The sequence below is a fragment of the Dendropsophus ebraccatus genome, chromosome 10, assembly GCF_027789765.1.
Source record: "Dendropsophus ebraccatus isolate aDenEbr1 chromosome 10, aDenEbr1.pat, whole genome shotgun sequence".
In the NCBI taxonomy this organism is placed as follows: Eukaryota; Metazoa; Chordata; class Amphibia; order Anura; family Hylidae; genus Dendropsophus; species Dendropsophus ebraccatus.
Window position 1 is genome coordinate 88,242,063 of NC_091463.1, and position 284,445 is coordinate 88,526,507.

Genomic DNA, 284,445 nt, shown 5'->3' on the forward strand with positions numbered 1-284,445 from the left:
AAGTATGGCACTGTGCCTGATAAAGAATGGGGGAAATATGAGATAGATAGATAGATAGATAGATAGATAGATAGATAGAAGATAGAAGATTTTTTATGACATATTTTTCTCTTCACAGATAACATCATAATTTCAAACTTATTACATTGGAGTCTTGTACAGATATACACAGACAATGGAGGCCGCAGAGTATCCATCAGGCACCTGAAGAAAGTCGGCAGCAACTTAATCTAACAGCTAAGGATTCTGGGATTTAGTAACAGAATATATCACCTGTAGCCTATAAATATCAATGTACAAGATAATATCCTCAATAAAGACGGATCTGCCTTTGCTTATCTACATTGTACAGAACAATCAGTGAAGAGCGGCTATCTCCATGTTTAATCCCAATATTCAAACATAACCAGATACTTACACAGATATTACCTGTCCTATTATCCTTAGAGCATCATTTAACAGATAGATAGATAGATAGATAGATAGATAGATAGATAGATAGATAGATAGATAGATAGATAGATAGAGACAGGAGAAAGGCCGCACTTCCGGATTCAAGCAGCGGGTGCTGTACAGAATAAGTCCCTTGGCTAGGGATCCCAATAGATACAAAACGAAGTTCCGCAGCACACCAGCATAAGGTGAAAAAAGTTGATAACGGCCTTGTGAGAAGGCAGAAACGTTGCATCCTCTCTGTTATTTTTTGCCACATGCAATAAATATCAACTTTTTTCACCTTATGCTGGTGTGCTGCGGAACTTCGTTTTGTAGATAGATAGATAGATAGATAGATAGATAGATAGATAGGAGATAGATAGATAGATAGATAGATAGATAGATAGATAGATAGATAGATAGGAGATAGATAGATAGATAGATAGATAGATAGATAGATAGATAGATAGATAGATAGATAGGAGATAGATAGATAGATAGATAGATAGATAGATAGATAGATAGATAGGAGATAGATAGATAGATAGGAGATAGATAGATAGATAGATAGATAGATAGATAGATAGATAGAGGATAGATAAATAGATAGATAGGAGATAGATAGATAGATAGATAGATAGATAGATAGATAGATAGATAGGAGATAGATAGGAGATAGATAGATAGATAGATAGATAGATAGATAGATAGATAGATAGATAGATAGATAGGAGATAGATAGATAGGAGATAGATAGATAGATAGATAGATAGATAGATAGATAGATAGATAGGAGATAGATAGATAGGAGATAGATAGATAGATAGATAGATAGATAGATAGATAGATAGATAGATAGGAGATAGATAGATAGATAGATAGATAGATAGGAGATAGATAGATAGATAGGAGATAGATAGATAGGAGATAGATAGATAGGAGATAGATAGATAGATAGGAGATAGATAGATAGATAGATAGATAGATAGATAGATAGATAGATAGATAGATAGATAGATAGATAGGGGATAGATAAATAGATAGATAGGAGATAGATAGATAGATAGATAGATAGATAGATAGATAGATAGGAGATAGATAGATAGATAGATAGATAGATAGATAGATAGATAGATAGATAGGAGATAGATAGATAGATAGGAGATAGATAGATAGAATATGATTGTAAATAAATGACATTACTCACTTTATGCTAATCCTGCGTTACAACCTGTATTACACTCCAGAGCTGAATTCTCAATTCTGCTGGCTGTTACTGGAAACAGTCAGCAAGCTCATTGACAGATGTCCCATAACTGTTTGGATGAGATCCTATAATAGAGGAGGGAGATTCGCTTCATCCACATCAGAGTACTGTACACTATCTGGTAAATCTGTATGCAAATCCCCTGCAATTGGCCCAGATTTTCAGGGTAAACTTAGACTAGACAGTCTGAGTGGTTCACATTGGAAGTTACTCAGACGGTTTGATAACCAGAGGGTTTGGGTTTTTCTCCCATAGACTTTAATAGCATTGCTTCTTCATCTCAAAAACGCCAGTGGTTATGTGTATGGCATTTTTCTGCCTGAAAAAACACACACAAGAAAATCCTGTGTGTGAAGCCAGCCTATGACTGTCTAGTCTAAGTTTGGACCAACAATTTGTTGGCTTTACCTGAGCCCAACCTATGACATACTCTTATACCATGTGAGGGAGTATGACGCAGGGCGAGTGTCTGATGCTCTTTGCAGATGGTACCTGTTAGTAAGAAGTGACATCAGAAAACACTTCAATATTGGTCATTTAACTGTTTAAGGGTGCCCTCACACATAGTTTTTTTTGAGGCATTTTGTCACAAAAAAACACCAATGCGGTGCATGACATTTTTTTCATGCGGTTGAATTTTTTTTCAGCGTTTTTCTCTAGCGTTTTTAACCTTATGTGTGATCTTTTTTGTGGTTTAGGCATTTTTATGTGCTGAACTTTTTTTTTTTCCTCTGCCATCATATGACCTAATCGCTGGACCACAAAACTAATATGGGGAGATTTATCAAACATGGTGTAAAGTGAAACTGGCTCAGTTGCCCCTAGCAACCAATCAGATTCCACCTTTCATTTTCCAAAGAGCCTGTGAGGAATGAAAGGTGGAATATGATTGGTTGCTAGGGGCAACTGAGCCAGGTTCACTTTACACCATGTTTGATAAATCTCCCGCTATGTTCACACGTAGTATTTCAACCAGTATTTTGGTCAGTATTTTTTCAACCAAAACCAAGAGTGGGTTGAAAACACAGAAACTGGTCAAATCTTCATAGTTTTGCCCTATCAGTCCCAATTCTTTTCTTGGAACTTTTTACACTGTTAGGCCGGGTTCACACTACGTATAACACCGGCCGTTCTGCGGTTTTACTGAAGATCATCTCGGCTGATCAGTCGATTGATCGATAGATAGATAATTATGACAATAATATTTCACCTCACCATTTCCAGCTTAATACATTCAACGCACCAACCTCAATATACACAATAAAGACTCCAAAGTATCCATCAGATACTTGAAGAAAGTCAGCTTCTGCTTAATAGGAGTCCGGGCTTTAGTGACAGAAAATATTACAATGATGTTTATGTACTTAGCTACAATTAACTTTTCAACATCATTATAATATAGTTAAACAAATACATTATAATATAGTTAAAGGGTTTTCCAGGATTAGAAAAGGCACTTTCCTGCAGGAACAGCGCCACCCCTGTCCTCAGGCTGTGTGTGGTATTACAATTCAGCTACATGAAATGGAGTTGCAAACCCTCACCCAAACTGAGGAGAAGAGTGGTGGTGCTTCTTGAAGTAATTGGAAATGTACTTGTAAGTCTTAATAACTCTTATTTTAGATAGATAGATAGATAGATAGGAGATAGATAGATAGATAGATAGATAGATAGATAGATAGATATTTTTTTAGTAATTTCAGCAGCACAGGAAAAATACGGGTGCCAGGCAAATACTCCAACCACGAGTCCACAGTATATATGTAAAGTAGCCTGACGGCACTCCAGATAAGGTGAAAAAAAAGGGTTCACATTTATTCACAAAGTGCACAGCACAGCATACAAAGTAATTGGGCAACGTTTCTGTGGCCTCTCGACACCATTTTCAAGCCATAATAGTGAACAAACCATATTCATTTATACAGGTGCATAATCAAAATCAAGCAAATTCATTGGTCGTGTAATCAAACAATTCATTGGTTGTGAGATGTGTCAATCACATGTGTAAACTTCTAGTGCTTCATCTATTAGGTAAAGGAATTCAGGTGCATACAAATACATAATCACTGGTGATCTCAGTGTTGCAAAAGTTGTGTGAATATATACAAAGACTGTGTGAATATATACAAAATTTGCATAAGTACAAAGCCCATTCTCTTAAAACGTCTCTCCACTGCAGAGACGCACAGACATGCTTGAAAGTTCATGTATCTCTCCAGGACACAACTGGCCGGTAGAGCAGGAGAAAGCATCATGTTGTCAAGGAGATTAATGACGTCATTAAGGGTCTGTCTCCTTGTACGATCTCTCTGGGAGTCAGACACAGGAATCTCGGATTAGCTGACATAGCAGTCAGCAAAATGAGTGAAGCAGCGTGTTCCACAGGCTCCCAGTCCAGATGAGAATCAGCCTTCCTGGTTGCTCTGTATCACAGCAAGGACCCGACAGGTCGCACAAAAAAAAAACGCATCCTGTGTGAACTGACTCTAATCCACTAATCCCAGCCATAGTAAGTAAATCCTCCTAGCTCAAAAATGTCCGGTTCAGTTATTTGTTCCACACGTGTCCCGTTTCCAGAATCTATGAATAAAAGGTAAAAAAGATATAAAAAGGTAAGTAATTGTGTACAACATCACAGAAAATTGTAAAACATAACAGTCATAACATGGATTTATAGTTCACTGTTACTGAATCACACATCTAGGATAAAGGGTTGCATAGGCAGACATGGTTACCTGTTTAAATGCTTTGCCACTTTATATTCCACATTCATCCCATGTGCACCTCTGGATTCTGTTTTAAAAATCCACTCTAACTCCTTTCTTCTTAAAGTTAACATTCTATCCTCACCTCTAGCGAGGGGGCCTATTCTGTCCACAATCATGAATTTTAAGTCCCATTCAGAGTGTCCTTTGTCCGTGAAATGTTTAGCTACTGGTAGCTCTATTTTCTTTTTCCTAATTGTGTACCGGTGATGGTTAAGTCTTGTTTTTAGGTCCCACGAGGTTTCGCCTACATATATAAGGCCACAGGGGCACCATAATATATACACGACCCAATCGGATACACAGGTGAGGTATTGTGTGATCTTAAATGATTTTTTTGTAATGGGATGGATGAATTCTGCACCTTTCTTCATTAATTTGCAATTTATGCAGTTTAAGCAGGGGAATGAACCCACATTTTTCCTGTCAATATATCTTTGTGTGTCTGTTCGTGTGGTTTTTACAGTGGATTTAACTAACTGGTTTCGTAAATTCCTCCCTCGTCTGTATGACATTAGTGGGGGGGGATTGGAATTCAGAGATATTCCTGTGACTGTCTTTTACCACATACCAGTCAGTTCACACAGGATGCGTTTTTTTTGTGCGACCTGTCGGGTCCTTGCTGTGATACAGAGCAACCAGGAAGGCTGATTCTCATCTGGACTGGGAGCCTGTGGAACACGCTGCTTCACTCATTTTGCTGACTGCTATGTCAGCTAATCCGAGATTCCTGTGTCTGACTCCCAGAGAGATCGTACAAGGAGACAGACCCTTAATGACGTCATTAATCTCCTTGACAACATGATGCTTTCTCCTGCTCTATACCGACAGTTCTGTTCCTAAGGGTACTATTACACGGAACGATAATCGGCCGAATTGGCCCGATTCGGCCGATTATCGCTCCGTGTAATAAATGCAACGATCAGCCGATGACAACGATCATCGGCTGATCGTTGATATAGGTTAGAACCTATTTTCGTCGGGCGCCGACCACGCACCGCTGCGTGTAATAGCGGTGCGTGGCCGGCGACTAACGATATAAATTACCCATCCACGTTCCAGGGCTGCTCCTGCCGTCCGCTTCTCCCTGCGTCCCGCGCGCGCTCTAGCGTCACAGAGGCCTGTCAGCTGATAGGCCGCTCAGCCAATCACAGGCCGGGACCGCCGCGGCCTGTGATTGGCTGAGCGGCCTACCAGCTGACAGGCTGTACTTATGCAAATCTTGTATATATTCACACAGTCTTTGTATATATTCACACAGTCTTTGTATATATTCACACAACTTTTGCAACACTGAGATCACCAGTGATTATGTATTTGTATGCACCTGAATTCCTTTACCTAATAGATGAAGCACTAGAAGTTTACACATGTGATTGACACATCTCACAACCAATGAATTGTTTGATTACACGACCAATGAATTTGCTTGATTTTGATTATGCACCTGTATAAATGAATATGGTTTGTTCACTATTATGGCTTGAAAATGGTGTCGAGAGGCTACAGAAACGTTGCCCAATTACTTTGTATGCTGTGCTGTGCACTTTGTGAATAAATGTGAACCCTTTTTTTTCACCTTATCTGGAGTGCCGTCAGGCTACTTTACATAGATAGATAGAGAGATAGATAGAGAGATAGATAGATAGGAGATAGATAGATAGATAGATGAGCTTTGCTTGGCTATCTTGTGCAGAACAACCAATAAATAGCAGTTCTATCCATGTTTAATCCCAATATTCAAAAGTAACCAAATTTAGATAGGACAAAAAGGGTAATAATTCGCCTTGAGGAGATCATCATAGAGATGTGTGGAGATTTATAGGCCATTCATGGTCCACTAGGAATTCTGGGAAGAAGGCTATGCAAAGCAGCTCTCTCACACGCCTCCCACCATGTCAATGCTTCACTCCAACTAGAAGTCTGATGGTGCATTTACACAGACTGATTTATCTGACAGATCTTTGAAGCCAAAACCAGGAACAGACTATAAATAGAGATCAGGTCATAAAGGAAAGACTGGGATCTATCCTCTTTTCAAATCCATTCCTGGCTTTGGCTTCCAAAATCTGTCAGATAAATCTTTCTGTGTAAACGCACAATTAGGGTCCATTTACACAGAAAGATTATCTGACAGATTATCTGACAAAGATTTGAAGCCAAAGCCAGGGATGGACTATAAACAGAGATCAGGTCATAAAGGAAAGCCTTAGATTTCTCCTCTTTCCAAATCCATTCCTGGCTTTGGCTTCAAATATTTGGCAGATAATCTGTCAGATAATCTTTCTATGTAAATGGACCCTTAGAATGAGCAAAAAGCACCATTATGAACAATAGGGAAGCACCAGGAAGGGGAGACCAGACGGGTTTCTTAATATTTTATTACAAATGGCTTGTGCTGTGAAAAATGTCGAGAAATATCCATATATAACAGAGAAGGTTGCGTCACAATAAATATCACTTGTTCACCTTAAGACCAACCCACTGACTACGACAAACCACGGGACGTCCTGTAATATCTACAGAAGCATTCAATAACTTACAACAGAATAGATAACAGGTTATTACACATTTCTATGCACAAAACTTAAAGTGTCATGGTCGTTATAACTTAAAATCTAAATCAGCAGTAGATGTGATATAAAGCAAGTTTGCATTTTACATTCATTTTTTTTTTTTTTTATCATGCTGTGTAACAAAGCTGTACTTACCAGAAATCCAGATCCAGTCTCCTGAAGGCAGATTTTCTGACTTGTGCTTATTGAAAAAAACCAGACTAAACACAGCAATTCCGGACAGTACAGAGAGTCACGGCTCAATGTGTCCATCAATCACATGACTGCCTTCTCTCTGTGACGGTTCAGATGGCCTGGGATACACAGGACTTCCTGTTTTCTGACTGTTTCCTGATTTTTTTTTTCTCAAACAGTCAGAAAACAGAAAGTGCCGTGTTTTCCATGATAACTAAAAAATAATGAATGTATATTGCAAACTTGCTTTATATCACATCTACTGTTGATTTAGATTTTGAAAGTTATAACGACAGGTACACTTTAAAGCATTACAATCATTTAAAAAAAAAAACAACCTATGATGTCATATATACATGTCGGATCTGGATGTTCACACAAGCAGAGAGAAGCACTCAGCTAAGCACTTCTCTAACGTCTCTCTCGTCACTGCAGGAGATGGATTCAATACTATGTAGAGAGCCCTTCTACCGCAGGAAGGAGAGAAACAGAGAGAAGAGCTTAGCTGAGTGCTTCTCTCCACTAGTTCAAGAGATCGGGGGGGGGGGGGGGGGGGGGCTAAGCACGGGGACGCCGACCAATCAAACGTTTCGGCATGTCTATATGACATATGAACAATTTAAGAGTCCGACAGCACCTATTGTTCCGAGTTGATGCACACAAGCATGTGTACACTTGATAAAGACCCTAGGGGTCAAAATGTCATGTTTGTACCTGGTCACACAATAAATTTGTGAACCCTTTGCTTATGCCAATATGCCATGTCTTTTTATAAATGATAGTAATGCTTTAAGGCCCCCATACATATTACGGTGACCAGGACTGGCCAATTCTGTATTGTGTATGGAGGTCTCTCCACTGAGCGTTCATGTATGTGGAGGGATTGGAAGAGATAGCTGCAGGAGTTTTTTAAGAAATATTATAAAACTAAAGTTCACTGTACAAACCAAAGTACAGAACATCTCACCCAAAATATCACAACATCCAAACTATTAAAAAAATCTACTTTCCACACTGTCCAAGCATGTGCAGATTCTAAGCATCTTACGTCTTCTAACTACTCCGTCCATGTTTTATGTATCTTGTATCTGCTCAGCAGATCAGACCAAAGTAACATGGCAGAACATCTAACTGTGCAAAACAGGAAGAGCTATTGTCAGTTCCTATCAAATCATTGAGACCTCCTAAAGAAACACAACCTGCAAACCTAATACACTGTGTTTTGTCTGGTGCAAGTTCCTAGGGGGCGGGGCATGCCACAGGAATTTCTCTTTGATGTTCTTTGAATCTCAGTGTAATGCTCCGCCCCCGCAGACCCTGCACTACATATATAACACATTGTATCAGTATTGTCTGGAGTGTTCATTCAAGCAGATAATAAAAAAAGAGTCATCATCAGTCCTTAGGTTGTCCTCTTCTGTAAAGTTTTTTTTTTTTCTCCACCATGTAAAACATATAAATCAGTGCTGAGAGAATGGTGCCCAGGGGAATATATTCACCATAATGTCTGTGCTTCTTACTTTTGTGCCTTTTATACCCGATGTCAATGATTTTTTGGCCCCCATGGTCCCCCAGCCAATAACATTACTCTTTCTCACAGTCCTTCGGGCTGCTGTATTCTGCATCAGTCCTACTTCTCCTTTTCTTCTGGATGTAACATATCGCTAAGCCTACTACAAGTATCAGCAGAAGTGGGATTATGAGTAGATAGTGGACTTTAGGTTCCGTCTGGCTGATTGGGGCATAGAGAGAGCAGTACCACGTTGCGTCCTTGTGATTGGTGAATAATAGTTCGGCCTGGAGGTCGCAGCAGCTGGATGTGTATACAATGCCATCATTTCCTGCATCGGAGTAAGGAGATGTCGTACCGGAACCATTTACAACGTGGGTGGATTTAATCCCGTTGATGTCTGTGACCAGGACACTGGCTCTCCATCGGCGATCCTTGCAGTCAGCAACGGCCAACGACTCTGGACAGGACTGGAGATATGACGGCTGAGGACAAACAGGAGGAGGCGCTGTGGAAGTCTGCAAATTGGAAAGATAACTCGAATTGGAAAGATAACTCGGGAATAAGTTTAGACTATCGGACTGAGCTGAGCTGAGATGTAGTAAGTGCCGTGTGTGCTGGTTGCAGGTGTTGTGAGCAGCTTGTGGGCTCTTTTGTTTTGGCGTAACTTGTTACAGTGGCCAGGAGCGTTAGTACCAAACCCCCGGACACACGAGCACCGGACCTTGGTAGAATTGGTGAGAGGTGTAGGTGCAAGGTGCGGCACAAGTAATGACAGTATCCTGACTTAAATAGTGCTTTAACTTTACTTAAAAAAACCTATGTCTCTGGGTGGAGCTCCCACTGAAGTTATCCCCAAGTGGATGAGCATGTGTCAGTAAGATACCTCGGCTCTTATCAACTTTGCCTTACTGGGGATCAGTCCCTCTGCCTTTCCTTAGTGGGTGACTGTCCTGACTGAAGAAATTAACGGCACAGACAAGGACAAGGGTTGTTCCTAGAGTCCGCTTACCCCCCTCTAGGGTTCAGGACTGCATACTGGCTGTTAGTTTTCACTGAATTGACCTAACTCCTTTCCTTAACTGCACTCTCCTAAACAGGAAAACTCTGCTCTTATATAGGGTAGTGTGACAGGAAGTGAAGGTCAGAGATTGTACAGAGTGTCTGCACATGTAGTTAGACAATATATAAACATAGCTTAACCTTGTGGGAGTGCAGCTGTGCATTGGGGAGAAGTGAGACACCTAGTGGCTAGAGAGAAAAATCACAACTGCCAGCACTTGGCGTGACACCTAAGAGAGTTACATTCTAACAGGTGGTTAAAACTTGTCCTGTGTCCCTACAATTCCCCCCTAATACAGATATCACCTACCTCATTTTCCCAGATGACTATTAATGAGAGATGGGCGAAGCATGGAGGATGGACGTTGCTGCCGCACACAGAAGCCTTCACCATCACTGTCACTATGGTGTGTTGCTCAGTGTTGTTAGGAACTCTGATCTCCGTGTTCCATAGTCCGGTCTTTCCATCTGTATCCTGTATCCTGTCAAGAGAAGTTTAGAGGTGTTGACATTGTGTAGTGATGAGATCAGATCCCAATCAGATGAGATCAGATCCCCGGTTGCGAGTCTCAAAACACGGGATTGCCACGGGGTGCCTCCATGATGGGGAGAGCTCCACACCACCCTGATAGATTGCCCCTTAAGTCCCACTCGGTTGCGAGTATTGGAACATAAATAGGGAAACAACAGGGTGCCCCTTTTTGTCAATGTCTAACTCAAGGTGCGAGTATTGCGATCATGACAAGGGCTTGCCAAGGCAGGCATCCATCCACAGACAGCTGTTTCGGGGCATTTGCCCCTCGTCAGTGTGGAGCAGGATTCTGGCTAGTTGGGGCAATTACAAATCAACCAACAAAACACGTAAGGTCAAAGAATGACACAGAGGAGGAACCTTCAAAGAAATCACATACAGAGGAGAACTTGCTTAAAGGGGAAAAATTTGTTGATGACCTTCCCCAAAATTGAATGTGTGTAAACATAACCTGTGTTAGCACCACCACAGGGCAATTGAAGCATTACATGGTGACCATACACATGAGTAGGCTGTCTCTGTAAGACAGGAAAAATCAGGTCCTCCAGACTTAGAGACACTCTCTGGAACCACTCTCTTCGGATAAGGATCCAGAACATGACACCCTCCCCCTCTCAGCTCAATCTACTTACCAGAATGTAGCTGAGTCCATGGTGACATCATTACTCATTGTAATGGAATAGCAGTAAGGTTTTCCAAAAGTTGTGATCTTCACCGATATTGGGTGGAAGATTCCCGGAGTGACAAGTGAATTACTAGACATCTGAAAGACAACATGATACCTCCATAATTCTATGAAATTACTGTGCGTAAAGTGAATCTATCATGTATCTACTATATAGCGTGCTATCTCATAACCTCCACTGTGCCTGGTTTTATGTGTGCCATGTACACGGGCGTTGTCGGCACTCAGAGCTTACCTCCATAATGCATTCAGCTGCACTTAGATGCTGCGGTGCCTCCCGTTTCAGCTCCAGTCCTCTCCCATCCTGACCTCTCACGCCAACACTAAACTCCCCCAAGGGGATCTCATTGATCTTTGCTGTGAACAGTCCCGCCTGGTTAGCCATCTCTAGTTCAGCTGTCTGCATCTTCCCTGTGCTTGTGGTCAAGCTGACATGGCTTAGGTTGGCAGATTCTGGAAGGCCAATGGCATCGACTACTAGGATTGCTGGGACACCTGAGGATGGCAAACAGAAGAGAAAAACGTGACTAATACTATCGTAGACATGTAGGCTTTATGCTAAATATTCTCTTCCAGTGACAGCTATCTCTTCCAACTTCCCATAAACAGGAACGTTCGGCATGTCTAAATATTCATGTTTTCTCTATTGGGAGGGATAAGCTGCACATAGACAGCTCTGCCAGCGGCTTATCTCTCCCAGAACAATACATGCCCTATGACATCATGTATGTACCATCATGTATGTATATATGTAATGCACACCTTGAGGAAACCCAACTAGTTGTGGTATCTTTAGGCCCTTACAAGTAGAAATCCGGTTTAGGCCATGCTTGCCAATTCTACCGAAGTGTCTAAGAAACTCCCTTGAATAGTAGAGATCTCTTACATTTGTGGAAATGTTAGGTAATGTCCCAGTGAGCAGGTTTCTTTAGTGACTGAAGTGACCAACTAAACCTTTCCGCACAGAAGTGGTAAATTTCCAGAGCTCCGCACATACTCACCTCTCCCTGATGTTCTCTGCAGCAGCACTTGTCAGCAGAGGGAACTGCAGGAACAGGGGCAGGTGAGTATCTAAACACTTTTGTGGGCGGTCTGTTAATGTGGGACTATAAGTAGGGGTTAGACTGAGATTTCTAGCATCTATATAAAACCTATTACCTACCTGCCACTGGCTGGTTGTTGAGTTGGTAAAGTCCAGGATGAGACCCATTTACAGGAGTCCCAAAATAATAGAGAAAATCAACAGAGCTCCGACCTGATGAAAAGAGAAATTTAAAATATAGTGAAGGCAAGAAAAATCCAAGTTGGAGGTTGGCATTCACTAGTCAATGAATGAAAGTCGTCAGAACGTGTCTTTCATATTCTTGACTTTTATCTAGAGCAGAGCAAAGAATTACCCTATTCCCCTATAGAGTCCCTCAATATTCAGAGCCTTACTAATCCATATTCATCTAATCCCAGTGTCATCAACAAATAAGCAAAATAAAAGTTTAGCACATTTTAAATATTTTTCTCTTATATAATCTGATCCGCTGATCATTAAAATCACCATGAAATTTTCCTAACGCGTACTGTTTTTCTGAAATCTTCTGTTTGAGTGTTTTTTTTCCATATTTCAGGCTGTCCAGGTATTCTTCACAATATATGTGCTGTTATGTAATTTATAGGGAAGCAAAGGCACAGAGTTCCTTACATTTCATTGAAGTTGAAAAACTTCAGTGTAATAGTTACAGACTAGGCAACTAGACATGTCTGGACGCTGCTGAAATATGAGGTGGCAATATCTGCTTGCAAAAATTCTGCAAGAAATTTGAAATCTAAGCAGCTATAAACTAATTTAGTACCATCTGATATAGCTAAAATGTCTCAGCAGTGTCTGAACAATTTCTTTTTGTTACATTTGTGGACAGTACATGCTAAAGCCTCAAAGACTCACCATGACAGCTGTCAACATTTCTGTCTTTTGAAACCTCCAAGATGACTTAACAAAGTTTCTTGAACAGGATGATAACTGGGACCTGAGAACATTGCTTGGAAATCATTCCAGGATGTTTGTGAGAATTTCCTCGACAACTATCGAGCACCAAACTACATTGAATTGGTTAACAACCAACTTGAAGCTAACAAAGTGATGATGTGCAACATGTCATTGAAAATCCATTTTTTTTTATTATGTGTCTAATGAGACAGCATTCATGTAGCAAACAGTACTGTATTATGAATTTTTTTTTGTACATCCCTATATATGGGAAGTATTGCCTAACCCTAAAACTTAAAAAAAAAAAAAAAAAAAGCCATCCCTGTTTTCTTCTATCTCTGAAGGCTATAAAAGTGTATTGAGGTATCGTACAAGCCAGTAGTTAAGCTAGGTGCAAAGGCAGTGTCTCTACTGCCAACAAACTAGGTTCCTGGGGTACTCCCAATGGCTAATCTGAAGTAATCCCTGATTGTGTGTCATTCAGTGCTCACAGGATAGCTCAGGTGGATGTTCCTTCCCATGGATAAAGGACTCTTCTATCGGCCCCAGCCGAGTACCTCATGTCTGAACAGGTCCCCGCTCTGTAGCCTGCAGACCTCCCAGAACTACAACTACAAGTCAAGGCTATTCTAAGTTATTCTCATCATGGTCTAATCTATCTCAAGTGTTCATAGTATACAGAGACTGTGTCAAGTGTTATCTATTTTTCTACCAGTGGCCACCCTGTGCCTGAACTTAGCAACTCTTATCTTCTCTTGTATCCCAGCAAAGCCAGCTGTATTATTCAAGTCAAATTACAAGCGTCTATTGCATTGGTGAGTTTCCTAAACTGTAAAAGAGCTGTTTTTTGCCCTGACGTGAACTTCTGCAAACTATATATTTGGTGTCCCACCACAGGTGTTTTTGTCTCTCCTTTGCACTTCTCAAAAATCTTCCTCTTTTCAGGTTGTGTTGATGAGGGGGACTTTACAGTTTCACCACTAGATGTCAGTGTTTCATATTCCTATGTATTGCACAGCTAAGGAAGGTCATGGGTTAATGTTTCAAGTTTACCATGTGTTACTAGTGACCAATAGAAGATGCTCTCTACTTCTAACCTATCTCTTTTCTCCTGCACACACTAATCCCCACCACTACAGGGAAGTTCACTTACGCCCCTATAAGAGGAGTTACTTGGTTGAGGAAGTGCCGCCTCAGTTCTTACCAGATTCTTAGAGAGGAAAGAAGCAAAACCTTCTGTTCCTGCTGTAGTAAAGCCATGGTCTGGCTTATGCCAGGACCCCTGACAGGGACAATGTTCAGTCTAGTCTAGACACTCATGTATGTAGTTGAAGCTAGAGACAACCATTTCTTTCTCTACTACCACTACGTTCTGTATGCAGTTCTAAGCACTTTAAAGGGAGAAGTGTCCAGGAAAACCCTAACCCACACCAAGAACACGTCTAAAACGCAGGACAGTATCCTAAATACAAGAGGAACTAGCCTGGATAGGACAAAGTTACAGTAAAGAAGGTCTACGTATCCTATCTTGCAGTGCAGGTAACTGGGACACCCCGCACACTTAGCTAAGCCCAGATAACCACGGCTGGGGCTTGTAATACCCTGACAGAACCGGTCACTCAACACTGTAGGACACAAGGTGGTCAGACACAGTCTAAACACAACTACAAGTAAACTTCCCACTATAAAGTATTTCTTCAAGTTACGGCAGAGTACATTGCTACACTGGGTTGGGGCTCCCAAACAAACTGCTCTCCTCTACTCAACTCTTCAAGCACGGCTACAGCTACCTCTCTTCTACTCTACTTCTCTAAGCACCTCCTCAAGCACAAAAAGTTCCAGCACTAAAGTCTGTGTTAAAAATGTTTCTTTTTTATGAAAGTGTATTGTACTGCTGAAAGACTTTACAGTAAAGCTGTTCTATTTTTACAACACTGGGACTACTTTGTACACAGCAGCACCCATACACACAGCACCGTACACCTTGAGTTATTTTTTTCCGTTTCTGTGGGTGGCGGTACCGATAGTTCGGGAGGGTCAGTTGCGACTCAGGTCTACCGTGACAAGAGCCCAAGGGACCTACACAAACCCAGCAGGTCACCAACCATCTTGGGGATACAAACCGGTCATCTACAAAGCAGGTACCAACATCACACCTGTGTGCTGGACAAGCACTGGCATCACAACAACCACCATCACTAGCTGTACACCACAGAATTGGCGTCACAGTTAGCTCAACCACTGGCCGAGTACCACACATTCCCTGCACAGCCGCATTTTAGCAAATATGGTTTTTGACATGAACGTGTTTCTCACCTTGGACGTGAATACTGTAGGGTTCGACGGTTTTTATAGAAATCGTCCAGTTGCCCACCTGCAGAGGATCTGACAGGATCACTCGAGTAAATTTTCCATAAGACTGGCGGCGGCCATTTTGTTTCTGGCCTAGTTCAAGTAAGAGAGGAATGTCAACCTGGTAGCGCTGTATGGCCTTCATAGATCACATTGTAGATCGCTGAAAAGCTCTGTTACCTGTTGGATCATATATGCGGATATCCCTGATGTCACCATTTATGTACAATGTGACATTGTGCAAGAACTCATCCACCGTAAAAACATGACGAGGGCCTTCTGACGTCTGCACATGGAGGAGCGTGACCTACAATAATAAACATTTACCATTATACACATACATCAAAGGGTCAATTGGGTTGCCGTGGATACGTCCCATGTTTAGTAAGTTCCGTCAGGGGCCCCTCCCTTTCAAGGAGGGACATGAGTTGTACCCCCACTGAGATCCCGATGGAGTGGTCCATTTTTTAAATCTCCACTTGGTTCCCGCCAGCTGAGTAAGTTTAATGACAAGCAAATGAGGCCGTTCTATGCACTAGAGGCGGGTTCAATTCCACAGTATACCGATACCCCTCCCCTCACTGAGGCAGCCACACTTGATTCTGGAGGGGATATCGGTGTACTGGGGGGTAGGGCGGGCAGCAGGGCAGATTCTAGTTTTGGCTGTCCAGGCATGATGGAAGTTGTAGTTTTGCAACAACTGGGGATGCCAAGGTTCTCTACCCCTGATATAGGTTTATAGATATATAGGAGGAGATTTATCAAACATGATGTAAAGTGAAACTGGCTCAGTTGCCCCTAGCAACCAATCAGATTCCACTTTTCATTCCTCACAGACTCTTTTGGAAATGAAAGGTGGAATCTGATTGGTTGCTAGGGGCAACCGAGCCAGTTTCACTTTACATCATGTTTGATAAATCCCATAGTCTATATATATATAACATAATAATACAGTATAGTATAAAAATATGTATACTATAGCTATATGTAGCAGCCAGATAAGTTTTTAGAGCAGAGTGGTGGTCGGTAACCTAGACAACCAACCAGCCAACAATGTGAGCAGCATATCATGAGAAGGAGACGAGTTTGTTAAATAAATGTTTTTGCAAAACTCTTTTGTTTGACAAACCCTACAAGCTTATCTATGGTAGAGATGGGGATACCCCTTTAAGATATCAGCACAGAAAGAATGCTGTCTAAAAGTGGGCCTATTTTAATACTAAAGCGCACATTAAAGGGGTCATAGTTATCCATCATTTAAAAAAAATCATAGCCACATCTGTTTTTAGGTTGTTTGTGGTAGTACAACTCATGTCAGTGGAACTGAGCTGCAATATCACACACAGCCTGAGGACAAGAGTGGCGCTGTTTCTGGGAGAAAGCAGCTATGTTTTTTGCAACAACAACAAAACAACTTCGAAACACCTAACTCACCACATCGAAATAGGAGGAGTCTAGTATAACTTTTGCAACTTCTGAAATGTCTTGGTTACTGGTAAAGATGATCTGACCTCCGGAAACAGAGGCCAAGTCTGCGTAAAGGTCAAATCTGTTGGGACGTAGTAATTCCCGCCGACTCCTAGCTTTTGTGCGGGAAGGATCCTCTGTTATTAGGAAGGACACCTAAAGAAGGTAAAAAATGTATTGTTATGTACAGCGCCACATCTGTCCAAAGGTTGTGTGTAGTATTACAGCTCAGTACCAGTTATTAGTAGGTGACCTTCAATGACAGACCCCTGTCCTCAGGTTGTTTATTGTATTACAACTTTGCTCCATTCACTTTAATGGAACTGAGCCGCAATACCACATACAAACTGAGAAGAAGAGTGGCGCTGTTTCTGGAACAAATTGGACGTGTTATCTCAGAAAACCTTTCTAACTCAAAACTCCCAAATCAGATATGTGAATATGGGTTTTCTAAACTGGACAACCCCTTTAAAGTCTCATGCATCAATCGCTCACCTTCATCTTCCTCTCCTGGATTAAAGCCTCAATGTTACTTTGGAGATGCTTGTCCTTTGCCGAAGCGTCAGTGAAAACAAAGATTTCAGAATACGGAGGAGTGCTGATCAGAGCTAGCTGGAAAAATGGGAAGGACGGCGATGAAGAACGGCCAAAGGTAACAAGAAGATATAGGGCTGGGGTAAAGGTTCTACACACTGACCTGCAAAGCCGATAAACACATCTCTGGCTCATCTCCACCGCCGAGGGCATGAAGACTGTCGAGGACTCGTAAAAATTCATCAGGGTCACTTGTCTTATACACAGGGCCGAAGCCTAAAGATAAAAATGGCCACGGTTAAAGGGTTAACTCTACCACAGCCAAGCGGGTACACGAATGGAAGGACAGAGCAGTTAGGATGGACATACTTGGGTCATTGAATGGCACCAAGATATAGTAGTCAGGTTCCAATAGAGTCTTGCGTTGTCGCTGGATGATGCTACGTGACTGTAGACGAGCCGATGTGATCTCTTCTCCCATACTGCCTGTGGTGTCCAGGACAAAGCTCAGAGCCGGGAAGGCCGACACTCCCAGGAGTCTTAAATGAAAAGCATATACAGTGTATACATATATATATATGTGTCTGTGTACTATGGAACACCCCCAAAGCAACCAATTCTTACTAAATGGCGCCACAAACAAGAAGAAGAAGACCAATGCCAAAATGAGCAGCTCTGCAGCAACACGTACATATCAGCTGGTTCATACATACGAACCTGCTGATAGTTTCCCTTTAAGACTCTTAAAGGGGTTAACCAGATAACAATTACAATACTCTAAATGATCCCCCTTCCCAGTGCCACCCTATGTCCAATATACATGCATATATCTTGCACACTATCCCTGTTTTTTTTCTCATACTTACCCACTTAGCAGATTAGCTGTCTATTGATTTGGTAACCCGACCCCCAGGACATTATCTGCATCATCTCCATGCACCTGTGCTGCTTCCATAGACTTACATGTGTTCCTGAGCCTAGGTTTCTGTAATATGAAAAGTTACAGTTCTATCTCTGCTTGCTGTCAATGAATGCAGGCATATGTACCTGTCTTTGTGTCACAGCTCTGTATATTGCAAGTGTCATAGATGTTCTCAGAGTCTGGATGGAACTAGAAGGTTTTCATTCACAGTCAGCAAGCAGAGAACCTACACTACACTCCCAGTAAACAGATGCCTGTTATGCAGCACATAGTTACACCGTGCGCCCGTCAGCTCTGTACAGATCCTCGCATATGCAGGACATATGACCAACCCATCAGAAGTAAACTCTATTGACAAGGGGTTGGCTCCAGTTGTCTTCTGCTGAACCTTCAGGACAGGGGCGTAGCTAGGATTCACGTGGCCCATAGCAAAAGATTTTAAGGCCCCCTCCCCTAAGCACAACATATAGCACTGCACTCTGCACATTTTACTTTCCTACTTGATTGCCAGCAGAGGTCAGGGTTTATCAGAGCAGTAAAGCAGAGATCTCTGTCTTCTGCTTGTTAACCCTTTTTTTGTTTGTTGCAGCATGTAAGTAAGCATTGGGTCACTTATACACTGCAGTACATAAGGGGTTAAGCAGAAGGACACACGCTCTTACCTTCTCCCCCGGGCCCCCCTCTTGCATGGGCCCCATAGCAACCACCTACCCTGCCTCTATGGTAGCTACGCCACTGCTTCAGGACCATTATTGAATCCCATTGAAAGCCCATTGGAGGACCCTCTGACTCTCTGACAGGCCAGTCCATCACCCTCTTTATGTTTATACATCATAGGACCTAAGCGGCAGATAGTTCCCTTCCCTCTCACCTCATCATGTCTCTATCGGCCACCTCCGCCCGCAGCTCATTTAGAAATTTTATAGACGCCTTTAGAGCCAATCCAGCTGCTTTTTCATGGAGAAAATGATGGGGAGAAAATATAGCGGTGGCCGTGTCCTTGTTGATCCCTCCTCTGGCGCTGCGTTGTCGGCTGTCATCAAATGGACCTCCATGACTGCACTTTCCTAATGGACAGAAGACAAAGGCCAGGCGAACGACAAAGTCACAAAAATTGTATCCTCTATATAAGATGGAGGCTATGCGCTGAATTTTTGTGACCTTTGCTATTGGATGGAAAGAACATGGTGGATTCTCCTCAGCTTGGACTATACTGTGGGCCATGGTAGGGGGAGGAGGAAGGAAGAACTACCAGATCCTTTTGTTCTGGATGACCAAAGCCATCGCCATAATGTGTAGCCCATTATCTCAGCTTCAGGGCCCCTCCCTTCTATGTGTACAGAAAGTTCTGTCCCTGAGAGGGGAGAATATGGGACGTGTAAGTCGCATGTTATTACGCTACATACCTTGAGGTTTCACGGGTGACACTCCGTAGTATCCAGACGTCAGGAGATGTCTGTTTTTGATGGTTGCTGCGATGTTATTCTGACAAGAGACATCAGTGCAATCTGTACAGGTCTGAACAGAGACTGAGAGACGGAGAGAAGAGACAAACAGAGGGAAGAGTCACGGGGGAAGTGTGCAGGTTAGTGGGAGAGAAGATGTGGAGACATATCAGGACATAGCTTATTCTTAGGAGATCGCAGAGGTCAGTTCCCTGGTGTAGACTGTGATAGGGTTAAAGGGGTACTCCGGCGAAAATTGGAAAATTAATTCTATTTCAAAATCTCCTGTCTTCTAGTACTTATCAGCTGCTGTATGTCCTGCAGGAAGTGGTGTATTCTTTCCAGTCTCTCTGCTGCCACCTCTGTCCATGTCAGGAACTGTCCATAGTAGTAGGTAAACCCTATAGAATACCTCTCCTGCTCTCCAGACTGGAAATAATACACTACTTCCTGTAGGACATACAGCAGCTAATAAGTACTGGAAGACTGAAGATTTTTAAATAAAGACAGTGCAGGTTATCCTCTAGTAGAGAGCCACAGAACAGGCTGTCCAATCCAGATAGGAATAAACGTTAAAGAAAGCAGAGGAGGAGTAGATGGGCATGCTCTATGCAATAATATAGGACAGGGACTACAATTCACAGTTGAGGCGAGTCAATAAGAGACAAGATGGCAGAGCTCATGACAATCCTACATACCTTCTGCTATGGACTCAATGTCTTTCCCCGGGGTGGCGAGATCAGGATGGACGTCTTTGTTCCCCAGCTCTACCCAGTTAGTATGGCTGTAAAAATCCTGAGGGCACATACACATACACATGATCAGAGTTTAGGCCACAGGCAGATGGCACATAGCTAAATACAGTCCATTCCACTTCTACATCTCCATACCAAACTTTCTGGTTACACCTTGTGCAACTGTACAAAATATCCCCAGCCTGTTCATGTGGGAGAGTATTGTGGGCATGCTCTGTGAACTCTGGGAACAAAGCCAAAATGCTCTATACTAACCCTACTGGCCTATAGAGGTGGCGCTGCACCAAGAATATAGAATTTTAAAGGGATCTATGTAAAGCAGGGGTCCTCAACTGGCGGACCACAGAGGCCACCTGTCCGGACCCCTGCTGCAGCTCAGTATACAGTACCTAAGCGTAACGAGCGCTCATAGTTACCGTGCGGCAGCACTGACAGAGAGGGAGCCATTGGCTTTCTCCCTGTCAGTCACTCTTGTGGCCGCAGTGGTCACAAGAGGCCGCTCTCTGCCTCTGGTTTCGGCACTCGAGTGACGTCACTGCGCTAGCGCCAGGACAAGGGGAGAGCGGCCTCTAGTGACTGCAGCAGTGCGACCACAAGAGTGAAGAGAAGAGCAAACACCCGGACCTAGGTGAGTATAAGTGCTTGTTTTTTTATGTTATATGGGAGGGGGAGAGCGCACAGGGGGGCTATATGGGAGGGGGAACGCACGGGGGATATATACTACTGGGGGGAGCGCTCAGGGGGGCTATACTACTGGGGGGGAGCTCACAAGGGAGCTATATACTACTGGGGGGGGTAAACAGGGGGGCTATATACTACTGGGGGGAGCGCACAGGGGGGCTATATACAACTGGGGGGAGTGCAGGAGTGCACAGGGGGGCTATATACTACTGGGGGGCTATATACTACTTGGGGGAGTGCACAGGGAGGCTGTATACTACTGGGGGAGCTCACAGGGGGGCTATATATTACTGGGGGGCTATATACTACTGGGGGAGCACACAGGGGGGCTATATACTACTAAAGGAGCGCACAGGGGGACTATATACTACTGGGGGAGCACACAGGGGCACTATATAGTACTGGAGGAGCGCACAGGGGGACTATATACTACTGGGGGAGCACACAGGGGCACTATATACTACTGGAGGAGCGCACAGGGGTCTATATACTACTGAAAGAGCACACAGGTGGATTATATAAGGGCTGGTGATAGAGAAAAAAATGCCAGCTTTCCCACTAATAAGCAGCAATTCTGTATGTAAATAGTTCAACAACGTTTGTGAAAAGTAACAAAACAATTTTACTACTGATGTTTAGCTCGGACCTTCACCTGACAATAGACCCCGGTAAGTGGACCTTCACTAAAAGTTGTTGAGTACCCCTGATGTAAAGGAAGCATACTACAACTACAGGACCACACTCCTGGTATAGAAAGTGCCCCTAGGAGTATGACCCTCTAGCTATAGTATGTGGCTCTTACATTTTAGGTGTTTGCAGTAGAGTTTGCAGTTTAGTAGAAAGAGTCTTCCAGCAGGGGGACTCATTTTATTATATGCAAATGCCAAAGTAGACAATCCCTTTAAGGTTTACATAGAGCTAGGCTCAGTATATCGCCCCCCCCTGGACATTGATCATAACTATTATCTCTTAAAGGGCCGGCCTCACCTGCAGTGAATGTAAGATCTGGCCCAGGATCTCTCGGGCTCCTTCGTACTCCTTGGCCCTCATGTTCCACAGCAGGTCCTCGCGGGCTCGTAGCAGGAGGCTGTTTCCTTGTCTCACCCTCTCAGAGTCAAAGTGCCTGATAGGGTCATTGCGCGTTCCATTAAGAAAGTCCATATTGGCGTTGGCTCCAACAATTTGCCTCATGGCGGCTCGAAATGGACGCAGTGACACTTCATTTCCATAATACGCTCCCAATATGGCATCCGCGGTCAGAGTCTTGCCCTATTCCACATAGAATAGAGAGAAAAACTGTATGAATTTAATCTATGCACACCATATGGAAGTATTATTCAGACATTATATGGCGGGACTTGTATATGCGGTCACTTTATGATGATATTACTTGTAGACTATACAGTCTTATTATTTAGTTTGTTTATAACAGAATTATTAACGGTTGGTTTAGCTAAATTATTTCAGCACTATATGGCAGTATATGCAGTCGGTTTGGCTGTATCATTTTAGCACTATATGGCAGTATGTGCAGTTCCTAAAATATTAGTATAGTAGATTATTTAGGCAATGTATTGTAGTATTATTTGGTAGATGAATGGCAGAATTATTTTGGCCCCGTTTTGCAGTAACATTTATGCACTGTATGACAGCACTATTAAGATGCTTTATGGCAGTATTATTTAGGCATCGTATGGAAGCAGTATTTAGTTTCTGCATGACTTTATTATCTGAGCATTAGATTACAGCATTACTTAGTTGCTGTATACGGTATTATTTAGGCACTGTATGACAGCATAGCTTAGTTGCTGTATGGCAGTCTTATTTAGGCATTGTATGGAAGCATTATTTAGTTGCTGTATGGCAGTATGATTTAGGTATTGTATGGAAGCATCACCGAAGTTGCTGTATGGCATTATCATTTAGTTATTGTATGGAAGCATTACTTAGTTTTATATATGGCAGTATTATTTAGGAATTGTATGGAAGCATTACTTAGTTGCTCTATGGCGGTATTATTTAGGCATTCTATGACAGTGTTATTTAGTTGCTGTACAGCAGTATTATTTAGGAATTATATAGAAGATAGTTGCTGTATGGTAGAGTTATTCAGGCACTGTATGACAGCATTTCTTTGTGTAGGGCACTATTATTTTGGATTACTATGGAAGCATTAGATAGTTGCTATATGGCGGTATGATTTAGGCATTCTATGATAGCGTTACTTAGTTGCTGTATGGTAGTGTTAGTCAGGCACTGTATGACAGCATTACTTCCTGTAGGGCACTATTATTTAGGAATTATATAGAGGCATTATTTAGTTGCTGCATGGCGGTATCATTTAGCCATTTTATGGCAGCATTACTTAGTTGTTATACAGCAGTATTTTTTAGGAATTGTATGAAAGAATTTGGGTACTGTGTGGAAGCATTGCTTAGTTGCTGTATGGCAGTATTATTTAGGAATTATATGACAACATTACTTAGTTGCTGTATCGTTGTATCATTTAGACATTCTATGGCAGCATTACTTAGTTGTGGTAGAGCAGTATTATTTAGGAATCCTATGGAAGAATTATTGAGTTGCTCGATGCCAGTATTACACAAGCAGTGTATGGCGGTAATATATGGGCACTGTATGATGTTATTACTAGTTGGGCATGGTATAGCTAGGATACAGGATTTTTTTTTATACACCACCAACTAATCGTGACAGAGTTCATTCAGGTTAGTGATTTTCACATTGCACTCATCCCGGATCTATAGTGCAGTTCCAGGCATGTGCACAATACTGGACCATGGATAGCACCCCCATGCCATACACATCCTTAATGTGGCATGTCAGTCAGGGGGTGTTTGCGGTGAGTCAGCGCGGCCGTCTCTTTCCCCCCTCAGTCCCTGAGAAGAATCAGTGTCCTGAAGCGGAACATGACATCATGGCGAGGATGCGGCTGGGTCACCCCCTCATTATATCTCTATGCACCTGCTCCCTTAGTCATCTGTCAATCCCTGATGACTCTCTCCCTATTATTATTAGGCTGAATAATAGGGCTGTAAAGAGCTGAAAAGATCAAGAGCAGACAGAGGAGAGGACCATGTGATCTCATTAGGAGCGAAGCAAAGCTTGTATATAGATGTAGCAGAGCTGAACTTGTCGTTAAGTCTTTGCCTCCTGGTAACTCACTGCGGTGATGGGGTTCTTAAGCCTATTATAAGAGCTGATGCTGGGGGTCCCACCAGAACGATCCTTTGCCCTTCGAACATTCTGACTATGGCATAGATCACTGTAACTCGGCAGACTACACTGATTTGTGGCAAGAAACTTTCCACCACATATTGCATAGCCAATGATTTTGGTGTCGAATCTAAAGATACGATCAGCCGATCCTTGTCTTTATAACACAGAGTGATAATCGGCGGAATCAACCTGATGTGGCCGATTATCGATCTGTGTAATAGTACCCTTACAGCCCCCCTTACTGGCCAAAGCCACTGATTTTGACATTGCTAGTACGTAAGGCTACCTCTTAACTCTCCTCCATAAGATGATGTCTAGGGAGAGTAGGATCACACATGTTGGACTTCAATTGCTTGATCCCTTTGTTCTTGGGGAGATAAATTACCACTAGAGGTGTCTGGCAGCAGCTTAGGGTCCTATTAGGCGAAGCTTTTTTTATCGACAAACAGTTGCAAACGAGATATGTTTATTGCTAACCTGAAATCGTTCACCATATTACCCAGAACAATAGTCGTTAGTCACAATTGTTATTACGCTCGTTTACTCCATCTGAATTACAGCAATTAACGAACGATTAACGATGGTTTTGGTGTCAGCACCAAACGAACGATGAACGATCTCTAGTTGGTTGTTTAAGCCTTTACACGATAATCGTTCTGTGTAATAGGGCCCTTACCCCTCCTCTTCCCATTCAAACACTCAGCGAGGGTTCCCAAAGCTTTAGCTCTCCAGGCATGATGGGAAGTGTAGTGGAGGGCTGCAGGTTGTGTCCCCGATCTACGGGCTTGTACCATATGTTTGCTAGCGAGGCATTTTCCCTGTAAGGGTACAAATCCACACACCGTATACACAGCAGATACGCAGCAGATTTGAAGCAGATTTGGTGGTGCAGATTTGATGCTGTGTTCAGTTATTTAGATCTAATCTGCTGCGTATTTGCTGCGTGTTTGTTGCGTATTTGCTGCATATCGCAGCAGTAAATAAGCTGCGTATACGGTGTGTGGGTTTATACCCTAAAGGCGGTTCCTTCAGCGGGACAAGCTGGAGCCAGGCCTTTCTTACAAGGGCCCCATAGCCGCCTCAGAGGCCTGTACCTCCTTGATGGGACGACTATTAATATTGAGCACAGGTGGGGCGTTATTATACTATCTACAGGGCGGCCGTTGCCACATCTCCCCGGCCGCCCTTCTCTGGTTGTAGTTGGATGATTCTAGAAATAACACTATACCAGAGCACTGCTATCGAAGCCATTCCCTGATGTATAGTGAAGCCCGGCGCTCTGCACTCTCAGCAGCGGCAGACCTCAGGATTATGCAATAACGTGTAATGATGACAGCCAGGCTCTACATGTAGGACGCTCGTGACAGGATGCCGAGACCATGCTCAGCCTGAGGTCACATGACCCTGACATACAAAACCTCACGGACCACACATCGTCTTATATAGATACGGAGGAAGAACTGAATACGTGACCCTCAGCAGACTGACGGAAAGAACTGAATTCATAGAAAACCTACCCGATATAAACTATGCAAGAACGCATCTGACATGTCTATATAAGATGTTCCAGGCAGATGTTTACCTCACAACATTGCACAAACTAGTAAAATCAGGTGTCCATCTACACCTGCAGGGAGAGGCAGGGCCCCATTTACCTCTATGTAGTATAAGCTCATCTATATGCAGGAAATGATCAATAATGTATATGGGGCCCAAGGCCGTAAACATCAGCTATAGGGGGTGGTATAACAGTAGTACTTTTTTTTTTTGTTTTGTTTTAGAACAATGGCCCAGATTTACTAATGTGTTTATGCCACAATTTTGGCTGAAAAAGTGGCGCAACGGACTTTTCTCTACAATTATTATGCAATTTAGACACATTTCCACCAATTTTAGACACTTTTCCGCCTGTTTTTTTTCTTAAATGGGGTGTGTCCTATTTTGCACCAAAAAATGCAAAATTTTGGCGGACTTCAAGTCAAGTAATAGGTGGTGTAAATTTGCGCCAGAAAAAACTAAAAAACTAAACTAAAAAACTTAAGTGCGACGGATTTATCAAACATTGTCTGGTCTAACTTTGCATATAGCCAGTTTTAATAAATGTGGCCCATTTTTCTACAATCAAGGCAATAGCAAAAGTGCAACTCTCAGCACAACGGACATTGTAAGATTGCCATGTCAGCATATATAGCACATACAGGTGGACGAATGACATTGTACATGCCCTTTAAGTACAATCTATGAATGCCAATATGAAGGTCCCATCTCCTCACCTCAAAGTCCTCCCAGCGAAGAGGGGGTCTGGTGGGGTGTTTGTGGTCCAGTAGGATTTGCAGAGTGACGTTCAGCACGGCTTCTTCCGTCAGATCCTGATGGGTGAAAGATCCCCAGGTGAAGGACAGGAACTTAGACCAGAAGTTGGGGAAGAAGGCATGGCCACCTGGTATGGCCAGGCCCCAGAGGAACAGTAAGGGGAGGAGCATGGGGAGGAAGATGGTTACGGATCCTTCATTGAGAGTGCCTGTGAGGATTGAGAGGGTCCAAAGGTTACTATACACATTAGGATGAAATATAACAAGAGAAATCATTGGTTTACATTATACTTTCAATCCACTAACCATTTTCAAGACCTCTACTTGCTGTCAGTGAATGGAGACATTCTCATTTTCACCCAGTGCCTAAAATCCCTCCACTGCCCTTCTGTTCTATCCGTAATTAACCACAGTACTTGCCCCCAACAGAACTGGGGGTGAGAGGTGCTGAGAACCGGCTACAGGACTGAGCACCATGTTGGTATTTGCTATAAGGCATTTAGATGCAACTTTAAAGGTATCTTCCAGGCTTAGAGAAACATGGCTGATTTCTTCCAACATCCCCTCCCCTGTCTCCAGGTTGGGTGTGGGTTTGCAGCTTAGTTCTGGAAGTGACTGGAGGTGAATTGTACTACCACACACAACCTGAAGACAGAAGTGGAGCTGTTTTTGCAAAAAAAGTAGTATTTTCCAATCCTGAAAAAAAAAACCTTTAGGACTGCATGCACGTGTCCATGGTATAGAATTAGTAAGCTGACTGTATATGGAGGACTGAACTCTTGAACTCTTAGGGAACTCCCAGCATCATAATTTATTACGATGTCAGGAGCTCCGTAACAACTAAACTTCTTTGCTGCTGAACTGACACAGCTGACTGAGTTTTACCTGTTTTGGAACTCCCAACATCATAATAAATTATGATGCCAAGAATTCCCTAAGAGTTCAGAGTCAAATTGTAGTTGTGTGCAACCTAGATTAAGGTCACTGCCGGCAAAGTTAGTTGCGTGACCTTTGACCTGTGACCACATAGCCATTAAATTTGGATTTTGGGCTGCTGTTGCGTCATGGTTGTGGTATGTCCCAAGTCACAATGATAGTCATTGGCCCCTAATATAACATAATAAACCATTCTATTGTCACTGAGGATGACATTCTTATCTATCCAATGCTGTCCTGTCACGTATCACAATGGAATGAGGACACATGGCGGACGCACGAGTCCTTTCCAATATGTTTCCATTTCTCTGGCGTGCCTCCGTATTAGCGGCGTTTCGTTGAATTTAGAGTTAACATGGCATCTCATCTCACTTGGAATGCCAAGCAGTTTTGACACCTATCTGACTGACTCCTCCCAACTACTCCAACTGCTAATATAAACCCTACACCCATCCCCGCCGCCACTGAATAAGCCGTTCCTCAGTCACACAAAACCTCCTGACACGTAATTGCTGCCTCCGACCCCATTATTATATACGGGCGGCTCACACTCTATTATTAATGTGAAAGAGGTGATGGAGGGGAGGAGGTTACACACTGAGAGCCCAGACAATGACTTGATATTCCGCCCTACTCTCCTATCCCAGGAATTCACATTTAAAATTTCACAATGCGAATTTAAAATTTTGCAGATTTACCCACAAACCACTATGGATTTTTCAGTCTGTTGTTCAATCACTGAAAAATATAAGACAACCCATTGGAACCTATGAGCAGCTTTACTATTTAGGGTTCTGGGAAAGCTGGGTGGCATTTTCCGTAAGGGCTATGTCGTTTTCTGAAAAAAATTACAGGATTTTGATGGGCGTTTAAATGGGTGCTCCGGCGGAAAAAAAAAGTTATTTCAAATCAACTGGTTTCAGAAAGTTATATAGATTTGTAATTTACTTCTAATTAAAAATCTGAGGTTTTACAGTAGTTATCAGATGCTGTATGTCCTGCAGGAAGTAGTGTATTCTTTCCAGTCTGACACAGTGCTCTCCACTGCTGCCTCTGTCCATGTCAGGAACTGTCCAGAGCAGGAGAGGTTTTCTATGGGGATTTGCTACTACTCTGGACAGTTCCTGACATGGTGTCAGACTGGAAAGAAAACATCACTTCCCGCAGGACATACAGGAGCTGATAAGTACTGGAAGACTGGAGATTTTTAAAATAGAAGTAAATTACAAATCTGACTTTCTGATACCAGTTGAAAGGGGGGGGGAAACCATTTAAACTCAAAAACACTGTGTCCAGATGTTAGCAGGAAGTCAATAGGGAAATATAGAACAATCTACCTACAATGGCAGAAATAGGGGGGAAAAAAACTTTTTGTTGCCAACAGCAACCAATCACAGCTCAGGTTTCAAATCTTTACAAGATCTGGTAAAATGAAAGCTGAGCTGTGATTGGTTGCTATGGGCAACAAAGAGTCTGTTAGAGCATGTTCACACTAGTACATTCTGGGGGAGATTTATCAAACATGGTGTAAAGTGAAACAGGCTCAGTCGTCCCTAGCAACCAATCAGATTCCACCTTTCATTTTTCAAAGAGTCTGTGAGGAATGAGAGGTGGAATCTGATTGGTTGCTAGGGGCAACTGAGCCATTTTCACATTACACCATGTTTGATAAATCTCCCCCTCTGTGCCCATGTGCAGCGCACAGACTTAAACGCACGCTCCAGCACGCAACCATGCGGATTATATGTGAATTGTCACTTATTTTCTGCGCATCTCCACGTCTCCATTGAAGTCAATGGCAGTGGGGGTTTTCAAAGCCGATACCACATGATTTTCAGTGCAATTTCCACACACAAAACCACAATAACCATATGAACATGCCCTTAAAGGGGTAATCCCATCTTGACAAGTTGTGAGATAGCCACAGTATCCCAGGGATTGGGAATAAGTAAGAGATCACGAGGGGTCGGACCACTTGGACACACCACCCCTCCTGTGATCTCGAGAAGGGGGACCCCAAAATCTGAGGGTTAGTTAACACACACATGCTGCTGCTCCGTACATTATCTAAGGAGTTGCGGATAGAATAGAGCAGCTCCATCCTGTGGGGATTTCAGGGTCCTGGTACTCAGGCTCATAGGGGTCTCTTACCTATACCCTATCCCAGGGATGGGGAACCTTGGCCCTCCAGCTGTTGCAAAACTACAATTCCCATCATGCCTGGACTGTCTATGGCTGTAAAGGCATGATGGGAATTGTAGTTTTTTGTTTTTTTTTACACCACTTGGCATTTTGGGGGGATTCTTTTCAATCAGTAAGCATAAGGGAAACCTAAGGCCAATATTAAGCAGCCCCTCGTAGCCTACCTCTATAGAACCCTATGGGCATCTGAGTCTGGTTCAGAAGGTCCAGAAGTGGTCAGGGTGTTGCCGCCATCATGTATGCTGGCCCTCTGAATCTGGCTTATGCTGCCATACAGTGCGCCACAGAGCTGACACTCTACCTGCACATTACACACATTGGACGGCAGGCTCTGGAGTTTAGAGTTTTTCCACTTTTCGCTTTATTACAGTACGTTTAACCCCTGAACCATCCTTTGTGACAACAAATCTTGACCTATAAACATTCATATAGATAGGCAAGGTTCACCAACATGCGTCTCTCCAGCTAATGCAAAACTACTGGCAGGACATGATGAGAGTTGTAGTTGTAGGCGCAACAGTGTGAGATGCCCAGATTGGAGAACACTGCACTATAGTGGCGTCAGTATGGATCAGTCAACAGCAACCAATGTATTAGACATGATGAGACGTACAGTACATTATATAAACAGTACACTAGACAATGGAAGGAATAGCTCCGATCACAGTCTGCGTAACAAAAAAACACAAGTAACACCCACGTGTGACTACTGAGATATAGCGTACAAGGCATGATACACGTGTGTGTGCACAATAACTGTGCAAGTAGTTCAACACACCTTGCAGGAGCAAGTGTCAATGGAGACTCCTATTAATAGACCTGCATAGTGCACACTTACACAGGAGGTGTGGATGTTGTTCACAGGAAATCTAGGGCACTCGCCTATCCACCAGAGAGTGTATAGATTTATACCGTATACAGGTAGCAGAGTCCACACTGATACATATAGATCAGTATTGTAGGCAGTGTATATTCCTGGGTTTACATCTCTACCGTATACAGGTAGCACAATGCACACTGATATGTATATATGAGTATAATAGACAGTGTATATTCCTGTGTATAGATGTATACAGGTAGCAGAGTCCACACTGATATGTACAGATCAGTATTATATAGACAGTGTTTATTCCTGTGTATAGATGTATACAGGTAGCAGAGTCCACACTGATATGTATACATGAGTATTATAGGTAGTGTATACATCTCTACCTTATACAGGTAGCAGAATCCACACTGATATGTACATATCAGTATTATATAGACAGTGTATATTCCGGTTTATAGATGTATACAGGTAGCAGAGTCCACACTGATATGTATATATGAGTATAATAGACAGTGTATATTCCTGTGTATAGATGTATACAGGTAGCAGAGTCCACACTGATACGTATACATGAGTATTATAGACAGGTAGTGTATACATCTCTACCTCATACAGGTAGCAGAGTCCACATGAGTATTATAGACAGTGTATATCCATGTGTATGTGTATAGATCCTCTACCTTAGACAGGAAGTACAGACCACACTGATACATATAGATGAGTATTATAGGTAGTGTATACATCTAGGTAGTGTAGTCTAGGTAGTGTATACAATATTTCCCACATCTACTGCTGTATATGCTCAAATACAGAACCGTATTGTTCACATCACTGTGCATAAGTCCAACTGCACATTGCTATGTATACAGGCACATCATTGATACACATGTAGTCACGCACACAATCCTATGTATACCTCTATGGTGTGTGCATACACTCTTCTATATATTGAGCCGCACTGTATACACTTTCATTCATATTTATCACAAGTGTGCACACACAAAAGCCAAGTGCACTCTCCTGTGTGTATGCTGTGTACATATAGCCACATAGTATATAGTTCTATATATAAACCATATTGTACACACACACACACACATAAGTGCACTCTCCTATGTGTATATGCTGTGTACATATAGCCACATGGTATACAGTTCTATATATAAACCATATTGTACACACACATTTAAGTGCACTCTCCTGTGTATATGCTGTGTACATATAGCCACATAGTATACAGTTCTATAAACCATATTGTACGCACATATAAGTGCTCACTCCTACGTACACACCTTGAGCACATACATTTACATATACTCTTCTATTGATCTACACGGTATATAGTCAAGTGCCCAGTCCTATGTACACATACACATATATATATATATATATTTTTTTTTTTTTTTTTTTTTACAAACCTATATAAGTTCACACTTCATATATTGATCCACACGGTATATGCACAGTCAAAAGTACACAAAGATTTACATATAGATAGATATTTTAAGTGCACCTACGACGAGTGTGCTCTTCTGTATATACCAATGTGCTGTGCACATACATTATATATATATATATATATATATATATATATATATATATATATATATATTTATATACACACACACACAGACACGTAGCTGAGTGCACACTCGTGTATATATTTATGTATACTTTTTTTATAGAGTCTGCTATATGTATATGGATGAAATACATACATCTAGGTTAGGCTAATGCTATATGCCATATAGACACACACAATACACACATAGCGTAATGCTTTCATTGCAGAATAAGCCTCCCTCACACCCATTATAACCCTTTAAGCGCCGGGCTCTGCACATCACACACCACCTCTATATAATATATTTATGTAACTTTGCTCCTAATTGTTGAGTCAGCAGTTATAACCCCCATCATCCCCTCCGCACCTGCAGTTCCCGGTCTCTCCCCAGCGTCCTCGCACAGGTCTCTAATCTCCTAGTTTACAGTCGCCACTTCTAAGTGTTTATCAGCCCAATAAATGACAGCAGGTCCCTCCCTCTGCTCTTAAAGGGCCAGCAGCCAGAAATACTTCTAGAAGGCGGCATGACGAAAGTCACACTTTTGTGTGTGTGTGTGTGTGTGCGAGGAGACAAGCCGAGTCACCGCAGAGAAAAAAGGAAGCAATCATCTGAAAGAAACGCACCCACAAAGAGAGCGCGGCCCCGTAAAACTAGACAGCAGGGAAGAAACAGTCACGCAAATATTTAGAATTTTTTAAAAAAATATTTTTTTTAAATAAAAAAAAAATTCTGGTTCTAAATTCAGATTTGGCAGCGGTGTGCCCGCTCTAATCCGGCTTCTTTGTGTGCCTGTCTTTTGTGTAGCAGGTCACAGATCCTTTGTGCTCCCACAAAAACGCGAGGCGGGGGGGAGCGTGAGAAAGAACAAGTGTACCCCCCCCCCCCTCCCTCCTCATCACAGGGATAGCAAAGCAAGCACCTCCCTATCTATACATAGATGAATAGGCAGTGCACCATGGCAGGGGCAGAATAGTGACCCCAAGAGCTGACACTCACATCCATATACACATATCCTAGAAGGTCCTGCACTTGACTTACATTGTTTTTATGGTGTTTTATACCATAATGTAAATGAGGGATATTCTCCTACAATCGGGCGCTTGTTTTCCCTGATCTCTCAGTCCTTGTTGTTTGCTGGGATTGCAGCATTGTGAATGGGATTAGGTTCTGAAGTAGTGTCATGGGACCGATCCCCGCAGAGAGGACGCCGCTCGCAGCTGCACCAACCTATTAACTCCTGACTTTCCTTAAAGAACCTTTTATGTCAAGAGATATTGTCACCTGGGTCTAAAGTGATCCCTTTGTTTGCTTATCATATGGAGTTTATGCCAGAGGAGGCGCTGTTGTTATATACAGTCTATTAAATACTGTGCTACCTTTACCTTAAAGAAACAGTACACTAAAAAAATGTTTCTACATATATATATATATATATATATATATATATATATATATATATATATATATATATATACATACACACACATACATACATACACACACACACACACACACACAGACATTGTTCTAGGACAGAGTCTCTAACTGGTGGCCAAGCAGATGTTGCAAAACTACAACTCCCAGCATGCCATGACAGCACATTTACATTTTTTAAAGTTAGGTAACTCTATTAAAGATAATGTCATTTTAAAGGGGAACTATCAGCAGGTTAGACAAATCGAACCTGCTGATAGCTGCCTAGTGGGCATGGAGTGCCGAGGGTGAAGGCATGTCTCTTACCTCCGGTCTTGACAGTTGTGCCCAATAAGCCGTTCGGAGCACTGAGGGTGTGGCTACTGCCCCTCTGAGCACTGATCCGGCCTGCGCCCGTCCATTGATAATCATTGGGGGAGGCAGACCCCCCCCCGTCGCTCCAAACAGCTTACCGGACACAACTGACAGGACAGAAATGCCGTTGAGGTAAGAGACATATCTTCATCCTCAGCACTCCATGCCCACTAGGGAGCTGTCAGCAGGTTAGTTTCGTCTAATCTGCTGATAGTTTCCCTTAAATTAATTTTTACACCAAGTGGCAGAAGAAGCAACAGGGGCTCTCTGATGCCACCTATGGCTGTTTTGGGAACTGCAGGGCTGTGCAAGCTCTGTCCCTAAAGTTACATACAGCCTTGGGGGAGCTTTTGTCGAAGTTAGACCGAATAAATCAATTTTATGTTTAGAGAGTTACCCAGGACTAGAAACATAGTTATTTTCTTGAAAAAACAGCACCACCCCTGTCCTTAGGTTGTGTGTGGTATTACAATGCACCTCCATTCACTTCAATGGAACTGAGCTGCAAACCCCCCACACCCAAGCTGAGGACACTGACATGTTTCTCTAGGCCTGGATAAGGGTCCTTTTAGACGACACAATATGGGGCAGTCTACGGAAGCAATGCCAGTACACACACAACTAATCGAACAGCCAGGCTGCACAAACTCTGTATCGTTCGTGCAGCCATTTAAATCCACTGCTATTGGCTGCACATCCCATTTTACACATAGATTTGCGGCCGGTAAACGCTGATTTTTTTAGAGCTGTTTGAAAGACGAGATGACCATCAAGCGGGTGTGTCCTCGTTCCTCGACTAATCGCTGACACTTTTACAAAGGGACAATTATTGGCCGAGCCGGTGTATAAGGGCCTTAACCCTTTAAACTACAATAGTGTGAACCAAGCCTAAAAACCATCGAGCAGATTTCATTTTCTGACTACAATGGACAGAAAATGTGCTAATAGAGGTATAGGCGACATGGAAGCCCCTGTGTATTAGAAGGATGGGTATTCTAAAAAGTCACATTTAAAGGAATTGTTCACCAAAAATGTTTTCTTTCAATCCTTACCAATAAGTGCCAAAGATTTGTAATTTACCTCTATTAAAAAATCTCAAATCTTCCAGTACTTATCAGCTGCTGTATGTCCTCCAGAAAGTGGTGTATTCTTTCCAGTCTGGAGGGCAGTAGAGGTTTTCTATGGGGAATTGCTCCTGCTCTGGACAGTTCCTGACATGGAGAGGTGGCAGCAGAGAGAACTGTGTCAGACTGGAAAGAATACACCATTTCCAGCAGGACATACAGCAGCTGATAAGTACTGAAAGACTGGAGATTTTTTTTATAGAAGTAAGTTACAAATCTCTGGCAGCAGTTAATTTGAAAGATTTTTTTTTTTTTTGGGGGGGGGGGGGGGGGGGGGGGGGGGGGGGGGGGGGGGCGGGGGGTAAACTACTACTTAAAGGCATCTTACAGATATAGTGACAGATTCTGACTTTAGCCTCAGCCTGCATTTATACTCCGCAGCCCTCCCAGAGCCCAGGCGGCCATCTTCACCTCTCATATTCTCACTTCCTCTGTCTACACAGACAGATATTACTAACACAAACCAAGTTCCTTCCTTATCTTAAAGGGGAAGTCATCAAGTTTATTAAAATGTTATCTTTATTGGTTTATCCCATCTACCCGTACAGTCGCTCACCACCACGGTGGCCACATGTTCCTGGACGCTGAAGACGATATAAAGGAAAGAATGATAAGGAACATAGGTCTCTATAGAAGAGATCGACCTCTCTTAGAAGCCGCCACCATGACCGAGCTCCCCACACACGGACATAAGCCCCCTATAGAGAAAACTAGGCAGGGGGCTTCAGCATATTCACAATCTCTGCTTGCTGATAATATATACACAGTATTATCCTTTCCATCCGAAAGCTGAATAGCCGTACATGCCCAGTAGTCTCACAGCTGAGGGTCTGCTACAGTTACATCCTTTGTGAGCCTAATGCATCAATGAGACAAATCTCTACGTTTCCCCTTTCAGAGGTTTCCTCTCAGCATCCCCCCCATTTACATTCCGTCCTCGGCCCCTCAGGAAACCACACACGGAGCCGTCCTTGTTTCTACAGGATTTATTACATACAATACACCCTGCATGGCAACACATGTTCCTTCTTCTCTAAAAAATATAAGGTTCAGGAGCAGCATCAGGGCCGCTGCGACTAATCCCGGCAAGGGGGAAATAAGTTACTACTAAACCATCTTCTGGAAACTGCTGACAGCCTCCTCCACCTTCTGGTATTCTGTCTCAAACTGCTTCATCTAAGGGAAGATAGAAAGAGGAGACAGATGAGTGATGGTAATACACACAGTGATGTCACAGTACAGGGATATAATACACACAGTGATGTCACAGTACAGGGATAATACACACAGTGATGTCACAGTACAGGGATAATACACACAGTGATGTCACAGTACAGGGATAATACACAGTGATGTCATAGTACACACAGTGATGTCACAGTGCAGGGATATAATACACACAGTGATGTCACAGTACAGGGATAATACACAGTGATGTCACAGTACAGGGATATAATACACACAGTGATGTCACAGTACAGGGTTAATACACAGTGATGTCATAGTACACACAGTGATGTCACAGTGCAGGTGTAATACACAGTGATGTCACAGTACAGGGATAATACACAGTGATGTCACAGTACAGGGATAATACACAGTGATGTCACAGTACAGGGATAATACACAGTGATGTCACAGTGCAGGTGTAATACACAGTGATGTCACAGTACAGGGATAATACACACAGTGATGTCACAGTACAGGGATAATACACACAGTGATGTCACAGTGCAGGTGTAATGCACACAGTGATGTCAAAGTACAGCAGGTGTAATGCACATAGTAATGTCACAATACAGGTGTAATGCACACAGTGATGTCACAATGCAGGTGTAATGCACACAGAGATATCACAATACAGTTGTAATGCACACAGTGATGTCACAGTAGAGCAGGTGTAATACACACAGTGATGTCACAGTACAGTGAAGTCACAGTACAGCAGGTGTAATGCGCACAGTGATGTCACAGTACAGCAGGTGTAATGCGCACAGTGATGTCACAGTACAGCAGGTGTAATGCGCACAGTGATGTCACAGTACAGCAGGTGTAATGCGCACAGTGATGTCACCGTACAGGTGTAAAGCACACAGTCATGTCATGATACAGGCGTAATGTACACAATAACATCACAATAACTCCCAGCATGCTCTTGCTGCCCTTAACAAGAGCCACATTTTGCAGATTTTGAACTGACTATCTAAGTGTCAGGCACTACGCCACCTGTAGGCAGAGTCTGGGACTCTTTGTGAATACCCCTCCCTCCTGTTCTCACCTTCTCAGAGTCTTGCTGCTGCACTGCTGGAGGAACCTTGCTGCTGTAATCCGCTCCTCCCATCCGCTCCCGTAACTTTGCCAGCTGTCGGCTCAGCTCAGTCTTCTTCACCTGCAGCTTGGCCAGCTCCTTCTCCACATCAATGATCCCCTGCAGGAGGATACATATATACATGAACACGTCCATAATCGAGTTCATAGACTTAACCTAAAGACTTATGGAGACAACTAGGTGACGGCAGGTGCTCCATCTATGGCTGGCCTAAAAATTCTTCTTACCTTGAGGTTCATGAATACAGTGGCCTTATCAGAAGCCGTGATGATGGCACTGCCCTCTGGGGCTGGATCCGTAGGCTGGAGGATGGCCAGGGAGCCCGAGGAAGAGAGGACGGTGATATAGGAGGTGTAAGCCGCCACCACAGATTTGGTTTCTTCATCTTGACATTTTACATAACCTGTCAATGCGCAAGAATATGCAAATGGTTGAGGAGGTTGGGTATACATGGCACCTCACAACCTTATAGAACAGGACCACCATGGCTTACTGCCCAGTGCTGTGGGAGGGTAGCTGCAGCCATACCACAATGGCTTACTGCCCAGTGCTGTGGGAGGGTAGCTGCAGCCATACCACAATGGCTTACTGTCCAGTGCTGTGGGAGGGATACTATTGCTGCATCATCATGGCATACTGCTTAGTGCTGTGGGAGGGATTCTGCAGCCAAACCACCATGGCTTACCGCTCAGTGCTGTGGGAGGGCTGCTGCAGTCACACCACCATGGCTTACCGCTCAGTGCTGTGGGAAGGCTGCTGCAGTCCCGATATAAAACCTATTAGCCAAGCACAGCTACAGACTGGTCAGTCACCTCCACAGTATACATATAGTGTACAACGCTGGTCAATGTCAGATAAAACATAAAGAATCTTATCTTTTTATGGCTATAAAGTGTTAATATGCAACCAACCCCTATGGTGATAACACTGCAGACACAGGCTGTACCTAGGCATAAGCTGGAGCAAAGTCCATACTCTATACAATGACCTGCCTGCCACATGTACCCTGTGTCCACTTCCACTTATCCTGATTCACTGCATCTAAAATGAAGCGGCTTTGCAAACATCTGATTTTCTATTACAATTATTTGGGCAAAGTCGTTTCATTTTAGATGCAGTGAAACAATAAAAAAGATAGACTCCCCCTTTAACCCTTTCACAAGAGATGAGCAAAGTTACAGTAAGTTTGGGTTCACACAAAGCCGTGCGCTCAGCGTTTGAATCCTGCAGCCTGTTGGATTGGATCCGGCCCTAAGGCTGCCTGGAAAGCTTGGATACAGCCATAGGCCATACAGCTCCACTATTCTGTATACCAGGTGTGGTCAGCGGACACCCGGACGTACTCACAGTCAGCCTTGGTCTTGGTGAGATTGTAATCGGCTCGCAAAGACCGGATAGATTTCACAATGAGCAAAGCGAGGTCCATATTTCTTTCGATTTCTTCATCTCGCCAATGGAACTATGGAGACAGAAAGAAAAGGTTCAGCGTCATCCTGGATAGACTATGCAAACATGATCAGTTCATAGGATAGACCACCAATATCAGATTACTAGGGGTCCGACTTCCAACACCCCCACAGTATAGTCAAGTGAAGGGTTTGAGGCATTCCACCAACCAGACACAGTGCCGTCTTATTCTCTAGTGGTCATACCTAGTATTGCAGATCAATTTAATTCACCTGAATGAGGCAATACCAGGCACGGCCACTATCAAACATACAAAACTGAATGGTAACATTCACTGAGGTGCCACGGCTTCTTCTGATTGGCCAAGGTGCCACAAGTTGGACCACCACCGTTCAAAGCATAGGCCATCAATATTGTAGTCCTCTGAATATTATGCACTAGAATTACTGATCTGCCTGTGAAGCTGAGGCACTGAATGCATTAGGTGTATATCCAATTCTTCATTCAGATGTAGCAGACTTAAAGGGGTACTCCAGCAAAAAATATTTTCTTTCACATTAACTGGTGTCAGAAAGGTATAAAGATTTGTAATTTACTTCTATTTTAGTCTTCCAGTACTTATCAGCTGCTGTATGTCCTGCAGGAAGTGGTGTATTCTCTCCAGTCTGACACAGTGCTCTCTGCTGCCACCTCTGTCCATGTCAGGAACTGCGCAGAGCAGGAGAGGTTTTCTTTGGGGATTTGTCACAGTTCCTGATATGGACATAGGTGGCAGCAAAGAGCACTGTGTCAGACTGGAGAGAATACACCACTTCCTGTAAGACATACAGCAGCTGATAAGTACTGGAAGACTGGAGATTTTACAATAGAAATAAATTAAAAATCTGTATAACTTTCTGACACCGATTCATTTGAAAGAAAAACATTTTCGCCAGAGCTTCCCTTTAATATTATGCAGGAGGGTTACTAGCCATCCAATGAAATAGCACACATAAATCATGATACGACCATAAATTAACTCAGCATTGCTACATTTGTAACCAATTCCCTACAGGCCGTGCCTCCTACCTTACATGCCCTTCATTTCATGCATGTATTTTGCTTTTCTACCTACCCATGATAACAACAGTAGCTTTACCTTTAAGAAGCCTTAGAGCATGACTGGGGATAAGCGTTGGCTAGGCCTAAATCCTCAGTTTTGTTTTCAGGCTTCAGTAAAACACTGACTTGAAGGAAATGTTACCTCCAAAAGTTGGTGCCTGAAGATGTGACTATGGAGGTGCTCACCTCTTTAGTTTCAGGATAAGGAGTGACCGATACGCTGGGGAACGTCTCAGAGGAACGTCGGGGAAGTCTCTGATACAGCTCTTCTGTGAGGAACGGCATGAAGGGTGAGAGGAGTCGGAGGCCGGCATCCAGGCAGGTGTACAGCGTGTTTCTCGCTACTGCTATGGCGACTTCATCTGTGCCGGCAAACAAGGGCTTCAAACACTCCTGAAGTAGAAGAGGAGGAGGACAATGAATACAGAGGATGATAACGGTGGTGGGAAGGCTTATCGTAATGAATGGTAAGTCCTTACTAGGTAGACGTCACACAGGTCATACAGCCAGAAGTTGTACACGGCGGTGGTGATCCCTGGGAAGTCATAATTCTGGAAGCCGCTATTGCAAAGATCCACCGCTAAACTGAGACGGCTCAGGATCCAAAGATCCACCAGACTCTCCTGTCCAGAGGGCTGAAACAAAACACAACAGTGATCACTACATCACACACCACGAGAGGGGAACAGGTCCGGACAGGGAATACTAGGCCTCAGCTGTCACCAGTCCTTACCAAGTTTATTGTCTACACATAGGGTCGTAATACGGCATGGCTGCCTACACAGCCTTCTTAAAGTGTCACTGTCGTATCTTTTTTGCAGAAATCAATAGTCCAGGCGATTTTAAGAAACTTTGTAATTGGGTTTATTAGGCGAATATGCCATTATCTGCATTCAAAAAGACTTTCCCCAGCCCCCCCCCTCCTCTCTCTCATCCACTGCTCATTATCAGGAAATCTTGACTCTTTTACATCAGACATGCCCTGTGTAACCTATGGAGAGGGGAGGGGGGAGATTAGTCACCAGCAGAGAGCAGAGAACAAAGGATTAAACAGCGGGAGCTGTATGAAAGCCGGTATTCAGAGGTCAGAGAGGTCATTGCTGACTTCAGAGGAGATAGCCCGATGATGCAGCTGTACATTAACTCTTTGTTGTCCTGTTTTGGTGCCTCATCTCCCTCCACCCCTCTGCATAGAAAACCATGAAGACAGAGGGGGAGCTTCAAACTGCTTTTTCGTGATAAAAATGCATTTTTTAGCTAATAAATCCAATTACAAAAGTTTCTTAAAATCGCCTGTACTATTGATTTCTGCACGAAAAATTTAAACGACAGTGACACTTTAAAAGGGAACACTTGGCAAGGTCAAAACGTTTTGATAGGGGGGGTCTCACAGCTGAGTGTATCAGTAGCGCATTTCACATCCTGTCAGCTCCATTATAAGTCTATAAGCTCTGCTCCCCGCTCATTCTCCTGCTTGGCTGGGGGTCCCAGCAGTAAGACCTGCACCGTTCAAAACTTTTCACATGTCCCTGTAACATACTGAAAGGGGTTGTTGAACAAAAAAAAAATATTCTTTCAATTCATCTGGTGCCAGAAAGTGACAGTGAGTTATGATTTACTTCTATTAAAATAAAAATCCAGCTGCTGTATGTCCTGCAGGAAGTGGTATATTCTTTCCAGTCTCACAGTGTTCTCTGCTGCCACCTTTGTCCATGTCCCCATAGAAAATCTCTCCCGCTCTCCAGACTGGAAAGAATACACCACTTCCTGCAGGACATACAGCAGATAATAAGTACTGGAAGACTGGAGATTTTTTTTTTTTTTTAATAGAAGTAAATTACAAATCTATGGCACCAGTTGATTTGAGATAACTCCCCCTTTAACAGTTCCTTTTTATGACGGGAAAGCTTTAAAATGCATGCTCAGCCACTGTGCCCTGTCCTAGTATATAGTGGAGAGGCAGCAGCAATCGGACTGATCCCACTGATCACATAGCAGAGATATGCTGTGGAACCTTTGTTTCTCCACCACTCACCAGAGAAGATGGAGGGGCGGTATAGCCATCTCCTAGGCCTCGCATGGCGAACTTGGTTGCATTCCACAGCTTGTTGCAGAAATGCCGGTAACCGAGGATCCTGTTCACATCCAAGTTAATATCTCGTCCTGAAATAACAAAATAATTTATGTTAAACTAGTCAATGTTTTGCTTTTTCCAAAGAGTCTGTGAGGAATGAAAGGTGAAATCTGATTGGTTGCTAGGGGCGACTGAGCCAGTTTCACTTTACACCATGTTTTATAAATCTCCCCCTATATACTTACCCTGACTGGTGTATGCACACAAGGCAAATCTCAGAGCGTCTGTTCCGCATTCGGGGATGCCAGTGGGATAGTCGGCTTTCTGCAAAAAAAATAAATAAATTTTTTTGTACATACGGTAAAGTAAAAAAAAAAAAAAAACATAATTTCTACCAAATTTTTAGTTCCTTTAAGAAAAACCATAACTACTGATATACAGCGTAGAGGCGGATGGGACACGAGACTTAGCCTGGACTCACCTGTCCTTCCTTGGCTCTTTCCAGCTCGGCAGGATCCAGGTTACTGTCAAGAAGCTGAGTGTGAAGACCCTGTGAAAGTGATCGGAAGGGTTAAAGGGATAAACAACGCCTGTACCCTAAACGCTGATATTATCCATTACACCTGAACACATTGCCCTCCACATGATGTCCTCACCTGTAGCGTAATACCCCTGATCACATCCAGAGGGTCAATCACATTGCCCAAAGATTTACTCATCTTGCGGCCATGAGCATCACGCACTATGGCATGGAGGTATACCTGAGCGAGACAGGAAGGAGGAGGAGAGAACTGATTGGTTAGGAATCAGCAGAATAGACAGAAACTATGATAAACTATGGGAGAGAACCATAGATTTATTAGGGGTTGTCCACCAATAAACCTTTATAATATATTCTGCTGATGGAATCACATTACATTGCTGTACGGATCCTGAGTTACATCCTGTATTTTACTCCAGAGCTGCACTCACTATTCTGCTGGTGGGGTCACTGTGTAGATACATTACATTACTGATCCTGCTATTACATCCTTTATTATACTCCAGAGCTGCACTCACTATTCTGCTGGTGGGGTCACTATGTATGTATATTACATTACTTATCCTGTACTGACCCCGAGTTACATCCTGAATTATACTCCAGAGCTGCACTCACTATTCTGCTGATGCAGACACCATACATATATTACAGCCCTATACTGAACCTGATTTACAGGCTTCAGAGCTGAAATTCTAATATGTCTGTAAGCTGCATATAGGAGAAAAGAAGCAGTAGACCCCTGGAAAGCTACTGATGGGCCTAACTCTATGGTTCTCTATGAAGTGGCTACACATAGTCCTTAGTTAAATACAGACAGGGGTCTAGAAGTTATATAGAAGACATCAGCAGTGACAGGTAACAGAGTTATTATTGGTGTACCCCACCTCTTTGAAGGGCAGCTTCCCGGTCAGGGTAAGACCTAGCATCACCATTCGGGCCACCCAGAAGAACAAGATGTCATGTCCGGTCTCCAGGAGAGTGCCGGGGTAGAACACCTTTAGGTCCTCAGTCTGAGGGGAAATGAATAGTGACAAAGTGAGAAACAAATCAAATAACCAGGATGCGGACACATGGTGATAAAGCTGTGATGTCATCACTTACAGATGGGTGGGAGTTCCCCTGTAAGGAGCCCACCAACCCTTATGCAAGTTAAACATATTAGATTTACATCATATGAACCCACCATATTGACCAAGCATCTAATGTGTATGATAGCGGATGTTGTGGGGAGAGAAGAATCCGCTAGCCGCCGTCTATCCAGGTCCTTACCTCATTGGGCCAGCCAAAGATGGAGAACGGGAAAATTCCAGAAGAAAACCAGGTGTCAAGTACGTCTTCATCTGAAACACAACACAGAGATGTACATAATCTACGTATATATTATGTATCTACTTACAGGGGCTATGGCAGGGGTAGGGAACCTTGGCTTTCCAGCTGTGGCAAAACTACAACTCCCATCATGCCTGGACAGCCAATGCTTTAGCATTGGCTGTCCAGGCATGATGGGAGTTGTAGTTTCGCCACAGCTGGAGAGCCAAGGTTCCCTAACCCTGGGCTATGGGCTATTACTGTAGTAAATGATAGGACTTACCCTGCCTGAGTGACACCTTCTCAGGGGCAACATTGAACTGTTTAGCGGCCTTGGCTCTCACCTCCTCCTCTGATCGGCCGCTGATCCAGTACCTGCCATCTGTATCCTGTACATACAAGCGGCTTAGTTAAAAGGGACCTGTCACTTTACAAATTGTCAAAGGTTTTAACCAATTTAGGTCTGGGTGTTCAGACTGCCACCAATTATTATATGGATTTAGGAGAAGCACTCAGCTGAGCGCTTCTCTCTCTGGCTCTCTATCATCTACATCTTAATGCAGCAGACGGTCTGAGATGGCAGCACAACATGTGTATATGACATCCTGACCATCTCACCTCTCCGGGGGGCACAGATGGGTCATTGATGGTAACAAAGTACGCCGGGATCCGGTGACCCCACCAGAGCTGCCGAGAGATGCACCAATCCCTGCAAAATAGAAACTCAACGTCAGGTGGAAAGATGGTTCCGTCATCAGAAAAGTAATGTACCATGTATGACCTGAGCCAACAGCCCTAGTCACACTGGTTAAGGCCTGACTCCCGCACACATGAAGGTCTAGGGGATCAGGCCTACACCGTAAGGGTGGGTTCACACTACGGAATTCTCGCGGACAATGTCCGCGGAATTCCGCCCGCACATCTGGGCGCCTTTCCGCCGGCCCCAAAGACACCATTCTATGGGCCGGCGTATTCCGCTATACGCTGAAAGAAGTGTCATGTCACTTCTTTTAGCGGATTGCGGAATACACCGGCCCATAGAATGGTGTCCATGGGGCCGGCGGAAAAGCGCGTGCCCGTGCGGGCGGACAGCTGACGGAATTCCACGGACATTGTCCGTGAGAATTCCGTAGTGTGAAACCGCCCTTAAAAACCCTAATACATCCCAGCCATGCAACGGAATCCTGACCTGATGTTATCCATCCAGCTGAACCAGGTTTTGTTGTGGAACTCGGGTTTGATTGACAGGTGGCCCTCACGGACGGCATCAGCCGCCTTCTTGCCCATCTCATCGCAGCGCACATACCACTGAGGCTTTAGCAGCGGCTCCACAATATCCTTAGATCGGCTGAAGAGAAGAGGAGACAAAAGGATGTAGTAAAGATGAATTTGTCCTGTTGATATAATATGTGATAAAGCTCCAAGCAAATCAACAGCATTACAGTAAATTTCAAGGGATTCTAAAAAAGTAGGGGAAAAAAAAAATAAAATATTTTTTCATCCACAGAAACAGCATCACTTGTGCCCATAGGCCGTGCCTGGTACTGCAGCAATCGCTAACATGGGACTTCGCTGCAATACTTGCCACAAGCTGTAGAAGAGAGGCGGCCCTGTTTACTTTTTACTAATGTTGCAATGTTTTTCCCTTCAAGTAAGATTGCGTTCACTGCATTGGAGGGTCTTTTTATTCCCACCTGATGATAAATAAGGCGTATTTAGACAACTGCTTGAAGGTCCGACTGCTGGGGCTCAGCAGGATCTCAAAACCGGAGACCTCAGTCTTCCACTGCAATGGAGTGGTGGGTCCCTGGCAGGCTCTATCTGCAACTATGTAATGCTGAGAGGGTTAATCAGAGGGAATTAATCAGCAACTTGTCCTCAGATCATTACAGCATTACAAAGAAGCTAGAAAGTTGCAGATAAAGCCTGCCAGGGACTTGTTTACATCAGCTATCTTAAAAGGGAGGAGGAGGAGGGGGAGACAGAGAGAAAAGCTCATGCAAAGATTTTTGTGTCTTCAACATAAAGCAGCAGCTCAGAACTGGGAGAAGGAGACTGAATAGATAATAAGTATGGAGGGAACATATCAAAAGATATGTTTGAGTGGAATACCCCTTTAAGATCGAGAGGGACCCCAGCAGTCAGAACCCTATGATTACCTTGTTATCACCTATCCTGTAGACAGGGGATACCTTTGTCAGATGGGACTAGCCCTCAAATTCTGGCAAAAATGCCAGACACCATGCCAGAACCTTTTTATAATCAATGAGGTCGGTTGGGGTACCAGCATGGCGTCATTTTCCTTATTTTGCTTCCACAACGGAGCAGAACAATGGAGAGCCGAACAGTTCTAAATGACATAATTAATATTTTACTAAGCTTAATCAATAAACAGAGTAATGGCTTAAAGGGTCTGTTACCTGCAGATGGGGACCACCATAGGATTGTCCTTTATCTCCTTAAACAGTCCCTTGTCCTTTAAAGCTTGCAGGACGGCTTTTCTGGCCTCAAAACGTTTCATTCCCTAAAATATCAAGAAAAAATAAAAAATGATGAAAGTAGAAACAAGAAAAAAAAAAATCACAAGGACGTGATCTCAAACATCACTGAAAACGCCAAATCACTCGGCTCCTTACCAGGAACGGTGGAGGAACGTTCACCAGCAGCCCATTGTCATCCATGATGTTAATGAAGCCCAGGGAGTGTCTCATCCCAACCTCGTAATCGGTCTGGTCATGAGCGGGGGTGATCTTCACTGCGCCTAAGGAGGAAGAAGAAAAAGAGAAGATGATGATGATAAGGAGGAGATAAGAGGCAATTCCTTATGAAAACTCTTATAGAGTGGTTCCTGCACTTACCGGTGCCAAAGCTCATATCCACAAACTCATCAAAGACAATGGGAAGGAGCCGATTGGAGAACGGGTGGACCACAGATTTCCCTCTCAAGTGCTGGAATCATGAAAGGGACAAGAGTAGAACCTACTGAAGAACGGCCCAAAATAAGCAAATGTAATGAAGGAACGCTCATATACCTGATATCTCTGATCCTGAGGATGTACCGCCACGGCTGTATCCCCCAACATGGTCTCAACACGAGTGGTGGCCACCACAACCTCCTCATCTACAAAGACAGCAGCAGGTGTGAGCCAAGGATAAGAGTCACAAGACAAGTAAAGGGACTATAAAGAGATAGCAAAAGCATATACAGTGTTTCCTCGAAAAAAAATACAGCGTCCTATATTAATTTTTGTTCCCAAAGATGCGCTGTGTGTTATTTTCCGGGGATGTGTTATTTTTCCAAGATGAAGAACTCATATGTCATGCACAGCAGGGAAAGAGCGTGTGGTATGGCAGCTTCCGGCCACCAGGGGGAGCTCACCACAGCACACTCATACAGCACAGCAGGGACAGTGTACAATATGAGGGCTTCCAGCCACCTTTCCGGGGAGGCCTTATATTAAGCAATTCCACAAAACCTTCAAAACCTCTACTAGGTCTTTTTTCGGGGAAACAGGGCAGGAACTCACCTGTATCTTGTACTTTATAGGCAAAGGAAACCAACACCCCAAATTCCACACCCTCGCTGTATCCAGGCACCGGCAATACTGTGCGACCTGTCAGCTCTTTCTTGTCTACCTACAATACCACATTCATGGTGTCAAAGGTATAAACATCATGAGACAGAGCAGTATCCCTCAACCTATGACTCTCCAGCCACTGCCAAACTACAACGCCCAGCATGCATTGACAGCTTTACAACAGCTGGAGAGCATCAGGTTTGGGGAACACTGTAATGGAATGACTGGTCTTCTGTTCACCAAGACGTTCTCCATGTTTAGAAGACATGTCCATCGGAAGTAGCCAAATGTATATAAAACAATGTATCATTTTTGTATCTCAGCACCTATGCAGACCTATATGTCTCCATGGTTACAGACTACAAACAAATCCTGTGTAGTCTGATCCTTCAACCATATGCCATATGTCTTCTTAATAATTTACCTACTGTATAAGAGTAAAAGGTAGTGGGGGACACTATGACTTCCGGACCACACTACAAAGTGCGTGCTTGCAGACACACAAACCTGCATTAAAGCTGTAGACACAAACAAAAAATGTTTATATTTTCGGCTTTCTTGAGATGTTCTCAGGTCCCCAGTAAATGTTCTGGCCACTGTTTCCAGGGCAGACTTGTCTTAGTAATGACTGCCAGCTAAGCCTACGACTGGCAGTGGTGTAGTCCTGCCTCACTCAGTGATGGCGGAGCAGACTCTCACTGCCAAGACTTGTCTGTCTCAGAAGTAACGGTCTGAGCGTTCAGAGAGGGAGACAAATATCTTAGGGCCCCAAGGGAGCTAGGTGATGAGCATAGGTTTATTAGAGTCTAGTATACCCCTTCTTTTAGTCAATAATTAAAGGATTATTCCACTCAAACATAAGTTTTGATATGTTGCTGCCCATGGTGAGACTAACAATTATTTCCATACTTGTTATTATCTGATTAGCCTCCTTCCCCCAGTTCTGAGCTGCTGCTTTCTGCTGAAAACATAAAAAACTGTGTGTGAGCTTTTCTCTCTGTCTCCCTTTCTGAGACAGATGATGTAAACAAGTCCCTGAATGACTATCTGCATTGTAGCTTCTTTATAATGCTGGCGAGGTTAATCTGAGGTCAAGTTGCTGGTAAACTCACTATGATTCACTACACTACACTCCCAGCATTACAAAGTTGCAGATAAAGCAAGTCAGGGACTTGTTTACATCAGCGGTCTAAGAAGGGAGAGGAGGAGGAGGAGAGACAGAAAGAAAAGCTCTCACACAGATTTTTGTGTTTTCAGCAGAAAGCAGCAGCTGAGAACTGGGGTAAGGAGAATGAATATATAATAACAAGTATGAAAGGAATTGTTAGTAACATATTAAAAGTTATGTTTGAGTGAAATACCCCTTAATAAATAAATTGGAAAGCAGTCCCATAACAATAAAGCTAATAAATTCTTATTATTTCCCAAAACCTGAAATAAAAAAATCCTTACAAATCCCACTAACATCTTTTCCTGCAGCCCTTCCTCACCTCTATATCGGATATAGCAGAGTTGAGGGTGCACGACCAGTTGACAAGCCTCTTGCTACGATAGATAACCCCGGTTTCGTGCAGACGAATGAAAGCTTCCTGGACGGCTTGGGATAATTTCTGTGGAATAGAAAGGAAGAAATCCATAAAAGACGAAGAGAGAGATTCACAGGAAAAAGGGAATGAAGGAAGATGGCGGCTCCTTACTGGTTCCATAGTGAAGCACGCTCGGTCCCAGTCCAGGGAACTTCCAAGAATCCTCAACTGGTGATAGATCCGGTCTCCTTTTCTAGAAAGGAGAGAACACAGGGGGATGACATGTAAGGCTATAGATAGAGCAGGGGTAGGGAACCTCGGCTCTCCAGCTGTTGCAAAACTACAACTCCCATCATGCCTGGACAGCCAAAGCTTTAGCTTTGGCTGTCCAGGCATGATAGGAGTTGTAGTTTTGCAGCAGCTAGACAGCCATGGTTATCCCTGCTCTATAGCGCTACAACTCCCATCATGCCTGGACAGCCAAAGCTAAAGCATTGGCTGTCCAGGCATGATGGGAGTTGTAGTTTTGCAGCAGCTGGAGAGCCAAGGTTCCCTACCCCTGCTATAGAGTATACAATGGTGTGCATCAGACTGTGACTTACTCTCCCTTCCACTTCCAGACCTCCTCTATGAACTTCTCCCGGCCCAGATCATGTCGCGTCTTCTTGTGTTCTCTCCACAGCTTCTTCTCCACCACCACCTGAGTAGCGATCCCTGCATGGTCACAGCCTGGATTCCATAGCGTCAGCTCACCGCGCATCCGATGCCTTAGGACAGAGCACTGGGTGTTACTGATACATGTCCCTGCATAATCCCATTATATGAGTATGTAAGGACTTCTGTTACTGGTACTCACCAGCGGGTCAGGCTGTCCTGGATGGCGTTGGTGAGGGCATGTCCGAGATGCAGGGATCCGGTCACATTTGGGGGAGGGATACACATCATGAACATGCCCTTTGGGTTGGGTTCGGAGATACTCTTTCTCTGTAACACAAGATAAATGGAGATAAAAGACTAACGCAAGAAGCCATATATAAGCCAATCAATGATCTCTGTAGAGGGAGAATTCTCTGACAGGAGCCCCATAGATGCTGCGGTCGTGCTGACCGCAGTATCTATAGTGTTAACTCTCAGCACCAGAGCGCGGCTTCGGTGCAGAGAGTTGCGGCGGGTCTCTGGCTATCACTGAAAGCCGGGAACCGCCGTGGATGACACAGGCGCAGCTCCTGCGCCTGTGTCATCCAGCAGCGTAAATTAACGTCGCTGCAGCATCAGGCATAGGCTACAGCGACGTTCATTTACAGCCCAGCGGCGGGAGGAGGTTAACATAGAACTAAAGGAGTACAGAAAACATGATACTCACCCCATATTCTGGCTTGAAGAACCCTTGCTTCTCCCACCAAGCGTACCAAGCAGCCTCTACGTACTGAGGGCTATAGGAGTCTGGCATAGAACCAGAGATGTCTTTCTTCTCTCCGGCAGGGGTTGGCCTATCATATGTGATCACACCCAGATCTTTCTTGTCTTTCTTCTCCACCTTCGGTTTCTTCTGTGATTTGGCAGGAAAGAAAGACAATTGTAAGAAACAAAGGAGATTAATGGAATGAAGACAATGGTGGTGGGACGTGCGGCCTCCTGACCTCTGTCGGCTGTCCCTTTAGCTTCTCCTGCTTCTGCTGGAAACGCTCCAGCTTCTCTTTTTTCTTGGACTCCTTCTTCAGCTGGGCGGCAGTCTTAGGAGGACCATTAAGCAGGGGAGGGTTTGACGTGACGGCTGGAGGGCTCAGGTCGCTCCTGGGTTCTGGGTAAGGAGATAGGAAGTGTCACAACACCGTTACATATCCACTCATCCTCTGGCAAAAATATTTTTCTTTCAAAACAACTGTTTTCAAATAGTTATATAGATTTGTAATTTACTTCTATTTAACAATCTACAGTCTTCCCGTACTTATCAGCTGCTGTATGTCCAGCAGGAAGTGGTGTATTCTCTCCAGTCTGACCCAATGCTCTCTGCTGCCACCTCTGTCCATGTCAGGAACTGTCCAGAGCAGGAGAGGATTTCTATGGGGATTTGCTGCTGTTCTGGACAGTTCCTAACATAGACAGAGGTGGCAGCAGAGAGCACTGTGTCAGACTGGAGAGAATACACCACTTCCTGCAGGACACACAGCAGCTGATAAGTACTGGAAGACTTTTTAAATAGAAGTAAATTACAAATTTATATAACTTTTTGAAATCAGTTGATTTGAAAAAAATATATAGATAGATTTTCGTTGCAGTACCCCTTTAAGGGGGTGACATGAGGTGTCCCCTCTCTAACTGCTTAGATGCCGCAGTCACTATAAGCATAAGGCAATCAAACAGAGTAAAAATCTTGTGTAGTATCAGCCACGGAGTGTTACTAGTGTATCAAAGGGGTCATTACCTCCACTTAGCGGCGTCACCTCCCCCAAAATCTCTTTGAATTGCGGCTGGTTTACACAGGTCAGGAACCAGCGGGTGACATTAGGAATAGACTGTCTGATGGAAGGAGAGATGACCTGGAAGAGGCGCAGAGACAGAGCAGAGGTTACCATCTCAGATGACTCTCAGCAGAGGACACACATTCACCTTAAAGTGTAACTAGTATTTAACAAAACTTCTGATGTGTATCTGGGGGGTCAGGGTGCCGAGACCCCCGCCAATCGCTAGGTCGGGGTCTCAGCACATTGCTAGGACATGTCACATGTTTGTTTAAGAGGTAGGTTTGTGTTAAAGGAAACTTGTCAGCTGTAATTCAGGTTCGAAGCACTGACACTGCTAGATGCTGTTAGGTCAGGGTGACCTTTCATATATCTGACTGTGCATCCATTACATACCTGTCTGTGCTTCCATTACATATCTGTCTGTGCTTCCATTACATATCTGTCTGAGCTTCCATTACATTTCTGTCTGTGCTTCCATTACATACCTGTCTGAGCTTCCATTACATATCTGTCGGAGCTTCCATTACATATCTGTCGGAGCTTCCATTACATATCTGTCGGAGCTTCCATTACATATCTGTCTGTGCTTCCATTACATATCTGTCTGTGCTTCCATTACATATCTGTCGGAGCTTCCATTACATATCTGTCTGTGCTTCCATTACATATCTGTCTGTGCTTCCATTACATATCTGTGCTTCCATTACATACCTGTCTGAGCTTCCATTACATATCTGTCGGAGCTTCCATTACATATCTGTCTGAGCTTCCATTACATATCTGTCTGAGCTTCCATTACATATCTGTCTGAGCTTCCATTACATATCTGTCTGAGCTTCCATTACATACCTGTCTGTGCTTCCATTCCTTGCATAAGGCTTTCCCAAGCTCAGAATCTGCGGCAAGCGGTACCACCTCCTCAATCCCCCTCCCATCCCTATGCCTGCTTGGTTCTCACCTTTAAGCAAGCAGTGATGCAAGCACAGATAGATACGTGAAAGGTACCATGTGTCACTTTGACCTAACATCAGCAGCTTAGAGCGTGATATGCAGCTGACCGATTCACTTACATCCGCTCTTTGAAGTCTGGTCGGTCACTAGACCTGCACTTGGGCTAGCTCTTGTATTAGGTTGGTCTGAAACTGTCCTAAACCTGGGGATGCACTGTGACGTTAGATGGCTGCGGCACCTGGTGTTTCTGGAAGCGGCTCTCACCCTGATTCTTGCTGCCCTCCACCCATCTCAGTAATCTCAGAAATAATATCGCCATAACACAGGAATCCATGTATGATAATTCTGTATACTTCTACATAATAGCCATGCAGTTACCAAAGAATCTGAGTATACAAGAACAAATATCACCGTCATACTGTTACCAAACAAGCCTGGTATATGACTTGTAATATTACCGATAATATCAGGATAAATAATACTGCCATACCACAGAACGACAGAATACCACCACCATATGGTTACTGTACAGCAATTGATACCAGCACTACACAGGCTCTGTACACAAAATCACGTAGCCGGGCCGGACAAACAATCGCTGTTTGGTTTGTGCTGCCATCAACATCCATTGTTATCAGCCACAAAGAACAACCAATCAGCTGACGCATTATAGCTACATGTCAGAAGTTTGTATGGATGGGGGGGTCCAGATGTTGAGACCCCCCTGCCGATTGCTAGAATGAAGGGGCCCCTTCATCTCTGCGTCTACCATTAGTTCCACAAGCTCCATTATAAGTCCATCCATTGCTACATTAGCATGAGAGTGGAGATGAAGGGGCTGAGCGCGTGTGCCCCTTCGTTCTAGTGATCGGCGATGGTCTCATCACCCGGACCCGACTGATACAAACCTCCAAAATATGGCTATAACATGTCAGAAGTTTATTTAAATGACAGGTATGCTTTGACCCTTTCATGACCTGGGGTCATCGATTCCTTAATGCCCAGGTCGTTTTTGGACATCAGCTTATGGGATCATAATGATCCCATAAGCTGATGTCAGTATGTCTGCCCCCTCTCCTCTATCCCCTGCCGCTGTTACAATTCTGTGACAGCTGCAAGGGAGAGAGGAGAGGGGGGGGGGGGGAAGAGCTCACGGGCATGCATCAGCCTTCTCTCCCCCCGCCGGCCTCCGTAGTTAGGAGACCAGAAGCCTGGGGCTTCCGGTTTCCATGGGGCTACCATCGGGGCTCTGCGATCACTTCGCAGAGCCCCGATGGACACCAGACAGAGAATTCTCCCTCTGTAGAGGGAGAATTCTCTGTCTGAAGCCCTATAGATGATGCGGTCGTGCTGACCGCAGTATCTATAAGGTTAACTCTCTTACCCCGGTGTCATCCTGGATCGTAAATTAACGTCGCTGCAGCATCAGGTATAGGCTTCAGCAACGCTAATTTACAGTGCTGCGGCGGGAGGAGGTTAAACAAGGGCTGATTATCGGCTGAACAGGCTTTTTTAGGAAGACACATTGCTGATAATTACCCTGTCTTAAGGGGGATGTTCAGTTATTTTTTTCTAATGGTAGAGGGGGGAAATAAAAAACTGCACCAACTCAACTCCTCATGTGTCTCTCTAGCGCTGGATTGCCACGAGATCTCCACCAGAGCCGATGTCATGACCCGGTTGATGGACTGCCCGCTCAGCCAGTCAGTGACTGGGACGGGACACCACTGCAGTCACTGATTGGATGAGCTGCCAGTTCATCAGCCAGAACAGGGATTCTCCCCCGAGTCGTGACGTCATCACAACTCTGAGGAAAATTCCTTCCAGCGGGGGTCTCTAAGCAGGTCTGGGAGAGGTAAGCAAAAGTTGCTTGTTATTTTCTCCCCTGCCACATGTCAGATTTTTGACAGGGCCGAATTTCTCCTTTAAACTGGGCAACTGGAAAGAAGAAGTGAGAAAAGTCCTATACTACAGACAACCTCCAGATCTCTCACCTTGTTGAACGGATGGATGAGACAGCAGGATATGGCGATGTCGGCGAGGCTCAGGCGCTCCCCTACTAGGTACGTGCGCACTTTAAGGTGTCCCTCTAATACCTCCAGGATCCTCTGGAGCTCTGCACGAGAGCGATCTTTTACCTGTGACCGAAAGAACAAACTGGTGAAAACCGAGGAAAAATAACAAGAGGTTCCATCAAATACAAAGCATCACTGATACTGTTACCACATCCATTACTGTGAGCGCCATTGTAGGACTCCACCGAGCCTCACCTGTTTATGGTCCACTCCATAGGCAGCCGGAAGGAGGTCAGACTCTGCATAGTTCACCCACTGCTTAATAAGGGAGAACGCTCTGGGGTCCCCTCCACCCGAGAGAGCCTCAGGGGCCAGCATGTAGGACACGGCCCAGGCCCCCCATACCGAGCCCGTGGAGGGAGACAGCAAGCACGGTAGGGGCAGACCCCGAGGCCCGGTCTCCACCTCCTGCATCGCCGGCCGAGGGTGGGGGGAGTACTGTCCTGAGATGCGCACCCACAGGCATCGCGGGTCTGAGGTAGAAGACAGAGGAAGGTAGAGAGTCGACATGGTGGAAGGGGGAAGCCAATACCTGCAAAGGAAGAGGACACTGTGTTATTAGAGTAAAGTACGGATCCTGCATAAAGCTGTGACATGGTGTCAGAATAAATCTGTAAATAACCTTGGTACAGGATACAGAAATAACGCCCCCCCCATGTGTCCCCCCTTGTAGGGGTCAGGCTTCCTGGTGCGCTGGGACTTTTGTATACATTTTTTGTACTTTACAGACTGCAACAGGCCAGAATCTAGGTATAGGGTTTACCCCTCAATTGTAGCTTATCACCTATCCACAGGGTATAAATGATTCATGGGGGTCCGATCACTGGGATCCAAAAGAACGGGGGTCTGGAGCGGAATACAGCAGGAAAAGAGAACATAGGATGACCGAGACCATCATTGTAACTGGGAAATAATGTTACCCAGGAAAGACAGCACCCAAGACCGTGTACCTGTCACTACTGACACGTCCTAGAGCAGGGATGGGAACCCTGTGCTTTACAACTGCTGCAAAACTACAACCCATACATGACTGGACCGCCAAAGCCACAGGTTCCCCATCTCTGTCTTAGAAAAACATCTGGGTGGTCAGACATATCGGGTGGGAGAAGCGAGCGGGCCAGCACTTCTCTCCCTCTATGTGACTGAGCTGATCCCATTCTTAGGGCCCTTTTACACAGAAAGATTATCTGACAGATTATCTGCCAAAGATTTGAAGCCAAAACCAGGAACAGACTATAAACAGAGATCAGGTCATACAGGAAACCCTGAGATTTCTCCTCTTTTAAAATACAGTCCTAGCCTTGGCTTCAAATCTTTGTCAGATAATCTTTCTGTGTAAAAGGGCCCTTAGTCTGTTTTGTACAGCTGTCATAGAGAAGGGAGGGATCACGCTTACCGCACACTCCTCTCGCCTCCTTCTAGTAATCGGCGGGTCCAACCAATCAAAACCTTTCAAAACTTTTAAAGTGACAGCGTCCACTTAACCATTTTATCATGTCCGTAACAAGTTTTGTTCCTCACACGTCTGGTGTCAGTGAATGGAAACATTACAGGATACATCCAGCGGCGGAGGATTTGCTACAATGACATCTGAGGCTCAGCCAGCCAGGAGTCCAGGATGATAGAGGAGACATTACAGAGAGGTTTGTCTCCCAGCATCTACCTGACAGGGGTAAACACTGTAACAAACCCTCAGCTGTGGGCAGGATCAGCTCTACATTGGCTTCCAGTCTCTGGATGTGAATAAAAGCATTGCCATTCATTGACAGCCAGCAGCCATACTGGGACACTGTAACGGATCCCATACTGGGACACTGTAACGGATCCCATACTGGGACACTGTAACGGATCCCATACTGGGACACTGTAACGGATCCCATACTGGGACACTGTAACGGATCCCATACTGGGACACTGTAACGGATCCCATACTGGGACACTGTAACGGATCCCATACTGGGACACTGTAACGGATCCCATACTGGGACACTGTAACGGATCCCATACTGGGACACTGTAACGGATCCCATACTGGGACACTGTAACGGATCCCATACTGGGACACTGTAACGGATCCCATACTGGGACACTGTAACGGATCCCATACTGGGACACTGTACCGGATCCCATACTGGGACACTGTACCGGATCCCATACTGGGACACTGTACCGGATCCCATACTGGGACACTGTACCGGATCCCATACTGGGACACTGTACCGGATCCCATACTGGGACACTGTACCGGATCCCATACTGGGACACTGTACCGGATCCCATACTGGGACACTGTACCGGATCCCATACTGGGACACTGTACCGGATCCCATACTGGGACACTGTACCGGATCCCATACTGGGACACTGTAACGGATCCCATACTGGGACACTGTAACGGATCCCATACTGGGACACTGTAACGGATCCCATACTGGGACACTGTAACGGATCCCATACTGGGACACTGTAACGGATCCCATACTGGGACACTGTAACGGATCCCATACTGGGACACTGTAACGGATCCCATACTGGGACACTGTAACGGATCCCATACTGGGACACTGTACCGGATCCCATACTGGGACACTGCACCGGATCCCATACTGGGACACTGCACCGGATCCCATACTGGGACACTGCACCGGATCCCATACTGGGACACTGCACCGGATCCCATACTGGGACACTGCACCGGATCCCATACTGGGACACTGCACCGGATCTCATACTGGGACACTGTACCGGATCCCATACTGGGACACTGCACCGGATCCCATACTGGGACACTGCACCGGATCTCATACTGGGACACTGTACCAGATGCTGCCATCTCCTACTATGGTACCTGGAACACCTGACAATAAGCAGGATTAACTGGATAACCAGCCAATACATGACAGATGGCAATGAGATGACTCCTGGGACTTGTAGTCCCCTTGGACATGCAGTGACACATGTGATCTCCCTCTAAGCCCCCTATACACCCCCCCAATACACTTAACCCCTCCCCCAGCACCCCCACACCCCGTGCCCCCCGCTCCCCTCACTTTCCCCACTCACTCCTCAGCTCCTGGCCGGTGACGTCACACACATTCCGCCCCACGTGTATTTTCTTTTCCCTTCCACTTCCTACTTCCGCCCTCACTGTGCGGCGCCGAAGGACCCCGTGCTGCCCATGTTGGGCTGTCTACAGCTTTCGCCTGCGTCTAATGTAGGCTTCTAAATAGGTTTCTATAGTTGCTGTACCGTATATCATTGAATGAATGAGCATTACTCACCGCTCTATTGTCTTTAAGATATACGCACCAGGATCTATCTACACAGGGAGTGATTATCATAATTCTATCCAGGGATTAGGAAGGACAGTCCTATATACTGATCACAGAAGCGACATCTAGTGTTGGAGACTGGTAATTACAGCCTGATGCAATAACAGGGTCATCTGCTGCTGCTGCTGCTGTTGCTGGCTGACTAATAGAGGCATTTATTACACTTCAAAGCTTATATAGAAAGCTATTTAATATATAAGAATCAGAATACAGTGTCTCATGATGTGGGGCAGATATATGCATTTATGACTGTTCTTACAGAGAGGTGTGAGGTGTATTTATCAAGTTGCAACCTGAAGAAGAGACTTGCATCACCCCATGCCCAGCTATATAGGCCATTATAATGCACTGCATAAAAAGAACCCGCAGAACCTCATTTAAGAGTCTCATAACACAGGACTAGCCAGATATTGCTCCGGGAAGGACCCAGCTAAGGGGTGGCTCCTGTAAGGAAACCACCAAAACCGCCATATTGAGTGGCCCTATAAGTCAATGTAATGACAAGGAAAAAACCAAGGCCAGGTAACCATCCACATACAGCTGTTTCAGGGTGTTGCCCCTCATCAGTGTGGAGCAGGATTCTGGCTAGGTGGGAGCAATGCCTAGTAGATAAGTGAAACAGATCACTGATCTCAAGGAAACCAGCCAAATGATAACACTGTGGGCTGCTGGTTAAAGTGAAATCCCAGAGTGCATTGCTTCCTGGGAAACATGAATATGCAAAAAAGAGCCTCATTTAAGAGTCTCAAAACACAGGACTAGCCAGATATCCCTCGGGAAGGACCCAGTCGACAGTGATATTTTCGGCTGGTCTTCCTGAAATCAGTGATCTGTTTCTCTTATGGCTTTACTAGGCATTGCTCCCACCTAGCCAGAATCCTGCTCCACACTGATGAGGGGCAACACCCGAAACAGCTGTTTGTAGATGAATACTAGGGATGAGAGAACCGGCTGAGGTTCGGGTTTGTATGAACTTGAACTCTCGGCTTCTGATTCCCGCTGTCTGCCCGCTCCGTGGAGAGGGTGGATACAGCCTGAGGACCGCCTAGAAAACTGGGATACAGCCCATGGCTATGGCTGTATCCCAGTTTTCCAGGCGGTCCTTAAGGTTGTATCCACCCTCTCCACGGAGCGGGCAGACAGCGGGAATCAGAAGCCGAGAGTTCAAGTTCATACAAACCCGAACCTCAGCTGGTTCTCTCATCCCTAATGAATACCTGGCCTTGGTTTTTCCCTTGTCATTACATTGACTTATAGGGTCACTAAATATGGTGGTTTCCATACCTCGGCATGGTGATAGTGGAGCACGGTGTCATGGCTAGTCCTATAACACAGTGATTGAGAAGCGATGATTTAGCCTTTTAAGTGATCAACAATTTGACGAAGAAATAAATTGTGTAAAAATCTTATTACTTTGATCATTGGGAGAGTGTTATACTGATCTTTTTTTGCTTTAAACGACTATTTAGACGAACTGATCTACGAAATATCAGCTAACGACCAGCAAAGATATTGGGACACAATCACGATTACCGATTTATCTGTAGCTGTATTTACACAGACAGCTAACTGTCCAGAACAGCAGCAAATCCCCATGCTCTGGACAGTTCCTGACATGGACAGAGGTGGCAGCAGAGAGGACTGTGTCAGACTGGAAAGAAAACACCACTTCCTGCAGGACATACAGCAGCTTATAAGTACTGGAAGACCAGAGATTTTTAAATAGAAGTCAATTACAAATCTGTATAACATTTTGGGACCAGTTGATTTGAAAGGAAATTTTTTTCTCCATTGTACCCCCATTAATATCAGGCCTTCTTAAAAGGGAACTATCAGCAGGTTAGATGACTCTAACCTGCTAATAGCTCCCTTGTGTGCACGGGGTGCTGAGAATGAAGGTGTGACTCTTACCTTCTTCCTCAGCACCTTTCCCAAGCTGTTTGTGGTGAAATCTGCTGCCCTGTAATGTCATTAGGAGAACTGGGTGTAGGGCTATCGCCCCCGTGCACCAATCCACCCCCTGCTGGCTTGATTATCAATGGAGTGGGCTGGATCAGCACATGGGGGGGTGGAAGCCCACCCCAGTTCTCCTAATGACCTAACAGGGCAGTGGATTTCACAACAAACAGCTTGGGAAAGGTGCCGGGGATGAAGGTAAGAGACATACCTTCATTCTCAGTGCTTCGTTCCCACTAGGGAGCTATCAGCAGGTTGGATTAAACTAACCTGACGATAGTTCCCCTTTAAGAGATAAAAAGAGGCTATATCGAGATTAAAACTTAACACCTATCCACAGGATCACTGGGACCCCTCACTGATCAGGAAAATAGTGGTCACCAAGTAGGCCCCCCATTGTCAGACCCCCAAGACCTAACCTCTAAATTCCAGACATATATTTAGCCCCCTGCCCAGTCCCCCTCCAGTAATATCAGACAACAGACCAGACCCCCTAGCTTAATTCTGACCCAACATACAACATATCAACCCCATAACACCAGAACCACCCCCCCTGAATGACCCAACACAGCCAGTGGGTGGCTGATTTTTATTGGAAACAGTCAGCAAGCTTGTCATCACACATCCCGAACAGCTTAGCTTGGATGTCAGTTTTAAAATGAACGCCATATATCTGAAGGGATGCAAGTTCGTATCCCTCCAGGTATGACTGCAATTGTAGTAAGCTCTTCTTTCTTCTGTGTTGATCCAGAAGAAGGTAAAGTATCCTATGTTTTGGGGCCCTCCATGGTGTGTGTGTCTGCAGGTCACATGGGGACCCCCAACCATAAGTCACCTATAGGACACCCCAAAATAAGCAAATGGCCTACCTGTCGCCCTTCCACTGGCCGGAAGGAATCCAAAGGCTGCTGTGAAAGCAATGTTAGTGGGAGTGGGAGATGAGACTGCCTCCCTCAGATGTGAGAAATGAACATCAAAGGCGAGGAGAGATGCGGCTGCTCTTACACAGGAGTTACTCATAGTCCCATATTACAGGAGCCTGTTCTGTCCTTATGTAATGACGCCTTCATGTGCTCCTCTGATGTGCACCATTAGCCGCTCTTCTTGTCCTATCAATGTCTATGGATGTCAGACTCCAAATGTACCAAGGAGCCATATACAATACCTTATAGTAGTCTAATGTGCGGACCCCAAAGTCTCTTTCTCTGGAGGAATCAGGATAATGCATTACACGGACAGCACATTGATTTCAATAAGAACTGTGTAATACCCCTGTTGGCCTGCGGGGGCACTGTAGGGAAAGAGAACTCTTACTTCCATATTCCCTAACAGGTTACAGGCTTGTTACAATGTATATATTCTCATTTTAATGTACCCAGTATATCCAAATTGGTATATTCATTTTTTTAAAAAATTCATGTGCCTGAAATTTATTTCTTAACAGAAATTTGGTTGAAAAGGATCCAAACTGGTGCATTTTTTTCAGCCCATATATGTCAAGAGGTTTTTTTCATATACTGTAGTTCACGTTTTTTCTTTTATTTTTTTTACATATTTCATCAACATGACAATACAAAAAAAATAAAGAAAACACATTCCCGCTGCTTGTTCCCTGCCCAGCTTTATGTAGACTTCTAATGTTAGGATGGGTTCGGACTACGGAATTCTCGCGGATAAATTCCGTGGAATTCCATCGCCTGTACGCGCTCATGGCCGCGCACCTTTCCGCCGGCTCCATAGACACCATTTTTATGGGACAGCTGATTCCGCATTCCGCCGAAAGAATTGACCTGACAATTCTTACGGCGGATAGCAGAATCAGCCGGCCCGTAGAATGGTGTCTATGGAGCCGGCGGAAAGGTGCGCAGCCGTGAGCACGGTCTATCGACGGAATTCCGTAGTCTGAACCCACCCTAAGTCTATGGGACTGTTTTGTGTCAGATGCACTAGCTGATCCTTTCGATCAGATCCTCTCAGAGATTGATTGGGTTTCTTAACACCCAGACCCCAACCAATAAAAACTTTTAACATGTCTCTGCAACTTGTTGTATGTGGGGGGGAGTGGCTGCCCCATCTTGGATTCTTGCACTCCACCAATCCTACATGTGTCATGAGAAATTGACCTATTATATGAATAATGTTTTTATGTTATACATATTTTTAAAGAATTTTTGGTCCCGTTTTTTCATAATTTTCTATTTTTTTATCTATTTTATAAAATAATCCTGAAACCTTGCAGTTTTCATTCTCACCACTGGGGATATAACTAAGCTGAGACTTCTGCTGTAAAGTGATTTGTACAGTATTACAGCGACATGTGACACCAGTAGATAGAGGAGAAAATAGCAGTCTATGTTCATGAGTCTTGCTGTAAAGCATGCCACTTAATGCTGTTAAGAGCCCGTTCAAGATGGCTGCCCCCATAACAATATACAAAAAGTGAAATAAAAGAAATTAGTCAGAAAATAGAAACAGATTAGAGTAAAATAACAACTTTTAGTATGTGACTCAATCAGTAAAAGAAAATGTTGGTGACACATTCCCTTTAAGCAGAGACTAGCTGGATTCTACATGCCTACTTAGTATTAGCCTAGGATAGGCCATGGTACAGTGTGGTGTCCGTCCCTCTGAGGTCTCCTTATCGTCATGTGATGGTACACACTGGTATGCAGCGTGCACATGCATAGTATGAATAGTTCTATCAAATGTGCTGGCCCGTTTTTGTTTTTTTTTTTCACTTGTCTATGTCTGCAACATTTCAAACTTTATAAATATGTGTCTGTGTGTGTGACAGGTATCCCTTAATCCTTTAGCAAACAAAAAACAAAATTGTGCATGGAAAATCGACAACCCAATAAGGAACAGTAATGTATACACTACACATCGAAAAAAGATTGGAAAAGAAAAATTGTAAAAAAAATCTTGTTAGAGTCATAGAGCTAGATCTCATGATCCCAGATGCAGATAAGCTATGTCTGCGGATCCTTCTGACAAAGCAAAGGTGACAACCTCATTAAGGGATGGGCAAGACACTGGTGAAGTAATGAAGACAACCCAGTATATACTTTAAGATTCAGGATTATAATGTATGCAGGTAAAATGAAGCCCTTCAGCATTGTATTCTCATTGAAAATAGTATTGGTACCATTCCATGGGGGCTGATTGTCTATTTAAATCTCAACAATTATTTCCAAAACATAGGATTTTTTTTTTTTTTTTTAATCTTAGCTGCAGTACCACTTGCGACCATCGGGAGTGGTATATCCAATATACTGCATGTGTGCCCATACCCCAAGTCCTTATGGTTCTGCATTCCCACATGCCACATATAATAGATCTACAACACCTATATGTAATACAGTGAAGTATATGAGGCTTTAGAAGGAAGAAAAGGCGTCTCCTGAACTTATCACAAAGCTATAAAAAATATAAAGCTTTATATAAGACCTTATATAAAACTTTACATAAAACTTAAATCAGATTTACTGTTCTTGATGAAGGGAAAACTACACCCAAAGTGACACATCAAGAATAGGATATACATTTTATAGGGAGACTCTTTCTAGAATATCCTTAGTAATCGTTGTAGAACATCCCTAGATACATTATAAAACTTTTTTACTACATTGTCCTGCCAGCGTATCTAAGCCTCTCATGTGTGATACTGTTAGATTTGAGGATAAAGGAGCTGGATAACATGGGGGTTGGATACATCCTAATCAATACAGGGTCATTGCAAACTAGTTTTTCAAACTGTGAGACACTCCTTCTCCTGAGACAGCTCCCCCCATGGCAAAATATAGTACTACACTTCAACCATGAAAATCATGTAGTGCATGGTCACTTTGAGTGCTTCAACGCGAGAGTAGCTTTGGCATTCTTACTATACAGTAAAAAAGAGGAGCCCAAACTTTATCTTAAAGGCATATCAAGGGGACTGTCACCACCACTTAGATGTACTATATAAAGCACTACTGTCCTAGTTGCTCCATCTCCATGCCTCATCCATGACATGTGAGAAGCCCTTGACAACAATCCATGTACTGCGCTACAGAATATGTTGTTACTATTCAACCAAGAGGTGAGAAAAAGAGAAAAAAATTAACTTACTTGTTTAAGTCCACCTGGTATATAGGAAATCCATTTCACCTCCAACGTTCATCTGTATCCAGCAGTGTTAGTGAGTTATTATTCACTTGCACACAGTTATACCCACCACCTACCATTGTCTGCCATGTTGAAACGCCACATAATCCCCTGATTGCGGCACCGAAAGCCTCTTAATACTCAAACTTGTGAAAAAATCCTTAAAAATAACCAGTTTCTAATCCCGACAAATCCGTCTGATCTCTCAACATGGCAGACAGGAGCGATAAGACGGAAAGGCCTATGCGGCGGCCATCTTTAAACATTCCTGAACGGATCTGTCATCGAGTCTTAGGAGACACCAGACACAGTCATCATCTCGTCATCTTTATATAAGAGGAGCTGACGACTTCCTTACGCTTAACAAGACGGTAATAAATGTTCGGTGGCGCGGTAATGCCGTCTTTACAGATCGTAAAGACCACCTGTGAATTCTTCCCACATATTTATAAGCATTGTTTGGCTGACGTGTCCATCAAAGCTATCGTCGCCTTACAGAGCCTGTAAGAAATGGGACTAATATGGCGTACTATCAGGGCATGTAGACATCAGTGTACTGCCGTGATTTATGTAGATTTTGGAGTCTCTGGAATTTGCGGCCTAGCTTTCCCTTGCTTATGACTGACACAAGTAATGGCAGATTTATACATATCAGAAGTTCTTGGTTGAGTATTTTGCGTGGATGGGATGTGGTGATATGATGTGGCACTGAGCTGTGTATTCTTTAGATCTGGGGTATTAGCGTGTTTTTGTGGTGTTTTTCCACTCCACTCCATAATATACATGTTCCTGAACTCTTTAGTGACATACTTATGGAGGTAGAAGGCTTGCTCTATCTATCAACCAATCAACCCCACCCAGCAATGGAATTTTAGGCAACCAAGGCCTAATGAAGGCCTTGAGGCCTACCATGATAGCAACCCTAGTACACCTTGCCAAGGGTTATGTAGGGAAACCTGAAAATTATTCAGTAGGATAAACTGCGAAGCGCCATTTAAGAGGCTCAGGCTGATTGGTAGCAGTGACGTAGTTGTTGCTAGTAAACCTGACAGGATTTTGGAGGCCAAGATGAAGGCTGCAGCATCAGCAGATAACTGTGAATTAGAACGACATCTCTTATATACTGATGTTAAAGCCTCCATGCCTGCCTCCAAAATCCTGTCAGGCTTACCAAACGCAACGTTCACATTGCTGCTTCCAATGTTCAATTATCTTATACCGCTCCGCAGGGCTCGATTGGCGCGTCCTCACATAGGAGACAGGGATAAGTGCCTGACAGGATAAGTTGATGGCGGCCATTTTAATTGATTTAAGTCATCATCCCCAGATTAAAAAGCATTTAACCATTCACTTGTTTTTATAGATTATTTCTTCGTTTTTCCCGGAAAACCCCTTTAAAGGGTATCTGTCATGATGTACACTGACCTGATTGGCATGCAGTTGATTATGCCACTGGGAGTTTAGGTATCCATGGATACGACCACCCAGCACGGTCGTATCCATGGATATCCAAACTTCCGGCATGTAAATCAGGTCAGTGTACATCATGACAGTTCCCCTTTAAGCTACTCTGGAGAGATGTTATGCAGAGCTTGGACTGGTTGCTATGGCAAACAAGGCCGGATTTTTCCACCATTGTACTTAGTAAATGTCACCTACAATGTATCGATCCCCCATAGATGATAAATTCTCATGTAGGATTCCATTTGTTGTGTTCACACGAGCGGAGTATGAAGAAATCTTGTCTTCCCCCTGAAAATCCCCACAGAAATCCATGCATAATAGACATTAAGGGGAAATTTGTGGCGCTGTCTTATAGTAATAGACTAGGTGTTGCCCATAGCAACCTATCACAGCTCAGCTTTCATGTCTCAAATTGCTCTGGTAAAATGAAAGCTGAGCTGTGATTGGTTGATGGGCAACACATAGAATCTTTTTTTAAAAATCACCCCTGAGGCTACGGCTACATGGCGGCTTTGGTTGCACGACGCAAAGTTAGTGTTACATGTAAATCCACATGGTTTGGTCAGATTTAAGGTTGTATTCCAGGGGCCGACCAGGACCCGATCAACAAAGTAAACGAGCGCCGATCTGCTAGATCGGCGCTCGTTTACTGGGCCTATTCCACGGCCCGACAATCGTTTAGCGAGGGCTGCAGGGACATCGTTACTGATGTCCTTGCAGCCCTTGTTTCATACTTTACCTCACCAGGCTGCAGGTCTTCTCCTTCTCCTGGTCCCGCGCCGCAGCAGCTTCGGTGCGGCCTGTCTGAACTGACAGACCGATCAGCCAATCACTGGCCGCGGCGGTCCCGGCCAGCGATTGGCTGAGCAGTCTGTCAGCTCAGACAGGCCGATCCGAAGCTGATGCTGCCACGCAGGACCAGGAGAAGGAGAAGACCTGCAGCCTGGTGAGGTAAAGTATGATATTTTGAAAATGATTTTAGGTTTGAACCAATGACACGATCATCAGCTGACTTTGAAGACATTCAATCCAGGAGCATAGCTATAGGGCAGGGATGGGGAACCTTCGGCCCTTCAACTGTTGCACAACTGCAATTCCCATCATGCCTGGACAGACAATGCAAAGTTTTGTCTGTCCAGGCATGATGGGAATTGTAGTTTTGCAACAGCTGGAGGGCCGAAGGTTCCCTATCCCTGCTAAAGGGGTAGCAAGGTTTTGGAGATGTTGGGTGACATAAATATATTTTTATACGCATTTTAGATTGCAATGGGGTCCTATGTATATGTGCACCAAGGAGTAGCTGATAGTACATGTGTTCTAAGTGCTAGGGGGTGCCAGCAAGTTAGGCTAGGTTCACAGTTGAGTCGGTACTCCATCACAGACTCCACTCAAGGTTCGAAATAGGAGCCGAATGGTCCATCACATCACAGACACCAACAGATTCCGACTGATCCTAAAGCATCCACTCAATTTCCCATTGTGTCTGGACAGCCAAAGCTTTAGCTTCAGCTGTCCAGGCATGATGGGAAATGTAGTTTTGCAACAGCTGGAGGGCCGAAGGTTTCCCATCTCTGGTTTAGTAGGATATAACCAGTATTTTTCTTCCCAGTCAGATCCTGCTAGTTAAACAAAATCTGCACCCCTAAACAGAAGCCCATGGAAAGTGTGTTATCCAGGAATAGATTCTAGTCAAGGACAATGAACTGAATTCCTGCCCCATCCAAACCCTATACCCGTATACCTGATGCATGACCTGGCTACACTCTACAGGAAGAAGGAAGCATGCGACTGTGATTGCAGTGTATTGTTATCCTTCTCATCAGCCGCAGTAATAACCCCAGTAATCCTGCCACCACACGTTATTATGGCCACATACCTTTCCCAGGAGTTGATGTATTTCATGTTCCCGTCTGTAGATGAGGAGACTGCTCAGTATACGAGGAAGACAAAACATAAACAGGAATAATGAATCAGATGTCCTGGTCCTCCGTGCGTCTCACATCATGTGTCTAACAAGACATAGACTCTCCTAAGAAGTGATGTATGAGAAGATCCTTCCTTAAATCAGTCACCCTCTTCCCCTATAAAATCTGTCAGTAATTGTTCCGTCATGTCATAAAACTGCTAAGGTTTACATTGATCCACCCATTACCCACATTATGTAACATAGCTCACGCTATCTGTAAGTCTTACGGAACGATTATCGGGCCGAATACCAGAATCATTGCTAGAGACGCTTCTACGGCCGATAACCGGCCCGTGTAAAAGTGAGAGAGATTAGCCAAGAACAGATTGCATCATTTTATCACTATCAGCCACACGTATCCCTGTGTAAATGAGATGTGCGGCCACTAGCAAAGGGAAACTGACAGCACCCAAGCATTGCATACATACCTTCTGCGCTGCTGCGCGATCTTGCATCTCGATCTCCCTTCCTCCTTTTCTGGCCCCCACTGTATCTTCAGTTTCCATAGTTGAGAGCTATAAAATAAGATTATTTTTTTTACCTGGCTGATAATGGAAATGGAGGTAACCCTAAATATAATAATAATAAAAACAGAGTGTAGTGTTCCCCCAATTTCCATGACCAGCCAGGTCAAAAACTAAATAGCATCAGCATAGTAGTGCCAGGATGGGAAGGGACCACCATCCAGTCCAGGAGCGCCATTTTTTTGAAGCTCGAGGACTACTGGTACCAGGCTCTTCACAGTACCTCTGGGGGGAGGGGGGTACTGGGGTAATAATGGGGGGGAGGCGGTAGTTCTGGTATAAGCTCCGGCTTAGTATTGGATGCCGTCTATCAGACAGCTTCCACTAGTAAGCCTGTTAAGTCTAGAAAATAGACAATACAAAAATGAAAAATATTTTTTATTCAAATAAAGACACCCCCACACCCCTCATTGACCATTTTATTAAAATAAAAAATATGCTTGTCATCAACATAGTCCACAGAATCCCACGTAATCCTCAGAATACCAATCTTTGAAAAACAAAAAGGAGAGTCACAAAAAAAAAACAGGAGCAGAACACCCATCATTTTCACAGGTGTTCTGCTCCTCACAGTACGCAGCATCTGACAGATAGCTGCTTACAGTCTGGCACCCAAGGAGTTAAATGAGGATGCATTGCATGCCCACTTAACCACTTGGGGCCATATTGATCTTGCACCCCATCTGTGCCAACAATGAAGGTGCTTAAGTGACCCCCTTCCTTGCTGGGACAGGTGCAGTGTAGGGGGGGGGGGTCATACTCACCTTTAGACTCTTAGACTTCTTTCTTCACTAGACCCAGCACACTGAGCTTCATTTGTGCCAGGCTCTGACTCCTCAATTGTCCACTCAGCCAATCAATGGCTGAGGTGGAACACTGATGCAGCCGCTGATTGGCTGAGCTTAAACTGCAGGAGTCTTTGCGTAGCCAATCAGGGGCTTCAGGGTGTCCTGCCCAAAAATACCAGTTTGCAGAAAAAAAACATCACACCCTCAGCATGCTGCGTTTTGGAAAAGTTGCTACAGAGCCTCAAAAATGTCAGAGAAGAGAGAAAAACGCCAAGTATGTAAGGCATTGACCATTAACTTCCAGCTAACATCTGCTCACTTACTTTTTTTTTTTTCTAAATTTTGAGGCAGTGTGAAACCAGACTAGAAAAAAGTCCAGGAATTTCTGGACTGTTGACAACCCTCACACTCATTCATGAGGGCTGTTAATCACTGAGTAGACCCACCCACTTGACTCCTAAACTCCAAATATGATGTTTAAATGAAACTACAACTACTAAAGCTCCTGCCACATTGTTCTTATTTGCCTCTCGACCCCAACGCCACCTATACTACTATAAATACTCATTTTATAGTATCTTTACTCAGTGGTTCCATGTCATAGAATGAGGTCAGTAACAAACTCTCACGCTCTCATCGTCATCCTCGAGCCCTTCATATGAGTGGACGTGTGACTGTGCGATGTTACGACACTATGTGAGCACATCACCCTGGAGGATCCTATACACCAGACAACAATGGGTCAGGATTAGTTGAAAGTGTCTACATACTTAGAATGGGATTTTCCCATTCTCATGACTCGTAACTATATACGTCATGGAGTAACATGCAAAGTCAAATTCCATATAGTTCCCCCATTACATAATATAAGAATAGATTTATTCTGCCGCCATGATCACCACCTTAGTGTATACTATATACCTGCAAAGCATTTACATACACAGGTGCTAGCAGCAGCTCTATGTAGGTAGTATGTTGACTTTGGGTAGAGACTGTTTAAAGCAATGATCTACATAGACTAACACAGGCCTAATTTGCCATGTAAAATCACAGCGTGGTGGAGTGACACGGAAAGTAACGAACGTATTACCCGGACACCTGGGAGAGATGGAGACCGTCCAGGCTGTGCTCATATTCCTTATGCTTGGAGGTGAGCGATATACGATATATGTACTCCTTACAACCCTTACTAGGTGATTACTATAGGAAGGACTAACAGAAGTTGTAGCCATATTTAATAGGGGGTTGTCTAATTTTTTAAAACCTATTAAGAGAGAGCGTCCTTCATTTAGGATCTCATCTACAGAGAGTGCCTCCATACAGGGCAAAGACAGTCAATTGAAAGTGGCCATGTTTTTCAAATCCCTTTAATGAGAACCATGTAATGCTTAACTTCTCCTGCGGGGACGCTGCAGGAAAATGGAACACCTGCTTTGAGACTCCAACACCGATTACAGCTCATCACTAGGGGTCCCTGCAATGTATCTCTCTGTAATTAGCTTCTCATAGGGGAAAACTAGAGGCTCAGTCTATGAGTGTCAACATTGTGATTCTTGAGTGACCTCATATATGATCCTTGTGTGTAATGGCTGCTGAGCGGAAGATGTAGGATATATAATCCACTACTTATTCTGTAATAGTATGGCGGCTCAGATATCCTGGGGGCACTGTTTACCCTGTGGAAAGATTAACCATTATGGCTGGGTTCACTCGTGTGGTAATTTTCATTGTTCTTTTGCATCACAGGAGCAGAAAGAAAACTATGAGACAGTTTGATCCATTACATAAATTGAACCATTTTCCAATGCCATGTTTTTAAAGTGGTACTCCAGAGGAAAGAAAAATGTTTTCACATAAACTGTTGTCAGAAAGTTATATAGATTTGTAATTTACTTCTATTTATAAAACTCTCAGTCTCCCAGTACTTATCAGCTGCTGTATGTCCTGCAGAAAGTGGTGTATTCTTTCCTGTCTGACACAATGCTCTCTGCTGCCACCTCTGTCCATGTCAGGAACTGTAGAGAGCAGGAAAGGTTTTCTATGGGAATTTGCTACTGCTCTGTACAGGTGGCAGCAGAGAGCACTGTGTCAGACTGGAAAGAATACACCACTTCCTGCAGGACATACAGCAGCTGAAAAGTATGGGAAGATTTGAGATTTTTAAATAGAAGTAAATTAGAAAGCTATGTAACTTTCAGTCACCAATTTTTTTTCTTTGTCGTACCCCTTTAGGGTATAAACCCACACCGTATACGCAGCGTATTTACAGCTGCGATACGCAGCAAATACGCAGCAGATTAGATCTAAATAACTGAACACCGCATCAAATCTGCACCATAAAATCTGCTGCGTATTTGTTGTATATCTGCTGCATATACAGTGTGTGGGTTCGTACCCGGGTAACATACAGTAGGTCTGTGGGTAATCTATAGCAATAGTAATCTACTACTTTTTAACACTTTGTAATAACCTCAGAATTGTTGATATGTGATATATAACTCCTGTTGTTGCGATTACAGGTCTAAAGTATGAAACACATGTGGAATCTGCAGGTAAATGAATTCTGGGGTAACTATAAGCACCCTGATAATATTCTTATATCTTTTACAAATATTTTTGATATTTTTATATAGCTTTCATACCAGACTTCATTGACAACCTATAATATGTCCATGGACTATGTGATTCAGGACGGAGGCAGTGCAGCCCCTGGTATATCCTGATAGAATTCTGCTGATTCCTTTGAATCCCACTTTTCTGTGGTCGGCGTTCCCTAAATCTTCCCAGCAGCGGTTTTATCCCAGTATGGAGCAGAATATCCCTGTGCCCTCCACGGTCTTGTTGTGAGCGAGGCCTCCTTGTGGAATATGAGCTAAAGGAGGTGAGCCTGGTCCTGGTGTCTAGCTGCAACGTGACTGCTGACACACCTGTTCCCAGACTTGTCCCAGCCTCCTACAGCCAATGCAGTTATTGTGGAAAGCACCAGAACAAAGCAGCTTCCGGACCTTCTCCCGTAGGGCTATAGCAAGATGAGGGCTTAAATAAGAGCCCTAGTGAGTACTAACATAGTAAACAAGGTTGAAAGAAGTCAAGAGTCCATCAGGTTCAACCTAGGCGAACCCTACTGTGTTAATCCAGGGGAAGGCAAAACCCCTATGAGGCAGATGACAATTGCCCTATAACAGGGAGAAAATTCCTTCCCGACTCCAATGGCAATCAGAATAATCCTTGGACCAACGTATCACTGGAAATCTAATGCCCATAACTTGTAATATTATGTTGTTGAAGAAAAGCATCCAGGCCTCCCTTAAATGTATTTAATGAATCGGCCATGACAACATCATGTGGCAGAGAGTTCCACAGTCTCACCGCTCGTACAGTAAAGAATCCGCATCGATACTGATGGTGAAATCTTCTTTCCTCTAGACGTAGAGGATGCCCCCTTGTCATGGTTACAGACCTAGGAGTAAGGAGATCACTACAAAGATCTCTGTACTGTCCATTCATATATTTGTACATTGTGATCAGATCGCCCCTAAAACGTCTTTTTTCTAGTGTAAATAACCCCAAGCTTGATAACCTGTCTTGGTACTGTAGCCCACCCATTCCCTTAATGACCTTTTGTCGCCCTCCTATGCACTCTCTCTCTCGGTCTCTTTTGATGCACCCCATTATTTTATTAGCCTTGGCAGCTGCTGCCTGGCACTGATCACTAAAGTTGAGTTTACTGTCCACCAATGCCTTTTCGGAAGCAGTTTTACCCAGTGTTTTATTATTTAGCACATAACTGTACTTATTATTTCTGCAGCCCAAATCCATAACCTTACATTTATTCACATTAAACTAAATTTGCCATTTCACCGCCCAAGCCTCCAGCTTCTCCAAATCCCTCTGTAATGTGATATTATCATCCTCTGTGGTGATTACTTTACCCAGTTTAATATCATCTGCAAAAATGGAGATTCTACTCTGTAGCCCCTCAACAAGATCATTAATAAATATATTAAAAAGGAGTGGACCCAACACTGACCCCTGTGGTACCCCACTAGTAACTAAAACCCAATCTGAATATGTTCCATCAATGACCACCCTCTGTTTTCTATCACACAACCAATTACTTACCCATTTGCATACGTTTTCCCCAAGTCCCAGCATCCTCATTTTGTAGACCAACCTTTCATGCAGCACAGTGCCGCATCAAATGCCTTTAAAAAGTCCAGATACACAACATCCACAGCCTCCCCCAGGTCCAGTCTATAACTGACTTCTTCATAGTCGATCAGATTAGTCTGACAGGACCGATCCCTCATAAATCCATGCTGGCGCTGCGTTATAAGATTATTTTCATTAAGATACTCCAGTATAGCATCTCTTACAATCCCCTCAAATACTTTAACCACTATAGATGTTAGACTTACGGGCTCGTAGTTTCCACGATCACTTTTGAACTAGTACTAGGTGAGTACAAGGTCTCACCCCAGTACCCCAGTGCTGCATTCACAGCTTACACTGCTCAGTACTGCTCTATAATGTCTCCAATCTGCTTCCGCCACTTCATAGGGTGAGTATACAGACATGGAGGAGCAGAATTACCTTCCTTTATGTGTGAGCAGATTATAGAAGACATAAGTCAAAAAAAAATGGACAACTACATACCTGGGAAGGTGAAAACTGGTGAGAAATGCCTTATACAACTTATATATTGTCCAGAAAAAGTGTTCTTTGTTTACACACAACTAAGTACCTGAAACAACAGGTGTGCTTTAATGGCCCCCATCTACTACAATTTATTAAAGTCAGTCATAGACATGGCTGGTGCTGTTTTATATGGTGTCAGGGAGTCTAGCCAGCTTTATTACTCTTTTTAGTTGCTGTCATGAAGGTGTGTTGATCTATTATACGTTCTATTATCTTTATAGAGAGAGCTCAAGAGCCTGTGTTAAAGTGAACATTACTTTTGGCCAAGTAAACAGGCAAAGCTGTAGATACAAAGCAAATACAGGGCAAAATGTCTGAGCCCCCCATTTATTTCAGTAACAAAAGGGAAAATTATATATCTATTTTCTAGGCTATGTCCAGAATACTGTTACCATCTTGAGTGCCGCCATATTGGATCAAGGGCAAGTTTTTCCAATGAAGATAGTCATTAGAATCTCAGAGAAGACCACAATTGTCTCAGAAACCAATTGCCACAATCAGATTTGCACAAGAAGTTGGATTCTGCACCTTCAGCTCTATATTTAGCACCATGGACAGCATCCGTGCATCACAGGGAACGTTCCCGTTTGTTGTTGCAACTTTCCGTGCTGATAACTTTTAAACCACAAGAGCGCCTTCCCATTGGAAAAACTTGCCCTTGATCCAAGTTAGCGGCTTTCAAGGTGGCGGTCATGTTCCAGATATATGCAAAAATACTGTGGAGACACCAACACGTGTTTCTCAACGTCAGTGAGCTAGCCAGACCTTCTACTGGGAAGGACCAACCAATCAAGGTATCCATCCACAAACAGCTGTTTCAGGGTATATGCCCTTCATCAGTGTGGAGCAAGATTCTGGCTAGTGGGAGCAAAGTCTGGTAAGTGCATTCAAAAGAATGATGGTTGACACAAAACACTGCGGAGACACTATCACATGTTTCTCAATGTCAGTGAATCTAGTACGTTGTCTCCCGGGAAATTAAATATGCAAAAATACTGCGGAGACACCATCATGTGTTTCTCTGAGAGAAACGCATAGTATTTTTGCATATTTGATTTCCCAGGAGGCAATGTCCTAGATTCACTGATGTTGAGAAACATGTGATGGTGTCTCTGCAGTGTTTTGGTTGATCTCCATGAGGTAAACCATCATTCTTTTGAATGTTATAGACATAGTCCAGATGATAGGCCCACCCACCCAACACTTGCTGAGGTAGTCAGATTTGTCATTTTCCCTTTTGTTACTATGCACTATTGGTTTATACATATAATAGTTATGACGTCCTTCTCTTCCAGCGGTGAATGTGGCTCTGCAGGGTCTCGCCTTACAGTCCAGCACAGTCTCAGGACAGGGTGGAGCTCACTTAGCAATAGATGGAAACATGAACACTAATTTTCTGAAGGGATCCTGCAGTCAGACGTCCAGTGAGTACCAGCCATGGTGGATTGTGGACCTAAGACGTGGCTACCTCATCGACACTATCTCCATCACCAGCCAATTCACAACGATGACCAGTCAGGCGCCCTGGGCTGAGGTCAATGTGGGTGAGAGTCTGGAAAACTACGGAATGTCTACCCCAAGGTGAGGAGATGGCAACCCTGATTTGTAACTAATATTATTGTGTTTCCTTAGATTCATGCAATAGCTGAATCTTAAAGTACCAATTGTTTCCCCTAATAATTTCCATGAAGCAAAAGAGGACTACTCCTTTAACTAAGTTTCCTAACTTATTCTAGACACATTGTCATCGGCAACATAGCTCCAGGAATGACGATCACCTTACCATTGGGTGGAATCTTTGGGCGATATGTCATTATATTTATACCGAATCGCAATGATACGCTGACCCTGTGTGAGGTTCAGGTGACGGCCCTTAATGTACCAGGTAAACGACTGTCGTATACTATTACTACTATATATATATATATATATATATATATATATACACACACACACACACTAGAGATTACACTGGAGGTTCATAGCACTTCTACATCTTCCCCATTACTGGTGGTTAGATCTGCCTAGATAACCATACTGCTAGGCAGGTTTGCTATTTGGTACTGTTGTAGAGCTGGGTGACAATACTTCTTCAAACTATATGGGTTATTACGATACAGAGCCAATAAGGAACAACTACAGTAGAACAAAGCGCTTTGGGATTCTGCTGATCGGGCTGCGGGGCCTTGAAGTCTGTTCCGCTCCGTGACGCTCCTCCCTAGGTGCTGGGAAAACATGGATCCAGTCCTGGGAAACTTCTCCCAGTTTCCCAGGACTGGACCCAGTTTTTTCCCATCACCTGGGGAGGAGCGGCACGGAGCGGAACAGACTTCAAAGCCCCGCAGCCCGATCAGCGGAATTCCGAACCGCTTTATCCTACTGTAGATTCACTCATCTCTAGAAACAACCACTAGATGGAAATAACAAACATTTACTGAGATTTTTTTTTGTAATTTTAATGAGAACACCATATTTGAAAAGTTATGGCCCTACCCTATTACACACACAGATTTATCTGACAGTGTTTTGAAGCCATAGCCAGGAATGGATTTGAAAAGAAGAGAGGTCCCAGTCTTTCCTTCATGACCTGTTCTCGGTTTATAGTCTGATCCTGGGTTGGGCTTTAAAAATCTGTCAGATAAATCTGTCACCTCTTTCTGATCTGTAGTCAATGTAAACTTAAAAGGGTTATCCGGCTACATTCTTGATCTGTTAGATAATGTGTAATAATCCTTAGGCTCCAGAATCTGCCCGTTTCTCACCATCAACACAGCTCAGACTCTTACTGTCACTCTGATCCATTCTTGTCTTACTGTAACTCCCTACTAATCGGTCTTCCCTTCTCTAAGCTCTCCCCTCTCCAGTCTATCCTGAACGCAGTAGCCAGACTCATCTTCCTCTCCAGCCATTACACTGACGTCTCCCCCCTGTGCCAGTTACTGCACTGGTTACCCATTAAGCAAAGAATTCAGGACAAACTCCTCACCCATAAAGCTCTCCACAATTCTGCCGGGATCCGCAGCGAGTTTCTCTGCCAGTGAGAGCATAGGGCCGGGATCAGCAGCGAGTTTCTCTGCCAGTGAGAGCATAGGGCCGGGATCAGCAGCGAGTTTCTCTGCCAGTGAGAGCATAGGGCCGGGATACGCAGCGAGTTTCTCTGCCACTGAGAGCATAGGGCCGGGATCCGCAGCGAGTTTCTCTGCCAGTGAGAGCATAGGGCCAGGATTCGCAGCGAGTTTCTCTGCCATTGAGAGCATAGGGCCGGGATCCGCAGCGAGTTTCTCTGCCAGTGAGAGCATAGGGCCGGGATCAGCAGCGAGTTTCTCTGTCACTGAGAGCATAGGGCCGGGATCAGCAGCGAGTTTCTCTGCCACTGAGAGCATAGGGCCGGGATCAGCAGCGAGTTTCTCTGCCAGTGAGAGCATAGGGCCGGGATCAGCAGCGAGTTTCTCTGTCACTGAGAGCATAGGGCCGGGATCAGCAGCGAGTTTCTCTGCCACTGAGAGCATAGGGCCGGGATCAGCAGCGAGTTTCTCTGCCATTGGGAGCATAGGGCCGGGATCCGCAGCGAGTTTCTCTGCCATTGGGAGCATAGGGCCGGGATCCGCAGCGAGTTTCTCTGCCATTGGGAGCATAGGGCCGGGATGCGCAGCGAGTTTCTCTGCCAGTGAGAGCATAGGGCCGGGATCAGCAGCGAGTTTCTCTGCCATTGGGAGCATAGGGCCGGGATCCGCAGCGAGTTTCTCTGCCATTGAGATCATAGGGCCGGGATACGCAGCGAGTTTCTCTGCCAGTGAGAGCATAGGGCCGGGATCCGCAGCGAGTTTCTCTGCCATTGAGAGCATAGGGCCGGGATCCGCAGCAAGTTTCTCTGCCACTGAGAGCATAGGGCCGGGATCCACAGCGAGTTTCTCTGCCATTGGGAGCATAGGGCCGGGATCCGCTGCGAGTTTCTCTGCCACTGAGAGCATAGGGCCGGGATCCGCTGCGAGTGGGGCAAGTGGGTTTATACCCTAAAAGTGAGACAAAAAGGTGAGATGAAGAGGTAGAGTGCATGCAGTCTGCCCCTTGATTCTAGCGATTGGTGGGGTTCTCAGCACCTGGACCCTAACCAATACAAACCTGTGACATGGCGCCATAACAAGTCAGAAGTTTGTTTAAATAATAGGTCCCCTTTAAAGAGATATTCCAGTCTCCAAAATGTATAACTATCTACAACATAACAAGCTGATCGGAGGGGATCCGACCACTGGGACACCCACTGATCCCAAGTATGGGGAGAGATTATTCCTCCAATGAATGTAGCTCAGCGCACAGGCTTGGGTATGGCTCTATTCAGTCCTTATAACGCTTCTACACAATTCACTTTCAGGCAAAGTAACCCCCCCAAACCCCTTTGTCAATTTAATTTTGACAAAGGGGACGTTCATCCATCATACAGACACAAACGTACACGTTGGCTACGTGTTTAGATGGGGTGTTCTTTATGATATTCTATTCTCTCAATATGGTACCTGACAGCAATGTCATTCACCCTAACAGATCGAAAGGTGGGACTGATGATTAAAGGCGTGGCCTCTTCTGGATCAACCTCCTTACCGAGCAGAGAAGCAATGCTGCAGGCGGTGAGTGCCCCCTCCCCACATCCCACTATCCTCCTGTATTTCTGGTGTCACCAAATCACATGTTATATCATCATCAGCTCAAGGATAACATGAAGACTAACATCCAGATCCTAAGCCGGGGTGCTGACAACGTTCTGCAACGCGGTGGGTAACGTCAAAGACTCTTTCTGCACTGATTCCATAGTGTGCACATACCCAAAGATTATTGAAGCCAAAGCCAGGAATGGATTTGAAAAGAGGAGAAATCTCAGTCTTTCCTTAATGACCTGTTCTCTGTTTATAGTCTGTTTCTGACTTTGGCTTCAATAATCTGTCACCTCTGTAGTCATTATGAACTTAAAAGACTTATCCAGGGTTAGAAAACACACACACAGCTACTTTCTTGCAAAAAAACAGCACAACCCCTGTGTAGTATTACAATTCAGCTCCATTCACGTCAACAGAACTGAGCTGCAAACTCAAACTGAGGACAGGAGAGGTGCTGTTCCTGGAAGAAAGCCGCCATGTCTTCCTAAGTCTGTTCAACCCCTTTAAGTCCAAAAATGGGACCCGGTTGTACAGTATTATAGAAACCTATAGGGTTGAGAGGGGGATTTGTGGCACATGTATGCCCCTGTATATATGTTAGGAATCTGTCAATGTTCCACTGCCCAGCAGCGCCTCCACAGGGAAAAGTCAGCATTACACCCTTCTCACTAAACTAAATAGCCTATCTTTGTACTGCAATGTTGCCCAACCTGTGACCGCCCACCTGTTAAACTATAATTCCCATCATGCTCCGCTATCCTTTAGTTGTTGTAAGGCATGGACATATGTTCTTCATAGAGAGAACATCCCAAAAGGAGATCTCTACTCAAGTCAGCTCTCTATTTTAGCCTCTGTTTTGTTCAAGACATGAAATAGACTGTAAGTAAGGTATATATGTATACATTACCCAATGTAAACCATCACGTATCCCCCTCTCTGCAGAGAGCCAGACCTGCATCCCTATTGTGACGGCAAGCACTACCACCGCTGGGTGATTTCTCCAGTATCCTCCATACCATTAAGGAGCAGTCGATCCTTATAAGATGATGTCATTACAGAAGCGATATAGATGCAATAAAACTGTCCATGTCCATTCCCAGAGACCTTATTTCCCTTCATATGCAATAAGCTTGTGCAACACATCATGTGATAAGAATTAAAAATTAAATTTTGTGAACAGCCATCTTCCCATCATCCCACATACACACTCAATGAACTACACATGTTCTATATTGTGACAGAGGGGGAAGGACACTGGGGACGGAGCCTGGATGCCTAACACAAGATGGGCAAACTAAGGGTCCTTATCCACAGGATGATTATCGTTCACATAATCGTTAACGATAAACGATTTCAAACGACCGATATTGCGAACGGCCTGAAATCGCTCACCCATTTACATGAAACAATAACTGTTACTAATGTTCGTTCCTGCGGTCGTCTTGTCATCGCTATTGCGTTCATTGCTACTGCGAACGACATCTTATCCAATGCGAAAGAGCAATGATAAAAATAGGTCCAGGTCTTTTTAAGCGATCAACGATTTCTCGTTCGTCAATTAATTGTTAACTGCTATTCAACTGAACGATTATTGTTTAGATCCGAACGATGTAACGAAAATTTTCCCTTAGAGTGGTATTACACGGGCCGATGGGGGCCCGATAATACCTGTAAACGAGCAGAGATCTGCTAGATCGTCTCTCGTTTACTGGACCTATCACACGGCCCGATAATCGTTAAACAAGGGCTGCAGGGACATCGTTACCGATGTCCTTGCAGCCCTTGCTTAACTATATGCATTACCTATCCACGTTCCAGGGCTGCTGCTGCTGCCGTGTTCTTCTCCACAGGTCCCGCGGACTCTAACTTCAGAGAGGCCTGTCAGCTGACAGGCCGCTCAGCCAATCACAGGTCGCGGCGGTCCCAGCCTGTGATTGGCTGAGCGGCCTGTCAGCTGACAGGCCACTCTGAAGTTAGAGCGCACGGGACCCGGGGAGAAGACCACAGCAGCAGCCCTGGAACGTGGATAGGTAATGTATATCGGCAGTCGCCCGGCCACGCATCGCTATTACACGTAGCGATGTGCGGTCGGCCCCCGACGGAAATAGGTCAGAACCTATATCAACGATCAGCCGATGATCGTTGTCTTTATTACATGGAGCGATAAGCCGCCCGATTCAGCCGATTATCGTTCCGTGTAATAGTACCCTTAGAGTCCAACATTGAACGATCTGGCTGTTACTTTCAAAACAGTCCCGGCAGTGACAACCTGCTCAGCCAATCACTGGCTGGTGTAGGACGGTGCTGCAGTCAGAGATTGGCTGAGCAGGTTGTCATTGTTAGGACTCCAAAGATGTCACGAGAGTGTTAGGAGAGTATGGGTTGTTGTTTTTGTTTTGTTTTTATTCAGCAACCCCAGCAATATATTACAGAGAAAGTGCTGGAGTTCCTCTATAATGCGTGTAGTCAGGTCAGGATAATAAAGAAGAGTTATACCTTAATGTCCAAACAGGTTGTACAGCAACAAGATATAGAATTTACAACTTTAAAGTAGTCTTAGTCATCTTAAATATCTTTCCTCCAAGTGATAGGCTGTGTGATTCCTAATGTGTGTATATCACTTCATTTACCTAACATTACTCCTTATTCCAGAAATATATAAGCTGTAAAACCCTAGCCACCAGGTGTCTCACTTCAATCTGCTGTCCACTAGGGGAAACCACCTCTAGTAACAGAGGAATCAGAAACAAACACAGGAAGTGGGGGAGGAGCTTAGCAAGTGCCATGTGCAGGAGAGGCTCAAGAACAGCAGTGACAGCACTAACACCACTTTGAAGTGTTAAAAGGGTAGTACAATTTTTTTTTTATTTCGTATCAACTGGTGCCAGAGATTTGTGATTTACTTTTATTAAAAATCTCAAATCTTCCAGTACTTATCAGTTGCTGTATATCCTGCAGGAAGTGATATTCTTGCCCATTTGGAGAGGTTTTCTATGGGGATTTGCTCCAGCCCTGGACAGGAACAGAGGTGGCAGCAGAGAGCACTGTGTCAGACTGGAGAGAATACACCACTTACTGCAGGACATACAGCAGCTGATAAGTGCTGGAAGACTGGAGAAGTAAATTACAATTCTCTGGCACCAGTTATCTGAAAAAATATGTGACCACCACCTGTAACAAAGCAAGGCAGAGAGTGAGAGAATATAATTATTTTTTTTTAAACAGGTAGTCTTTAGTTTAGGGATGGGGAACCTTCGGCTCTCCAGCTGTTGAAAAACTACAAATCCCAAACATGCCTGGAGGGCCTTTAGCTGTCCAGGCATGATGTGAGTTGTAATTTTACAACAGCTAGAAAGCCGATTCCCTACCCCTGAACTAAAGATTATATAGAAATCCTTTACAATCACTGGTTACATCGGGCCCCACAGGACCACAAGAATAGTTTATTTATAAACATAAAAATAGAAGCAAACCTTTTTACCCCATAAACCTTTCACGGGAGGTAAATACAGGGCGCACAGGGCGCACATCTTATCACTATATCAGAAACAAACACAAAATCTCCCTCTGGATAAGTGAACAGGTTCTGCCCATATACATAATAGGATCCCTTTGTGGAAAGATGCAGCGTGCTGGGTATAAAAGCTCCTGCCGCCACGACTCAAGATTTACTGATATACAACCACCATTGCCTAGGATGCTGCACAGAAACAGCACCACTCCTGTCCATAGGCCGTGTTTGGTATTGCAGTTCAACATTATAGAGAAACAATCCATGCATAAGACTGCTGCGGTTTCTTGTGGGCGAGGATGATCTTTAGTATTATACATCCTCTTTAAATTGGCTAATATATAGGAATATTAAAGGGATGATCCAGGATTAGGAGGGGAAAAAAAAGGCTACTTTCTAGCTAAGACTGTACCACCCCTATCCTCAGGTTGTGTGTGGTATTACAATTCGGCTCTATTAACTTCAATGGAACTGAGCTGCAATACCGCACCCAAACTGAGGACAAGAGGGGAGCTGTTTCTGGAAAAAAAATTGGCCATGTTTTTCTAAGCCTGGATAACCCTGAATTTGACAAGTCTATAGGAGTAACTACATCCAGCCACAACAGTTTTACATATACACTGCCTTATTCCCCAGCTCATGGAGGGGGTGCATATACATCATTAACCCTTTAGATCAGAAGTAGGGAATCTTGGCTCTCCAGCTGTTGCAAACTGGGAGTCGTAGTTTTGCAACAGCTGGAGAGCCAAGGTTCCCTAACCCTGTGCTAGATAGATACACTTCATACACAAAGGAAAAAAATAAAATAATGGAAGTTATCAGTGAAACCAACAGAAGAAACAAGGTATTACACTCTGCATGAGAAACAAAAATGACAACTGTCAGCAGGAAGGCTGTGTACTTTCAGTAGTCCATGTGCCATGCTGTGATGCAAACACCTGGTAGACAAGATGGTGCAGATGGCGGTCACTGTTTCTGCTGTACAGCTTCCTTCCTTGCGGCATCCTGAAGTAGCTGGGTGTCCACTTCATCTGCTGGAAGTTGGACGTATCGGACCACAGAGCCACGGATGAAGCAATTCTTTACAGAAAGCTATTCAAAGAAAAACAGAATAGGATTAGCAATCTTAATAAATCTTCGGTGAACAGCTACAAACCACTGAACTACAGCTTTCCTCCAACTTGTGATATGTCAGAAATCATGAGCGGTGGGGGTCTGGTTGCTAAGCCCCCCTACTATCTACTAAAAAGGGGGCAGAAACTCCCCCAGAATACGCTGTAAGCCTCTATGCATCTGGACGCCACACACTCCGCTTACTGAGGAAAGGACGTCCAAGCTCTTCTGTACCAGAAAACAATGAAGAAAGGCTCAGCCGCCGGACCCCTGCAGATGACAACTTCTGCTACCTCTCTATGACGTATGATGGTTAGAGGATGAATGAGGACTCACCATGTGTGGATACTTCTCAGGATCTGTCACACTGATGTCTGTTAGTTTTATATTCAGGTACTGCAAAAACAAAAAAAAAAAAAACAAAAAAAAAAAAACACTGAGTTGCAAGACTGGTCTTCTATCCTGCATTATACGCCAGAGCTGTACTCCATATCCTCCAGACCTAGAGAAAGCGGACTGGCTGCACCTCACACCTGGCTGACACTAATGGCAGACACATGGGTCCCTACTCCATATTCTGCTGGTGCAGGAGTTATCCCATGTAACAGGATAGGTCAACCTTCTGATGTATCTATAAGATACATTCAAAGTTTTGTTAAATTATATAAACGCTTTAAAGCGGCACTATCAGCAAGTTCTTCCCAGAGAACCTGCTGATATGCCGCAGTAGCAGAGGACCTCAGCAGTATATGGCAGTTAGTTGCATCCCTCTCCCCCACATTGTTTGTAAAATCGCTAAATGATCTTATGCAAATTACTTTAAGAGCATTCAGGGTGTTGCTCAGGCCGGAGAGCATCACCACACCCCACACATTATACATATTCATATATGCATAGTGGGCTCTATACACGGCGGCTGCACAGGGAAGGAGTCCCGTCGGAGACTGGATGCTTCCCGTGCATGCGTTAATCCTCCCGGAGGTTCTTCAAGACTTAAGTCTATATTATACGTACGTCCTGAGGGACCTCCGGGAGGTTCGGCGGCGGTCCGGAGGATTCAGTTTGACGGGACTGCTTCCCCGCACAGCCGCCGTGTATATAGAGCCCACTATGCAGTTATGAATATGTGTAGTGGGTGGGACGAGGGGGCGATGCTCTACGGCCCAAGCAACACCCTAAATGCTCTTAAGCAGGTAATTTGCATTAGAGCAAATTATGCGGGGGCCGAGAGAGATGCAACTAACTGCAATATACTGCGGAGGTTCTATGCTACTGCGGCATATCAGCAGGTTCCCTGGGAAGAACCTGCTGATAGTGCCACTTTAAAAGTGACTGTACCACCAGGCCCAGGCTGAAGCACTGGAGGCAGGCCGACCCCCCCTTAGTGGGAGGAAACCCCAGCCCCTCTATGATAGGGTTCCATTGATTCTAATGGAGTCACGTCATGGAGGGGCTGGAGTTTCTTCCCACTAAGGGTGGGTCGGCCCGTCTCCAGTACGTCAGCCTGGGCCTGGTGGTACAGTCACTTTAAGTGCTAACAATAAAGAGTCATAAGAACCTCAGATGCCGCCATACTGGCTCCTTACCCTGACACATGATCCCATGTCGCTGCACTTACCTGATCTACAGAGTGCAGAGTCCCACAAATGCTGCAAGAGAGGAGAAAGTATGACCATGAGTAATATAACACAATAAGGAGACATCTGTATGAGGATCAGCCAAAGCTGCATGATGGGAATTGTAGTTTTGCAACAGCTGGAGGGTCAAAGGTTCCCCATCCCTACTATACAGGGAGCAGAGGTCAGGATCTGGTCACCGACAGAACTAACCATCCTGTCATAATGCTAAAACCTAGCAGGTCCTTCTATATGTCAATGGGATCTATGAGATCTGTGACACCATTTACGGCTCTATTGGAAGCACAGGCCACAACCATCAGGGTCTATGAGGTGATTGTGACCAGGACACAGGCCGCATATAGTACTGGTGTGAGCGGAGCTCTAGTAAGTGGAGGCAGCCTGACCGCTTGGGGTGTATTGTTTAACAACAGTCTGATGGCAGCACAAGCCCTTTATTTACCAGAGCTGTGAGGCAGAGACATGGGGATTTTGGTCCGTGCACCCCCTGCTGCTGCAGCGTGTCAGGGATGTCTAACTCAAGGCAAAACTACAATCCCCATCATGTCTGGACAGCCAAAGCGAAAGGCTGAGTTATCCAGGCATGATGGGAGTTGTAGTTTTGGAGGTCTATGTAATCGGCCCCCACACAGAAGCGAGGCGGCTCCGTCTCCTACCTCAGGTCATTCTTGAGCTCCACCACGACATCCTTCCCCACCAGAGACTTGAAGAAAGAATAGAACAGCTGCGGAGGAGGAGAAGAGAATCAGGATTATTTCCACTGTCACCATCATTGCCTTACAGTCTCCAATATCACTGCTTGCTGCAACTGAATGAGAACATCTATTATTACATTTCAGGATAAGCTCCTATACAGACCCAATACTTCTAACAGCTGAGACTCTGCTACAATTGCATCAGGTCAGGACAATTCTACAGCTGGGCCCCAGGCTCATAGGTTTTACCTGCACTGACACATTGCAGCAAAATATCAGGATGAGATTATATATATATATATATTTATATATAAATATGGGATGGGGAAGCTTCGGCCCTCCAGCTGTTGCAAAACTACAATTCCCATCATGCCTGGACAGCCAAAGCGAAGCTTTGGCTGTCCAGGCATGATGGGAATTGTAGTTTTGCAACAGCTGGAGGGCCGAAGCTTGCCCATCTCTGATATAAAGCATGTGTTTTTAAGCAGTTGTAAAACTACATATCCCAGCGTTCTTCAGGAAGTAGATAACCCTGTCCCGGAGTCCCCTCACCATGCCTGCGGTGCACCAGCCTCTCCGGCCTGGGATTACACGATAATTCGTCTTCTAAAACTGGAAACCAGTGCCAGACGACCGCTTCACGTTCTGTTTAATGCCGGGCACGAAACCTCGCGAGAACACGGCAGCCAATCGCGTCCTCTGCTTCACGGCTTTCACCGCAACTATAGAGGTGACATCACGTGATCTTTACAAGCTCGGGGGCAGAAGTGCTAGTTGGCGGCCATGTTGCTGTAGACCAGCATCAGTAATAATAAGCTGTAAGGTGATATAGCAGGCACCATATTGCAGGAAGTCTCTGCTACAGTCAGACTGATAAAGTATTGATGATTCTTTTTCAAATGGTCAAACAGTTTGCCTGGATATTCATGTTTATCCTTCTTAAAGGGGTTATTATATATATATATATATATATATATATATATACTGTATATATATATATATATATATATATATATATACTGTATATATATATATATATATATATATATGCTATATATATATATATATATATATATATATGCTATATATATATATATATATATATATATATATGCTATATATATATATATATATATATATATATATATATATATATATTTATATTATTTTTTTTCCAGTCTGACACAGTGCTCTCTGCTGCCACCTCTGTCCATGTCAGGAACTGTCCAGAGCAGGAGAGGTTTTCTATGAGGATTTGCTACTGACATGGACAGTTCCTGACATGGACAAAGGTGGCAGCAGAGAGCACTGTGTCAGACTGGAGAGAATACACCACTTCCCGCAGGACATACAGCAGCCGATAAGTATATGAAAATTTAAGTTGTTTTTTTTTTTTTAATAGAAGTAAATTACAACTTTCTGAAACCAGTTGATTTGAAATAAAAATATTTTCAACTGAATACCCCTTTAATATTTAGATAGCCCTGAAGTTCCAGACACAATGGTTGGTTGCATATGAGAAGGCCGTGTCGCCACTTTTTGCTACAAGTAAAGAATTCCGGAGATGAGCCTAATACTAAACCAATATTTTATTTAGAAATCTTTTAATACAATGAACAATTATAAAAGTGAACGAATGGCAATAAGAATATTACGAAGTAAAACGATAAACCATCCCAATGCTGAATGTGATAGGATATATCAAGTGCTGCTTAGCTTTGACGCTTCTCCGCCTCTGTACATAGAGACCATTTTAAGGGTACAAACACACTGGGCGAATTTGCAGCGAATTTCTCACTGCATATCCCTGCCCTGTGCACTAATGGCAAACAAAGTTGCCCCCTTTACCCCCCAGCCGACGGAGCTTATGCATCACCCGGTCCCCGCTCCGGCTTGCTTCGGGGCTCCCGGAGTCTTCATGTCCCTCTCAGCCAATCAGTGCGCTGCGGAGGGGACCAGGTAATGTATAGGCTCCGGCAGCCGGGGGTTAACGGGGCGGGCTGCTGACAACCTCACAGCGGGATGTCCGCTGCGGATTCACCCAGTGTGTTTGTTTATTTGGGCTCAAAATGATCATATTATAGAGACGTGCCACTAGTGGAGGGAGGCAGGAAAGCAATTATAGTGAAGACTTTTTAAATTCTCATACTATGGGGCAGAAAGAAACCTTTAAAGGGAAATTATCATATGTTCCGATGCACGGGGCGCTGAGGATGAAGAAAAGTTTCTTGCCTTGATTTTCATCACAATTTTCAGGGAACTTTGCAGTTTATTACAATGTAAAATGAGGCAGTTTGGTGCACTGGGGGTGTGAATACCGCCTAAATGCACCGATCTGTCCCAGCCGGCCCCTTCTAATCAATATTGGGGCAGCACTTTCCACTGACATCACTGCAGAGCAGCAGATGTATAATTATTAGAGGGGGCCGGCTGGGGCAGATCAGGGCACTGAGGGTGGTATTCCTACCCCCACTGCACCAAACCGCCTCATTTACATTGTAATAAACTACAAAGCTCCTGAAAACGGTGATGAGGATCAAGGTAAGAAACTCACCTTCATCCTCAGCACCTCACACGCTATAGGGACATATAAGGCAGGTTAGATGCTTCTAAGCTGATGATAGTTTCCCAGCAGACTATTATTTAAAGAGGACCTGTCACCCCCTGTGCCGGGATGACAGGCTCCCGACCCCCTGTTAGGTCCCCCTATACTCACATGATCCCGCCGGGTCCCGCTTCCTGAGCCGGTCGGGTCACTGAGATATCAGCGCCCGAAGCCTGACGCGCGAACGCTGACAGGAGAGTCGGATGCCCATAGAGAATGACGGAGCATCGGACTCCATTCATTCTCTATGGGCATCTGACTCTGCTGTCAGCGCACGCCGGGCTTCGGGCGCTGATATCTCAGTGACCCGACCGGCTCAGGAAGTGGGACCCGGCGGGATCACGTGAGTATAGGGGGCTGTAACGGGGGGTCGGGAGCCTGTCACCCCGGCATGGGGGCTGACAGGTCTCTTTTAAGTTGGTTCCTACACTTCTTGGGGAAGATTCACTTTAAATGTGGCTCAACACTGAATAAGACATTAAAATTTACAACATAGCAAAATAGAAAACTCTTACTACAGTTGAGACCTCCTTATACCATCTAAAGATCTCAGTACGCCATCTGACCTGATACTATACATGCCATGTAGTGCCAGGATGGTTCTAGAGGTGCAGCTCCATGATAGATGCGTATAAGGGCTGTATGAACTTTCATGACGATAACATGGACGCTTACGTATGGTCCTTTTGAAACTTCGGCTAGTAAGTAGAATCATACAGGCTCCAGTTATAGTGGCTGTAATACAAACTTCATATGGATAGGGGAAACCTACAGGTACGAACCTTGAACTACAAACTTAAAGGGATATTTCCATCTCATCTAACATAATTTACTTTGTAGGACTTAAGTTAATTATTTTTGAAAATACATTAATTTTCAAAGCAAAAATATGCCCAAAGTAACTAGTCCTAAACGCACCAACAACTCTAAACACCAAAAGAAAGATCCAATGAAGGATCAAAAAAATGCAGGACAATCTCAGATAAATTTATCAAAAGCTTTTATTTAATTGATTTATATTTAATAAAATTCATAAAAAATGAAAACACAAAGGGGTAAAGCAAAACCAAACAAATAGAAAACATACAAACAGCGAGGGGACATGTGGATGTACTTTATAGGATCATATATTGCACATAATAATAGCTGTATACCAAGTTAGAGAAATACAAACAGCCTCCACTAGATGGCACACTAATTGGTGTGAATAACAATCACTAATATACATATATATATATCTACATGTATATATACCCGGGCAGAAACCCTGAGAAATGAAGGAGATGCTAAATAAGAATCTCCTATGTGAAGAAAAACACCAAACAAAAACACCAATTAGTGTGCCATCTAGTGGAGGCTGTTTGTATTTCTCTAACTTTGTATACAGCTATTATTATGTGCAATATATGATCCTATAAAGTACATCCACATGTCCCCTCGCTGTTTGTATGTTTTCTATTTGTTTGGTTTTGCTTTACCCCTTTGTGTTTTCATTTTTTATGAATTTTATTAAATATAAATCAATTAAATAAAAGCTTTTGATATATTTATCTGAGATTGTCCTGCATTTTTTTGATCCTTCATTGGATCTTTCTTTTGGTGTTTAAATACATTAATTTACCAAACTTATCTCCTTCTCCTGATATGCTGCCCTTTCTCTTCCATTGTTAGTAGCTCGTTGTCTAGGTTACCGAACACCACTCAAAAGTAAAAGCAGTGGTCTGGCTGGTATATATATATAGATTTATCAAGATGCGCCCCTGGTGTACTCCATGGAAAAGGGGCAGATTTGCCCCTTCTCCATGGTGTACGACAGCTGTATCCCTCGCTTTCCTGATGGGCAGGTGGGGCAGCAAGGTGGGGAGGGCGTGGCCTGTTTACACGCCAGATTTATCATGATTTATGCCCGCTCACAGGCAAAAATATTGCTAAAAATCTACACCTGCTCCCGAGCAGATGTAGCTTTGTTCCCCAATGCCTGTGCTGGGTGCAGGGTCAGCTGGCATAATCCTCTCAGTAAATTCGGCCGTGGAAAAGGGTGCGGGGCTTTATTTGAGACTGGCGTACAAGTCTGCCAGTCTTGATAAATGTCCTCAACAATGGGAGGAAGAGAGCAGCATCAGGAGAAGCCGACGAGCCTGGTCAATAAATGTATTTGCAAAAATACTTTACTTGATGAGTTCTACAAGTATCACTATGTTACCTAAGATGGGAATATTCCTTTAAGACTTTTCTTATAAATACTAAAAACTATTGTTGGTTGTCTTCTTACAACCAACAACTTCATAACTTGCTGGGGATGCCAAATGTAATCCTAGGATTGGACACCATCAGCCCCCGGAAACAATACATACTAAGCATACAGCTTTCTCCCAGACAGTCTTGGTAGCCAACATGACCCCCTATGAGACTTCTTATATCTCATTTGGTAGTGTCTGCATTTATAAGTGCACTTCTGTCCCATTCACATGAATAGCACTGAGATGTAGTAAAAGGTAAAACCAGTACAAACTATATGGAACTGTTTATCAACGATAAACAATAGAAAGGCTGCAGCGCCCCCTGGAGGGCCATAGCCCCTTCAATCACCCGACAGATGGAGATGCTGGGAATATTGAAGTCCTGGAAAACCTTTAAATAGAATCCTGTTGATAATGTGTATTTCTTGTTCTCTGAAGCTCCCGCAGTTTCTTGCAGTTATTCCTCCTTATTTTTAGTGTCAGTTTTACCCTCCACTTTGACCGTCTCTTTCATATTACCTAACAGGGACTGTCCCTGTATAGGATAAGCCAACCTGTGAAGTTGCAAACGGCATTGTTTCATACACATCTTCTCTTTTGAGGTTGATATGTTTGATATGATAGGTTGATATGATATGTGGTGATACCACCACGTGAACCATCCGCCATCTTCACCTCTTTATCACATGATGCTGCAGTCATTTCTTCTACATAATTCCGGGAAACATCTGTAGATTTTCTATGCTTTTTTATGCCCATTTTCTTTGTTGAGTTTTTCACTATTATCAGTATTGAGTTGGCTGTAGCTTTCATCTTGTCAGAAGGAACTTGCAGCTCTCTTTCTTCTTGATGCAGAATATGTGACTCTCTGGATGGGGAACGCGCTTTCTTATCTCCGGTAGCAATGCACTGCTTTTTGACATGACTGTGTTTCTTTCTTCTTCTCTTGTTCTCTTGATGTGTATCTTCTGTTAGTTTTTGGACTGCTGGTAGCACACTAAAGTCTTTAGTGTTCTTGTTTGCCATGGTAGAGATACTTTTAATACTTGTGTTGACTACGGTGTTGTTATATTTGGCGATTTGTTGCTCAGCATCTAATGTTCTCAGTTGGGAACCTGCATTAGTCTCGAGTTCTGGGAACGTTTCTCTGGTATCATTGATAAGAGATATCGTCTTGATGGACCTCTTTGTATTTCGATTACTCTTCCTAATTCGATTTCCTATAACTTCTTTGGTTTGACCTTGTAAATTCTGTAGGCCCACTTCACTCTCTGGTTTATTTGTCGCTGGAGATGAAAATTTTTGAGACAATATCTGAGATGAAATAGTCTGTTTCAAAATTTCCGGCTCGAAGGAAGAGTAACGTTTTTCTGGACATGCACCTGTGGACCTTGCTCCAGCAACAATTAACCTCTTCTGCTTTTTTGGTCTTGTCATATCAGTAGGTGGAGGTTTATTTTTAGGGTGTGTGGGATCTGCCACTTTTGCCATCTGACCAGGAACTTTAAAGTCGTGTTCAGAACGTCTTTTCCTCTGCTTTTTAGGTCTTGTCATATCACTTCGTAGAGGTTTATTTTTAGGCAGTGTAGGATTCACTTCTTTTGGCATCTGACCAGAAACTTTAAAGTCTAGTCCAGCACTTCTGACAATATCACCTTTAAATGAAAAGTCGCCATCTTTGAGGCACTCTGATGATCCTGTCGTTGAACATACATCCAGGCCTAAATCTCTTGTGGTGGAAGTAATAGCCTTTTGTGGAGACAAACATGTATCCTTTTTATCCTTCTTTATATATAGTTTTTCATTCATCTTTGTGAGAAGACTTTGTTCCTTCTTTGTTGGGTGTGGTTGTGAATTGTCCTCATAATTTGAACATCCTTTCTTACCTCTTCCTCCTTTAGAACAAATAATTGATTTACTCACATTCAGCTTTGGGGAGGCAAATGTTTTCATGGTCTTATAAGCAGAATTAGGTCTCCCTGCTGGTGTGTATTGCGTTGTTTCACCAGTTGGTTTATAGGTGTTATGTGACTTAGATATGCATAAGCATTTAGATTGTTGTCCATACATGTAGGCTGACCAATCATTGGTGCTTGTATCCTTCTGTCTCTTCCCTTCACTTGACTGGTGGTCCGATGGTTCCGCCTCATAGAGCACATCACTGCTTCTGTTCATGTGCTGCAAACTTTTATGCTCCTTATCATACTGTTCAATCAGATCCCTCACAACGTCACGATTGTCGCTAACTTCCCTACTATAGTCCTTGGGGTTAATCTTTGCATCTTTTTTAACTCCTGAAATGCTTTGTTTATGCAAATTATTTATGCCGACTGGAAAGTAGGTTATTAATTTAGAAAGCTGATCTTTCTCGTTGAGCTGACATTCTTGGTCACCCTGGTTGTATGGTTCTGTGATAATATCTATGGATGCTGAGGATGGCTTTTGGATTTCCTCAATGTCGGAGCTTAATGGACACTCAATCAGTATTTCAGAGCAAAATGTTTTACAAGTGTTGGATATATTACCTTTCATATATTCAGCTTCTGCTGATTCATTTAGAAGTTTATGCAAATTTAAACCAATCATATTTTCAGAATGCAGGTTAGTTTGTTCTTCTATTTGGGTGTCTTTTACTACTACTTCATCGATGACAGTCATTAAGTGCTGTACCTCTAACCTTGAATTTATATCGGACCTTCTTAATGAAAGGCTCTGGCCCTGTATCTTGATAAATATGCACAATAGGTTCTCTCATGCGTTTATCTGTCTGTTCTGAATGTGCGCAAGAACTTCCTCCCGCATTCATCACAAATAAACTTTGATCAGACTGAACCACCATGTTCTTGCTGTCTTTCTTACGACTACGACTTAAGGGTCTATGGCCTTGTGTTAGGTTCGATACCTTCCTTGGGTTATTAGACGGTGTTGCTCCACTTGCGTTTTGGCAATTCTCTTGGGGAGGTTCTGGTCCTGTAAGGGTAATTGTATGTTTTGGACATACATAGGAACATCCTCCCTCATATTTGTTTTTCTGAGACTGAACAAAATTATTCTCAGCGTCATTCTGAAGCCTGGGTAAGGTCCTATGGTGTTGCACTACACCAAACTCCTTAGTTGTGCTACCAGACTGTATTGCTCCATTTGTTGAGTTAGGCTTCAAATGGTCAATGTTCTGTAAGTTCTTATTCAGATCTGCTTTGACAACATTTGCGTAACGATCAACTTTCCTATTTTCCAGTTTGCACACTGGTGATGAAAGTGTTACTTGTCTAGAGACGTGTTCTTTATCTAGGTCTTTCCTCACACTTTCAGGGATGGATACCTCTACTTCCATAATGTCAGAATCAGATTCATTTGAAGATATACAGATAATATCACAACCCATAGCTTTGCTTTTTGCCTCTTCTTTTCCCTCTCTTAGCCATATATGAGAAGGTTGTGCTTTCTTTCGACTGTGTTTTCTATTTTTCTGTTTTCTTAAAGTCTTTATTTCCAAAACTGAATTTACATTAGATTCCTGTTTTCCTTCTAAATGTCTATTTTTTTCATTAGATTTTCTTCCAGCTCTAGATCTTTTCTCCAAAATGTACGTTTTTCTCTTGTGTTTGTTCTGGATATGGTCCTTGGTGGGTTTTTTTGGATTCATGTTTTTTCTTATGAGATGGTTCGAGCTTGTCTTGTGTCAATGTGCTTCTCTTTTGAACAGTATTGGTGCTAGTATTAAGATCATCCACTAAGAAGACATCATATTTGCCACATGTCTGTTCTAGAGTAAAGTGTCTTACTGAGGAAAGCCCTGCCATGTTATCCAATCCAGGTTTTGTAGAACCTACTGGAAATGAGCATGAGCACTGGAATTGTTTGTTATAAATAAAGGCTGACCAACTATGTGCAAAACAGAACTCTTTGCTGAATAACTTATTTCCTATATTGTTTTCTGGGTCATGCATTGGTTGGTTGTCAGATGGAACAGTCCTGGGTCTAAATGTAAAACTAGACTTTCTCTGTACCTCAGATAAGGTAAGTTTTCCTATCTGTGTATCATTTGGGTACACAACAGCATTCATCTTACTCCTCTTTAGCTTATGCCCCTATTCCACAGGTCGATTAGAGGAGCAAACGAGCGCTCTCAGCGCTCGTTTGCTCCTCGTTCCCCGCTCGCTGCCGCTGCTATTCAACGTGGCTGCAGCGAGCGGGTGAGTGCGGGAGGGGGCGGCGGGGAGCTGCGGGGGGGCTGCCCGGGGGATCGCTGATCGTCCAGGCAGCCCATAGGATATAGCAGTGTCTGCTGCCGATGCTCCTATTCAACGGAGCGACGGCAGCAGATCGCTGCTATATCAGTCGCTTGTTTTTCAACATGTTGAAAAACAAGCGACTGCAACGATCAGCCGACATGAACAATGTCGGCTGATCGTTGCACTCTATTCCACCGGACGATTATCGTCCGTAGCGGCCGATATCAGCCGAATACGAACGATAATCGTTCCGTGGAATAGGGCCTTTATTCTGCTTAAGCTGAGTTAAAGGTCTCCCAGCTGTGTGCATAAGGCTTCTCAGGTTACTAAGGGTCTGCTGTGTCACATCTAATGCTTTTTCGGTCTTAGAGGCTGATAACGCGGCTTCTGCTACACGTACCTGTACACTGTCAGCATGCACTGGCAGACTGTTGGACAGACAAGTGGTTTCGGTGTCTCATATAACCCACCTTCTTCAGTCAAGTCATTAGGTAAGAATTTATTTGGATTCTTGCCTTTGCACTTTGATGTGCTCACATTTTCTGTGATCCTTACCTCTTCTTCCCTAAGGATGTGATCTGACTCATTTGAGGATGTAGATGCAGGATCAGAATCCAAACATATGCATTCCACATCTAACTCACTTAGCATTTTATAGTCATTTGCGTCAGCTGTTTTTTCATGTGCTGGATCATGCTGTACATCAATAAACCATGATGCCACAGATGTGTTATAGTGGGAGCTAGTCTTACTTAGTGAACAAACATCTGATATCTTAATATTTGGTAAATCCAAAGCTTGAGAGCCATGCTGACTATCACATTTCTTTCTACCATGTCTCTTTCCTTTCTTCACTCCGCTTGCTTTCTTCCACTTGTGCACTGCTGGTTCAGTGACATAAGTGGCTGCAAGTCTCTCTTTTGAATATCCAGACATTGGTTATATTGGCTTCTGTAAAAAAAAAAAACAGTAAATGTTTACATGACTAATAGATATACTAATAGTTTAATTATTATGTAAACTCAGTCTATATCCAAAGGCATAGAGTTTGCTTAGTTTAGTTGTGAAGTGTTATGGTACAATAAATATTGCTCTGCCTTGAATGACAGGTTTACTGACTATGATGCACGACTGTGTCACTGTAAACAGGTCCCACTATACATGGTCATATTTCTCAGAAGGCCAATGGCATGGCAGTGGGAGTGTTTGTCCATTAAAGGGAACCTGTCACCGGGGATTGAGAAGAGTCCGACGCCCATAGAGAATGGAGCCGTCATTCTCTATGGACGTCGGACTCATCTCAGCAGCGCGCGCGCACGGCTTCAGGCTCTGATATCTTCATCCCGGGACCGTCTCCAGGAGCAGAACTTGCCCCAAAGGGTAAGTATCCGGAGGCTGCACCGGGTGGTCAGGCAGGCTCTGTGCCCGCGTCCCCGGTGACAGGTTCTCTTTAACAAAAAATACAAATACATGGCTTTAATAAAGTTTTATGTGGGCTTTCCTATGCTGAATCTTATGTATGTGACTATGTGGCTGATCAGGAAAAAATAATTTAAGTTACTCTGTATCGCCCGAACAACACAGCCAAACCCCCATCTGTCTCCTGTCTCCAAACTCAGGCAGTGCGGCGCCTTGAGCATCCATGCCCTAGGCCAGCAGAAAACGAAGATCCACCCCAGGGACGAAGAGAGGCGCTGCAGGTATAGGGCACAGATGCTCTAGGCCCCACCCTTTTGACACAGCGCTGTGCCGTTTGAATAAAATAACTTTTTTACCCGAACACTGGTCCCAGGAGATAGATAGACCACCGGACCAGGCATGGATTGAGAAGAGCTAACAAACTGTAACGGGGTATAGGTAGCGGTGTTCGAGCGATACAGATCGGCTTTAAAATTATCAGCCAGAGAAGAGAGCACAAGAGAAGAGCTGCATTAGAGCTATGTACCAGGTGAGTATTGTTTGTTTTTTGTCATTTTTACTGGGGAAGAAGAAGCCTATACTATATAGGGAGGGTCTACACAGAGGAGACCTTTACTATAGAGGTGAGGCTGCACAGAGAAGACTTATACGATATGATGGGGAGGCTACACAGAGGGACCTATACTACAGGGGGGAGACTGCACAGAGAAGACCTATACTATATGAGGGGGGCGCTGCACAGAGAAGGGCTTTACTATATGGAAACCTATGTTAGGGGTCTTGGGGGGATACGGTCTGTTATTAGGGGTCTTGGCAGAGGGATTATGTATACCACTGGAATTTATGCATATGGTATACTAACTGCTGCTATGTGTGTGGTGGTCAAAGCTGGTATGTATTAGAAAATCCTGAAAATAAATATATAACATTAGAAAATCTGTGTAAACCTGCATATGGTTGTGTTCGGACTGACCTTTGGAATAATGGTATCATGTCACTTTTACCATATAGTGTATTACTTAGACACAGGAACCCCCCAAACGTTACCATATTGCATTGATTTATACTAATTCACCAATTTATATTTTCATAAATGATATTTTGGGGATTCCGTCATACATGTTATGGTAGAATGAAAGACGCCATTACAAAGTACAAGCAAAAGTACAAAGTACACCTATTCCTGAAAAAAACAAGCCCCCCACATGGCCCTGTAGATAGAAAAGTGAAAGTGCTAGAGCTCTTAGAAGGGGAGGAGGGAAAAAAACAAAAATGAAAATTGGCGCAGTCCACTGGGTCATTTTGGGCTTGGTCCTCAAAGGGTTAAAGCGGTACAATCAGGTAGGTGCTGTTTTTGGCAATATGCGCTCTCTCTAGCTCCAGAGGCGTGCACCACTGTACAGATCAGATGGCAGCTGCGTAGGATCTGGATAGGGCCACTATTTACTATATACTATATACATTTAGTATAGTTATAATCACAATGACCTCAGAATACAAGTAACAACTGTGAGTGTCCATCTGATAGTGTGTGGTATAGTAAAGCCTAAGTATAAAAGCCTAATCCTATGTGGTTGTGACACACAAGTCTCTAGTGATTTACCTGTCCAGTCAGAAAAGCATGAGGTGACTATGGCTCTGTACACACGTCTACACCGCAGCTCCAGCGGCACCGAGGGGATCTTTCCCGCGCTGCAATGCTGTGTGCTGATTGGGCCGTTTTTTTACAACTGACTGGCAGCTCTCGCTCATTTAGACCGCTGATTGATCAGTCTGTTCCCAACTGACGTATCCCACTCCATTCAGGCACCTGATTGGTCAGTCTGGCCCCTGACGGCTGGAGCTCTGTTCAGGCACCTCATTGGCCAGTCCTGCCCGAGCCGTCAGGGGACAGACTGGCCAATCAGATCCCTGAACGGAGCCCGAGCCTTCAGGGGACGGACTGACGACTCGCACTCCATTCACATCCCTGATTGGTCAGTCTGTCCCCTGACGGTTTGGCTCCGTTCAAGCCCCTGAAAAAAAAAAAAAAAAAGCCAACCGCGCGATATACTCCCCGAAGGGTACAAAAAGCTGCTTGAGCATTGGCTAAAACACACGAACGGGTTGCTAGGTGACGTGGAAGCCTAATGGAAACCGCACTGTTATTGGTCAGAAGTTACTACGGCCGGGAGAAAGCGAAGCCGTAAGGAGAGAGGAGCGGAGTTATGGAAGCAGCGAAGTTGGGAAGCCACTGACTCCCCCTAGTGGAGCTGCTGTGTATGTGATACTCCTGGCTGCCATCTTAGCTGCTCCTGCTGGTACATTATGTGTATTACAGTACAGTATATGGACACATAACTAAATGGCATGGAAGATGTGCAGCCCATAGCAAGTGTGGGACTCATAATTACTGTCGTTGCAGCCAGAGGGGAACTACTGTACCAATATAGCAGCTGCTGAGAGGCCCAGGATATTGAGTAATACTAGTCTCAGTGTGTGCAGCCTGAGGGTCGGGTCAGAGGGGAGGGGGAGGACCCAGCAGACAACCTGCAGAGGGCAATCAGCGGGAACAGCAGAAAAAACGGACACTGCAGAGCTGTGTGTGCCCTGTGTATCATTTATACGGCCAGATTCACATGTAACACAACAAATTTCACGCTGCAAATTCACAGAAATCCGCTGGGGTTACCTTGCCTGTCACTTTTAATGAGATGACATACTCGCAGCGGAATTAACATTGCAAGTGTGTAAGTGACAGCCCCCTTAACCCCCCACCGGCCAGTACATATATTACCTGCTTCACACTCCAGCTTGCATCGGGGGTTCCCGGCAGGGCCTCTTTAACCAGAGGGCACATGGTGCACGTGCACCGGGCCCACTGGTTAAAGGGGCCCACCCTGCGCAGGGCCGGCCTTTGCTCTGTGCGACCATTGCGGTCGCACAGGGCTCCGGCCACCAGCCTGCCAGGGGGGCGCCATCGGGATGGGTAAGTTACCATCCATCGCGCCCCCTGCAGGGCCCCCCCGCCTGCTGCTGCGCTCTGCACTGTAGCTATGAGCGCTCGTAACGAGCGCTCATAGGTACAGGCAGCAGCAGCGGCACTGACAGGTCGGGAGCCATTGGCTCCCTCCCTGTCAGTCAACCTTGTGGCTGTAGGCAGTGCTTTACCTGCGGTCACAAGAGGCCGCTCTTCCGTAGTGGTATCGGCACTGAGTGACGTCACTCAGCGCCGACACCGCGAGAGGGGAGAGCGGCCTCTTGTGACCGCAGGCAAAGCACTGCCTGTGGTCACAAGGGTGAAGTGATGAGAAGAGGAACGCGCGGACCCAGGTGAGTATGAAGTGTTTTTTTTTTAAGTTTGCTATATGGGAGGGGGGAGCACAAAGAGGGGCTATATTGGGGGGGGGGGGGTTGTCAGCACACAGCGGGGGTGTATACTACTAGGGGGGGCACACAGGGGGTATATATAACTTGGGGAGGGCACAGGGGGGCTATATACTACTGGGGGTGCAAAGGGGGTATATATAACTTGGGGAGTGCACAGGGGGGCTATATACTACTGGGGGGGTGCAGAGTGGGGTGTATATAACTGGGGTGAGTGCACATGGGGATATATATAACTGGGGGAGCGCACAGGGGGTATATATATAACGGGGAGCGCACGGGGGTATATATAACAGGGAGCACAGAGGGGGGCTATATACTACTGGGGGGTGCACAGGGGGTATATATAACTGGGGGGCGCACAGGGGGTATATATATAACTGGGGGAGCGCACAGGGGGTATATATAACTGGGGGAGTGCAGAGGGGGGCTATACACTACTGGGGTGCACAGGGGATATATATACAACTGGGAGGTGCACGGGGGGTATATATAACTGGGGGGCGCACAGGGGGTATATATAACTGGTATATATAATGGAGCGCACATGGGGGCTATATACTACTCGGGGCGCACAGGGGATATATATATATATATATATATATATATATAACTGGGGGATGCACAGGGTATATATATATATATATATATATATAAATGGGGGGGTGCACAGGGGTTATATTATAACTGGGAAAGCGTACTGGGGGGAGCACAGGGGATATATATACTACTGGGGGGTGCACAGGGGATATATATACTACTGGAGGGTGCACAGGGGGGGATATATACTACTGGGGAATGCACAGGGGGACTATATACTACTGGGGGAGCACAGGGGATATACATACTACTGTGGGTGCACAGGGGGAGTATATACTACTGGGGGAGCACAGGGGATATATATACTACTGGGGGCTGCACGGGGGGTATATATACTACTGGGGGATGCACAGTTTTTATGAAATACGGCCATGTTTTTTACGTAGTGTGAACCCAGCCTTAACTTGTTTCTTCCACCTGGGCCCAGTTTAAGTAAGACAGGGCATTGTCTAGGTTGGAGGCGCCATCTTGCTACATTACAGCTAGCATATCAGCAGATAATATAGTATAAATATAGTATATATATAATTCAGCCATGTAGTTGAAGGAATGTATTATATATTTTAACCACTTCCTCCCCCTCTATATACAAAGCAGGTGTGTGCTTGGGTAAGTATGGGCGTCTGTAGCTAAGCACTCCTGAACACTTAGACCCGACTGATCTAAAATTTTTACGTCTCTGTGACGTCAAATGCTCACTTTTTTATGACAGTCCCCATTTAACCCCCTAAATGCTGCAGTCAGTAGAGATTGCAGCATGTAGGTGGTTGGAAACTCCCACAAGGCAATCACAAGAGGCCTCTGTAGATGTCAGAATAGGCCTGATTTTCTATTAAAGCCATAGCCTAGCTGTAATATAAAAGCTATAAGGGCACAATGCACTTGTTTGTCCTACAGGGCAGCACAGAGCACAGTCCTGCTGTTCTTTTGCAGAGTGTATGTGAATATCTATAATTCTTCTGCAGGTATGGTTTTATTAAGCGATGCTCACGCGGATTTAGATTTGACACAGATTTCTGTATCATATTCAAAGACAGTCCATACCCTATGCATGTGAGGGAGATTTCTGCAATCCTATTAACATGCAATAAAAAATTTCTATGCTGGATTTGTGCTGAAAGGGTAAAAATAAGGTTATATTCACACTCAGAGAAGCCAACATATTAGACTGCAGCCCAGTCATCCCCATAGGACAACATTGATGTGGATGTTTTTCTCTAGAGAGGAGACCTCCATGTAGCACCGCTATCTGCTCTAAGTAAGAAGCACACCAGAACTGCCTGCCCCCAGACAGCCCCCTTCCATTGATAAGCATTAGAAGGGGGGGGGGGGATAGGCCACCCCCTCTAATGATTATCAATGGAGGGAGTGGGCTGGATCAGGGCTCAGAGGGGCGGTAGCTACACCCCTAGTGCTCCTAAAAGGGCTTACCGGGCACAACTATAAGTTTGAGAACTGCGCTGAGGATGTATGCAAGAAGCAAACCTTCATCCTCAGTGCCCCATGCCCACTAGGGAGTTATCAGCAGGTTAGATTTGTTTAACCTACTGATAGTAGGTACTGATACTGATAGTTCCCCTTTAAACAAGTTTTTAACAGTAATACAAAACAAGCATTGAAAGAAAAGTTGACTACATAGTTTGGCAGTTACAAGTAAAGATGAGCCAAATTTCAGTAATAGCGAAGCGCTTCCTTAAAGGGGTACTCCAGTGGGGGGGGGGTATTTTTTTCCTGGGACCAGGGAGGAGGTGGCTGAGGGAAACAACACCCACTCACCTCCCCGGTTCCAGCATCGCGGCGCTCCGATCCCCTCCGCTTCCTGGTGTCTGATGCGACGTGACGTCTCCAGTCCGCTCAGCCAGTCCGTGACAGAAGCGGGATCCGTTTCAAGTCCGCTCAGATCCCGCCTCTGTCATTGACTGGCTGAGCGGACCTGAGACGTATCATCCGCGATGCAGGACCTGCCGCAGGAAAAAAAAAATGCCAGAGTACCCCTTTAATGTGTACCGGTTATTACTTTCCAAATCTAAACCAAAAGTAAATGTGCTATAAAGCAACTTTGCAATTTACATTTATTATTTTTGTTATCAAGGAGAACACGGCACTTCCTGTTTTCGGACTTTTTTTTTCTCAGAGTCAGAAAACAGGAAGTCCTGAAGGCAGTCATGTGACTGATGGACACATTGAGCCATGACTCTGTACTGGCCTGAATTCCTGCGTTTAGTCTGTTTTTTTTTTTTCAACCAGTACAAGTCAGAAAATCTGCCTTCAGGAGACTTGACCTGGATTTCTGGTTAAGCTTTTTTTTTACAGCATAACAAAAATAATGAAAGTATATTGCAAACTTGCGTTATATCATATCTACTGTTGATTTAGAATTTAAAAAGTATAACGACAAGTACACTTTAAGCTCGACCATCAGCTTGTCAGCCATTGCCTTTAAACTGTGCCGCCCTAAGTGCCTGCAAAAGCTGGATGCCATCCCGGGAGACGTTTCCCCGGACTGTATCCAGCTTTTCCTGGCTGTTGGAGCAGCTCAGAGGTTGAAGGCCACGGCTGACAAGCTGATGGCAAAACTTAGCAAAGTGGTTCGCTAGCACTGAAAATTCGCTCATCCCTAGTTACAAGACAAAATGTACATGTTAACTATATCAAATGTCCATAATTCGTAGGTGGATGTTCAGCTATGGTTTTTATTATCTTTGATAACCCCTGTAAGGTTTTTTCTTAGCTAGAATAGATGGAATAATAGTACAAAAAGGTGCCATTACATACTGATGGGGAGGGATAGTCCTATCTGAAACATTCATGGCAAATTCACTGGATCTGCTCAAAGTGATGTCCACTAGAGGCAGATCTCACCTCTGGAACCTGCTGCTTTCTAGATAAGAGCGTTCTCCAGCCCTGTGTTGCCTGGTTCTGGCTCCCTAAGGAGGTGGGAAGCCAGGGTGGCTGTTTTGCTCAATTTACGCTAGTTGACTTTAGTGGGAGTTGTATGAAGAGCTCAGTTAGCCGGGGAGCCCTCAAGTCTTAAGAAAATCCTCTGATGTCCAGGAATACAGTGCAGCACATTTTCTTTTTCTTCTTACCCAAAATGAAGCCTTTTCATAAAGGTGACGATCAGTTGCTGCATCATGTTAAATTACTAATCATTTGGCAAGTCAGAGGGTGTTATGTCAGTGGCTCAAATATTATTCACATGGCTTCCCATACAAAAGCCATTGATCATAGCCCTCAGTCACACATCATGGTAAAATCCTGGGATCAACAGAATTTCAATGCAATTGCTTGGGTAGTGCCACAATATCATCACAGCTCAGGCACCATCATGTGCAGTCTGTGTCCAGGGGAGACGAGTAATTTCTTCAGGGATGTAAATGACAGTGACCGCCATCTAGTCTTCATCCGCCATTACTGTGGCTTTGCAGATTGACAAGCATGCTGGATGTAGATTCTACAAATAAAATTAAAAGAAAGCGGAAATTAATAGCCACAAGACAATACTATAAAAACATTTATACTTTCTATGGATACGCTATAAGTGATTCTGCTCAATCTTTCTTATTAAGGAATCGGTCACTAGGTTTCTGGTGCCTTAAAAGGGTACGCCACTTAATAGAATTTAACCCTGTTCAATCCCCACCCACAATCTAAGAGTTTTTGTAGTAGGTTTCTATTACATGAATTGGACCGTTTGTCTGCAGCACATCCTGAGTTACACCCTGAAGCTGCCAAAAATCCTGCCTGCCTGGGCCACATGGTCTCCAGTCCTCTGTCCTTCCCCTCCCTTCTGAGACCAAGGTAACATTAACTCTGTCTCTTCTGCCTTGCCACAAGGAGAAAGATTCTGCCCAGTGGGAATGAGATGGATTACAGGATAGGACTGGTGAAACTCAGTAACCTGTAACATATTCCCCTGTGAGAAGCAGCCAGACTGTGGGTGCTAGGAAGCATTTCACTATGTCACCACTTATTGTTAATTCTGCTGGACTGGACTATGTATACCTGAATAAATCCTGTTAAACTTCACTACAATGGAGCCTGTTTAACTTTATGAGTTGAGCTATAGCGGATACACTTAGGGGACCGGACCTGAGGCGCACCTCCCTCGAAGAACTCACAATACCCCACACTGCCATACCATAAGAGTGGCTGTGGATAACAGATTAATGAATATTTTGATTACAGTGTAAAACAAGCAGATTGAGCCGATGATCGGCAGATACTTGGCAGTTGACTCAGAGGTACAATGCATGCTGGGAAATGTAGTTTCCTGTCTGGCATCATCTTAGATATAGACTGGCTTTTAGAAAAACTGTAGTTTAGGAACAGAGGCAGCTAGAAAAGATGTAACATGTCTTAAATTACTCAGGGGGACTTTGTGAGCAAGACCACCTAGGTTTGGGAGCATTTCAATTTTTAGCTCTTTAGTGGAATACCCCTTTAAATTAGGGCAACAAACTAGTAAAAGAAATGCTGCACAGATCACCCACATTTTCCTGTTAAGCTATTCTTTAGGCCACGCTAATCTCTCCACCTGCTGATTGACAGAGGTTTGCAGTTGTCTGTCTATACTAGGCAGATAGCTGGTGCTCATAAATATCAAGGGCTACTGAGCACACACACACACAATGCAGGGGACTAGTGTGAAGTACTCAGAATCATTATTCAGAAGGATATCTCAGAATAAGTTACACAGAACTGTCTCTTCAAAGTGACATTCAGCTGATGGGACCTGTGTGAGGAGCATGACTGACGTTAGTCCGATACCACCCAGATTACTTTGTTCCAGATCCTCTCCATCTTTAGTACAGTACAGTGCTAGCTGCCGGCTGCTCACAGAATTTTCCAATTGTAAGACTAATTATATGTTTTATTTCATGTGCATGCAAGAAAACTACAACAAAAACCAAGAGATAGTACACTATGGAGGTCAAGGAGAAGAACTCTCAGTAGTATAAAGGACTGATCGAACCTTTGCCCCCTCCTACCTTGGGGAATCTGGTGAAGAACTATATGGATATATTGGCCTTGTAACCTGGAAACAAAATGCATACAAGAATGTGGACGATCTACCACTTGTTGTAAATTTAACCACTGTGGAATGGAATAGCGATGTACAGTCCAATTCAAAGGTTTGAATTTTTCTGAGAAATTTGACCCAGTAGAATGACGTACTTATATAAGGCCATCAGAAAATTACAGCAGTTTTTTTTTCTGTGCATCCCATGCAGACCTCGGATGCTACACTAGAGGGTGATAAACCTGTTTAGTCCGGTAAATTCGGCATCTTTTTTGCGGTAGCCAAACAGATATTGAGTGCCTAAATACACTATTAGAACTCACTGAAGTGAATGTCGATGGTATAGAGGAAAATGCTAATAAAGACCATTCACAGGGGACCTAAAATCTACCTTCTCACCAGTAGTACCAATGAGCAATAACGTATTTAAAAGAAAGGTAATGGAGGATATAACACTCCTGTCATTGTAAAAGATACCAATGAATTCTTGATGGCCATCAAGGACAGGGAGTGCCAGGAGAACAGGAGGATCTACTCCTGTGTACCATTTACTTCTGAAGCCTTTATAGACGTATACCCCATTCTGCAGGTAGAGACTAGAGATGAGCGAACCGGGTTCGCGTCAGAGTCCATCCGAACCAGAGCGATCGGTATTTGATTAGCGGGGGCTGCTGAACATGGATAAAGCACTAAGGTTGTCTGGAAAACATGGAGACAGCCAATGACTATATCCATGATTTCCACATAGCCTTAGGGCTTTATCCAAGTTCAGCAGCCACCGCTAATCAAATGCCGAACGTTCGGGTTCGGATGGACTCCAGCATGCTCCAGGTTCTAGTAGAGACGCATTACTGAAAATTGCTGAGTGAAACTAATCAGAGAAAAGAGTTCACAGGATTTTTGAGTCGCTCTGGCTCATTTTACAAAATAATGCTTTTATATTTCATGGGGATTGGAACGTCCAAAGCGAGAGTACGCCCATCGCATGTACCTCCGCTAACCTTTGTTTGGCTACTTTGGAAAACGAAATGTTGTAAAATTGTATTTACGATTTGTGGATGATATATTTATGCTATGGGAAAGCACAGAAAACAATTAAAAATGGTTAAATTATTGGATTAATGATATAAATATGACTTACCAGCACGGTGGCTTCCTCTCGGATGGTATTTTTGGACGTACTTATGATGGAACAAGGTAAAATAGAAACTACAGCATTCCGAAAGTCAACTGTTACTAACTCACTATTACATTTCGAAAGCTACCATCCATCGCATACCATATAGCCAATACTTACGGCTGCGAGGTATAAACTACTCTGATTCCTTCTACCTATTACAGGCTATAGAACAGATTGATGGAACAAGGTTACCCAGAAGCTCAGTTAGAACAGGCCAAGCAACGAACATTTAAACACACAAGAAAACCTTTTGAAAATGATTAGGAAAAATATAAGAAAGAGAAAACTTCAATAGAAAAAGTAGATTTTCCTTCTCCTCTAAATACAGCCCAAAGGCTGATGTCATACGCACTGCTATAGACAGACATTGGGATATCGTGAAGGACGATTTTGCAACAACAGGACACTATATGGGTAAACCATTCGTAAGATTTAGAAAATGTGTAAACTTCAAAGATAAACTGGTCAGAAGAAAATACGAAGGAAAGAAAACAAACTTTGTTAGAGAAATCCATACCTATAGGCAACTTTCGTTGTGGCAATTGTTCATGGTGCAAGTTATTTTTGCCTGGCAAATCAGTGACAGTAGGGGGCATAGTCTTCAATATAAATGATTTGATATGTTGCTGCACCTGCAATGTAGTGTATACCATTGTGTGTAAGTGCGGTGCCTTCTATATAGGCAAGACAACTGAACAGGCGCTTTTATGAACACAAGATTAAGGACAAAAAAAAAAAAAAAAGGGGGGGGGGGCTTCTAGACTTATAAGCCACATTGATGAAAAATTATAATGGTGATACTACAGGGGACTAAAGAAAATACAGGTAAACCCAGAAATGGATGTCAAGAGACTTCTACAGGAGGAATAAAAATTAGAGACTAATGCACAGGGTCCAAGGGCCATGAACGACCGAATTGAGCTTAATATGTTTGTGTAGCATGTCTATACCTATCAGTTATTGCTCCAAATATAGAATCTATATTGATTGTTTTTAATTTGTATGGTTAAGATACTGTGTTCACATGTTCACTGTACGCACGCACGGGTTAAGACATATAGCCTAGGGCCCGTGGGTGTAGACTACATCTGATGATGCGCACTTACGTGCAGGAAACAGCTGTCACTATTGTGAATGTACCGGCGCCCTCGCCATCTGCAAGGCGTTTTAGAGTTTACTACTAATAAAGCTGCAAGATTTTAATGATGAATGCCCTTCATGCTTAATGTTCTGCTATCCTGATAAACACTTATATTGAAGTGAGCACCCCATCTCATCTATGTGTAACTCAACGAAGAACGGCTACGTGTTCCATTTTATCTTTAGTACTGACGGACGCTTTTCCTCCTTATATGGAGGGGAGAGAAGAGTTGACGGTGTAGTGTAAGACTTATAGTTATATGTCGGAATAATTCAATTTGTCTTTTTTGCCACTTATTTTTTCAAGGGAGGGAGAGTTTCAGTAACCAGTGGGAAGTACCTGATATGATGTATATCCTACTTATCAGGACCTCTTCCCAGTCCATCCATCTCAAAAAAATTCAGCCAAGGCCTAGTTCTGGCCTCCAAATGCGCCCGCAATCTAAACAGAGGAAAATGATGTTCATCTGGCCAATATGGCAGTATGGGCCGGTGAACATGTAAGAGATCGGCCGTTGCCAATTTGATGCAGTGTTTAGTTACATTGATATCTGCAGATCCTGTACATGTGTACTGACCCTTATGCCACATACTGTGCTTAACACAACTGTGTACCATATCCACAGGATACACCATATACAGTGGCGTAGCTACCATAGAGGCAGGGAAGGCGGTTGCTATGGGGCCTGTGGAGGGAGGGGGCCCAGGGAAGATAAGAGCCTCCTGTGTCTTTTTGCTTAACCCCTTATTTACTGCAGTGTGTAAGTGACCCAGTGTTCTCTAACATGCTGCAAAACAAAAAAAGGGTTAATACAGAAGACAATTAGCTCTCTACCTGACTACTCTGATAACCTCTGACCTCTGTTCTCTGAGTTCCTGCAGAGGTCAGGGGTTATCAGAGCTAATTGTCTTCTGTATTAACCCTTTTTTGTGTTGCAGCATGTAAGAGAAGACTGGGTCACTTACATACTTACACATTAGTGTGTAGGGGAGGGGGGCCCCCATACAGTTTTTTGCTATGGGGCCCCATGAATCCTAGCTACGCCCCTGACCATATACTTGCAGCTATGTGGAGAATGAATGGAGTTGGCTTTGCACGAGAGCAGCTCTCTTCATTTACTTCTGTAGGAGTACGGAGAACAGCGAAGCAAGATTGCCGAGTTACCATAATACACAAGAGCCGCATAAATACACCGCAGCAACAGCCAGTAGTCCCCTCATCAGTTATCAGGTGTGGGTCAGGGAATGACACCCCCCTCCCCCATACCCAGGAGTGGCACATGTAACCAGTGGCGTAGCTATAGGGATCGCAGCGGTCGCCATGGCGACCGGGCCCCAACACTAGGGGGGCCCGCACGGCCCCCCTTGCCACTTGTCTCTGAGCATACCGAGAAGCTGCGGCCGCGCAGCTTCTCGGGATGCACTGATCGCTTTGATGTTCCGCCCGCACAGTGAGCAGGCGGAACATTAAAGCGATCAGAATACAGGAGCAGGACCTGTCAGCGTCCTCCTCCTGTATTCTCTCCCATAGGCTGCCGGCACTTCATACCAGCAGCCTATGGGAGGCCGGGACGTGACCACTCCAGCAGGCGTGATCATGTGACGTCATCACGCCTGCCGAAAGTCCCGTCCCTGCGGCTCGCAAGATGGAGCCCGAAGAGGAGGAAGAGCTGCTGCCTGCAGCCACAGCGCAAATTAGGTGAGTATGATGTTTGTTTTTTTAGGGGCACCTCTGGGGGCATTATTAGTTTATGGGGGCACCTCTGGGGCATTATTAGTTCATGGGGGCACCTCTAGGGGCATTATTAGTATATTGGGGCATTATTAGTTTATGGGGGCACCTCTGGGGGCATTATTAGTTCATGGGGGGCACCTCTGGGGGCATTATTAGTTCATGGGGGGCACCTCTGGGGGCATTATTAGTTCATGGGGGGCACCTCTGGGGGCATTATTAGTTCATGGGGGGCACCTCTGGGGGCATTATTAGTTCATGGGGGGCACCTCTGGGGGCATTATTAGTTTATAGGGGCACCTCTGGGAGCATTATTAGTTTATAGGGGCACCTCTGGGGGCATTATTAGTTCATGGGGGCACCTCTGGGGGCATTATTAGCTCATGGGGGCCACCTCTGGAGGCATTATTAGCTCATGGGGGCACAGCAGGGAATCCTACATACAGGGGGCACAGCAGGGGATCCTACATACAGGGGGCACAGCAGGGGATCCTACATACAGGGGGCATCCCACACAGCGCAGTTACTATGGGAGCCTACAGGAGGGAGAAAGGAAAGGAAGTTGCTAGAAATGTGCGGAGCCTAAATTGTTTGTCTTGCAGGTTCTGAAAAGATGAAACGTATCTGGAAGGAATCATCATGGAGGTCTGGGCCAGATGGAGAGGAAAAGGAAAAGTGACGCCTCAGATCAAAGAGGACGTCACCTGTGAGTCACTGTATGACAGTTTTCTTATTTTGTAGAACATCATTTAGTAGGGGTGCCCCGAGGTGACAGCTACTACATGATCTATACTCAGAGATATCACTGTGTTATCTGTGCTGTTACATAGGACTGCAGGTGAAATCTACTACATTATCTGTACTCAGAGATACCACTGTGTTATGTGGTGTTACATAGGACTGCAGGTGACTACTACATTATCTGTACTCAGAGGGATATCACTTATCTGTTGTGTTACATAGGACTGTAGGTGATATCAGGTGACTTCTCCAGGTTGCAGAAGTTCAAACTTCATCGTGCCCTGACAGTTTATTATGGGAGTTGTAGTTTTGCAGCATGTGGCTCTCTTTAGGTTGCAGTACTACAACCCCCATCGTTTCCAACTGGCAGTTTTTGATGAGAGTTGTAGTTTTTCAGCTGGAGAGTCAAAAATTGGAATACAATGATTAGACAATGACACAGTACAGTCCATTAATTATAGGGGGCAGTAGTGCAGTACATGAGGTGGAGGCAGTGGCAGTGCATTAGAACATGGTGACACATTAGAGTAATTGGATATAATGTTAGATATGACATTGCCTAAACGGGCGAGATGGGGGGCCCCCAAGCTAACATTTTGCACCAGAGCCCATCAACCTTTAGCTACGCCCCTGCATGTAACCATCAGAAATACGGCCCCTACTATTCATTTACCAACCACATCTGCTGTAAGTTTCCTCTAAGCACCCACTGACTGGTCACTATTCAGACTTTCAGTAGCTATAGTATAGTAGTAGGAAGGTGGAAGCAGAGGTTATGTATTTCTATATAGCCAGTGTGACCATATCTGGGGCGCCTAGTGTTATTGAATTAAAAGGGGTATAAACTTATCCCTTCGCCAAAGGGTAGGAGAGAGAGATTCTTCCAGATACAGCGCCACAGCTGTGCCCAGGTGGTGTGTGGTATTACAGCTCCATTAAATTCAATGCAGCTGAGCTGCAATCACACATATACACACCCTGGGGGGTGGCGCTGTTTTTGGAAGACAGACATTTTTTCCCCTAACCCCTTAAAAAAACATTTCACCCTCGAATTACAGCCATGAGACTATCAGGGTAATGTGAGGGGCATCCGCTAATAAGAACCCTGCTGGCGACTATTTGCACAGAGCATCTCTTGCCCTGGAGGACCTGTCCTGTATTTCACAGACCACCCATTGATTTGTATATACACAGTGTTATGCTTCGGTCTGCCAATGGTGGCGCTGCAGAGAAAGAACACTGTTCCCAAGCAACATCCATTATATAGCGATTTATCCTTGGTTTCCTAACCGCTCAATAACTAGGCAGACCTGTAAAGGACTCTCTGAAAGCTAAAGGAACACAGCATGGTGGCAAGGAGCTCGTATGTTCTGCCCGTGTGCGCATGGTCTCCTCCAACACTCCAAAAACATACAGATAGGTGGATTTAGAATGTGAGCCCGAATGGGGACAGGGACCAAATTAAGCAGCTGCAAAATAAGATGGTGTTGGACAACATAAAGGAATTGTTACCACACGTTACAAGATGTATGTGGTCATAGCTGGTATACTGGAGACCTTAGATATGAACCCAGGCCCAACCTGCTGTATCCAAGGGATCTTTTTGGGGGGGGAATTCACACGTGACAGATTTGTCGCTGGAATTTCCATCACTAAAAATCGTTTCCATTCAGGATTTGTGGTGAGAAGATGATTTGTAAGCGCTGGAGTCTGTATCCACTCTTCTCCATCCCGTCTCCCATTGGCCTGTCTGGTGGATGACACAAGGCTCTGCACACAGACACTCAGCCCCCTCCCACGCACCGCTCCATTCATAAAGAAATAGCAGTGCGCAGAGCCGGGGATAAATAAACACTCCGCACCAGGACTCCACACAGCAAGGGGGAGGAAGGGGACAGGGACACATTACACAGCTCAGGAGTAGGGCACATGCATAGAGACTTCTAGGCGTAATAGTGTGTATTATCAGCCCGTATGGATATCTGTAATACTTATACCATATGAAGAGCTCACTTTATGGTATTACACGCACATATTAACCCCTTATAGCGCATGCAAACCTATCTATTGTAGCCTCGCGGACAACCACTGCCCACCTGTTGCACGCCCCCACAGGTATCCTATGAGCCGTATATGTATGTAGGTGTGTGGGGACTTACGCTGCATCGTATTGTGCATGGATGCAAGTGCTGCACTGCGTTAGTGCATCATCGAGAGGTCATCTTCATGTGTTAATCTAAGGACAGGATGGTGATCGCCGGACTTCAGGTTATTCTACTCATGGCCGTTGTCACAGGTAAGACGGACTTATCTTATAGGATTTTTTTGTTTTTGTTTTTACCTGTTAGCTATCTTTTTGCACCCGGCAGCCCCCCCCCCCCCTCCTCCTCTGACCTCACTAACCATTTCCTGTATTTAGACTGATGCTGTTGCCAGGGAAACGTAGAAAACGTCAGCCCCGGGCAGAATCTAATAAGTAAAGTACATTATCTTCTGGTTTGTACGTGTGGAGTGACAGCATTGACATGAAAGAAGTCATGTTGTATTAACAAAGAGCAAAACTATGGTTGTGCGTCGGTGAAGAAGCACCATGGAAACTGGAGAGGTGATCTGCAAACTGGGAGGTGGATGGACTACATCTCCTAAGATGCAACGGGTTAAAGGACCCTTATGGGATCTTTATAGCCACCAATATATAGTCCTGTGTGTCGGCCCAACCAGATAGCAGACCATTGGGTTAAACTTTCCATGGGTCTTCATACACAGATGGTTCTACTTAAAGGGTTTTTTTTTAATGGATGATCTATCCTTAAGATACAGTAGGCTTGTAATATAGAGTGATTCAAGTAGTATGGTGCTAAACTATAGCCTCGATATTTATAGTCAGGAGGATATAACACAAGATCAAAATTGGATTTTTTTTTTTAAATGGACACAAAAAAGATGACCTGTGTCCGAAAAAAAAAAATAAATAAAGTTTGGAAAAACGTAGTGTGAACCCGGACTAACAGCACCAGCACAAACCACAATATTTTAGGATAGAGCACATTGCAGATGCTCTGTTGGTATTCTAGGAGTATATTACTGTATAATCATTGTATTATAGCACTGCAGGGACTGACAAGAGCTGTGGATGCAATAAGGAGCAGGTTAGAGGTGGTAGGGCTGGGTTCACACTGGGTTTTTGCTGTCAGTTAACGGATACCTTTCATGGGGGGGGGGGGCAGATGCAATTGTATGTCATCCATCAAAATCCGACATATTGACAGACATTAAAAAAAAAAAAAAAAATCCGTTTAATATTGCTGACCATCTTTTTTTGTACGTTAAACTTTTAAAGCAGGTCCAATGAACAGCAAAAACGCAGGGTGAACCTAGCCCAATTTACAGCATACAAACCTAGCCTAAGGGCCCTATTCCACCGGACAATTATCGTTCAGATTATCGTTTAGTCGTTCGAATCTAAACGATAATCGTTCGGTTGAAATGCAGTAAACAATTAACGACCGAACAAGAAATCGTTGATCGACCTGGACCTATTTTTATCGTTGCTCGTTCGCAAATCGTTTGCATTGAATAAGACATCGTTCGGTCGTTCGCAATAGATACGAACGAATAGCGAATAAATATTGAAGAAAATCGATCGCAATTACGATCATAAGTAACGATTATCGTTCCATGGAAACGAGTGAACGTTTTCAGGTCTTTCGCAATAGTGATCGTTTGAAATAGTTAACGATTATGCGAACGATAATCGTCCAGTGGAATAGGGCCCTAAGGGATTGTTCACATTACAACCAAGCAGTGTCTGTGAAGGTAGATATTGGGGGAAGTGTCCAACGTGTATGCCCAGTGTATGATTATGATGGATACCAATAATCTTTAGATACACTGTATTATAAACCGCGTGTTCACTTTCAGTGCACGGTCGCTGTCTCTCAAACCTGGATTGTGTGCTGAAGAACAGAGAAATGTGTCCTGCGGGCAGTCAGCAATGTGGCCCCTGCATGCCCAACTTTGAAGAATCAGAATTTGGAAGATGTGAAATACAAGGTATGATCGGTTGACACATTTTTGCCCATAGGGGGCAGTGCTATAGCAGTTTTATTCTGGCCCATAGGAGGCAGCAGGATTTTATTTGGTCCATAGGTGGCAGTATGACTTGTCTGTCTCATTGAGAGCAACTACTGAGATCAGCATCAGGACTATCATGTTTTTCTCCTTGTAGTCACTTGATAATACACAATGCAGACTAGATTAACCTTGTGTTATTTTGTTGCCCACAGCGAGCGCCTACCATTCACCGCCCATCTCTTAACTGCATTATAAACCAAAAATGTGGTCTCTGATGAATGCCATTACATTACAGTGAAATATTTCCATCCCCATACCATCATACCCATCCCTAATACAAGTTATTGTGCACGGCCAGAGGTTCTCAGGGTCAGGCCTGGATTTTCCATGGTCTAGTTAAACTTAGTTTCCCATAGTGATCCAAGTTGGATTTATTAAAGGGGTTGTCCAGCTCTACAAAAACATGCCAACTTTTCCCCCCTCTTGTCTCCAGTTCAGGCGTTTGCAATTAAGCGCCATTTACTTCAATGGAACGGAGTTTGAAACCCCACCCAATCTGGAGACGAGAGGGGCAAACAACTTGCATAGGTTTTTACCTCCACTTGAGTAATGGTCTCGGAGCTGGAATTGTGGATTCATTTTCTCTCCTGTGTTCTCCAAAAATGTCAGTCCAGTCTAACAGCTAAAGTCATGGCTCCTTCTAAAGTCTCAGGAGGGGGGACCACACCAACATATGTTTCAATTGGTGATGAATAGAGATGAGCGAACCGGGTTCGGGTGCGAGTCCATCCGAACCTGAACGTTCGGTATTTGATTAGCGGGGGCTGCTGAACTTGGATAAAGCTCTAAGGTTGTCTGGAAAACATGGATACAGCCAATGACTATATTCATGATTTCCACATAGCCGTAGGGCTTTATCCAACTTCAGCAGCCACCGCTAATCAAATGGCAAGGGTTCGGATCGACTCAAGCATGCTCCAGGTTCGCTCATCTCTAGTCATGAAGCCAGAAGCTACACACCACTATTCAACAGGTAACAGTCTGTAACTAAGATTCTGCTAATGCTGCCAGGTCTGGTTCATCATACTGCAAACTGAATGTTTAAAAAAAAAAAAAAAATCCAAGTCTAAAGTCAAGCTCGCAACGCTCTAAAGGTGTCAATGAGAGCTTTCTGTCTCCAGAAAAAAAAAAGTGCTTGGTAACTTCACTGTCTTTCACTAACTGTGTCAGGTGTTGCATCTGAGCCTCCATGCTGTGCATTTTATTGAACCTTTGGGATCAGTATTGTCAGGAGGGGTAAAGGGTGAGTGCAGCCCTGAAACTAAACCCGTCCACTCTCCCTGCCTACTTGACGACCACCCTAAATGGTGGCCCCCAACTGGGCGACGGTCCCTTCCTAAAATAAAGTGAGGGATAGGGAGAAGGACTGAACAAAGTCAGACTTAAACAGGTCAAACCAGGAGAATATATCAGGAACACAATCACAAGACAGACACAAAAACAATATACCAATGCCAAAAACAATACCAAACCAAGGTCAGAAAGTCCAGGAGGAGGGCATCAAAACCAAATCACAAAGACAAAGAGAAATCCAAGGTCCAGGCAGAGCTCAACAGGCTCCAGCAGGCAGCTAGACAGTTGTGTGGCCAAACAGACCAAATCACTGAGTCTTCCAGTCAGCAGCTGAGAGGCTTTATAGACCTGCTCAGGGAGACAAGATCAAGGAGATCTGAAAGGCCGGGAACGGATCTCAATGACCTGGAACACTACTCTCCTTACAGGATTCCCATGCTGCACAGCCTGCGGACAAATGGAGCGGCATCTCCTCACGCCTCACCCTGGCAGCCTGGGGAAGCCTTATCCTTACCTCATATTATATCCTAAAACCTGTTATTATGCCAATGACTGGGATCATGTCATGTAGTCTTTTTGATGTCTAGAACTTTTTCATTGTTATACTTAGTTTTATGCTCTTACTCTTGTGTATTTAATTTTTATCTATGGGTTTCTAGTATGTTTTTTTTTTCACTGCACTTGTATATACATTAGGCTGATTTCACATAGGGCAGGCTTTTACAGTTTTTGAGCCAAAGCCGGAAGTGGATCCAGAAGCAGAAGTATACGTTTTTCTTTTATATTTCCCATTCCTTTTTAACCCACATCTGGCTTTGGCACAAAAACTGCCGTGTGTGAAACTAGCCTTACCGTCCACAATGGCCGGTACAGCGGGCGGGGTAGCTGTCAGGTCAGCGTGTACACAGATATTTAAATCCATTGTGGAATTTGACAAAGGTGTTTTAGAAAAACAGCAATATGTTGTTTTTATGTAAGGTTTTTCAGTATGAGGTATCTGATTTTGCATTTACTAATGCATAATATGAATGTATCCGACACTTGGAGAGGCCTTGTTCTTATTGCTAGACTGTATATATAATGTGTGAATATAACCCGTGACCGGTACATTACCCCAGCACTGCTCACCATTTTCTTCTTTCAGTGAGCAGGAGACTGAAGTTCAGGGGTCCGGATTCAGTCATTGACTTTATCCAAGAATACAGAATGAGCAAAGGACACAGAAGAAACCCAACTGAGACAGGTTAGTATGAAAGTGGACCTATCTATGTGGGGTCCTTAGTGGCAGGACACCTATTCTAATGAATGGGTCTGTGCAAATACGGACGGTTAGGCTCTGTTCACACTGCGTTTTTGCTTTCCGTTTTAACAGATCAGTTTTTAAATGTTTACCATATTTTTCAGTGTATAAGGCGACTTTTTAACCCCGAAAAATCTTCTTAGAAGACGAGGGTCGTCTTATACGAACAAAATGGCCCCATCCCCACCATATGGGGTCAACCACTACTTACCGTTCCCGGCGCAGGCAGTGTGACATACGCTGACTGCGTCGGGGAACCCCAAAGCTCTCCCGAGCAGCGGAGCGTCACATCGGAGCCGCTCGGATGCCGGGAGACCTTTGGAAGAATGACAGAGGCTCCGGAAGTACACAAAGCCGAAGGTCTCCGGGTGGCCAAGTGTCTCAGAGCTTCTCTGATGAGACGCTCTGCTGCTCGGGAGAGCTTCGGGGATCCTGTCGCAGTCAGTGTACGTCACACTGGCTGCGCCGGGAACGGGACAGGAGGCGCACGGAGGCCGGGAACGGGCCCCAGGGGAGTTAACTGTTTGTTTTTAATTTAGCTGCAGTTAACCCCTGCCTGACCTAAACAGGGCTGCAGTCAGGCAGGGGTTAACATTTTCCGGTGTATAAGGCGTCTTATACACCGAAAAATACGGTAATTTTAACGTACAGGAAAATGTGGTCGACCACTATTTTGTGTGCGCAATTTTGGTTCAATTTTTTTTAGAATAGAAGTCAGTGGAAGATGGATCCTGATGACTGGCATACAACTGCATCTGTTTTTGTCCTCATAAAACCGCAGTGAACCCAGCCTTATGCATGCATACCTGTAGTCCTGTGCAGAGTTGCGGATCCGGAGAGCATTACAGATGTGTGAATCGAGCCTAAGGCCTTATTCTCACGCTCTGTAATTCACAGGAACTACTGACCATGAAGATTTGAAATTTACTTCTATTAAAACCTCCAGTATTCCAGTACTTATCAGTTGCTGTATGTCCTGCAGGAAGTGGTGTATTCTTTCCAGTCTGCAGAGCAGGAGAGGTTTTTTATGGGGATTTGCTAGTGCTCTGAACAGTTCCTGGCATGGGCAGTGGTGGCAGCAGAGAGCACTGTGTCAGACAGGAAAGAATACACCATTTCATGCAGGACATACAGCAGCTGATAAGTACTGGAAGCTTGAGATTTTTTTAATAGTAGTAAATTACACTTTCTGGCACCAGTTGATTGGAAATAAAAAAGTTTTGTTAACTACCCCTTTAAATATTCGCAGCACTGTAGTGATACAGCCATGCAGCCAAGCCCACTGCGCAGCTTCACACTCCATAGAGTCTGTGGATTACGGAGCGTGAGAATAAGGCCTTAGTTGTTTCTTAGCTATGTTTTCTCTGTGATCCTCCTTGACTTTCCTCTTTCAGTGTCCTCCACCACGACCACCACTACCGCATCAACGCATCTTCCACCTACTGAAGACAAACCCAGACTCCTCCAGAGTAGCTCGGATGCTCGCGCCGCTGCAATGATCACCTCAACATTCCCTCCTCAGATGAAAGATGGGAAGCTGGGCAGGAGGAAGAAGGGCGAGATGAACCAGACAATGTCACTAAGTAATCCCCTTTATTTACACATACACACTGTTCTACTAGATGGGGTCTACGCATACACACTGTTCTACTAGATGGGGTCTACGCATACACACTGTTCTACTAGATGGGGTCTACGCATACACACTGTTCTACTAGATGGGGTCTACAAATACACACAGTTCTACTAGATGTGGTCTACGTATACACACTGTTGTACTAGATGGGGTCTACGCATACACACTGTTCTACTAGATGGGGGTCTGTCACCAGAAACCCTAAAAAGTATGTGGCGGTAGAGTTGGAGCCAGGCTATTCTTCCCCCTGGCTAAGGTAGACTGGCACCTTGGCACCCCATCACGTCGCTCGATGCCCTCTCGGGTGTCAGGTACATAGTAATCCTCATTGTAAAATAATGAATTTGCAGAAGGACCTGACAGATGGTTCCCTTCACTACTTGTGACTGGCTCATACACACAGGTGTTATAAAGCACTTATTAATGGCGCTCCAAACCAGAAGGACCTGTAGTGACGTATACTCCTCCTATAGTGCCTATTGTACAGAGCTCATACTATCGTTTCTGTCAGATAAATCTGTGTAAACACATCCTAATACAAGCGATCGCTGATCTGCTCGATCCGCTAGGTAAGAGAAGTGCTCTGTGTGTGGTATACATCGGGATACTAGCAGGACGGTTTGCCATGATTGTAACGTAATGCTTATTTCTTACAATGTGCTTGTTTATTGTGATGTTTCAGCTCTGATAGTCATCTGCAGCCTGACTGCTTTGTCCGGGATACTTGTTGTGGCGACATGTTGGTACAGGTAGGTAATGTACTGTACAAAAAGCTAAAGTAGTGCTTATACCAGTTAAAGCGTCAAACATCTTCCCTTATGTGATTCCTAGTAGATTTGTAAATCACTTGGTACCAAAAATGCTCCATATCCTAAAAAAAACAGCAAGTCTTCAGACTACTACTCACTGCTTGTTGTTAGGCTCAGTCTGTCTCTAGTAACTGCAAGATTGAGACAGAACACAGTAAGTGGAGGTAAATCAAGGCTTCCCTACCATCTAACCAAATACTAGTCTTTACTGTTGTATGTCTATAGTGCTGCAGTGTAATCTCATTTCCCAGTTTCCTTCACCTGTCAGCAGCAGTTGAGTGCTCAGTGTAATGCTGCGTTTACACAAAGCGATAATTCGCCCAATCGATCGTTTAACGATTTGGTTTTTAGGACGATCAGCGTTTAGACGAATAAATAGTTAGAAAAATCGTTAGAAAATTCGTAAGAAAAATCGTAATTGCAATCGTTTTTAAGATCGCTTAAGCCCATCTTTCACGTAGGGTGAATCTTTAAAGACTGTTTAAACGAAGCGATCGTTTTTAGCGAACGACAAACGACGATTTGAGAACATGTTAAAAGATCAAAATGAACGATTTCTCGCTCATCGCTTGATCATTTGCTGTGTTTACACGGAACGATTATCGCTCAAATGCGATCGTTACTGCGAAAATTAGAACGATAATCGTTCGGTGTAAACGCAGCATAACCCACCTCCATGTTTTGCTGTTTCTTTCCTTTCTGCTCACACAGCACCCTGTAAAACCAGTACATCAGTAACCCCTTCTCTTTCCATAGTAGTATAGTAGTATTCCCAGCACTGTGCCCGCAGAATGTCATGCATAGCAGAGAGGAGTAGGTACTGTTCTGTGATTAGGCGTACACTACTGGGAAACAGCACAGCCCTGGTCCCATCCCTTGAAATGTAAATCATGTAGCCAGCAGTTATCCAATATCTATGTTCGATATGGATTCTATACAGTTTATAATAATATATATTCACCCATTAATGTATATTTTCTATTCAGGTTACAAAAAGAAGTGCGGCTGGCCCAAGAGATGGCATATACAGCATATAAGGGCAGCAGGCAGCACCCATGCCACAAGGTAATGTACATAGAAGCAATTAGTTAAAAAAAAAAAAAAGATAGATAGATAGATAGGGTAAAAAAGAAGACAGGACAGCTCAGTGTTCAGCAGTCTGACAGCAAGAGACATGGGTCCGTCCTCCATCATACACTTGTCCCAATGATCCTACGCCTGAAAAATGATACTACTACGCCTAAAGGGGTTGTCATGTCCCTAGATTGTGAGTGGTAGGGATGGTCCGAACCTGGTTCGGACAGGGTTCGTATAAACCCGAACCCTCCGCAATGATTCCCGCTGTCTGTCCGCTCCATGCAGCGGGCGGATCCAGCGGGAGGAACGCCTGAAAAACTGGGATGCAGCCATAGCCATAGGCTGTATCCCAGTTTTCCAAGCGGTCCTCCCGCTGTATCTGCTTGCTGCACAGAGCGGACAGACAGCGGGAATCCGATGCCGAGCGTTCGGGTTCAGCCGAACCCGAACCTCGGTGGGTTCGGACCATCCCTAGTGACTGGTATTGCAGTTCCATTGAAGCTAAAGGGGAGTTTAAAAAAAATCTTCAAATAAACTGGTGCCAGAGAATTGTAATTTACTTCTATTAAAAATGTCAAGTCTTGCAGTACTTATCAGCTGCTGTATGTCCAGCAGGAAGTGGTGTATTCTTTACATTCCTGAGAACAGGAGAGGTTTTCTATGGAGATTTGCCACTACCCTGGACAGTTCCTGACATGGACAGAGGAGGCAGCAGAGAGCACTGTGTCAGACTGGAGAGATTACACCAATTCCTGCAGGACATACAGCTGCTCATAAGTACTGGAAGACTTGAGATTTTTTAATTGAAGCAAAAAGAAAAACATTTTTGGTGAACGACCCCTTTAATAGAGCCATGTAATACCACACACAACACAAGGCCAGGTGAGGCACTGTCTATTGGAAGAAAGCAGCCATGTTTTTCTAATCCTAGATAATTCCTTTAAGAGAGTCTTTAAAACTGGTTCAAGACTAGTGTTACCCAACCTGCGCAAATACTACAACTCCCATTAGGCACTGTGATAGTTTTGCCACCACTGGAGTACAACAGGGAATTTCCTCTTATTCGGCCCCGTTAAATCTGTCTGCGGACCCCCTCATTTCTATGGTCCCATACACACATACGTCTGTGTGCTGGTCGGTAAAAAAAAAAAAATAATTACTGGCAAGCCATAGTACAACCCACATTTGCGCCATCTTGAATAGAGGTCTGTGCCCTTTCCTACAGGTTGCATAAAGCTGCAGTCCTGTTAGTTGTCGCAGGTCCACGGCTACGGGCCGGACCACAGATGTGTGACTGTGGCCCCAACCTGATTATGGTCCTCTAGGACTCGCTGTGAACGTCTTGCTCCGAGTATAATGAATTATAAGCTCCTGAATTTTGTTTCTTTCCTTCCCTACAGTCAGCGGATCAGATGTCCCACTATATGCAGCATTACAGCGCTCAGAAGAAGCACTTCCAGGCACAGGAGAGGTAAAGAGCAGTCTGAATGGACATCAGTCACCCAGGTGGTTCCCTGTCTTCCTAACTTCTGACCATGTCTCTTGTTTGCAGCAGCTCAGAGAAGAAGCCCTGCCAGCAGCTGTCCACGGACTCGGAGGTGGAGGAATTTGACATCTACGAGTGTCCTGGACTGGCCCCAGTGAGTAAGGGTCCTATTCCACAGGCCAATGGGGGCCCAATCAATAATGTAAACGAGTGCCGATCTGCTAGATCGGCACTCATTTATTGGGCCTATTACACGGCCCGATAATCGTTTAGCGAGGACTGCAGGGACCTAGTTACCGATGTCCTTGCAGCCCTTGTTTAAACACCATACTTTACCTAAGCATGTCTTATCCTGTGCTCCTTCTTCCTCCCGATCCCGCTCGCAGTAGCAGCTTCTGAGCTGACAGACCGCTCAGCCAATCACAGGCCATGGCAGTCCTGGCCAGTGATTGGCTGAGCGATCTGTCAGCTCAGACAGGCCACACAGAAGCTGCTGTTGCGCGCAGGACCGGGAGGAACAAGGAGCGCAGGAGAAGACCTGCACCATGCTTAGGTGAAGTATGGTGCTTTTGAAATCATCGGTCGCCTGCAGCGCATCGCTATTCCACGCAGCGATGCGCGGTCAGTGCCCGATGATTTTAGGTTTGAACCTAAATAAACAATCAGCCGATGACACGATAATCAGCTGATCGTTGTCTCTATTGCACGGAGCGATAATCGGCGGAATCGGGCCAATTAACGCTCCGTGGAATAGGCCCCTAAAGTTATAAACCCCACCACTCCCCCCATGATCACTCCCTGATAGTGTGTCACTTCTTCCTCTACAGACAGGAGAGATGGAAGTCCACAATCCTCTGTTTGACCCGTCCCGGAGCCAGCAGTGAGAGCGCAGCATGCAGCACCACCTATCTATAAGCCACATTATAATGTATCTGCACGTGTTCCCGGAGTGTGTGCATTAAAGTCTCTGTATAGTGGACATGTAGTTCTTTCTGTACCCCAAGCCCCCTGACCCTATAGAAGCTTCTTTCCCGTCACTGCTTGAATTGGCTAAATATAAGATCAATCATCACCTTCTCTGATGAGCTTATTCTGAGGAGAGAGACGCCCCCCTATATATCGTATATATATATATTCCACAGTCTCATCCCAGACCTCTATGGGGATTCAGAATCAGGCCGATTACCACTTCATGTAATAGAGAACGATCAGCCGATGAAATCTTTAGGTCCAGACCTAAAATTATTGTCCACCAACCGTGCATGGCTACGTATAATAAAATTTAATAAACTGTTCATACATTACCTCTCCCCGCTCCCGGTCTTCTCCTACCCTCTGCTTACTGCAGCTTCTCTGAGCTGACAGGCTGCTCAGCCAATCACTAGCCAGGACCACAGCAGTCAGTGATTGGCAGGAGGAGACTGGGAGCGGGGAGAGGTAATGTATGAACAGTTTAGGGCATGGGCTGCACAGATATTGTTAACAATGTCCGTGCAGCCCTTGCTAAACGATAATTGAGCCGTGTAATAGGCTTAGTAAACGAGCGCCGATCTGCTACACAAATTGATCTCCAACATTCCAACCCGAATCCACACTTGTTCTCCTGCATTTAAAGAGGATTAATCCAGGCTTAAACCATGGCTGCCTTCTTCCAGAAACAGCTCCCCTCTTGTCCTCAGATTATGTATGTTGTTGCAGTAGCTCAGTTCCATTGAAGTGAATGGAGATGAATTGTAATACCACACAACCAGAGGACAGAGATGGTGCCATTTCTGCAAGAAAGGAGCCATGGTTTGTCTAAGCCCAAATAACCCTTTTAATATCCAGTCTATGGCTTGTGGAGCAGTAGTGGTCCAGGATAAAGCTACCACTTTGATGTGTAAGTTTATTAAAGGGGAACTCCACATAAGGAAAATTTGTTTTCTATTAAAAGTACAGTAAAAGTTATATAGATGTGTCTGTACAATGTATTACCATATCTGCGTGGTTTTGCCACACTAGTTGCTGTTTGAAACCCAGGAAGTGAAGAAAAATGGCCTATGTGCCAATCCACATTGTCTCCTGCTCCCTCTGCTCTCCCACCTTAGGGTACGTTCACACTTACCGGATCCCGCAGCAGATTTCATTTAAATAACTGAACACAGCATCAAATCTGCTGCGGATCCTGTAGGTGTGAACGCACCCTTAGGAGACAAATCTTCCATGCATCTGTCTCACATTGTGTGTGTTTGCTGAGCACAGGGTGATGATGCAGACAGGGGGCAGGGCATGATGTCACAGGAGACTTGGCTGGATAACCCAACCTGGAGAAAAAACAAGGCATACACAGTATATCCCATGTAAGAAAATATATATAACTCCTTATTGTGGGGCTCAACTTCAAAGTTAAAAGATGCCTGATCATAACGTGCGTGGAGATGAAAAAAAAAATTAAATTAAATTTAAAAAGTTCTTTTCTTTATTCCAATATCGGCATTACAGGTAGAGAATAGAGCGTGCTGTGTGGTGTTACAGGTAGAGAATACAGCGTGCTGTGTGGTGTTACAGGTAGAGAATAGAGCGTGCTGTGTGGTGTTACAGGTAGAGAATAGAGCGTGCTGTGTGATGTTACAGGTAGGGAATAGAGCGTGCTGTGTGGTGTTACAGGTAGAGAATAGAGCGTGCTGTGTGGTGTTACAGGTAGAGAATAGAGCGTGCTGTGTGGTGTTACAGGTAGAGAATACAGTGTGCTGTGTGGTGTTACAGGTAGAGAGTACAGTGTGCTGTGTGGTGTTACAGGTAGAGAATACAGCGTGCTGTGTGGTGTTACAGGTAGAGAATAGAGCGTGCTGTGTGGTGTTACAGGTAGAGAATAGAGCGTGCTGTGTGGTGTTACAGATAGAGAATACAGTGTGCTGTGTGGTGTTACAGGTAGAGAGTACAGCGTGCTGTGTGGTGTTACAGGTAGAGAATACAGCGTGCTGTGTGGTGTTACAGGTAGAGAATAGAGCGTGCTGTGTGGTGTTACAGGTAGAGAATACAGTGTGCTGTGTGGTGTTACAGGTAGAGAATAGAGCGTGCTGTGTGGTGTTACAGGTAGAGAATAGAGCGTGCTGTGTGGCGTTACAGGTAGTAACTGATCTGTGTAGGGGGGACTACAATAAAATTATAAAGTACTGCAAATAATTCAGTAACACAATGAAACTGCAGTGTGTGAACACAGCCTAGATGTTCTGCAACAGCTTTGGGCGGGGTGGGGGAACTGTGATGAACAGCTGAGGGAAAGTATTGCACTGTGCAACCTGTAGTACTGTGTAGAACTGCTCAACCAGGAAGTACAGAAACACAATAGAGAACAACCCCCCCCCCCCCTAAACAAATGGATTTTTGGTAGTTTCAAAACTGGGATAGATAGGTAAGTAATGCTATATGCATTACTTTTTTTATATTTTTTACCTCTACCTCCCCTTTAATTTCAGTCATTGAGTATGGTGTAGTGTGAGGCCTGAATGTGAGACGCACGGTACGTGGGGCGCTCCTATAAAGGCCAACAGAGTATGAGGTCTATCTTGTGCCTTCACGACTTGTATGCAGAAAACACAGAATACAAGAAACAGGCAAGTCTTAGTAAATAGTGCTTTGCGTTTATTGCAATTTATAGGAAGGGAATCCCTCACCCGCCATAAGGAACATATATTAATCTGAGAAGAAACAACAAACATTCAGGCCCCTTTAAATAAGACACTAAGGGTAAGGGGAGAGCTTAAACTGCTCACAACGTATAGCCTTCTATACCACACCGGACACGTTTAGCTGTACACTACCCAGAAGCACCCAGGAGACGCACATCACTGACTTTACATCCAGTATATTATACAAGCAAAAACATTAACAAAAGTGTGTAACATACACAAGCGTGGACACCCTGAAAAATAGACAGTACCCTGAACCCTACATCTGCAGAGCTCTCTTTACAGTGCTGGGAACTCTGGTGCAGAAGAGACTATGGCAGTTACAATGAGGACCCCGATTAACGCCCTATTCACGCGTTCCATAGATACGGTCTGTGCACGGACTATGTGCTACAGAGCGGACTGACATCATAAGGAATGATGATGGTGGGAGTCCTGACAGTCCATTCTGTAGTACATAGTCCATGCACAGACCGAAACAGATAAATCTCTGCACTGCTGTATGTGTCAGTACTATAGTGAAAAGATCTGACCGTTCCGGAGCTCACAGCATCATCATAAAGGATGATGCAGAGAGTGCTGATTCGCCATAGTATCAGTTCATGTGAATGTAGCCTAATGTGCTGGAGAAAACTACTGATCTACTACATCCCGGATATCAGCAAGCTGCTCCCTGATCTACTACAGTCATGGCCAAAAGTTTTGAGAAGGATACAAATATAAATTTTTTCAAAGTCTACTGCTTCAGTTTTTAAAATGGCAATTTGCATATACTCCAGAATGTTATAAAGAGTGATCAGCGTAACAGCAATTACTTGCAAAGTCAATGTTTGCCTAGAAAATGAACTTTATCCCCCAAAACACATTTCAACATCATTGCAGCCCTGCCTTAAAAAGACCAGCTAACATCGTTTCAGTGATTGCTCCATTAACACAGGTGTGGGTGTTGATGAGGACAGGGCTGGAGATAAATCTGTCATGATTAAGTAAGAATGACACCACTGGACACTTTAAAGGAGGCTGGTGCTTGGCATCATTGTTTCTCTTCTGTTAACCATGGTTATCTCTAAAGAAACACGTGCAGTCATCATTACACTGCACAAAAATGGCCTAACGGAAGAGTATTGCGGCTAGAAAGATTGCACCTCAGTCAACAATCTATCGCATCAAGAACTTCAAGGAGAGAGGTTCCATTGTTGCCAAAAAGGCTCCAGGGCACCCAAGAAAGACCAACAAGAGCCAGGACAGTCTCTTAAAAGTGTTTCAGCTGCGGGATAAGGCTACCAGCAGTGCAGAGCTTGCTCAGTAATGGCAGCAGGCAGGTGTGAGGGCATCTGCACACACTGTGAGGCAGAGACTCTCGGAGCAAGGCCTGGTCTCAAGGAGGGCAGCAAAGAAGCCACTTCTCTCCAGAAAAAACATCAGGGACAGACTGATATTCTGCAAAAGGTACAAGGAGTGGACTGCTGAGGACTGGGGGAAAGTCATTTTCTCTGATGAATCCCCTTTCCGATTGTTTGGGACATCTGGAAAACAGCTTAATCAGAGAAGACGAGGTGAGCGCTACCACCAGTCTTGTCTCATGCCAACTGTAAAGCATCCTGAAACCATTCATGTGTGGGGTTGCTTCTCAGCCAAGGGAATCGGCTCTCTCACAGTCTTGCCTAAAAACACAGCCATGAATAAAGAATGGTACCAGAATGTCCTCCAAGAGCAACTTCTTCCAACCATCCAAGAGCAGTTTGGTGATCAACAATGGAGAGATTTTGGGTCCATGGCCTTGAAACTCCCCAGATCTTAATCCCATTGAGAACTTGTGGCCAATCATCAAGAGACGGGTGGACAAACAAAAACCAAACAAATTCTGACAAAATGCAAGCATTGATTGTGCAAGAATGGACGGCTATCAGTCAGGATTTGGTGCATACGTTGATTGAGAGCAGCCAGGGAGAATTGCAGAGGTCCTGAAGAAGGGTCAACACTGCAAATATTGACTTGCTGCATTAACTCATTCTGTCAATATAAGCTTTTGTTATTGATAATATGATTGCAATTATATTTCTGTATGTGATAAAAACATCTGACAAACACACAAAAACCAGAGGGCAGCAGATCGTTCTCAAAACTTTTGGCCACGACTGTACTACATCCCGGATATCAGCAAGCTGCCCCCTGATCTAGAGTCCTCACTGTAATGTATATAAACCAATAGATTCAGGATATTAAACATCACTGTCCAGCCTATGGGAATTCCAGCTTTTATAACAAGTCATATCACAATCCGCTCGTAGAACTTTTTATTTCTCAGCTTTTTCCGTCACATCATATGCTGGATAATCAAACGTGATGTACAGAATTTACAGTATAGGGGTCGGTGCTCTGTTCTGACAGAGTCACAGCCACCACTAGAAGGGGTTTAATGAAGACAACTTTATAAAGCTCCCCTTGAAGGTTGTATGTAGTGGCTGCAGGTGGCCGGGGTGTTACCACTCAACCCTACTGGTATATACAGTGTAGCAGGGGAATTTATTGTAAGGGGGCCTTTACACAGAGATTTATCTGACAGATTTTTTTAAGCCAAAGCCAGAAATGGATATAAAAAGAAAAGATATCTCAGTCTTTCCTGTATGACCTGTTCTCTGCTTATAGTCTGTTCCTGGCTTTGAAAATCTGTCAGATAAATCTCTCTGTGTAAAGGCAGCCTAAGACTGTGTTCACACATATTTTGGTCAGTATTTTTTGTCAAAAATTGAAAGTGGGCGTAAGATCTTCCATTATAGTTTTGGCAAAAGCTTCCCAGACACCTTAGACTAGTCAGCCACGTTGGGGTTTGCCAAGTGTCCAGGGTGTATGGTGGCCTACAGACTTACCACCAACAGATGTCAGTGAACAACACGGTCAGTGGTATTGGATTGTCACTGCCTGATCCCATTGTTTTGGTAGGAGTAAGCCGACATCAGCTGTCTGGCAGCGGCTTACCCCTCCTATCTCAACAGACAACATGCATGGCCACCTTTAAACACTGACAGAATACAATGCGTGAACCCAATAAAGGGATTATTCAATTTAGGATTTCCAAACTATTTACATGAAATCACAATGATAAGCAAGTTAATACTCTCTGCAAAGTGGCCACAAAGGGGGACGTCACTTTATTCCCTCTTCATCAGTGCCTTGTGTGCTATACAGGACATAGCGGAGTACTTCGCTGGTCTGACCCCTCCTCATGTCGGCCTAAAGCCCCTATTCCACAGGTCGTTAAGAGGAGCAAACAAGCGATGTCAGAGCTCGTTTACTCCTCGTTCCCCGCTCGCTGCCGCAGTTATTCAACGCGGCTGCAGCGAGCGGGTGAGTGCGGGAGGGGCGGCGGGGAGCTGCCCGGGTGATCACTGATCGTCCGGGCAGCCCATAGGATATAGCAGCGTCTGCTGCCGATGCTCCTATTCAACGGAGCGACGGCAGCAGATCGCTGCTATGTCAGTCGCTTGTTTTTCAACATGTTAAAAAACAAGCGACTGCAATAATCAGCCGACATGAACGATGTCGGCTGATCGTTGCACTCTATTCCACGGGACGATTATTGTCCGTAGCGGCCGATATCTGCCGAATACGGACGATAATCGTTCCGTGGAATAGGGCCTTAAGTTACCAGGGAAAACAATCAGATGTCCCCTGCTATATGGATGTAATGCCGTCTGTGTTTGCTGCAAATTCCAGGAGCCAGTCTGCCCATTCACCCACAAATCCCCCGAGCGGTGGCCACCTGTATAGGTCAGCTCTTGGGACCAGAGGCTCCAAGTCCTTTGGCTTGTACAGACCAACATTTATGCTGCCACTGGTTTAGTGTTAAATGTTATTCAGAAGAGATGTGGTTTCAGTGGCTTGTGGGAAGCAGATCGTAGATCAGATGTTGACTGCTGTGTGGTGGTCACTTGACGTAAAGGGGTATGCCCTATTCACAACTATGCACAAAATAGGGCTTAAGAACTATTAGTTTTGAACGGAGACCCCCAAATCCCCACCAAATGGAGCAGTGTGCTCTAATCATTCTCTATGGAACCATTAAAGAAAGCTCCATACAGAGTGAATAGAGCTGTGGTGTTCAGGCACGACATGCAGCTCCATTCAGCTGGGATTTCAGGGCCCCTATTTAGGAGATCGTGAGGGTCCAACCACAGAGGGTCCCCACAATCTCAGTCCTAACCTATGATGTGCATACTGTGGATAGGGGATAACTACTGCAGGTGGGAATATCCCTTTAAAAGGAAGCCTGACTGAAACATCGCCCACTTTGCAGGCAGCATGTTATAGGGCAGCTGAGCAGATGGCTATATAGCTTGGTAGGAAAAGTGGGAGGTACTACTCAGCTCCACGTGTTCACACTTACACACAGAGCTGTCAATTACCGAGAAGGACCACCCACTTGACTAACTAGCCCAGAATGAGCAGAGGTTTCCTTAAAGGGGTTATCCAGCGCTACAAAAACATGGCCACTTTCCCCCTACTGTTGTCTCCAGTTTGGGTGGGGTTTTGAAACTCCGTTCCATTGAAGTAAATGGAGCTTAATTGCAAACTGCACCTGAACTGGAGACAACAGTAGGGGGAAAAGTGGCCATGTTTTTGTAGCGCTGGATAACCCCTTTAACTAAATGACAACTTATCTCAGAACGTTTCCCATTGAACTATACATCCTTCTGCTCTATAACAATGACTCCTACACACTGGGCCAAGTTCTTTATGCCACAGGTTCCCTTTAAAAGGATCGGCGCAGTAATGGCATTTATCAGCTATACCCAGAAAAGTGTGTGATAGCTGTGGGGCCGACCATCAGAGCCTCCTGGAATCTCAAGAATACAAGCCCCCAGGAGTCCCTTGTAAATTGGGCACTAGTGCACTTTTGTGTCTACCGCTTTATTTTTCTTGGCTCTCCCTGTTGGTCTTATATCCGTGTCTTCACAAGAATGCCACCACCCTATTCACAATAGGCACTTGGGGGGCCCTGTTTTTGAGTCCTGACAGCTGATCACATCCTCTATTCCGTGGAGAAGTGATAGATACCAACTCCCCTCTGCCCATTAAGAACACATGAACACTTAGCTGAGTGTCCTTGAGTATGCGATGATCTGGAGAAATAGCTGTCAGCCAAGTGAATGTTCACCAACAGCTCCCTCACGTATGGCCGGAGGGAATTTATTTTTTTTATATCAACTGGTGTCACAAAGTTATGTGGATCTGTAAATTTATTTTATTTTAAGATCTCTAGTCTTTCAGTACTTAGCTGCTGTATGTCCTGCAGGAAGTGGTGTATTCTCTCCAGTCTGCCACCTCTGTCCATGTCAGGAACTGTCCAGAGCAGTAGCAAATCCCCATAGAAAACCTCTCCTGCTCTTAACAGTACCTGACATGGACAGAGGTGGCAGCAGAGAGCACTGTGTCAGACTGGAAAGAATACACCACTTCCTGCAGGACATACAGCAGCTGATAAGTACTCACAGACTGGAGATTTTTAAATAGAATTTGCAAATCTGAATAAACTGACAATTTATTTGAAACATTTTTTCCCCACTCAGAAACACCCTTTTAAGAAAACTGTTATATCACTAGATACATGGGGTCTGGCCTCTGCTTTTCACTTTAACCACCTAACAGAATAACATTTCTTAGTTTATACAACTCACGATACAACTCAATGGCAGTGTCAAGCCCTCAATCTAAGTGGTTGGGTAAGGGGGCTGCAAGAGGTCAAAGTCTCAACGAACTGGCAGGTGATAGGTCCAGATAGCTCCTACATAGGGCAGAATGGCTCCTGGATGCTATATTGGTCTCATCCATAAAATCAGCATGGACAAAGTGTTGTGGTTTCCCCAGTTATCCACAGTAACCGGACATGTTACACACAAGACCCCGTCATGTCCTTCATATACCATGTACTCACTTCAGGCGTATTGTCAGCTTAGGAGTCTCTTCAATGAGTGGTAAATATATATATATATATACACACACACACACACACACGTCCATCAATAAGAGTCTGCTACAGATCTGTCCAGCATGAGAAGCTTCGTATGGGATTGGTGTGGTCAAACGTAGGTAATAAGAATGGCCTGGACTCGGCCCAGGATTACGGGTTAAATAATGAAGGGAATTGATAAGGTACAATAAGGTCCCTATAGTGCACGTCTAAAACCAGACTAGACAGATCTGACAGTGTTTAGTCTAATGCCATAAATGATGCACAAAACCGTCATAACTTAGGTTGTAATGTGCGATCTGATGCAGCCAAGAGGGGCCACGGTGCTTATTATGCGTAGAAAAGTGGTAAAGATGGGGACTTGGTTAAAGAGGAGGCGGAGAAAAGGAGAGATGGAGTAGTAGACACCGGCCTGGTCACGTGCAGCCACAGTGAAAGTCTGTGTCTTGCAGGGAGGTCAGGCTGCGCCCAATGCACACAACGTGATACCAGGAGTCGCATCGGTCGCACTGCACCCAGCTGACTGTGTCTTCCTGTGGGAGGCAGCAAGATCGCCAGGCACAGGGCTCCGCGCTGGAGATCGTTTGGGACACAACCAGAGGGGGAGCCGGGTTCTTTCTTGGACGACCTCGAGGCTTCCTGAAAAAGGAACCAAAGGAAATTAGAGAGCGAGGACAGACGCACAAAGTTATCAAGGGAAGATGGCGGATGAGAGGACAGAAGAAATATGGTGGTGCCACTATAAGTAGTCTATAAGTGGATCTACAACTTCTAACATATCGCCCTTTTACATTACTTATCACCCGTCTAATAGGACCTTAGGCTGCAGCCATGGATTTGGCTAATCCTTGTCCAGGCTACACAATGCATTTCCTGGTCTGTAAGAAGGGTCTCTGACGAGAGAAGAATTTCGGATGCAGCTCTGGCTGTAAGGGCTCATGTATGGCAGTGTACAGAGCTGTGTGGCCTCCATGCAATTTTATACAGATTAAGCCAGGCGACTTATGTACAGGTATATCCTCCCCTAGTATCAGTGATTCCTTAGGCCCCATGCACACATCAGGAAAATCTATCTGAAATTCTTATCAGGAAATCCAGATAGACTTCCTAATCCATAGGGTTCTAATAGCCAGAGACACCATAGAGGATTTCATAGCAGAAAATAGCTCCAGATATCATAGGACATGCATTACTACTACTGTACTATTTTGTGTGGAATTCCGTCACAAATGTCCCTTAAAACCCTGGCTGGAACTCCAGATGCTCTGCGTTTGATAGAATGAGGAGCCATTGGCTCCCCGCCCTGTCATTCACTCTTGTGGCTGGATGCAGCATTATACCTCTGGCCACAAGAGGCCACGCGCTCTCTCTCCATCCAGAACTACCAATAACTAGTTGTAACCTAAAAAAAACAAAAAAATTAAAAAGTATCCTATAAACAGTCTTCTAACCTTCCTATTTCCAGCTGCTGGACGACCCCTTTCTCATCCTCCTTAGGCCTTCCTCTCTTTCTTTTCCGCTTCCCATTGCCTTCCTCCACCTGGCTGTCGTCTTCATCTTCCTCCAATTCACAGAGAACCTTGTGCTGCGCTTTCCTGCGGCTGCTCCTCCTCTCCAGGCCGGTACGTGACGGCAGCGGTAGGTCCGGAGTGGGAGGCTTGGCCAGCTCCACAGTCCCTCCTATCAGTCCACCACTGTGCATCCTCTCACGCTTCATCTTGCTGATGCTTCCAATAGAGTTGAGGATGACCGTGGCCCCAGTCGTGTAATGGGGTGACGTTCCACGTTCCCCTCCTAGCTTTCGCGTTCCTAATACAGGAGTGAAGCCAGGAAACGTGCGAGCACGTGGTGATGTGATGGCGCAGAAGTCCAAGGGACGTACACGAACCCGCTGGAAGAGGAAGTAAGTATCGGGGGACGTGGAGGGAGAGGAGGGTGATAAAGGGCGCTCCTGGAAGCGGAGAAGGTCTCCATCTGACAGCTCTATCCTCTGACTGCGCTGGAGCTGAACCTCATTGATGTAAATGCCTAGGAGGAAGACAAAAAAACATAAGAAAATATACCACGAAAGACCACCACCAATCAAAACTTGACTCCACGTTGTGAAAGTTTTTTTTTCTTTTTACGCTAGTGCCTATTTAAATTTGATAGACTATCTTTAGCCATCTGCGGCAGCAAACAAGTGACGGTCTGCGAGATCAGTGCTCATTCGCATCGCTTTTAGACGGAACAATTTAACTACATTGTTATTGGCTGCACACCACCCCGGTTTACATAGGGATATGTTGCCGGTAAACAATTATTTTAAAGGGGTTATCAAGTGCTACAAAAACATGGCCCCTTTCTTCCAGAGACAGCCCCACTCTTGTCTCCAGCTTGGGCGGGGTTTTGATGCTCAGTTCCTTTGCAGTGAATGGAGCTTAAAGCGACTCTGTACCCACAATCTGACCCCCCCAAACCCCTTGTACCTTCGGATAGCTGCTTTTAATCCAAGGTCTGCCCTGGGGTCCGTTCGGCAGGTGATGCAGTTATTGTCCTAAAAAACAACTTTTAACCCTTAGAGGACCCGGCCAATTTAAATTTTTGTGTTTTCGTTTTTTCCTCCTTGTGCTTAAAAGGCCATAGCACTTGCATTTTTTTACCTAGAAACCCACATGAGCCCTTATTTTTTGCGCCACTAATTGTACTTTGCAATGACAGGCTGAATTTATTCATAAAGTACACTGCGAAACCAGCAAAAAATTCAAAGTGTGGTGAAATTAAAAAGAAAGCAACGCATTTCTTTTATTTGGAGGGTTTTTGTTTTTACGCCGCTTGCCCTGGGGTAAAACTGACTTGTGCATGTTCCTTAAGTTGTTACGATTACAACAATATATAACATGTATAACTTTTATATTATCTGATGGCCTGTACAAAATTCAAACTATTGTTAACAAATATATGTTCCTTAAAATCGCTCCATTCCCAGGCTTATAGCGCTTTTATCCTTTGGTCTATGGGGCTGTGTCAGGTGTCATTTTTTGCGCCATGATGATTACTTTCTATTGATACCTTGATTGCGCATATATGACTTTTTGATCGCTTTTTATTACAATTTTTCTGGATTTGATACGACCAAAAATGCGCAATTTTGCACTTTGGGATTTTTTTTGTGCTGACGCCGTTTACCGTGCGAGATCAGGAATGTGATTAATTAATAGTTCGGGCGATTACGCACGCGGCGATAGCAAATATGTTTATTTTTATTTATAACATAGGGAAAGGGGGGTGATTCAAACGTTTATTAGGGGAGGGGGCTTTTTATTAATAACACTTTTTTTTCCCTTCACTTACACTAGAAGCCCCCCTGGGGTTAGGGTTATTCCCCCTGGGGGACTTTTAATATAAGTGCACTGATCTCTCATTAAGATCTATGCAGGATAGTTATACTGCATATATCAATGAGATATCAATGAGATCAATGAGACACCAGGGATGGGCTGCAGTAAGTAATCTGATGCAGCTGTCAACTTTGACAGCTGCATCCGATTACTTAATTAGCGGGCACGGCGATCGGACCGTGCCCGCTAATAGCCACGGTCCTGGGCTACGAGCGGCACCCGGTACCGCAGCGGTTCAGATCACTGCTCTGAACATCCCTAGGCAGCCCAAAAAGTACGGGTACACCCAGGGTTGCCTAGGGGTTAAACTTGCAGCCCGTGCCAAACGGGTGTATCTGTGCCCTAACTTTGCACCAACCCTCTGTCCCTCCTCCCCACCCTCTTCATCATTAGGAATGCTCCAGGCATTGCCTCCTGTTCCCCACCTGTGTCAGCACATGGGCTGGATCGTTAAGCACCTGTGCAGTGTTCAGCATGGAGAAAATGTTTCAGTGGCATTCCTAATGATGAAGTGGTTGGGGAGGAGGGGTGGTGCAAAGTTAGGGCACAGATACTCCCGGTGGGCACGGGGCTGTAAGTTTAAAAGTTGTTTTTTGGACAATAACTGCATCACCTGCCAAACAGATCCCAGGACAGATCTTTGATTAAAAACAGCTATGTGAAGGTACAAGTGGTTTGGGGGGGACAAGCCGCACCTGAACTGGAGACAAGATTCGTGTTGTCTCAGAAAGAAAGTGGCCATGTTTTTGTAGCGCTGGATAACCCCTTTAAAGGAGAAGTCCGGTGAAAATTTTTATTAAAGTATTGTATTTCCCCCCTAAAGTTTTTACCCTGCACTTACTACTGCATCAAGGCTTCACTTCCTGGATAACATGGTGACGTCACGACCAGACTCCCAGAGCTGTGCGGGCTGTGGCTGCTGGAGAGGATGATGGCAGGGGGACACTGAGGGACACAGGGCACTGGAGGGACACTGACCATCCCTCTGTCATCATCCTCTCCAGCAGCCACAGCCCGCACAGCTCTGGGAGTCGGGCCGTGGCATTACCATGTTATCCAGGAAGTGACATCACCATGTTATCCAGGAAGTGACATCACCATGTTATCCAGGAAGTGAAGCCTTGATGCAGTAGTAAGTGCAGGGAAAAAAGCACTTTATAAGCATTTCCAGTAATAAGTGTATATTGGTGACTTGTCTAACTTTTGGGGGGGGGGGGGGGCAATACAATACTTTAATAAAAATTTTCACTGGACTTCTCCTTTAAGGCCCGCTCAGGATGGGGCGTTTTCCAACACATCAGCTATTTGCGGTCACATTTACACGGGCTGGTTATCAGCTGAGAGAGAGTTTAAAAGCAACACTCCCTGCTGATAACCAACCCATGTAGAGAGGCCTTTAGGATAGGCCATTAATATTAGATCACCAAGGGGTCCGACTCCCAGGTGCAGAGATCTCGGGGGAGCCAGGACCCCTAGCTGATGTAGGATTAATGGCTTATACTAACAATAATTGCTATGTCAAACCTGCTGAGACCCACTGCGATCCTGAGAAAGCCGAGGGGAGGGGGTTGCAGCATGTTCCGCTCTCCAGGCAGTCAGAGATCCAGCGCTTTCACTTCATTTGCTGTAAAGCAGCAAGGGGCTCCTCAGGTGATCCTTAGATCGTTCAGGTTGACCATTGAAGTCAGCGGCGGTCTGCTGCCACTACTCCTATTGCGCAAAGCAACAAGCAGCGGACTGTCGCTGAAATGATCATGGACTTTTAATTAAAGAGGTTGAAAGACCACGATAAGCCGACATTGTGCATGTCTGATCGTGGCCTCTTGAAGCTTATTCCTACATTCCATGAAGCACGGATGGGGAGCGCCTGTAATGGAGTTTTCGCCCTGCGCAGGATGATATATCAATATGATGCAGGGAAAGTGTTTGAATATTCCCACCACTGTGAAGCAGTCGTGTTATTACAGGGCCAAGGAGATTCATAGTTTCCCCGCTCCTTTAGGGCCCTATACCACCGGACGATTATCGTTCGCATAATCGTTAACGATTAACAATCTCAAGCGACCGCTATTGCGAAAGACCTGAAAACATTTACTCATTTCCATGGAACGATAATCGTTACTTATGATCGTATTTTTCTTCGCTATTGCGTTCGTATCTACTGCAAATGGCGTCTTATTCAATGCGAGCGATTTGCGAACGACCAACGATAAAAATAGGTCCAGGTCTTGCAAAGCGATCAACAATTTCTCGTTCGGTCGTTAATCGTTAACTGCATTTCAACCAAACGATTATCGTTTAGATTCGAACGATTTAACGATAATCTGAACAATAATCGTCCAGTGGAATAGGGCCCTTATTCATACTGATACATCATGCCGCACGGGGGAAAGACTCCACTACAAGGCTTTTTACAGAAAGTGGGAATAAGGCCTTACATGTCCTATTACACAAAACGATTATCGGCCTGAAGGTCAGCAATTGGCCAAGTAAGGACAATAATCCTTTTGTACAGGGGAATAACTACCACTGTAGCAGCCATAGCAGCTGCTATGGGTCCCGCCACTCCAGGGGGCCCCATGGCCTGCTCCTGCAATACACTGGGCCCCCTGATTTGTAATCATTTGCAGCACCAGGTGACCAAACGGGCCTCCCGGGTTCTGCAAATGTCCCTTTAACTGAACGGACTCCTGACAAGTGCTTAGTTATGCCTACACTTGTTGGCTTAGTGGTCAGTCGGGAAGGCCCTAATCGAAAGTTTGCCCAGCTATTTCTAGTTACGCTATCATATGTCCTTTATAATGGAGTCAGATTCTGCATTCAGTCAGATTAGGCACCGAGCCAGGAAGAGACGTGCACTGCTATTAAACCAGGCTATATCTAATGATCAGAGGGGGTGTCAGCACCGAGACCCCAACATTCCAAATATTTGACAAGTCACGTAGGACGCCAACCATCCCACCAAGTGAATGCAGCAGAAGTAGTGGGCATGCCCGACCACCACTCCACTCGTTCTCCAAGCGATTTCTGAACTGGGTTTGGAAGTCCCATAGAGAACGAACATTAGTGGCTGAACACCTGCACTGCCGCTCTAGTCTGCAGGGGGTGATCAGTGGGGGTAACTCCTTTGAGCCCCCCTATACACATTACAGAAATGTTGGCTAAACCCACAGATTTTAGAAGGCAAGCCATCTATGTAATGAGGATGGGTGTCCTCGACACCAGGGACATCATCTGTCTGGGGGAGGATCAGGGCCGTTTCTAGTGGCGGGCGGGCGGGCCGCCCCATCAGCTGCCCAGATCGCCACCACCCTGCCCGGCGTGCGCCCCCCGAGCCGGTCCCTCCAGGCAGCCGGATCTAGTACAGTGAGCTTCCGGCCCAGGCAGCCTGCCACACACCTGCCCGGAAGCTCACTGCTGTAGCCCCGCAGCGCCCGGACTTCTCTCTTCTGTTTGGCAGTGGACATGTGACGTGATCACATTACCGCCGCCAAGGAGAGAAGTCCGGGCGCTGCGGGGCTACAGCAGTGAGCTTCCGGGCAGGTGTGTGGCAGGCTGCCTGGGCCGGAAGCTCGCTGTACTTACTAGATCGGCTGCCAGACAGAGGGAGACGCTGCCGCAGGATCCAGGAGAGGTGAGTGTATTTTTTTTTCCTTCTCATAACTGCTAGAATGTGGCAGCTACAATGGGGCCAATAGTATGGAAGGCTACACGGGGGGGGCTATACTATGGGGGGCTATTTGGATGGGGGGGGCTACTCGGGGGGAGAGCTATACTATGGGGGGCTACTCAGGGGGAGAACTATACTATGGGGGCTACTCAGGGGGAGGGCTATGCTATGGGGGCTACTTGGGGGAAGGATATACTTTGGGGGGCTAGGCTATACTTTGGGGGTCTACACGAGGTGAGGGCATTACTATGGGGGGCTACACAGTGGGTCTATACCATGGGGGGGAAGGCTATCCTGTATGGGGCTATTACTATCTACTGCATAGGGGGATTAGTACTATGGGGGGGGGGCACAGGGGGGATTATTACTATAAGGGGGACCACTGGGGGGGGATTATTACTATAAGGGGGAGCACTGGGGGATTATTACTATTGGGGGGCAAAGGGGGGATTATAACTATAGGGGGAAGCACAGGGTGGATTATTACTATATGGGGGCACAGCAGGGGATCCTACATACACGGGGCAACCCACATACCTACTGACTTCACTGCACATGACACAAAAACAGTGGAAGTTGTTGTAAAAGTGCGGAGCCTAAGATGTTTGTCTGGCAGGTTCAGAAGAGACAAATTGTAGCTGAAAGAAATCATCATGGAGGTCTGGGCCAGATGGAGAGGAAAAGGGAAAGTGACGCCTCAGATCCAAGAAGAAGTCACCTGTAAGTCACGGAATTACTTTTTTTTTTTTAGCAAGATTCGCCCTGTAGTCCACATTACCTAGAAACGGCCCTGGGGAGGATCAGGCATGTTGTACGTCATCTGTCCAATCACTTTAATCTCAGGTAGATAGGCCACCAATGGCTTACCCTTCCTCTCCTCAGAGCAACAGCTGGATTGAGTGTACGCTCAGCTGGATTGAGTGTACATGTGTGTAGAGGGATCAGGAGGAGTGATGGTTGACGGCTGTCTACGTATCATATACATATGGCTACAACCAGGACCTAATGGCAGCAGGTGTGTACAACCAACCCTGGAGACCACCGGACCCGCTATAATAGAGGGATCACTGGCGGGAACCATCGTAGTGAGGGTCAGATCGTCCTCGGCCTTGTACACACCTGAGGACTGGAAGGAATGAAAGGCGTCAGTAACACAGAGCAGGACGGACAGACAGACATGAGGATAGTCACCGCAGTCGGAGCAGCTCTCCAGGGTCACCCGCCAGTCTCCGCTCAGCTCCCGTTCGGCGTGGATTTCCGCGTGGACCTGATGTTTTCCAGGAAGAGGGACGTCACAGACATCGGTCCGGGCCCCGAGCCGGTAGACGCAGCGTGAGGAGTCCGGCAGGAAGGTATACAGGTCCTGGGAGGGGGCGCTCTGGGAGGGGGACCCCCCAAGGTCAGAGCCCATACGGAGGAGCTGGAAACATGGCTGCACCTGTGACAGCGACACCTCTGACCCCACCATGACCGATAGGCTAACTCTAACTACTATAGCAACGACCTCTAACCTTACACCCCAAGATCATAACCAGCTACAATGGCTGCCACAACCCTACGGGGTCACAGAGGTCAAACCCTTTAAAACAGCCTCATGACCTCCCCCTTTGTGTCACAAGAACCCCAAGATACAGAATGGGCGGGGCTTCCACTTCTGCTTACGTCAGCTTATCTAGCTATACCCCCCCAAACTATGAGGCGACCCTCACTCCGGAAATCCAGCTCCAGAGATTGTGCCCTATAGGAGAAGGGAGGAGACCCCGGGCTGTGACGTCACAAAACTCACGGAAACCGCGGCCGCCACCGCTCACTAGCGCCGGGATAACGGCGGGAAAGCCTGAGGAAGGAAGCGCGCCTTTGAAATTTGGCGCGTTTTCCCGGCGTGCGATACGCCCACACGCGCTAACCACGCCCACCTGCCGGCTGTCCTCGCGTAGAGTCTCTCCGATGACGGGAAGCCACGCCCCTCCTCAGTGATTGGCTCCCTTAGCCGCGCCTTTCGCATAGAGCTCCAATACTCACGCGCTTCCCAGCATATCAGTTGCGGTTGATGATTGGCTGACTTCCTGTAGCCACGCCCCCTCCTTTCAATCCCCGCTTTACTTCTGATGACACGTACTCTTGAACAATCTTTATTGAGTAAAACACTGGGTGACAAAATGGCTTGTAGTTGCTATGTGAGGAGGTTTGGTTGCTAAGGGGTGGGGAAAATCATGGCGGCTCTTTCACTTGTGTTTCCCGGGTCAGCCCGCCTGTGTGATGTGTAACAGCTGAGACACTGAGGATAGATGGAAAGGTGAGACATACTCCCCGATAATACTGTATGCAATGGCTATGCTGGGGGTTGTAGTTTTGCTACACCTGAAAAGCCACATATGGACATAGCATGCTGGGAGTTGTCGTTTTACTACACATTGAAAACCACAGATGGACATGGCATGCTGGGAGTTGTAGTTCTGCAACACATGAAGAGAGCCACAGATGGGAATAGCATGCTGGGAGTTGTAGTTCTGTAGTTTTGCGACAGATCGGAATAGCATGCTGGGAGTTGTAGTTTTGCAATGGGCATAGCATGCTGGGAGTTGTCATTCTGCAACACCTGTAGAGCCCCCAGGCTCCCCTTCCAGTAGAGCTGTATAGTTCTCCCTATAACTGTATGCCACAATGTGTGTGTGAACAGAGCCCTGTGTGTACTGAGGATAACATTACTGTTCTTCTATCCCGCAGTGTCCTGAACAGCAATGGAGAAGAGAAGCCTCAACCCCCCGTCTGTGTTCCTGACACCCAGGGGACCAGGTAACCACCAGAAGACTGATGAGCGTCTCCCCCTCTAGCGTCACCTCTGTTCTGCTGACAGATCCAGACAGGAATATTCCCTCCAACCTGACGTCTGGCAGAGGTCGCAGACGTGTGTCACCAATTACTGTGATCCTGCATGTGATGATAAGGAGGAGGCTGCTGAGGAGTGATCTCTACAGACCACGTGGGGGGACATTTATTAGGGCCGGTGTACTTGTACGCTGGTCTTAAAGCAAAGGTATCACTTTGCTACTTAAAGGGAATCTGTCAGCACCTATGGAGGGGGAGTGGTGATGGCTTTGTGCCGCACTTTGGCCCGCCTCACCACTACCTCCTCCCAGCTTGTATTGAATATTCATGGCGCCCGTCTCCTGGCGACGGCATCTGTAGCTTCTTGGTTCAGTTTAGTGCGCGCACGCTCCCACGGCGTGATTCGCACATGCTCCGTAGTGTGTCGGAGCACCACTGAGGGAAGCCATTGAGGGCATAGGCTTCGGCCCTCAGTGCACCTGCGCCGCTCCGACACACTACGGCGAATGAGCGAATCACGCCGCGGGAGCGTGCGCGCACTACACTGAACCAAGAAGCTACAGATGCCGTCTCTAGGAAACCAGGGGACGGGCGCCATGAATATTCAATACAAGCTGGGAGGAGGTAGTGGTGAGGCGGGCCAAAGCGGCACAAAGCCATCACCACTCCCCCTCCATAGGTGCTGACGGATTCCCTTTAAAAAATTTTATACGCACTGGCGCAGAGATCCCGGTGGCACGGCCCATTTTTCAAATCATGGCCGTCCTCATTGCCGAATTCTTCATATATAAATCGAGTGGCCCTATGCACTGCCGGGCCCCATGCCCCAAGTACCCTTTCCTCAGTGAGGCACCTTCTTCACCATCAGTAACTGTGTCACTGAGGGGAGGGGATATCCGTGTACTGGGGGTGCTGGGCCCGTCTTTTTTGCATAGAGCATCTCTATTTGCATGTGAATAAAACCGGGGCAGATAGTGGGAACCAGGATCTATACACCAATGCTGACCAGATCATGTAAAAAATAAAAAAAAAAGCCTTATGTAGTAAGTGGTACATTCACTATAAATTAAGCCTCGCTGTAATTACTAAGAGCTGCACACAGGTGTAGATTTCCACCGTAATTGATGCCTGCTATGGCCACGCCTCCTCCCCACGCTCCCTGCCCGCCCATCTGACTCCTGTCTGATCCCGGATATTTTCTAGACTTCCTTCTTGTACAGTGTGAGGAATGCCGCAGACTTGCTGGGATCCTGTAGTGACATGTTCCGTCTCTCTCCATATGCTTCTCCTGCACAGGTGTCACTGGACTCATTCCCCCTTCCCACTTTGAATCGCGGCGGCAGCCGTCAGCTCCTCCGCCCTCCGCGCTGGTTCCATCGCCACCATCTGCTGAACCTGAGCTGCTGGCAGAACTGACACAAGAGCTGGCGAAACTGAAACAAGAAAACGAGTTACTGAAAAAGAGGCAAGAAAGAGGAGAAGGAGCGAGGGCCAGGTACTGGAAGTGCCAGCACTAATGTCTATGGGCAATCTACTGGCGGTTACAGTGCGGTAGTGTATTGTGCCGTATACCTGTCACAGGAGATCCTCTTTAAAGCAACATATAGGAGCCTAACCCTGGTGACAGCCCTTCCCGGTCTACTGGTCTTTACGTTATTCCATGACTCCCTTGACTACTGTTCCCATCTCCAACCACTTTGTTGCTGTTCCCTCCAGGTCTCTGGATCGTCACCCCCCTGATCTTCCACCATCGGAGTCCAAGGCGTTGGAAATTATTGCCCATCAGATGAGAGAAATCCAGAAACTTGAAAAAGCGGTGGTTGTTGCCCAGGAAAGGGAGGAGGAAATGCTGAGGTTGGCGCAAGAACTGGAGGCAGTGAAGCGGGCACGGAAAGAGGCTGAGAACGCAGAAGAGAGGAGGAGACAAGAAGAGGAGAGAAGGAGACAGGCCGAGAAAGCAGCTGAGGTCCAGAGGGTGCAGGAGGCAAGTGACAGGGAGGACCCTGCTCTAGATTCATCGTACAGAAATTTTTGGGTGGAATCTGGTATGTTAAAGGGGTACTCCGGCAAAAAAATGATTTAAAATCAACTGGTGCCAAAGATTTTTTTTAATTTACTTCTATTAAAAAATCTCCAGTCTTCCAGTACTTCAACTGCTGTTTGTCCTGCAGGAAGTGGTGTATTCTTTCCGGTCAGAAGAGGTTTTCTATGGGAATCCTGTCTTGGACAAAGGTGGCAGCAGAGAGCACTGTGTCAGACTGAAAAGAATACACCACTTCCTGCAGGACATACAGCAGCTGATGAGCACTGGAAGACTTTGAAAAAAAATAAATTTATTGGAGTACCCCTTTAAATTTTTCAGAATTTTACTAAAACTGGAGCTTCATGGGCTGATCTGAATCCAAATTGTTCAAAATGCAAAAAAGTTATAATAAGGTCATGCCTATTAATAATGAAGGGGCATTGTTTGGGTGATGGCTCAGCAAAGAAATAACTCTTCTGCTTTCTGATTCCATGAACAAGTCTGGACTAAGACTCTTGCGGTCTCCTAGGACTCTGTCAATCCAGACTGGGGAATCAGAACACGTTAAAGTTAAAGATTTTTTTTTTAATCCTCTCCTGGTTCATTAAATTAAGATTCCACAAAATCTTAGGGTGGATTTTCTTATCTATAGGCGAAAATGTTTGCACAAAAATGAATTCCCCTCCATTTGCTTGCTCTATAATTATGACTATTCTCCCCTGACCTCTAACCTTTGACATCTCTGCTCCTGTCAGTGCTGCTGCACAGACGTCCATCTACAACTGAATTGTAGTATATCCTGCCCTAGTGTGACCATCTTAGCATCCATATTGGAGCAGCAGGTCTTATGACCAAACACAGCTCCCTAAGGGTTAGGGCCCTATTCCACCGGACGATTATCGTTCAGATTATCGTTAAATCGTTCGAATCTAAGCGGTTCTCGTTCGGTTGAAATGCAGTTAACGATTAACTACCGAACGAGAAATCGTTGATCGCTTTATAAGACCTGGACCTATTATTATCGTTGCTCGTTCGCAAATCGTTCGCATTGAATAAGACATCGTTCGGTCGTTCGCAATAGATACGAACTGAATAGCAAATAAATAGCGAAGAAAAACTATCGCAATTACGATCATAAGTAACAATTATCGTTCCATGGAAAAGAGTGAACGTTTTCAGATCTTTCGCAATAGCGGTCGTTTGAGATCGTTAATCGTTAACGATTATGCAAACGATAATCGTCCGGTGGAATAGGGCCCTTAGGCCGGGTTCACTCTGAGCAAAACTAGGAGAATTCCGCTAGTTTTGCTCAGTGTGAAACCGGCCTTAGTTTGAATCCTAGGTCACACATTCAAAATTTATGCATGCGGCTGTATGTCGGCTGTCAATCCCCAATTTAAAGGGGTTATCCAGCGCTACAAAAACATGGCCACTTTTCCCCCTCTTTTGTCTGCAGTTCAGGTGTGGTTTGCAATTAAGCTCCATTTACTTCAATGGAACGGAATTTTACACCCCATCCAATCTGGAGACATGAGAGGGGGAAAAGTGGCCATGTTTTTGTAGCACTGGATAACCCGTTTAAGAAGCATCTACCATAGTGTTCTACAACCTGTGGCTCTCCAGCTGTTATAGAACAATAACTCCCATCATGATGATAATTTAAATGTTGTAACAACTGACAGGCCAGAGGGCATCACTGGTCTATCAGGCGCACAAGATCCTAGCTGAGCTCCAGCTACACATGTACAGCAGGAGCCAACCTAACACTTCTCTCGCCATCGTTCTCCTAAACAGCTGCAGTTGTTGGCAGAAAATCACAAGATGGAGTCTGAGAAGCTGAAGATGAGAGCGTGTAACCTGGAATCACAGCTGCAAGAAGAACGGGAAGAGAAAATCCTGGAAGTGAAGCGTCTGAGAGAAGAGCTTCAAGTCTCCAATGAAAAGAGCGCAGCTCTGGAAGCAGAATTAAGGTATAACACTTGTCACGCCCTATTCTGATGCATCTACAAGCAAAGGATTACAGTAGTATCTCTTTGTAGTAATACCTTGTGCTGATATCAAACCATGTTAAAGGGGTAATCCAGCTCTCAAGTCTTTCAGTACTTATTAGCTGCTGTATGTCCTGCAGGAAGTGGTGTGTTCTTTCTAGTCTGACACAGTGCTCTCTGCTGCCACCTTTGTCCATGTCAGAAACTGTCGAGAGTAGGAGAGGTTTTCTATGGGGATTTGCTGGTGCTCTGGACAGTTCCTGACATGGACAGAGGTGGCAGCAGAGAGCACTGTGAGACTGGAAAGAAAGCACCACTTTCTGCAGGACATACAATAGCTGATAAGTACTGGAAGACTGGAGATTTTTAAATAGAAGTCCTTTACAAGCCTATTTAACTTTCTGACACCAGCTCATTTCTCCAGAGTACCCCTTTAAGATATACAGATATATGGTGCGTTCCCACCTATAGGATCTGCAGCTGATTTTCTGCAGCAGATTTCATTTAAATAACTGAACACAGCATCAAATCTGCTGCAGATCCTGTAGGTGTGAACGCACCCATAAGATACAGATACCTGCAGTACCTTTGAAATCTATTGGTGAACTTAAAGCTATTTTGGAGATCTGCAGTCCTTGTGTTTTTAGTAGTTGGTTGGAGGTCTCAGACAATAGACCACAAAAAATGTAAAGCTCTGACACATCTTATAGAAAGTAGATTATTACATCCGACATATACTGGAAAAGCACCTTCACCACCAGTACACTGACAATCAGCAAGGAAATAATTGTGTACCCACCAATTATGATACCATGTTACACTACAGCCATATGCCTGGACTGGTCATGGCTTTAAGCTGAGGTCACTTGTAGATACGACTTTGTTCTGTCACTTCTAGTCAATCCCATATAGAACTGGAATCCCAGAATGCCTTAGTGCAGCAGCTGCGGACGTACATAGGGGAGCTTGTCCCAGATAATCGCCAAGTGGAGGAGCAGAAGAGGGAGAAGAGTGAGCTGAAGAATACAGTCCAGGTAATGGAGATGCAGTAATACTCACCTCATTGATTGCTGTACTGTTACGCTGCTGCAGCTTATACCTCTATATGTGGATGTTTGCAGCTCCTTGAGAAAGAGAGAGATGCTCTGCAGACTTCTATGTCGCTCCTGCAGACTCGGCTGTCATCCCTGACCCACATTTTATCCCTGCAGGAGAGTGATATCTGTAAAAAAGTGGTAGGTCCAGTATTCTTCACTAATTCTCCCCCTATAGATCCCAATAAAGGATCCCACGCAAAATGTAGTCACTACAGTCCGTGTCCATGTGCAAATCAGCATAAGACACAGTGATGCTTTACAGCAAGCGGCAGCCATATTGGAGATGACTGGTGTCTTCCTCCAGGCTTGGGACGTTACATTATCCCTCCATTACTATGTGCAGCAGTTATGCTTTATGACTTAGTAGATATTTCTTAGGATAAACACTTGGATGGGCAGAAGACGCAGCAGCTGCTCAGGCTTTGGAGGGAGAAGGTGTTCACTTTGATGGTTCAGCTGAAGTCCGAAGATATCAACAAGGAGAATGACCATAGGAAGACACAGGAGAAGGTGAGCGTGCTGGGCGCACAAGGCTTGTATGTGATTGTACTCATCCTTTAAAGCAGTGACGGGGAACCTTCGGCCCTCCAGCTGTTGCAAAACTACAATTCCCATCATGCCTGGACAGCCTAAGCTTTAGCTTCAGCTGTCCAGGCATGATGGTGATTGTAGTTTCTCAACAGCTGGAGGGCCGAGATTTCCCATCCCTGCTTTAAAGCTTTACTGTCATTTCTAGTAACTTTTGACATATGCTGCAAATGACAGTAACGCTTTATGGTTATTCTCTTCTGTATTGTATTTTTTGCAGATCTGCTCTCTGGAGGATTCTCTGCATGACAGCAACCAGCAGCTAGCACTGTACTCACATGCCATGCAGGACCGCACAGCAGAGCTAGAGATGGAGAGGGTGCGCAACAAAGTAAGTAAAGACTAGTAACGGACCTGATCCTTCCATGGTGTCATAGCAGTCAGATTGTTTATGGGATCTAGGAAAATGTGATAAGGTGCCCATAATCATTAGATGTAACTCTGTGTGTGTGTGGGGGGTGGGGGGGGGGCCAACTCTCTGCCGGTGGCAAATGTCAGGGGAGAGAAGGATCGGGTATGGTATCTGGCAGTGGCTTATTCCTTCTCCCTTCTGAAACCATTGAGCTCATGCATGTATATTGGGGTGATCAGGAGGGATAGCTGTCAGTATGCCTATGGGCAACTGACCATCCACAGTTATGGATTTGGGATTATTAATGTGTTCACTAAGATATATATATATATATATATATATAGAGATAGATAGATATAGATATAGATATAGATATAGATATAGATATAGATATAGATAGATATATATATAGATATATATATATATATAGAGCCTTTGGGGGAGATTTATCAAACATGGTGTAAAGTGAAACTGTCTCAGTTGCTCCTAGCAACCAATCAGATTCCACTTCTCATTTCTCACAAACTATTTGAAAAATTAAAGGTGGAATCTGATTGGTTGCTAGGGGCGACTGAGCCAGTTTCACTTTACACCATGCTTGATAAATCTCCTCCTTTATGTCCACTGAAGTATTGATGCTAAAACTCCTTCTTTGTTGCACCTAAAGCTAGACGGTTTGCATTGACAGTATAACTTTATCCTCCATATAATTGTAGGCAGTGGGTGGATAGATGGCAGGAAGATACATTTCTGTACTCCATAGAGACCTATGGAAAGGATGGTGTCTATGATCATATCCGCTTTTCTAGTGTTTACAGGACAAGATGGCTGCCGCACAATCTACAGCCGCCTCTCTGTCCTGCAGAGCTGAGAAAGCTGAACAAACTGCGCTGCAACTAAAGCAGATGATAGACGGGTATGTAACGATCATTCTAAACGTATGGAAGCAGGGATGTGACATTCTGCATGAGACATAAATCTAATGTAAAGAAAGCCAGGTCTAATCTTAAAGACATATTCCCATCTGAGGAAGGCAATCCTTATCCACAGGCTGATCGGTGGGGGGGCCTGACCCTTGGGATGTCCTCTCATCTTGAGAACGGGGACAAATCACCATGCATTTGTGTCTGGTGCTCTATTCATTCTCTGTGGGTCAATAAGCATACCTGAGTGCTGAGCTCGATAATGTTCTGCCCCCTCATGAATGGACTGCTAGCCGCACAACCATTATACACTCCATTCATGTGCTCACTGGATCAGTTGGGGTTCCATCAGACAGACCCCCACCAATCTGACTTCGGTCCTTTCTGATGTGCCGTTCATCATTGATACTGACATTACATACTGGTGACACATGATTTATGTCGGTCTTGCTATCAGTTTTGTACAGGCTTTCTACACACAAGAAAACTCGTTCCGGGGGGCATTGCAGCGGCTGGTGACCTTGGGGCAAAGGGTCACATTTGCTACCAAGAGAGTGGACACTATACAGGGTAAGAAGAGCGAGCGAGGACCGGAGCTTAGAGAGAAGTGCAGCTCGAGCATACTCAAGTCCAATTGTTCTGCATTTCATGACTAGTCGCTGAAGACGTTGGATGCCACCCTAGAGAGTCCTGGAAAACATCGATACAGCCATAGGCCATAGGCTCTGTCCATGTTTTCCAGGACTCACTAGGGCTGTAGTCAATTTCTTCAGCCACTGGTTATCAAATGCAGAACAACTGGACTCGAGCATGCTCAGGTTGTGCTCGTCTCTACTGACGCTCCACGCTTCTAATCCTAGTCTTAATATGGAGGATTTTCTTTGCTCTTACAGCTCTATAAAGCAGGCCGACACTTTATATCAGACATGGAGAGTGCAGCATATAACGCACTCCTGTACTGGAGCTTTATGTGAGATCTCATCAGCGGATTATATCATACCCCGCAGTAAGGATTTAGATGAATAATCCAGCTGTCAGCATCGGCAGTCATCTGCTTTTTGGTGCCAATGTGGCTCGGGCACTTCACATGGCACATAAGATTCTTTCTGTAGAACATTCACCACATCCAACCCCAAATCCATGTCATGTCATTCTTGTTTAGGCCGTGTCTACATCTGCATTCCATTACAGATACGGTCATAAGTAACACAAAGACTAGTGAATCACGTGGCACTATTCTTCTTGTCAGGACGACAAGCATTGTCATGTGACCCTACAAACCCCATTAAAACTCAGTGGGAGCCATTAGACGCAAATGGTGTCTTTTGTAAGGTGTATCTGCCCCTCACAGTTTAGATGTGAGCTCAACCTTATGTATATATTTTTTTTTCTGATTTGTAATGTTTTTTTTTCCCTCTGCATTATGTATGATCGGAATAGACACTTACAGCATTCACACGTACATTTCACCATTTTCAGGCTTGGTAGCCCAGAGACTCGCTCTGGTGAAACTGAGACAAGAAGAAGAACAGCCCGCTAACATGGTGGCAGATGATGACATGTAAGTGATTGGAATCGGAACCATGTGTTAGGGTCCTATTACACGGAGCGATTTTTAGCGACTAACGATAAACGATCGCAAATGACATTGTTTATCGTTCACCTTATTACGCAGAACGATAATCCATAGAAACGATCGTTACTGCGATCGTTACTATGAAATTTTATTCTTTCTGATCCCAGCAAAACAATGGACAATCTGCAATTACACTGAACGATTAGTGAACAAATGCGGAACTTGAGCGAACGAATGTGGGATTACAACGAACGATTAGCAAACAATTAACAATAATTTTAGGTTCAGATCTAAATCAACGACATACGAATGATTTTTCGATAGTTTCCTGCAATTACACAGAACGATTATTGTTTGAATTCGAACGATCTAAAGATAATCGTCCCGTGTAATAGGGCCCTTAGACTGGTGTACAAGCTGAATGAGGGTCAGCATTAACTATAGGTTGACAGGAGTCAATGTGGACACCATAAGCATTGATGGCCTAGCAGTTACATATACCAATGTCTAACCCACCACAGGACCATTACAATTTTCTTTTAAAGCATATTTTTTAAGCATCACATGATCTAGCGCTGTGTGAGAATTGCATTCAGTGCCTATGGTAGTAATCCTCCAGGATGAGGCCTGTATTATGTGCCTTTTCATTCATTGGGATGTGCCTTGTGCAGATGTCGTCCGTCCTATGAGGATTTAGTGGCTGAAGTCAACCTCCTAAATGAAGAACGAGACCGTCTGAGTGCAGAGCTCAAGCGCAGCGCCCTGATCATCGAGGGAAGAGTGACGGAGGCCAGAGAAAAATGTAAGACATTGGCAGCCATACCGTTAGCGTTACATCCCTACGGCTTCTTATTTCGAGGCTGGATCGATGAGTTCTTATTAGAGATGAGCGAACCGAGTCGATCCGAACCCGAGCGTTCGGTATTTGATTAGCTGGGGCTGCTGAACTTGGATAAAGCTCTAAGGTTGTCTGGAAAACATGGATACAGCCAATGGCTATATCCATGGCCTTAGGGCTTTATCCAACTTCAGCAGCCACCGCTAATCAAATGCCGAAAGTTTGGGTCGACTCGAGCATGCTCCAGGTTCGCTCATCTCTAGTTCTTATCCTTGCAGTATTTCCGCTGCTGTTGGGTAAATGATATATCGGGAATACACATTACACAGGCCGACTGAATCCACTCTTGTTGTTGGGACCAACAGACCACCTAATGTGTATGGGGGCCTCCCAGATGGGGTCAGGGATACACTGAATTGTTTAAAATGCCAAATCCTTTTGTTTTCTGAGAGAGAAGCCTCCACCGGGAGTCTGGCAGCAGCTCACCTCAAACATTTATGTGCATGGAGGAATCGGGGGAGAGGGCAGTCAGTCCAACAAACATTTGGCTGCCTCATCTATATGATCATCTTTATATTTGGGACACCTAGAGCTGCCTGATCTAAGGAAAATTTGCAATAGAAATGAACAACGTGTATACTAGTAGTGCTGCCTTTGTGTTACTTTGTGTAGTGGAGGCAGAGCTGGAGGCCTGTCAGCACACCGCATCTCTTCTACGCTCTTCACTCCATGAGACAGAAGAGAGAGAGCGTGACCTGAGAGAACAAGTCATTGACCTGGAGAGGAGACTCCAAGAAGCTTGTGAGACCACAACGCAAGTACAAGAGCAACTGCGGGATCAGAAGGAGGAGTATGAGAAAGGTAAGTACGCCTTCTCTTACCAACACTGATTCTACTTGCCACACACTTCCCTTCTTGGACTTTTTAGTTTTTCTCTTTGCGAAAAACAGAAGTCCTTACACTTAAAGTGTCACTATTGTATTTTATTTAATTTTTTTTGCAGAAATCAATAGTCTAGGCGATTTTAAGAAACTTTGTAATTGGGTTTATTAGGCAAATATGCCATTATCTGCGTATCAAAAAGACTTTCCCCTGGTCCCCCCCCCTCTCTCTCATTCACTGCTCATTATCAGGAAATCGTGTCTTGTTGCATCAGACATGCCCTGTCTGCTCTATGGAGAGGGGAGGGGGGAGAAGGGAAATTAGTCTGCAGCAGAGAACAAAAGATTACACAGTGGGACCTGTCTGAAAGCCAGTATTCAGAGGTCAGAGAGGTCAGTGATGTAGCTGTAAATTAACTCTTTGTTGTCCTGTTTTGGTGCCTCATCTCCCTCCACCCCTCCCCTCTCTATAAGAAAACCATGAAGACAGGGGGCAGAGCTTCAAACTGCTTTTTCATGATAAAAATGCATTTTTCGGCTAATAAACCCAAATGCAAAGTTTCTTAAAGTCGCCTGTACTATTGATTTCTGCAAAAAAAAAAAATTAACGACTGGTACACTTTAAGGTTTTATTCTCTCATAGCCAGACCCTTTCAAAACGTAGGCGCCCAATCCCAGCATCCCTTGCTAACAGCGGATTTTGCTTAAGGGAACAAGATAATGAAGTCTTACATAGTGGCCATTCAGCTGAATGTCAAGTCTGCTAGAACTGGAGATGATCTCAGAGATACTTTATGGCCTGCTGTGGAGGAGTCCTAATTGGGGGACCCCTCCCTCTACGATGGCCATAGACCCTTATGAGGGGTGGTCTTCATGATAATCCCTTTTAATATGGTATTCATCTCAATGATGCATTACTATCAGAGCATTACATTTCGATCCGGGTGCCTGGACTTTCCCAGGACTGGATCCAACTTTCCCCAGCACCCGGGGAGGAGCGGCACTGAGATAAAGGGCAGCCGGCTGATAAGCGGATTTCTGAGACAACAAAGCGATAAACTTCATTATTACTATAAATTTGCTTATCTCTATTTGTAATAGCTGAGCGTGTGACTGGTGAGCCCCCACCAATCCTAACAGTGAAGGGACTACTATGTTACTGTAGTGCTACATCCCTGCATCAGCTGCAGACCACAGAACTGTAACATGGCGCCATTCACTTGACTAATGGTTTCCCTGTACATGGGTTATACGTGAACAGCTGTTCACATTCCTAGTTGGATGTAGACTCACCACGGTCTTCACTTTGGGCTTGTTCTCATCCCATAGATATAATATCATATTTGATCTGTGTTGTGTTCTCAGAGCTACAGCACAAAGTAAGAGCCATAGAGGAGAAGACAACACAGCAGCTGGCTCAGATGGAGAAGCATCTACATGACGCCAGAAGAGAGCACACCAAAGCCGGTGAGTTTATACTATACCATGTATTCATACATTTAAAGGGGAAGGATGAGACTAAAGGCCCTATTCCACGAAACAATTATTGGCCGATATAAGCCGCTACGGACGATAATCGTCCTGTGGAATAGAGTGCAACGATCAGCCGACATCGTTCATGTCGGCTGATCGTTGCAGTCGCTTGTTTTTCAACATGTTGAAAAACAAGCGACTGATACAGCAACGATCTTTTGCCGTCGCTCCGTTGAATAGGAGCATCGGCAGCAGACGCTGCTATATCCTATGGGCTGCCCGGACGATCAGCGAGCAGGGAACGAGGAGAGCGCTCGTTTGCTCCTCTAGACGGCCCGTGGAATAGGGCCATCAGGACCCTTTCAGTGGCGCTGAACCACACGGCCCATACACCAGAGTGGAACTGTTTTTTGGAAAGTAGACTGTTTTTGTTTGGTCCAACACCTGCTTTCCCCAATATGATCCTGTACATTGGGGCTGCCACCACTGCAGTACTGTATATAGAGCTGTGACATACACACATTTAGTACGTGTTTCTCCTGATCTTTGTATGTGATGATATCCCTACTGTGCAGTTGTGGCTTTGAGACAGAACGAGCGCCAGATGCAGCGAGAGAAGACGCGGAACCAGGAAATCATAAGCACCATAGAAGATGCAGCGAGAGTACGAGAGGAGCAAATAACCCGCCAACTCCGAGACACCGAGAGGGATAAAAATCTGATGATGGTGAGTATATTCCATGAGGGAGATTTATCAAACATGGTGTAAAGTGACACTGGCTCAGTTGCCCCTAGCAACCAATCAGATTCCACCTTTCATTTACCAGAGTCTGTGAGGAATGAAAGGTGGAATCTGATTGGTTGTCACATTAGGCCACAGTCATACAGAGTCTGTACCTGTCCCTTCAGGCAACTCTCCGGCAGGAAGGGTTACTTGCCTCATACCAGAAAACCCGCATGACAGCCGTCCAGTCCACAGATATTGGCAAAGAGAAGGTACAGAGACCAGCGGAGGACACTAGAGCCAGTTGTACTCCAGCGGTTAAAGGTAAATTTATATATTTAGAAACCCCATTAATAAAATTCTTAAAGGAATATTCTGGAGAGTTTGTACATACTTTCGTTAAAGGGAATGTATAATTTTTTTGTTTATCACTATCATACGTATAAGTGGCAGCAGTAAGGGGTGATACAGGCATCTCTGCTCTTCTGCCACCAACGTTCATATTAAGAACTGCAGGGCTGCCCAAGATCCATGTTATCTCATTCCCAGAACCTAAGATATGTGTTTAGAAGACACCTGGTGATCTCCTTATCACATGTAGGTCAGTGGTGCCTTCCACCCACGTATGAGTGTCACTTTAAAGAGACTCTGCAAGTAGTTTCATGCTGCATTAACTAAGAGTAGCATAAACTAGTGACAGAAGCTGAACAGAATAGTGTGTCCTTGATATTGATGAGCATCAGCCTCCTCTGCCCACCAGAGGCTGATTGGCGGTTAGGCTGTCAATCAGCAGCTGGAGCACAGAGGGAGTAGCGCAATGCAAAGCCAATTCTCCTGCATATCCGTAAGTAATACACCTATCTGTTTAGCATTTCTGTCACTAGTTTATGCTGCCCTTATTTAAAGAGGCACTGTCGCCATAAACTTTTGACATGTCAGAGCTGTCAAAAAGTTTTGATCAGTCCAGGTCTGAGTGTTCAGACTAGAGATGAGCGAACTGGGTTCGGGTTTGAGTCGATCCGAACGTTCGGCATTTGATTAGCGGGGGCTGCTGAACTTGGATAAAGCGCTAAGGTTGTCTGGAAAACATGGATACAGCCAATGACTATATCCATGTTTTCCACATAGCCTTAGGGCTTTATCCAAGTTCAGCAGCCACCGCTAATCAAATACCGAACGTTCGGGTTCGGATCGACTCGAGCATGCTCCAGGTTCGCTCATCTCTAGTTCAGACCAAAACCAATTGTAAGATTGAGCCAGAAGCCGCGCTGAGCACAGCCAGCTCCCCGCTTTGTGGCACATCCAGCCACCTAATGTAGCTCTATGGGGTGGGCCACGCTGTAGCGCAGTTGTCTTTCCGCTCATTCTATTGATCGGTCTGGGTCTGAACTCCGACACGTCAAAGGTTTTTACGCTCACAGGTACACTTTGAGGCACCATAAGCCGAGTGAAAGATTCAGTTTTAAAGAGGGATCACTTAAGTCATGGGTCTTCAAACTGTGGCCTTCCAGCTGTTGCGAAACTACAACTCCCATCATGCCTGGACAGCTAAAGCTTTGGATTTGGCTGTCCAGGCATGATGGGAAATGTAGTTTTGCAACAGCTGGAGGGCCGCAGTTTGGAGACTCATGACTTAAGGTATATCCATAGGAAGGTATATCCATAGGAAGTAGAACTGTATCTCTATAATGTTTTATAGTTTCTGTCTTGTGGCTACTGATATCCGTTATTGATTTTATTTGTAGAATCTATATCCAGCATGCTGGCCAATCTGCAAAGCCTCGGCGCTACAGTACTGGCGGATGGTGATGAGGATGATGATGATGAAGAAGACTAAAGGCCCTTTTACACGGGGTGATTATCAGCAACGGACGTTCCTAGAAATGCTCATTCATCCATAATCTGCCCATGCAAAAGTGCCAGCGATCAGCCAAGGAGCGGGAAAACGCCTGGTTTTCAGCAGATTGGATCTTTTGACCGGCAGTAAAATCTATTGCTATCGGCCGCACATCTATCTATGTAAACAGAAGCCGTGCGCCTAATAATGTTATGGCCAGAGAAACGATACAGCAGCCCGGCCGCACAATTCATTGTGGTTTTATAAAACAAGCGCCAATCTCGCCGAGTGTCGCTTGTTTGTGTTCTTGCACGGCCCCATATTGGGGTGTGTAAAAAAAAAACACCTTAAGGGTGCGTTCACACCTACAGGATCTGCAGCTGATTTTCTGCAGCAGATTTCAGTTAAATAACTGAACACAGCATCAGATTTGATGCTGTGTTCAGTTATTTAACTGAAATCTGCTGCAGAAAATCAGCTGCAGATCCTGTAGGTGTGAACGCACCCTAAGGGTGCGTTCACACCTACAGGATCTGCAGCAGATTTGATGGTGCAGATTTGATGCTGCAGATTTGATGCTGTGTTCAGTTATTTAAATGAAATCAGCTGCGGATCCGCAGCAGAAAATCAGCTGCAGATCCTGTAGGTGTGAACGTACTATAAAGGGGTATTTCAGGCTGGGGTCATTTTCAGTGTACAGCCAGGGCTGGATATAAAAGCCGCTGGTCACTTACCTCCCCAGTTCCAGCAGCTCAGCCATGTAACAGTCATAGCAGAGTTCCGCCTGGAACTGGGGAGGTAAGTGACTGGCGGCCTCTATATCCACACCGGCCATACAATAAAAAATGACCCCAGCCCGGAGTACCTCTTTAATGGCAGTCACTTTCATTCACATGCTTATAGATAGTGACTGTAACAAACCTGGGGCAGAAATTACTCCATGATAGGAAGTGTTCAGCGTTTGGGGTGAATTCTACAATCCTTGCCCCAGAGCTATAAACAACCCCCCCGCCCAATGGACTGTGAGTGGTTTAGGCCTGAGCTGTGATGATATTGTGGCACTATCCTGGCAATTACACCGAGCTTCTCTGTACCAGGATTTTACCATGACGTGTGACTGAGGGTTATGATCATGGTGAACGGCTTTAGTATGTAAATAAATATTTATTGTAACAAGGATGCGAAACCCAGGTGAACTAAATATTTACTAAACATCCTTTAGAATTTTTTTTTGTAATGTGTTTTATTTTTTTTTCTTCCCTTCCGTCAATGTGAAGTAAGCAGGTGACCTGGACCTGCTGCTTTGTGCAAATGATTTTGCCTGGGGAAGCCGCTCGGATAACGTAGTTGCCAACCGTTCCGATGAATGGCAGTCAGTGTAAAGGTCCTATTACACCAACAGATATGACAGATTTTTTGCAGCCAAAGCCAGGAATCGATTTGAAAAGAGGGGAAAAAAATCTTTCCTTTATGACCTGTTCTGTTTACAGTGTGTTCAAGGCTTTGGCTGCAAAAATCTGTCAGATATTTGTTGGTGTAATGGGACCCTAACATAGCAGCACTCTGCTCATGGATCCACCCTTATGAGCTAGAACAGAAGACCCTACTCTATGAGATCCTTATAACCTGGAATCACACATGGAAACTATCACTGCAGTTTTTCATCCAAGGCAAGAAGTGGATCCAGCAGGAAGTGGAAGTACAAGTCCTTCCTTTATATTTCCCATTCTATTTCAATATACTCGACTCTCCAGTTGCAGCCGGGGGTTACAACTACAATATACTCCCAATCCCTCAGGCTAAACACCTGAGAACCCCTATAATGGGACCCAACCAAAATATACCTTAATCTTACATACAAAAAAAAAATAAATCTGTGTATCAAGTGGTAGAAAGAAAGTGTTAAAAACAACAGTCCAACTGCTACCAAAAAAAACCATATGCAGTAGGACCAAACTAGATCTCTGTCACTGAATATGGTGGAGCAGTGTGCTGATGCCTATATCCAAATCTGCCTATAGCCCCTTCAACATGTTTCGCAGCGTCCTCAGGAAGGGGGGGGGGGGGGTCGGGATATATGTGTGTGTATATAAATTGATGTACAGATTTTGTAAGAAAAGATTTTTTTGGGGGGTGTGAACTACCCTTTCAAACATTTTCAGTATACTCATTCAAACCTATAGGTGACAGTCTCTAAAATGTGAAAATATAGTAGTTTTCACACTTCCAAAGTTCCTGAAACCTTTGTTCCCCATCTTTCTCTATGTAGAGCTCATTTTCAAATCTGACCTGTCTCTCTTTGTTATAACTCTGTGATGTGGGTGCCCGGCTATTACTGACTGTGCCTGTGATATCCACAGGCATGATTGTACATCCATTTGCGGAAACAGTTTAAAGTCTAGGCCATGGGTGTTCTGTACAACAGTGACATGGACGCCAGTGGCAGATTACCTGTACCATGGGTCCCAGGCTGTCCACTGAACTTGCCCCTTATATAATATCTATAGTTCCCTAGACACTGCACTTTTATAACTCCTCCTAACCACATATATACACAAGCTCCCCCCATCCATAGTGCCCAAAATGGTGGTTAAAAATAAATAACCTTCTATAGCCCATACAGTATTAGCTCACTTTAATAAATTTTTTGCTTTAAGTATTGTATTGCCCCCCAAAAGTTATACAAATCCCCAATATACACTTATTACAAAAAAAGGATATCAAGTGCTTTTTTTCCTGCACTAACTGCTGCATCAAGGCGTCACTTCCTGGATAACATGGTGATGTCACTTCTTGGATAACATGGTGATGCCACTTCCTGGATAACATGGTGATGTCACTTCCTGGATAACATGGTGATGTCACTTCCTGGATAACATGGTGATGTCACTTCCTGGATAACATGGTAATGTCACTTCCTGGATAACATGGTGAGGTCACGACCCGACTCCCAGAGCTGTGCGGGCTGTGGCTGCTGGAGAGGATGATGGCAGGGGGACACAGGGCACTGGAAGGACACTGAGCATCCCTCTGACAGCTCTGGGAGCCGGGTCGTGATATCACCATGTTATCCAGGAAGTGACATCACCATGTTATCCAGGAAGTGACATCACCATGTTATCCAGGAAGTGACATCACCATGTTATCCAGGAAGTGAAGCCTTGATGCAGTAGTAAGTGCAGGGAAAAAAAGCACTTTATAAGCATTTCCCATAATAAGTGTATATTGGTGATTTGTATAACTTTTGGGGGGCAATACAATACTTTAATAAATATTTTAGATGGACTTCTCCTTTGATAGCTTTCCAATACTGTTCCATAAAGTAGGTGACCCCACACAGTAGTTACTACATTATTTCCCCTATGCAGTAGATAATACCATATTGGCAAAGTATATTGATTGGCACCATTTGTTACTGTATCTTTTTGGTGTCAATAAAAACAGATTACATATAAAATGAGTCCTAGTACAGATTTTCTTGTCCTTGGTGTTAATGATTATATCTAGAAACACAGCTTCTTTAAGAAAAATGGTGTGCGTGAACCATTCCCCAATGGTTAGTGCTGATGGAAGACAGAAATGGGTTCAGGATCTCCAAGTTCCCCTTCCAAGTAATAAAAATGTCATCTACAAATCTACATTAAAAAAAACTTGTGCATGTATATCTCAATATCCCTCTAATGTCATGTTACAAAATAAAGTCTATAGCTTTGAGGATAAAATCTGCTCGTTCACTGAGCTTTGTGGAGTCAAAAATAGGAAACAGTTTTAACTCCCATATAAAAGAGGTTTATAGCCATGGTTAAACGTAAGTCCTCCTTCCATCTGGGAGGAATAATGTCAATGTATAGTGTAAGATTGGCAGAGTGTATACCAGAGATAGTTGGGCTGGTGTTTGGGGGAATTTTTGTGAACTTTAGGCACATAATAAAATAGGAGGGGTGGGGGGTTGATTCAATAACCGTAAGATATTCTTTTTTGTTGGTTTAACACCCATCCCCCCCCCCACACACACACACACACACACTTCTGACTGACTTCTGACTGTAAGATACCTAAAGGGTTTATTTTAAGACTGCAACATACCAACCGTCCACAGGATAGGTGACAACAAGTGATTCATGGGGGTCTGACTGCTGGTATATTACCAATCACAAGAACAGGAGTCTGGAGTGTATGTATGCATAACAGTCCCAGTGTGTTAATTTATTTTTTTAAAACTTTTTTTTGTTCCCCTAAGGGACTTGACACTGCCATTGTATTTTGTTAGCGTGGATTTGTAGTGCTATCTTTGGTACTTCAGTAAGATGAGCCTGTAGTTACCATTCTGCGCCACTAGAGGTCAGTATCCCCCACTCTGTTTTCCTTTTGATCTTATGCATGTTGCCAAAGAGGAATAGGTACTGCTCTGGGTCTTCTGCTTGTTGCCTGGTACTGTTGTTTCCTGGCACTGCTGTAGGGGTCTTCTGCTTGTTTCCTGGCACTGCTGTAGGGGTCTTCTGCTTGGTTCCTGGCACTGCTGTAAGGGTCTTCTGCTTGTTGCCATCGGGGATAAGTGATGCTCTGATGGTCTCCTGCTGGTTGCCATGGGGGTACTGCTCTGGACATATCATGCTTGTTGCCATTAGGTATGGTACTGCTATGGGGCTCTTATGCTCAATGCCAAGGGGGTGTAGGCTGTATGTAAAGTTCATGCTGCCCTAGACATTTTTATGCACAAGCCCCTTTTAGTTGTATCAGGATTCAGGCCTTGGGGATGGGATACAGCAAAACCACACAAATGCTCAGATTTATCTGCCTGAAACTAAATATACAGGGTTTTGGTTGTCCACCCAAAACTAGGCGCCCAGCTCCTTTGTTATGAATCTATTTTGTATGAATAAAGCAATTTATTATGTGCCACCATAGGTACTGAACTATCAGTGCCAAGTGGGAAATACGACCCTGGGTGTAGGTACTGTTCTGGCTGACTTATGTATGTTGCGAAGTGGGATAGGTACTACTCTAGGGGGCCTAGTAATGCTGTGGGAGTCATGTGCTGCAGTGTAGATTGATTTCATTGGTGGGAGAAAAAAAAAAAAACAATGCTCATGGTCTAGGGGATGAAATACCCAGTGGCAGTAACAGCACGGAATCCACCATGCACTTCCTCGCTGACTCCCATCTGTACAGTTTGCCTCTCCTGTTACTGACCTGGATTGTCTGACCTGCCTCTGAAGCCGCCTGCACTGAACCTTTGCCTCACTGTGAATACAGCCTCATTCCTGGAACCATGTCAGCTTGTTGGCGATACACCTCGCCGATCACCATAACTTGGCTTGCTCTCTGGTGTTTAGCGCTTGTGGGGAGTCTTTTACACCTGCCGCAGAAATCCAGCTGCAATGTTGTGGAGCAGGATAAAAGGGTTAAACACCTAGAGGGCACAAAAGACTCCACTCCCTGGTGTGGCCCAAACCAGTTGAGTAGCAGAGGGTCCACATCCACTGCCCATTATAGGGTATTCTAATCAACATGCTGCGGCATCCATCTTCTGCAGCAGCATGAAACCTTGCTAAGCCCAAACCGTAGCTCCTTCTCTGGACAGTTCCTGACATGGACAGAGGTGGCAGCAGGGAGCACTGTGTCAGACTGGGAAGAATGCACTGCTTGCTGCAGGATGTCATATTTTAGTCTGTGGTTATAATAAACAATCTTTAGTTACCAAAACCGAAGTGTTACTTTTTGTTTAAGGTTTTATTTTAACGCTCCATGTGCTTTTGTGCCATTTAAATTTTAAAACTTTGACACCATGGCTAAACATTGTGAAACCAGGAATTCAACCTTCTGAAACAGATTAAGAATCTTTGACTTTCACACGTTTTAATGGACTGATAAGAGACAGGACAAACCTGAAGGACAGACAGGGGCCTGCATTTTACTCTACTACATACCAGCGATAAATATCTGGTCACGTGTAGTTAATTTTGCCGCCTTTGTTCTTTTAGGACTTGCATTATCCTGCAGAGAAGAAATCCATTTCTGGTAACAAACATGCAATGGTAAGTTTTAAGCCAAGTTCACACAATGACAATAACAAGATCCTTTCTTGCCTTAAAATAAGGCCGCAGGAACATGTCAAACAATGGCCGTTGTTTATACATAATGTGAACATAGCCTAAGGCTAGTGTCTCACACAGCAGCTTTTTTTGAGCAAAGGCCAGAAGTGGATCCAGTAGGAAGTACAAGTCCTTCCTTTTATATTTTTCATTCCTTTTTAATCCACATCTGGCTTTGGCACAAAAACTGCAGTGTGTGAAACTAGCATAAATTAAAATCTTTATTTGTGGTCGAGCAGACGGTCTGAAAAATAGCTAATAATTCCCATTGAATGGGATTACTGGTACAAATACAACTTATTCTACTAATATTCTCCTAACGCAAGGCTACAACTCCCAGCACGTCCTAACAAAAGCCTGCCTGGGAAGCCTGAATCAAGTACCAAGGTACCAGATATCTTGCTGTGGACAGATATTAAACCATGGATATAAAAAAAAAAAAAGTTAATTATATATATATATATATATATATATATATATATATATATATATATATATATATATATATATATATATATATATATATATATATGCGCGATTTAAAACAAGGCTGAAGACTAGAAATACAAAATAGCATGTGTTTATTATTTACAGAAATGCAGCATGCTATATACAGGCAGGGTTCATCCTGTGCTGAGTCAGGGATGCTGGGGAGAAGCACCCTGTAAGGATGCTCTTATCGTCCAATGTGGATCCCTATAAAAGCCTAGTCACACAGCGGAATATGTAATAAAACAGGGTACAGTATGTATACGGGCTCAGCGCCTCCGCTTAGCTGGGGTGTGCCCACTGTCCGCTGAGGTGAGTAAATATGCGGCTGGGTTCACTTCCTGGCGAAGGATGCCGCTAAGGATGAATTCTGCCGAGGTCACTGGGACTGGTACGGTGGTGCAAGCTGCCAGGTCCTGAGCGCAGGAGACCACAACACATTTTTCCTAAGAGACATCAGAGCAAATCATCCCATGGTCCAATGTCAATTACAACAAACATACACAACTAATGTTATTCACGTTCTTTACCTTGAATGCACGAGGCATTTTGGGGAGAAAAGTGGCCCCACTGCACACAATGATGTCCTTCATCTCTTTGGGTGTGGGACTCACGTTTTTAGTCACATGGATTGCATATCCCTACAATGACAAATTATTTTAAGTAGAAAGTAGTCAATATCCGGGTTATCAACCTAAGTATTACCCCACATACGAAACACATGGGGGGAGATTTATGAAACATGGTGTAAAGTGAAACTGGCTCAGCTGCCCCTAGCAACCAATCAGATTCCACCTTTCATGTTCCAAAGAGTCTGTGAGGAATGAAAGGTGGAATCTGATTGGTTGCTGGGGGCAACTGAGCCAGTTTCACTTTACACCATGTTTCATAAATCTCCCCCATAGCATCTAATCCTACACCACACACTGCATTGGGTGCCGCTCAGTACTAAAGGGGATAATCTGGTTTAGAAAACTACTACAGGGGCAGTCAGTCATCAGCTCTGGGCCCATAACTAGGATACAGGTACTCCCATTGTGTTCACAAGCAAAATACAGCATTTCAGTTTCTATCGCTCAGCACCCAGACTGATCACAACTTTTTGCATGTCAAACTTTTAGGGGTTATCCAGCACTACAAAAACATGGCCACTTTCTTCCAGAGACAGCACTTCTCTTGTCTCCAGTTTGGGTGAAAGTTTTGCAACTTTGTTCCATTGAAGTGAATGGAGCTTAATTGCAAACCGCACCTGACCTGGAGACAAGAGTGGTGCTGTCTCTGTAAAAAAGCAGCCATGTTTTTGTAGCACCGGATAACCCCTTTAGGTGATATTGACACTTTAAGGAATGAACATACATCTAGTAAGTGCTTTATTCTCCAAATAGGTTTCCATATACAAGAGTAGAGACATATGACTGAAAAAAGTTAAGAAATGTGCGTACCTGCAAGAGTGGACTCTCCTTTGCTTTTTGCAAAGAGTCAGACAGTGAGAAGTTGAAGTTTTTCTCTTGTTCCTGGTCATTAACAAGAAATGGAATCGGGGAAAGAAAATATCTGCTCTTCTTACTCTAGGGAGAAAAGTCAAGATCACATTCTGTACAAGAAGAAGTTTTTAAGTTTAAGCCTGGAAAATGGCCGCCTGTGTACCTTATCTAGCCAGTCCAGTGTGACAATCGGTATGCCCCTCGCTAGAGCGCAGAGAAATTTCACTGTTCTTCTGACTCGGTCTGTTACCACATGGGTACAGTCATAGACTGACTGCGCAATTTCCCCACCAAGTTCGCGGATTATCTCCTCTCCCTCAGAATCCACAACACCTGTGAACAATATCTGGAAAAGGAAGGCAATTAGTAGCGGAATAGACTGGGGGAGAATACGTCTAAGTGATTAAAATAAAGTGTTAGAGCCGGACCAAATATGAGAATTAGAAACTATAAAGGAAAATCCACTTCCCGAAATGCAATCGTGGGAAGTCGATCCGTTATACTTAGCATCCTGGGCAGTCAGTCACAGATAAAAATCAATCAATGCATCAGTATATATGTACAGCATCGATCCCCATAAGCTTTCCAGGGGACTCAAAACTTGTGAAAAATGTAACGAGATCAAAAAATGTGCAATGTAGGGGTGCCTTGGGTTACGAGCAAATTTTACCATAAGAAATCATAGAAATGCAGACAATTGGTTCCATACCCCAAAATAATGATTATTATTCTGAATAACATGTAAAACAAATGAAACAAACATTCAGAAACAGCAGAATCTGTGATATTATAAGTTACTGCACAGTAATGGAGAGGATGGGAAACACAAGGGCGGACAGAGACTGCAGGGAGCAGGAAGGAATGAGCAGGGCAGACATGCGCACAGTATTGCAGCACTCTCTGTCCGGGGAGAGAGGGGTTACAGCTATGGAGAGATTATCTCCACAGTCCTGTCCTCTGATGCAAGCCCCAGCCTGAAGTGGATCTGCTATGATTTGGAAGGTGAGAGGGAGACTTCCTGGGTCAGAGTACAGAGCTGTAGACCCCCGATATGCAGACCATGCCCCTCCCCCACTCCCACCCAGTACAGGGAGCTCTTACACCAAAGCAATGCGCTTAATCCAAATCAGAACTTTGAAAAACTGTGAGCTCTTCTTGCAAAACCCTCTCAATTCAAGTTACTCTTAAACCAAGGTGTGTGTGTGTGTGTGTGTATCTATATCATAAAAATGAAAGTCTGTCTGTCTGTCTGTCTGTCCCCTATAGACTTCCAAACGCCTGAACCGTTTGACCCCAAATTTGGCCCACAGATACATTGGGTGCCCGGGAAGGTTATTGCGAAGGTTCCGTCCCCGCCAGATGTACAGGAGGGGAGGGGGAGGGGAAAGAGAGGCGCCCCATAGAGATGAATGGGAAAATCTCCTCACTGCAAACACAGGTGATATAATTAGCTGCAGCAGACACGGCAGTTGGAGCCTTAGCAACCAATAGGATTACTGCTTTCATTTTCACAGGGAGCAATGGTTGCTAGGGAAGCTGCCTCACAACATCCACAGTAATAACTGGTAGACCCCCTACTCCATCTATACAGTACATGTATACAGGGCCCCCTACTCCATCTATACAGTACATGTATATACAGGACCCCCTACTCCATCTATACAGTACATGTATACAGGGTCCCCTACTCCATCTATACAGTACATGTATATATACAGGACCCCCTACTCCATCTATACAGTACATGTATATACAGGACCCCCTACTCCATCTATACAGTACATGTATATACAGGGCCCCCTACTCCATCTATACAGGAAATGTATACAGGACCCCCTACTCCATCTATACAGTACATGTATATATACAGGACCCCCTACTCCATCTATACAGTACATGTATATACAGGGCCCCCTACTCCATCTATACAGTACATGTATATACAGGGCCCCCTACTCCATCTATACAGTACATGTATACAGGACCCCCTACTCCATCTATACAGTACATGTATATACAGGGCCCCCTACTCCATCTATACAGTACATGTATATACAGGGCCCCCTACTCCATCTATACAGTACATGTATATACAGGACCTCCTACTCCATCTATACAGTACATGTATATACAGGACCCCCTACTCCATCTATACAGTACCTGTATATACAGGACCCCCTACTCCATCCATACAGTACATGTATATACAGGGCCCCCTACTCCATCTATACAGTACATGTATATACAGGACCCCCTACTCCATCTATACAGTACATGTATATACAGGACCCCCTACTCCATCTATACAGTACATGTATATACAGGGCCCCCTACTCCATCTATACAGTACATGTATATACAGGACCCCCTACTCCATCTATACAGTACATGTATATACAGGACCCGCTACTCCATCTATAGTACAGTACATATATATACAGGGCCCCCTACTCCATCTATACAGTACATGTATATACAGGACCCCCTACTCCATCTATACAGTACATGTATATACAGGACCCGCTACTCCATCTATACAGTACATGTATATACAGGACCCCCTACTCCATCCATACAGTACATGTATATACAGGACCCCCTACTCCATCTATACAGTACATGTATATACAGGACCCGCTACTCCATCTATAGTACAGTACATATATATACAGGGCCCCCTACTCCATCTATACAGTACATGTATATACAGGGCACTACAGGTATACCAAACTGTGACTGGGCAACACTGCCACACCAGACCTGACCAATACCGCTATACTGTGACTGGATAACACCATCATATCAGACCTGCCCAATACCGCCATACTGTGACTGGATAACACCGCTATACCAGACCTGACCAATACCACCATACTGTGCTGGATAACACTGTCATACCACACCTGACCAATACCGCCATACTGTGACTGGAAAACACCGCCACACCAGACCTGACCAATACCGCCATACTGTGACTGGATAACACCGCCATACCAGACATGACCAATACCGACACACTGTGACTGAATAACACTGCCATACTTGTAAATACGACCCTGCAGGTATACAGGACCCCAAAACTATACACTACAGGTATACAGGACCTCCACCAACTATATACTTCAGGTATACAGGACCTCCACCAACTATATAATACAGGTATACAGGACCCCAAACTATACACTACAGGTATACAGGACCTACACCAACTCTATAATACAGGTATACAGCACCTTCACCAACTCTATACTACAGGTATACAGGACCCCAAAGCTATATACTACAGGTATACAGGAACTCCCACCAACTCTATACTACAGTTATACAGGACCCTCAAACTATGCACTACAGGTATACAGGACCCCCGAACTATATACTACAGGTATACAAGACCTCCACCAATTATACACTACAGGTATCCAGGACCCTCAAACTATAAACTACAGTTATACAAGACCTCCACCAACTATACATTACAGGTATACAGCACCATCTATATACTACAGGTATACAGGACCCCCGAACTATACAGTACAGGTATACAGGACCTTCACCAACTGTACACTGCAGGTATACAGGACCTCCCTCAACTATACACTATAGGTATACAGCCCCCCCCCCCCCCAAAATATGCACTACAGATATGGTAGACCCCTAAAAACTATACATTGTGGGTATACAGAACCCCTCTAACTATGCACTACAGGTATAAACTAATTCCACTGATTAACTCAGATGAAACAATACCTTTAGCTTGGCCTCCTGGGCACCTTAGAACAAATCTAATTAGCACACTGACACTTTGCAGCGCCGGGTACATTTTCTAGTATATATATATATATATATATACACACACACACACGCACATATACACACACTAAGAAAGGTGATCAAAAAGTCACATAAGAAAACATGATACTAATAAAAAAAAAAGCAGTCAAAGACATACATACAGTAAATATATATACACACACACACACACATCAATTTTAATACTTTAAAAAGTTTTTTAATGCTGCGTTCACACCTACAGGATCTGCAGCTGATTTTCTGCAGCAGATTTCATTTAAATAACTGAACACAGCATCAAATCTGCTGCAAATCTGCCGCAGATCCTGTAGGTGTGAACGCACCCTAAAGCAGTAAAACAAAAGTTAGTCAGTTTTACAGCAGGGTGTACTGCATTTCAGTGTACAATTTTTTGGTTTTGCAGCATTTTTTATGGAAAATGTTAATCTTACCTTTGTCTGTGTGTTTTGTGTCTGTTTCCTCGGCCTCCCTCGTCGACGTGGAGTCTCTACTAACTGCTCTTCATCTTCTCTCTCATCCAATTTTGTCCTCTTTATTTCCACTTCTGCCTTTGCCACTTGTCCTCGCTTTCTTGATTCGACTACAGGAGAGGCCTGGGGTATGTCTTTTTTAGCGGCTCGTCTGCCTCTCCCGCCTGCAGGCTTTGATGTCCCCTCTTGTGGAGACACACTCTGACTGTCCTCTGCTCCCTTATTCGCGGTTTCTACCTCATCATGTGACTCTTTAGTATCATCATGTACCTTTGCTCGTGTTCTTGATAACCTGTCAGTCTTTTTCTGCTCGGCCTGTTTGGTCTCTTTTTTGGGCACGCTTATTGCTTCATCTTCTCTCTCATACAGTTTCGTCCTCTTCATTCCCACTTGTCCTCGCTTTTTTGATTCGACTACAGGAGAGGCCTGGGGTATGTCTTTTTTAGCGGCTCGTCTGCCTCTCCCACCTGCAGGCTTTGACGTCCCGTCTTGTGGGGAGACACTGTGACTCTCCTCATCTCCCTTGTTCGCGGCTTCTACCTCATCATGTGACTCTTTACTCTCATCATGTACCTTTGCTCGTGTTCTTGATAACCTGTCAGTCTTTTTCTGCTCAGCCTCTTTGGTCTCTATTTCGGGCAAGCTTATTGCCTCTTCTTCTTTGATGCTTTTTCTAGTTTTCCTTGTGGACTTGACAACTTTTTCCTCTTTGTCTTCTAGAACACTTTCCTCAGTCTTTGTCTCGGTCTTGGAGTCCTTTCTAGTCCTCCTAGGCTTTTTAGTTTGGTCTTCCAATTTCGCAGCCTCTTCTTTCTGGTCTTGTCTTGTTCTTCTGGGGGTAGTTTCTTCTACAGTTTCTTTTACCATCTTGTCATCTCCTCGAGATTGTCTTCTAGTTCTTATCGATGTCTGAGCAGAACTGAATGTATCCTGTGTATTGGTATTATCCTCAGGTATTTCTTGGTCTTTTCGGTTCCTCTGTGCCCTTGTAGTTTTTCTTACTGCTTTATTTTCTTCGGTGGTACCATTGTCCTTCACCTCTTGTTCTGGTTTTGCGGTATTCTCCTTAGAATTACTTCTGGTTCTTTTTGGTCTTTTGCTGCTTTCTGGGACATCTTCATTTCCCTCCTCTTTGCGTTTTGCTCCAGTTTCCTCTTTTATGCCTGCACTCCTCCTGGTTTTACTGTTGTCCTCCTGCACATTTTTAGATTCATTCTCAACCTCTTCCTTTAGAGTCCTCCGTGTTCTTGTTTTTGCTTTCCCAGAATCTAAGCTAGCAGGACCGGCTTCCTCAGCCTTCTTGTTTTCTGCCGTAGCCGTGTCCTCACCTTCGTCTGACTCTTGTTTTATAGGCTTAACCCGAGATTTCAGAGTTGCTTTCCTTCCCCGACTCTCTTCTTGCGGCGCCTGTAATGCTTCGCTGGTGCTTCCGTTTGTTTCTGCTTTTGTTTCCGGACGTGAATCTGTCTCCTTTTCAGCAGAATCTCTTTCAATACCTTTCAAAGAAACGGGAGTCTCTGAGGATAGAGTTTCCTAGATTGAGAATATAAAAAAAAAAACAAAAAAAAAAAAAACAACACACATGAATATAGGAAAGTTGCATACACTTCTCGATGACCATGCAATAAATAAGGAATGCGCCACCTATCAGGTCCCACTAGTGCCGGATTATAGAATGGTTAGTGCACGTACACACATATCCAGAGAGTATAAAGTGGATTAAACACGGCAAACAGAGAATGTACCGAACACAGGTAACTGTAGGCATGAGGCATCAGGATGAACTCACCGGGACTTTCTCTGCAGGTTCCACTTTTCTCTTACTTCTGCTTAGACCTGTGATAAAATATTATATTACAGATTAAAAGCTAAATTAGATCAGCATTTACTAAAAGCATGAAATAAATAATAATAATAATAATAATAATAATAATAATAATAATAATAATAACAATAATAATAATAATATACACACACAATCTGTTTTTAGAGAACTGATTATGTGTGTCTGGAAATAGTTCTTTTAGGGCCCTATTACACAATGCAGTTATCGGGTGAATGGATTGACCCCCTCTCTGTGTATCAGGACTAGAGGAGTTGTTTTTCTTTGTTTTGTTTTTAACCCTTTGAGGACCAGGCCCAAAATGACCCAGTGGACCGCGCAAATTTTGATCTTAGTGTTTCCGTTTTTCCCTCCTCCCCTTCTAAGAGCTCTAGCACTTTCAGTTTTTTATCTACAGGCCATGTAAGTGCTTGTTTTTTACAGGAATAGTTGTACTTTGTAATGGCGTCATTCATTTTACCATAACATGTATGATGGAATCCCAAATATATTATTTATGAAGATATAAATTGGTGAAATCGCAAAAAAGAATGCAATATGGTAACGTTTGGGGGGTTCCTGTGTCTACGTAATGCACTATATGGTAACAGCGACATGACACCATTACTCTATAGGTCAGTCTGAACACAACCATATGCAGGTTACACAGATTCTCTAATGTTATATATGTATTTTTTAATGAAATCCTTTTTTTTGGCAATTAATTATAAATAAAATGGGACTATTGTGACGCTTATAACGGTTTTATTTTTTCACCTATGGGGCTGTATGGGGTGTCATTTTTTCCGCCATGATCTCTAGTTTTTATTAATACCATATTTGTGAAGATCGGACGTTTTGATCACTTTTTATTAATTTTTTTTATATATATAATGTAACATAAAATCGGTAATCCGCGCACTTTTTCCCCTCTTTTCGTGTACGCCGTTTACCGTTCGCAATGACACTTGTTATATTTTAATAGATCGGACAATTACGCACGCTACGGTATATTATATGTTTATCTATTTATTTATTTTTATATGTTTTATTTATATAATAGGATAGGGGGGTGATTTCAACTTTTATTGGGGGAGGGGTTTTGGGGTAGTGTGTTGGTGTTTTAACTTTTTTTTTTTTTACACTTTTGAAGCCCCTTTGGGGGACTTTTACATACACTAGTCTGATTTTTACACTGATGAATGCTATGCCATAGGCATAGCATTGATCAGTGTTATCGGCGCTCTGCTCATTGAGCCTGTCTGTGCAGGCTTAGAGTAGCAGAGCGCCGATCGGACCGCATGGAGGCAGGTGAGAGACCTCCAGCAGTCCGTTTTACCGATCGGGACCCCCGCAGTCACACTGCGGGGGTCCCGATCGCTAAGTGACAGGGGACTCCCCCTGTCACTTACACTTAAACGCCGCGGTCGCGCCGCGATCGCGGCGTTTAAGGGGTTAATGACACGCGGCAGCGCGATCGCTGCAGCGTGTCATTGCCGGTGAGGTCCCGGCTGCTCACTGCAGCCGGCCCCCACCTCCTATGAAGCGCGCTCCGCTCCGGAGCGCGCTTCATAGCGGGAATAACACCCAGGGCGTACAGTTACGCCCTAGGTCGTCTGGGGACAGACTTCCATGGCGTAACTATACGCCCTGGGTCGTCTAAGGGTTAAATAGAGGTAAATTACAAATCTGTAAAAAAAAGTTTTCTCCAGAGTATCCCTTTAAAAATGTAAATTACCCTCTCCCCCAACCAAAATGTGGTATGTACACAATATATGCCATCTCAAAACATCTCACAGATAAAATTTGTTGTTTGATATCACCGAACAAATCTGAAACCTAGAGTTACTCTCCTCTTTGATGATGCTATGCCTATGGCGGACACTAACCTCTCCTTGGAGGAGGCTTCGCTTTGCTTTTGGCAGACGTCTCCGGCACTACTACTTCTGCAGCAGGAACACTTGGGGTTGCCCCCTGTGTGTCGTCCTCCTCTTTGGTGACTGTGTGTATGCTCTCAGCATTAGTGGCACCATCACTTGTAGTTTCTTCAGACAAGGCGGGAGCTTGTGAGGTACCTCCATCTATACCAGGGACACCAAGGCTGTACTGCTGTGTGGCATCAGCTGCTGAGGCCTGTGTATCTTCACTGCATGGCTGCTCAGTCTTCTCCGATGGAACAGGTTCTGTATTATCCTCTGCACAGGGCACTGCTGGGGTCTCCGTCTGCACTGGAGGTTTCAGAAGAGATGGACTTTCTACAAGATACGACTGTGTGGCTTCGAGTTCCAGATTAAGGGACTGCTCATAAGGCTGGGTGGAATCTTCTGCTGTTTCTTTGCTTCCTTCCAGATCTTTAGAGTCTCCTTCTAGATCTTTAGAGTCTCCTTCTTGCTGGATTTCTTTAATCCATACTGAAGCCGGAACATCTCTTTTAAGGTGCAGCCAGGTCCCGGCTTCCTGAGGAGGTCCTGCAGACAAGCACTGGGAGACTGGTTGTGTAGCATCCTGGGACACCGCTTCATTAGACACTTCTTGAACTTCCTTTCCTGATTCTTCGCCACTACTTGAAGGCTGGATTGTTTCTTCGACGGGTTCTGGAGTCTCTAGGACACTGGGCCCTCTTGGTTCTGTTTCACTGCAATAAGCCTGAGTGGCAGCAAATGCATCGTCATCACTTTCCTCCTCGGATGCGGATGTATTTACTGATAAAGGGGGAAAAAAAAAAAAAAATTACAAAAGCTGCTCAATATCTGATGCATATACACATCTACAGATACATTCACTAAACAGTATGCAAATGTTCATAAGAAACATTACCCAGCAAATTAATTCATATATAATAAATTTTGTTTTGCTGCTCTTTGTGATGCTTTAATCAACCATATCACTGCAATTCTACTGGTGACCAGCAGAGGGCGCAGTGGTAGCAGTCAAGTGCCACTCCTTGCTTACAGTCCACCAGCATAGGCTGAGGATACACCATACTGCTGGCAATCTAGTGCCATATACACAGTTCCTTTGGCAGGTGTCATCTGCAGGGAGCCATCCACTATAAAAACTATATATAGTACAAACTATGTACTAACCGGTCACTGATGAAATCTGCAGCACATCTATGGGATTAGCGGGACCTGAATACAGAAAAGTAAACAGAGTGAACATAAACCATGATATAGAAGGCACGTGGAGGAGAAGCACAATATGGCTATGACACATCAGGTATATACCTTGAGTTGGATATGATATAAAGATCACTGCCTGACCTCTCTGTTCTCAGAGATAAGCTGCCACCAGAGCTCCCTGGCTGTGGCTTACCTTTCCTTATAGAGAACACAGGAGCGCTCGGCCATGCAGAACGTTCTCATGTTTGAGAGATAACGGTCGGCCGGATGATGGTTTAGCTGACCATTAATGAAGGAGTCTGGCCTCCTTTAGAATATTTGCCTCCTATGAAGTGATGTATATGCTGGGTGTAACACTACCTGTCACTTCTGTTCGGAAATATTAGATTGTAGTGGGAAAGAACTTACGCTTGAAGGGATCCGGCTCTGTCCATGTGGAACTGAATATAAAAGCTTGTGTCGCCTCCTCGTCATCTGAAAGATACAAGAGAATGAAAACCCTGTGTAACCAGTCACATAAGGCTATGCTCACCTCGTAACCATGTGTCAACGCAGATAACGTAAAAGAAAAAAAAAATAACTAACGCCGCAAAAAAACTAGATTAAAAAAACTCTCCCATCTATGTTTCTTAGAACCTAGACGGTAATGTGGTGTGGACTCATAAAAAAGCTAATGCGTTAGATCCAATGGAGTGTCCTGCACACTCCGCATCTCAGGAGGATACGTCTGATCTCTGTGAATGACGATCATTTGCTGAGCCCATCATAAGGGTCGATCACGTGGCTGCTGGGCCTTCTGGATGGTGAGACCCTGTAACTTCATCAGCCATTTACACAGGGATCCAATCAGTCAATGAATGCGTCTGTTTCTCAGCTGATTTTACCCTATAATCAGGCTTGTGTTACTACGTTATTTTAGATACACGGAAGTCGGGAAAAGTTGACCACTAACAGCAAAAGCCTCCCAGGAATGTTATACCTTGTAATTCTGACTCTTCTTCCAAGTAGCACTGTGTGGGCATCATCTCCAAGTCATTGCCTGGTATAAGAAAAAACACAAAAGATCTAATGTATACAATCTTATAATGGCTGAAATATTCTGTGTCATATATGGGCTATTGTGGGAATTAAATGTAGTGAAACAGTGAAGTGCTACACTAGTGGGCGCTATGTGCCATGTATAGCTACTGCCAGCCAGCTCAGGAGTGAGGGAAGCCCCTGCAGCCTACAGCGCTCTTTGAATCAATATTACTGCATGCTCCGCCAGTGATGGAGAAGCACAGACAATGAGGCTTCCCTCCAGCTGCTCAGCCGCTTGGCAGAGGAACTTTCCCCCTCCCTACCTCAGTTCTGGATCTTAGCCCATTGCCTCCACAGATTATGGACAGAATTGGAAGCTTACTTTCAGATTCCGACTTCTGCGTCTCAGCGTCCTCCTCTGTGATTTGCGCAGGAACGTTCTTGGTTTGTTCAGTAGAAATTCCAGATACGGCGTCAGATTTCTGATCTACACCACCTTCCTCCTGACCTACACTGGTGCCAACGATATCTTCTTCTGCCTTACTCTCCACCACATCTGTATCACCATCCACATGCCACTCCGCAGCCTTAGTCACTTCTGTCCCCTTGCTAGCATCATGGGTATCAGTGGTACTTTCAGGTGCAGCATCATCATCGTCGTCCACATCTGTATCACTATCCACGTGTAGTGCGGCAGCCTCTTTGGCCTCCGTATCACTTACAGCAGTCTCTTCATTTGGTTCATCAGTTACATTTTTCACCTGGGTAATATCTGACCCCCCAGGTTTCTGATCTTCATCAACATCAGTGTCGCTATCCACACCTGTCGTCTCTTGGGCACCTGTGCTTGCTGTGGTTTCCTGTGGTGCACACGTTACATCTTTGCTGGAAGCGTCGACATCTTCATCCACGTCTGTGTCACTATCCAGGTTGAATGCATCTTTCGTTTCTGCTTGGCCCACCTTGGAGGAGCCCGGCTCAGCTTCTTTCACTACTCTCGTGGACACATCCTCCACATCTGTGTCACTATCCAGGTTGGGTGCATCTTTTGTTTCCGTGTGGCATGTGACCTTGGAGGATTCTGGCTCAGCTTCTTTCACTTCTGCAGTTGACGAATCTTCCTCCACATCTGTGTCGCTGTCCAGGTTAAACGCATCTTTTGCTTCCTCTCCGCTCACCCTGGACGATTCTGGCTGAGCTTCTTTTACAACTCTAGTGGAGGCATCTTCCTCCACATCGGTGTCACTGTCTAGGCTGAGCGCCTCTTTTGCTTCCTCTCCGCTCACCTTGGAGGATACTGGCTCAGCTTCCTTCACTTCTGCATTCGACGCATCTTTCTCCACATCGATGTCAGTGTCCGGGTTGAGTGCATCTTTTGCTTCCTTTCCGCTCACCTTGGGGGAGTCTTGCTCAGGTTCAGGTTCTTTTACGACTTCAGTGGACACATCTTCCTCCACGTCTGTGTCACTATCCAGGTTGTGCACCTCTTTAGCTTCGTCTCCGCTTACCCTGGAGGATTCTGGCTCAGGTTCTTTTACGACTTCAGTGGACACGTCTTCCTCCACGTCTGTGTCACTATCCAGGTTGAGCGCCTCTTTTCCTTCCTCTCCGCTCACCTTGGAGGAGTCTTGCTCAGGTTCAGGTTCTTTTACGACTTCAGTGGACACATCTTTATCCACGTCTGTGTCACTATCCAGGTTAAACGCATCTTTTGCTTCCTCTCCGCTCACCGTAGACGCACCCGGCTCAGCTTCCTTCACTTTTGTACTGGCCACCTCTTCCTCCACATCAGTGTCACTATCCAGGTGGAACCCCTCTTTCTCATTACTTCTAGAGTCCTGTTCAGCCTGGACGCTGGGACTGGATTCACATGGTGCCTCCTGAACCGTCTCACTTCTGGTGGATGCCAAGTGATCTTCGTCACGTGGACCACTCACCACCACGCTTTCAGACGATGGCTTCTGTAATGCGTCATCTTGCAGTAACTTCGCACACTCTTGCTCTTTCACCCCGTCTTCTGTATCTACACGCTCAGCACCAGGTTCAGGCATGCTGCCACCAGACGTAGACTCCGCTGCCTGTTCTCGGTTCTCTTTAGCTCCCAATCCCAGCTTCATTTCAGCATCTGATGATTTCCTGGATGTTTCTATGGCTTCCTTGTCTATGGGAGGCAACATCTCTCCGCTGTGTTTCGGCTGATCTTTATGAACTACGGATGTGGAGATATCAGGTGAAGGTGGTACGTAGGCGCTTCTTCTCGAGGTGTCTGTATCGCTATCACTTGGTACACTTAGGGAAGGAAGACGTGTCTCAGAAGTGGACGTATCATCTTCTTCATCACTAAGAAAAAGTGAAAGTAATTATTTCTTTCTAATTTTATGCCATGTTATCCTGTACTAGAAACGTACTACTCTGACTGTCAGTAGGTTTAGGCTGTCCTATCTCAGGGTAATAGCATAAACTAGTAAGAAGGAAGCGGAACAGAATGATGTTGGTTCTGTACGGCTGATTCAGAAATATCCCCTGAATAACATGGACAATAAGTAGTCCTTTCCGTTATGCGTGTGAGCTCAGAAGTGGATATTCATGAGAAGCAGAAAACTCCGCCCACCAGCTGCTGATTGGCAGTTATCTATCCATGCTGTGTATAGGCAGTCAACTGTCAATAAGCAGCTGGAGGGCGGGGAGAGGGGTGTGGCAAGAATCCTATTCTCCTGCATATTAGGAGAACGGCTGAACAAAATGATTTAAAGAGTCACTGCAAAAATCAATAGTCCAGGCGATTTTAAGAAACTTTGTAATTGGGTTTATTAGCCAAATCTGCCTTTATCTACATGTAAAAAGCCTTTTCCCAGGTCCCCCCTCCTGTCATCCACTCCTCAGAATCAGGAGATCTAAATCAGACGCGTCCTGTTTGTTCTATGAAGAGGGGAGGGGGGAAAAGAGACAGAGCAGAAATGTCAACAGCAGAAAACAGAGAACAAAGGATTCCTCAGCAGGGGAGCTATTCAGAGGTCAGATAGCTTAGTGGTGACTGTCAGATGAGAGAGCCTGTGTTGTAGCTTTTAATTGACTCTTTGTTGTCCTGTTTTGGTTTCTTTATTTTCTCTCTCCATAGGAGAACAATGAAGACAGGGGGGAGAGCTTCAAACTGCTTTTTCATGATAAAAATTCATTTTTCGGCTAATAAACCCAATTACAAAGTTTCTTAAAATCGCCTGTACTATTGATTTCTGCAAAAAAAAATTCACGACAGTGACACTTTAAGTAATACACTGATCTAATCAGCATTTCTGTCACTAGTTTATGCTGCCCTCATTTAAGGTGGGAAAAACCTAGTGACAGATTCCCTTTAAAGAGAAGGTGTGGGTTTTAACACAAAAATGCTTAAAAAGCTTTAGCTAAACAGTGTCTTTGGCAAAATTACATGCCTGCAGTTTTTGCATTTTTACAATTGGAGACTTATAGGGGTTTCCCAACGCAGAAAAACACGGCTGCCTTTTTCCAGTAACAGCACCCCCTCAGTATAAGTATTAATTGGAGCTGAGTTGCAATACTGCACTTGGGCTACGTTCACACGTAGCAAAACTAGCGGAATTCCGCGGCATAATTGTCCGCCGCGGAATGCCGTTAGCCTCCCTCTCATAATGGGAGTCTATGGGAGGCGCGCGCTGCTGCTCTCCCCACACTGAAGAATGAACATCTTCATTCTTCAGCGCGAAGAGACTCTGTGAGGACAGCAGCACGTGCCTCCCATAGACTCCCATTATGAGAGGGAGGCTAACGGCATTCCGCGGCGGACAATTCTGCCGCGGAATTCCGCTAGTTTTGCTACGTGTGAACGTAGCCCAAGTGCAGTATTGCAACTCAGCTCCAATTAATTAAAGAGAGCCAATTTGTTTACCCATGCACAACCTGAGGACAGGAATGGTGCTGTTTTTGCAAGAAAGCAGCTGTGCTTTTACACCTGGATAACCCCTAAAGAAATAGTGTTGAATGTGTTTAGGAAATGTGTTCATTATATTCACAAAAAAAGTTTTCTGTGCAAACTGAGACACTCTTCTTCTCCCTAATCTAATGTTAAGGTAATAAGAATCAATTTTGATCCCCCAAGAATGGACATTTTGTACTGGGAGAACAATCATAGTTACAGCAGACAGACAAATAGTGTTCCTCTATAGAAAGTGCCAAGAAAGGTTTCTCTCTATGATGCATTCTAAGAGCTATGGCTTATGTATTCTGCCATCACTGAGGCTGTTCGAGATGCAATGAGGCCGGATGAGTTGTAGTTAGAGATGAGTAATTTGGATTGGAGGGTCAGGTTCTCAGTGTTCAGACCTTGACCAGTCAGTAGAATGAGCGGGAGTGTACCACGCCGCCGTGCACTCCTCTCTCGGCTGTGTTTCTGAGACTCCATCTAGGTCACGTGATCCAGAGCACACAAAGTGCGTGCTCTTCCCGTCTCAACCTGATCAGTCGGAGTCTGAACAAGGGAATTTTAAAATTGCTCATTTGTCATCTTCCCCCTCACATCCAGAATTCCTGTATTATTCTTTCATTTTGGGGCAAGACTCACCTTTCAGGCACAATGGTGTCTGCATCAGGTGGGAAGATGTCTCCTGAACCTGAAGTGTTAAGACAGGACCTGAAGGATCGGACACCTGCAATGATACAAGTAAAATAAGTGTGTGCCACATCTTCTACATGTATAACCTGACACATCTCTGCACATGTACACTGATCTACATGTATAACCTGACACATCCCTGCACATGTACACTGACCTACATGTATAACCTGACACATCCCTGCCCATGTACACTGACCTACATGTAGGTGACAGACAAGTGACCGTTGTGTCTCCCCATCAAGGTCCCGGAGGAGCGATCTCCCCCACTAGACACCAGGGAAACGTTGCCTCCGGTAATCGGAGGCAGCTGTCAACTTTGACAGCTGCCTCCGATTAGCTAATTAGCGGGCACGGCGATCAGACCGTGCCCGCTAATAGCAGCGGTCCCGGGCTACTCGCGGCACTTCAAAGCGGGGCCGCCGCGCGGCCCCGCTTTGAAGTGCAAGTGCGGACATATGACGTACCGGTACGTCATATGTCCTTAAGAGGTTAAAGTGTCACGGTCGTTTAAATTTTTTTTTTTGCAGAAATCAATAGTACAGGTCATTTCAAGGAACTTTGTAATTGGGTTTATTAGCCGAAAAATGCATTTTTATCATGAAAAAGCAGTTTGAAGCTCTCCCCCTTGTCTTCGCTGTTCTCTATGGAGAGGAGAGGGGTTGAGGGAGATGAGGCACCAAAACAGGACAACAAAGAGCCCAGTGATGGAGCTGTAAATGAACTATCTCCTCTGAAGTCAGCACTGACCTCTCTGACCTATAAATATATCGGCTTTCATGCAGCTCCCGCTGTGCAATTCTTTGTTCTCTGCTGCTGACTAATCTCCCTCCTCCCCTCTCCATAGATCAGACAGGGCATGACTAAAATCCCCTGTACGGTTGATTTCTGCAAAAAAATAAAATAAAATGAAACGACAGGTACACTTTAAGTAACGGGACAACCATGATTTGGCTTTTTGCATTATCTGAACCAGAAGCATTGTCACAGATGGTGCTGTGGATCTCCATACTTAAAAAAAAAAAAAAAAAAAAAAAACAGCACCACACCCGTCCTCAGGTTGTCTGTGGTATTACAACTTTGTTCCATTCACTTCAATGGTACTGAGCTGAACTATTACACCTAGACTGAGAAGGAGAATGGTGTTTCTGGAAGAAAGCAGAGAGGGGTTTCTCTAATCCTGGATAACCTCTATATGGACAGGAGAGAAACTGAGAATGGAGGGTGAACAAGAGTGTGGCGAGAGAAAGTAAGCATGTGAGCAAGAGAACCATTATAGTCCATACTACCATCATTCCTCCGCATCGGTTTTTCCTCCTCTTCATCCTCCTCATCTCCGGAGTCTCTCGCTAGAACAGTCCCCTGTGCGATCCTCCGTATGGCGGCCCCTGGGGTTTTCTCTATTGCCAGGGCTCCCTGAGTTGGGGGGACCATCATGGAGTCATCTTCGCTTGTCTCCTCCTCTACCTTTGCCTTCACCGTGTAGCGACAAACCACATCAGCAAAATGAAGGAAGTCCCCATCGGTTAAGAAGTAGCGAATGTGTGGTGTCAGGGCGGCTTTGCTACGCCTTGTTTTGTTGAGGCTGCCATTGTCTAATATTGTGTGGCAGTTACCCTTCACCTCCAAGATGGCGTGCTTCTTAGATACAGACTGTGCCGGCAAGGTGATATCACAGTTTGTGTGACGACCAATCACATTCTCCCCGTAGAAGATGGGGAAGTCTGTAAAAAGCGTAAATTAATAAAAGAATTATGAACTCAGAACCATTAGGGGATAATGCACAGGACACCCGGATATTGTTTAAAACATAGGACCTTTAAAATCTGATACCAATCTTATCTTCTGTCTCTTAACCTCCTCCCGCCGCTGCACTGTAAATTAACGTTGCTGCAGCCTATGCCTAATGCTGCAGAGACGTTAATTTACGATCGAGGATAACCACAGGCGCAGAAGCTGCGCCTGTGTCATCCACGGCGGGTCCCGGCTATCAGTGATAGCCGAGGACCCGCTGCTGCGCTCCAGTGCTGAGAGACAACCCTATAGATACTGCGGTCAGCACGACCGCAGCATATACAGGGCTCCAGACAGAGAATTCTCCCTCTACAGAGGGAGAATTCTCTCCGGTGTCCATCAGGGCTCTGCTAAGTGATGGCAGAACCCCGATGGTAGCCATGGAAACCGGAGGCTTCCGGTTTCCTGGCTACGGAGGCTGGAGGGAGGGAAGGCAGGGCGTGCGGGGAGTGTGGCCGTGCGCTCTGCCCCCTCCTCTGCCACTGTTACAAAATTGTAACAGCGGCAGGGGACAGAGGAGAGGGGGCAGACATACAGACATCAGCTTTTTGGGATCATTATGATACCATAGGCTGATGTCATCAATGACCCCAGGTCGCGAAAGGGTTAAAGTCCCCATACACCTTAGAAGGCCATACCATCTGCTCGTGGCAGGTTCGGCTGTCAGTATAAGATTTATAGGGCTCTCCCGACTGTACGACAGATGATGTCAGTGGTGATAGGGGTCAGGCATGATAGAAAAAAATAAAATAAAAATCACTGCCCGACCCCTTTGTTCTGGAAGAGAGAAGCCGCAGTCAGCTCTCTGGCTGCAGCTTAAAGAAGTATTCCAAGAAAAAAAAAAAACTTTCCCCTATGAACAAGATAGGGGAAAAGTAGCATTGCGGGGAGTCCCGACCTCTGTACCTCTAACGATGCGTGGCAAGTCCTTTATTTTATGTTTGTTTGGTTAGTCCATGTATTTTAAAATAAATAAAGGTTACGTTTTAACATTTACATACACCAACATTTTTGCTGTGATATTCCGTCTGTAATGAAGCTGTATGGCCACCTCGACAAACTAGGAAATTTACAGTCTATAAGAGATCTCATCTATATATATAAAAAAATAAAATAAAATAAAAAACTAGTTAATTGGATCTGACAAACAAAGAGAAGTTGAATGACGCCATCTTACTCACCCCGTGCAGGTCCATGTTCCCCAGCAAACATGTGTAGATTGCCCACCGGTTCATCTCTATTGAACGACCTCTCCTGCTCTTCCTCCACGTCACTGAGTCGCTGTGTCTGATCCATTCTGCAACACACAAAAAGTTACAGACCTTTAAGTATGCCATGAAAACGGAATGAGCACTCATGTGTGAGCACTGCCGCTTTAGTCTGGAGATAGTGGAGGAGTACTGGTGCTCAGTTACTGGAGCTTACTGGTTTGATATAGAATAGGTTTTGTTGCTGTTTTAAGGATCCGCTTTAATGGGATCCTGTGAGATCAGGGATGGGGAACTTTCAGCCCTCCAGCTGTTGCAAAACTACAATTCCCATCATGCCTGGACAGCCGTTGTGTGGGAATTGTAGTTTTGCAACCGGTGGAAGGCCTCAACTCTGGAATCATCCAATCTGTATTATAGATCAGTCCCAAAACTGAACACATTAGACAGTAAATAATAGTAGAGGACACCTAGCACAGCAACGACTAACAGCGAAGCGGTAGACAGCACAGCGCCGCCACACTGTCACATTCCTCACATAGTCGCTGGTTAATGGTTAGTCACAGTACACTGCACCCAGACATAGCGAGGAGCTGCCACTGCCTGGAGACATGGATGATCTGTACAGGAGCAAAACTTGGCCACCCCCCCCCCCCCCCCCCTTATAATCTTATATACACGCTGAACATACACTACTAGAGTCACACTAAGCAGGACCTCATACAGCAGGCAGGAGGCCTTCCCCACTGAAGTCTATGGGACCAGATGAGCTACATCTATACGCAATCTCCTCTTCTCCTTTGGCTAGGATCCCTGACCTTAAAAGCTGTGTGCGGTAGTCCAACTTGCGTCCATTCACTTCAATGCAACCAAGCTTTAATACCACACACAACCTTAGGAAAAGAGTGGCGATCTTTCCGTTTTTCTGATCCTGGAGAACCCCTTTAAGAGTGGGTTCACACGTAACGGACCCGCAGAGGACACAGCGGAATCCCTTTATGGTCATTTCCTCGCGCTGCGAGTATGTAAGCACTGGCCCCCTTAACCCATGGCAGCCCGGGGCATACAGGGACTTTTTAACAGCCTGAAAAAAAAAAGCCATGCCTGGTGGTACAGTGGACAGATCGGATTCTTACAATGTGATTGTGAAAAGCTGATAGGCTGCCTTCAGCCACCAAATACACAGATCAATGCAGTACATAGGTACTGAATTGATCCCCATGAGCAATCAGGGTATTGTTCACAGGAGTACTAACTATAAGGGGACTACAAATTACAGCTCCCCCGCTGTAAGAATACATTACCTGTCCTCGCCGCACGGGTCCGGCGTCCTGCTCTCCCGTCCGGCCAATTAGTGTGTTGCCCAGCTGCAGCCACTGATTGGCCGGACGGGAGAGCAGGACGCCGGACCCGTGCAGCAAGGACAGGTAAAGTATGTTTACAGCGGGGGAGCCGGCCGGGAGCAGAAGGGGTTAAGGGCGGCAGAATTACATACTCGCTGCGGTCGTTTAGACTGCAGCAAGTATGTAGTGTATGGGAACTGCCAGGACCTGCCGGGCTCGCAGCGAGAATCTCGCTGCGAGCCCGTTTGTGTGAATATACCCTAAAAAAAAGTTATAAATAAAAAAAATCCTCATATTAAAAGTTTAAATCACAACACTATTTCACAAATAAAAAAATAAACGCATTTGCTATCTCTGCATTCGGAACCACTTGAATTACCGCAAGATTTCTTCTTATCTCGAAAAGTAAACTGCATCAACGCAAAAACGCAAAGTGCAAAACTGCAGATTTTTGGTCACGTCAAATATAGAAAAATCTGGATAAAAAAAAAAAAAAAAAAAAAAAAAAAAGTTGCATATACGGAAGCAAGATACCAACAGAAAGTGCAGATCATGGGTTTCAAAAGCAGTAAAATAAAATAGGAGATATATAAGTCGTCTATCATTGTAATTGTAGGAACATAAGACAACATGTCACGCAATGGCGCAAAGAAAAATGAGCTTCTTTCTCCCTTTCCATTTCACCATGCGATTTATTTTTCTTAATTTTTCCCTAAAAAATGCTGCGAAAACTTAAGTCTGTCATTGCTAAGTACAATGGTCAAAAATGAAGGATCATGTGGGTTTTGAAGGCGAAAATTGCAAGTGTTATGCATGGGGGGAAAACCAAAAGTGCAAAAACAAAAATCGTCTGCGTCCTTAAAGGGTTAAATGAGGAATTTTAGAATTTCTTTTTTTTTTTTTTTTTTTTACTGCTTCTTGAGCTCAGATAAAAACCTATATACTCTTTCCTGGCTCCACACGTCTTTCCCAGTATCCATCCCTGGACCTCCCCAATCAGCAGCGGAGGCGGGACACCACCGCTGTCACCGATTGGCTGACTGGGGAAATTTCTGTGCCAATTCAAGGAATCTGATTTGCAGTAGGGACTGACACCATAACGGTGGAGCGAGGAAAGGAAGTATAGGAGTCTCTTTTCTCTGTAACTGCACTCAGCACATCGTTATGTCAAAAATAAGCCGTCCGGAATACCCCCTAAGGCAGGCATGTCCAAAGTCCGTCCGGAGGGCCATTTGCGGCCCGCGTTCCGAACTTTTACGGCCCCCCAGGTATCCAGCTTGCTATTATCTGCCTGTGTTATAAAGCATATAGCATGTAGCATGTAAAATGGTCGGCCCTCGCACATGTTCACTTCATCAAATTTGGCACTCTTTGAAAAAAGTTTGGACATGCCTGCCCTAAGGGTATGTGCACACTGAGCAATTCTCCGGGAACTGGGCCCAGTTCACACTGAGCAAAACAGGCAGAATTTCCAGCGTAATCTGTGTCAATTTTCCGCCCATTCCGCTAGAAATTCCGCCTAAAAAATAGCTGCAGATTGATGTCAATGGGATTTCCGCTGTACTGTTCACACTGCGGAATTGCGCTGAATTCCACACAGAAAATTCCGCCGCCGATGAGCTTTCCGTCCGTCCAAAAGAATTAACATGTCAATTCTTTGGGCGGATTCCATTGAAAATCAATGGAGATTTAATTTTACGCCTTGTAACTATTCAGCGCTGAATTCAGTGCCATTTCAGTGCTCTATAGAAAGGAGCAATGTTGCATTTAAACGGGCGGAATTCTGCGCGTATTTTGCCTCGGAATCCGCGAGAACTGCTCAGTGTGCACATACACTTAGGGTCAGTTCACACTGAGTAAACACGGAGGAGAGCTCCGCCGCGGAATCCCGCTATGCTCAGTGTGCTGCTTTGAGTGAATGAGAGGGCGCGCACTCCTCCGCTGCCACCGCTCAAAGTAGTAACATGTTAGTTCCTTGAGCGGAGAGGAAGCGGACGAGCGCGCGCTCTCCCATTCGCTCAAAGCAGCACACTGAGCACGACGGAGAGCTCTGCCGTGGAATTACACCGTGTTACTCTGCTTCAAGGGTCAAACAGTCCATAGCGAGCCACAGCACCCGCAACGATCAGCTGCATACAGTCCCCACAGCACCCGCACCGATCAGCCGCATACAGTCCCCACAGCGCCCGCACCGATCAGCTGCATACAGTCCCCACAGCGCCCGCACCGATCAGCTGCATACAGTCCCCACAGCGCCCGCACCGATCAGCTGCATACAGTCCCCACAGCGCCCGCACCGATCAGCTGCATAGTCCCCACAGCACCCGCACCGATCAGCTGCATACAGTCCCCACAGCGCCCGCACCGATCAGCTGCATACAATCCCCATAGCGCCCGCACCGATCAGCTGCATACAGTCCCCACAGCACCCGCACCGATCAGCTGCATACAGTCCCCACAGCGCCCGCACCGATCAGCCGCATACAGTCCCCACAGCATCCGCACCGATCAGCTGCATACAGTCCCCACAGCACCCGCACCGATTAGCTGCATACAGTCCCCACAGCACCCGCACCGATCAGCTGCTTGTCCCCACAGCACCCGCACCGATCAGCTGCATACAGTCCCCAGAGCACCCGCACCGATTAGCTGCATACAGTCCCCACAGCACCCGCACCGATCAGCTGCATACAGTCCCCACAGCACCCGCACCGATCAGCTGCATACAGTCCCCACAGCGCCCGCACCGATCAGCTGCATACAGTCCCCACAGCGCCCGCACCGATCAGCTTCATACAGTCCCCACAGCAGCCGCACCGATCAGCTGCATACAGTCCCCACAGCAGCCGCACCGATCAGCTGCATACAGTCCCCACAGCACCCGCACCAATCAGCTGCATACAGTCCCCACAGCACCCGCACCGATCAGCTGCATACAGTCCCCACAGCACCCGCACCGATCAGCTGCATACAGTCCCCAGAGCACCCGCACCGATTAGCTGCATACAGTCCCCACAGCACCCGCACCGATCAGCTGCATACAGTCCCCACAGCAGCCGCACCGATCAGCTGCATACAGTCCCCACAGCACCCGCACCAATCAGCTGCATACAGTCCCCACAGCGCCCGCACCGATCAGCTGCATACAGTCCCCACAGCATCCGCACCGATCAGCTGCATACAGTCCCCACAGCACCCGCACCAATCAGCTGCATACAGTCCCCACAGCACCCGCACCGATCAGCTGCTTGTCCCCTATCACGTGGATAGAGGATAACTTTAGATCTTGGACTAATCCCTTTAAAAACAAAATATATAATACATCATAGACAGTGATCAGTGAGGATCTGGGTGATCAGACCCCAACTAATCGCTAGAAGAGGAGGGAAGCACCTAGCTGAGCGCTTCACTATGCACCCCACACAGGACAGTGCCATAGACTTACATTAGGACTCCACCTCAGACACAAGTGGCAGAGGAAGCACGTGAGATCACTTGGGGGTCCTCCACCAAGCAAACCTTTTGATTGGCTGCAATGGGCACCTCCATGTTTTTGCCTACAGCTTCCTATGAGAGGAGTCATGTGACATAGGAAGTCCTCCTACCTTACCAGCTGCCATGTTGTCTTTGCCCAACTCTATGGAAAGTTTCCTCCAAACTTTTTCCCAATGATAACTCCCCCCCCTCCCCCTCAGTGTCACAGCCCCTCCCCCAATCCTGTCCTGTCCCTTTAAGAAACTTTCCTACACATAATGCCCACTTGTATACATAGCAGCGTGCCCCTCCCCCTCAGCCTGGCACACGCCTCCTGCCTGCTGGACTTTGTTCAGTGCCCAGATACAGAACCCGGCCCCACACGGCAACTCAGACGCAGTCCACACGGCGCGTTACCTACACATATATGTGCACAGACAATGTATAGACAAGCAGACATGTCCGCCCCTCACTTCCTGTCTCACTTCCTACCTCTGCCGCTGCCCCAATACACCTCCTCGCGGTCAGCGCGCCTCCTAGTTTTCATATACACTTCTTCTCTGATTGGTGGAGGCGCCTGTCACTCATCCCCACACAGGCATGTTACCCGTTAGGGAAGGTCTTACGTCACGGCGGTGGGCGTAACTTTTTGAAATTCGCGATCGTGATTGGTCGGGGGGGCTATGTTGGCAATAAAGAATTGCGTGCGGTTTAGGCGCTAGAGGGGTAATTATGTGTATTATGTATGTCCGCCGCGCAGGAGCCATTTTGATTGAAGGGAAGAATTAATTGTTCTCCGTGCAAATGGCGGCTGTCCTGATTATACAATGATGAGGATTATTAGTTTCTTTTACTGGATAGAGACTTGTAAATTCATCTTGTGTCAATGGACTCCAACCTGTGGCATAACTACAACTCCCACCGTGCTGGGTATGAGGGAAGTTGTGGTTTTGCCACAGGTTGGAGACCGGTGTTGTTTGGGCACCACAAGTACCAGCATGCTAGTACAGTCTATGGCGTTTAGAGCATACTGAGACTTTTGGTATCACATAAGATGAATAGGTGGCAAAGTTCTGAATATTTGGCCATGTTTACCCCCTCTTCATAACCATTGTCTATCTGGAGCCATGCACTGACTGGGACTCTTAGGGCCCTATTCCACTGAACGATTATCGTTCAGATTAACGTTAAATCGTTCGAATCTAAACGATAATCGTTCGGTTGAAATGCAGTTAACGATTAACAACCGAACGAGAAATCGTTGATCACTTTATAAGACCTGGAACTATTTTTATTGTTGCGAGTTCGTAAAACGTTCGCAAATCGTTCGCATTAAATAAGAAGTTGTTCGCAGTAGATACGAACGCAATAGCGAAGAAAAAACGATCGCAAATACGATCATAAGTAACAATTATCGTTCCATGGAAACGAGTGAACGTTTTCAGGTCTTTCGCAATAGCGGTTGTTTGAGATCATTAATCGTTAACGATTATACGAACGATAATCGTCCGGTGGAATAGGGCCCTATGACACGGGGCGGTTATCGTGCCAAAAATCGTTATATCGTTCAAATTTAAACGATAATCGTTCTCTGTAATTGCAGGCAACGATCGAAAAATCGTTCGTATGTCATTGATTCAGATCTGAACCTAAAATTATCGTTCATCGTTCCTTGTAATTCCACGTTCGTTCGCTCAAGTTCTGCATTTGTTCAGTGTAATTGCACATTGTTTATTGTTTTGCTGGGATCAGAAGGAGTAAACGATCATAGTATTGGTCATAACTAACGATAACGACAATCGTTCTGTGTTATATGGTGAATGATTTCAGGTTAACGATAAACAATCTCGTTTGCGATCATTTATTCGTTAATCGTGAAAAATTGCACCCTTACTGCCCTTGGTGGTGAATATACAGGGTGAACAGAGATGCTATGGGAGTTACACTTAGCAGGGCCCCATCCCCCCTGACCCCCTATCACTGACTCATATCAGGCCATATCCATTGAAGTCTATGGGACCAGATGAGCCACAACCCATGTGCAACCTCCTCTCCACCTGCTCTCCATTGGCTAGGATCCCTGACCTCAGATTGTGTGGTATTCCAACCATTCACTTCAATGGAACCGAGCTGTAATACTACTCAGCAGCCGAGGACAATAGTGGCGCTGTTTCTGTAAAAAAAAAAACGGTCATGTCTTTCTTATCCTGGATAACTCTTTTAAGTTGTTCTGAGAAAATGAAAGCTTTCCTAGGATTGGTTGCTTTAGGCACCTGTTTTTCTCTGCACAGTTTTAATAAAAAACACAAAAATCTGCAATGAATTGGCAATATGGACTACAAATCCGCACCACAGGTCATCTTCCACACCGATTCTTTCCACAATATGAATTAGGCTATTTGGACTGTATTCTGAGGCCGTTCTACGTCCTTTTACTTTCTATTTTATGTCAGTTTTATCTCATTGAATTAAATAGGAAAACACAGGACAGTTCACATTTAGGTTTTATGCCGTTTTGATTTATTAACATTGTTTTACACACAAGCAATGATTGTTTTCATGCAGTTTTGACACATTATGTAAAGTCTGTGCCTGTTCAGATCTCAGCACAGTTCTCTGCCTCTAAAATACATCCGTTTTCTTGTACCAGTATTTATGGTCTAAGGGTATATTCACACTAAGCAAAAGTGGCGGGCCTAAAGGCTATACTACAGTACTACAGAGCATGATAATCTGGGGGAAACGAGCACCGAACTGTCCGGTCAGCACTCCCTTCCCCTTCATTTCCTGCTTGCTGCCTGTGCTATTACACACAGACAGCAAAAAGGGAGCAGTGGAAGGGGCCACCCAAATAATCCTTAGCTTGTCTGGGTGGCCCAATGATTGTCAGTGGCGGGCTGCTAGCACCGCTCTTTTTACACGGAGGGGTGCGCTGCAGACAGTTGCTGCACAAATCGTGCGTGTCAGCTGATTGTTGCCTTTTAACATGCACTATTACACTAAAGCCTTTTTTACCAAATTCTGGCGAAAGAACTGACATGTCAATTCTTTCGGTGGAATGCGAAATCCGCCCGTGCATACAATAATGTCTATGGCACGGGCGGAGATGCGCGCCGCCACGTGTGGGTATGAGCGAAGGAATCCGCCGCGGGTCATACGAGTGGATTCCGTAGTGTGCATGCACCCTTATACTGGAGAAAATTAAAGCAGATTTACCATCAATACATCTGCTTTCAGTTTTGCACATGAATATAACAGTGTCGCGGTCCTTTCTTTGAACCTGAACCCAGTCTATTACCGAGCACTGGCCCAGGCTGCAGCACTGGAGGTGGTCTGGCCCACTTCCCAGTGGGAGGAAACCCCTGCCCCTCTATGATGCGGCTCCATGGATTCTAATGGAGCTGCATCATAGAGGGATGAGGGTTTTCTCTCACTGGGGGGAAGGCCGGCCCGCCTCCAGTGCTTCAGCCCGGACTGGTGCTCAAGAATCGTGCTGCGGTTCAAAGAAGGGACCGTGGCACCGGCTTCCACGCTCTGTTCTATCCATATGCCAAACTTAAAGCGCATGTGCTCTCCGCCCGTATCTAGTCACTGCTCTCTTCATCATCACATTCAGTGGGGATGATTGACAGGGAGAAGCGTCGGTAACAGGTACAAAGCTGCTGCTGCAGCCGATACAGGTCACGAGCTGCACAGGAGCTTTATACAGTGCTCCAGGGAACCGAACAGCCCAATTGGGTTGATTTGCTCCCTTTAAACTGGCATTTACATTGGATTGGATTACTTGGAATTCTGACTTCCATTTTTGCCTGCTATTTCTCTACTGTTCTGCTACCTCCGGTTTGACCTGTATCCTCCTGACTATTCTTTATTGTTTGTCCGTCTTGTTTTATGTTTTACCTTAACAAGTGTGGAAACCAACATAAAACTGTCACTTGCAGCCTAGAACAAGACTGGCAAGTGTAACGCCTAGAGTAGTGGATCCACTGGACCGTCACCAGCGATGGCACTAACCTCACCAGGGAGCGGAGTCTAAGGGGCCGCTGGTTTTCACCAGAGCCCGCCGCAAGGCGGGATGGACTTGCTGCGGCAGGCGACCCCCAGGTCTCTACCCCTGGCTTGGTTGCTAGTGACGGCAGGCGAGGCGTGGCAGGAGCAGTAGGCAGGAGGTAGTGCAGGCAGAGGATAGTAGACGTGCTCGCAGGTGGCGGACAGGACTCAGGAACAATGGGAAGGCAGCCGGCAAGGACTAGGGACAAGGACTGAAGACAGGAACAAGGGACAAGGACTAAGGTCAGGAACAACAGGGAGCTGGGCCAAACGCTATGGGAAGCATATAGAGGCTCCAACACCTGTAGTGGGGCAGGGCTGGAATATATAGGGAGTGATTGGTGCAACTAACCAATTAGGGGCGGACTGGCCCCTTAAATCTGAGACAGCCGGCGCGCGCGCGCGCCCTAGGAGGCGGGGACGCGCGCGCCGGCCGGCACAGACGGAGACAGGAGCGGAGGAGAGGTGAGGCGCCCCCAGGGGCCGAACTAGCAGCAGCGCCGGGTCCCTGCACAAGGACCCCGGCGGCTGCATGGGGCAGGAGGAGGTCACGGCGGCGGCCCGGAACACGGGACGCCGCCGCGGCCGTGACAGTACCCCCCCCTTTGGCCTCCCCCTCTTTCTTGCCTGCAGATGGAGGCATCAGGCAAGTCTTGGTATTCCGCCGGTAGGCCGGACAAAGGCTTGGCGGGCTCGGGTGACAACATAGAGTACTTCGGGCTGAGGTGACCTCAGACACTGGTTGGAACAGTCCTGACCCCAACTAAGAATCTTCCCGGTTCTCCAGTCCAGCTTAGGGGCATGTAATTGCAGCCAAGGGAGTCCCAGGAGGATGGTGGAAGAAGAATGGGGCAGGACATAGAAGGAGATCTTTTCCAGATGTGAAGTGCCCACCTGGAGGACTAGAGGTGCGGTCTGGTAGTGCACATGGTCGGTAAGAATCTCGCCCGTGACCGAGGAGATAGTCAGGGGTCTGGCTAGTGGGGTCACGGGTAGCCGCCATCTCTGGACCAATGTAGCTGCAATAAAATTGCCTGCTGACCCAGAATCGAGAAAGGCAGTAGTCTGGTGAGTTTGTCCTGAGGGTGTCTGGATGGAAACTGGCACAGACAACTTTGGAGAGGTGGCATTCACACTTAGGGAGACCTCTCCCACCGGACCTAGGTGCTGGCGTTTCCTGGACGCTTGAGGACGTTGGGGACATCTCAGCCGAAAGTGATCCGAACCACCGCAGTAGAGGCAGAGATTCAGCTCCAGACGACGAATTCTTTCATCAGGCGGCAGGTCCACCTGCATAGGAATCTCAGGAGTCGACTGGGACACCGGAACGTCAGGATTCTGGAAGACCGGCGCCAGCTGGTGATGGCGACGGGACAGGCTTAGTCGCCGTTCATGCCAGACCTCCTCCTCTCTCTCAGAAAAACGAGTATCGACCCTGGTGGCCAGTAGGATGAGTTCGTTCAGGGAGGTAGGTAGGTCTCGGGCGGAAAGCACGTCTCTCACCCGACTAGACAGGCCCTTCTTGAAGGTGGCTATTAAAGCGGCCTCATTCCAGTCTAATTCTGCCGCCAGGGTGCGGAACTGGATGGCGTAGTCACCAACAGAGGAGCTCCCTTCAGAGAGGTTGAGGAGAGCAGTTTCAGCTGAAGAGGCACGGGCAGGTTCCTCAAAGACGGAGCGAAACTCGACTAGGAAGGTACGGAGATTGGCAGCAGCAGGGTCATGGAATCCTCTGCACAACTTGGACAGCAAGTAAGCAGGGACAGTATTAGGGGCCTAGTGCTAGAGCTCACACTGGCTGTCCCTGTCAGTAATCCAGGTTCTGGGGTTACCTTAATTTTTTTCCCTGCTATCCGGATTGGCATGGATGCTATTCAGGAGCTTGCTAATTGGGCGGAGGGCCAGGCTAACCTGGTCCAAGACCAGATGACCAAAGTACATCTCTTCACCAAAAACAAGGTGTTTCTGCTGCTGCACCCCTGATCCTGCAACAAGCTGTTGTCAGGGAGCCAAAAAGACTTACCCCAGACTTGTTTTCAGGGGGCTGCAAAAAGTTTGACATTTTTCAGGAGTCATGTCGGCTGTATTTTGAAGGAAGCCACTTTCCTATGAGACCTAGATGATGGGGGTAGTGGTCTCCCTGTTTGAAAATAAAGATACATTTGTTTAAATGTATGCATGCAATCTCTTACTTGTCCCCTAGTTAGTCTCATGTTGGGAAACCTCCTTAAAACAATGTTGCCTTTGCCCAACTCTTTGGAAAGTTCCATTCAAACTTTACCATAGATCAGCGGTGGAGAACCTCCGGCCCACGTGCCCCATCCGGCCCCTGGGACCTCCCGAAGCGGCCCGCAGCTCCCCTGTAATGTGCGTGCCGCTCTGGTGGGGCAGGAGCCGGCATTTAAAGCATCTTCCTGTGTCTGTGACAGCTGCCAGACACAGGAGGATGCTGTCTGTGCCGTCCCCTTCCCCACCAGAGCGGCGCACATCTTCCTTCTACTGCGGGCCGCGTGATGACGTTGCGCTCCGCCTGCAGGAGAAAACGGGCACAGACTAGGAGAGAGAGGAGGACCTGGGCAGCGTGGGAGCGGAGGAAAGGTGAGTGGGATGTTTATTTGTTTTATTTGGGACAGGCACTTGGGGTTAACTAGGCTACCCGGGACATGGCTGGGGGGGGTTAACTAGGCTACCAGGGAAATGACTGGGGGGTTAACTAGGCTACCAGGGACATGACTGGGGGGTTAACTAGGCTACCAGGGACATGGGGGGGGGGGGTGGTTAACTAGGCTACCAGGGACATGGGGGGGGTTGGTTAACTAGGCTACCAGGGACATCACTGGGGGGGGGGGGGGTTAACTAGGCTACCAGGAACATGATTGGGGTTTTAACTAGACTACCAGGAACATGACTGGGGGGTTAACTAGGCTACAAGGGACATAACGGGGGGGGGGGGGGGGGGGGGGGCGGGGGGGGGTAACTAGGCTACCAAAGACATCACTGGGGGGGTTAGCTAGGCTACCAGGGACATGACTGGGGGGGGGGGGTTAACTAGGCTAAACTACAAGGGGCATGACTTGGGGGTTAACTAGACTGCAAGGGGCATCACTGGGGGTTAACTACAATAGCAGGGACACTAGGGGAATAATACTTTGCCTTGCCTCCGAGTGCTGCAAACCCACGCTACTAACTGCCGCGCACAGTATGCGGCCCTCAAATGATTTTATTAATGCCCGACCGGCCCTCGACGTGGAAAAGGTTCCCCACCCCTGCCATAGATAAATGTCCCCCTCAGTGTTATAGACATGAGATTCTAAGGCTGCATTCACACATTACATGTTCTGCACGGAACACGGATGTGGAATGCCTGTAACGGACTCTGGGGTGATAAGATGCTGGGAGCGGGGGAACTGTACAGATATGCGCCAGGCTGTAATGAATCAGCTGCGCAGCTCTGTCATTACAGTGCGGTGCATATCAGTACAGTTTCCCCCGCTTACAGATGCTGCCTGGGCAGGGGAGAGTCCGTTACAGGCATTCCACGTCCGTGCTCCGTGAGAAACACAGAACGTGTGAATGCAGCCTTACTGCGCCTTGGTCGTGTGCACTGGGATCTACTCTTTATCACAGTACTGATGGAGACCACTTTGGGGTGGAGGGTCTGATAGTCCCTGTGGAATCGGTCCGGATCTGTGTGTGCACATGGGCATTACTGTCAATGGCAATAACTCACCCCACTGCTTCTAGGCCGGGGATGGGGAACCGGCCCTCCAGCTGTATTGTATTAGAGGAAAGGGTCAGAGTTTGCAGACTACCCACTAGATGTCCCATAGATTCCAGTAAATCTTGAAGGATTCTACCCTTAAAGCGAATACCAGTTACCACTAGGTACATCGCTTGGTGTTTTTTACATGAATAGACCAACACGGGGATGCCGATGCAGTGGTGCTTTTTTTTTTAACTGCGACCCAGTTCCTGCGCACGGTACCCGTCTATTCCTGGGCAATAACTGGGCATCCAGCACTGGAGGCAGACTGGCCGGGCCCCGCGGATTCCAGAGGGGAGATCGTCACACTGGGGGCCGGTGGGCCCACCCCCAGTTCTTCATGCCGGGCCAGTGTCCAGAGATAGAGGATCACGCCACTGGCATCCCTGTACCGATCTATTCATGTAAAAAACACCAAGTGATGTACATAGTGGTACATTTTCTTTAAAGGGAACTTCAGACACTGACACTAATTTTTTTTTAATACATTGCTTTAATAAAGTTAGATTACTTTGTAAAATTTTTTTTTTTTTTTTTTTTTTTTACTTCCAGTGCCTGGCAGCAGTAAGGGGCGACACAGCCCCCTCCTCTACCACCATAATTTGTGTTGGGAACTGCAGGGCTATATAGAGCATGGGGCTTGTTCCCCCTGTGTACTGTATATTCTTATTGGGGGGGCTCTACCCATTGAGCACTCATTGCTTTCACCACTCACTGCGCTAGGAATGATTGTGTCAGGCAGCCTCTCTCCGTATACTGAATATAGGAATATAGTAATATACTAGAACAGAACAGGGGATCAGGAATAGCCCTGCAGTTCCCAACACAAACAGTGGTGGCAGCAGAGGGGGCTATATCACCCCTTACTGCTACCAGGCACTGGAAGTATGTTTGCCTATAAAATACAATGCTTTATAGGTATAGGTGAGGAAGGGAAGTCACATCTGGATAACAAACAGAGAGAGATAGATAGATAGATAGATAGATAGATAGATAGATAGATAGATAGATAGATAGATAGATAGATAGATAGATAGATAGATATAGATAGAGATAGATAGATAGAGATAGATAGGAGATACAGAGAGAGATAGAAAGCAAAGAGAGATAGGGCCCTATTACACGGGACGATTATCCTGTGAAAAATCGTTATAGCGTTCGCATTTAAACGATAATTGTCCTGTGTAATTGCAGGCAACGATTGAAAAATCGTTCGTATGTGGTTGATAGTTGATAAAGGGCGCCTTTATACGGAGAGATTTATCTGACAGATTTTTTAAACCAAAGCCAGGAATGGATTTGAAAAGAGGAGAAATCTCAGTCTTTCCTTTATTACCTGTTCTCTGTTTATAGTCTGTTCCTAGCTTTGGCTTCAAAAATCTGTCAGATAAATCTCTCTGTGTAAAGGCCCCCTTAGATCTGAACCTAAAATTATCGTTAACCGTTTTCTGTAATTCCACACTCGTTCGCTCAAGTTCCGCATTTTTTCACTAATCCTTCAGTGTAATTGCACATTGTCCATTGTTTTGCTGGGATCAGAAGGAATAAACGATCATAGAAACGATCGCAATAACGATCATAACTAACGACCATCATTCTGTGTAATATGGTGAACAATTTCAGGTTAACGTAAAACAATCTTGTTTGCGATGATTTATTGTTAGTCGTTAATCGTTAAAAATCGCTCTGCGTAATAGGACCCATAGATAGAGATATATATATAGAGAGAGAGAGATAGGAGATAGATGAGAGAGAGAATAGATAAATAGATAGCTGTTCTAAGATCAAATGGAATTCATATACACACTCAGGAATATACACATATACATATACATCCCCTGTAATAAACATGAGCACATACATTAAATAACACTCATTCTTTCTTCCACAATGCTATTATTATATAAACCTGTCATAGCGCCACCTATAGGTCAGCATGGTGACTGCACTGGCAGCTCAGCACTTGATGCATGTATGTTCCTACTGGAGGGGACCCCAGGGCTGCTGCTCATTCTTTGGGAAATTCTCATTATTTTCCTCCTTGTGTTTGTTCACACTCCTGCTGTTTTTGTTTTGTTTTTTTTATACATAGAGGACAATGAAACCTGATAAGAAGCCTCGCCCTGTCGGTGTAGCAGGTGTCACGCCCCATGTCTGGTCCTTATTCTCTCTTGCACCATTCTCTATATGTCATACATGTTATTCCTGCACTTATCTAGTATTAATAGTCACGAAATATAATATGTGCCAAATATGATAAATCCATTTCTGTCGCTTTCTTTGAAGGTAGCAGGCACTATGGAAAGTGAGCAGATCCCCCTCCCCCCTCACCAAAGATAACATGGTAATTGTGGCCTTGGAAACCGCCGGGCCTGTTACCATGGTAGTGGCCTGGTGGGGGAAGTGCAGGAAATGTGAAGTTTTTTTTTTTTTTTTTCCATAAAATTATCTTTGCATGACGCCGGGCACACTGCAGCAACTTCATCCTGAATGCATCCTTCATGAGTCTGGGGCTGTCACCCATTGCTCATCCGCACAGTCTTGGATGATGACCACATGCGGTGTACACAGAGGGGATTCATATAGTCATAGGGGTTTGTATCATGTGACCTCCTATATGTATCATGAGTCGTAAGCAGGGTAACATGATACAATGATGGATTTGTAGATGATACCACACTAATAGTTGTGACTTTTTCCAAAGATAAAGGGGTGTGTTTCGCCCTGTAAGGCAGTGTTCAGACATAGTAAAATAAAAAGCACAATACGGCCAAAATTTTAAGTGAAAATAAAACAATGTGTGAACAGGTAAAAAAAAAAAAGAGGCTGTATTTTGCAAATGCAATGAGTATGTTCAGCATTTGAATGGTTAGGGTAGGATCATAAAATATAAAATAAGGACAAAACACAACCGTAATATTGAGGGGAAAAAAATTATGGGTGTAATTGACTTCAATGGGAGACAATACATTTTTGAAATTACCGCCATAATGTTTCCTGAAAATTGCGGATGTATTTTGTCCTCATTTTACATTACATGAACATATAATCCAATATGAGGGTATGGGCACACGGAGTAATTCTCGAGGAAATATGCCACTTGTCTCCCCGTGCTCTCACTTCTCTCTCCGCCGGCTCCAAAGACTCCATTATATGCTCCGCCCAAAGAATTGTTTTGTCAGTACTTTGGGCGGACAACGGAATCCGGCCAAGCATATAATGGAGCCTATGTGACAGGCGGAAATTCAGGTGGGAGCACAGGAGAGCAAGCGGTGTATTCCCGAGTTTTTCTTAAGAATTGCTCCATGTGATAGCTGATGCCTGTCTGACAGGTACTGAAGGGTCAGTATGTGGAAAATATACATAAAGATGTTATGCTTACCTCTCTGCTCTCCTTCAGTGTCCTCCGGCAGTGTTTCTGGATCCCCTGATGGCTGCAGACACCACAGATGAACCCGTCTCTGCAGTTACAGCCCACTGGTCCGTCTTGGCGCTGGCCAATCTCGGTCATTGATTGACACGGGTCAGTCTGCAGCAGCAGGAGGACACTGGGGGAGCACAGAGAAGTAAGTATAACATCGGTATTAATTTCCATGTACTGATGCCAGAGTATCACTTTAAAGCAAGGGCTGCACAGACATTATTTGTCTGAGATTTTTGTTGGGTCTGTAATAGGGGCTCCTGTCGGAACGTTCGATGCATATGTGAACCAGGCCCGATGTGTATATTCAGCTATACAGGGGTTTCTGGGACACAAATATTGATGGTAAGGATAGGATATCAGTGTATGATGGCTGAATGATAAGACACCTAGAACCCCCTTAGGTCATGTGAATGAAGCACAGCACCTTATCCATCAATGTCACTGGAGAACAACCCCAGGGCCAGCATCAATTACAGGAAAACATTGGCAGGTGGGGGGGGGTCTGCTGCCTCCCTACTCTGAGAGGCCGGCCCTGGTCAACTCACAATACACACAAACACACTAAGCGTTCTTAGTCACCACTTCCCTCAATGTTGAGTCATTTACAGTCAGTTCCTGTGGTATTCAGACAAAACAAATCCAGAAAGTAAGATTATCCTGTCTTCTTCTAGGCTTTTCATATAAATCTGGGATGGGGGACCTTCAGCCCTTCAACTGTTAAAAAACTATGATTCCCATCATGCCTGGACAGCCGAAGTGAAGGCATGATGGGAATTGTAGTTTTGCAACAACTGAAGTATATGATACCGTTGGAGATGAGAACCCTCAGGGTATGTGCACACTACGGAATCCAAGCAGATTCCGCCTCTCGCACCTGCGCATCTCTGCCCCTCCCGTAGACTCTATTCTATGGTCAGGCAGATTCCGCTGTCCGCCCAAAGAATTGACATGGCGGTGGAATCCGCCTGTGCATAGAACGGAGTCTGTGGAACGGGCGGAGATGCGAGCGGCGGGTTATCTGCCCGGATTCCGTAGTGTGTACATACTTTAAGGGGAGCATTCATCAAGGTATGCACACCCGCAAGGTGAAGCTGGCCTCCATGTACAAACGATTTTTTAGATTTTATGCCATACAAATCTCCCCTTATATATTGTACGTGTCTTATGTTGTGAGATTCCAGATTATTCTGCAGTTTTGTGTCGGATTCTCAGATTTGCTCAGAAACTATGGCCATCCATTATTCATAGTATTGAGACCCCCCTCCCATGCCAGTGACGGTCTGATCCCGCGGGTACGCGCGTTCAGCTGGCATCCTCTCGTTTTCAGGGCCTGGCCATTTAGGGAAGTGAAACGATGAAGCTATTTCTAAAGATCCACTTTTTCCCCTGAACACAGTGTAATAGATGGATTCTTAAAGTGAGAGTACATTCTGTTTGTGACAACTGGTATGGACAACAAAGGGGGTGATTCTAGTGAGGAAAACGCATAGTTGCCATGGTAACCAAGTTGCACTGTGAAATGAGGTGGAACATGATTGGTTGCCATCTGCAACTAGCTTATATTTCCTTTGCCCTGACTTTGATACACCTTCCCCTATATGTGGTTACCCATGGCAACCAGACCACAGCTGGTATATTGTAGTCAAGGACAGGAAGTTGATTGGCTTCAAAATGGCTGACCGGAGAGAAGTCTTCTTTATAATATAGGATGCTACATGTGAGACTGACGCCTTAGAAACTTCTATATGTTCAATGTAATGCAAAACCTCCAGAGCTTTTATTCATGGTTGGTGCAAAGCTTAAAGCTGCAATACTGCACACAGCCTATAGATAGGAATGGCGCTGTTGCTGGTAAAAACCTAGGTCTATCCAATTATTTTATAATTGATTACATAATTGACTTTCATCTATTGCTATCCGTTATCAGCCACTGGCTGTCTGAGGAGTTTCTCGGAGACTTATTTCCATCTTATCACGTGATGGGGTATAATCATGAGAGTCTCCGTATACAGTTTCATCGACTGCTTACCAGTGAATGGGGACAGGTGCGGTTCCCAGCAGAACTGGGCAGGGGTGCCACCATGCAAGGAAAACACAGGAGGGAATGCAGAACTTAATCAGTGCTGTGCCCCCGGAGGATATGTGGGGGTTCTCACTGATCTTAGGGAATACCCCTATAACCCTAACGTCAGTATCTGTAAGCTGTTGTCCTCTATTCTCAACAATTCATGGCTGTAGGGTTCTTGAATAGATTGACTGACACGAAATTCAGATCTGATCATAAGTTTATTTCATGTCTCCAATGCCAAGAACAATCTTTCATAGGCGTGTAAAATGTATAATGTATAATGGATATTTCTGGATAGTTTGGTGCCCCTTTAAGTAGTAGTAGTAGTGTGTGTGTGTCTTATGTACGTACAGTTAATCATATAAAGGTAATTTTATTTCTTATCTGTGATCACCTCGATTATTGTGATAGTACTAATCCCCCTTTAAGAGTAAAAGGCCCCCCCTTTATTCCTCCCCTCCCACTTGGCAAATAACGACATCGTGATACCACAGACAAAACTTAAAAAAAAAAGGTTTTATTCTTTTTTTTTTTTTTTTCTGTCACAGGCTTGTCATCTTTTCAATATGAAAAAGCAACAGTAAAATAAAAAATAATTATGGCATGGGAATCGAAGAAAGAGAAGACAAGAATGACGAGAAGAACGAAGATAAAAGTTACAGGAAAAAAAAATGAAAAACATCCACTTTTCACTTTGAAAAAACTTCTTCCCCACAATTCCTTCTCTGTGCTAGCAAGTGAGATAGTTGTTCTTGTCTACATACAATCGTTTCCTTATCAACCGCAGGCCGTCCCTGTGTACGGCCATCAGAGACTTCAGGCCCAAGAGGGTAGAAGTATGGCCGAAATCTTTTAAGATAGTCAATACTGTTCAACTTAAAGGGCAGTAAGTGCGTTTGTTAGCTTTAGAACCCTGTTACGGGTGGAAAGATAGAAGTCGATATTTATGAAGACTTATACAGAACAGGACAAGATGGAGCCATACTTGTGACTGCCGCCTGTCTAGGTAAATGGCAGTGACCGATAAGCGTTATGCTATCACAGTAATAAGTTAAGGAAACGAGTAGGAGAGGAAAATGCTAGTTGAGGATCAAGAATAATCACCATTAAAATGGGAACTAGAAAAGCATCTCAATGCCAGGAGGCTGTCAAACTCTCCTATAAGCCGGGAGGCATCACAAAACCCATTAGTGGCTGAAGAGACCAGCACTCGGCCACAGAAAGGATAAGAATTTTGTGGAAGCTGTCGGACATGTTTGATGGAAATTAAGATGGAGATTAAGATCTACCTGTAATCCAAGGAGCCTTCAAAGACCTACCAACCATATGCCAACCTATCCGATAACCTAGGGCGGAGGTGGAATCCACTTACACTAAAGGCCTACCCTATGACCATCAACATGACTGAAGCAACAAATATAAAGAAGGGATAGAGGAGCAGAAGAGTAAAACACTGAAAAATGGAAAAAGATGGAGGAAAAGAAATGCTAAACTTCAGTGAGGACTTCTTTTTTTTCTCAGCCTGAGAATGAAGGAGGAGGAAAGATGAGGAAGAAGGGAAGGGTAGTGGTGGTGGTGATGTGGAGAGTTTAAGCCTCCTCTTCAGCTTCTTCATTGAAATCCTCCTCTTCTTCTGCTGTAGCATCTTGGTATTGTTGGTACTCGGAGACAAGGTCGTTCATGTTGCTTTCTGCTTCTGTGAACTCCATTTCGTCCATGCCCTCTCCTGTGTACCAGTGGAGGAAAGCCTTGCGACGGAACATGGCGGTGAACTGCTCTGAGATACGTTTGAACAGCTCCTGGATGGCAGTGCTGTTGCCGATGAAGGTGACTGCCATCTTAAGGCCGCGTGGTGGGATGTCACACACAGCAGTCTTGACGTTGTTGGGGATCCATTCTACGAAGTAACTGCTGTTCTTGTTCTGGACATTGAGCATCTGCTCGTCTACTTCCTTCATGGACATGCGGCCACGGAAAACTGCTGCCACTGTCAGGTATCTGCCATGTCGTGGATCACAAGCAGCCATCATGTTCTTGGCATCAAACACCTGCTGTGTAAGCTCTGGCACGGTCAGCGCACGGTACTGCTGGCTACCTCGGCTGGTCAGTGGGGCAAACCCTGGCATGAAGAAGTGGAGACGTGGGAAGGGAACCATGTTGACTGCCAGTTTGCGGAGATCAGCATTGAGTTGACCTGGGAAACGTAAGCAGGTGGTTACTCCGCTCATGGTGGCGCTGACCAAGTGATTGAGATCCCCGTAGGTTGGGGTTGTCAACTTGAGAGTGCGGAAGCAGATGTCGTAGAGGGCCTCGTTGTCTATGCAGTAGGTCTCATCTGTGTTCTCAACCAGTTGATGCACAGAGAGTGTGGCATTGTATGGTTCCACAACTGTGTCAGATACCTTGGGGGATGGTACCACACTGAAGGTGTTCATGATACGGTCAGGATACTCCTCCCGGATTTTGCTGATGAGGAGTGTGCCCATACCAGAACCAGTACCACCACCCAAGGAATGTGTAAGCTGGAAGCCCTGAAGACAGTCGCAGCTCTCAGCCTCCTTCCTCACTACATCTAACACAGAGTCTACCAGCTCAGCTCCTTCTGTGTAGTGGCCCTTAGCCCAGTTGTTGCCAGCACCGCTTTGTCCTAAGGAAGGGAAAAGAAGATGTCAAGTTAATGTGTGTGAAGAACCTTGAAGGCAAATCAAAACCTTAGAACTATAAAACAATTCTAGTTTATACAGAGTTATATTACTATGTGACTTGGTAGTATAGGCTTGTATATTACACAACACAATTGGCCTTCCATTCCAGAACACCAAGAACCTTTACTAACCAAACTCCTTAGAAGGTCTAATTTTACTATATGGGTGACCATCACCACATACTATGTCCACGAAGAGCAACTTACCAAAAACAAAGTTGTCGGGCCTGAATATCTGTCCGAAGGGCCCGGATCGGACAGAGTCCATTGTTCCTGGCTCCAGATCGACAAGGATGGCTCTGGGGACATATTTGCCACCTAAGGATAAACCAAAGTCACGGTAAATAATGTAACAAAGTCATGTGGGCATCATAAGGTATCTTGGATGGATAAGCTTTGTTGGAGGTAGACTCTCAATACTGACCCAAGAGGAGGAGGACATGCTAGAGGAGCTGGTCCTTATTGGATACTAAAGATGTCTTCAAGTACAATTATATAAGAATATATATGGGACTTAAGACCCATCTTTTTCAATCTAGTCTTGTGTGATACTCATAGGTCAGTATTGTAGGCTAGGAGGCCACCATGAAGAGGGCACTGTCATAGTACCTGTTGCCTCGTTGTAGTAGACGCTGATCCTGTCCAACTGCAGGTCGCTGTCACCATGGTATGTCCCTGTTGGGTCGATTCCATGCTCGTCGCTGATCACCTCCCAAAACTAGAAGACAACAAATAACCAACATTACTATAAGGTTATATATATGGCGGCAGATGCTGTGCTAGCTCTTTGTGACTGTAGAAAACAGGAAGCCATAACCACAGCCCCTTTTTTCGGCTGGGTGAACACAGAACTATTCTGACCTAGATACAAACAGAATTCTTCATCAAAGCTCCAACACGACTCAAATATATCAGCTTAATGAAATGTGAGCATTATGGAGGCTGCAGGCGGCTGGATACCACGTGGCCCTCAATGGGAGCCCTGTGCTTTCTATAGGCTTACAATAGTTTCCGTTCTCTAAGAAAGCCAGACCTCCCCCCACCCTCCTCTCTCTCGCCTTGCCTCTTCACTTGCACACAGTGACTTGCTTCCCCTTCCCCCTCTCTCCACATCGACAGAGGAAATTGGAGAACAATACAGCCTTACAAATGGGGGAGTGGGGGACGGGACGTGGCTATTTACCCCAAATTATGTCAGGGATACAGAATGGGGACAATGACGACACCACTTGGCTATCTGTATTAGTAATAGAACCATCATTATATATCCATCTATTCCACAATAGTCAGTGTATAATATGCCCTTCTATCACCTATCTACCTAACCAATAATCATCTATGTCATATCTATTTTCTATTACATGTATTTCCACCCATCTATTTCATATCCATTTTTTACCTATAATAGATTATATATATATATATATATATATATATATATATATATATATATATATATATATAATCTATCCAACTAATATCCATCATCTATCGTCTATTTATCCATTACAGCATCACATCTATTACCTATGTATTATTATCTACTATCTGCCACCTGTCTATATATTTATTGTATATATATATATATATATATATATCTTTCTATCTATCTCATATCGATCTACATTTATACCATATTTATCAATCTATGTTTCTATCAATTATTCCTATATCCATTACCTATTTCATTTCTATTAACTGTCTGAATATTTAATTGTCTATCTCCTATCTATCTATCATCTATCTATCTATCTATCTATCTATCTCCTATCTATCTATCTATCTATCTATCTATCTATCTATCTATCTATCTCCTATCTATCTATCTATCTATCTCCTATCTATCTATCTATCTATCTATCTATCTATCTCCTATCTATCTATCTATCTATCTATCTATCTATCTATCTATCTCCTATCTATCTATCTATCTATCTATCTATCTATCTATCTATCTATCTCCTATCTATCTATCATCTATCTATCTCCTATCTATCTATCTATCTCCTATCTATCTATCTATCTATCTATCTATCTATCTATCTATCTATCTATCTATCTCCTATCTATCTATCTATCTATCTATCTCCTATCTATCTATCAATCTATCTCCTATCTATCTATCTATCTATCTATCTATCTCCTATCTATCTATCTATCTATCTATCTCCTATCTATCTATCAATCTATCTCCTATCTATCTATCTATCTATCTATCTATCTATCTCCTATCTATCTATCTATCTATCTCCTATCTATCTATCTATCTATCTATCTATCTATCTATTATCTATCTATCTATCTATCTATCTATCTATCTATCTATCTATCTATCTCTCTCTCTCTCTATCTATCTCCTATCTATCTATCTCCTATCTATCTATCTATTATCTATCTATCTATCTATCTATCTATCTATCTATCTATCTATCTATCTATCTCCTATCTATCTATCTATCTATCTATTATCTATCTATCTATCTATCCATCTCCTATCTATCTATCTATCTATCTATCTATCTATCTATCTATCTATCTATCTCCTATCTATCTATTTGAGCATCACATCCACCATCTAGAATATAGCAATCCTTTCCCTTGGGATGCGATGTATAATACCATGGCTACATTGTATCCACAGATGTCTCCAGTGGGAGGGGGAAGGAGTGGTAACCCTAGGGTGTGGCACTGCAGCTGTACCAAGATGTCATCAGCAGACAACTTACACCGCCACATCCGCTATCTCAGCCATCACCAGCCATGTTGCCAGCCCGTTATAATAGGGAGGTCCCCCGTCCTATTTATAGTCCTTGTATCTGTATGAGACGTGGACTGGAAATCTTTGAGCGTTCCGGCAGATCACAGACCGCTATCCTTCCAGAACGCTCCACATTAGGTTTTTATTTCAATATTTTTCTTTTTATATGAATATTTTATAAATGGGTTTTATGTCCTATAATTCTTATTGCATTATAAGTAGAGGAGCTCCTGATCGGTCCTAGCCTGCAGATGGCCACCCAGATCCACACCCATCCCCTAATCCCAGCAGTAATAGCATTACTGCACTGCAGATACTGGCTACGTCACACCACCCTATTCCATCTTCTACCAAGAAGAATTGGGAAAAATATTGATGAAAATGGATAAAACCGGTGTGGTGGGATCACACCTCGCTCTATGGGTTTTTAGGGATTTTTTTTACAAACCCACAGATGAAATTTTAAGGAAACTCCCTCCCCATTATACAGGCTGTGTGAGAACAAAGAGTGCAAGAGCAGGGAGGGAGGAGGAGGAGGAGGCGCAGGGGAGAGTTGGCGCCATAGAATGCTGATCCGCTCTCAGCAAGAAGGAGAAAAGGATTCCGAGAGATCATCAATCCAGCCCAGATCTTGGGGCAGAGTCACATTGTTACTCTAAGGAGCGTCTGCCAATCTAGACAGGTCACATACTATTCAATAAAATACATAAAAAAAAAAAATATATATATATATATATATATATATATATATATATATATATTCTAATCATTAAATAAAATAATTTTCTCAAACCATCACAAAAATTTAAATACACATTTTTACAGTCTATATAGTTTCTATAAATATATATATATATATATATATATATATATATATATATATTTTACACCTGATTATATTATGATCCTCTCATTTTCTATATTTTCTGCATTCACATTTTTACACAAATAACAAAATTTAAATATTTTAAGAACAGAAAATATAGCATTGAGAACCCCTCCAAATATCTATCTATCTATATATCTATCTATCTATAAATGGCAGAAATCAAATTTCAAATTTAGATTTCTGATCACTTTTCAACATGTTGTGTTTGTTTATTTATTTATCTTTACTAATAATATTTACATTTAATCAATCATTAGCCAGTAGCAGCTGCTGTAGCAGAGCCCGGAGCCTGTCACCCTACAGACCTCCCAATGCCATTACAGGAGGACCCACCTTACCGCCTTTTCATGCCCCTTCCCCCCTCCCCAACCCGGCAATTTTTCAAAAATAATTTATTTATTTTTTAAAATTTTCACAAATATTTTTTTTTCTGTATCATCCTGACTGGTAAAATAAGAGCAGGTGATACAATGTAATGTTCGGCTCCCTCAGTCTCCTGCCCCCCTGTACCCCCAGCTGTACAATGTGACCCGTTAGACCCCCGGGGGTGGGCTGCAGAGGGGTCACCCTCACCTTGGCGCCGATCTGGTTGCCGCACTGGCCGGCCTGGATGTGCACGATCTCCCTCATGGCTGCAGGTCGCTGAGTGGTCGGAGATGGAAGCTTGGAGGCTGCGACGTTCTAGAATGGAACGTCCGAGACAATGGCGAGGGGAGCACGGCAGGCAGCCGGGGACTAGAGGAGCGGGGCGGGGCCACGGCGGGGGAGGGGCGGGGCCTGGATGGGGGAGACTTAGGGGGGATGCGGGTGTCACCTCTCACTGTCTCACCAGGCAACTCACACTGTGTACAATAGAAATCTCTGGTATTCATTAGATTTTTGCAGGAGGAGGATGGGATGGGGTTATTATTAATGGGATTATTGGGGAATTATCTGGATCTGTGCATATCCTTACATATGTCATAGATGGATGATAGATATGTGATAGATAGATAGATAGATAGATAGATAAATAGATAGATAGATAGATAGATAGATAGATAGATAGATAGGAGATAGATAGATAGATAGGAGATAGATAGATAGATAGGAGATAGATTGATAGGAGATAGATAGATAGATAGATAGATAGAAGATAGATAGATAGATAGGAGATAGATAGATAGATAGATAGATAGATAGATAGATAGATAGATAGGAGATAGATAGATAGATAGATAGATAGATAGATAGATAGATAGGAGATAGATAGATAGATAGATAGATAGATAGATAGATAGATAGGAGATAGATAGATAGATAGATAGATAGATAGATAGATAGATAGATAGATAGAGAGATAGATAGATAGATAGATAGATAGGAGATAGATAGATAGATAGGAGATAGATAGATAGATAGGAGATAGATAGATAGATAGATAGATAGATAGATAGATAGATAGATAGATAGGAGATAGATAGATTGATAGATAGATAGGAGATAGATAGGAGATAGATAGATAGGAGATAGATAGATAGATAGATAGATAGATAGGAGATAGATAGATATATAGATAGATAGATAGGAGATAGATAGATAGATAGATATATAGATAGATGATTGATAGATAGATAGATAGATAGATAGATAGATAGATAGATAGATAGGAGATAGATAGATAGATAGATAGATAAGAGATAGATAGATAAATAGATAGATAGATAGATAGATAGATAGATAGGAGATAGATAGATAGGAAATAGATAGATAGATAGATAGGAGATAGATAGATAGATAGATAGATAGATAGATAGATAGATAGATAGATAGGAGATAGATAGATAGATAGATAGATAGATAGATAGATAGATAGATAGATGATAGATAGGGGATAGATAGATAGGAAATAGATAGATAGATAGATAGGAGATAGATAGATAGATAGATAGATAGATAGATAGATAGATAGATAGGAGATAGATAGATAATAGATAGATAGATAGATAGGAGATAGATAGATAGATAGATAGATAGATAGGAGATAGATAGATAGATAGATAGGAGAGAGATAGATAATAGATAGATAGGAGATAGATGATAGATAATAGATAGATAATAGTCACACATAGCCCCTTGATCAGTATCTGGGGTCACACATAGCCCTTAGGTCAATATTCAGGGTCACACATAGCCCTTAGGTCAGTATTCAGGGTCACACATAGCCCTTAGGTCAGTATTCAGGGTCACACATAGCCCTTAGGTCAGTATTCAGGGTCACACATAGCCCTTAGGTCAGTATTCAGGGTCACACATAGCCCTTAGGTCAGTATTCAGGGTCACACATAGCCCTTAGGTCAGTATCCGGGGTAACACGTAGCCCTTAGGCCAGTATCCTGGGTCACACATAGCCCCTTGATCAGTATCTGGGGTCACACATAGCACTTTAGTCAGTATCCGGGGGTCATACGTAGCACTTTAGTCAGTATCCGGGGTCACACGTAGCCCCTTGATCAGTATCTGGGGTCACACATAGCCCTTAGGTCAGTATTCGGGGTCACACATAGCCCTTAGGTCAGTATTCAGGGTCACACATAGCCCTTTAGTCAGTATCCGGGGTCATACGTACGTAGCCCTTAGGTCAGTATTCGGGGTCACACATAGCCCTTAGGTCAGTATTCGGGGTCACACATAGCCCTTTAGTCAGTATCCGGGGTCACACAGCCCTTAGGTCAGTATCCGGGGTCACACAGAGCCCGAAGAATAAACCTGTTTATTCTTTGTAGGGACGGCGGGGATGAGCTGCTGGATCCACCGTGGGTGACATGCGCGGATTCCGTAGTGTGCACATACAATAAGGCTGCATACATCTGGACCCCAGGAAGTCCTGCTAATATAGGGGTACGGTCACATGGGTAATAACCGCCTGTTTTATAGGGATAACGCACCAATATCTTTATTTTCACATAATAACATGTCAGAAGGAAACGGGGCAGGAAGTGAGTGTCTGCTTCCCATAAGGTGTCGGTCAGATTCTCCCATTGAGATGAATGCGGTAAGAAGACTGCAGCACAGGGCGAGGCCTTCTCCTGTGTGTAATACAGTGTGCTATACAAACAGCTGCATCATCTCCTGTCAGTGTATATATATATATATATATATATATATATATATATATATATATATATATATATATTACCCATACACATAACCACACACAGAACACATACACTACATCCTCCATCCCCTCACAGGGCCCTACTATACATATCACACTCCTCCCACAAATACAAAGAATCTCATTGGCCAGGAGGAAATCACCTGACCACTCCCGGTACCTGCCGCAGCCTGAGCTGATTGGCTGCGCCGCGACAGAGGGCCTGAATTAGTGTCAGTCAAATAGATGTGGGCGGGGTAAGGGAGAGAGGGATGACGGGAAGTGTAGTCTGGGAGCAGCCAACGCCCTGCCCTAAGCGGACACGTGGTGGACATTAGCTTGTTGCCTAATAGCGGCCGTAATGATGGTGTCCGCCGGGTGTGTGGCGGCTCCGCAGTCATAGTGACATCGCGGCCTCTGCTGTACCCGGTGCGCTGCCCGGGCTCTCACCACAGCCGCTGGGGAACTACAAGTCCCAGCATGCTCTGTCAGCCATGATGGGGCTTGTATTCCCACTGCAGATGTGGAGCCGCAGGTAGCGCTGTGCAGTGGGCGGCACTAATAGCTGGGGGGGTGGTGCCTCATACAGTGCCAGCTACTACTGCAGGTGCAGGGGGAGGATGGGGGGCGTAGTCCTCATTATAACCAGTGTGTGATACATGGCAGATACATGAGGATCCCCAGGGATCGGGGAGCGCCCCTATGGATGACCCCCCCCCCCCTTCTCTATAGGGTCTGTTCACACTGGGGATGAACAACAAAGCTGCAGCGCATACACCACGTGTGAACACAGCTTATAGGAGTAGGGGGCTGTCTGATGTGTGTGAGACCCCCACCATGGCTGCCTGATGTGTGTGAGACCCCCACCATGGCTGTCTGATGTGTGAGACCCCCACCATGGCTGTCTGATGTGTGAGACCCCCACCATGGCTGTCTGATGTGTGAGACCCCCACCATGGCTGTCTGATGTGTGAGACCCCCACCATGGCTGTCTGATGTGTGTGAGACCCCCACCATGGCTGTCTGATGTGTGAGACCCCCACCATGGCTGTCTGATGTGTGTGAGACCCCCACCATGGCTGTCTGATGTGTGTGAGACCCCCACCATGGCTGTCTGATGTGTGAGACCCCCACCATGGCTGTCTGATGTGAGACCCCCACCATGGCTGTCTGATGTGAGACCCCCACCATGGCTGTCTGATGTGAGACCCCCACCATGGCTGTCTGATGTGAGACCCCCACCATGGCTGTCTGATGTGAGACCCCCACCATGGCTGTCTGATGTGAGACCCCCACCATGGCTGTCTGATGTGAGACCCCCACCATGGCTGCCTGATGTGTGAGACCCCCACCATGGCTGTCTGATGTGTGAGACCCCCACCATGGCTGTCTGATGTGAGACCCCCACCATGGCTGTCTGATGTGAGACCCCCACCATGGCTGCCTGATGTGTGAGACCCCCACCATGGCTGTCTGATGTGAGACCCCCACCATGGCTGTCTGATGTGAGACCCCCACCATGGCTGTCTGATGTGAGACCCCCACCATGGCTGTCTGATGTGAGACCCCCACCATGGCTGTCTGATGTGAGACCCCCACCATGGCTGTCTGATGTGAGACCCCCACCATGGCTGCCTGATGTGTGAGACCCCCACCATGGCTGTCTGATGTGAGACCCCCACCATGGCTGTCTGATGTGAGACCCCCACCATGGCTGTCTGATGTGAGACCCCCACCATGGCTGTCTGATGTGAGACCCCCACCATGGCTGTCTGATGTGAGACCCCCACCATGGCTGTCTGATGTGAGACCCCCACCATGGCTGTCTGATGTGAGACCCCCACCATAGCTGTCTGATGTGAGACCACCACCATGGCTGTCTGATGTGTGTGAGACCCCCACCATGGCTGTCTGATGTAAGACCACCACTATGCTCTCAGCATATGATGTGTCTCCAGTGCTGGAAATACACCCCAGCCCCCATTATCCTGCAATTCCCAACACCACCTGATTGTCGGGAGGAAACTGCCCCCCCCCTTATTGTAGGAAGCCCCCCCCCCCAGTATTGTATGGCTGAGTTCACACCTATGTTTGATATCATTGCCTGATTTCCGTCTGATGCGTTTCAGCTACAATTGCCATCATGCCTGGGCACAGGTCCCTGATCTCTGATCTACATGAATAAACTGTTTAAAATGGATGACAGCAGACAGATGTGACTAAGGCCATAACATGGAGTGATGAACAGCTGATACCACACTCCCCATCATGCTAAAGCTTTGGCTGTCCAGGAATGATGGGAGTTGTAGTCTTGCAACAGTTAGAGAGCCGAAGGTTCCCTGTCATAGCCCTAGAGCTGCAGCCACCAGGAACCAGATGTTGAGCGCTCGGCTTCAGCAGATCCAGAACATTCAGCCAGTTCACTCATCACTTATCGGGAGAGCAAAGCATTATGGGGGGATGCTGCAGGCTGTGGCCCCCCAGGGCCGGTGTTGTGCATCTCATCTGTGCTCCATTTACTGCACCAGTGTTATGAATGTAAACAATGCCCATAGACGTCACAGCCTAGAGCAGCGTTCCCAACCTGTGGCTCACCAGCTGTTGCCAAACTACAACTCTCATCATGGCTGGCAGGGAATGATGGAAGTTGTAGTTTTGCATCACAGCTGGTGAGCCACAGGTTAGGACCAGGGGTAGGGAACCTTGGTCCTCCAGCTGTTGTAAAACTACAACTCCCATCATTCCTGGACAGCCAAAGCTTTAGCTTTGGCTGTCCAGGCATGATGGAAGTTGTAGTTTTGCAACAGCTGGTCACTTGCCGGCCCCCCAGGCTTTATCCATTCTACATTGCCATGTGGGCCACTAGTAGTTTGCATGAAAATTAAGCTTAAGGCAACCACAGGAAGCCGAGCCTCCCCGGGGCCCCCATACATCAGTGACCTGTGCAGAATCCATGGTGGCCGCTCTCTCCGCAGTGCAGGACATGCAAACAAAGGGGGCGGCGGGGGAGGAGGCCGCGCTGCATCCATCAATAAGTGCAATGGACTTTGTGCAGGTTAAGTATTCATGAAGTCTTAATGGAAACCTGCTTATTGTGATGGATATGCAGGAACAGCTGGCGTCCCCCAGGATGATGAGCTCCAATATCCTGTCAGTAGGAATAGCAGGGCGGAGGTGGTGGGGGTCTGCCCTCCCCGGGGACGAGCAATATACAGAGTATATCCTGTCCATTGTGCCTTCATGGATACAGCTAAAAGCCTATGGGGGAGATTTATCAAACATGGTGTAAAGTGAAACTGGCTCAGTTGCCCCTAGCAACCAATCAGATTCCACCTTTCATTCCTCTAAGACTATGACAGAAAAGATGGAATCTGATTGGTTGCTAGGGGCAACTGAGCCAGTTTCACTTTACGCCATGTTTGATAAATCTCCCCCTAAAACTTTATAGCAGGGATGGGGAACCTCCGGCCTTCCAGCTGTTGCAAAACTACAATTCCCATCATGCCTGGACAGCCAAAGCTTTAGCTTTGGCTGTCCAGGCATGATGGGAATTGTAGTTTTGCAACAGCTGGAAGGCCAGAGGTTCCCCATCCCTACTTCATAGGGATGGAGTCAGGTATTCGGATTTCTCTTCGGTTGCTAATATTGTTGCTATGTGACGTGAATCAGACACGTCAGACTGGTGCAGTGGGTGGAGGGCTACTAGGCGCTGTCCCATTGATCCGGAGGGGTCGGATCTCCATGATGAGTTAGCAATTTATGTGACATAACAGCTGATGGTTTAGAAGAGTCTGGGTCGCGTGAAAACCATTTTGGTTTGTAGTCTGCTACTATGGCAGGGGTAGGGAACCTTGGCTCTCAACTACAACTCCCACCTTTGGCTGTCCAGGCATGATGGGAGTTGTAGTTTTGCAACAGCTGCAGAGCCAAGGTTCCCTTCCCCTATACTATGAGATCAGTGTCTATGAAGGGTTAACCAGACGGCAGACGCTTTGTGTCTCTATCATACGGCACATTGATCCGGAGGTCAGGTTATTGCACTTTGATACCAGTAGTAGACGGTAGCAGCTGGATGGCGCAGGACTGTATAATCTCTATATCCGCTGACTCCAAGTCACAGCGATGGCGGATCACTAACAGACTGAAGGATTCAGGGTTACAGCTCACTGCTGCCTCCACACACAACCCCATTTCTAGTTTGGACATTAAAGGGATTATCCAGTACTACAAAAACATGGCCACTTTTCCCCCTCTCGTCTCCAAATCAGGTGTGGTTTGTAATTAAGCTCCATTTACTTCAATGGAACAGCGTTTGAAACCCACCCAATCTGGAGACAAGAGAGGGGAAAAGTGGCCATGTTTTTGTAGCGCTGGATAACCCCTTTAAGACTACCCAACTAATATTGTGTAGGTCCTGACGTGCCTCCATACTCTGAGAACCTCGAGGTCTGGACTCCATAGACCACCCAAGAGGTCAGCAGCTGATCCTGTAAGTTGTAACGTGCAGCCTCCAGAAATCAGACAGATCATCTGGGCAATCTGGGGGCTCTAAGTCACCTTTAAGTTTTCTTCCCATAGTGTAGCCTTCCCACACTCATCCATCCACATCAGGGATGGGGAACCTCTGGCCCCCCAGCTGTTGCCAAACTACAATTCCCATCATGCCTGGGCAGCCAAAGCTTCGCTTTGGCTGTCCAGGCATGATGGGAATTGTAGTTTGGCAACAGCTGGAGGGTCGGAGGTTCCCCATCACTGATCTACAATCATGGATGGGAAACTACAATTCCCATAATACCTGGACAACTGGAATGCTGAAGATTCCCCATCCTTGGTATACAGCCAGCTGCAATGCCCTGTGTGATCTGACTCCTTTCCGTCATAGCAATTAATAGAATTGGACCAGAAGAGCTAGCCATCACCCCCAACCCACACCAGGATACCTGTGGCCCTGTTTCCTATGTCACTTTTGTAGGTACTAACCACTACATACAAGAACAACCCCATAAGCACCAATGTTCTGGAGATGCCCCGACCAGTCATCCCATGTCACAATTGGGTCCTTGCTGAAGTCACGTACTATAGACCCTTATGTTTGTGTCCAATGCATCAATTTCAAGAACTGACCTTCCCTGATGGGCGTCACTGTCCTGGTAATCCATGATATTTAGAGATGAGCGAACCTGGAGCATGCTTGAGTCGATCCGAACCCGATCGGCATTTGATTAGCGGTGGCTGCTGAAGTTGGATAAAGCCCTAAGGCTATGTGGAAATCATGGATATAGTCATTGGCTGTATCCATGTTTTCCAGACAACCTTAGAGCTTTATCCAAGTTCAGCAGCCCCAGCTAATCAAATACCGAACGATCGGGTTCGGATGGACTCGAACCAGAACCGGTTCGCTCATCTCTAATGATATTCCTTTGTCATTTTAATGCTTTATCTTAGGGCCCTATTACACGAAGCGATAATTGGCTAAATCGGGCTGATTCGTGATTATCGCTCTGTGTAATAGAGACAATTACATTGGCTGATCGTTTCTTTAGGTTGAAAGATAAAATCATTGGGCATCGGGCACGTGTAATAGTGATGGACGGCGACGGCTGATGATTGTAGCATAAAATAATAAAGTATTTACTTACCTTACTGTGTTCCCTGGTGTCCTGGGGCCTCCCCCAGTCTCTGCGGCAGCAGCTCTGCCTTCTGTTCTAGTTTCTGCACTGAGAGGCCACTCAGCCAGTCACTGGCATTGTCAGTGCAGAGATGGAAACAGAAGGCAGAGCTGCAGCGACAGGGAAGGCCCGAAGACACCAGGGAACATGGTAAGGTAAGTATATACTTTATTTTACACTAAAGGCAAGGGCTGCACGGACATCCTTAACGATGTCAGAGCAGGCCGACAGTCCTTGCTGCCTGACAGTCAGCCCGTGTAATTGCTCAGTAGTCAATATATCAGATCGGCGCTCGTTTACACTTTATGATTGGACCGTGTAATAGGACCCGTATCGCTGTATGTTCTACAATGGAGCGTATGTAAGGAAGCCATGGAAATCTGTAAGATATACAATGTTTATTCAGCCGTAATGACAGTAAACGTAGATATAAGGCATTTCTCATCTACAAGCATAAACTTCACAGTTATAGGTTCACAATCAGTACGTGGACAATGTATAATCTAAAACACAATATAATAATATAACAGCTATAATAAACATGGGAACCTTCATGAGCCGTCTCGGGACTGGCACAAGCTTTGCCAACACAAGTCAAGCGGGGGTGAAGAGCAGCCATTCTGGGGGGTTAGAGAACAGGCAGTACATTTTTGGCGGTATCGACTGTGTTGAATATTGTGGCGTCTCTGTTCAGGACAGGGCCCTTTAAGGCAGATGAGTCTTCCCTTTTACACTCTGACAGCTGCTGGTGCTCAGTATAGTTATACCGTTGCTATAGCTGTGACGGGGCCTTAAGGAGATAAAACGTGTAAGTAGGTCAAATAAAATCTACAGTAAGAGGGGGGGGGGGGGGTGAGTGCGGAGACAGATCCCGCCACGCTGCCCCCTGCTGGGATGCTTAGATATGAAGTACAAGGCTAGATATGGATGAAATAAAAACAATTCATTCGCTGAGGTCGGACATTGCGATTACTGGCACTGAGGTCCGTGGCTATTCTGGGTTTGGTAAGCAATGGGATCAACACCATTTTGCATAGTGCACTTAGCGGAGTGACGTCTCATATACAGGAATAAATCGCTTACAAGAGTATGGAGTAAAATCTTACAAAATGTGAAATACACAGCGTCAAATCAAACCACATGTAACAATGAGAGGAAAACGTCCCTGATGGCGTCGTCCGAGCAGATATACAGGTCAGCAGACGCCACGGCCAGAATACATGTAGTGAACACACAGAGAAATCTCAGAGGCACCATGAGGAGAGGGGAGGGATACCACGTGGAGCCTCTTCACTTAGGACATGCGTCCCGGCTTCTTCTGTATACTCTAGAAGAGAGAAGGAAGAGGTTAGAGAAGGTGTCAGGCGGCAGCCGGAGAAGAGAAAGACCCACAAACTGCATCTACGGAGATGATACCGGGGTCTGGCCTGTGGGTATAAGCAAATAAAATGGGGGGGGGGGGGAATGTGTCAGAGAAGTCTTAAAGGAACACTAAACCTAAAAGAACATAAGGGGACCACACATGAAGAAGAGGTTTAGCCACTGAAGATGCAGAACACTGGGGGGGGGGGGGGGGGGGGGGGGGGGGGGGCTTTACTACCCCCCCAGAGGTAAGGCCCCAATACACAATAGATGTCTCAGTCAATGTCATCAATGTCGACAGGAACGGCTGACCATATAATGTGTCTATGGGGTCCTCCTGACATCTGGTACATGCTTAATGCCTTTGTTCCTGTGGACATAAACCACTGCAGGAGCTGTCTGGCGGCATCTTATCCCCCCTCTCCCCATTCTGCTGAGCGTGCTTGTGTATGGTGGGGCTTTCTGACTGGCTTGGCTTCGGCCAGACATCTCTTATATCACAGGGACATGTGCTGCCAATGGCCAATGATTTTCCAGTAGGCTGCAGTGGCCCAATGAGCGGCGAGTATTTGCATGTTTACTGACCAATTGCTAGCCCTATCATATAGGGCGATATTGGCCAATAGTCAATAACAGGGCCCTAAGTCCCATGCTGATCAGTTTTACATTCAAGTGGGGAATGACAGATTGGTGAGCCTTGGGGCCCTATTCCACCGGACGATTATCGTTCAGATTATCGTTAAATCGTTCGAATCTAAACGATAATCGTTCGGTTGAATAGCAGTTACCTACTAACGACTGAAAGAGAAAACGTTGTCTATTAATATGACCTGGACCTATTTTTATCGTTGCTCGTTCGCAAATCGTTCGCATTGAATAATAAGTTGTTTTCGGTCGTTCGTAGTAGTGACAAACGCAATAGAGACGACCATAACGATCATAAGTAACGATTATCTTTTCATGTAAATGGGTGAACAATTTCAGGTCTTTTGTAATAGCGATCGTTTATTGTTAACGATTATGCGAATGATAATCGGTCTGTGTAAGAAGGGCCTAAGGGCCCTATTCCACGGGACGATTATCGGCAAGGCGGTTTGCTAGAGATGCTCCTCTGGCCAATAATCGCCGTACATAAAAGTGTCAGTGATTAGCCGAGGAGTGGAAAAATGCCTGATCCTCAGCTCATCGCACCCTTTTGTGTCATGTGAAAATATATCACGATTGGCCTGTGAAAACAAAGCATGTGTGGCAGACAGCAATATATTTCAATGGTCACACAAACAATATAGGGATAATCTATGTGGTCCAGCCATGCAATTGCTCGTGCCTTTGGCTTGTGTCCTTGCACAGCCTCATATTCGGCCATGTAAAAGGACCTTAAAGGCCATATCACATGACCCCTATACGCAGGGAAGTAAGCTTGGCGCTAGTTTTCCTCTTGTTCCCTGCTCACTATTGTGCTGAAGAGGAGCACTGATTGGCTGAAGAGGAGCCGTTTGAAATTCCCAGCTCATCTCTTCAGCCAATCAATGCGCTGAAGATGGGAGCCGGGGATGTCGGAAGACCTGCTGCGCGGAGCAGGTAACGTATGCTCTTGGCCGCGGCGGTGGGGGCGATCACAGCGGCGGCGGGGGGTGGGGCGGTGTTTGGTGTTGTGTGTAAATCTGAGCGGCGGCCGGGGGTGGAGATCGGAGCGGCGGGGGTGGCGATCGGAGCGGCGCAGGGGGCGGGCTGCGGGCGCACGATCGCAAAACGATTTTCCCGTATGATATATCGTTCCGTCTAAACGCTGATCGTTATAAAAAAAAAAAATCGTTACTTTGAAATCGTTAATCGTACGATCGGGCCAATAATCGCCTCGTGTAAACTTAGCATAAGCGTGCGTTTACACAGAGAGATCTGACAGATTTTTAAAGCCAAAACCAGGAACAGACTATAAACAGGGAACAGGTCATAAAAGACTAATGGTGGTTTTACACGGAACTATGTATCGTTCGAATTTGCACGATAACGGTCGAATTGGAATGATAATCGTACGTGTAAACGCAGCAAACGATCAAGCGATGAGCGAAAAATTGTTCATTTTTATCTTTCAACATGTTCTCAAATCGTCGTTGATCGTTTGCAAAAAATTTGCCGATCGTTCAGTGTAAACAATCTTTCAACGATTTCCCCTATGTGTGAGATAGGCTTAAGCGATCGCAAAACGAATATTCCGTACAATGTATCGTTCCGTCTAAACGCCGATCGTTATAAAAAAAAAATTGTTCATTCAAAGTCGTTAATCGTGCGATTGGGCGAATTATCGCTCAGTGTAAAACCACCATAATATTTATCTTCTTCTCAAATTAATTCCTGACTTTGGCTTCAAAGATCTGTCAGATAAATCTGTCTGTGTAAACACACCATTAGGGTACAAACACACAGGACGTATACGCAGCAAGTTTCTCGCTGGTATCCTGTCCCGGTTTAGTCAATGGCAGACAAAATCGCAGCAGGGATCTTCATTTTGTCTGCAGTCCGCCCCGTTAACCCCCCGGCCGCCGGAGCATATACTTTACCTGATCCCGGCTCCGGCTTGCTCCGGGGGTCCCAGTGTCTTCACCAAGCCGGAGCGGGGACCAGGTAAAGTATAAGCTCCAGCCAGCCGCCCCCCGCAGCCCCGATCAGCCCCCCCCCCGGCAATCGGGGCTGCAGGGGGCCGGGCATACATTACCTGATCCCGGCTCCTGCTTGCTTCGGCGGCTCCCGGCACGTCCCGTCCGGCCAATCAGTGCGCTGCCCCGCCGCAGCGCACTGATTGGCCGGGCGGGCCATGAAGACTCTGGGAGCCCCTAAGCAAGCAGGAACGGGGACCCGGTAATGTATAATGTCTGGAGGCCGGGGGGTTAATGGGGCGGGCTGCAGACAAACTCGCAGCAGGGATGTGCATCCCTGCTGCGATTTTGTCTGCCATTGAATACACAGGCACAGGATTCGCAGTGAGTAACTAGCTGCGAATACGCCGTGTGTGTTTGTACCCTTAGACTAAAGGCCCTATTCCACAGAACGATTATCGTCCGTATCCGGCCGATATCGGCCGCTACGGACGATAATCGTCCCGTGGAATAGAGTGCAACGAGCAGCCAACATCGTCATGTCGGCTGATCGTTGCAGTCGCTTGTTTTTCAACATGTTGAAAAACAAGCGACTGATACAGCAACGATCTTCTGCCGTTGCTCTGTTGAATAGGAGCATCTGCAGCAGCTGTGCTGTATCCTATGGGCTACCCGGACGATCAGCGATCACCCGGGCAGCCCCCGCACAGCTCCCCGCCGCCCCCTCCCGCACTCACCCGCTCGCTGCAGCCGCGTTGAATAGCGGTGGCAGCGAGTGGGGAACGAGGAGCAAAAGAGCACTGAGAGCGCTCGTTTGCTCCTCTTAACGACCCGTGAAATAGGGCTTTGAGGCTTAGTAATGATTGTGTAATGGTTCAGGGAAGAAAAAGAGCGCTGCACCTCACACCTATGGCTGATACTAGTGCCCCTAGGCTAAATAAAAAACACATCAGAATTTTGTGTATGAATTGATCAAGCCATACTGCCCCATGTACCGCGTGCAGGTATCTGATACACACAGGTCCCTACACTAAGTCCATACCGTGCCGGTCAGTGCCCACCACCCCCGCAGGCGTGCACAGTCAGGGAACGGGGGCCATGGGACCAGACCCAAAAACACCACACCAGAACCCGGGCAGCACCGCCGGCGGAGAAGGTCGCCCCCAAACAGCACAAGTCTGGATGAGGTATTGCGCTCACCATAGCTGCTGCAGACAGAATGGGAAAAGACAGGAGGGATTAAAACCATGTGCACTCAGGTGTCTCCTGCTAATCGTTAATGAGTGTGAGGTGCAGCGCTCTTTTTCTTCCCTGAACCGTATTTTGTTTCTCTCTTTTCTCCGTGTTTTGCACTCCTCCTGGCAACCCACATGACCGCAATTAGCAGGAGACACCTGAGTGCACATGGTTTTAATCCCTCCTGTTTTTTCCCATTCTGTCTGCAGCAGCTATGGTGAGCACAATAACTCATCCAGACTTGTGCTGTTTGGGGGCGACCTTCTCCGCCGACGGTGCTGGCCGGGTTCTGGTGTGGTGTTTTTGGGTCTGGTCCTGTGGCATGGGGGTCGCAGGGCCGTCCCATGGCCCCCGTTCCCTGGCTGTGCGCGCCGGCGGGGTTGGTGGCCACTGACTGGCACGGTGTGGACTTAGTGTAGGGACCTGTGTGTATCAGATACCGGCACGAGGTACATGGGGCAGTATGGCTTGATCAATTCATACACAAAATTCTGATGTGTTTATTTAGCCTAGGGGCACTAGTATCAGCCATAGGTGTGAGGTGCAGCACTCTTTTTCTTCCCTGAACCGTATGATTGTGTAATGGGCCTGAGGGGAGAGGCTCCTGCTGCAGGTGGCCATCTTACAGTACAACACAAAACAGCAAGGAGAAGAAAAAGAAAACATGGAGGATCTGGGACACACACAGGAGACAACTTTATAGATTTATCCTTTTTTATCAGAATAGAAGTACAATTAAAGGAAATGAGAATACAGGAGGATTTGCTTTAATTTTTAGCTGTATTTTTTTTTGTTTAGTGTTCTTTTAAGACTTTGTGAATATCTATAAACTGTAGAGATGAGCGAACCGAGTTCGGATTCGAGTCGATCCGAACCCAAACTTTCGCCATTTGATTAGCGGGGGCTGCTGAACTTGGATAAAGCTCTAAGGTTGTCTAGAAAACATGGATACAGCCAATGACTATATCCATGTTTTCCACACAGCCGTAGGGCTTTATCAAAGTTCAGCAGCCACCGCTAATCAAATGCCGAAAGTTCGGGTTCGGATGGACTCGAGCATGCTCCAGGTTCGCTCATCTCTAATAAGCTGGGATTCCCCAAAGGAAGGAGCGGGGCCTCTTCACTCATTCCTTTAATATGGCTTCACTAGGATCAATAGCACTGTGGTAAGAAGGTCGTGTAGGAGATGCCAAGAGCTAAACACATCCAGACACAGCGGCGGAGCTTCATCCATTAATAATGGGGACTCCGCCTGTACATTACATCGGCAGTATCCAGGACATGATTGCATTATCCTTCTCATAGATCGTACATTGGTAAAAGGTCTTCATAACCATGCAAGATCTCATCACTCTCTGGTACATGCTAAGGAGAAGGCAAGAGAGGAAACACAACCATGCGGCATGTCAGAGCAGAAGGCAGGATATTTTCTGGTCGGAGGCCATGCTGTCAGATTGTACCACTCCCAAGGGTCACAATAATTCTTTAAGGGGTATTCCCATATAAGACACTGGGGTCCTGCTCTCTTATTCACCTATTAACAGATCTCACCTTTAGAGGCCATTTTGGGAGTAGCACAACCGTGCCAATATATTAAAGAGAACCTATCACCCCCGTGCCAGGGTGAAGGCCGCTGGACCCCCGGATACTTACCCCATCTCGCCAAGTCCTGCTCCTGGAGCTGGTCCCGGGATGGAGATATTTTTGTCGGAAGCCCAGCGCACGTGCTGCAGAGATGAGTCCGACGCCCATAGAGAATGACAGCTCCATTCATTCTATGAGCATCGGACTCATCTATGCAGTGCACACGCCAGGCTTCCGACAAGAATACCTCCGTCCCTGGACTGGCTCCAAAAGTGGGACTTGGCGCAATGGGGTAAGTATCCAGGGCCCTAGCGACCTTCACCCCGACACGGGGGGTGACAGGTTCCCTTTAAACTCAAGAATAGCCATGAGGGATCAATAAGGGATTTTAGGAGAGCAACCGCAAAGAAAAAGGAAGGAGCAGATTGGTGGAGGCAGCCACGATACTGGCACTGATATGACTGCGGCTCAAGTGTATAGGAATTCTGGGTCAGCAAGTAAGCATAACCAGGATGGATATTAGGACCACTCACATCTCTGCTGACCCTGGGTCACACCGAGATCAGCGGCTGGCCCAACTTTCCCTCCGGGTGAAGATTCTTCAATTAGTAGAAAGGTGCAATAAAAAAAGTCATGTCAGGCTTCATCATGTGTTTCATTGCCACAGAGAATCTATAACTGCAGCAAGATGTCCGGCCTTCCATAACCAAGAGGCTCCTGCTGCACATAAAAGCCTGAGGCCCTAAGATATGGCCGCCCTGGTGATAGATGAACGATGAACATTCCCCCAGTGTGCACAAGAGACATACTGAGGAATATATGAAACACTTTAAAGGGGTTATCCAGCGCTACAAAAACATGGCCACTTTTCCCTCTCTCCTTTCCAGACTGGGTGGGGTTTCAAACTCAGTTCCATTAAAGTAAATGGAGCTTAATTGCAAACCACACCTGAACTGGAGACAAGAGAGGGGGAAAAGTGGCCATGTTTTTTTAATAGCACTGGATAACCCCTTTAAGGCTATGTTCCCACAATGTAAAAAATAAGGGCAAACAATGATCACGATCATTAATAACGGCCGCTGTTTAGCAACAACGGCCGTTATTAACCCTTATTTTTACATTGTATGATCATAGCCTAAGACTGGTCCAGGCCATTGTCTGTTATCTGGCTATAGGTGTGAAAGCATTTGGCAATCTGGATCTTTGGATTCTCGCCAATAAGTGCAACAGGAGCTCTTGGGTCATAGCTCGTAATAAATCCATTTTTCCTGTGATAGACAGGTATCCAGGATAAAATACAGTGCAACATCTTGTTACATCATGTACGCGTTTTGGCCTGGCATGTCCTTCATCAGCTTGGCTGAAACGCGTACTAGATGTAACTTATGTATATTGTACTGAATAAATAAGCTCATATTCATCTGGTGAGTGCTGGGTTTCTTACATACATATATACATACTACTGGATCTCTCCACCTTGTGCACCACGGACCAGCGGAGTGCTGTCTCCCTTCTCCCAACAGTGCAACATCTGGCATGGAGATAGAGCCGCATCAGCATCTAGTAACACTGCCTCCGCCCTCCATCCAGCCACTGACCTTTGACTGACACCCCGAGTGCTGAGCTTTGCATTAACTGATCAGTATCAATCAAGTACGAGTAGCTGAGAGGAAGGTGCAGGCGGTGTGACTACATAACACTGCAGCTCCACTCCAAAGCCTACTTACCTGGTGCAGGGACTAAAGTAGTTATCCAGGCTTACACAAAACATGGTCACTTCCTTCCAGAGAAAGCAGCACTATTGTTCTCAGTCTGGGTGTGGGTTTTGCACCTCAGTTCTACTGAAGTGAATGAACTGTAATACGGCACACAACCTTAGGACATGGGTGGTGCTGTGTTTTTCCTGATCCTGGATACCCATTAAGGCTGGGTTCACACTACGTATATTTCAGTCAGTATTGTGGTCCTCATATTGCAATCAAAACCAGGAGTGGATTAAAAACACAGAAAGGATCTGTTCACACAATGTTGAAATTGAGTGGATGGCCGCCATTTAATGGCAAATGTTTGCTGTTATTTTAAAACAACGGCTTATATTGAAATAATGGCCGTTATTTACTGTTATATGGCGGCCATCCACTCAATTTCAACATTGTGTGAACAGAGCCTTTCTGTGTTTTTAATCCACTCCTGGTTTTGGTTGCAATATGAGGACCTGACATGAGGACCAAATACAGCCTGAAATATACGTAGTGTGAACCCAACCTTAAAGTGTATAAGTACTGAAGGGGGTGATAGAATAAAGGGATTGCATATGTATAGAACCTATCATTACCCGCCCCCCTTCCCATAGCCAAGCTGTATCCATCCCCTCCTTGGTTGAACTTTATGGACATGCATTTTATTTTTTTTTTTAACCATATAAACTATGTAACTATGATTATCAAATATTAAAACCTATAATATAATCACATGCTTGGCTTGCCTCATTCTATGGAACTCCCAAACATAACTGTTCAGCTCTCAGCAATGTTCGGAGGTCCCATAATGGATGAATAGACCCAAGGCAGAGTGTGCATGCCGTCAGTGGACAGCGGACCTCCAGACTCATGAGCAGAGGGCCATCGATCAGACTCCCACCAATCACATAGTTAATCCCATCTGCCTCACTTTTTATTGGCTCAGTGACCAGCATATTGCATTCTAGTGGTTCTTTACCAGATCCGGTGTTGGACACTTTTTATTGCTTGAGATGAAGAGTGTGGCGGATAGAAATCTACCATAATGTAGCAGATACCCCCCACTGTGAGGACGACCCTGAAAGACCACTAACCTGGCTGATGTTGATGCCCGTCAGCTTCTCCACCGTGTCCGGCAGGCGGTTGAGTATATTCAGAACTTCTCCTGTGATTTTGGAGGCTCCAACCTCACCTCCACCGCTGGATACCATCTTAATCTTGTTCACCTGGGTTAAGGGCTTGCTGATCTCCTCTACAACCTGAAACAGGGAACCGAAGTGAGAAAATGTATTACAGCAGAACAGCCTTATCCCTTTATCACCATGCACCATACATTTACAGCGCTAATGCTAGGTAGGTTTTTATTGTAGTTGGGGAAAGGGCCCCAAGAGGCAAATTAGGCACAGGATGCCCACATCTGCATTGCACCGACAGGCGTAATATACAAAACACACAATAATACACACAAAAAAGTAGTTAATAACAAATACTGAAAGGTGTCTGTGTACTCACCTCTGGCAGCTTCTCCAGCAACATGTCCACTATGGCGGCCTCCTGATATTGCTGGAAGGCTTCTGCCTTCTTGGCCATCTGCTCAGCATCGGCTCGAGCCCGGACTTCAACTGCATAAGCCTGAGCCTCCCCCTTTACCTGTGGGGAAGAGGAGAGAAGTGTAAGGAAACCAAGCGTCTACACTTTAGGCTGGGACTACACAAAGATACCCGGGAATCACTGAGTCGTACTGGCTGAATAATCCCACTACAAATAAATGGGGCTGTGCTGCGACCCACAGGCGACCAGAAAAGAATCAATGCAAAATGGATAGTCCACAAGCGTAACCCCATTCACTTGTATGATTGAAGGGTTGAAACATCCAGGCAGTGCGACATAAGGATTCCTAGTAATCTTCTAGTAGCCCCTGCCTTGACCTGACAATTTTAGATGTCCACTGAGGACGGGTACTGACCCTGATAGACTCCGCTTCTGCCTCCGCTTCAGTAATGAGCTTCATTCTGAAAGTAAAGAATATCATGTGACGGGAGAACAGACGGCATGTGAGGAGAATACAGAATAGAGATGGCTGCATATCTCTCTATCCATCAATGGATGAATAATACCCACACACTATAATTATTATATATATACACATACATATATTTTTTTTTTTATGGGGGACCTCTTGGCAGCAGATATGGGAACAAGGGATCTAGTAGTTTGATTTACCACCCATGATCCTTGTGTTCTCAGGGAGGATAGGCCCCAACCAGAGGTATCTGGAAGCAGATCACCTCCGTATGTCTATTGAAAACACATGCACACACGGCTAAGTGTTGTGATGCAGAGACAGCTGACATCTATCTGACACGTACGCTCAGCCTAACCCACCTCTCGGCCTCAGCCAGTTTCTCCAGTCGGTAGCGCTCGGCTTCTGCCGGCTTCTTGATCCTGGCCTCCAGCTCCTTCTCCTTACGGATGATTTCTTGGTCTTGCAGTTGGATCTGCTGAGTCCTCTCCACCACCTGGACCTGAACCTTCTGCTCCTCAATCTTCTGCTTTGTTTTAGCCACCTGCAATGATACAAGTGACAGGTCATCCGGCTGCCCCCTGGGTTATTTTAGGAAGAGATGATGACACGGTGAGGCTCCTACCTGTAACTGATAGGCCAGGTCGCTCTCTGCTTTCCTGGTGTTCACCTCTAGGTCATATGTGGCTTTCTTTAGCTCGAAGTCCCGCTGGGCTTTCGCCATCTCTATCTCATTGATGTACTGAGCGGATACCTTTGCCTGTTGAGCCTCCGCTTCCTGCAAGGTAGAGAACACATAACAACAGGCCTGAGGCTACTAGCTGTAATTTAAATGCTGCAGTCACTCTCACCTGGCATCTAGTGTGTTAAACAGAATCCAGCAGCATAGGGGTGCCCGCCATGTATGCCGCACACTAAGCTGCTGCCTGCTCCATACTCTTCCCAACATCATGATGTATATGTATGTTGGGAAGGAGGTTACAAAGTAGAGCCACAACACCAGTAAAGCTAATATCACACTAAAGCCCGTATTACACAGGGCAATCAGCGGGAGCAAGCGAACCTGTTAGGTCAGCGCTCGCTTACTCCTCGATCCCAGCTTTCTGTCTGCACTATTACATGTGCTGACAGTGAGTGGGTAAGTGTGTGTGTGTGTGTGGGGGGGGGGGGGGGGGAAGGGTTGTGGGGTGCATGTGAGGGGCTCCCTAAACGATGGTTGCCATTGTTGTCGTTGAAAGACATCGTGCATGTCGGCTGATCATTGCCTTTTATTACACAAAACGATTATCGTCCGTAACGGCCGATAATCGCTTACTGTAATAGGGCCTGAAGGCTTTTTTCAGCTCTGGACTGCAGTGTTATTGTCACCTGCACTACCTTATGACAGGTCATCAGGCTCCGCTGAGATCCTGGGATACAGCCAGGGAGTGCGTGACAGTACACTCCATTCCCCAGCCAGTAGAACATCTGACTTGTTCTGCTTTGTTATAATCTATGGAGTAAACAAGTTGGACTTGACTGACAGCCAGGGAAAGACACACGCTGCTGCACACTGGCTCCAGCTCTCAGGTGCGATCAGTAACTTTTGGTGTGTCTGAGGACGGATCAGAAGTTACTGCAGATGCAGCTAATGCTTTAAAGGGGTTATCCAGCGCTACAAAAAAACATGGCCACTTTTCCCCCTCTCGTCTCCAGGTCAGGTGTTGTTTGCAATTAAGCTGCAATTACTTCAATAGAACTGAAAAACCCCACCCAATCTGGAGACGAGAGGGGGGAAGTGGCCATGTTTCTGTAGCGCTGGATAACCCCTTTAAATCAATGAGAAGTGTTATTAGCCTAGATGTCCAGGCCTAAATCATCCCAATATCTATTGTGGAAAGGAAGGACTCCAAGGACACCAAGTCCCCCCCCCCCCCCAAGGCTCCGTTCACACAGAGTAAAACTGGCGGAATTCCAATCCCGCCAGCCTCCGTATCATAATGACAGACTATGGGAGGTTCGGGCGCCTCCTCTCTCCGCACTGAAGTATGGAAAGAGAGGAGGCGCGCAAGCCTCCCATTGACCGTCATTATGACATGTCAGTTTTACTCCGTGTGAACGGAGCCTAAGGGCCCTATTCCACCGGACGATTATCGTTCACATAATTGTTAACGATTAAAGATCTCAAACGACCGCTATTGCAAAAGACCTGAAAACGTTCACTCATTTCCATGGAACGATAATCGTTACTTATGATCGTATTTGCTTCGTTTCTTCTATTTGATTAGTTTTTTCTTCACTATTTCTTCGCTATTGCGTTCGTATCTACTGCGAACGAATTCAATGCGAACGATCAACGATAAAAATCTCTGTCACCTAATTCTCACAATTCCCAAGACCGCTTCACGTAAAATTTACCTTAATCCCGGCATCCCTTTTGGCAACTGCTTCTCCGATTCTTGCGTCCTTCTGCACCTGCGCTGTCCTGGCTTTACCCAGAGAGTGCAAGTAATCCTAAAGAAGGCAGAGAAAACATGGCTCAGTATTACCCCCTTATACCTAACCCCCTCCACCTACCCACAAGCCTTTGCCCCTTATTCACCTGATCATCATGGATGTCCTTCAGGGTGTAGCTGACCACGCTGATCCCCATGTTCACCAGGTCAGAAGAGGCCACTCTGAACACCTGCTCAGAGAACTTCTGCCGGTCCTTGTAGATCTCCTGATGGCAATAAGAGTAAAGGGGTCAACATCAGCGAGACACTTTAAGAAACGTGAACAACGTACATGCTGTAGATAAGTAAGGAGACTATGTACAGACAGGAGGCCTGCTCCAGGTACAGATCTGCCGCCTCTCCTCTCTACAACTGAGAATGTATTAGCAAACAGGGGTCACCAGGCCCTCCTTCTCCCAGCGAGGGTCCCAGGAGGCATTTATGCTTAGTATTTGTTTTGTCTTCTCTGACATCAATATTCTCCAACATAGTATCCTACCTCTACAGTCATGTGAGCCATGATGGCGCGCTGGTGGCCCTCCAAGGTTTCCAGGGCTATATGAGCCACTTCATTCTCGGACTTCCCCAGGAACATTTGACAGGCGGCTGCCAGCATCTCCTTATTCTGCCCCTGGATCTTTACCTACAGATGGGATACACACAGAAGTGACTCCATATGTCTGATCTCTGCTTCTGTACATGGCAGCCGATCCTAGCCTGCCTTACCTGAGCGATGCCGGTGACAGAGATGGGGACACCATGCCGTGTATAGACCTTCTCACTCTTTACATTTAGCGTCAGTGTATTCAGAGAGATCCTGTAGACAATGATTATGTGAATAGATGTACATGTATGGACACAACACATATATTATATATACAATAAGCAGCAAGGGTCTCACCTCTGTATCTGCTGCACACAGGGGAGGACGAAGACCCGTCCACCGGCTATCATCACCGGAGGGGTGCGGCAGAAGCCTGAAATACATCACAGCTCTATGAGCTCTACATCATAGGGTTATAGGGCGGCTCCGGCTACATCCCGCAACATTAGGGTTATGCCAATCTGACTGTGAGATCTGTATTGCACGCACAGACCCCAAGGACAGGTCCCCTTCCCCAGATTTAGTAGAGAAGAATCCATCAACAAAAATGGGAAGTGCGGAATCCATCATCTGCATATTTTCCTTTACGTAACATATCAGTTAGTTGCATGGTGTACTTGTGCGTTCTGTCAGTGCGCTCTATTGTTGTGTGGTTTGTACGCCCCCTAGTGAACGGACTGAAGTTGTGCAAGAATGTTGCAACTTTTTAAAGTGTTGCATATAATAGATATGTCTAAAAACTCCCTTCACCTAACCCATGCCCGTTTACTAAAGCCACTTTGTCAGACAAGGCACACGCCTGTCTAAAACCAAGAAAATGCACCATTTTTGTGCAAAAAAATTGCTATTTTGTTATGCCATAAAACTAATAAACAAGCCTTGGACAATGTCCCAAACATGCTCTGGAGACTTATCAAGTCCTCATTATACAGAAAATTAAAGGGGTTCTCCAGGATTAGGAAAAAATGGCTGCCTTCTTGCAAAACTAGCGCCACCCCTCTCCTCAGGTTGTTTGTGGTATTACAATTCAGCTCCGATCACTTTCATGGAACTGAGCTGCCAAAGTGCACACCCAAACCGAGGACAGGAGAGGTGCGGATTATGGAAGAAAACAGCCATCTTTTTCCAATCTTGGATAACCCCTTTAAAGGGTTTATGCTTTTTTTCTAGAAACAATGCTACTTCTTTAGTCTGTGTCTGGTATTGCTGCTCAGATCCACTGAAGGGAATAGAAGCAAGCTGTAATACCGCACACAACCTGAGGACAGAGGTGGCAGTGTTTTGGAAAGGAAGCAGCAATGGTTTCCTAATCCTTTAGGATGGAATGGGATCTTACCTGATACCACCATGGCTTCATTCGGTCCACAGGTATAAAACACCATCTAGAAGGAGAAGAAAAAGAAAATTCAACATTTTTTGTGGCGTTGGGCGATTCATTCTCTTACTATTCTCACTATGATCTACATATCCATATTCACACTACAGAATCGGCTTCGATGGGAGTTGTAGTTTTGCAACAGTGTGATGGGGAACATTGTTTTGGGGCGACATTAATCTTCCTTTGCTGCTGGGACTGATAGTGGAGGATACGGCCGATATTGCGTCCTATTACCCGGCCTGGTTCTGTATACGAGTGCTGATCTTGTATACTGTGTCTCTATACACAGCCTATTAGATGACTCTGGCATCACAGGAGAAGGGCCATACAAACCATCGCCGGATCTCCCATGTGCCCCTTTGCTGCCTCACATCCCTACTACACGGAGTGTGGACGATGGTCAATAACTTCTGAGGGGTTAAAACTATACAAGCGGCCAATGCTTGTCCATCAGCTGATCTGCGGCCATATTCCACAGGGTGATACCAGACTGATGGGCCAATAATCACCCTGTGTAATACGGCCCTTAGATAGGGAGCAATGCTTCAGTGCAAGGATGGGGAACCTTTGGCCCTCCAGCTGTGGCAACACTACAGTTCCCATCATGCCTGGACAGCCAAAGCTTTGGCTTCTGTAAGGTCACGCGGCATCATGTGACCAATATCTGCGGGTGCAGTGACCTCACATCTAGTATAGGGTTAATATAAGCTCGGCCCATGCACTGTGATATGTCCCTCGCAATGACTTTAGTCCCTTCCTGTTTATGGACGTTACAAAACTGTTACTGAACGTGACCCTGGATTACACAACGGATGGATTTCTGATGACAAATCGGCCGTCAATTGACTGACCTCCCTTATATCACATGAGCACAGAGACCTGAGACGTAAGGCTATACAGTATAGATATCTAACCACTCGCCAGTATATACGCCACCAGCCGGTGAATGGAGCTTTCCTAAACAACCACCCACATAAAAATATTATCTCTTACAGTCAAATTATACAAAGATTTTTTGTGCAATACTTTTTCTGTGTACTAGGAGCCTATTGGTACTTTTACACGGAGCGATAATTCGCCTGATCGCACGATTAACGATTTAGAATGAACGATTGTTTTTTCATAACGATCAGCGTTTACACGGAACGATACATTGTACGGAAAAATCGTTTTGCGATCGCTTAAGCCTATCTCATACATAGGTGAAATCGTTGAAAGAATGTTTACATGGAACGATCTGCGAATTTTTTGCGAACGATCAACGGCGATTTGAGAAGTTGTTGAAAGATCAAAATGAACGATTTCTCGCTCGTCGCTTGATCGTTCGCTGCGTTTACACATACGATTATCGTTCGAATTCGACCGTTATCGCGGAAATTCGAACGATAAATCGCTCCGTGAAAACCACCATAAGGCTGCGCACTACAGACATCAATCCAGCTATGCATCATGTGACTCGAGAGCTCCGCAACACCAGGGTGCACACTACAGACATGTAACAATCCAGCCATTTATCACTGCACAGAGCTCTGCAAGATGAGGCTGTACACTATAGGTATCCAACAATGTGCTCGGATACATAAGGCTGCACACTATAGGTATCTAACAATGTGCTCTGCAAGATGAGGCTGCACACTATAGGTATCCAACAATATGCTCGGATACATAAGGCTGCACACTATAGGTATCTAACAATGTGCTCGGCTACAAGGCTGCACACTATAGGTATCTAACAATGTGCTCGGCTACAAGGCTGCACACTATAGGTATCTAACAATATGCTTGGATACATAAGGCCGCACATTATAGGTATCCAACTATCTGCTCGGCTACATAAGGCTGCAAACCGACATGTTCCCATAATCCAACCCACCATCATGCTGATGTAAGGGGAGCCCATACACCATGGTCCAGCTGTAGCGGCACACATCAGTCAGATGTCGCGGACTTTGCTGCTACTTTTGCTGACTCTACTGGAGTCAGTGTGCAATACCAGACATAGACAGGTGTGGTGCTGTTCCTCCAAGCAGCTATGTTTCTATAGTCATGTACGGCTGCTATAGCTTCCAGTAATGCCGGCTCCAGCCTGTACATTGCTGGTAGACAGAACCTTGTGACCAGACAGATGGAATCTACAAACAATGTGCTGGAAGAGAGAGATTGACAGATGGTGCAGGCCGGAGTACTACAGATACCACCCACACTGCGGCACTAATGGCCAGAGATACAGCCTGAGTGTACAGAGGCCTCCTGATGGGGGGGAAGCTGGATTCCATCTTGCAGACCCTGTTGCTGTCTAAGTGATTGATGAGCGCTAAGAGTCTGGCAGCGGCTTACCCCTCCCCTCTCTATAGAGAACACACAGACATTCAGCCCTACAGATAGAAAGTGTATGGAGAGATCAGGAGGGATACAAACATTCAGCCAATTACTGAAAGGACATGGCCACTTCTAAAGGGATTATCCCTTTAAGAGTTTACCCTACTCAAAGAATAGGTGATGGTCAGATGTCGGAGCTCTGGGGACCCCACCGATCACGAGAACAGAGGCCAATTCTCCATGTAGAGCACATGCTCGACCACCGCTCCATTCATTCTCCAAACAGGGCTCAGCAATGTTCATAAGTCCTATAGAGAGTGAATGGAGCGGTGGTCGAGCATATGCAGTACTGATCAGATCTCTGGATCAGGAGTCCCACCCATCAGATACTTATGAGGGTATGTTCACACTACGGAATACGCGCAGAAATTTCAAGTGGAGGCCGCGCGGCGGAAGTTTTGCCTGTCCCATTGACTCAATGATATTCTCAAGCTCAATCTGCCGTCCGCCGAAAGATTTGCGACAGGCAGAAATTCAAGCGGAGTCCGCTGCGCAGAGTACAGTAAAAAAAGAAAAAAAGAAAAAAAAGAAAAAGCACAGCACCACCCCCGTGCCCAGGTTGTGTGTGATATTACAACTCAGCTCCGTTCACTTCAATGGAACTGAACAGTAAAACCCCCACACCCTATGTAAAAACGAGCGCCAATCTGCTAGATCAGCGCTCGTTTACTGGGCCTATTACGGCCCGACAATCGTTAGCGAGGGCTGCAGGGACATTGCAGCATACATTGCCTCTAGCAGGGCTTCTCCTCCGCTCCCGCGGCGCAGCATCAGCTCTGGAGCGGCCTGACTGAGCTATCAGACCGCTCAGCCAATCACTGGCCGTGGCGGTCCCAGCCTGTGATTGGCTGAGCGGTCTGACAGCTCAGTCAGGCCACTCCGGAGTTGATGCTGCACCGCGGGACCCGGGGAGGAAGACGGAGCGGAGGAGAAGCCCTGCTAGGTAATGTATGCTGCTTCTCAAATCGTCGGTCGCCCACCACGCACCGCTATGCCACGAAGCAATGCGTGGTGGGTCACCGATGATTTTAGGTTTGGGCCTAAATAAACAATCAGCCGATGACATGATCAGCTGATCTCTTTCTCTATCCACCGAGTGATAATCGGCTGAATAGGGCCGATCCGGGCAATTATCGCTCCGTGGAATAGGGCCCTAAGTGATGACAGGAGAGGCGCTGTGTCTGGAAGAAGGCCGCCATGTTTTTCTAAGCCTGTATAGCCCCTATAATTTCTTACAGAAATCCATAGAGGTCTTCATAGATCATCATTACCTTAAGGTTACAAACACACTTGCCGGATCTGCAGCGAGTCTCCTTGCTGCGTTTTTGCAGCGAGACTGGCTGCAGATCCCGGGCCTATACTTTCAATAGCAGATTTTGTCTGCAGCCCGCCCCATTAACCCCCTGGCCGCCAGACATTATACATTACCCGGTCCCCGTTCCTGCTTGCTTCGGGGCTCCCGGTGTCTTCACGGCCCGCCCGGCCAATCAGTGCGCTGCGGCGGGGCAGCGCACTGATTGGCCGGGCGGAACGTGCCGGGAGCCGCCAAAGCAAGCAGGAGCCGGGATCAGGTAATGTATATCCTGCCCGCCCCCCTGCAGCCCCGATCGCCCCCAGCCGCACGATCGCCCCCAGCCCCGCAGCCCCCGGCCGCACGATCGCCCGCAGCCCCCGGCCGCATGATCGCCCGCAGCCCAAGGCTGCACGATCGCCCGCTAGGGGCGATCGTACGGCCGGGGGCTGCGATGCTGGGGGCGATCGTGCGGTCGGGGGCTGCAGGGCTGGGGGCTGCGGGCGATTGTGCGGCCGGGGGCTGCGGGCAATCATGCGGCCAGGGGCTGCGGGCGATCGTGCGGCCGGGGGCGATATACATTACCTGATCCCGGCTCCTGCTTGCTTCAGCGGCTCCCGGCACGTTCCGCCCGGCCAATCAGTGCGCTGCCCCGCCGCAGCGCACTGATTGGCCGGGCGGGCCGTGAAGACACCGGGAGCCCCGAAGCAAGCAGGAACGGGGACCCGGTAATGTATAATGTCTGGCGGCCAGGGGGTTAATGGGGCGGGCTGCAGACAAAATCGCAGCAGGGATGTACATCCCTGCTGCGAGTTTCTCTGCTATTGAAAGTATAGGGCCGGGATCTGCAGCGAGTCTCGCTGCAAAAACGCAGCAAGGAGACTCGCTGCAGATCCGGCAAGTGTGTTTGTAACCTTATACACATAATACAGTCACATCCCCGGCCTGACTGCGGCTCTAAAGACCCAAACTGAGAGCATTACAGTGATCCATGGCGCTGTCAGAGAGTCACATGAGCCGCCATCTCTACTATACCATAATGTTGGCTATGATACCACTAATCCCAGGTACACACCTATATGACCACAGGACCACCAGGGACTGTGTACTACATATACCACTAGAGTGCCAGGGACCGATAGCTGCACCCATCCCCCAAACAACTGGTGTGATGTGAGTAAACCCAGGCCTCATTCCCGTCACCTCTCTTCATACATCAGACGGATACGGTAAACCTTTACTTTTTAATGTAAAAATTCACGCTTTCTACTTTAATTTATATATTAACAATTTAGCAACTATTTGTGTAAAAAAGAAAAAAAAAAGTGTAGGTTTTTTGATTAATAAAGTTGCAGACGTAAGTAAAAGGCGTTTACAGCCAGGCTAGTAATTGTCACTGTACGGCCAGGTCTACAAGGTGACTGATGATTGGCTGACACGCTGCATGTGTACCTGTCACTACAGGATGGCTTCATATATGAGCGTGTGCAGGTACTGGCCCCATTGACTTCAATAGTCAGTGACTACATTCTTTATACGTGTTTGGGCTCAGTCCTAGACAAGCAGCGAGCCGAGCCTTACAGTGGGCAACACATGAAATTACCCGAGTACAGTTACTAAGTTGAGACCATTGAAGTCAATGAGGCCCGAGCCTGTACTCACACATATAGATCAGCACCCTGTTCTGGCAGGATACCAATGTATACGTGCAGCGTGTCAGCAGAGCGCGGTGTGATCCCAGTGTAATGGGCTTCCTGTTCCTTCCAGTATAATGGATTGCTATAGCATTGCATAACTCTCCCATAGACCTTAAAGGGGCACTCCAGAAAAAAAAAATCTTTCAAATCAAGCACCAAATATTTGTAAATCACTTCTATTTAAAAATCGCAAGCCTTCCAGTACTTATCAGCTGCTGTATGTCCTACAGGAAGTGGTGTATTCTTTCCAGTCTGACACAGTGCTCTCTGCTGCCACCTCTGTCCATGTCAGGAACTGTCCAGAGCAGGAGAGGTTTTCTATGGGGATTTGCTGCTGCTCTGGACAGTTCACCACCACTGACATGGACAGAGGTGGCAGGAGAGAGCCCTGTGTCAGACTGGAAAGAATATACCACTTGCTGCAGGGCATACAGCAGCTGATAAGTACAGGAAGACTGGAGAGTTTTAAACAGAAGTAAATAACAAATCTATCTAACTTTCTGCCACCAGTTGATTTAAAAGATTTTTATTTGCTGGAGTACCCCTTTAACACCAAAAGCATACTTTTTTCCTTGGCTCACAATGTATCTGCTATTTGTTCAGCTTCTGCATGATGGATAGGTTGGGCCGTAGGTTTGGTTGGGATGGATAGGTTGGGCCGTAGGTTTGGTTGGGATGGACAGGTTGGGCCGTAGGTTTGGTTGGGATGGATAGGTTGGGCCGTAGGTTTGGTTGGGATGGACAGGTTGGGCCGTAGGTTTGGTTGGGATGGATAGGTTGGGCCGTAGGTTTGGTTGGGATGGATGGGGTGGGCTGTAGGTTTGGTTGGGATGGATGGGGTGGGCTGTAGGTTTGGTTGGGATGGATGGGGTGGGCTGTAGGTTTGGTTGGGATGGATAGGTTGGGCCGTAGGTTTGGTTGGGATGGACAGGTTGGGCCGTAGGTTTGGTTGGGATGGATAGGTTGGGCCGTAGGTTTGGTTGGGATGGATAGGTTGGGCCGTAGGTTTGGTTGGGATGGACGGGTTGGGCTGTAGGTTTGGTTGGGATGGATGGGGTGGGCCGTAGGTTTGGTTGGGATGGATGGATGGGGTGGGCTGTAGGTTTGGTTGGGATGGATGGGGTGGGCTGTAGGTGTGGTTGGGATGGATAGGCTGGGCTGTAGGTTTGGTTGGTATGGACGGGTTGGGCTGTAGGTTTGGTTGGTATGGACGGGTTGGGCTGTAGGTTTGGTTGGGATGGATAGGCTGGGCTGTAGGTGTGGTTGGGATGGATAGGCTGGGCTGTAGGTTTGGTTAGGGTCGAGGTTTGGTTGGGATGGATAGGCTGGGCTGTAGGTTTGGTTAGGGTCGAGGTTTGGTTGGGATGGATAGGCTGGGCTGTAGGTTTGGTTAGGGTCGAGGTTTGGTTGGGATGGATAGGCTGGGCTGCAGGTTTGGTTAGGGTCGAGGTTTGGTTGGGATGGATAGGCTGGGCTGTAGGTTACATTGTGATTCAGTAACAGACAAACCCTCCCCCCATGATGTGACTGGTTACACGGCAGGATATGGTGAGCGGCATCAGACTGCACAGCGCCGGCTTCCACCACCACAATCTGCCGTCCCTGATGCTGCCGGCCGACGTGGCTCACTATCTGCAGGAGCTGATCTCATTACAGTCAGTCATGTCTGCAGAGCTGGCGGCCAGAAGCTGCATCACTGAGCTGGCAGGGTCCTCGCCCATCAGTGCCAGCCGCCATAGAAGACTAACAGCACCCCAACCTGGGGATCCTCACAGAGCATCCTGGGAGTTGTAGTTCTACAGGAAGAGCCACAGGTTGGCTTCCGGTTACCAGGTCCTGATGGGAGTTGTAGTTCTACAGGAAAAGCCACAGGTTGGCTTCCGGTTACCAGGTCCTGATGGAAGTTGTAGTTCAACATCATCTAAAGTGCTGCAGGTTTGGGCATGTTGGGAGTTGTAGTTACAGGTCGGCTTTCAGTTATTAGGGCCTAATGGGAGCTGTAGTTCGAAAATAACTAAAGAGCCACAGGTCGGGGTATGCTGGGAGTTGTAGTTTTGCGAAAGCTTAAGAGCTACAGGTCAGGGTATGCTGGGAGTTGTAGTATAGCTACAGGTTGGAGAATCCTATCCTAAAGCCGCACTGCATGTGATGTGTATGTGCAACAATTTAGAGGGATTCTTATTTATAATTTCATATCAATATCCAACCCCTAGCGCCCCCTGCTGATCAGCTGTATACGGGGGTCACATGATCCTGACAGCTCCCGCAGCGTTCTCCCATTCAAATAAACAGATCACAAGATCACAACGTTCCCATCATCCACCGTCACGTCATCCGTATACCCTGATCGGTCACTATATACCTCTGCTTGCTGTCAGTATATGACACTGTATACACCTGCGGCTCTTCAGTTGTTGCAAAACTACAACTCCCATCATGCCTGGACAGCCAAAGGCTGTCCAGGCATGATGGGAATTGTAGTTTTGCTACAGCTGGAGGGGGAGAGGGTCAGGGTGGATACATGGAGGTTTCTAGTCACTGACAGCAAGCAGAGGTCTGATATTGAGAGTAGATTAGTGATCCAGCAGTATATATATGTATATACACCCTATATACACACAATAGGGCTATATATAGTAAAGGTTTGTAATGGCCACACCCGGCAGAGCCCCAGCCGCCCTACCGCACACACCCTGTTCACACCCGGGCACAGTGCCGCATCCCTGACGCACGTGTGTCCCTATAGCATGCATACCGCACCTTGTGAGCAGCACAGTGACCCCCGAGGTAACAATCCTCCGTCCTCCTCACTCGTCTTCCTCCTGTGTTTATCTTCCCGTTACTGCTCCACCCTGCGCCCCCTCCTCCTCCACCCTCACCACTTACACACACACACTGGGGCTAATGGACAGGATCATAGAGACGCGCTCACCGCGCACAGCGACCTCTGGTGTCTGGGATTACTCACTGCACGCAGCGACCCCAAGCGTCAGGGATTACTCACTGCGCACAGCGACATCTAGCGTCAGAGATTACTCACTGCACTCTACAGGAATAGGACTGTATAGAGATAGAATGTATCAACACAAAGTAGAACATGTTTGTTTGCTGTAAATAGAAAAGTTAAAAGTTCACATTGCTGAAATACTAAAGGCCATTCACATCTCATGTGGTGATGGGGCTATTGACTTTTCAAATGTGAAATTAGCGATTCTTTTCATATTTGTTATCATCTCTTCAGTCTCCTTACCCCAGTTCTGAGCTGCTGTTTTCTGCTGAAGACACAAAAATCTGTGAGTGAGCTGTCTCCCCTCCTCCCCCTCCCTTCTGAGACAGCAAGTCCCTGACTGGCTTTATCTGCAACTTTGTAGCTTCTTTGTAATGCTGGGAGGATTAATCACTGTGAGTTTATCAGCCACTTGACCTCAGATAAAACCTCCCAGAATTTCAAATAAACTACAAAGTTGCAGATAAAGCCTGCCAGGGACTTGTTTACATTAGCTGTCTCAGAAGGAAGGGGGGAGGAGGGGGAGACAGAGAGAAAAGGTCACACGTAGATTTTTGTGTCTTCAGCAGAAAGCAGCAGCTGAGAACTGGGAGAAGGAGACTGAATAGATAATAACAAGTATAGAAAGAATTGCTAGTCTCACCATGAGCAGCAACATATCAAAAGTTATGTTTCAGTGAAATATCCCTTTATTGAATTCAGGTGTGTCATGTAGTCCCATTGCCACAAGAATATAATATCCAGCTGCCGAGTGCTGAGGAGCATGGTGCGCAAAAGTTTCCATCACTCTGCTAACTCCATAACTGCAGAGACCAAACCTCATCTGGTATCAGGACAAAGACTTTGGCTGTTGGTAGCTTTATGGCTGAGCAGCTGCATGCATGGCTTACATCACCAAGCACAATGCCAGGTGTCAGATAGAGAGGTGTAAAGCCGCTGCTGGACTCTGGAATAGAGGAGATGTGTTCTGTGGAGTGACGGATCCAGGGCCATCTTAACAGCATTATGGGCCCCTGGGCAGAGGTGCGAATTGGGCCCCACCCCCCGCGGCCGCCGCCATCAAAAGCCCCCATCTTTGCAACCCCGCCCCTAGCCAGTACAATTACGTACAATAAAAAATACAAATGATTGTTAACATAAACTGTAATTCACAACACAGTCTTTCAGCAGCGCAAAAACAAAAAATAACCGTGCGTGCATGCCGCACCAAACCAGACCAGGTTAGCTTCAATGTATCCAAAAAATGCAATGGAGACAGCACTTCCAACAGCAATCTGCAGGGTTTATTGTCACACCAGTGCAACATGTCTCATATATACAGAGGGGCAACAACATGACTATTATATATGAGAACCATGTTGTCTCCCTGTATGTATACTGTATAATACAATATACAGGGAAACAACATGGCTTATATATAGAGAAGGGCAAAACAACATGTCTCATATATACAGAGGGGCAACAACATGACTATTATATTATATATGAACCATGTTGTATCCCTGTATACAGAATACACAAGCAAGAAAGTGCAAGAAAGTGCTTGCGGTCGCAAAAGAAGGGGAAGGGGGGGGGGGGGCGCGCAGGGCCGTCTTACCCATTGGCAGTAGTGGATTATAATAGGGGCGTTTTGGGCGGCAGCCCGGGGCCCCGAGCTCCTGGGGGGCCCATGACCACCCAAAAAGACTTATACTTTTAGTGGTGTACTGTCTCCTGGCTACAGTTCCGCCATGATTTGCAAAAATCACAATTTTGCACAAATCAGGACATCATGATATTATCTATCCCGTACTATGAACGTCAGGCTAGTGCTGCCATAGTTACAGTGGGATGGGGGGGCCCAGGCCTGGTGAACAGCCCGGGGCCTATGGTAAAGTTAATCCACCCCTGCCCATTGGGCATGGTAGGCAGCCGCCTACCATGCCCAATGGGTAAGACGGCCCTGGACGGATCACACTTCTCTATCTGGGATCTGATGGATAAATTCTTTGGGACGGACGGCGGAATCTGCCTGAGCATAAAGTGGAGCCTATGGGAACAGCGGAATCCGCTTGAAGTTTTCCACTAGAAATCCGTAGTGTGCACATAGCCTTATAATAGAATTCTTCCCTTTATGCCTCTACACAGTGGTAATCACCCTCTTTATGCCCAATACAATAATAATGGTGCCCCATTGTGCCCCCACAAAGTTGTGGTCTTCTTTTGTGCCCCCATATAGTGGATATATAGTGGATAGATGCATCCTCTTCCCCCATTAATAATGGTTCATTTGCATCTTAGAAACTCACCTCCCCTTATTCCCATGCCCTTCATTTTGTACACAGCCAGGAGCAAGAGGAGCAATGCAGTGACATCATTGCCTGATCCAGGACTATGATGTCACTGGTCACGCTTGTAGTGTTCCAGTGTGATGTTTGGTGGTGAATGTTGACGATGATGTTGGTGCCTTTTAATGATGTTACCAATGGTCGGTAACCTCCGGGAGTGTTTAGGGTCACTTGGGCAGACCCACCCGGGTACTTGGTACCGCCACTCGCAGAAAGGGGAAATAATCCAAGTATACAGTGGTGTGTTGTGGTGCAGGTGCTAACAGATTAGACCAGAGTCCTGTGCATTTAGTAAAAAATATGATTACTGTGGTATGATTCAAGTTGAACAGTACACTAATAACAGTAGTGCAAAGCTTGACACAGAACGTTGGTTCTGACACGGAGGTAGAACCAGTGCTTGTAGAAGTAGTAGGTGCTTTGCAGTAGAGAGAGAAGTGGAGAGGAGTTGCCAGAGGAGCCCTGCCCAATGTAGTAAATGTGCTCTGCCGGAATAGCCGAGGTGAAAATATAAAAGAGGTAAGAAGATACTCGTACTTACGGATGCCAATAGCTGCTCTGAACTGCCTTATGCCCCGTAGTTGCGAGGTACCCGTCCTAGGGTAATAAAACGAGACCCAGTCATCAGTTTTCTGGGTTTAGCAGACTTCCGAGGTTTCCCAGTCGTCCTGCACTGTGCAGTAGGATACGTAGACCTTTTCACTGGTTGCTTTGTCCTACTAGGGTCAGATCCTCTTGATGCAGGAGACTGCCCTGCACTTTTGAGAGAGGTTCATGGTGTGGGCAAGGGTTTTCCTAGGTGCCTTTTCCCATCTAAGGTGAGCTTAGCACTGCATGCTGGCTTTAGTTACTTGCATAAGGAAATCTGTAGCTGCTATCTTTGGTCCCTGTCAGGGGTCCTGGCCAAAGCCAGGCCCCGGCTTAACTTCTGCAGAGACTAGGGTTTGTTTGCTTCCTCTCACACTGAATACTATCAGTGAACTAACTGACTTCCTCCACCAGAGACTAACTCCTCCTACAGGGGCTGAAACTAACCCCTCCTGTGAGTGGTGGGGCTGACTGTGTGAGAGAGAGAAAAGAAGAGATAGTTAAAAGAGAACCAGCACCTGATATTGGTCAGCATAAAACGTGTGGTATAAAACAATTAACCCTTTTTCTCCTTCAGCTGTGCAAAAAGGTCAAATAAAACAGCAGTGACACCTAGTGGGGAAAACACAATACTACATCTCCCACTCTTGAGAACCTGAGGGAATGACTTACTAAGGTGCAATGAACAGCACCAGTGGTGGGACACCACACCAGCACAGGTGTGCCACTAAGTATTTATGCACCTGGGCAAAGTAACTCACTCAGGTTCTCGCAGAAGGGGATGAGGAGTCTGGATTGTGTGGTTTTCCCCACTATGCGCAGTTGAACGTTTCATGGGTTAACTGTTTTGAATCACCTGCTTCGTCTCATTTTATCACAGATGCAGGTTTGTTTACCTCACTTTTCTGCCTATCACTTCTTCCTTCTCTCTTGCACACACACAGCCCCACCAATCACAGGCTTGCTAAGTTGTCCCTATAAAAAAGAGCTAGTTCCTGGTGGGCAGGTCTTTTTTAGTCAGTAGAGGTGGAGAGAGACAACACAGAGGACAGTTCCTGCTGCAGGGTAGGGCCTGGATCCTTGTCTGGGAACTAAAGACTTATTCTTCTTTTATGCAAGTAACTACCGCTAGCATGTAGTGCTATACCCCTCAGAAGGGAGAGACGTCCTCTGAGGAAAACTTTGTCCACGCCAGGGATACCATCTACATTACACAGGGCAGTATACCTAAGGTTAGGTACTGACCCCAGTAGAACAAAGCAGCATGCAAGCCTATGTATCCTACTGTAATGCACGGCGTCTTGGAAAGTCTGCTCAACCCAGTGCAGGGACCTTGTACTACCCTAGCAGGACGGGTTTCCCAACACTAAAGGGCAAAAGGTGGTCAGATAAAACATATCTACACATGAGTACGAGTATCTTATTCGTCTGTCACTTATCTCCTCAACTACGCTCTACCGGCAGAGTACACTACTATATCGGACAGGGCCCTCAAGACGCTCCTCTAGTCTACCGACTCTACTCTGTAACGACTCTTCCTATTACTATCTCCTGTCTGCACCAGCAGTTACCAAAAGTGTGTTATCTTGTATTGCACAGAAGTTTCTACCAGTAAACCAGGTTAAGGTGCATTTACACAGAAAGATTATCTGCCAAAAATTTGAAGCCCAAGCCAGGAGTGGATTTGAAAAGAGGAGAAATCACAGACTTTCCTTTATGACCTGATCTCTGTTAATAGTCTGTTTCTGGCTTTGGCTTCAAATCTTTGGCAGATAATCTGTCAGATAATCTTTCTGTGTAAAAGGACCCTTTCTCTGGTCAATTATTTCTTGCACCTGCACCTACACACCAGCTCACACTTGGGTTGTCCAAACCTCATGCGCAGTGCCCGTTTGTCTGGGCGTGGGTGCCAACACCGTTCCTGCCCACCATGACAAGCGTCCAAGTGATCCTCCAACCCCGCAGCAGCCACAACACCGCACAAGATCCCTGGCACACGGCACGCTACCACAAGGAGCCGATATATGAGCCACTAAATCACCCCCCTTCCTTATTTGCAAACTGTGGGGGAATCCTCTTACACCCCCAGGCCTGATAATAGCTGAGAACGGACTCAGACTGGAATCTATACCTCTGCCCCACCTAATATATGAGCACGCAGGGCTGGAAAATATCTGCTGGTCATATATGAGAGATGGGTGAGGTATGTGCATCTGTCACTGACATAGGAGTGACAGGTTATGTGCTGGGAAATGTCACTGACATAAGAATGATATGAATAAAGCAGAAAAAAAATTACAAATATTCATATGGCGTGAATTCTTCTTATTCTCCTAGAGGGTTTAGTGACGGGGAGGGCAGGGTTCACATGCAGAAGAACCTTTGGCCCCAGGAAGATTTTTCTTTAAAGGGGTTCTTTTTCTTTTAAATCAACTGGTTTTTAGAAAGTTCTATAGATTTGTAATTTACTTCTATTTAAAAGTCTCTAGTCTTCCAGTACTTATCAGCTGCTGTATGCCTACAGTAGGTGGTGTATTCTTTCCAGTCTGAAACAGCGCTCTCTGCTGCCACCTCTGTCCATGTCAGGAACTGTCCAAAGCAGGAGAGGTTTTCTGTTTCAATATATTTATTGGGTTTTAACAGGCAGGAGACGTTTTCTATGGGGATTTGTTACTGCTCTGTACAGTTCCTGACATGGACAGAGGTGGCAGCAGAGAGCACTGTGTCAGACTGGAAAGAATACACCACTTCCTGGTCTGGTCTTATGGTTGGTCCTTGATACCCCCATAGATTCACAAGGCCAGGGACAATGCATTTAAAGGGACAACACATTGTTTTAGGCTCAAAGGGACAAAGCTTTGGCTGTCCAGGCATGATGGGAGTGGTAGTTTTTCAACAGCTGGAAAGCCAAGGTTCCCTACCGCTGACTTAGATTCTTCTCACATCAATGCAGTAAAACATCCCCTATTATAAAAAAAAACATTTTAAACAACACGTGACTGGGCCCAACATAGGAAACTAGTGCAGCAGCTGGACATATAGCACCAGTAATAATTTGCTATAATATACTGGAGCAGATGGTCTGCAGGTCACAGCTGGGGAATGGGCCTGGGAAATACAATGTCTGGGATGATTCTTTTCGGCATTGCTTTACAGCTCTTCCCGTGACATTGTCCCTCCTTGGCGTGGGTGTACGCACAGTGCGCTTAGTGGATTGGATGATTTGTTTGCATTAGGCCGAGCTGTCACATGTGCAATGGAAAGTTTTCTTCCTCTTTTACATGTAGCTGAGTGCAGTCAGGGAATTTTACAGATTGGAGATACCACAGGTAACTTCCTTATTGCCGCCTCATAAGTAGAGATTTACCTTAGGAGAACGGCTTAGGAGTGTAACATACCGGGCAGGAGCCTAAGGGGCCTATTTCACGGGCCGACCAGGGCCCGATCAACAATGTAAACGAGCTGCTAGATCGGTGCTCGTTTACTGGGCCTATTCCACGGCCCTGATGATCGTTAAGCGAGGGCTGCAGGGACATCGTTACCGATGTCCTTGCAGCCCTTGTTTCATACATTACCTGTCCGGGCTGCAGGTCTTCTCCTTCTTCCTCCCGCTCCCGCGCCGCAGCAGCTTCGGAGCGGCCTCTAATGTATGATGCTGCTGAAATCTTTGGTCTCCGCTGCGCACCGTTATTCCACCGTATCGATGTGCTGGTGGTGAAAGATGATTTTCGGTCTGAACCTAAATGAACGATCAGCCGATGACACGATCATCGGCTGATCGTTCTCTCTATTCATCGGCCGATTATCGCTCCGTGGAATAGGCCCCTAAGGCCCATCTTTTGTCAGGGGCTCCCTTAAAAGTGAAAGCCATGAGAAAAAACTATTGCTCCTCTCTAGGCCTATCATTAATGCACTAGCGAAGCTGAGCGTGCATGTGTATGAGGGCAGACAGAGAGAAATGGCTGTCAGGGAACAGCTGTCTTATGTACATGGCAGACTTAGCTGGTTGCAATAGCAGCAGACGTGTATATGAGGCAGCGAGGAGGTGAATGGTCTCCATGTAAGGTCTCAACATCTCTGACTGAAATGAGAAGAGGAAATCACGTACTAGTGGCTGAGATCAGGGAAAACTCTGATATCAGCTGTTTAACCTTAAAAGTCTGCAGTATAAACCAAGGGAAAGGGCTCTATATGGCAGCATGGTTACTGATACCTGTGAGGCTGGGTTCACATACTTGCAGTTTTGTTGCATTTCTTTGTTTACATAATTTGAGCCTAATTGATTATATGTCTCAGCAGTATTGTCTAACAGACTTTAGGGGATTTGCCATGTAATCAGCATTACCAGGCTTCATCATGTGATCAGCATTACCAGGCTTCATCATGTGATCAGCATTACCAGGCTTCATCATGTGATCAGCATTAGCTGGCTTCATCATGTGATCAGCATTACCAGGCTTCATCATGTGATCAGCATTACCAGGCTTCATCATGTGATCAGCATTACCAGGCTTCATCATGTGATCAGCATTAGCTGGCTTCATCATGTGATCAGCATTACCTGGCTTCATTATGTCATCAGCATTACCAGGCTTCATCAGATCAATAAGAAATACATGTATGATGAAGCCTGGTAATGCTGATCACATGATGAAGCCTTTTAATGCTGATCACATGATGAAGCCTGGTTATGCTGATCACATTGTGAAGCCTGGTTATGCTGAGCATATGATGAAGCCTGGTAATGCTGATAACATGATGAAGCCTGGTAATGCTTATCACATGATGAGGCCTGGGGCCATGTTCACATGGTGCAAGAGACCGGCCGTTCCATGACCCGGCCGGTCTCTGAAAAGATCATCCCGGATGATCTTTCACACCGCAGAGTTCTGATGCGGGCGCATCACTGCGCGCCCGCATCAGAACTCCCCACTGCACATTATGGAGCAAGTGGCCCCAGCCGCTTGCTTCATAGTGTGCACTGACAGGGTTTTCTACGGCCGGTATTCAGTGATAAGTGGCCGCAGAAAACTGACACGTCAATTCTTTGTGGTGCCGCGAGGGATCCCGGCCGGAGCGTATACTATGTGTATACATTCCGGCCAGGATCCCATAGAAGTCTAAGCAACGTATCTTTCTGTTCAAAGTACGGCCGTTGTTGCTGATTGCAACAACGGCGTACTTTTATGAAAAGATACATTGTGTGAACATAGCCTGGTAATGCTGATCACTTGATGAGGCCTGGTAATGCTGATAACTTGATGAGGCCTGGTAATGGTGCGTTTACACGAAACGATAATTGGCCCGATCGTACGATTAACGGTGTCGGAGTAACGATTTTTTCATAACGATCAGCGTTTAGCCAATACGATATATCGTACGGAAAAATCGTTTTGCGATCGCGCGCCCGCAGCCCTGCCCCCCCGCAGCCCTGCCCCCCGCTCTCAGCCAAGCCCCCCGCTCGCCGCCCGGCCCCCGCTCATCCGCAGCCCCCTGCGCTGGCTCGATTGCCACCCACGCCACCGCTCCGATCACCCCCCGCCGCCGCCACTCCGGTCGCCCCGCCGGCTCCCCTCTTTAGCCAATCAGTGCTGCCTTGCATTGATTGGCTGAAGAGGGGAGCTAGGAATTTCAAACGGCTCCTCTTCAGCCAATCAGTGCTGCAGAGGAGCACTGATTGGCTGAAGAGGAGGCGTTTGAAATTCCCGGCTCCCCTCTTCAGCCAATCAGTGCACTGAAGAGCGGAGCCGGGGGATGTCGGAAGACCTGCTGTGCGGAGCAGGTAACGTATGCTTGCGGGCCGGCGGGGGTGATCGGAGCAGCGTCAGAGGCGATCGGAGCAGGGGGGCGATCGGAGCGGCGGCGATCAGAGCGGCGGGGGTGGCGATCAGAGCGACGGCGGGGGTGGCGATCAAGCCGGTGCGGGGGGCTGGGCTGCGAGCGGGGGGCCGGGCTGCGGGTGGCGGGCCGGGCTGCGGGCGGCCGGACTATCTCGCGACGACTTGAATTTTTTCGGACGACGAACGACGATTTGATGACATTTTGAAAGATCAAAACGAACGATTTCTCGTTCGTCGTTTGATCGTTTGCTGCCTTTACGATTATCGTTCGAATTCGATAATTGTTACATGTAAACGCAGCATAATGCTGATAACTTGATGAGGCCTGGTAATGCTGATCACATGATGAAGCTTGTTAACACTAATCACACGGCAAAGCACGATCAATTAGGCCCTAATTATGTAACAAGGGAACCGCAATAAAAACGTGAAAGTACTGGCTGTACTGAGGCGCAGCTTAGGGGAGGCCAGCATGACTGGCTCTACAGGGAGCAGAAGGTTACATTATGGGGTGGGGTTCACATGAGGAGATTGTGGTTGCTGGGAGAGGGGGTAGGAGGGGTAAAGTACAGGGGTGGGGGTTTGGGGCAGTAGGGGGTATGGTATTGGTGGCCAGAGGGAGTGGGGGAGTGGGGAAAAGGGCAGTATATTAAGGGGCTCCTGGGGGGCCGGGTTAGCCTTTTAGGTTTGACAGAGCCAGGAACCACATCTCCCGCCCGCCCGCCCTCTTTTTTCGTTGGTTGTCTGTTGAGGGTTTCTGGAGTGAGCGGGGGGTTGCCGGGGTTGAGGACCTGTTGTTGGGTTGTTGGTATGGGTCTGGATCCACGGCGGCCAGGTAGTCGTGGCTTGTCACCGCAGCGGGTGGGAGGGGGAGGGGGTCCTCGGAGTCGGAAGGAAGCACAAAAGGGACTGGAGGTTTAAAAAGGGAGGGAACCCATCTGGGTTCTGGACTCCCGAAATGGTACTTGATGGTTGTGGTAATGGCTGTTAGGGGCAGGATTAGATGGGCACACAGGTGTTATAGGCGGTGCCTTCCGAGCCTGTGGTCACCGGCTGGAGGCGCCAACTGTGTGTTTGTGGAATAATATGATTGGGGACCGCCATTCATTTGGGGCTTCGAGGACCGCCTCCTGTTAATTCATGGTTGGGGGATTGTTAAAATGGGACATGGAATTTTGTGGTCATGTTTAATATTTTGATGTTATAAATAAATACGGCTGCTGTGGCCGCTTAAAATCCAGACTGGTGTGGTGTCCATTATTTGGGAACCGGGAGGGACCTTGCAGTACCCAGTCATGTGGGTACACAGCCAAAACATATACTGTGTTTAAATACATATATATATTTGACAGCTATTGGTCCTGAAAAAACCTGAGTAGTTCATGTGTTGTCACCCATGGCCTCTGTGCACCTGTTGCTAGGCAACAGTCTGAATAGATTTTTATTAGGTCAAAGGTTGTTGTGATGGGATTGGTGGGAGCCGATCAGTGGTCCATGTCTAGTATCAGGCGTTATGTGAAGCATCCACTTCATATACAGTCATGTTATTCAGGGAAACACACTGTAAGAGCACGTGGGGTGCCCGGGGGATGCCCACTTCCAACTTATAGACCACACCCTATTGTCTATTACATAACATGTGACTGAATTACGAAATTTTACAATTTATAATTAGTAGTGGATTCTTAGAAAGTCATAAAAGGGTGCAGTATAATGAGCTATAGGATAGTATGGAGCTCATATACTGCCGTGTCACTAGAAGTGTTAATCATCCATCGCTGCGCTCTGTGTCATTCCTGTGTACAACAAACTCATTACATAACACGCGGCAGATTGTTATGATTCCTGAGGCGTCCGACAGGTTAGAAAATCCCTTCATAGGCCGAGGCCAGAAAAATGCAGATGAACTGGAACTGCTTCCGGATGGTAAGTAAATGTTGTTCTGCCCTGAGTATTTCAGAACCTTGTGAGTAATATCGCTAAACAATGTCCTAGTACTGGGATGGGGAACCTGCGGCCCTCCAACCAGTGCAAAACTACAATTCCCACCATGCCTAGACAGCCAAAGCTTTAGCTTTGGCTGTCCAGGCATGATGGGAATTGTAGTTTTGGACCAGCTGGAGGGCCACAGGTTCCCCATTCCTGTTCTATAAAGTAAGTCTGTCCCCATACATGAACCCCATAGTGCCTACTCTGCAATGCCACCTTGCCACTATCCGTACTGTGGTGGCCTTGAGAACGTATAGGCTAAATAGTCCAGTATGGAAATACAGTACATCAATGAAGAACATAAAGTGGGCAGAAGCACTGTAGTGTTTCATAGCACTGTAGTGTTTCAGGGTATGTCCTCGAGTATTTGACCCAAAGAAGCTGTAGGTACCTATAAAATCCAGGATTAAAAGTTTACTGGAGACTAAAAGGCTCAGAGAAAAACAAAAACCTGTTCAAGGTATATAATCCGCACTATTACAAATAGCAGGTATTATTCTACACTGCCATCCTCTCCTGTTTATTAGTTTTTTGGGCAGTTACTATCTAGTACTCTGGATCAGCCATCATTCCTACTTAGCTCAGAGCCAGTTTGTGGTAGGAGTTTCTGATTGGTCAGTCTGTCTAAAGGTATACCTAACCTATGCAGCACAGTGCGGATTATAGAATATGCTCTGAACCAAGTAGTCCTTATAATTCTCAAGTGCCTGCTTATAGCCTACTGTAGTATCATTCCTAGGCAATATAGTTGTTTCTTGGTCCACACTAATGTAATCCTTGTATCTGAATCTAGAAATTGCTGTTTTTCCAGTTTGTTCTATTGGTTTCGCTCCCGTGTTGGTATCTGCTCATTTTTTGTCTTCTGTACAAATGTTTATTTTAATGTTAGCTGTATTAGGCTCAGTTTTGCACATTAGGGTTTTCATTAGGGATATTTGCAGGGACAGTGAGGATCAGTGGTGTATGGTGCCATAAGGAAACATTGAGTTATGGAGGAAAGCTAGGTAGAATCAATTTTTGTAATCTTTTTCCATCTGCTCCAATTCCTGACTGTTATATTCATCATTCATTTGTGCCATCATCATTCATCGCATCATCATTTGGTGTTTGTTATCTATAGATGAGTTATTTTATTACCTGATAGCATTTACATGTTTTCATATGTTTATTCCTGTGTCTTGTTGTTATAAAATGTGGTTCAAATGTAAGTCCTAGGGGCATCAGAGTAGTAAAAGCAATGCTTAGGACCCAGGAAAGGCAAATACTATAAGTAAGGGCCAGTTCACACAGAGTAAAACTGGCAGGATGTCATACTGGCAGTCTATGTCATACTGGCAGTCTATGCGAGGGCTCACGCCTCCTTTCTCCGCGCGGAAGAATTTACATGTTAATTCTTCCAAGAGAGAGAGGAGGCGCGCGAGCCCTCCCATAAACTGCCAGTATGACCAGGGGCGTAACTACCACTATAGCAGCCATAGCGGCTGCTATGGGGCCCTCCGCATCAGGGGGCCCATGGCCTGCTCCTGCAATACACTGGGCCCCCTGAGCCGTCATCATTTGCAGCACCAGGTGGCCCTGCTGGTCTCCTGGGTTTTGCAAATGTCCCTTTAACTGCAAGCACTCCTGACCAGAGCTAGCAGTTATGTAGTTATGACTTCACTTGACCGTTTAGTGGTCAGTCGGGGGGGGGGGGGGGGGGGCATTGAAAAGTTTGCTATGGGGCCCAGCCATTTCTAGTTACGCCCCTGAGTATGACATGGAAGCTGGTAAGATTTCGTGGCAGAGAGTTCCGTCAGTTTTGCTCCGTGTAAACTGGCCCTTAAGTTCCCATGGCAATGCTATACTCTATGGCAGTGTATATGGTATGATGAGAGTTGTAGTTCAACAATAGTTGAAGAACCATAGGTCGGGGATCATGGTTGTATGGGAAGTATATCATGTAAGACATGGATATAAATGAGACACATACAAGGTGCTATATACAAAGCAGAAGAGAATTCAGGTTTACAGATTCGTATAGAATATATTTAATATATATAACATCAGAATATAAAAGCTATATTACACACACACGTATATTATATACAATGTTACAAAAACATCCAATTACATAACATTTAACATAAATACATAGATATAAATAATCGATGATGGATTTTCCTTTCTGCCTTCTATCACATGCCGTAAAGATGCGATGCTCTGCAGAGTGGAAGTCCGAACAAGGCAAAATTCTTCCATTCACCAGTGCTGTGTCTTTGGTTTTGCAGGTCTTTAGATTTCCTAAAAAAGGAGGATAATGTTTAGTAATCTGTCCCAGTATAACAAAGACTAAAGTGACTGCAAATAGTATTTATTAAAGATCTACTGTTTTGTGTATATAGCCCCTATGCAGATTTATAGTAACCTATAGAACTCCATATTAACACCATCTTTTGCTATGAGTATCTAACTTGTATGTGGCTGACACCTATCTCTCCCAAGCACCATACACATACACACTCATTGCAGCTGAGCATACATGACATGATTTCCAATATGCCAATGGGAGAAATTGGTTGCCCGGTCCCACTGAATGGGGAGGCGAGGGTTACCGAAGTACATCTATAGGAATACTACTAGAAGGCCAACCTTCATTTACAGACAGTATATACAGTATAATAATATTACTAGGTCACTGTTCAGTTGTCAGCTCTTCGCTTCCTCTTCTAAACCACTAAGGCAGTGTTGTCTATCACCATCTTCCTGTACTGATTTGTGGTCGCCATTACATTAATACTGAATGTGAAAACCACAGACCTGTCTCTCACACTTCTTAGTTACCATCTAGCTGTTCTGTCAGGTGCTAAGTTTTATCTATATAGCATTAAAATCTCCACCTTAAACCTGTCAGAGCAGCAGTTTATGCAGCAGAAGCATAGCTACAGTGGATGTAGAGGTAGCAGACACCAGGCCCCCAAGGGGCCACAGCCAGGAGGCCAGATCCTTCATATTATACCTCTGGCCTACTATTACTAAGGATAGGAACTTATAGAGACTATGAGGAACAGTCACCTGGCCACCCAACCGGCATACGTGTATATGGTAACTTGTACAGAACAGGGGTCAGGATGGAGATCCTGGTAAGGTGAGGGGCCTGCTAGTGACCACCCGCACAGGAAAGAGGGAACTTTTCACACCACACTTTTGTGGTGTCTGGTTAGAGGTATTATACTTCATGGGGACTTCCTGATGGATAGCTCCTGCGTGTAGTGGGAAAATGGACACCACAAATGTAGTGGGAAAAGAGGTATACTGGGGACAAGAACACCATTGCTTGCAACTCAACTTTCTTCTACTAGATGTAGTCTCTGCAATGCAATCATGTGGGGCAGGCCTATACTTACCCCTATAGTCACTGCCCTCTCTCCCTGCAGATTCTCTCTTTTTTGCTACAACATACTCTACATCAGTCCAGTATCCATCTGCAGGCCTGAGATTCTTCTGCAGTCTCTCTCTGTCTCTGTCTCTTTTATATTTGCTCCTCAACTTCTTCTGCAGTCTCTCTCTCTTTCTCATATCTGCTTCTCAACTTCTTCTGCAGTCTCTCTCTCTTTCTCATATCTGCTTCTCAACTTCTTCTGCAGTCTCTCTCCCTCTTTCTCATATTTACCCCTCAACTTCTTCCGCAGTCTCTCTCCCTCTTTCTCATATTTACCCCTCAACTTCTTCCACAGTCTCTCTCTCTCTCTTTCTCATATCTGCTCCTCAACTTCATCTGCAGTCTCTCTCTCTCTCTCTCTCTCTCTCTCTCTCTCTCTCTCTCTCTCTCCCTCCCTCCCTCTCATATTTGGCCCTCAACTTCATCTGCAGTCTCTCTCTCTCTCTCTCTCTCTCTCTCCCTCTCATATTTGCTCCTCAACTTCTTCTGCAGCTTAAACCACAAGGCCTAGCAGCACGGTGCTCAGAACCAGAACCTCCCGTCCGCCATGTTGTGTAACCACACAGCGACAATTACAGGGAGAACACTAATAACTCAATCACCTATATCCACAGAATACCTCATCCACACTGCCAAGTGCTCCGACCTGCCCCGCGTCTGCTCCCGCAAAGCAAATGTAGTTAAACACCCAAAATGCCCAATAAACTTTCTCATACTATTAATCCCACCGCACTCTCTTGGTTCTTCTGTATTAGAGCTGGTAGTAACGAAACAACAACAAGTGACTAAAGGATTTTATAGGTACGGGAACAATACTAACCCGCCACATTTACACGTGCGGTGTGACGGAGCCAAGTATCACTTGTATGCAATACAATAACATTGCACCATGGCCTGGGCCGGTGGTCAGGATACACATAGGTGTGCACCATAAACCGCAAATACATAACCTCATCACCTTTCCTTGTTCTCAATGTTGCCCATTCATGTTACATTTGCGCACATATCACCCATGTTGGCAACCTGTCATAAAGTTATGCCAACATATAGTGAGGCATGCCTCCGACTGGGCCATCAAGCTCAATAAACCGACCATAGGGGGAGATTTGTCAAACATGGTGTAAAATGAAACTGCCTCAGTTGCCCCTAGCAACCAATCAGATTCCACCATTAATTTTTAAGAAATCTGTAAAGAATGAAAAGTGGAATCTGATTGGTTGCTAGGGGCAACTGAGCCAGTTTTACTTTACACCACTTCGATAAATCTCCCCCATAGATTCAAAAGTGTAGAAGACTATGCATTTTAGTCCCGCTCAGTAGAAAAAAAAACTGAATGTAGTCACTATAAGAGTACATCAATGGAAGAGTTAAAGGGGAAGTTCACAAAAAAAATTCTTTCAAATAAACTGGTGGCAGAAAGTGCCAGAGATATGTAATTAACTTCTATTAAGAAATCTCAAGTCTTCCAGTACTTATCAGCTGTTGTATGTGGTAAGTGGTATTCTTTCCAGTCTGAAGAGCAGGAGAGGTTTTCTTTGGGGATTTACTACTGCTCTGGACAGTTCCTGTCACGGACAGAGGTGGCAGCAGAGAGCACTGTGTCAGACTGGAGAGAATACACCACTTCCTGCAGGCTGATAAGTACTGGAAGACTGGAGATTTTTTAATAGAGGTAAATTACAAATCTTGGCTCTTGCTGGGACCAGTTGATTTTAAATATATATATATATATATATATATATATATATATATATATATATATATATTTATTTATTTATTTTTATTTATTTATTTATTTATTTTTTTGTGAATTACCCCTTTAAAAGATGAATATGTACTAGAGCCACCACTAGGGGGAGCAGCGGGTTTGGATAGCTGATCCTCTGCTGCGCAAGGTACTGTTATCTCTCTGCTATTGTATACAGGACAATGAAGTGCTGTGTTCTGAATGACTCACATAAGGATCAGGATACAGTAACATTGTATCATGTTGGATAGTAAAGAGTTTTGCTTCCTTTTATTTTAGGTTTATATTCAACCTTGAGGAGATGTAGCTTCAATGACCGGGCCCTGATGTAAAGGAAGAAGAACAAGAGCAAGAATCCACTGGGGGGCAGAAAAGAGGGGGGGGGGGGGGGGCAACATTACAGGAAAGCAACAGAAAGCAGCCAAAAGGAAGGGATATGTAAGGGGGAAATAAAAGAAGGAAACAAAGATAAAAGAAAGTGGCAAAAATGAAAAACAGAAAACAATGTGAAAGCGCTGCAAAAAATGAGAATGTAAAGGGCAGGCAGAGAAAATGAAGCATTAAATGAAAAACGGAGAGTGAGAAGGAGACACTGAAGTAGGGAGCAGGGGAAAAGTGGTTCAAAAGATGGAAGCGATGTAAAAGGGAAGTAGCGAAAAAGGAAGAATTGCATCCTAGAAAAGAAGCGTATGAAAGCGTATACAGGATATGCCATACAGTATATAAATATATATGTCTGTGGCAGCCCTATCTACCAGGAGAGGAAATGGAAAGGCTGTCAGTCCATAACAGTTACATAAAAGTGTTCGCAATTCTCCTGGTAGCTGAAGGTCTCATAGGGGGAACGTTTAGTATCCCATAGAGGGGCAGCCATGTTGCATCGCACCTGTTTGCAGATGAATATGATACCTTACTTATGATAAATTGTCATTCTGCTATGTGACAGCCAAAAGGATTTCCAGGACCCCCTGTACCCTTGTGTTATCTTTTACTGTTTTTGTCTTTAGTAAATAGCTCGGGGTAGAGGACGACTGAATGGACAATTGTGATTAATGACTTGGACACTAAAGCTGGACACTAAAGCTTTAGCTTTGGCTGTCCAGGCATGATGGGAGTTGTAGTTTTGTAACAGCTGGGGGGCCTGAGTTTGAGACCTCTGCATAAGGGTCCATTTACACAGAAAGATTATCTGACAGATTATCTGCCAAAGATTTGAAGCCAAAGCCAGGACTGGACTATAAACAGAGATCAGATCATAAAGGAAAGCCTGAAATTTATCCTCTTTTCAAATCCATTCCTGGCTTTGCCTTCAAATCTTTGTCAGATTATCTTTCTGTGTAAATGGACCCTAATGCTACGTTTACACGGAGCGATTATCGTGCGAATTTGCACGATAACGAATTCGAACGATAATCGTACGTGTAAAGGCAGCGAACGATCGAACGACGAGCGAGAAATCGTTCATTTTGATCTTTTAACATGTTCGCAAAAAAAATCGTCGTTCGCAAAAAATTTGCCGATCGTTCCGTGTAAACAGTCGTTTACTGATTTTACCTATGTGCGAGATAGGCTTAAGCGATCGCAAAACGATCGGAAAACGAATTTTCTGTACGATATATCGTTCAATCTAAACGCTGATCGTTATAAAAGAAAAATCGTTACTTAGAAATCGTTAATCGTACGATCGGGCGAATTATCGCTCCGTGTAAACCCAGCATTAGATGGTGTAATCAATGAGCTCTGTCTCTGAGAAAAGCTCAACCTAGCATCTCTATAGCCTAAAGCAGGCCAGGCCATAGATCACACAACTGACCGATATTCTTCACTATTATTGCTGCTCTGCCCCTCCCCCATGCTTTACACTGCAGCTTTGTGCATCAGGCAGATGAGTCCACCAGGGCACAGGTAGATTGTTCTTATTGCTGAAATAACACAATGATAATACAAGATAAACTACATAGAGATTATGGGGAAACTAAATCACATACACCAAATAATCCTCAGTTAAGGAGAACTGCATCATATACACTAATGGTGCGTTTACACGTAACGATTATCGTACGAATTTGCGCGATAACGATCGAATTCGAACGATAATCGTACGTGTAAACGCAGCGAACGATCATACGACAAACGATACATCGCACATTTTGATCTTTCAACATGTTATCAAATCGTCGTTCGTCGTTCGCAAAAAATTCGCAAATCGTTTCGTGTGAACAGTCGTTTGCCGATTTAACCAATGTGTGAGAATTGTCCGTACGATATATCGTACCGTCTAAACGCTGCTCGTTATGACAAAAAAATCGTTGCTCCGACATCGTTAATCGTACGATCGGGCCAATTATCGTTACGTGTAAACACACCATAATACAATGTTACTCCTCTGTTATGTGTATATATACCTCTACTACAGGTGGATACAATGTTACTCCACTGTATTGTGTGTGTGTGTGTGTGTGTGTGTGTATATATATATATATATATATATATATATATATACCTCTATTACAGGTGGATACAATGTTACTCCGCTGTGTTATGTGTATATATATATACCTCTACTACAGGTGGATACAATGTTACTCCACTGTATTGTGTGTGTGTGTGTGTGTGTGTGTGTATATATATATATATATATATATATATATATCTCTATTACAGGTGGATACAATGTTACTCCGCTGTGTTATGTGTATATATATATATACCTCTATTACAGGTGGATACAATGTTACCCCGCTGTGTTATGTGTATATATATACCTCTATTACAGGTGGATACAATGTTACTCCGCTGTGTTATGTGTATATATATATATATATATATATATATATATACCTCTATTACAGGTGGATACAATGTTACTCCACTGTATTATGTGTATATGTATATATATATATATATATATATATATATATATATATATATATATATGCCTCTATTACAGGTGGATACAATGTTAGGCTATCTTCACACTGCGAACTATTCCGTCTGCAGTTTGTACGCCGCCGTACATGTGCGGTTGAAACTACGGCCGTGGGAAAAATCGACATGCGGACAGATGCGTACGCATCGCGAACATACGCCCGTAGTACAGATTCGAAGCGATCTGAGGCAGGTCATTTACTTGGAAATAAAACTCACAATAAAACTCACAGAACCTTTTGGATCGAAAAATCAAGTTAAATTTGGCTGAAATAAGCACTTCGTACGGGACCGCATGGAAATCCACGGCCGTGAGTTCAAACATTTCCGTCCTCAAACAATGGTCTTGTTCATTTTTCATGGCGGCGTATACAATCCGGTCGTAAGTTCATACATAGTGTGGATTGTGCGGCCGTATATCGTATACTTTCGAGCGAACGCATCAACCTCAAAACTATGATGGTACTCCGACGTGCTATATGTATGATGTTCCTCTGATATGTTGTATGTATGATGTTACTCTGATATGTTATATGTATCCGCTTCCCCGGCTGCGTTGTATTCACAGTATTGCTCTCCCATGCTGCATGTGTTATTCTGCTATTTTATATGCTTGGCGTTACTCCGCTGTGTTCCAGGTTTTTATAGTTGATCTCCTCTATTTAGAAATAATTACTCTGACATTTGCATATAGGAAGTTTGTGTTGCACCCACTGTTATATTTAGCTACAGCCTCCAGTACAATGTAAACCCTGTGCCGGGCGCCATCTCCCCGCGTACACGATGTTACTACTATCTATGGATGAGCAATCTGTTATTCTATAGTTATCTGTGCACACAGTGATTCATTGCTATTCTATCTGCAGGGTAATAACACAATGTCAGCTCCGTATCGGCAGCTGGCATCGCACATCTGCACCACTGATACATCTGGATGGCAGCCTGCACCACTGATACATCTGGATGGCAGCCTGCACCACTGATACATCTGGATGGCAGCCTGCACCACTGATACATCTGGATGGCAGCCTGCACCACTGATACATCTGGATGGCAGCCCGTACAACTGGTCCTTGTTGATATGCACAGTACATTTCTTGGTGCCAACCCACTAAGCGCTGGCATAGTAAAATAAGTATGCCCTAGTGTTACCCACACCCACAAGGTATTTGGGTCTAAAGGGCTTTGGGCACTATGGCAGCATGTGGGCCTATCCACTGGGATGTATAGATCAGGGATATGGAAGATGCCGCCCGCCAGCTGTTGCAAAACTACAACTCCCATCATGCCTGGACCTGACGCCCTCCAGCTGTTGTAAAACTACAACTCCCATAATGTCTGGAAAGCCTTCGGCCAGCAGGGATGGGGAACCTACCGCCCTCCAGCTGTGAACACTAAAATTCCCATAGTGCCTGGATAGCCTTCGACCATCTATAGCAGAGATGTGGAAACTGCCACACACCAGCTGTTGTGAAAACTACAACTCCCATCATGCCTGTACAGCCTTTGGCCCTTTATAGCAGGGATGTAGAAACTGCAATCCACCAGCTGTAAAAACTACAACTCCTATTGTGCCTGGACCTGACGCCCTCCAGCTGTTGTAAAACTACAACTCCCATCATGCCTGGACAGCCTTCGGCCATCTATAGCAGAGATATGGAAAATGCCAACCACCGGCTGTTACAAAACTACAACTCTCATCATGCCTGGACAGCCTTCAGCCATCTATATCAGGGTTGTGGAAACTGCCGCCCGCCAGCTGTAAAAACTACAACTTCCTATTGTACTTGGACAGGGATGTGGAAACTGTGGCCCTTCATCTGTTGCAAAACTACAACTCCCATTATTCCTGGACAGCCTTTGGCCATCTATATCAGGGTTGTGGAAACTGCCGCCCGCCAGCTGGGAAAACTACAACTTCCCATTGTGCCTGGACAGCCTTTGGCCATCTGTAGCAGGATGTGGAAACTGCCACCCTCTTGCAAAACTACAACTCTCATCATGCCTGGACAGCCTTTGGCTGTCCAGGTATGATGGGAGTTGTAGTTTTGACACAGCTGGACGGCCGCAGTTTCCACATTCCTGCCATAGGTGGCCGAAGGCTGTCCAGGAATAATGGGAGTTGTAGTTTCCCAGCTGGCGGGCGGCAGTTTCCACAACCCTGATATAGATGACTGAAGGCTGTCCAGGAATAATGGGAGTTGTAGTTTCCCAGCTGGCGGGCGGCAGTTTCCACAACCCTGATATAGATGACTGAAGGCTGTCCAGGAATAATGGGAGTTGTAGTTTCCCAGCTGGCGGGCGGCAGTTTCCACAACCCTGATATAGATGACTGAAGGCTGTCCAGGAATAATGGGAGTTGTAGTTTCCCAGCTGGCGGGCGTCAGTTTTCACAACCCTTATATAGATGACTGAAGGCTGTCCAGGAATAATGGGAGTTGTAGTTTTGCAACAGCTGGAGGGCAGCCGGTTCCCCATATCTTCCATAGATGGATAGATAAATGCTCCCTGATGCGCCCGTAGTAACACAATACGAGTATACTGAACCATTATATCTATATAATTGCTCTCTTTATTGTGGTACTTAGTATGGAGCTTAATGCTCTGTTTCCCATTAGCTTACTAATCCTCTAGTCTGACAATAACAAGCGACATAAATGGCCTCCTGTAACCGAATATCGCTCCCGGCCTCAGGTACACAAATAGTTGGGCGCTCTCACCTGCTCTTGCGATTTCTTCCTCCGGGGTGGCATGGGCTGGAAATTGAGCCTCTTGGCGATCCGTGTGGTGACCCCAAGGCGAACGTCGGTGGTGACCGCCCTCCATCCCATCACCCGTCCACACGTGGGGCACATCAGCTGACCCCCTGCGTTATCCTTCCCTCCGGCCTTGTCCACCAGGCACATCCTACAGTAACTATGGCCGCACTCCGTGGTCACCGGGTCCTCAAAGTAACTCTGACATAGTGGGCACACCGAGCCGTCCTGCAGCTCTCTGTAGGGACCTGATGAAGAAGACATTGTTGTTGTTATGTGGTGTGTGTGGGTGATGTCTGTCTCTTCTCTCATGCTCGGATTTATACATATATACATTCATGTGTCCGCCCCTGTTTACCTGTCATGGATGCCTGAGGCGGAGAGGCGGGGAGATATGCCGTTTGGCAGGTTTGTATGTTCTGAGTGTTCCCGGGAAGGGCCCTCGGGGCCTGTATGTCACCTGGTGATGTAACGAAGAGTTAATATACTATATATAGCTGGGAGCCAACAAAGAGTTAATGGTGGGTCATATTGTTTACTAAAGTACCTCATAATGTGGTAGGACAATAGCTGCGGGCGAGTACTTATTACTAATTCACTTGGATTTGGCATTGAAATGTCATATGACGACTAATCTGCAAACAGGAAGGGACTGGTTCACTGTATAGTAAGAAAATTGTTCCTTTCTGGGATCTAGGAAAGCTGGGTGACAACTGGGGGTCATACATTAGCCATACAGTGGAGATTTGGTATTTAAAGGGGCACTCTGGAGGAAAAGAAATTAAATGAACTAGTTATATAGAGTTGTAATTTACTTCTATTTAAAAATCTCCAGTCTTCCAGTACTTAGCAGCTGCTGTACGTCCTGAAGGAATTGGAATATTATTTCCAGTCTGACACAGTGCTCTCTGCTGCCACCTCTGTCCATGTCAGGAACTGTCCAGAGCAGCAGCAAATCCTCATAGAAGACCTCTCCTGCTCTGGACAGTTCCTGACATGGACAGAGGTGGCAGCAGAAAGCACTGTGTCAGACTGGAAAGAATACACCACTTCCTGCAGGACATGCAGTAGCTGATATGTACTGGAAGAATGGAGATTTTTTTAACAGAAGGAAATTACAAATCTATATAATTTTCCAGTTGATCTGAAAAAAATACTTGAACATGTCAGACAATGGTTCTTCCAAAAGATTGGAACAGACAGCACCAGGCATGATGTGATGGCGGAACAGATACGACCAGGATGAGATCACATCAGATTCCTGCCGATTTATTACAGTAAGAATTATTGCGCTCTATTTTCCACCCTGCGGCTGGTGAAGCTTTACAGCACAACCAATAGGGACGCCACGTATAATATCTCAGCTTCTGCCCAGTTACAGGAACACGTAACTACATGAAGCAGCTGCTGGCGCGTCGCCCTGTGCCCTGTGTGTTCGATGAGGTTATACGGTTATGTATCCCTATTAAACCCATGTAAGAGGTGAACTGTTGTTTCTAATGGATTTTATAGAACATGTAACGTGTAGTATGGCAGATGATTGAGCTTTGTGTAATTGTGACCCATAGGCTAGATGGGTACGTGTGCACGGCACAGGATCTTGTTATGCAATCCCTTACTGCAGGGATGGGGAACCTTCGGCCTTCTAGCTGTGGCACAACTACAATTCCCATCATGCCTGAACAGCCAAACCTAAGGGCCCTATTCCATGGGACGATTATCGTTCAGTGGTTTGAATCTAAACGATAATCATTCGGTTGAATAACAGTTAACAACGAGAAATCGTTGATCATTGAATAAGAAGTCGTTCGGTCGTTCGCAGTAGTGACGAACGCAATGGCGACAACAAGACGACGGCAAGAACGATCATAAGTAACGATTAACGTTCCATGTAAATGGGTGAACGATTTTAGGTCTTTCCCAATAGCGGTCGTTTGTATCGTTTATTGTTAACGATTATGCAAACGATAACCGTCCCGTGGAATAGGGCCCTAAAGCTTCATGATGTGCAGCGTCCGGGGTTGAAGTGGTGCCAATGCTGGGCCCCCAGACACTGTTGAGGTGTCACCTGCAGAACAAAAAGCTGCTGACTGTCTCTTCTATTTATACTGTTTGGGAGAAAACTAGAACCTTCTTGTGGGGGAGATGGAGTGGAGAAGATACAATGCCTTAACAGATACAATGTTTCAACTTTAGTCTGCCATAGACTTGTATTGAGTTTCCATACAGGTCTATGGGAACGACAAAGACGTTTTGTAGACATAGACAACATTGAAAAGGTCAACATGTCTGGGGTTTTTTTCCCTCCAAAAACTCAGCTCTGCACACAGGGCCGGCGTCAGCACCAGGCATACTCGGGCAAGTGCCGGGGCCCACAGTGCCTCAAGGGGCCCCCCTGCACTTGCCCACCCATTTCTTCCCCTCTCCCTCCCCTCTCACTGCGCTCACACACTGACACACATCGCACTGTGTGCAGGTGGTGCTGAGCTGTGAGCGCACACATCATTACCTGAGGCTGTGGGGGGAGGGGGGATGAGCCGGGCGCAGGGATGAGGGGGGCGCTGGTGAGCCACTTAAAGGGAACCTGTCACCCCCCGTGCCGGGGTGACAGGCTCCCGACCCCCCGTTAGAGCCCCCTATACTTACCTAATCCCGCCGGGTCCCGCTTCTGGATTCGGTCGGGTCCCGGAGATCTCAGCCGCTGCAGCCCTGCGCGCGCGCTGACAGATGAGTCCAACGCTCATAGAGAATGACGGAGCGCTGGACTCTCCTGTCATTCTCTATGGGTGTTGGACTCATCTCTCAGCGCGCGCCGGGCTGCAGCGGCTGAGATCTCCGGGACCCGACCACCTCCAGAAGCGGGACCCGGCGGGATGAGGTAAGTATAGGGGGCTCTAACGGGGGGTCGGGAGCCTGTCACCCCGGTACGGGGGGTGACAGGTTCCCTTTAAGTCATTTTGTGGCTCCTCCAGGCCTCAGTCTCTCAGCGTCGGACCAGAGGAGAGGGGGGCGGGGCTCACTGCACGGCAGCCTGTAGAGGCCAAACAGCAGGTCAGGGCCCAGAAGCCTCCTCACATTGCTGCCTGTGCTGTGCTTCCCTGCCCCCTCCTGTATTCCTGGGTCTCCTGACCTCCACAGCGGCCCAGGCAGAGGGAGAAGATGTAACAGGACTGACAGATACAGAGGTGAGTGTATGTGTGACTGAGTATACATGCATATGTGTGCAAGTCTGTATGCAGGTGTTGTGTGTGTGTAAGGCTAGGTTCACACTGCGTTTTCAGCATCCGTTTAACGGACCCGTTTTTTTTAACGTCCAGAAAAATAGGGTCAGCAACGTTTTTTGGTCCGTTGTGGTCCGCCAAAAAAACGGATCCGTTTTTTTTTATAATGGAAGTCAATGGAAAAACGGATGCACACAAATGAATCCGTTTTTTGCAATCCGTTTTTTCATGCGTTTTTTGCAAAAAACGGATGCGTTAAACGGATGCTGAAAACGCAGTGTGAACCTAGCCTTAGTCTGTATGCTAGTGTTGTGTGTGTAAGTCTATGCAGGTGTTGTGTATGAGTATCTGTCTATGTGTGCTGGGAGTAGGAAGGTAGGGTCACCTGTGGCATATCTGCTGCAGTGGATTTATTGCAGATTTTCCCCTTTACTTTCCATGGGGGAGTCACAATATGCAATAAATCCACTGTTGTATTGCTATTTTTTTCTCTCCATTTAGTGTAGGTGATCAGCAGTGTATTATAAGTATATATATATATATATATATATATATATACACACTCATACAGGGGGGAATAAGTATATAATACACTGCTGATCACCTACACAGAATGGATATATATATATATATATATATATATATATATATATATATACATACACACACACACACACACACACACACTCATACAGGGGGGGGGATAATAGGTATATAATACACTGCTGTATACCTACACAGAATGGAGAGACATATACTTATTATCCCCCTCCTGTATGAGTGTGTATATATCTCTCCATTCTGTGTAGGTATACAGCAGTGTATTATATACTTATTATCCTCCTGTATGAGTGTATATATCTCTCAATTCTGTGTAGGTATACAGCTGTGTTTATATACTTATTATCCCCCTGTATGAGTGTGTACAGTATATATCTCCATTCTGTGTAGGTATACAGCAGTGTATTATATACTTATTATCCTCCTCCTGTATGAGTGTGTATATAATACACTGCTGTATACCTACACAGAATGGAGATATATATACACACTCATACAGGGGGATAATAAGTATATAATACACAGCTGTATACCTACACAGAATGGAGAGATATATACACACACATACAGGAGGATAATAAGTATATAATACACTGCTGTATACCTACACAGAATGGAGATATACAGTATATACACACTCATACAGGGGGATAATAAGTATATAATACACAGCTGTATACCTACACAGAATGGGGAGATAGAGACCCTCTAAAAGTGATGCCACATGATTTACTATACAAAGGGGCCCGCTGAGGCTCTGTCGCCCAAGGGCCCACCAAAACCTGGAGCCGGCCCTGTCTGCACACTATCTTACAGCAGCAGTGGAAAGCTACCAGCTTCTAAGCTTCTTGTATCATAGCTTGGCTTTATATTAAAGAAGCATTCCACATTCTTTTTTATCCCCCCCCCCCCCTCGGCGCATATACCCCCGGTGTCCTGCAGCATGGCTTCAGTCTGGTCCCGCAACGCCGTTCAAATCCTGTGCATGATAACGTCTCCGCTCTTCTGAGCCCTCTTCTGTCTTCAGGACTATTGAAGGACAGAAGTCAGGGTCAGGGTCCCCATTGCATCTCTATGAGAGTACCCCTATTTTTTTTACACCCTTTGGCTGCTGCAAAGATCTGTTTAGTTGCACTGACAGCATGGTTGCATTGCAGCCCAGACACAAGTATTATGAACAGAAGGAGGGGGTCCTGTTGCAGATGGTGCTTCACCTTACGCCTCTGTTTAGCTTGCACACACAGTCACTCTCCATGTGCATCAAGCAAAGGGACCTACAGACTCCTGAAATACTGGAAGGACCTCATCCCGTTTCCCAGGTTGTCTGTCTAGGCATGCAGCACAGGTGTAGTAGTAATTTCATCACTTGTCTTTATAATAGAGGTCATATACCGTACAGGTCTAAGTATGTCAATTTATATATTAATGGTTTTCCACTATTTTTTCTTCTTGGATGAGTTGTGGACAATATGTAGAATAAGCTGCCATTGCCTGGCCTAATCATTGCTTAGTAGAGATGAGCGAACCCGAACGTTCGGTATTTGATTAGCTGGGGCTGCTGAACTTGGATAAAGCTCTAAGATTGTCTGGAAAACATGGATACAGCCAATGACTATATCCATGATTTCCACATAGCCTTAGGGCTTTATCCAAGTTCAGCAGCCACCGCTAATCAAATGCCGAAAGTTCGGGTTCGGATCGACTCGAGCATGCTCCAGGTTCGCTCCTCTCTATTGCTTAGGGTTATAGTCCAGACTAGAGGGCAAATTCTAGGTGGCATACTTGGGGCAGTACAGCTTATTATCGTCCTTCAGTTTTATGTAAGTAATCTTATTATTACTGAAAAGTTCTAAAGCCTATATATTGTGTTTCTCTTCTTTACTACCAATTTGCTGTCAGTGAATAAAGACAATCTCAAAGACAGCAGACACATAGTATCTGACACCTTGCATTCGGATTGGTGACGTAAGGCTTGCATGCAGCTGCTCAGCCATGGGCCATGGACGTCCATGTCATGAAGCTCCCAGCAGGCACAGTCTTTGTGCTGATAGCAGATGAGGTTTGGTCTCTGCAGTTATGGAGCCAGCAGCTTTGGTACTATGCTCCTCAGCACTCGGTGACCCCACTCTGTAATGTTACGTGGTCTCCAATTTGTGGCTGAGTAAGGCCCCGTTCCCACTGAGGAAAGGTAGCGGAATTGTCCGCCGCGGAATGCCGTTAGCCTCCCGCTCATAATGGGAGTCTATGGGAGGCACGCGCTCCTGCCCTGTCCACGCTGAAGAATGAACATGTTCATTCTTCAGTGCGTACAGAGCAGGAGCGCGCGCCTCCCATAGACTCCCATTATGAGCGGGAGGCTAACGGCATTCCGTGGCGGACAATTCCGTCGCGGAATTCCGCTACCTTTCCTCAGTGAGAACGGGGCCTTACTGTGGTTCCTAAACGCTTCCAATTTTCAATACTACAACTACAGCTGAAGGGAAAAGATCCAGGAGGGAAGTAAACTCAGGATCTGACATGTTATCGTGATGGATCCTATAGTGATGGAATCAGTGAGCGCTATACGCTATAGGACTCTGTGGGGGAGATTTATCAAACATGGCATAAAGTGACACTGGCTCAGTTGCCCCTAGCAACCAATCAGATTCCACTTTTCTTTCCTCACAAACTCTTTGGAAAATGAAAGGTGGAATCTGATTGGTTGCTAGGGGCAACTGAGCCAGTGTCACTTTATGCCATGTTTGATAAATCTTCCCTTGTGTCTCTAAAGGTGACTGCCTGGTCGGGGCCGGGATATTATACACCTGAAGCAATGGTGTATGTCCTATTACTGTTGTAAAGTGCCATGTATATAATTGTGCAGTATATATAAGTATTGGTCTGATATTCCGCACACACACCCGGGGATCACACACTGGTGTACGTAACAGCTGACACAACACAGCAGCGCACAATGACAGATGTGGCCCGGGCCCTGGAGGGGACGGTATTATCTGTGCCTGAAAACAGCTGCACAGTAATATGCCGCCAGGAAACAACAGCTCTGCATAGTAGCAGTAAACAATGCTGCTTTTATTGCATCCAGCCAGGGATCTTACTGTTCCTGTGTAGAGGAAGAAGGTGGCGAGTACATTATACTTCTGCCAACCTGCCGCCATATAGACAATGCTCCATAGTGTTCAAGTGCAAACAGGTTTAAAGCGCAACGGGCCGGAGCGAGGATCCTTATTGTTTCCACTCCTCTCCTTGACCTTGAGGCTTTGAGCTTTGATGTTGACAGGGACAGCCTGACACCATGGTCACCCAGATCAAGAGACCGATGACAGCAGAGGAGGAAGAGTGTGCTGATCCTGGGCGGCAGACAGTGACTGGGCCACCTGTGACTATAGGGAAGACTGGGACACATGCTGTGAGGGAGGAAATGAAGACCATGGGGGTCACAGACAGGATGAATAGTGGAAAGTGCATGGCCCAAAGCAGCACAGAGTATTTCAGGAGAGAATGGTGTTGATCCAGGCAGTGACTGATAATCTTGTGATTATATAAGTACAGGACTACATGTGATAGAGGCAACAGCATGGTGCCAGGAGGGGACTGAAGACCCTGGGGTCAAATACAGGAACATGTACGCCCTGACAGCACAGAGTATTTCAGGTCAGGAGTGTGGTGAACTCATTTGAGCTGGTGACCTAATAAACCGGAACAATAAAATCTGACTCACCATGGTCCATATGTGTATATATAGACTTGAGTCTGGGATCTTCTCTGTATAACCTGATGCTCCTGGTTTCCATGTGCCATTCACTACACTGATGGGCCAGAGAGACCTGTGGCCGATGTCAGATATAAGGTCCTGGATGCAACGTCTTCCTCTGCACCCTCAATATCTACAACCCTGCTTTCTCTGCAACTTCCCTTGTGCCCACTGAGGCCAGGTTTACAACATGCAGTAAGTTGAGGCCTACTAACAGGTGAAGCGGTTATGAGGGGCGCGGCTACAGGGGGGCGTGGCACATTGCCGTGACTGTCCCTCTTTCCTCCGTGCAAAAGTTGGGAGGTATGGTCTAACCCTTTCCCATGACATCATCCAGACCAGAGGGTGCAAGTTACAGCCCCTGCTGCAGAATACAGAGGTTGCCAGGATCCCACATCAAAGTGGTATGAAGGTCTGTCAGAAGCCCCCCAATCTGAATGTTGTCCCAATGATGATTTCCCCTACTATAGGCTGTTAATAAATAACGAGGGGACAAAAAGGGAAAAAGAAAAAAAATGAAAATGTCCCCCTTAAACAATTGATCACATCTGTGAAACCTAACATATCTGTGTGACACAACTGCAAAAATAGGGTTTTTGTTTTCTCTTCTGATTATATCCAGATAAACTTCAGCTGTTCTAGTAGGATTTTCCTGCTGTTTTCTTAGTTGTATTTTACAGCACAAGTCACGGTCTGTAAAAACTTGGAACAACAGTAAGATTACCAAGAACTGGACGTGACGTCACTTAAACATTGATAAAAAGACACAAAGAAAACTTCTCCAGGAGGCGGCCAAAGGCTACAGCCAGGGGCGTAACTACCACTATAGCAGCCATAGCGGCTGCTATGGGGCCCGCCGCATCAGGGGGCCCCATGGCCTGCTCCTGCAATACACTGGGCCCCCTGAGCCGTCATCATTTGCAGCACCGGGTGGCCCTGCTAGTCTCCTGGGTTTTGCAAATGTCCCTTTAAAGGGGTTATCCAGCGCTACAAAAACATGGCCACTTTTCCCCCTACTGTTGTCTCCAGTTCAGGTGCAGTTTGCAATTAACCTACATTTACTTCAATGGAACTTAGTTTCAAAACCCCACCCAAACTGGAGAGAACAGTAGGGGGAAAGTGGCCATGTTTTTGTAGCGCTGGATAACCCCTTTAACTGCAAGCACTCCTGACCAGAGCTAGCAGTTATGTAGTTATGACTTCACTTGACCGTTTAGTGGTCAGTCGGGGGGGGGGGGGGGGGGCAATCAAAAGTTTGCTATGGGGCCCAGCCATTTCTAGTTACGCCCCGGGCTACAGCAACATTATAGGAACTGCAGAAATTTCAAGCAAGTCCTGGTTGTGTACTGCATCTTCTACTGTTCTTCTAAGTCTGATTTTTTTTTTACATGACAAAAAACTGCCATTGTAACAGGGTTGTGTAGACTTTTTATATCCGCTATATACAGACGAGCCAGAGGCTGTTTAGGTCATGATTTTTTAAGTAGTTAATTTAAGTGGGGTTAAGTAGAAGCCTGAAGACGGGAGAGGATTGTGTATCGCTGCTTATTGTTCTAAGACCGAAATGTGAAAAAAACGACATTATAAATATGTGCTTTTTTATGGACACACTTCTTTTTGTTACATATACATTTTAAGGCTGGGTTCACACTATGTATATTTGAGGCTGTATTTGTGAGGCTGTATAGCAACCAAAACCAGGAGTGGATTGAAAACACAGAAAGGCTCTGTTCACATAATGTTGTAATTGAGTGGATGGCCATCATTTAATGGCAAATATTTGCTGTTATTTTAAAACAACGGCTGTGGTATTGAAATAATGGCCGTTATTTACTGTTATATGGCGGCCATCCACTCAATTTCAACATTGTGTGAACAGATCCTTTCTGTGTTTTCAATCCACTCCTGGTTTTGGTTGCTATGAGGACCTGACATGAGGACCAAATACTGCCTGAAATATACATAGTGTGAACCCAGCTTAAATATGGCTGAATATTTCTTATACTATACATATTTTTAATATACTTTTTATACTTATACCTATTTTTTTTTCTTTTTTGTATAGAAATGTATATAATTCAGTGTAACTCCTGTTACTGCACGCCCCTGACAATTACAAATGTTTAGTATATGGGAACATTCCCATATCTTTCCCACTGTTTCCCCCTTTTTTTAAGTTAGGAAAGAAGGCAAACATAGTCAGAAGTACGCACCTTACTCTATCTTTTACTAGGTAAGAACTATAGATATGTGACAGGTTCCCTTTAAGAGTGACATGTCAAAAGTTTTCATTAATGATGTGCATGCTTTACAGCAGTGCTTCTCCGCAGGCCTCACCAACAGGTCATGTTTTGAGGCTATCCCATACAAAGAACACCTGTGATAATACCTGATGCACTGCGTATAATTATATCACCTGTGAAGTACTAAGAAAAATCCTCAAAACATGACCTGTTGGTTAGGCCTGGACTGAGGACTGAAATTGAGAAGCACTGATTTACAGGAGTATTCCACTCAGACCTAACTTTTCATATGTTGCTGTCCATGGTGACACCAACAATTCATTCCATACTTGTTGTTATCTATTCAGTCTCCTTCCCCCAGTTCTCAGCTGCTGTTTTCTGCTGAAAACACAAAAATCTGTGTGTGAGCCTTTCTCTCTGTCTCCCCCTCCTCCCCTCTGAAATGGCTGATGTAAACAAGTCCCTGATTTGCTTTATCGGCAGCATTGTAGCTTCTTTGTAATTCATTAGCAACTTGACCTCAGACTAACCCTCCCAGCATTACATACGAGCTACAAAATTGCAGATAAATCCAGTCGGGCACTTGTTCACATCAGCTGTCTCAGAATGGAGGGGGAAGGATGAGGAGGAGACAGAGAAAAAAACTCACACACAATTTTTTGTGTCTTCAGCAGAAAGCAGCAGCTGAGAACTGGGGGAAGGAAACTGAATAGATAATGACAAGTATGGAATGAATGGTTAGTCTCACCATGGGCAGCAACATATCAAAGGTTATGTTTGAGTGGAATACTCTTTTAAGGCTATGTTCATATCTGAATGTAGAATTCCAAAATGTGATATTTTGTTTTGGCATAAAGACCCCAAACACTACTGGTCGTGAAAGGTTAAGCTGCATATAAAAGAAAAAAATGAAGTAAAGAACCCCAAAAATTATGCGCATTTTTCAGCTTTTAGATAAAATAAGTGAATAAATGACGTGACGTGCATCTGGCTTCTTATGTTTCGTAAGAAATAGCCCATATGTAACAATGTAACGAGCCCCCCGCCCCATATATCAGGCCTACAGCTGTTTCTGCCTTGTTTGCCTCCATACCTCCCACTTTCAGCTTACACAGTTGCCGTATTTTCAGATCAGCTGTGTTTTCTTGAAATACGCGTCTCTTACATTTCAGAGCATTGTCAATGTTTGCATTAGAAGAAGAGAAAGGCTTATCCAAACACATGGTCTATCCAGCCCTGTGTGTACAGTGAGCGCTGCCCTGGGCGCTGTGCCTCACAATACGCTGCATCATTACTCACTACTCCGATTACTATTATAGCTTGTATTACTCTGCTGTTTATTTGCCTTTTGCCACTTTAAAGGGGTAATTCAGCAAAATAAAAATTTCTTTCAATTCAACTGGTGCCAGAAAGTGCCAGAGATTTGTCATTTACTTCTATTAAAAAATATATAGCCTTCCAGTACTTATCAGCTGCTGTATATTCTGCAGGAAGTGGTGTATTCTTTCCAGTCTGGAGAGCAGGAGAGGTTTTCTATGGGGATTTGTTACTGCTCTAGACAGTTCCTGACATGGACAGAGGTGGCAGCAGAGAGTACTAGGCCACACTCTAATACACCATTTCCTGCAGGACATACAGCAGCTTATAAGTATGGGAAGACAAGATTTTTTTTTATAGAAGTAAATTACAAATCTGTATAACTTTCTGGCATCAGTTTAAAATATTTTTTTTTTTTATGAACTACCCTTTTAATTTAAGACCAACTAAAATTGAATAGGGAGCCATATGCCTATGGATGTCATGATGTAATGATGTCCTGCAATGTACTATCTATTCATATAGTGAGGCTCTAGAGCTGTGTCCCTCCAGCTTTTGCAAAACTACAATGCCCATCATGCGCGGACAACGCCTAGCCATGAGTTTGACACCCCTGCTCTAGATCATGCAACTAGCATGGTACACAACTGTGCAGATTCTAGATGTAGTCTAGAACGCCTATTGTTAAACACATGACTAAACGTATGTAATACTTCCTATTCACAACCCATATGGATTAGCCAGAATGGAGAGAAGCTGCAAAGAGTTTTACGAGCTGGGCTATCTAGCATTTCTGTGCATTACGTGGATAGTCCATTGCATTGAATGGGTGCTGTAGGTGCACGGAGGTAGAAATTGCACAGTGCCTGAGGGGGTTCAGGGGTCTTTATGCCACATAATAGCATATAGTAGGTGCAGATTTTACATTTGGGCCCTAAAGCTTCCGGTTACACCTCAGGAGCTGGTTTGCCATACACATTACATAGTAAGTGCCTGGGATCCCAGAGCATCATTCTTAGTCCATTCTGAAGGATCAAGCGAAAGGAGAAGCAACGATTTAGGAGAAGTTGTACAGGAGCCATACTGGGCCTAGATACTTTCTAATTACCAAAGGACCTGCACCCCATAGTGGGCACTGTAGCTCAAATCAGTGAGTATCACTCTGGATATTGAAGGGAGAGAACCAATGTTCATTTACCTGAATGCCTAGAGTGTTGCATAGACTGTATTTGGGAGCCTACATACTTCTGCACATGTGACATCAAGGACAACCCGCTTTCCATCAGGGCCAATACACAATACAGGGTGTGGGGAACTAATACCATCTACTGTTCAGCTTCTCGCTAATGTGCCAGCCCATAGAGCATGGGATAACCTACTGGAAGCCAATATGACTATGACCAACATTGTAACAACCTGTGGACCTATTCTAATAGGCAATGCTTCCTCTAAGCTGTGGCACAAGCCTATATGAGTATATGAGCTGGCCATATTTTACATGTATCTTAGTATCCCCTGTAAGGGAATAGAACACCCCGTCCTAGCTATGGAACAAAGAGCGGTAAGCTTATGGTTGGAGGACATATTCCAACACAAAGGAATTGTGGATTATGGCACTGTTCACATACTTCTCATAGATTTCTATAATATCAGTATATGCCAAAAGTGCTTAGGGGACATTGTTATGTCTGAATACCTTCTAAGGTGCTGAATTTTGTAGACTGCTCCGCTTTTTGGCACTGCTGCGCAACACCTACAAGTATGACAGGACCTCTTATGGAAGTATGGAAACATATTGAGTATGGTTGCCCAATATGTCCTCCGCCCCCGTCCTATCATGTGTGGTCCTACTTGGGGGGGTTATACTCCACACAACTTAAAGCAAAGGATTATTACAGTAATTGTAAGAGGAAAGGGGATTAGTGATGGGGCAATGGCCGCGTCTGCCGTCAGGAGGTGACAATGTGGCCTGATAGTGACCCGGGAAGCTCGGAGTTCCGAGGCTTTGAGAGGAACACTTGATGTTATACATTACATCTATACTATTTCTCTATCATAGACATCTGCCGTTCCACAGCATTATATAGGATTCACCCGTTCTTTGTTTCCATAGAAACCCTTTGTCGGTTCTCCTTCCCCCTCCTGACAGCTGTTATCACCCTATACTCTTCCCCGGTCACCTGTTCCAGCCCCACGCATTTCTCATACACAGTCTAATTGATCAGGATCTGTATGTAACGCAGCAACAATTCTTACCCTGATGCGGTATTTACACTCAATGATGGTTTTGGCTGAAACAACCGAGAACGATGGTTCTGGCGGAGACGTTTATGTCCTTGTTATAAAAGATCCTGGTGACCAAAGCTGGGATGTGAGAATGGGGGGCGCCTGGTCGTTCTTCCACAAAATAAACCTGACACTTTTTTACCTGGTTCCATTTACCCACTTAGCTTAAGGCTGGGTTCACACTACGTTTTTGCAATGAGTTTTTTTCATACGTTCATACAACAGAAAAAAACGTTGGAAAAACGGATGTATTTTTGTGCATATGCTTTGATCCGTTTTTCCATTGACTTCCAATGAAAACACATCCTTTGCCAGTCCAGCCTAACCCTAAACATCTATATACAGTGGATATGCTCTGTGGAAATACGACAGAGACTCTGGGTGTTACTACTGGAACGTACTGGCATCAGGGGAATATAGCTCCGAGCCCAGCCATTGGACTTCTGAGGTGCCACAGTCAATGGTAATCACAGCATATAAATCAGAGGTGCGGCCATCCAGCTGTTGCAAAACTACAATTCCCATCATGCCACGTCAAAGCTTTGGCTGTCCAGGCAATGATGGGATCTTTAGCTTCGCAACAGCTGGAGGGCCGTCAGTTTGACACCTCTGATCTAAATGGTTAGAGATGTGGGGTACCACTTTATCAGCCATAGGGCTCCCCCCACAGAGGGACACAAGCCGGCCATATTTGTACATTAGTATTGCATTGTACTGTATAACTCATCAAATGATGGCATGTAAAAATTAGTAAAAATATATAAAAACAAACAAACATTCAAAGCAAAAAAAATTAAAAACATCCCAATTTTCTTTTTATCATATAAAAAAAATCCAATAAGTGTCTGAGATAAATATCACTTTATTCAAGTGATACAATTTTCGATCACTGCAATTCCGTCAGTTTTTTTTTCACCATAAAAAAAAAAAACTGACAGAATTGCAGTGATCAAAAATTGTATGTACCCCTAAAATGGTACCAATAAGCACCACAGTGCACCCCACAAAAAACAAGTAAGACTTTGTATATGTATATTTTTTTAAATTTTGTAAAACATAAAACCTGCTGCAGCAGCAACGTCATGTACCCGGCTTATGCTGCATTTACATGGAACAATTATCAGGCGAATTTTCGCGATAACGATCGAATTCGTACGATAATCGTACGTGTAAACACGGCGAACGAACGATAAATCGTTCATTTTGATCTTTTAATATGTTCTTAAATCGTCGTTCGCAAAAAAATTCGCCGATCGTTCCGTGTAAACAGTCGTTCACTGATTTTACCTATGTGTGAGATAGGCTTAAGCGATCGCAAAACGAATTTTCTGTACGATATATCGTTCCATCTAAACGCTGATCGTTATAAAAAAAATTGTTACTTCGAAGTCGTTAATCGTGCGATCGGGCCAATAATCGCCTCGTGTAAACTTAGCATTATAGTGCGTTTACACAGGCAGATTTATCTGACAGATTTTTGAAGCCAAAGCCAGGCACAGACCATAAACAGGGAACGGGTCATAAAGGGAAGACTGAGATTTCTCCTCTTTTCAAATCCATTCCTGGTTTTGGCTTCCAAAATCTGTCAGATAAATCTGCCTGTGTAAACGCACCATAAGGCTGGGTTCACACTATGTATATTTGAGGCTGTATTTGTGAGGCTGTATAGCAACCAAAACCAGGAGTGGATTGAAAACACAGAAAGGCTCTGTTCACATAATGTTGTAATTGAGTGGATGGCCGCCATTTAATGGCAAATATTTGCTGTTATTTTAAAACAACGGCTGTGGTATTGAAATAATGGCCGTTATTTACTGTTATATGGCGGCCATCCACTCAATTTCAACATTGTGTGAACAGATCCTTTCTGTGTTTTCAATCCACTCCTGGTTTTGGTTGCTATGAGGACCTGACATGAGGACCAAATACTGCCTGAAATATACTGTGTGTGAACCCAGCCTAAGGGTCCATTTACACAGAAAGATTATCTAACAGATTATCTGGCAAAGATTTGAAGCCAAAGGCAGGAACAGACTATAAACAGAGATAAGGTCATAAAGGAAAGCCTGAGATTTCTCCTCTTTTAAAATCCTTTCCTGGCTTTGGCTTCAAATCTTTGGCAGATAATCTGTCAAATAATCTTTCTTTGTAAATGGACCCTTACTAATTGCCCGCTCAGTCAAACAGTGATTGGGACGGGACACGCCCTAGTCACTGACTGGCAATCAATCAGCGGGACTGCGATGTTGCAGTAGCCGGGTATGTGACATACCCGGATGCCGGCCAAAAATCACAGCTGGCGGCTGTCAACTAGATTCAGGAACTGCGCTATGGGGGCACGGGGACAGGTAAGTATACTTTGTTTATTATATTCCTGCACCCCCTACCTGTCTTTTTTTTTTTTTTTTCTCACAAGATTTCTCTCTTAAAGTTGATGTATTGCCCTCTAGAATCCAGGTGAACAAAAATGGAAGTACTTTATTTTCTACCATTACACCCCACTTTTTTTTTTTCCTCTCGATACATTACATTCGGTAAATTGGCTCTTTTAACAGAGAGACAAAGTTTGGTACAGTATGGCTCCTGTACCATTGAAAATGAGAGAACAAAATCTGTCTGCATACTGAAGAGGTTAATAGAGAGTGACTATACACCCGACGCAGCTTTTCCGTCTATTAGAAGGTACAACTCTGATCGGATTAGGGCGCCATATTTAATTATTTTATAAAATCTCCCCCGATGACAGATTGCCTGTACATTCTACATACATAAGCTACCTTAGATTGACTTGCACACATGAATACCACCCACGTACATTTCTATAGAATCTCCTATAATTAGATCTCCCCCCATCCCCCATTCTGCAGGCAGCCGCGATGTCCATGCCTTTCTCCCCCTATAAAAGTCATCATAGAATAATGATGTAACATCCTGGAACTCTATAAAATCCTGTTTATGAGATTTACACCCCGGGTATAATTATCCTGTCAATAAAATCTAATTAGGATGATGTCAGCGGTAATTAAAAACTGCGCTCACACTTCCTGAACATGAAAAACATTCTGTCTCCCTTAATCCTATAGATGTGCACTGCCTCAATCCAATGTATTGTTTGCCAATGGTGGAGTTGATTTTCGGGCGTACACCTCGCCCTCTCATCACCATTCAACTGTGAAAACCTGGTTTGGGGCCGCACACCTGAATAATGCTGCACATATCTCGGCTTATCAGCGCACACCCAGAATGGATGGCACAGGATACGAGTCTTCAGTGGGACATTCACATCAGATAGAATTTCGCGAACGCTAGTCTTGCCAACAGCTATCTCACCTGACCCCCATACGCATGTACAGTGTGGAGAGAGAGGGGGTAAACCGCTGTCAGATTTTGCTTATATCTCCAAGAACAAAAAGATTGAGCAGTTGAAAGCTAACTGCCTGATCCTTAACTCCTGCCTGATGTTGGGGGGAGGTCAGGAGGATGAAATGCTCAATAGATGAATTGTCCCATTGAAACTGGCTTGTTTGGCCAACACTTATTAAATGTGTATGGTTAACATTCCTACTAAAGGTTATTTTATATGCACACGATAGGGGATGATGTGTGTGTGTGTGTGGGGGGCGACTGCTGGCTGCATTCTCCTGAACAAGGCCCCAACTCCTTTGGTTTGAATGGAGCAGTGGGTTGGCATTCCATTCATTCTCTATGGAAGCTGCCAAGAAAATAATTTTTTCCCATAAGGAAAGTAGGGGATCACGATCTCTGCCCCCCCCCACCACTCTGTGTATTAGCCCCCCTGGCTTTTGTGTAATGAATAGAGCCACGGGTACAGCTATTCATTCCTATGGAGCGACGGAAAGAGCCGAGTAAGCCGGAAGAGCAATGTACTGGGCTCTCTCCAGCACCTCCATAGGAATTAATAGAGCCACGGGTCTTGTGCCGTACCCGCAGCTCTATTCATAATACAGAAGTTGGGGGCCTGATACAAAAAATAGGGGGTACGGCTTCCTACTTTTCTCCTATCCTGTAGATAGGGGAAAAGTTGATTTTCTCGGAATACCTCTTTAAGTGATACGTTAAGTCGGAATACCTCTTTAAGATTACGTATTTTCTTGATAATCTTAGAGGTGGCATTCTGCAATGGTGATAAAGATCTCAATAGTCGACACCGACCCACAATGCACCAAACAGTGTTTAACCATACAGTGGCTAAACGCTTAACCTTGTCTAAAACTGCTATAAAAATAAGTTGGGGGTCAAAAGCCTCCGGTGCCAGGTAATGACGCCCCCCTCACCAGGGTGCGCTGATGTGCTCTGTTGTGCACCCCTAAATCCAACCCTGCTGAAAAGTCATTTGCTTCAAAGTCATTTCCAGGATGTCTCCTGTTGGACCTTTGGGGCCCATCATTGTATAAGAGCCTAGGCCCATTGGAAGATCCTCAGTGCTCTGGTGGGCCAGTTATATATTCCTTATCCATTCATAAAAAATGGTCAGAAGCCTCATTGAGATTAAATGGAGCATTGGATCAGCATACCAGAATGGGGGGGGTTTCCAGTGGTTGGTTCCCCACCGATCAGCTAGTTATTCCCTAGGGGATACGTTTACATCTAGAGATAACCCCTTTAAGGGATTGTACAGTTTGAGGGACCAAAATAACCAGGGGTCTTCATGCTGGCATTTTAATGGTATTTTAATGGGATTATCTATGGTTTGGGGACTTCACTAATGGCCTGTGACCCAACATAGGCATGAGATTGACTTTCTATTGACTACCTTAGCTCAGGATAGGGATAGACCCACATACATTGGGCTCAGTCTCTGGATGTGTTGATTTCCTTCTATACCCCCTTCTCCCATAGCCTCCTTGTATCTGGTAAGTATCTTCTCATCCTATGCTAATGCTGACCTCGGTGTATGGGATTAGTGACTTGTACCTGCTTGCTCTTTCTTGACATTATCCATTTGTAATGATCGGCTTGTCAGGTCTAGTTATTTCTCTATTGCTTATTGTATAATTTAGAGTTGGGCCTGTAAATCCATGGTGTGACACATCCCTTCATCCGACATGACCTGGTGTGGTTTGATGGATATTCCTCATACAATGCAGCAGTGACTCCAGGCTCTTGTGTTGTGTGTGGTCCGCTAAATCCAGAAGCAAACAGAGTCGCAGATCAAATGATCACTCAGTCTGCGGCTATGTTTATAGGCAGCTTTAGGGTATGTTCACATGGGAGAAAATCCATGCAAAAAAAAAAAAAAAAGAAAATCTGAATAGGTCACATGGTGCATATTTTTCTCATGCAGATGAATGGGGTGGGGATCCCAGAGATGAGATTGCTTGAGATCTGGCACGTATAAACTTTCCTGTGATGAGCGGTGATGCCTTAAAATGGTGACCATCATTTCAACAACTTTGCATAACTCAATAGTACTAGTGAATGTAAGATATTATGTAATATATCTTGCAAGACAAAAATGCTTCTTTCTCTGCTTATCAGGCTACTCCCCCAAACCAAACACCCACCAACCTACCACTGTCATTCACGCTGATTAAGTAAATCAATTCACTCCTTAGCAGCTAAGCTACCAATACAAGTCTATGGATTAGGGAGGGGTGAGAAGAGAGACCAGAAGCTGCAAAGTGACAGCAAATAGAATGCATAGAAGCTTTGTTAGTAAAAGACCCTAGGGTTTAATTCACAGCTTGGTCACTAATGCTCAGTAACGTCCTCCATGCTGCTGCTTCTTAGGGTGTGTATAGAGACACAGAAGTACAGGATCACCTCCTAAATGTGTGTGTCAGATACCGAGCCGCGTGCCCGCCACTCAGCTCTGCTAGAGCGCGTGGTTCAGCTCTGGAGGCCGGTTGCTGGGGGCACGCCAACGGCGTACCTAGCAGCCGCTCTGCACTTCTGGGTTTTCGGGCTTCACCACCCCCGGTGGATCAGCTACAGGTGTCATGTATGGGCTGAGTGACTGACAGTTGACCTGGCCAGTTAGCTGTCAGCACTTAGCCTTCTGTCCACTATAAGTTTCAGCCCTGGCACTTCCCCCTTGCCTGTGATAGCGCCTTGTGCCTTGACCTAGCAACTCCCTGTGTTATTGATATTCTGACCTTTGGATTTTGTGACCTAGACCTCGCCTTCCGATTCTGGAAGGCACCTGACTGGATATGGAGGGTGCACACTGACTGCACATGCCTTGTCCTCTATTTCCTCTTTGAACCTGATTGTTAGCAGCTGCCAGGAAAGGGTTAAGAGTTACTGTGATGCTGTAACTTCTCCCCACACCCCTCTCCCCCGAACTACAGGCCCCATTCTCCCCCACTTAAACCTAATAATAAAGACACAACAACAATTCCAGTGGATACATTTTATGGCCGCAGAACTTCATAAGGGTTCACAATTGATAAGAATAAATAAATAAATAACCATAATAAATAGCAGAATCTTTTACCACATAAGTCCATAACCTAAACCATCCAGCTTAGCAAAAACTGGGCGATTACACCCCACTATGAAGTCCGCGACAGTCACAGAATTCCCTATCCTTCAGGCATGTTGGTTTAGTAAGGCGGACTTGCACGGCAGGAGTCTGTTGTCCGGCATATCCCTCACACCCCTTGGTCTAAGAGTTCGGCACTACGTGCCCGGTTATTGGTTTGGTTACAGAAATAATTAAAAGCTGTGGCCGATCACCACCCAGCAAAAGTTACATCGGTGTCTGTGTCTTTATTCCTGGCAGCTATGCTTATTTATTATGGTTGCTGATTGCTTTAGGTCTATGTGCAGTCTGATTTTGTACCTTTGCTGCCCGTTTGTTGCCGACCCAGACCTCTGACCATTCTAGTATTGTGTTTGTTCGTCTTGTCTTGTTCTGTGTTGCACTTTTTTTTAGTATAGGGAACGTCGACAGGTTGTCCACAGTTACCTAGGACTGTTGAGGCAAGTAATTAGGGTCAGCTGGGGCGGGTGTCAGTTGCAGGGCTGCACTTGTCCGTGGTTTTCCCAGACCCCTACCTAAAGGCCCTATTCCACCAACAGATCTGACGACAGATTATCTGCCAAAGATTTGGAGCCAAACCCAGGAGTGGATTTGAAAAGAGGAGAAATCCAGTCTTTCCTTTATGACCTGCTCTCTGTTTATAGTCTGTTCCTGGGTTTGGCTTCAAATCTTTGGCAGATAATCTTTCGTCAGATCTGTTGGTGGAATAGGGCCTAAAAGGCCCTTTTACACAGAAAGATTATCTGACAGATTATCTGCCAAAGATTTGAAGCCAAAACCAGGAACAGACTATAAACAGAGATCAGGTCATACATGAAAGCCTGAGATTTCTCCTCTTTTCAAATCCATTCCTGGCTTTGGCTTCAAATCTTTGGCAGATAATCTGTCAGATAATCTTTCTGTGTAAAAGGGCCCTAACAGTGTGTGTGTGTGCGGTGTGTGGAAGATACCATAGACAGACTCCACCTACAAGCTTAGGAACAACTTTAAAATACAGGTACAGCCTGCAGAGCAGAAATCTGATCGAAACTGCTATATATGATTTATGTGCTGTTTCTCAGACACACACACAGCTTATTCTGAATCAATTCCTGAAACTATACCTGTGTAACGGTCAATTAAAAATTCAAAATATTCAAAATATTTTTACAGAAATCAATGGTACAAGTGATTTTAAGAAACTCTGTAATAGGTTTTAATGGGCAAAAAAAGCCCTTTTCTGTACGCAAAAAGCTGTTTTCCAGCCTCTGCCCCCCCTTCTCACTTCTTATCTGTTCATTATTCAACAAAGCCATCTACATTACAAAGAAGCAAAGTAAAGTCCATTATATCCTATAGAAGGGGGGGGGGCGAGGGGGATGAGTAGCTGCTGTGTAGTTTGGAGACTGTCAGGGCACATAAAACGCTGGATTCACAGGTCAGAAAGGTCAGTGTTTATCCAGGGGCTCGGTGAGAGAAGATTGCAGAATGTTGTGCTGTGCAGGGCTGCCTTTTCTCCTCTGTGTGCTCACTCACTCCTCTCAACCCCTCCCCTCTCCATAGAGCATTATGGACACAGAAATCCTGCTTCTTCTTAAGTGAGGGGGGAGGTAGGAAAACTGCATTTTGAGTACAAAAAAAACTATTTTGCTTAATAAAACCTAATACAGAGTTTCCTAAAATCTCTTGTACTTTTTTTTTTTTATAGCGCAAACTGATTCCACAGCACTTTACATATTTTTTGCCAATAATTGGTATGGCTATTACTATTGATACTTATCGATTTCTGAAAAGTGACAGTTATATTTTAAATGAAATTCTTACTTGTGGCAGCCACTAGGTGGAGCTCACTGTGGACAGAGTTATTCCGGGCCCAATGAGTTCAGTGGAAGCTATATAAAACCATAGGCTGTGAGTTTAGTTTCCCCTAGAGGCAGCTACAGGTAGAATTTTAGAATTTAAAGAATTTTATCATTAAAAGAAGCCCTATGGCATTTTTTCTGCTTACTAAATCAGAAACTGGTTGTTCAGCGTGCCACTGTCAGGTAGTAGGTATTTTGCTGCGAGCCAGCTGGGATCTGTAGTGCCTCACACTAGCACAACTGGGTTGGGGTCACTAGGGTGGAGTCTCTGGTTCACACCAGGTCCTGGGTCACACAGCAGTGGCAATAAGCGGGAGCTGCACAGGTGTGTGATGTTAGGCTCTTGGTGTTGTCCCACAGGACATCCATTCTCCAGTTACTGATACTTTAAAGGGGAATTCCAGATAAGAAAAAATTGTTTTCTATTAAAAGTACATTAAAAGTTATATAAATGTGTCTATACAATGTATTAGCGTATCTGTACAGTTCTGCCACACTGGTAGCTGATAGAAATCCAGGAAGTGAAAAAAAATGGCCCCTTTGCCAATTCACATTGTCTCCTGCTCCCACTGCTCTCCCACCTTAGGAGACAAATATTCCATGTCTCTGTCTCACATTGTGTGTGTTTGCTGATGATGCAGACAGGGGGCAGGGCGTGATGTCACAGGAGGCTGGGCTTGATCTGCCAATCCCCTAAGTGATTCACCATCTCTAACCAGCCAGAAGCAGCTGCTGCACTAATTTTACTGATTGCAATGGGTGGGGCTGTGATGATCACATGAGGGAAAGCATTGCATTCTGGGAAGGACAGAAACACAAAACAGAGCAAAAAACCCCCAAACAAATTGATTTTTGGTAGTTTAAAAACTGGGATAGACAGGTAAGTAATTTATTATGCTTCTGCAGAAGTTTCATTTTTTTTAACCTCTACCTGCAGTTCCCCTTTAAGGACTCTTGATGTTAAGCTGGTGCAGATGACACTGGGTCCCTAAGATAGAAGGAACAAGATCAGGGAACAATGCAGGTCAATGGGTAATTTTACGTTCAGTAACAAATCATCCATATACATAGAGGCACAAAGCTTCAACAGAATAAACAGCAACTGGTGGCACAGAGTTACTCCATTAAAGTCAGTAGGTGTTCTCTGCTAATTCCTGAGATGTTTAGACTCCCTGAAGGAACAGAAATTACACCAGCTGGCTGGTTAGAAAAAGTCTGGACCTGACTGGGGGTCTACCAAGGTACCAAAAGCTCGGTGACAAAAGTCTACCCTCTCAGGCCAGTAGAAATGACGCTGGTCATCCTCTTGAATTCTGCAGAGGGAAGGTTTCCTTCAGGTCAGGCCAAAGCCGGTACACAGGGTGTCTAAACTCCTTGCTAGAACCAGGCTTGGTCCTATGCATCCCTGGGTAGGCCCGGACAACTCTTTTAGGCATTTAATGACTAGGCAGCTCTATTGGTTATGTCCCTACTGTTGTTCCTGCTTAAAGGGAACCTGTCACCAAGACAATGCTATCTAATCTATTACTATCGTGTTATAGAGCAGGAAGAGCTGAGCAGATTGATATATATATCTTTGTGGGAAAAGATTCTGTATAACTTGTAGATTGAAATCCCTGCTAATCTGTATTAAGGAGTCCAGTGGGCGGTGTCCAGTGCCGCTCCCATTAACCCCCCACTGCCGGGAAGATACTTTTACCTGTTCCACAATCCAGCCGCATCTGAGTCCTCATAGGTACCGCTCAGCCAATCAGTGCGTTGCCCCACCGCAGTCATTGATTGGCTGCCCAGGACCTCCGGGAGCCGTGAGCCTCCGATGCAACCGGATTGTGGAGCAGGTAAAGTATCCTCCAGGCGGCGTGGATTAATGCGCGGCACTTACATACTCGCAGCGGGATGACAATTCCGCTGCGAGTATGTAATCACATTGACAATGTGAACTCGCAACATGAAATCTGCAGATACGTCTAGTGTAAATCAAGCCGAACTAAGCTTTAGTTGAGTTAACCCCCCCCCCCCCACACACACACACACACGCACGCACACACACTGTTGTTCTGCATACTAATTAACAGTGAAGTTTGGATGAGATAATTAGAGATCTGAGTGTGCGGGAAGTTTGGGTGATCTCTGCCCCAGCCACATACAAGAGCAGCATCAAGAATACAGGGTTGAAGGGGTATTCCTGCAAGTGTTGTAGCAGAGCAAGCGATGATTGACAGTTATCCCTTCCCCAAGTCCTATGTCTATTCTAATGCTAGCATACATTTGGATCGGTGCTCGTTTACTGGACGTATTAGACGGCCCGATAATCGGGCAGTAAGGGCTGCATGGACATCGTTAGCGATGTCCATGCAGCCCTTGACCAAACACCTGACAGGCCACTCAGCCAATCACAGGCCAGGACCACCACGGCAGCTGACAGGACACTCAGAAGCTGCAGCTGCCGGGACCAGGAAGCTGCAGAGCATAGAGGAGAAGACCGGAAGCAGGGAGAGGTAAGGTGTGAGATGTCTGGGCAATCGTCAGCCGTCAGCCACACATCACTATTACAAGTAACAATGTGTGGGCAGCGACTGACAATTTAGGTACAAACCTAAACCAATGATAAGCCAATGATCGTTTCATCGGCTGATCGTTGTTTTTATTACACGGAGGGCCATTAGAATAGGCATCAGGGGAGGCTTAGTATTAGCCACAGCAGTGTTAGTGATATGTAATTGTATTGGGACCAAGGCCTGTGCAGCCCTGCAGTTCCCGACACAGCCACTGGTGGCAGCAGAGGTCATGTTGGTTCTTCTTACTGCCGCTCAATGCAAAAATGTTTTTAAAAAAATTTCATTTTTTATAACTTTATTTAAGAAATGTAAAGAGAAAATCATTTTTATTTGCCAGAATACCCCTTTCAACACAACATCAGTAACGAAAGGATTAACCACACATCAGTTAGATGGCTATTAATATTTATGTAAACAAGAGCCTGACCTTTGTCTCACACTAACACTAAGGGGCATCACACACTATTACAGATCCACTTTATGTCTCTATTCCTCACCAGCAAGACCTCTTCTTGTTGTCTTTGAATGGGAACATTATTGTCTACAATCAGAAGCTGAGAATACTTCTCATAGTTAGGAGTCTGTTACGTCTTTGTCTGGCCTAAATATATCCGCAGTACAGTTCTCGCTCCGTTCCCCCATGCAGAATGTGCAAAATGAGGTAAAAGACATGCGGAGCCGCAGCCATTCAACCACCACATACCAAAAATCTCTCAACTGCGTCTGGTAATTAAGAGATGAAATACCTGGTTATTAAGGGGTTAAAATAGCATGAGAACGGCGGCAAAACAGAGAATATACACACAACAGCGTCTTTATCATCTTTCGTTAGATTTGATAAGAGTCGGTGGATTTAAGCATCAGATCAAGATCACTGATCTGAAACGTGGCTTATCGCAGCCTCCTGTGGCCAGATAGAGAATTACAGGTATAAAATGAATTGCACTTTCTCTATGACTAAGTCAGCAATAAGGTTTAGGGTACAAACACACACGGCTTATACGCTGCGTATTTACTGCTGCGATACGCAGCAGATACGCAGCAGATTAGATCTAAATAACTGAACACAGTATCAAATGTGCTGCGTATCTGCTGCGTATCTGCTGTGTGTGTTTGTACCCTTAAAATAAGAATCTTCAATTCTTTTAAAGCTTTATCGACTTTTGTAG

At 45.3% G+C, this 284,445-nt stretch overlaps 10 protein-coding genes across 21 annotated transcripts; 3 read left to right on the forward strand and 7 right to left on the reverse strand.

Moving 5' to 3' along the window:
* Positions 1–3,550: 3,550 nt before the first annotated feature.
* On the reverse strand, positions 3,551–32,667 carry VWA7 (von Willebrand factor A domain containing 7). Of its 3 annotated transcripts, none has more exons than XM_069943756.1 (17): positions 32,588–32,667; positions 26,651–26,898; positions 22,128–22,409; positions 20,403–20,499; positions 19,666–19,788; positions 19,131–19,326; positions 17,707–17,876; positions 17,501–17,613; positions 17,299–17,415; positions 16,771–16,959; positions 15,517–15,643; positions 15,301–15,429; positions 12,169–12,261; positions 11,242–11,501; positions 10,954–11,084; positions 10,100–10,271; positions 3,551–4,282 (listed from the first exon to the last, which is right to left on the reverse strand). In XM_069943756.1, exons 2-17 carry the CDS (start codon positions 26,858–26,860, stop codon positions 4,250–4,252), a joined length of 2,442 nt encoding a protein of 813 aa, XP_069799857.1. In that variant the 5' UTR covers positions 26,861–26,898; positions 32,588–32,667; the 3' UTR covers positions 3,551–4,249. The 3 variants fall into 3 exon arrangements, with proteins under 3 accessions (XP_069799857.1, XP_069799855.1, XP_069799856.1); XM_069943754.1 differs by lacking the exon at positions 3,551–4,282 and adding an exon at positions 7,544–9,245; XM_069943755.1 differs by lacking the exons at positions 3,551–4,282; positions 19,666–19,788 and adding an exon at positions 7,544–9,245.
* A 3,437-nt stretch (positions 32,668–36,104) lies between these two features.
* VARS1 (valyl-tRNA synthetase 1) lies at positions 36,105–67,303 on the reverse strand. Of its 3 annotated transcripts, none has more exons than XM_069943751.1 (30): positions 67,263–67,303; positions 54,684–55,020; positions 54,408–54,551; positions 51,423–51,537; positions 50,638–50,798; positions 50,361–50,546; positions 49,854–49,981; positions 49,600–49,764; positions 49,169–49,250; positions 48,962–49,081; positions 47,421–47,529; positions 46,926–47,014; positions 46,752–46,842; positions 46,530–46,654; positions 46,314–46,417; positions 45,083–45,241; positions 44,512–44,602; positions 44,177–44,282; positions 43,855–43,925; positions 43,470–43,595; positions 42,701–42,805; positions 42,526–42,594; positions 42,290–42,368; positions 42,006–42,133; positions 40,450–40,605; positions 40,157–40,363; positions 38,810–38,921; positions 37,690–37,865; positions 37,412–37,561; positions 36,105–36,309 (listed from the first exon to the last, which is right to left on the reverse strand). In XM_069943751.1, the coding sequence occupies exons 1-30, from the start codon at positions 67,286–67,288 to the stop codon at positions 36,241–36,243; spliced, it is 3,786 nt and encodes a 1,261-aa protein (XP_069799852.1). In that variant the 5' UTR covers positions 67,289–67,303; the 3' UTR covers positions 36,105–36,240. The 3 variants fall into 3 exon arrangements, with proteins under 3 accessions (XP_069799852.1, XP_069799851.1, XP_069799854.1); XM_069943750.1 differs by lacking the exon at positions 67,263–67,303 and adding an exon at positions 65,582–65,721; XM_069943753.1 differs by lacking the exon at positions 67,263–67,303 and adding an exon at positions 57,552–57,632.
* A 2,297-nt stretch (positions 67,304–69,600) lies between these two features.
* Positions 69,601–78,139, forward strand: LOC138766516 (fucolectin-like). Its single transcript, XM_069944107.1, has 6 exons — positions 69,601–69,814; positions 71,184–71,216; positions 74,658–74,943; positions 75,099–75,247; positions 77,905–77,987; positions 78,065–78,139. The coding sequence occupies exons 1-6, from the start codon at positions 69,772–69,774 to the stop codon at positions 78,137–78,139; spliced, it is 669 nt and encodes a 222-aa protein (XP_069800208.1). The 5' UTR covers positions 69,601–69,771.
* A 3,942-nt stretch (positions 78,140–82,081) lies between these two features.
* On the reverse strand, positions 82,082–85,648 carry LSM2 (LSM2 homolog, U6 small nuclear RNA and mRNA degradation associated). Its single transcript, XM_069942749.1, has 5 exons — positions 85,523–85,648; positions 84,932–84,999; positions 84,257–84,287; positions 82,975–83,034; positions 82,082–82,617 (listed from the first exon to the last, which is right to left on the reverse strand). Exons 1-5 carry the CDS (start codon positions 85,523–85,525, stop codon positions 82,492–82,494), a joined length of 288 nt encoding a protein of 95 aa, XP_069798850.1. The 5' UTR covers positions 85,526–85,648; the 3' UTR covers positions 82,082–82,491.
* Positions 85,649–111,126: 25,478 nt separating this feature from the next.
* On the forward strand, positions 111,127–122,044 carry LOC138765728 (neural proliferation differentiation and control protein 1-like). Of its 2 annotated transcripts, none has more exons than XM_069942750.1 (9): positions 111,127–111,547; positions 113,173–113,304; positions 115,823–115,921; positions 117,373–117,561; positions 118,297–118,363; positions 119,410–119,488; positions 120,901–120,971; positions 121,053–121,140; positions 121,814–122,044. In XM_069942750.1, exons 1-9 carry the CDS (start codon positions 111,499–111,501, stop codon positions 121,868–121,870), a joined length of 831 nt encoding a protein of 276 aa, XP_069798851.1. In that variant the 5' UTR covers positions 111,127–111,498; the 3' UTR covers positions 121,871–122,044. The 2 variants fall into 2 exon arrangements, with proteins under 2 accessions (XP_069798851.1, XP_069798852.1); XM_069942751.1 differs by having other exon boundaries at positions 121,056–121,140.
* Positions 122,045–130,897: 8,853 nt separating this feature from the next.
* TCF19 (transcription factor 19) lies at positions 130,898–139,570 on the reverse strand. 2 transcript variants are annotated; one of them, XM_069943763.1, is made up of 4 exons: positions 139,465–139,560; positions 138,870–139,116; positions 132,080–132,656; positions 130,898–131,267 (listed from the first exon to the last, which is right to left on the reverse strand). In XM_069943763.1, the coding sequence occupies exons 2-4, from the start codon at positions 139,087–139,089 to the stop codon at positions 131,045–131,047; spliced, it is 1,020 nt and encodes a 339-aa protein (XP_069799864.1). In that variant the 5' UTR covers positions 139,090–139,116; positions 139,465–139,560; the 3' UTR covers positions 130,898–131,044. The 2 variants fall into 2 exon arrangements, with proteins under 2 accessions (XP_069799864.1, XP_069799863.1); XM_069943762.1 differs by having other exon boundaries at positions 138,870–139,570.
* Positions 139,571–139,673: 103 nt separating this feature from the next.
* On the forward strand, positions 139,674–155,172 carry CCHCR1 (coiled-coil alpha-helical rod protein 1). 5 transcript variants are annotated; one of them, XM_069943759.1, is made up of 18 exons: positions 139,674–139,793; positions 140,406–140,474; positions 141,804–142,002; positions 142,224–142,491; positions 144,325–144,500; positions 145,417–145,552; positions 145,640–145,753; positions 145,994–146,125; positions 146,424–146,534; positions 147,365–147,471; positions 147,936–148,048; positions 148,958–149,039; positions 149,726–149,856; positions 150,565–150,753; positions 152,139–152,240; positions 152,822–152,973; positions 153,156–153,294; positions 154,716–155,172. In XM_069943759.1, the coding sequence occupies exons 2-18, from the start codon at positions 140,420–140,422 to the stop codon at positions 154,805–154,807; spliced, it is 2,298 nt and encodes a 765-aa protein (XP_069799860.1). In that variant the 5' UTR covers positions 139,674–139,793; positions 140,406–140,419; the 3' UTR covers positions 154,808–155,172. The 5 variants fall into 5 exon arrangements, with proteins under 5 accessions (XP_069799860.1, XP_069799862.1, XP_069799859.1 ...); XM_069943758.1 differs by lacking the exon at positions 139,674–139,793 and adding an exon at positions 139,835–139,999; XM_069943757.1 differs by lacking the exon at positions 139,674–139,793 and adding an exon at positions 139,835–139,974.
* A 6,294-nt stretch (positions 155,173–161,466) lies between these two features.
* On the reverse strand, positions 161,467–186,048 carry MDC1 (mediator of DNA damage checkpoint 1). Its single transcript, XM_069944108.1, has 15 exons — positions 185,987–186,048; positions 180,722–180,837; positions 179,036–179,470; positions 177,696–177,780; positions 173,502–175,459; positions 173,079–173,138; positions 172,508–172,573; positions 172,064–172,108; positions 170,867–171,679; positions 168,945–168,991; positions 167,117–168,688; positions 163,039–163,221; positions 162,834–162,959; positions 161,922–162,032; positions 161,467–161,837 (listed from the first exon to the last, which is right to left on the reverse strand). Exons 2-15 carry the CDS (start codon positions 180,834–180,836, stop codon positions 161,661–161,663), a joined length of 5,793 nt encoding a protein of 1,930 aa, XP_069800209.1. The 5' UTR covers position 180,837; positions 185,987–186,048; the 3' UTR covers positions 161,467–161,660.
* A 13,323-nt stretch (positions 186,049–199,371) lies between these two features.
* TUBB (tubulin beta class I) lies at positions 199,372–205,945 on the reverse strand. The gene is made up of 4 exons (XM_069943764.1): positions 205,795–205,945; positions 202,184–202,292; positions 201,782–201,892; positions 199,372–201,517 (listed from the first exon to the last, which is right to left on the reverse strand). Exons 1-4 carry the CDS (start codon positions 205,849–205,851, stop codon positions 200,460–200,462), a joined length of 1,335 nt encoding a protein of 444 aa, XP_069799865.1. The 5' UTR covers positions 205,852–205,945; the 3' UTR covers positions 199,372–200,459.
* An 8,464-nt stretch (positions 205,946–214,409) lies between these two features.
* On the reverse strand, positions 214,410–237,267 carry FLOT1 (flotillin 1). 2 transcript variants are annotated; one of them, XM_069943766.1, is made up of 13 exons: positions 237,151–237,267; positions 228,982–229,027; positions 227,943–228,018; positions 227,768–227,858; positions 227,541–227,684; positions 227,149–227,268; positions 226,965–227,060; positions 225,193–225,345; positions 224,930–225,111; positions 224,511–224,556; positions 224,057–224,194; positions 223,639–223,803; positions 214,410–215,353 (listed from the first exon to the last, which is right to left on the reverse strand). In XM_069943766.1, exons 2-13 carry the CDS (start codon positions 229,025–229,027, stop codon positions 215,321–215,323), a joined length of 1,290 nt encoding a protein of 429 aa, XP_069799867.1. In that variant the 5' UTR covers positions 237,151–237,267; the 3' UTR covers positions 214,410–215,320. The 2 variants fall into 2 exon arrangements, with proteins under 2 accessions (XP_069799867.1, XP_069799868.1); XM_069943767.1 differs by lacking the exon at positions 214,410–215,353 and adding an exon at positions 221,339–221,404 and having other exon boundaries at positions 237,151–237,266.
* Between the last annotated feature and the right edge of the window lie 47,178 nt (positions 237,268–284,445).

Bases quoted from the DNA above. Each gene is read 5' to 3' on its own strand.
- VWA7 (XM_069943754.1), bottom strand. From the start codon at position 26,860: ATGCTCCTCCCCTTACTGTTCCTCTGGGGCCTGGCCATACCAGGTGGC. The intron at 15,430-15,516 runs GTAACAGAGCTT...TACTTGAACTAG, and splicing joins CCGCATATATGATCCAACAG to GCCAGAAACAAAATGGCCGC. The intron at 9,246-10,099 runs GTAGGTGATATC...TCCAATTTGCAG, and splicing joins TAGTCATCTGGGAAAATGAG to ACTTCCACAGCGCCTCCTCC.
- VARS1 (XM_069943750.1), bottom strand. From the start codon at position 65,628: ATGGAATCCTACATGAGAATTTATCATCTATGGGGGATCGATACATT. The intron at 49,982-50,360 runs GTGAGTATCATG...CTTGTGTTACAG, and splicing joins TCTTCAAGCCAGAATATGGG to AGAAAGAGTATCTCCGAACC. The intron at 44,603-45,082 runs GTCAGGATTCCG...TCTATTTTGCAG, and splicing joins AGCTGGATGGATAACATCAG to GGATTGGTGCATCTCTCGGC.
- LOC138766516 (XM_069944107.1), top strand. From the start codon at position 69,772: ATGGAGACCGTCCAGGCTGTGCTCATATTCCTTATGCTTGGAG. The intron at 74,944-75,098 runs GTGAGGAGATGG...AACTTATTCTAG, and splicing joins TACGGAATGTCTACCCCAAG to ACACATTGTCATCGGCAACA. The intron at 77,988-78,064 runs GTGAGTGCCCCC...TATCATCATCAG, and splicing joins GAGAAGCAATGCTGCAGGCG to CTCAAGGATAACATGAAGAC.
- LSM2 (XM_069942749.1), bottom strand. The intron at 84,288-84,931 runs GTAGGAGACGGA...CCTCTCTTGCAG, and splicing joins GAGCTCAAGAATGACCTGAG to CATTTGTGGGACTCTGCACT. The intron at 82,618-82,974 runs GTGAGTCCTCAT...TTCTTTGAATAG, and splicing joins CTGAGAAGTATCCACACATG to CTTTCTGTAAAGAATTGCTT.
- LOC138765728 (XM_069942750.1), top strand. From the start codon at position 111,499: ATGGTGATCGCCGGACTTCAGGTTATTCTACTCATGGCCGTTGTCACA. The intron at 113,305-115,822 runs GTATGATCGGTT...TTCTTCTTTCAG, and splicing joins TGGAAGATGTGAAATACAAG to TGAGCAGGAGACTGAAGTTC. The intron at 115,922-117,372 runs GTTAGTATGAAA...TTCCTCTTTCAG, and splicing joins AAGAAACCCAACTGAGACAG to TGTCCTCCACCACGACCACC.
- TCF19 (XM_069943762.1), bottom strand. From the start codon at position 139,146: ATGGTGGGGTCAGAGGTGTCGCTGTCACAGGTGCAGCCATGTTTCCAG. The intron at 132,657-138,869 runs GTGACTATCCTC...TCTTCCTCCTAG, and splicing joins GGAGAGCTGCTCCGACTGCG to GCATTTACATCAATGAGGTT. The intron at 131,268-132,079 runs GTTAGAAGACTG...TTCCTTTTTCAG, and splicing joins CAGCAGCTGGAAATAGGAAG to GAAGCCTCGAGGTCGTCCAA.
- CCHCR1 (XM_069943759.1), top strand. From the start codon at position 140,420: ATGGAGAAGAGAAGCCTCAACCCCCCGTCTGTGTTCCTGACACCCAGG. The intron at 145,754-145,993 runs GTAGGTCCAGTA...GATATTTCTTAG, and splicing joins GTGATATCTGTAAAAAAGTG to GATAAACACTTGGATGGGCA. The intron at 149,040-149,725 runs GTAAGTGATTGG...TGCCTTGTGCAG, and splicing joins ATGGTGGCAGATGATGACAT to ATGTCGTCCGTCCTATGAGG.
- MDC1 (XM_069944108.1), bottom strand. From the start codon at position 180,836: ATGGATCAGACACAGCGACTCAGTGACGTGGAGGAAGAGCAGGAGAGG. The intron at 173,139-173,501 runs GTAAGCTTCCAA...TTCTTATACCAG, and splicing joins GCAGAAGTCGGAATCTGAAA to GCAATGACTTGGAGATGATG. The intron at 168,992-170,866 runs GTTAGTGTCCGC...ATTTTATCACAG, and splicing joins GAAGCCTCCTCCAAGGAGAG to GTCTAAGCAGAAGTAAGAGA.
- TUBB (XM_069943764.1), bottom strand. From the start codon at position 205,851: ATGAGGGAGATCGTGCACATCCAGGCCGGCCAGTGCGGCAACCAGATC. The intron at 201,893-202,183 runs GTACTATGACAG...GTTTATCCTTAG, and splicing joins CTACTACAACGAGGCAACAG to GTGGCAAATATGTCCCCAGA. The intron at 201,518-201,781 runs GTAAGTTGCTCT...TCCCTTCCTTAG, and splicing joins GCCCGACAACTTTGTTTTTG to GACAAAGCGGTGCTGGCAAC.
- FLOT1 (XM_069943767.1), bottom strand. From the start codon at position 229,027: ATGGTGTTTTATACCTGTGGACCGAATGAAGCCATGGTGGTATCAG. The intron at 228,019-228,981 runs GTAAGATCCCAT...GATGTATTTCAG, and splicing joins TGAAGCCATGGTGGTATCAG to GCTTCTGCCGCACCCCTCCG. The intron at 227,685-227,767 runs GTAAGGCAGGCT...TCCCATCTGTAG, and splicing joins CTGTCACCGGCATCGCTCAG to GTAAAGATCCAGGGGCAGAA.